The 266916-nt window shown below is 45.6% G+C and overlaps 2 long non-coding RNA genes across 2 annotated transcripts; one reads left to right on the top strand and one right to left on the bottom strand.

The window, feature by feature from the left end:
- The first annotated feature begins 30394 nt into the window (after window positions 1-30394).
- Window positions 30395-35485, top strand: LOC128930056 (uncharacterized). Its single transcript, XR_013528774.1, has 3 exons — window positions 30395-30472; window positions 31302-31431; window positions 32176-35485. It is a non-coding gene; the product is annotated as an uncharacterized LOC128930056 (long non-coding RNA).
- Window positions 35486-39867: 4382 nt separating this feature from the next.
- Window positions 39868-149551, bottom strand: LOC118148882 (uncharacterized). The gene is made up of 3 exons (XR_004735929.3): window positions 149452-149551; window positions 61437-61524; window positions 39868-40055 (listed from the first exon to the last, which is right to left on the bottom strand). It is a non-coding gene; the product is annotated as an uncharacterized LOC118148882 (long non-coding RNA).
- Window positions 149552-266916: the final 117365 nt, after the last annotated feature.

The following is a 266916-nucleotide window of genomic DNA, read 5'->3' as shown; positions in this document are numbered from 1 at the left end:
AGGGGAGGAAGGTGCTTATGGCATAGTTTCTCATCTACTTACACTCCTTCCTGGGGGGGCTTTCCCAGCGTTCCACTAATCTAACCGGTTACACTTAATGCTCACCAGGCCGTGCTTACTTGAGGACAGGTTACAGCCATTCCCTTCTTTGGGGCAGATTTGTATGTTGACTACTTTTCTATTCTTGATTTTGAGGGGCCAAAAGGAACAGTGGGGCAACTTGGCTGCATCAGCAGGCTGTTACAATCACTTCCCTCCCAAAGCAACTGGCAGCAGAGGTAAGGCAGCTAGCCACACAGTCCTGCAGGCTCTGAGCCAGCGTTCACAGAGATCCTGTTGGCCAGTTGAGGGCAAAGCAATGTGAATCAGTGGACACAGATTTCCTTGCTCCCTCTTCTGGCTCTGTCAAATGTCGTCTTTGAGGCCATCTGGGCCACCCTTGGATGGTCCCACTTCCGTCTTCCAATACGACCTGTGCATTCCATTCTGGGAATTATCGTGTCATTATAATACAGGGAGGAATTTGACTTCCCAGGTCCCCTGGTTTGGTGTGTGTGAAGTCTTTGCTGGGTGACAGCATGATGATTGCTGTTATTTTTTCAAGGTGTGTACAAACACCACCAAAATTCTGTGATCAGAGATGGATGGACTAGACTTCGACCTTTCATCTTTTTCTTATAGATACCGTGAATATTGAAGCGCCTTACTTAATTTTTCACTATCCTTGTTTTTTTTTTTTTTTTTTTTTTGGTGCCAAAGTATTTTGCCTGACTGTTGTCTACCTGCTTTACAAGTACCTTTGTAAGCTGAGCAGACAGATGCATTTTAGGGTAAGTTTCCTCCTCATCATACTCTTCAACCCCTGTTTAGGAGGAGACACTCTTGCTTTTTCTCCCCCAAGGCTCCTCTTCCTTCTTCCTCTTGTTTGCAGGCAGCTGGCGGAGTGAGTGCACGCCTTCTTCCATTCTTCAGCCATGTGCACTTAGTGATCCAGCCTCTAGTCCAGGGGGCTGGGCCATGGAGAGTTTTCTCTTGAGCTCAGAGGGAAAGAGACATCTTCCTCATTTTTGGCCCTCAGCCATACTCCCCAGCCCCTTTGGCAGAAGTTCTGCAAATAGCAAAGCAGTACTTTGCTTCCCACTCGCTCCTTGTGTACAGTGGCAAATGCATCTCAGCAAACTGGTCGGCAGAAAGGAAGAAATGCATTTTAAGGTGCCCTATCCAGATGTCATTCGAATCCCACCAGTGCCTTCTGCAGAAGATACTCCTGGTACCTCGCTGGGGGCAGGTTGTGGCAGCAAGAACCAGGAGACTGAGCAATCACTGAGGCATGTGTTGCTAAGGGTCTGAGCTGAGAACATGGCACTTGAGGGGAAAGAGAGGTATGGATGTGAGAGACAGTGGCGGGTGAGAACTGGCAGGACGTTGGACTGGCACTAACAAGTCATTCTCAGAGTGTGAGCAAGTAAAAAACTCAGAAATGGGGCAAAGGGATAACTGTACAAATGAATGATAATGATGACAAAGGAAACGAAGATGTAATAACGGAATACAGTTAGAAAAACAGAGGAATTTCAGGAAATGTAAGAACAAATCAAAAACGCTTTTGTAGATCACAGTTGCAAAGGCCGCTGGCTGGGCTTCCTTTCCCTCGGGCTTGGTGCATGGCTCCCTGGAGGTGACTGACACAAGTGTAGGGAAATCAATACTAGTTAATGCAAATGGGGGCAGCCTTGGAGAGGAGCAGGGCCAATTACACTGAGATTCTTCTGGGTTCCCGGTGGTACCTTCATTGATTCCTCTTGTCTTGATCTGGGTTCCTTTAAGACCCAAGCTTTAGATAAAGAATCAGGAAATGATTTCTGGGAAGAGGATTGAGAAGCAGAGAGAGCAGGGTAGAGAAGAGGAAAAGCTGGTGCGTGCTGCTTTGTGGGGACTGTGGCTGCGGTGACAGGAACCTGGCTTTCCTGGGACTGTGGAGAAGGCCAGAGGCCTCCCTGGACTGACCGCTAGGAGAGGAGGCCGGGCGTCTCTCCAGCTTGTATCCTCCTTGCCCCTGCCTTTGCCCCCACGGGCAGAGGGTTGCCCCAGGAGTACGAGCACCCTCACTTTTGGACCGGGTTGAAATGGGTTGGCTGCTCTATGGCAGAAAGTAGAGATCATAGAGCTTGAAGAAGAACACTGTGGGCTGGAGCCTGTTCAAGCTTACGGAAATGTCCACCCTGGCTGCTTCTGCACAGTTAATAACCCCTTCCATTAGGCCAACCTCTGCCACATTCTTTCCACCCCACCTATAGTAGGGCTGGTGCTCAGCTGATGTGCCCCAGTTGTTCAAACGCAGAACTAAGAATCCTACACTCCCTCGTCAGCCCTCAGCCTCTCCTGGGAACCTCTGGATGGTCCCATAATTTTGCAACTAAAGGTTTAATTTCTGGCCAAGCAGGTCTTTAGCTCCGAGTCTGTCTGACTGGCTGGCCAGCTGGGCCTGTGCTGTAGGTGGTAAAATACTTTGTATATCACCCCAATTGTAATCATCTGCCCATATCTATGCCTCTTTCACTAGATCAGTGTGCCTGCAGGCAAGGACTGTTTTTTGAGACCAAATTTTGCTCTTGTTGCCCAGGCTGGAGTGCAATGGCGTGATCTTAGCTCACTGCAACCTCTGCCTACCTGATTCAAGCGATTCTCCTCCCTCAGCTTCCCAAGTAGCTGGGATTACAGGCACGCACCACCACTCCAGGCTAATTTTTTGTATTTTTAGTAGAGATGGGGTTTCACCACGTTGCCCAAGCTGATCTCAAACTCCTCACCTCAGGCGATCTGCCTGCCTCGACCTCCCAAAGTGCTGGGATTACAGGCGTGAGCCACTGCACCTGGCCTATTTATTTATTTTTATATCTCCATTACCAGTGCAGGTCGTGCCACACTTAACAACCCAATACCAGACACAGAAGTGATATCAAAATGACAATATCCACGTAATACAAGGTGAACTGAAGCATGGCTAACGTCAGATACTGACTCCCGTGAACACAGCCTAAGATGAAATTGAACACTGAATATTTCAAGCCTTACTTTACCCTTGGCCATAACTTATTCTAAACTGGAACCTAAATCCATTAGAAAGCTGGGTTCTGAAGATAAGCATCTGTAAACTCTGGTTCTTTGAGAGTGTATTTGATGTCTAGAAATGACCCAGATTTGTTCAGAGATAAGTCTGGCAAATTCGAGTCATTTTTCAAAGTGAGAAATACTGTTTTGGATGGTAAATAAGTATATGATGCTGAGGCTTGTTTTCTTTTGTTGTTCTAAGCCGAACTGGAAGGCAGTTCCACAGGATGAAGCATGAATACATTTTGAGCCATGGAAGATGTGTTACAAATAAGTGTGCAGCCTCCCAAGGTGACTACTTTGAAAGGACACCCTTGTTTGGATATTTAAGTTGGTTTAATATGATCAGTCATGTGCAATTACGGCCATAATTCACCCACAGGTGAATGTACCCATTTCCAAGAGCTGAGACACATTACTGTCATCCACCTGAGTTAAACAGCTTAGATGTTTGGGGAGTCACAGATTAGAACGTGGAGAACACAGAGCATTATGGGAGCACAGCCTGCTACCCATGTCCTCATTTTAAAGCTGCTAAGTGTCACCTATTATTGTCGTACTTTCTCCCTTGAGAAGGTGGCTAGATATCCTCTTTGGCATATGAATGTCCTAACCCAGTGGGCTGCAGGAGTTCCAGAATGTACGACTCAGCTACTCCAACCAAGACATGCTACAAAAATAGAAAGAAAAGGCTAGTTGTTCTTCCTGGGGATAAAAACCAATCTTCCAAAATTCAACTTTCAATATTAAGTGGATTTTGGGTCACATAACAGTAGGTAGAGCTGCTGCTCCTCTCCCCTCCACTCTTTTGGATGTGTAGCTTGGCCAGAGACTCATTTCTTTAAGTGTAGGTTTCTCAGGCTCGGCCCTACTACCACTTTGGGTGGTAGAATCCTCTGCTGTGGGAGCTGTCCTGTGTCTCACAGAATGCTTAGCAGCAGGCCTGGGCCTCATTTGTTTGATGCCAGTAGCAACACTCCCCTGCCCCTTGTGACAACCAAAAATGTCTCCATACCTTTCTAAATATCCCCTGGGAAAGCAACCTCACCCACCACCCACATTAAGAACCACTACTTTAAATGGAGGACAAAGCTCTCAGCTTCTCTCCTGAGACTAACATGACTTAAATGGTAGGGAACTTTGCACGTCTTCCACAGCAGTGAAGAGCCTTCTGTAAATGGTGTGGTTTTGTGAGGTATTAGAGGAGAACCCAGCTGTGTGTGCCCAAAGGCCCTCCCAAGCAGGGTTTGTGGCGGGAGGCAGTATTTAGCTGGAGCTTCCTAGTCTTCTGTGACTGTTCTGTAGTTTAAGAAAGGAGCATGGACTTCAGAGCCATAAGATTCTGAGCCCAGATCCTGCTCTGTGGGTAAGCTACTGTGGGTTTTCTCTATGCAAAATGGGGATTCCAGGACCCACCTTGTGGAGGTGGGGGGGAAGTGAAATAATGCATGAGAATGTGCAATTGACAAACCCTCACTTCCCTGTCTGTTCCCAAATCACCCAGGCGAGCTGCAGCAGACAGTCAGTCTTCCATGCAGACCCCTTTGGGTCCCTTCTACATTTCCATGCACTCCTTTTCCAGCTGTGTGCCCTTTATTTTCCAGAGCAGCACAGGTGACTCATTTCAGAGGACTGCCCTTGGCTACTGGACCCACTCTGCCCACATGTGGAGATTGGAAGTGCGTGGGTGTTTACACATTCCAAGTCTCTCCTCATGGCTACATGTCAGTCACTGACAGGTGCTGGAATGAAGCCTCAGCTCCTGCTCTCAAGTGGGGCCAGACACGAAGCACAGTTTTCATGCCAGAGCTCATCTCTGCATTCAGGCCGAGGCTGGAACTTCGCCTGGACTTGCTCCCTCGCTTGGCTTCTTCCTGTTTCTTGACCTGCTTCCCCTATTTTCCAGCCAGTTTCTCCTGGACGTGCTTTCTGCATAAATCACCTGCATGTGAATCATCGTCTCCAGGCCTGATTCTGGGGAAGCCTGAGGTCTCCCAAAGTGGCCTCCATTGATTCCTTCCTTCCCAGTACAAGCATGTTGTTCCTCACATTAAGAGGAAGACTTGAATTTCCCTCCCTTGAACCCGGGCTGGGCTTTGTGACCTGCTTACGTAGAATACAATGCAGTGATGCTCTGAGATGTTTTAAGGCCCGGGAAGCCCAGGAGCTTCTACCTGGGGTTCGAGGGACGCTCGTGTTTGGAACTCAGCCTCCAGGTGGTGAAAATCCCAAGGTATATGGAGAGGATACTTGTGGCTCCCCCATCAAAATCCCAAGGCACATGGAGAGGATACTTGTGGCTCCCCCATCAAGAGCCCCAGCTGAGCTCAAAGGCTGCAGCCACCATTTACTGCCAGCCACGTGAGTGAGACATCTCAGATGTCATTAGGAACTGAATATATGTGTCCTTCCAATATCAATATTTTGAAATCCTAATCCTCAATATGGAAGTATTTAGAAATGAGACCTTTTGGAGGGATTTAGGTCTTGAGAGTGGAGCCCTTATGATGAGATTGGTGCCCTCAGGAGAGGCAGGAGAAGGCTGGTTTCCTCTCTCTCCCCACCATGTGAGGAGACAATGAGAAGACAGCCATCTGCCAACCTCGTCATGAACTACATCAGTTGGCACCTTGACCTTGGACTCTCCAGCCTCCAGAACTGTGAGAAATAAGTTTCTATCATTTAAGCACCCAGTATTCATCCAACAGCCTGAACTGAGAGGGGCGTCCAGCCCAGTGGAGCCTTCAAATGACTTCAGCCCCAGCTTCCATCTGACTATAACCTCATGATAGATGCCACTGACATCTATCCAGCAGAGCCCGGTAGAGACCAGAATAAATGGCTTTGAGCCACTAAGTGTTGGGTTTGTGTCTTAGTTTGTTTGGAGTGCTATTAAAAAGAAACAAACAATAGGCTTCTGACGATGGAAACTGATCTCTCACAGCTCTGGAGCCTGAGAAGTTCAAGATCAAGATGCCAGATTTGATTCTGGTAAGGGTTGTCTTCTGTTCATAGAAAGTGTCTTCTCACTGTTCTCACACGGTGGAAGGACGAACAGAATGAGCTCCCCTGGGCCTTTTTTGTAAGGGCACTAATCTCATTCATGAGGGCTCCATCCTTGTGACCTAATCACCCCCCTAAAGGCCCCACCTCCTGACACCATCACCTTAAGGCTTAGGATTTCAACCTATGAATTTTGAGGCAATGCAAACATTCGGACCACACCAGTTTGTTTCATAGTAATTGTAAGGCTGGTTTCCTCGCCAGGAGCTCAGACACGCCCATCCCTCTCCTCGCCTGAAAATTATGTCACCGGAATATGCCCATCATCTAGCTCTGTCTTGGAAATCCCCTCTGCACTCAGCACTAAGCTCTGCACCTGGCACCTAGCCCGCCTTGGAACTCCCCTCTGCACTCAGGAATAAGCTCTGCACCCGGCACCTAGCCTGCCTTGGAAATCCCCTCTGCACTCAGCACTAAGCTCTGCACCCGGCACCTAGCCCGCCTTGGAAATCCCCTCTGCACTCAGGACTAAGCTCTGCACCCGGCACCTAGCCCGCCTTGGAAATCCCCTCTGCACTCAGCACTAAGCTCTGCACCCGGCACCTAGCCCACCTTGGAAATCCCCTCTGCACTCAGCGCTAAGCTCTGCACCCCGCACCTAGCCCGCCTTGGAAATCCCCTCTGCACTCAGCACTAAGCTCTGCACCGGGCACCTAGCCCGTCTTGGAAATCCCCTCTGCACTCAGCACTAAGCTCTGCACCGGGCACCTAGCCCGCCTTGGAAATCCCCTCTGCACTCAGCACTAAGCTCTGCACCGGGCACCTAGCCCGCCTTGGAAATCCCCTCTGCACTCAGCGCTAAGCTCTTCACCGGGCACCTAGCCCGCCTTGGAAATCCCCTCTGCACTCAGCGCTAAGCTCTGCACCCGGCACCTAGCCCGCCTTGGAAATCCCCTCTGCACTCAGGACTAAGCTCTGCACCGGGCACCTAGCCCGCCTTGGAAATCCCCTCTGCACTCAGGACTAAGCTCTGCACCGGGCACCTAGCCCGCCTGGGAAATCCCCTCTGCACTCAGGACTAAGCTCTGCACCCGCCACCTAGCCCGCCTGGGAAATCCCCTCTGCACTCAGGACTAAGCTTTGCACCCGGCACCTAGCCCGCCTTGGAAATCCCCTCTGCACTCAGCGCTAAGCTCTGCACCCGGCACCTAGCCCGCCTTGGAAATCCCCTCTGCACTCAGCGCTAAGCTCTGCACCCGGCACCTAGCCCGCCTGGGAAATCCCCTCTGCACTCAGGACTAAGCTCTGCACGGGGCACCTAGCCCGCCTGGGAAATCCCCTCTGCACTCAGGAATAAGCTCTGCACCAGGCACCTAGCCCGCCTGGGAAATCCCCTCTGCACTCAGGACTAAGCTCTGCACCCGGCACCTAGCCCGCCTTGGAAATCCCCTCCAGACTCAGCACTAAGCTCTGCACCAGGCACTGGAAATCCCGCCTACCTACCAATAGCCCGCTCACCGGAAATCCCACCTACCTACCAATAGCAGCTTGCCATGTCCACATCCTGTTTCTCCACAGCCAGTCAGAATGCCTTCCCTCCCTATAAAACCCCATGCCTGAGAGGAGTCAGGGGTGACTTCTCTGGCCTCTTTCCCCAGGACCACAGAACCTCACCCGGGAGTTAAATAAATTGGGGTCTAATTGTTCTCATGCAGGCCTCAGTTTCCTCATTTTAAACTCAGCAATAAACCTCACAAGACAATAACCCTTACAGTAATAAATACCTAAAACAGGATTTGGACTGAAGACTTCTCTTCCAGAAGGCAGAAGATTGAGCCAAGATGTGTACACCAGGCCAGCTATACTAAGAATATTCTGAGAATAATCCTGCCTAAGAAAGGGTTGTAGAAAAGTTGCCAGCTATGGTGACTTGCAGATAGGATGGCTCTGGGTCTACTGCGTTCCCCCTGCAGAAAGAACTGGGGAGTGAGGGTTGTTCTCCTTGCATGATTTTTCTCTGCTCGCTCTCTCAGCAAGATGTTTATATGTTGCTCCTTCCACAGCTCAGCTAATTAGCTAGTATGTCTGATTGGCTGCTTGCCTTCTAAAAATGGGTTTGTGAAAATGACACTTCCTCATTCAAGAGCTTCATTAGTTTCTGTGTGAGATGCTAGCTGCTTTATAACAGTTTCAGACCCAAATCCCAGTGATGTGGAGACAAATATTCCCCCCACAAAAAACCAGGTGTTGCCTGCTGTGCCAGGCAGTCAATCCAGACACGCACCTGCTCAAGCTACCTCTCTATGTCCTAGGGTCATGCAAAAGGCGCTACATTTTGAGCTGCTGTTTGAAAGATGAATACCGTTCAGGTGAAGCCTATACTCAAAGCCCAGACTTCACCACTACACAATATATCCATGTAACAAACTGCACTTGTACTCCCTAAATCTATATAAAAGAGATGTGATGAGAAAAGGCAGGCACCTGGGATGGAAGAAGCGGGTGTGAGAGGGTCCACCATGAGGTTTTTGAGACACAGGGAAGATGAATGTAATCCTGGGCTGAGATGTGCCTCAGTTGACCCCGACTAATCCCCAGTTTGTGTGTGTGCACACGTGTGTAACCAAGACAGTATCACGCAGGGAAAGGAAATGGTTTGGACCCCAAGGAGTCCCTCTTGACTCTTCCCTACCTGTGTGATAAGACACATACAGGAGGCCTGGATATGGCGGGAGGAGGGATGGGGTCTCATTGCTACTCTGCCTGGTCCACAGTCGCTGCCAAACCTGTCATAGGTTTGTCATTGGTAGGGGTGGCACTGGCTCATGTACTTCCCCTCTGGCTTCTGAGATCCAGGTCTTTGGAAGCATATGCTGGATAAGTATTTGTAGATCAGAACGAGCCTCTCTACCACCTCAGCTTCTCCATCAAAGTGCAGCTCAATCCCCGGATTGACCGTGTCACCCACCTGGTGATGTGTATGAGGCTAAGTCCTCAAGGGGACTTGAATCAGAAGTCCTTGGTGTTCTTCACACGCACTATGATGAGCTTAGGGCCTAACTGAACCTCCAGGGATGAGATGTGATGGAACCACCACATTTCACCACTTGAGGGGCACCATTCAAGCCACAATCTTCATGAGCTGGTGTTGAGCAGTGTACAACATGAGCTGCTGTTCTCAGTGGCCATGGGGAAAAAGGAGTCAGGAGGGACTTCTAGAAATAGCGCTGAGCAGGGGCACAGAAAATGGCTTCTGATTTTCCTCGAAGCCCTAATCATGGCACTCTGCTGCTCAGCAGCTCCTCACGGCCTGTGATCTGGCTGTTATGATCTCACTCCTTACACCTCCCACCTTCATCTCCAAAGCTTCTTCCTTCACTCATTCTGCTCCAGCCACACCAGCCTTCTTGCTGCTTTCCAAATACAGCAAGTGTCCTCCTTCCTTGGAGTTCTTTACCTTCTACATGGAATATTCTTTCCAGTAGATATCTGCACGGCACACTATTCCAGTCTGTGCTCAGATATTATCTCCTCAGAGAGGCCTTTCCCACCACCCTGTCCAAAAGACTGCCCCTGGAAGCCTCCGTCTCCAGCCTGCTTGGTGTTATATCATAGCACTTCTCACTGCCAGACAATATCTCAATTCTTTTTTCTGTTTATGGAGGACAAGATGTTTTCACTGCTCTATCTCCAATCTTGAGGCTATAATTGAGGTACTCCATATCTATCAAGTGACTGAATGAATGAGTTCACGCACATGGGCTCTGCCGATCGTGTGCTGTGTGACCACAGTCCCCTGAGCAGCACATCTGTTCCACAAGGAGATGATGACACCCTGGGCTCTGCAGTCCCATCTGGGAATGTTGCTTCTCTCCTATCTCCTGTCAGGCCAAGGATGGTGGGAAGACACCGAACCCCATGTGGGATGCGTGAAGGATTCAGAGGGAAGGAAGAAAAGGAAGCAAAACCAAGGACGTGGAGAGTGAGGGACGACGCAGAACAGCGGGCTCAGGGTGGTTTTCCGGGCCGGAGGGCACAAAAAGGTCCTCTGGGCTGGCTGTGCGAGAAGCAGGCAGAGAAATGTCACCAGTGAGTGGGAAATCCAGCTTGGGCATGAAGGGAGGTTTAAAGGTCCTGAGTGCCCAGGGCGGTGGGCAGTCGCACACAAGGTCCGCAGATGTAGCACTGAGTAACACAGAATCATGTCACGATAAAGTTAATTCTTTTCCAACGCTCTCCCTGCTTGTAACAAAGAGTCTTGGTCTGACGATGACATGCTTTACTCCCTCCTCCTAATCTCTTCTTGAAGTAAAGAGGTGGCAGCCCTCGGGCTCAAGGTCTGAGACAGGCAACATTTCCAGATGGAATTTAATAACCCTATTTTGTTTTACTTGTCATTAGGTTTTTTTTTTTGTGATCACCTAGTTTATGGCAAATTGAACTGGATTCTGACTTCTCTTGAAAAGCTGGAAGGGCTGGCAAGTTCAGGCTTTCTTTTCCTCATGGCCACGACTTACTGGGATGAAGAGCAGTTTCTCCCTTTAAGTGGGGAGTTCTCTAAAATTACCCCCGCTTTCTTTTTGTCTCATTGAGAAAAATGAGAAACCATCTTCTGCCACCACGATCACTCCGTGTGTATGCCACATGGCACGTCCAGGGTTACAGCTCGGGTTTGTTAGCGTCTCCTCCACTGGAGGAAGGGTTCTTAATCACGGTCAGGCATTGCTGTCGCCAGGGCAGCTTTTGCTAAATGATTATAGGAATTGTTCAGAAACTCTCCCAGTGCTTCTGATAAGCACCTGTGGGTTGGTTACACCACCCTGGCCCATAAGAGATGTCAAGAAAGGTTTGCCTCCTTATCTACCCCCATTCTGTGGGTTTCTGTTAGCATTCTTTGACAGTAAGCAACGGAAACTGACATTTGTTAATTAAAAAAGGAATGTATTGGAAAGATGTTGAATAATTGATAATATTATTAAAACGACCTTGACCAAGCAGGCTTTGGGAAGCAGGGAAGCCATGAGAATCGCAGTCAGAACCTCATGAGCTATCTTGTTTGGGGTACGGTCGGCAGATGTCTCAGCTCTGTGTCTCTGCATTCAAAATTCTAATTCTGCCGCACCTGGCCCTTGTTTCCTTTTTTGCTTAGGCCGCCAGGATGCCTTGAATTGTAGCAACTGTGCAGGACTTTCTTGGGAATTTCTTCCTCCAGCCCGTATATACTATTGTAATTTCTGCTTTTCCCTATTTTTGTTGTGTATCACACTATTTTGTTACATATATTTACTACTCTCAACTTCACTCCCTTTGTGGGGAAAGGCTGGACGGAAACAACATGCCTCTCTTTTCATAGCTCTTGGCTGTGTGTTCTCAGGAGAGGCATTCATTTTTCTGCACCTCATTTTTCTATAAAATGCCCTGCCGGCTTCCCTCGGTAGTTTTAAGGGTCAAGTGAATTCCTGTGCATGAGAGGGACTTGTAGGGCAATATAATCTCACCAGGTATTATTACACGTTGTAGCAGCAGCATGATTGAGAGTCATAACTGGATGAGGCACAAGCAGATTTTACTTTACTTCTGAAATTCAGCCAAGCAAAAGGAAAGGAAAACCAGGTGGTAGAGGTAATATTTCCAAACCGGGGAGAGGAAGGGAATCTCATTTTGGCTTTGGGCCTTTCTGAATGCACATTGCCCTTTCTTTGTTGGCTCAGGCTGCTGCAAAGCTCCTTTTGATGAGACTTTCCCACTGTGAGTGCCCGCCCTGGGGTATTACTTGCCCAGCCCTCAGCCTGAGCAATGACACGTTGCATAGCAAAACACATATTCTTACCTCTGCCCAGGAAGTTGTAGAAACCTGTGGAATGGACCCCAGGGCTTGTGTGCTCTTCAGGTCAGAGCTGGAGGAGGCAGAATCATGCCCCTGGGGTTGGCCTGACTCAGCATTCCTTTGTTACCCTGGAATCCTGTTGGAAACCTGAATTCCGGGGGTGGGGAGAAGAAAGAAGCAATTTTAAGGGCCTCTTTGCTTACACAGAGTTTGTCCCATTTCATTCAAGAAAGCCTCCTGATAATAAAATCTCAGACAGAGACTGTTGCCTGCCTATAAAAATTATTTATATTTCTCAGAATATCATGTTTGTCTTTTAAATAACTTTAAGGGAGATTTTTTTTTTAAGTCAGTTTTGACAAAAACGTCAGCGTCTCTCTGGTTTGGGAGATATGCTCCCAATGGTGGGGATGGTCCTCAAGACCCCTCTGGGTCCAGGGCTGCCAGGGCAGTCCAACGAGCACCAGGGATGAGATGGTTAGGGACAGCAACTCGGGGGGACGGAGCCCAGTTTCCCCACAGTAATAGACCACAATTCTTTATGATCATTATTTACAATCCAGCCGTCTCTTTTTAGCAGAACTAGCCTTTGTTGGCCAGTGCAGAACACAGTAACGGGTGTCTGTCTTATCAGCCCTTTAGACGAGTAGTCTTAAGGGTCACTGTTTACCTAAGTGTGGGGGAGGAGGGTGGAAACAGACTGATTTCCTAATAACAAGTTTTACATAAAGAAAGATGTACTTGTTCGTTTCAACTGGATAAACATTTTGAAGAGATTCAGCAAAAATATCATCTGCTTTTCTGTGGCTCTTTTTCTCATGCATATTTATTGTTAATATGTCAATGTGTATGCAGTTTATTAACCTCTTTCAAATTAGCGTCCTCACACCACTTATGCTGTGCGTCCTCATCAGTCTCAATACAGTTACATCCCAACTTTTGGTTAATGAAATCTGTGTTTATACTTCTAAGACTGTGAACATACCGCTTATTGTTGAATCAAGTAGTGAAGTATACTTCAAGTGTCCTATTCTTGAAGAAGTGTTTCATTTTTTCCTTGGCTAAGTTTTCTATGTTTGCAAGGCATTTTCTGCATCCCCAACCCATGCACAGCACTTCTACAGCTCTGTCCATTTTAAATTAATATTTCTCTCAACTATGTCAAACCGCCAGTCGGCTCCCTGCCCAGAGACCTTCAGATTGATGTTCACTTCCTGCTGTCCTCATCTGCCCCGGTTTCTTTCTAGGACTGGGACAGATGTATTTTCCTGGCATTTTCTGTCACTGGATCCTCTAAGTTTATGTTTTCATTTTGCTGAAACATTTCCACCAGTAGCTTCCTAAAAAATGGGGCATACATTTTTTGAGTCCATTGTATGCAAACTCTCTTTAGTCTGTTCTCATACTCAGTTGAGGCTTCATGTAGATACGGAATGTCAGTTTGAAATGAATTTCACCCCAGAACTGAAGCATAACTCCATTGCTTTCTAGCATTCATAATTGCTATTGAGATGTCTGATGTGATTCTTTGTATCTTTGTATTCTTTGTATGTGACTTTTTTGTGGTTGTTCTCTCTGGAATTTCTTAAGGCTCCCTTTATCGCTGATATGTGATGTCCTCATATGTGATGATAATGTGCCTTAATGCGAATCTCTTCCTCATTCTCTGAGGCCCACAGTGGAATCTTTCAGCAGGAGACATGAGGCCTCGAATTTTTAGAAATTCTGTTGTGTTGTTTTTTTGCTAACTTCTTTTCCCTCTCTTTCTTTTTCTCCTGAAGCTCCAAATGGTTAGATGATGCATCTTTTAGACCACAGGTTTTCACATGTCAAGTTGTGCCTCATTTGAAATCAAACCATCAGTTTAGTGGGTTGTAATGAGCACTTAAAAAAATAAAATAGAATAAAATAGAAAATTGTATTTTCTTCATATGTGATGGTTAACTTTGTGGGTCACCTTGAGTGAGCTAACAGATGTCGAGCAAGTTGGGAAAACGTTATTTCTGGGGATGTTTGTGAGGGTGTTTCTGGAAGAGATAAACTTTTGAATCCGTCTGTCCTCACCAATGTGGGCAAGCGTCATCCAATCTATTCAGGGCCCCAATAGAAAAAAAAAGGTGAATGAAGAAAAAAGTGTCATTCGTCTTAAGCTGGCACATACACCCTTTCCTTCCCTCGGAAATCACAGCTCCCGGTTCTTAGGTTTTGGTCTCCAGGACACACAGCAGTGTTCCTCCCCCGGCCCCCACTACCCTCTAGCTCTCAGGTCTTTGGCCTCGGGCTGGAAGTGACACCGCTGGCTCTCTCTGTTCTCAGATCTTTGCATTACACCACCAGCTTTCCAGCTTCTCCAACCTGTACAGGGGATATAACGGAACTTCTCAGTCTCCATGGTTGGGCGAGCCATTTCTGACAATAAATCCCCTCATATCCACATAGATCCTATTGATTCTGCTTTTCTAGTGAAAACTGACTAATGCAGCAGATCATACACCAAGCAGCAGAATTGTGTGTATTTATGTGCTGTGGGCTGCAATGCAATAGGAGACGCATTGATTGCTATGAGTCACGGTAAAACAAAGTTTACATAACACCAGATTGCTTAATTTTTAAAAAAAATTTCTTGTTCTTTTATTGTCCAGTCTTGGCCTTTTTAATTTTACTCAATTTAAAATTTTGGCTATCAGGTTTTTAATTTCTAGGAGGTCTATTTTCTATCTATTATTTTTCCATGGCACCCCTGGCCCTCACCACTCCAGTGCATGCTAGCCTGATTTCCAGCTGCCACAGGCTGCATTTCTTTTCCCAAAGGATCCTCTCGCCACTCGACCCATCCAAGTGAGAGGCTGGATATGCTAGGGAATTGACACTTCTCCTCTCTTCCTCCATCCCCCTGCTCACCTCAACTGAAAGACTGTGGGAGTTGGTATAAAAATACCTTAGCTAATTTAGAATAATATGAAGCCTATGTTTTACATGGTTACTCATTTTCTCAAGGGGTTAAACTCCAGTGACCATAGCAGTAAATAGTCAGCAATGTGCCCTTTATGGACTGTTCCCCCTTTCTTGTCTAACTTCTTCACTCTTCTTTATTCCAATATAAATGACTTGCATTTGAATCCTTGTCTCAAGGTCTGCTTTCTGGGGACTCTTTTCTGACCAAATTACTTGGTGATGCTTCTCAGCTTCTCTGGGGGATTTGCATTATAAACAGTGGCTTTGAAGAAGGAGTATTTCCCTGGAAAAAGCCTGCTTCATCCCTGTAGAAGCAAACAAGCAAGCTTCAGATTTGGGCGTACTGCATGGGTATTTCTGATCAAAGCCAGGACATGACCTCATGTGGGGAGGTGCAGCCGACAGCTTGTTCCAGGGACACATGAAGCCTGGACCATATGAAGAAGGGCATTATTCCAAGTGATGATGATGCTTGGCACAAATTTGATTCACCCTAGAATATCCTCACCTTCTGTCAGGTATCAGCCTTGGCACCCCTATGCCCACCTGTCCATTGGCAAGTCCCTGAAGGCAGATGGATCTCCCAGGGACTGTGGCCCTTGACTTTCTAGTTCACATTAAATCCTTCACAGGGGCCTTAAGAGCAGAACAGCTCAGGCTTGGGAGGGAACACCGTCACTAAATAATTAAGTATGAGGTTATTCTTTATTGACCCATTGAGGGTTAATCATAAGAATTAACAAACAGCATGTATGGCCGAGAGCCCTGCTGTTATTTTAATAGCCATCTTACATCTTGAGGGGGAAAACAGAGAAAGAGCTGAGCAGAGCTGGAATAAACCCCAGTTTAGCTTCTGGCCCAGTGTAGCATGTGTCATTCTGGGGAGTTTGGCTGGTGGCACTAAGGAGGACTGAGGAAGGAGTCCCAGGTGAGGGATGTGGGTGTGTGATTCCTGTCTCCTGAGATGACCTGTGTCAATGAACGCCTCTCCCTATGTGGTCTGTTGACTGCCCACCTAATAGGAAACTTTGACTACCATATTTCTGTTGACTACTTTCTTCCTGCCTTATTCCCTTTATTTTTGCTTCTTCCTCCCGGTATATAACACATCATAAGTGATTCCTTAGTTCAGATATTGGAACAGTATGATATTCGATGAGTACTGTTTTCTTGCAAACTGTGTGGCTGTGTTGTGTGTTTCTCAGCTTAGTGGCCAGATGATAGCCAGATCCTGGAAAAAGTGGGGTCCTCATGCTGGGGGTGGGGAGGTCAGAGCTGGGGAAGGAGTACAAGGGTCATTTCCTTTGTGACCAGGGGAAGAAGTTACTTTATGGGAATACGATAAGCTGTCACCGTAGGGAGTGTACCTACGTGCCTAGGCAAGTAAAGACAGGATATTTCAGTCAGTGACCAGTGCTGAGTCCTGACCTAGGAGACACAACAGAATGAATATTGAGCTTGTCTCTCATGGCATCCAAGCGGGTGTTGGGGGTGCACCTTGAAGCGACTGAGCCTATCTTTTGTGGAAACAGATAGAGCATGTAATAGCCACCAATTCTATGTAGACACCCCAACACCATTCAGAGATCTAAGTCTCTCTCGGTACTGTACTCACCTAGTTCCTTCAACCTTGTCCTTGAGCTCTGCCATGAGGCCCCTCAGCACATGGGAATGGACTGTGAAGCCCTCAAGAATCAAATAAGGCAACTCTTGCTGGGAGCTTACCTGGACTTTTAGCTAGTAATCCCGTCTCCTGGGAGTTTTGCCCATCTTGTTCCCAGCTGTGGGGAGGCCTCCAGCTCAGGCTCAAGGGATCCACCCTTCTAGTCCTCTAGTCACCCATGTCCTCCTCCTGCCTTTCTCTCTCTGGCAGTCCTTTGGGATGCACTTCTGTATGCTGACCTCAAGCCAGCCTGCTTGACTCCGCTGGGCATCGTGCAGCCTAGGGTGGCTTCTGGCCTGCATCTTAAGCCTGAGGAGACTGCTGGCCGTCCCTCAGGGACAAAAGGTGTGGACAAGATTTGCGCAGGGAGATTATTCAGTCACTTCCTCCCACCACCTTTCCATGCTGCCTCCATGACCTGCAGCAACTCATGATATTAAGTATCTTTTACTGAAGAGTTGCCCAGCTGGCCTTGCTTGTGTTTTGCTTCCTTATCAAGTGTGACTCCTTTGCACGGGTTTTCTTTCTTTTGGGGAGGAGTGGTCCAAATTCTCTTTTGGGAGGAGAGACTGTTCTGGGATTATTTTGGTTGTAGCTTTCCTTTTGTAAAAACAGGGATGTATATCTTTGCATTTGTCTATTTGAGGCAAAAAGAGGGTAATTGGCATTAGTTTCTGAGTGTAAAATTACAGGAGACATAGGATATAGAACTATTGGAGTCTTGCTACCTGTGTCAGTCATCCATTGCTGTGTAATAGACAATGCCGAGACTTTGTGGTTTAAAACAACAACCAATTATTTAGCATGTGACGTTGTGAGTCAGCAATTTGGGCTGGGCTAAGCTGGATGGTTCTGGTCTTGTTTGGACTCACTCATGAGCCTGTGGTCAGTTAGCAAGCTCATTCATCAAATATTGTTTCCTTCACATGGTTGGCTGGCTGTTGGCTTGTCTTTGCATCATGTGACCTCTTATCTTCTAGCAGCTAGCCTGGGTTTTTGCAGTAGGTGGGTGGATAGGGTTCAAAGAGAATGAGCAGGCTCAAAACTGGTTCAATGTCATCTCTTCCACCTGTTGGTCAAAGCATGTACAAGTCCAACACAGATCCCAGGGGAAGGAATAGAGGGGTCTGGAAAGGTACATTGCAAAGGGCCATGGATAAGGAGAGGGTAGGGGAATTGTGACCAGTTTTGCAAATACTCTACCTATCATGCTATCTCTGCACTGCCCTTGCTTTTTATAAAAGCTATGGTAATATTCAAGAAAGTCCAGAATTTTCTCCACAGGCTCCCTTTCCACTTCCAATCAATGGTCCTCCAATCATAGTGCAAAGGGAGGGTGTTGGGGGAGCGAATCATATAAAAACTCCTCTACATCAGCACCACAGGGATCCCAAAGTGAACTAGGCTGTCCCTGGAGAGGATTACAGCCTGGAAGGGATAGAAAGAAATGAAACAAATATTCCAAAACAGTCAGTCCCCCAGGTGCTTTGATAATTAAGGTGAGGAAACAGTGCATTTTCCTCTTATACTTTTGACTTACTATTTTGAAATAATTTCAGATTTCCAAAAACATTGCTGAAGCCATACACAGAGTTCTTGTGTGCTGCTCACTCCACTTCATGTCCACATCTTGCATAACCATAGTACAATGATAAAAACCCAAAAATTAACATTGATATCACCCTAATAGCCAATCTGCAGACTTTATTCATATTTTGCCAATTGTCCCACTAATGCTCCTTTTTCTGGTCCAGGATTCAATCCAGGATCCTGCATCACACTTAGTTGTGTCTCCCGAGCCTCCTTTAATCTGGGAAAGTCCCTCAGTCTTTCTTTGCCTTTTGTCACTATGGCACTTTTGAAAAATGTTAGCCAGGCTGGGCGCAGTGGCTCAGGCCTGTAACGCTGGCATTTCAGGAGGCCGGAGTTCAAGACCAGCCTGGCCAACATGGTGAAACGCCATCACTACTAAAAATTCAAAAATTAGCCAGATGTGGTGATGCGTGCCTGTAGTCCCAGCTACTCACAAGGCTGAGACACAGAAATCACTTGAAACTGGGAGGCAGAGGCAGCAGTGAGCTGAGATTGTGCCACTATACTCCAGCCTGGGCAACAGAGTGAGACCCAATCTCAAAAAAATTAAAGTAAAAAATAAAAAATGCTAGCTAGTCATTTTGTAGAATGTCTCTTAATGTGGGTTTGAAAGTTGTAACATCTGCATGTTTTGCCATCAGTCATCTTTGATGGCTTGGTGGTCTGTCAGGTGTCCCCAATATAAAGTAACTATTAATCCCTTTGTAATTAATAGGTATCTTCTGGGAAGATGGTTTAAGATTATGTAAGTATCCTGTTCTCAGCACGCATTTGTCCACCAGTTTTAGCATTAGCGTCAAATTATTGCCTACAATTCTTATTAGTGCGGTGACTGCCAAAAGGTGACTGACCTTCCTTTCCTCCCTTTCCCTTTCCCTTTCCCTTTCCCTTTCCCTTTTCCTTTCCCTTCCTCCCTCCCTCCCTCCCTTCCTTCCTTCCTTCCTCCCCTCCCTCCCTCCCTCCCTCTTTCCCTCCTTCCTTCCTTTTTTCTTTTCTTTTCTTTCTTTCTTTTTTAGAGACAGGGTTTTGTTCTGTTGCCCAGGCTGGAGTGCTGTGGTACAATCATAGCTAATTGCAGCCTTGACTTGGGGGCTCAGGCAATCCTCCCACCTCAGCCTCCTCAGTAGCTGGGACCAGAGGTGTGTGCTTCTCTGTCATTTATTGTTCCTTCTCTGTCATTTATTGATTTTTTTTTATCAGTGTGGATACTCGGTGATAATCCATGACTACCATTGTTTATTTTGCTATAGCAGGCCTCTCAAATCATCAGAAACCACACATGCTTGGCTAATTGAAAAATTTCTTTTTATAGAGATGAGGGTCTCACTATGTTGCCTGGCTGGTCTCAAACTCCTGGGCTCAAGTGATCCTCCTGCTTTAGCCTCCCAAAGTGCTGGGCTTAAGGGAGTGAGCCACTGTGTCTAGCTCCAATGGTGATTTTCTATCTCCATTATTCCTCATACATCTATTAATTAGAATTCCGTAAGGAAGAGCTGTTCCTTCTCTGTCATTTATTGATCTTTTTTTTAATATCAGTGTGGATACTTGGTGATAATCCATGACTACCATTGTTTATTTTGCTATAGCAGGCCTCTCAAATGATCAGAAACCACACAGTATCTTAATGATCTGTAATGTGCTAGTCACTTCCTCCAGAATGTGTGGCCTCAAGGGCAGGGCCTGGGCCATAAGCATGGCCCTGGGCCTTGTGTGATGCCTGGCACAGTGTGCTGAATGAGTGAATGAATGAATGATTCTAGTGCCTGGAAGTAGAGCAATAATAAAATCGAGAGGCCCTGAGCTCCAAAAGGTTTATGATGCCTTTTTCTCTAAGCGCGATAAAACAAAACAAAATACTCTAAACTGTAACACGTAAAAGGAAGGCTAAACCTGTTCTCAGTATTCTCCATATTGGCTGCTTAGTTGCCTTAAGATCAAACTTGTTGAAGAAGTGTTGCTGGTTGTCTGTGTTTGCTGGTGCCCAAAACACACACTAGGTCAGCCCTGGATCATCTTAAGCCTCTTGGAGGAGTTGGTGTGGGGGTGGCGGGGGGGCTTCACAGAGGCGGTGACAATTGAGGTGGGTCTTCAGGAGCACATAGCCACTTCAGACAAAAGAGAAGGGGGAGAGTATTCCGGGCAAAGAAATACTAGGTCGGTGTGAAAGTAATCGCCACCTTTAATATTTGAAAGTAATGCCAAAAACCGCAATTCCTTTGCACCAACCTAACAGCACGTGCAAAGCTTAAAAAGGTGACATGTTGGAAAAATGGTCACTAGCCCCATGTCAAGGAATGGCAGGGCCTGAGACTTGGGTGCGAAATAGTGAGTAGAAATTGGAAAAAGTCTTGAATGCCATATCAAGGGATTTGGACTTGATCCTATAGTTGATGGGGAGCCAAAGAAGGTTCTAAGTCGGGCAGTGACGACACCCATTCATTTAAGAAGAGCTTACTGAACATCTAGCACCTGGTGGTCCAATTCTGGAAAAGACTCAGTCCTGGTTCTCATGGAATCAGGAGGGAGAGAGTGTCAGTAGACATTCTACATAACAATCAGAGTTTCTACAAAAGATCCCTGTTTGGGGAAGAGACTCATGGCAGAGGTGAACAGGCAGAGAGGGAGGAACTCATCTTCTTCCTCTTTCCTGCCTTGCTTGGCTTGGGCACATTCTAAGCCCACAGCTGCAGGAAGAAAGGAGAAAGGAACGCTCAGCCTCAGGAAGCCCCGCAATTTGTGGTGAGGACAGGACCTTTGATGCAAGCACCTCTTTCTCCAAACAGGAGAAACCCTTCCTCTACAAAGTCCCTGACCACTACAGTGTTGGGGCAAAGACTTCTAGACTTTCTGTGCTTGGTGCCTGGAAACTCGGGAGATACACAGGGATAAGAGGTTTGGTGCAGTGAGGGCAGTGTTTATATGCTGAATGTAGATTCCTCTCTTTATTTTGAAGCTCTAACCCCAAACACAGATGACACAGGCCCTTGATGTTTACTGAGTGTGCCACATTCATATCCCCTCTAGCCTACCATGGCAAGGCACTTTCAGAGGCCAGGGTTTGCATCCCTTTGCTGGAAGCATTCTCTGCAGACAGTGTGCAGAAACCTAAGCAGCCAGAGAGCTCGTGCCCTCCTCCCAGTGGTCCTCCACCAAGGGCTGGCAGGAGCTGCTGGACAAATTCCTCCAGCTCCTTCGCCCTTCCTGTGTCGTAACTCTGAGCTGTTCTGCACTGACTCCCACAGTTGCCCACAGCATTCCTGACAACACAGCGTGCTTGGCTCCTTCACCCCGTCTCGCTTCTGACTCTTCTACAGGTGTCCTAGGAGCTCCTCAGATTACACCCCCACTGAAATTCTGGCTTCAGGAGCTGCCTCTGGGGGACCCACATTAAGAGGACATATGCATGGTGTGCATCTTGTCATTTGCATGACAACGGAAGCCACCTGGCTTACCTCATCTAGGGTGGGAACGGGCTGTCAGTGAGGGACCAGTCAGCATTGGTGGCTGCCACCCAGCCCTGCTCCATTTCCACTTTCTCAGGCTGCCTTCTTCCCTTGGTATTTGCCAAATGCCACCCTTGACTCTGGAGCCTGAGGAAGGGAAAGATCACATCAGAAGCTGAGCTCAGGCAGGGGCCGCTTCACTTGGGCAAGGCTGATGGAGAAGGAACCCACCGCTCACCCCTTTGCAGTCATTTCCTTGCCAGTAGCAAGGAGCAGCTTCAGTTTTTTTTTTTTTTTTGGCAGTCTAATCACTAGGAACTCCCCTCTGATGGGTACTTTCTTAAGAGCATAATAGAAGGTGTGATATCTTGTGAGAGGCGCCAGAATCACCTGGAGGACGGCAGCTCTGGGATTGAAGGAGGTGACAAGTTCCTGGGCGTACGGAAGATTAACACCAGGCACTTGGTTGCTGTTTAACTCTGACAATTCATGTTGCTGAAGCGGAAGCAGAACATTTCTTTCCCTCCCTTCTGTTTATTCCTTCTCGTCTCTGTTCTGGGGATTCAGAAGCTGTGGATGTCAGATGCCAACTCCTTAAGGGCTGAAATGGTTTTATATAATAACAGAGAGGGGGAGCCTATAAAATGAAGAAAGAATCTAATTCAGTGCTCGGGCTGAAATGGGAACTGGAAGTGAGGGGGGAGCAATCCTAAAAATAGCTCACTCAGAGCAGAACAAGGCCTGTCTTGCAGCGCAGGCTTGACCCTTGGGTGAATTATAGGAACCTACTGTAGGCCTTGTGCACTCCCTTTTGAAATGTCGATTGTGGCTAAAAGCAGGCTGTTGAATGGAAGGCTGCCTGCAGTGCCTGACGCTCAGAGAAGTTCTTGGCACCGGATGAGGCTGCCAGGCCTCCATGTGCGGCCTCACAGGCAACATGCCACGGGACACACATGCTCGTTCCCTCCCGCTAATGATTTACGCAGCTCCTATTGCTGGAGCTCCAAACTCTTCACAGAGGCACACACAAGTCTCTAAAGAAGGATGGGGAAGGAGCCTTTGGGAGCCCAGGGACAGGCGGGGGAGAGGCGGAGAGAGAATGAAGAGAGAGCAGTGAGAGCAGATAATGATGCGGCACCTGCGGGATGCAGCGGTCCCGAGAGACACAAGAAGGGGAGGCTGGGGACTGCGGAGGAGGAGGAGAGAGGGACCAGGTGGGGATAAGAGGCCCGCAGGGACAAGCAGAGGTAGTCCAGACAAGCAGAAACAGGGAGGAGGAGGGTCGGCAGTGGGAGGAAAAGGAGACAGCAGTTTCCCTGCTGGATAATAAAGGAATGGGGCACAGCACCTTCGCCCCTCCCAGGCTGCCTCCTTCCTGTGCCCAACCCCACGCTGTGTTTCTAAGAGGAGCCATGCCTGTGTTTTGCGGTCATCCCTGCTTCTAGCGGACAACTCCCAGGAAAAGTCTGCAAATCTCGAAGATCGTCTCGGGCTTTCACTGCAGTCTTTCAGCTTGACGCGTGGTCTCTGATGCCTCAGCGGACGTGCCAGGTGCACCCAGGGATCTCTGGGTCAGTCCTTTGCTCCTCTCTGGAAGGTGCCCCATCTGTCTCTCCTCAGACTCCCCCAATCTGGACAGGGCACCCTAACGGCTTCTTCCCTGGTCTGAGATGCCTGAGAAAGTGTGTGTGCAGGCACACAGGGCGGCCTAGAGCCTTGCTGTAGCATCTCCCAAATTTAAACCAACAAGAAGGACGGGAAGAAGCACAAGCTTTTCCTGCACTCCTGGTAGCCTGTGTCGCAGCACCATGAGGCTCATCCTTGCCCCGGGCAGCTGCCGTCTCCCATGGCACCCTTCACTTCCACATACCTGCTGACTTCAAGCATGCATTTTCTCTTTTTTAAGAGACAGGGTCTCACACAGGCTGGTGAGCAGTGGTGTGATCACAACTCAGTGAACCCTTGTACCCCTGGGCTCAAGCCTTCCGAGTCGCTAGGACTACAGGAGCAGGCCACCATGAAAAATTTTTTCATTTTTAATTTTTTTGTAGTGATGGGGTCTCATGATGTTGCCCAGGCTGGTCTCGAATTCTTGGCCTCAAGTGATCCTCCTGCTTTGGCCTCCCAAATTGTTGGGATTATAGGCATGAGACCCTGTAAGCGTGCAGCCACATGCCTCTCTCTGCCTGGGAACTTTGACCTGGGGGCAGCCCTAAACCAATAATTGGTATACAAATGCTCCAGCTTCCTTGTCCCTTGGATGGCACAACTCTGAGGCATGCCCTACTCAGTTTCCCAGAGAGCTGCCGTGGGACTGAGGCCAGTCATGCACACAGGCAGCCCCGTCATGAGCACTCCCGTACTGCTGTGCTGTCCTCTCCTTCCCTGTCTCATATCCTACTGAAGTTTCTGGGGATCACTTCTTGAGTAAACAAAGTGCCCTCAAACTCTAATCTCCTGAGGGCACTAGCCCAAGACGGGGGCTGTGTGGCTGGAGGGGCTCCCCGCCAGATCACGTGAGTGGAAGGGCTGTGAAGGGCTGTGTCGCCACAGGGTTAGCACTTCACAAATGAGGGGCTGCTTATCATCCATTGGTTGGGGTCTGGGTTTCCTGGAGACCACTCAACTTGCTGGTATTTCCACTGTAATGTGGTTTGGATATTCGTCCCCATCCAAATCTCACGTTGAATTGTCATCCCCAGTGGGAAGGGCTAGTGGGAGCTGTTTGGGTCACGGGGCGGATCTCTCATGGCTTGGTGAGGTCTTTAGGATAAGGGTGAGCTCTAGTTGTTTAAAAGCACCTGGCCCCTCTCTCCCAGCACCTCTTTCTCACTCTTGCTCTCACCATGTGACATGTCTGCTCCTGCTCTGCTTCTGCCATGAGTAAAAGCCTCCTGAGGCCTCCCCAGAGGCAGATGCTGTGTGCTTCCCGGAGAGCATGCAGAATCGGGAGTCGATTAAACCTCTTTTCTTTGTAAATGATCTGGTCTTAGGTATTTCTTTTTTTTTTTGCCAATCAGTTTGAGCTTATGAAGTTGCTCAGGTTAGCCTTGAACTGATGACCTCGCCTTCGCAAGCACCATGACCTCCGGCGGGAGCCACTTTGGACCCCCAGGTATTTCTTTATAGCAATGCAGGAACTGCCTAATACACACAGAGACTGGCGGGAGCTGCCTTAGGTAACAAATGATGGAGAAACGAGGAAAGAGTGGGGAAAAGAGTAAGCACACGGCCTTCTGCGCTTCGACAGGCATACTGTGAGAATTCACAACCCAAATCAAGTGGAGAGGCTTTAAAGCAGAGTGTAGGCAAGGAGAGCGCTGGCCCGGCCGATTCTGGCTCTTCTCAAACTCTGAACTGTGACATGGATGCAGGTAGTAGAAACATGAGTGTGGCTGCCTCTGTCCCCAAGGAGACTGGCCCTGGGGTCTTTGGAGAGAGGCTGGGGGTCTGGAAAGGGTCTAATCCTTGGAGGAAAGGGGCTAAGGGGGCATCCCTGCTCCTCATTCTCTGGTTCTGCTTACCCTGAGCAAAAGATTTAGCTTCTCTGAACCTCCATTTCCCCACCTGTAACAGGAGGCCAAACACCCCACAGAATTGTCACAAAGATGAAAAACAACATGATGCCTGTGTGGCCGCGACTACCAATTCGGCTTTTCTCTTCTCCTTGTCCTCTCAGGGAGCCGTGCCTTGGCCCGACAGAGGCCAGGTTTAGGGGAAAAGGAAGCATGTCCTGAGTGCCCGGCCACAGGGTCAGGCCTTGGGCTGGCCGGCCACCACCACTCCCCACATGCAGCCAGCCCGCATCAGTGGGCGTGGGAAAGAGATGTAAATGCGGACGGGCATTAAACACGAGTTAGACATGCCATTCCGCACCACCAACACATTTCAAAAGTGCGCATCACAAGGCTCTTGTTGAGGCCGTGGCGGCCGGCCAGGGCCAGGCCACAGAAGGAAGCTGCTTCCTGGCTGGAGCTGCTGGGCGGCCGGGCGTGGTCTGAGGCCACGTCACTGCAAATGCAGGCCTCTTTGGTGACTTCCTGTCCTCCCATCCATTTGCTCTCCTGTGAGCCCTGCTGCAATGCCCTGGCAATGCCCCAGCCAGCCAGAAAAGTCAGCTTTCACCTGCCCTGTGCCCATGTCACAGAAATGGAAGGTGTGTGATGTTCATGTAGGCCCTGCTGCAGCGGCCCCCAGCCCTCCGGGACCCTGTCTTGGCTTTTTCTACCCCTGGAGTATAAGGAAACAGTTCTCTTATCCACAGTTGGTAGAAACCCTATTTCGTCGGTATCACTGAGGTCTGAAAGGCAGCCATGGGCCCGGGAGGTGGCAGAAGGTCCGTGATGCAGCTGGAGGAAGTCAGGCCTCCTTCCCGGCAGACAGTCTGCAAATATTTATTGAGGGTCTGCTCTGTACCCAGGGCTGCGGGGCACACAGAGACGCCCTGTGTGAGACAAGGAGCTTATGTTCTGACTGGGAAGGCCAGACGGACACACAGGAAACCAGGGGGTCCTGTAGACCCTGAGCTCTGCTTCTGATGCACGATTGTGTGGCAGGGTATAGACCAAATGCCAAGATGCTGGTCTTAGGTCCGTGATCTGGTGCGGTCTCGGGATCTGCAGAAGATTGCACAAGTCACTCTTGTTTTGCCCAAGGACTTTGCTCCAGGCAGCACCCGAGTCCACACATGGTCTCTACCCCTTCTTTCCTCTCTCTGGTCTTTTTGTCTTGTATCTCTAGCTCCACTTAAGTTTAATCCTTCAGACTAAGACCATTAACATTCAGAAATTGTTCGCACTTATCAATCAGTCCTCAAAAATACCTTGCTAGGGAGGTCCTGCTGTTTTCCTTTTGCAGAGGGGAAAGCGGGCTGAATGTGATGAGTGGCACGCCCAGGACCACACAGAGGGTTCATCTGTCCTGTGTGGCCCCAAACTCTCAGGGTTCCCATAGGACGGGGTAGAACTGGCTTAGTGTGGAAAGATGCTGGCAGAGTCAGCTCTGTGCTCAGGTCCGCAAGAATGTCAGTCCATGGAAGCAGGGTCCTCTCAATATCACATAAACAGACTGACTCCTAAGAAGTGAAAAGAAATGGAACGAAATTCACAATTCCTATATGCCTACACCCCTGACATGGGCACCTATTTGGATACTTATATATGCTTTTGCATGCATAGAAATATTGTGCCTCGAGTAGTGGGACAGTAGAACGTGCTTTTTAATTTATTTTTATTTTTTATTTGGAGACAGGGTCTCACCCTGTCCCCAGGCTGGAGTGCAGTGGTGTGATCACAGCTCACTATAGCCTTGATCTTCTGGGCTCATGCTAGCCTCCTGTCTCAGGCTTCTGAATAGCTAGGACTGCAGGTGTGTGCCACCATATCTGGCTAATTTTGTTGTTGTTGTAGAGATGATTCTTGCTACATTGTTCAGGGTGGTCTCTAACTCCTGGGCTCAAGCAATCCCCCTACCTTGGCCTCCCAACACTGGGATTACAGGTGCAAGCCACTGCCTGGCCTGGTTTTTGAAAAATCTTGAGCCATCGAACTCTCATTGGCTGGACTATGTGACTGACATTTGCACCCGGGACTAGTCTAACTCCTTCAGGGCTCTTTTAGTTCTACTCAGCCCATTCACATTCTTGCTCTGTACGAAACAACGTCTGTGGTTGGAATCTGAGAAAGTCCAGTGTACAGCATGTCTCTTCCTCACCTGGATTCTGAACCACTGAGGCAGGTCGAGAAAGCCTCTGGATTGACAATGGAAAGTGAGCATCCTCACCAGCAAAGCTGTTGGTGGAGAATGCAGCTTAGCTAGGGGGCAACTGTGGAAATCAAAATACCGAACTTCTGATCAGACAGATTTACCTCCCAACCAGGCTTTGCGGAACCATGGCAGTCTTCCCCAGGTGGGGGCCGACCCTGCGTTTGGGGAGCAGGGAAGAATGCAGGTATCCCGCAGGCTGCCGGAGCCCAGACACAAGAACTTCTCAGTGGCTTCTTCTGATCTCATCCAATCCGGGAAGAGTGCAGGGTGGGTAGAGGTCAGGGCTGTTTAGCCGGTAAAGCCCCTTGCCCAGCAGTGCAAACCATGCCACAGCCACACAAACGGCGGAGCCACGTCCGTCAGCACACACCCCTCACGCCCATGGAACCCAACTCAGCTGTCTCCAAGACCTACCATGAGCTCAGGGGTTGAAGGTCAATTTGTTGGAAGCTGCCTGGGGTTGTTCACTGCACAGGTGTGAAAGGGTGGAGAGAGGACCTTGAGAATCTATTGCAACATTTTCCTGCACGAAGAGGCCGAGTAACGTGGTCAGTAACGGCATGGTGATTAAAACCTGGGTTCAAGTCCTGACTTTTTTTCTAATTTCCTTATGTATAAAATGAAGATAATAATTATACTTATTTTTTTTTAACATGAACTTAATGAAATAATTTCCAACAAAGGCCCCAGCACAGTCCCTGGCACATAGTAACCGCTTAATGAGTCTTTGCTTATCATGCCCAGTGGAATGCCTTGTGCTGACACATCACACTTCAAGCACCTGCCTCTCCATCTTCTTATGTGTACCATGGCAACGTGGTCAGCTCATGTCTAACCCTGAGCACGGTGCTGGACACGCAGTAGCTGTGTGAATTCATTCCACCAGCAAGTGCCCTCCTGACTCAAAGCGGAGCTCTTTGTATTATACTAAGGGACTGAGTGTTAGGACTAGGGATGAGAGCAGGGGAGAATGTGAAGTCGCTGCTCAGTCATGGTGGGAGCCTTGGAGGAAGAGAAACTTAGTTCTAGCTGGTCAGTGACAGGCATGAGAGGGAGATGGAGGCAGCCGAAGAAACACTTCTCTGCTTTTCTACTTTTTTCCACGCAGAGGGAACTTCCAGGACCCAGGACCAGCCCCTGAGCTGGTCCTTCCACTGAGTGGCTTGCAAGATAATCTGTCTGTTTCTCTCGCTCATTCTCCCTCCCTTATGCCTGCAAACTCTTCCTCCCTCTCTGCCTCCCGAACTCCAGAGCCTCCTGCCCTCTGTCATCATGAGGCTTCAGCCTTGGATCTGGCCCCTGCATTCTTCAGGCAACGAGAGCCAGCCCGACGACGTCGTGACGTTCTTTTCGACAAAACTGTCTTTTAGGTAAATACTTTCTGGGCCAACCTCACTGAATTAACGATCTGGGTCATTTGAATTTCTTCTCCGGAAATAATTATGGCCTTTGGGAAATGCGAAGTGTACAGCAGTCCTCTGAGGAGAGAGAAAATACCAGCCTCCCTCTCCCTAGGCTACCTCCTTCCATTTCTGTGTGACCCAGGGAACCAAATTAGCAGTGACTTCCATCTCAGGGACCCAGTGTTGCTTTGGCTCTCTCTGGAGAAGACCCTCAGGCACTCAAGGCAGCTCTGCACGTGAGGAGATAAGATTCCTGTGACTTTCCTATGTGTGAGAGGAGTGACTTCCTTCCATGCAGCTACAATTTTTTTGGAAAATAACATTCTGTACATTCCCTCACCAATTCTAGGAGGTGAAATAGAGAATTAAGTGGTGTCATTATCATTTAATTCATAATTTTATTGCCATAGCATTAGGAAGACCAGCGTTTGCTCTACAGTGCAAGGCAAGAGCAAAGCTCACAGACCTGGGTTTGGGAGTCAGTGGGTTGCAGTGCGGGTGGCTGGGTGGCTTTCGTCACGGTAATGAAGCGTGGTAGTAGAAGAAGCTGACGGTGTCTTCTCTGGCCGGAGGATGCAGGAAGGTACCTTGGAAATGAGAATGGCTCCTTTTTGTCATAAAAATGTAGGATGAGGAGGCTACCACTGCCCGAGGGGATGCCCGTTGTGCCGGAACAAAGCTGGCTCTTCCTAGTATCTCTCAGGAGGCAGAGCTGGCAGGAGGGATGGTGGGGAAGTCTGCAAGGGGCTTTGTGCTGGTTTGCCAGGATGCCACAACAAAGCACCCCCAACTGTGAGGCTTAAACCACAGAAATTAATTTTTTCACAGTTATGAGGCTACGAGGCTACGAGGCCAACGTCAGGGTGCTGGCAGGTGGTTTCCTCTGCGGCCCTTCTGCTGGGCTTGCACAGTCCATCCTCGTCTCCCTGCACCTTCACATGGGCTTCCCTCTGTGCGTGTCTGTGTCCTAGTCTCTTCTTCTTATAAGGGCAACCTGTCCTGTTGGATTAGGGCTCACCCATAGGACCTAATTTCACCTTAATTACCTCCTTAAAGGCCATATCTCCAAGTATGGCCACATCCTGATGTCCTGGGGTCAGGACTTCAGCATGTGAATTTCACAGGGACACTATTCAACCTAGAATATTAGGGTTCCTGGGAGGGGAGGGAGGAAGATGGAAGCTGAGGGAAGAAGAGATGAGAATGGAGGGGATGTGACTGGTGGGGCACCCCAAGCTGTTGATGTTCTGAGGCAGTGGGACCTCTCGGGTGCACTGGGCTGTCCTGACGGAGCCTCCCTGGCCGGCTGAGTCATGAAGCCCAAAGGTGAACGCACCGGGCGGAAGTTGGCCTGGCTGCTGGCTGACTCAGGCTCAGCAGCTGGGACCAGAGGCTGGTGTGTGGGGGTGCAGGGAGTGGGGCGAGGGTTGGGGCCAGCGGGGGAGGAGAGCTGCAGCTGGACGGTTCTCCAGCTGTGCATATGGAACTGGCTGAGCATGAGTGTTAACCAAAAGAATGTGAACCTTGGAGCCTGGACTGGGGCAACACAGACTGCGCAGAGGCCGGTAGGTGAGGCCTCTGTGCACAGTTGGGCTGGCTGCATGACGTGGGTGATATCCTGCAGTCATGTGACTGTGTATGAGAACAGTGCTCCTGGAGCTGGCGACGCTGGGCACCGTGGCTCTGACCCCAGAGGAGGAGCATCTCTGTAAGTCTGAAGGACCTGTTCTCTTTCTCTCTCCCTCTCTCCCTCTCTCCCTCTCTCCCTCCCTCCCTTCCTCCCTCCCTCCCTCCCCTCTCTCCCTCCCTCCCTTCTTTCCCTCCTTCTCTCCTTCCCTTTCTTTCTTTCTTCTTCCTTCCTTCTTTTCTTTTCTTTTTTATTAGAGACAGGGTCTTAGTCATCCAGCTGGAGTACAATGGTGTGATTATAGCTCACTGCAGCCTCACACTCCTGGGCTCAAGGGATCCTCCTGCCTCAGCTTCCTGAGTAGCTAGGAACAGGTGTGCTACCCTGTCTGACTATTTTTTTTTCCCCTTTTTTGTAGAGACAGGGTCTCACTCTGTTGCCCAGGCAGGTTTTGAACTCTTGGCTTCAAGCAGATCTCCTGTCTCGGCTTACTTATGTGCTGGGATTATAGGACTGAGCCACCACACCCGGCCGCTGGACCCATTTTTAATGGTGACACGATGTGGCAGCCACAGAGGCCATAATAGGAGTGGGAGCTCAGCGGATCCGTGTTTTCGCTCTACCAGGCATGTGGAGGCAGGATGGACCTCCTAAGTCTGAGTAAGGCCCAGGAACACTGGGAGATGGGGCTAGACAAGGCCACAGGGAGAATTTTATTTCCAGATAAGGTGGGGATTGAGTGATTGAAAAATAGAAGTGATGGGAATGGTTTGCACCCTAAGTTGACTAAATGGGTCACGCCAGTCACACTGAGATCTCTTTGTCGAGAGGTTTTAAATACATACTTTCGGAATTTTGGTTCAAAATTTGACCCATTATACCTCCAAAACTATCCCCGTTTTATCAGCAGGTTAGAGTCACTTGCTGGCACTTTGGTGGACATGGGAGAGACGTATTGGACTCAAGAAACGTATGAATGAAGCAGCAGCAGCCTGGGTTATTAAGTCGCCCCTGTCCCAAGTACGACTTGGCTGCCTTTGGTAAGGAATCCTCTGTCTTAGGGTAGGTTTATCAGAAGCAGACGCTGAGACGGTCATCCACGGGAAACTGATTAAGGAGGTGCATCCAGAAGCAACCGAAGGGAGGGAAAAGCAGGGCAGGGTGGAAAACCTCACAAGGGTGTGTTCGTAGGCAGAGTCCCAGTGCTCTGGGGAGTGTCACACCTCAGAGTATGTCCTGACTTGAGGCAATGGAGCTGTTCGTTCACGGTCCCCAAACGGTCATTCTTTGCCCAAGGGCCTCCAGGCACATCCAGGTTTTTGGTCATGTGGGCAGAGTGCTGCGATAGCCCTTAGAGACTCAGTCCTCTAAAGGGAGAGGCACATGTGGCTGTTAGGGGCAGCGGGTGACAGGCGCACAGAAAGGGTCAGAGGAAGATCCCTGGGGTCTGGGCAGACCTCGGTCTACTGTTCCACTTCACTGCTGAGCCGCTGGCACGCGGCACATGGACTCCCGTCTCCTGGAACTGTTTGAAGACCTGATTCAGAAGTGTAGCCTGAATCCTGGGTCATAAGCATTGAGGCTGAGGGTGGCTTTGTGACCTTGGCCAGATGACTCTGACCTTCACTCTTCTCATCGGTAGGATGAGAATGATAATTCCTCCCTCACAGGGGGCTGTCAAGATAAAAGAGGCAGTGCGTGCCAAGCGCCCGCTCCCTACCTGGCACCCCAGGAATGTATGACGTGCCGACTCCCTTTCCCTACTTCTCCCCCTCTCTTCTTAGGGAAGAACAAGTTTCACCACGTCTGCTGGAAAGTTCCTGCAACCTGCTGACTTTGTTTATGTACCGTTCTGGTGAAGGTAACAATTTAGATGGCAAATTGCACTGCCAGAGCTGAGGAGTTGCTGTATTAATTTCTGACTATTTACTGTGACAGGTTTAAAGCTCCATATCTCAGGGAGTGCTGGAGCTCCCACTCCCCCGCATGCACAGCTGCAAAGAGGCTACTGCTGCTTCCTGGCAGCTTCGAGCAGGTCATGGCGCTGCGGGTTCCCATCATCTCCTCCGCTCTGAGGGTCTGGCAGCAACATCCTGGGAAGACCCAAAGTGCCATCTGACTTCCACCTGCCTCCTCTCCCAGGAGCCCAGGGTGGCCACCAGTCCTAGGCTAGGGGAGCCCACGCTTTCCCTCTCAGGGAGCACAGACAAGCCTCTCCCGAGTGCTGTGTGGCTCTGTATCGGTTGGCCGTGGAGTGAAAGTGCCACCTGTCTCAGTCTGGTCACAGGAGCATGCAGCCCAGAGGTGACCTGGGAGGCGGCGCCGACAAAGCCCCTTCTCTCTCCTTTAATTCGGGCCTCGGGCAAACGTCCATGTTACCTGGTGCTCTCCACATTCTGCAGGTTGGGATACCGGGCTTGAATAAGGTCTCACAGTCAGTGAGAGACAGAATGCAATACTGAACCGAACTGATGTTTTCCTGAGCCTCAGTGGGAGATGTCAGTCCACACCCCCATGCTTTACCCTTGCACCGCTGCCTGCCAGTCCGTGTGAAGAGAAGCAGTCAAGGCTCCTTCCTACAGCACACGAGGCTTTTCAGAGACTGAGGCGCTCCACGTGTGCTTCCTGCTTCCATTTCCCTGAGGGGCACCTTCCTCTATCCTCTGCCCCCACCTCAGAAACCACATCATTATAGAGCAATCTGATGAGAGCGTTTTATTCCTTGGGCACTGTCTCAGAGGCCCACCCCTCTCCTCAGCAGCATGTTCAAGCACTCCTTCCCACGAAATCACTTAGACTGAACAGAAGAATTTTCTTCCCAGAACTTCTCATGATGTGTGAACAGCCCCCGTGCCTGGGGGCTGTTGGGAGGTAGACGTGTTTGCGGGGTGCCTGGGGCCCAGTGAGTCCGCAGTGACTGTAGGTGATTCTAGTCACTGTCAGCGTCCTCAGGTGGGGTGCTCCTTTGCGTCTTCGATAGGCAGGAGGATGTACTTCACTTCAAATCCGAACTGGGTTGTGGAAAGGTAATTAGGAAACGCAGGTTTTCTGTGACAGCCGAGGCCACAGGAATTGTTTCAGCAGCAGAACGGCACACTGTCCGACACCGGGCACATGCGACCATGGCGCACTTGAAGCCTGGGGAGTGCCAGTGAGAACTCAACGTTTCCATTCTAATTCACTTAAATGTAGCCACATGGGGCTAGTGGCTACTGATGTGAACAGCACAGATGTAGCCTTCATTCTCCCATGACTGACGGAAGCTAAAGAACTTGAACCACAGCACACAGAAACACTGGGAATGGTTTACTGCTAGAACATACACCCCAGAGAAGGTACGAAACATGGAGGTGGGGTAACAAGACATTCGCTCGTCATTCCTTGGAGGTGACATGCTAAAATAAACACTAACAAATTCCTGACGTGTGGCTCGGTGAAGGAGCCCTGCAGAAGGACCGTGACAGGCACATCTGTTTACGTCAGGCTCAAAGTGAAATGAGAGCGAGAGAGTCAGGGGCTCTTTGAATCCAAATACTATAGGCGAGTTTCCATTCATGTTTCTCTTAGACACATTCCAACCATCCTTTAAAAAATACACAATGTAAAATGAATGCCCTCACCTTTTAACTTAGCAACTCAATTTATAGGAATTTATACTGAAAAAAATAACTCCCAAATAAGGAAATAAAACTTTGTGCACAAAGATGTGAATGATAGTGATACCTACATTGGTACATCCTTGGAAACAAGCCACATGATCATTAGGAGAAAGGCTTAAGAATGACACAGTTAAATATTGGAAACAAATCCATTATTAAGAAGAAAATGTAATTACTAGACACTAAGCACAGTAAAAACTCTGGACAGTATATACGAAACAAACATGAGAATACTCTGGAAGATGGAGAAAAGAAGACAGATTAGCTAGAGACCTCTGGACCCAAGGAATGATACGTTTTCTCCAGTGTTTTAAAATGCATAATAAAAAAGACAAAATGAATGAAAAGCAGAAGTCTAGTGGAACGCTAGCTCTGGATTTTCTTTTCATCTCATTTATACCAAACTTTGAGCTGAAGAATCTGGCAACTCAGAACCACCAATGGGTACAAAATTTTAAAAGCCCAACAAAAGCCCAGTCTCTTCTGCTAAAAGACCAGGAAGGAGGCAGTCTAACAAGACGACAAAGGTTTAGACAGTTATTCATTTCCTCCAGCCACTGCAGAAAATGTGTCTCCCCATCCCAACTCGTGCAGGCAAAAGCTGAATGGGGAGCATAGATTTCTACCTTCTTGAGCCTGTAATGAGGCATTTCGATACCCTATCGGGGGTGTCAGAGAAGGTTAAATAGCGACCTGGGGCTTTCACTCCCACCAGACAGTGATGAGACCTTCTTCACCAGCGAAAACAGAAGATGTAGATAAGAAAGGGAGACTTACAGTATGAAAGTGTCCAGGTTTCAAGAGAAAATCACCTGTAATACCAAGAACCAGGAAAATATCAACTGAATGAAAAAGGCAATCAATAGATACCAACATAATCAACCAGTAGGATCTAACGGACATTTATAGGACACTTCACCTGAACCGCAAAATACACATTCTTTTCAAGTGCACTTGGACCGCAGACCAAAAGGAGTCCATCTTGGGCCATTGGAGCAAACCTCAGCACATGTAAAGGAATCAAAATCATAAAGTGTGTATTCACTGACCACACTGAAATCAAACTGGCAATCAACACAGAAAGATGACTGACAAACTTCCCAATACTAGGACACTAAACAACGCACTTCCAAATAACCCACGGGTTAGAGAGGAAGTCTCGGGGGAATGAAAGAATGCATCGAACTGAATGGAAATGAAAATGCAACATACCAACATGGTGGGACATAGCTGCAACGCCACTGAAAGGACATTTATAGCACTAATGAATGTACTCGGAAAGAGGAAAAGTCTCAAGTCAGTAATCTAGCTCCCATCTCAAGAACCTAGAAAAGGAAGAGCAAAATAAACCCGAAGAAGCTGTGGCAAGGAAATGATAAAGATAGAGCAGACATCAATACAATTTAAACAACAACAGAAAAAAATCAACAAAACAGATGGTCCTTTGAAAAAAATCAATACAATTGATCAACCTCTAGCAAAATTAACAAAAAAATCAACAAGAAAGAGAGGAGACACAAATACCCAATATCAGGAAGGAGGCAGGGAATACCACCACAGACCCTGAAGGTATAAAATATAATGAGGCAACACTACAAGTAACTTTGGACTTGTATGTTTGGCAACGTATAGGAAATGAACCTTCTCTACACAAATACAAACTATCACAACGCACTGAATGTTAGGAGAAAAGGCCAATTTGAACAGCCTTTTAAGTATTAAGAAAATTGGATTCATAATTCTAAAACTCTTGAACAAGAAATCTCTAGGTCCAGAAGTTTTCTCTGGAGAAAGCAACCAACTATTTAAAGCGATTCTACACAAATTTCTTCCAAAAAATAGGAGAGGAGGGAAAACTTCCTGATTCATTTTATGAGGTTAGTGTTATCCTAATACCAAAATCAAAGACTTTACTAAAAAAAGAAAACTACTGATCGGTATAGCTCATGAGTATCAATGCTAAATCCTTAGCAAGTTATTAGCAAACAGAATTTAGTGATGTATAAGAAAAATTTTATATCAGAATAAAATAAAGTCCATCCCAAGGATGATTTAATATTCAAGGATCAATCATATAATCTATCTCATTAGTAAGCTAAAGGAGAAAATTACACAATCATATTAATTTAGGCAGAAAAAAATCATTTGACAAAATTTAATATCCATTTATGATTAAAAACAACGCAGAAAACTACCAATAGAGGAAAGTCCCTCAACTCAGGAAAGAGCACCTACAGCAACCCCACAAGTAACCAACACTTGCTACTGAGACTGAATATTTCAGCCCTGAATTTAGGAAGAAGGCAGAAATGTCTACACTCTAATTCAACATGTGTTGGACTTTCTAGCCAGTGAAACAAAACAAGAAGAGGGAATAGAAGGCACTCAGACAGAAGAGTAAGAAATTAAATGGTCCCTGTTTGCAAATGACATGACTACGCACATAGAGAATTCCAAAGAATATACCAAAAAAAAAAAAAAAGAGAGAGAGAGAGAGAGAAAGAAAACCTCCTACAACTAAAAAGTAAGTTTAGTGGGGCCACAGGAGAGGGCATAAATAATATACAAAAATTAAGTGTGTTTTTATACACTAGCAATGAACATGTGGCCATTGAAATTAAAAATACAATACCATTTACAATTGCTCAGGAAAAACTAAAACACTTAAACATAAATTTAACAAAAATATACAAGACTAGGTAAAGCTAATGAAATGTGGAACACTTACACGCTGAAGACCACAAAACACTAATGAAATAAATATAATCTAACTAAATAGAGAGACATCCATGGTCAGGGATTGGAAGACTCAATACAATAAAAAATGTCGGTTCTCCTTAAACTGATACATGGGTTTAATACATTTCCTATTGAAATCCCAGGATTATCCTTTTTTTTTAGATATAGAAGATTATTCTAAAATGTGCATGAAACGGGAAAGGCACCGAGGCAGGTGGATCATGAGGTCAAGAGATCGAGACCATCCTGGTCAACATGGTGAAACCCCGTCTCTACTAAAGATACAAAAAATTAGCTGGGCATGGTGGCGCGTGCCTGTAATCCCAGCTACTCAGGAGGCTGAGGCAGGAGAATTGCCTGAACCCAGGAGGTGGAGGTTGCGGTGAGCTGAGATCGCGCCATTGCACTCCAGCCTGGGTAACAAGAGCGAAACTCCGTCTCAAAAAAAAAAAAAAAAAGAAAGAAAACGGAAAGGCACTAAAATAGTAAACAATTTTGAAAAAGAAGAATAAAGTGGGAGGAATCCAATTGAAGACTTCTATTTCCTGAAATAAATTTTGTGTAGAATCCGATTACAAGACTTACTATAAGAGCTACACGGATCAAGACACATAGCAATGGTGGAGGTAACACAAACCCTATCAATGGAACAGAACACAGGACCCAGAAATGGACCTACACAAATAAGCCGCACCGATTTCCGACAAGGCGTAAAGATGGTTTAATGGAGTGTAGATAGATATTATTTTCAAAAAATAATACTGGAGCAACTGGACATTCGTAGGCAAAATAATCATCCAATTAATCACAACTTTAAGTCTTATGCCTTTTATAACAATTAACTCAAAATGGATCACAAACTCAAATGTAAACTGTAGAGCTATAAAACCTTTAAAAATGGGGTGAAAAAGACATAGGAAGGCTGGTTTGATTTGGTTTTCTCATCCTGGTCCTGACTAATATGGTGATAATAACACCATTCTCGGCCAAAAGCAAGGTGTGGTTTTATGAGGCTGCCGTGCTGCTGCTTCTCTGGCGCCTGTAAATGGTCTCTGAAGGCCTCCATGGGACGCGTCTCAAAACATCCCCAGCGATGGCATCACCAGCGTGTGAGGTGTGTGGTTTTCCAGAGTAATGCTTTGGCCCAAAAGCGTTACTGATGTTTGCTCAACACAATAAAAATCAATACTCCTTCAACTGGTATACGACATTAATATATTACCTATTAAAATACTAGGATGCCCAAAAATGCTTTTGCCCAAAAGCACTACTCTGGAAAGCCATACGCATCTTACAGCCTGGTGATAAGGTTTTGGGGGACAGAGTTAACTTGGGTGTAGAAGTTCTGTGATCTTAAAAACGAGGGAGCCTTTTTCCTTAATCATACCAGTTCATATGATTTCACATTTGAGGTGCTATTTGCCCCGCAATTCTGAGGGTCTCCTGTACTTTTACCCCATAAAAGACCAGGTGGCAAGACGGGTTTCTGAGGTGCTGTCCTTTCTGAGGATGAAAAGATCGCTCTCTCTCCAGGCTTCCTGGAGAACTCAAGCCCTTCATGGCTAGTTCAGGTCAAGGGCATTAGATGGGCAGAAGAAAGAGGGCCATTCTCTCCCTTCAGGAGCTGATTCTCCCCTATGTCAGCTGGAGTCCCATGAAGCCCTTTTCTCTTCATGGACGGGGGTTCTTTGTCACATTCTTGTAGACCCAGGAGGTTTCCAGGACAATTCTGTTTTCAGCCTTAAGGGAATTAAGACTCTTCTGCTGAGCCCCAGGCTCCACTCTGACTACTCTTTCATTCCTGCTGCTGAGGGACCCCTGCCTGTGCCCTTGGGCTTCCAGGGTAGCTCTGCCTTGCCCTTGATCTTGCCTGCCCTTTCTGTGTCCCCAGATACTGCTGTCTGGCCGCCAGAGCTGATTCAGAGTTGGGGCTCAGCTCCTGACGTCAGGCTTGCTGGTCTGCTGCTAGGCTGCCTTGCTTCTGAAACGTCCTGGCTGTCTGTGACTGCCTTACCCTGTGACTTCTTAGTCCACCCGACTGACACATACTACCAGTCACCCCATTTTCCTCAGCCACAACTCTGTCAGTCAGATGGCTCTGGGATCCTCCCGGGAAAGCTGGGTTTGGCACATTATCTGTGCCTTGCTGGGTCCTGGGGTGCGGCAGAGAGCTAACTTGCTTCCCACACCAAAGCACTAGGCTGCAACCAGGTTTTATCCTAGGGCCATTCCAAGGAGGAACAATTGGCTTCCCAGAAATCAGAACAGATCCAGGTGTACGACTGGACAGTGCTAGAGAACTGGACACGGGGGAACTGATAAGGAAAACTTCCTAGGCTCTGTCTCTCACTCCAAGGACCGGATCAGACCTTGGGGGGTCTACTCGAACTGCAGAGGCCTGCAGGAAGCCCACTTGATTCCAAGGACTCTAGGAGGCAGTATAGTTCTGGGGTCAGTAATAGTGGCTCTGGGGGGCTGTAGGCAGAGTGGTCTGAGGCCCTGGGCTAGGCTGCTGGGATGCTGCTGTCTCTCTAGAGGATTGACGTCCTGCAGCCAGACCAGGTAAGGATGAAAGCCGTGCTTCTGCCGCAACCTTGCTCCGCCACGCGTGGGACTTGTGCCAGGAAGGAGGCTGAGCCCGTGGAGTTGCACCTGAGTCTGAGCTGTACTAGAGGGCTTCCAGGCTCTGACAGGGCAGACCCAAGCTCAGTTTTCCTACAGGAGGAAGTCCAGTCCTGGGCCCCCAGCCCTGGTTCTCTAGCAATCCTACTGCATTCCCTAGAAGCCAACGGAAAAGGCTTTCTGAAGAATGCTGGCCTAGGAGTTCCTGGCTGATTTCTAGGGATAAATTAAGACAAAAAAAAATCTTCTGGGGTGGACTGAAAAGGCAAATTCCTATCTCTTTTCTTGAGGCTTCTGAGTCAAATCCTGTTAAAATATGGAGGGGATTCTTAAACCTGAAGGCCAGAAAGTCCTGTATTTACCCCACAATAAATCTACAAGAGGAGCCTTGTAGAAATCAGAACAGCCACACTTTTGGAAGCGAGCGCTCAGAATTTGGTGGGCTTGATGACTTACTGACAGGTGACGCAGTAATGTGACCTGCATCGTGGAAACTGCTGGTGCTGTGGACACTGTCCACAGGAAGTCAAACCAAACAGTCCAGTAAACAACTGTGACAGAGGAGAGTGAGGAGGAGCAGGTCTGAGGCTGGCCTTTCTCAACACAGAAGCTGGTGGAATTGGAGAGAGGTCCAGACAGGGAACCTGGGAACGAGAAAATGCAGCTGTGAGTCAGGATCCCAGGCCAGGAGGGGCGCATTGCGATGGGGGACATACTGGCCAGGTAGTATTTTTCAATTCTCCTAGTTTCTTGGATAAAAAACTAGTTTTTAATGGTAAAATGGCCTTTCCTTGGAATGATTCAGGGAATTCTTACAGGCATAGTCTTTCCGGGAAGAGGTGCCAAGCGCAGACCCAGCCTTCTCTACAGCACATGAGAAGTCAGGGCCAGTGGAAAACCTGGTTTCCACCGACATTCATTCAATGCCCACTTCACTCCAGGCACGTCATGCAGGTTAACTGCTCGAATCAGCTGCACCTGTGTCATCTAGCACACCACATTCCTGGCCTTCCCTTCCAAAAGTATCTACCACCATGTGGATTTCTAAAAGATCTCACTTGTTGACTTAGACACACTATTGCGTAGCCTACCGGCCTAAACTTCTCCCTATGTTAATAGGATGTGACTCAAGGGAAAGCTGATAGAATGGGTGTGAGAGAGAAAGATGAGCAAGGTGCAGCTGTCTGCTGGCTGCTCACAGCAGAGTAAGGGAGACAGACATGGTAAGCATCCATGACGACACCATGCAGTGGGCGTTTAAACAAGGCTGAACACTGCAGTTTGGAGCCCAGAGGAAAGCATGAGGAATGTATTCTTCCCCAAAGGAAAGGATAAGTAAAGAAAGGTAGAAGGTAAGAGAAGTAGAGCAAGCCTTGCAAAAGAAGAATTAGGGGGAGGGAAAGGGTAGGCTCACACCTTCCCTGTGCAGTGTGGGCACTGGTGTGGAGGTCAGCAATGGCACGGCGTATTGGTGTTTCTTCCTCACATGTAGGAAAGAACAGGGAGGACTGGACTCCCGAAAGTTGCAATCTTGAAAGCTGAGGCTGGAGAGGGAGGCAGCCTTGTGTGCCAGGTGGAGGGGTCAGGGCTTCATCCTGTCGTAAGCTACAGGAGTGTTGGGGTACCGTGGACGTTTTAAACAGGAAGTTTTGTGATTAGCTTTGTTTTTTAGGACTAGGATGGGGTCTTCGTCCTTCCTTATCAGGCTGTGGATATAAATGAAGTTATGTTGACAGTGAAGGTGTTTTGCTCTTGTCATTTTATATGTCCCTTCCATCTGCTGAACTGCAGGACACCAGCCTCCATTGAGGACCCCAATTCAACTGTGGTATCTTAGGGAGGCCCTAAAGTGGGGGTGGTTCCTGCCGGTCATTCTGGGCCTCTTACTGCCTGGTCACTCAGCTCTCCAGACCTCGGAAGTTTGCTTCCCTTCCCCACGTGGGCTCTCTGTCCTCATTCAGCCCACCTGCGCTTGTCTCGCTTTTGCAGGTAGGGGAGGTGCTCATTTGTGTTCTGCCTTCTTCTCTCATCTTTATTTCTCGCACCCATTTCTATCTGGCTTCCTTTCAGCTTTTGAGTCAAATCCTACTAACATATGGAAAGGATTCCTAAGTCAGTAGGTTAGACAATGCCGCCTCTAAATCAGCAAGGAGAGTCTGAAAAGTCTGCAAGCCCATGCAGAGTCACTCAGAGTATCAGAAGATTCCATCAAACTTCTTTTTCGCGTGAGAACCATGCCTTTCTTCCCAGTGCAGGGATCTCAATTTGAGGCTCACTTTTAAGGAAACGTTTGTTGGTTTGGGCCATTGTTGAAAAAGCTTTTGCCTCCCCCACGTTAGGTCATCCGTGTGAATTGATGGTGATACTGAAGTCGATTCCCAGCAGGTCAGAGATATCTCAGAAAGCGAATTGAATTCTGGGAACATTTCTGTCGTGAATGCCGTGCCTCTCTTCCTCAGTGTCAGGGCTTCTGTGGAGGAAAGCGGCGGGCAGAGTGGACAGAGACGGGTTCTGGAGTAGTTCAAATCCGGGCTCTGCTACTTCTCGGGCGGCCTCAGGCAGTTTCCTCATCTATGAAACGGGGATAACAACAGTATCTACGGCATAGAATTGTAAAAAGGAGTGGATGAAAACAGTTTACCAGCTGTGGGTATAAATGAAGGCTCAGTGGGTGTGATGGTGATGATGGTGATAGTTCCGCGGCTGCTTTCTGTGCAGCTGACAGGAAGGAGAGGAGGAGGCCGATACGACTGCAGCCATGTAGAAAGGGACTGAGTTAGCGGAACTTTCAGATGGGCTGAGCTGTGGGACACAGCTTTGCCTCCCAGATGGGCAGAGCCGCAAAAGGTCGGAGAGTAGTTGTCTGTGGATACGATTCAGGCTAGGGCTGACCACTGTTTTGATGGGGACTGTAAATGCAGTTTTGCCTAGAGTCAGATCGGACCTGGACCAGTCCCGTCTCTCTGAGGCGACACGGCTCTCAGCATGGGGTGTGGAGGAGTTTGGAAAAGTGCTGTTAAACACGACACGCCGTGGGAGGAAGCAAGCGTGCACTTTGCTCTTGCTCTTGCACCCTGAGAGCAAAGTGCTGGCAGGCTCAGAAATTAATTGAATAGTTGCTAAAAGCCCCCGACTTCTGCAGCAGAAGCTCCCCGGGCAGAAGTTTCCTTAGCTGCTACCCAAGAGAGGCTGGGTCTTTCCCGTACTGGCCTTGGAGCCGGTGCTCAGCATTTAGCCTGGAAGGCAGGAAGTGTCCACAGGAATTTCATTGTCTGAAATTGTTCACGTGGTGTGACCACGGGAACCCTAAGAGCACCCAAGACCAATGTTCCTGTGATTTTCTGTCCCAGTCCGGGTAGGTAGGGTGGATCAAGTGTTCACCGTGGCCACGCTGCCTCGCTCTGTGAGTAGAAGGCCTGTGTCTCCATGTTCTTCAGCAACCCCAGCAACAGCGGACTTCCTGGGACGTCAGTAGTTGACCAGCCACCAGGAGAAGGATGTCTTCCTTTCATTCCTCAGTCTTCCCCCCCATTTTTGTGTAAAAATAATTTTCTGCCATGAAACACTTACCGTGAAGACTTTAGTAATTAAGTAAAGCCAATTTTAGGAAGAAATACCCTCTCACCAACACCATTCTTTTTGTACATTGTCCTTTAGCTTGGCCATTTGTGGGTACAGTTCTAAGGATCTGTAGTCTGCGCTTTGCAGTCTGGCGTTTCACTCCGCAGCGTCACTGGCATTGCTGTGCTTTTATAATGATTTTTTAGGGTTTCATGACGTATATTCCATTGAGTTACCGCCATCATTTATTTAATCATTCCTTACTGATGCACATTTGCAGGATTTTCTGTTTTTGGCTGTGATGGTGACTGCTGTATGAATGTTTGTGTTTACAGTCAATTTCTTCGATTAAATTCTTCCTTTGGCTTACTGGTTGGAAGGACGAACATTTTCATTCTAACACACTACCTTCCAAAGGGATCCAACCAGACGTACAATGCTGCCGACTATGTATGGTGGGACCGTTTCCTTCTCAACTTTTCTCACACTGGCCATTGTCGTCAAAACAAATGCACATTACTAACTTTTCAGCGGAAACGTAGCTGAATTATTAGTACCTCCCCTCTGTGTGAGCCTTCAGGCCAGAAAGACCTCCCAATACCTGCTGTTTGCTGGTCTTCACTAGGACATCCTCACAAACCCCAACTTCATCCGGAATCAGAATGTATTTTCATTTTATTTTTTTTTGAGACAGGGTCTTGCTGTGTCACCCAGGCTGGAGTGCAGTGGCACCATCACAGCTCACTGCAGCCTTGACCTCCTGGGCTCAAGCAATTTTCTTGCCTTGGCTCTGCCCACCACCCCCAACCCCCCCCGCCCCCCACCCAGCCCCACTCCAGTAGTGGGACTACAGGCAGTTGCCGCCACGTGCAGCTAATTTTTTTTTTTTAGAGACCAGGTTTCACCATGTTGCCCACACTGGTCTCAAACTCCTAGCCACAAGCAATCTGCCTGCCTTGGCCTCCAGAAGTGTTGAGATCAGAGGCATGAGCCACTTCGTCCAGCCTATTTTCTTTTTTTTTTTTTTGAGACGGAGTTTCTCTCTTGTTACCCAGGCTGGAGTGCAATGGCACGATCTCGGCTCACCGCAACCTCCGCCTCCTGGGTTCAGGCAATTCTCCTGCCTCAGCCTCCTGAGTAGCTGGGACTATAGGCATGCGCTACCATGCCCAGCTAATTTTTTGTATCTTTAGTAGAGCTGGGGTTTCACCATGTTGACCAGGATGGTCTCGATCTCTTGACCTCGTGATCCACCCACCTTGGCCTCCCAAAGTGCTGGGATTACAGGCTTGAGCCACTGCGCCCGGCCCAGCCTATTTTCATTGATTCTTAAACCCAACAAGAATCTCCCTTCCTTCCCCTGGACCCTGCCAGATTTGATCTTCCTCCAGCTTCCTTTAATGTTCCACGTTTTAAATCTAGTCAACTTGTCCAGTTGTTTCAATTAAGGAATTATTGTTGCAGCTCTCCAGACAGCACTGCTTTCTCTTCCGATGGTAGGTACTGATTTAGACAATTACTGCCAGTGGAGCAGAAACTTTCCCAGTACATTTGATTACAATGTGTTTTCTCTTCTGGGAGTTGTCTATGTTCTTCACCATTTCATTCACTCATTTCAACAGATGGGACTGAATGACTAAGATATTCTGAATGGCAGCAATATGACAGTGAAGATACAGCCCTGCCTTGTCATGTCACCTTCATGGCTTACATGTCCAGCTCTTTGTACAGGAAAACACGTGCGATTAACAAGCAAGTAAGGGAAGGTACAAGCCGGGCCGTGATAGGTGCCAAGGAGACAGACACTAACGCGGGTGAAGGGACAGAGAACGCTGGGGAAGTGTGGGAAACGATGGGCTGCAGGCGGCTGGCGTCAGCTCTTGAACACGCTATGCCTCTCTCCCCAGCTTCATGTTCAATGACTTTGGTAGCTTGAAAGTGGCCACAGTGGGAGTATTTAGATCACACACAAAAATGCTACAATTCAGGGACAGCTGGTTTTTAAACATTTGCCAGCATACAGCTGGATATGGGATTGCTATTTCATGTGCGTCGGTCAGGGAAAATCTGAGCGAGAAGGTGACACTGTGGAGAGACCTGGAGGAAGTGAGGGAGGGAAGCAACTGGGAGTCTGGGCGAGGGAAACGCCGGTGCGGGGTCCTGAGGAAGAATGCGGTTAACATGTTTTAGAACCAGCATGGAGGCCACTGAAACAGATTTGGAGAGAGTAGAATGCAGGAAAAAATGGGTACGAGGTGAGATGGGGGCAAGGAGGCAGGGGACTGGCAGGTGATACAATCGGATTAGACTTGTAGGTCACTGTAAGTATTCTGGCTTTTCCTCCTGGTTTGAGAGGGAAGCCATTGAAGAATTCTGAGTTGAGAAGTGAAAGGCTCTAATTTATGTTTTAAAGCCTGCTGCGTTGAGAACAGAACTATAGGAAGGCAGAATTCCAGTCACTAGAAAGCTATTAAAACAATCCAGAAAAGAGTCAACGGTGGCTTGGATTGGTGGTGGGTGTGGTGAGAAAGTCATTCTGAATAGACAGTCAAGGAAGAACCCACAGTATTTGCCGATGTATCAGACAGGCTGTGTCAGAAAGAAGCAGGCTGATGCGTTTTTGGGAAGGCCTCTTCACATGTACACATATATCCACATTTAGAGATGGGCTCTTGCTCTGTCACCCAGGCTGGAGTGCAGTGGCACAATCAGAGCTCACTGCAGTGTCAGCCTTACAGGCATGAGCCACCATGGCCAGCCCTCATATGAACTTTGAAGAAAGTGTTTTTAGTTGAGGAAGATTTGTGGTAGAGTGGCAGTGTACCACCCAGCTGTTTCTTTGGCATATATTTCATTCTTCTATACAAATCTTATTGTGGGCAAAGACTCTCATTTAACTGTTTGACTGAGCGGTTTGGTTTGAAGACGCTGACCAGTGCAGCTATGGGAAAAGAGTGAGCTGTCTGTGAAACCCCACTCGCTCCCTTTCCCATGCGTAGTAGAGAGTGCAGTGGGCCTGAGGCAAGTACATGCATCTCTGGGACCAAGCGTGGGCCAAGGGGAGGTGAGTGAACTGTCCTTTCCAGGTGATTGTCACGTGAAAGGCAAGCCATTTTTTCTGGTATTCCTCTTTCCTTACCCCATAAGCTCAAACACAGGTGCTAGATGGGCCTGTACTTGGATTTGACCATCTAGCCGAGGTTCGGGGATAATGACACAGCAAATCTGCTCACCCACTCAGGACTGTTCCATCAGAGAGAAAAGACGAGCATCTTAAAGCTGAAGCTTCTTGGGAGTCTTTTTATTACAGAAGCTTAAGCTTTCCCCTAACTAATACAAAAGCCAATTCTGAAACCAACCAACCAACCAGCAGAAAATCAGAAAGTTGAAAGTGACATATTCCAACTGGTGACAAAAGCCTGCAGGATCGGAACCTTTTGGTGGGTACGAAATGGCAGGAAAGCAAGGGAGACGAGGCATCCAGTAGTGGAAACACCACAGAAGGCCACGACCTTAGGTGGGAAGTGAGTAGAAAGACACTGGGTGAAGGAGAGGAAGAATGCTGGAGTTTTAAGGCAGGAAGATTTGCCCAGCATGAGGTCAGTAAGTACGGGGATCCAGGGGCTGAGGACGAAGTGTGGGCCTACAGGCAAAGTTGATCTACTACAGAGAAGGCAAAACTTAAGAAGGGAAGACGCTCTCGCAGTCGCTCAGGAGGTGGGCGGGAATGACCAAGGAGATCTTTTGAAAAATGTGTCTTTTATTGGCCATGCACTAACTTTGATCTATGCCAAGGGAGGGGGAAGAAGACTCCTAACAACCTTCCCCATTAAAGTTAATGGGGAATCCCCTATAAAGTCTATGGGAGGAATATGGCATGATGAATCTGTATGATTATTTCATGAAGCTTCCATAAGATAAATAAGGCTCGTAAGAGATGTGTTTATTGGTGAACAATTTATATCGGTGTATATACCATCGGCTGGAATGCAATTGCTGAGGATAAGGTGGGAAACAATTACCAAGTTTGACTCCAGCTGGCGCTACACCCGTGGGAATGCAGTAAATAAGTGCTTAATCACAATGAATATAAAGTGGCTCACTGGGTGAACAGTTCCGGAGAGCCAGCGCACACTCCTTATTCTCGTTAAGAAGCTGGTATTGCCTGGCACTTGGGGGAAGCGGCAAGCTTTCCCTGGAAGACCACTTTGAAGGCTAGGAGAATGACTTTGGCAGGAGGAAGGGAGCCATGCTCAATTCTTAGGGCCCTGCTGAGGCCCCTGTGTGAGCCCAAGTTTTAGCTGGAGGGAGCGGGCTTCCACCTCTCCATAGCCCTCTGACAAGCTGCAGGGGGAAGAACGCTGCCTGCTTCCCTTCTCTCTGCATCTCCCACACTTTGTCACTCTGCAGGGACATTCCTATAGTCCTGCTCCTTATCTCCCAAATTTATTCTTTGTCTCTCATGGTTTGGCCTTTACCCAACTATACCACAAAGGCTGGCCCTGCTCTTGCTGTGTGGGGCGGTGGTGAACAGGCACGTGGGCTATGAAGTAGACCCGCTTGAGTTCAAATCCTGGTCATGTCCCATATCATCTTTGTGATGGTGGGCCTTGTTTCACTTGTGAAATGAAGATAATATTTGTTTATCTCTATTCTCCCTAGAGAAATAGTCTGTGACCTCCATGAGGGCAGAAACAGGTCTAGTTTGTTCCTTATATTCTTAAATGCTAGAATAATGACAGGCATATTCTATATGAGATAGGTGAAAGGTACTCATCAATGTTTTTTAAAAAATAATGATTGTGTGGAGAGACAGATTGGGATCCAGCTGAGATTAGGTCCCCCAAACGTGAGGCAACAGGCTCGCTCCCCCTAATTATGTGTATGGTTGGGGGGGCTATCTTTTTGGGCTACAGTTTCTGGAAGAATTGAAGAAGACTATTAGGTACAATGTGCAGGAAATGGGCGGAGATGGGGTGGGCCTGGGTGGCAGCATCCACCTGGTTACGGTTCTCTACGACAATCTGACTTGAATAGGAAGGGGCAGCAGTGAGGACCATCTCGGGTAAGCATGAAATGGTCACCATTTACACTTTAAAAGTGAAGCCAATTAATAACAGCTATTTGTAAAAGGACCACCATTGTTCTCCTCTGTAACTATGCCTCTTTGGAATATGACTTTGCAGTTGCTCCGGCAGGAGGTGAAGTCTGTTTCCCTACTCCTTGAATCCAAGTTGGCCTTATGACTCGCTTCAGCCAATAGGAAGTGGCAGATGTGTCATGTTAATTCTGAGTCTAAGTCTCAAGGAGCCTTTGTGAACTTCGTTTTCCTTCTAAACCTGTCCAGTCCTGTGAACAAACCCAGGCTGGCCTGCTGGATGACAGGAGACCAAGTGAACCAGAGGCAAGTCAGCCCCACTATCCAGGGCAGGCCTCAGAAATGTGAAGAGCGCAGTGAGATTTGGCAAAGTCAACCGACAGCTGACCTGCAGACACACGAGGGACCACCCAGCTGAGCCCTGCCCGGATTGCCAACACACAGAATCATGAGCTAAGTAAGTGTGGTGGGTTTTGAACGCTTTGTTTTGGGGTTGTTTGTTACACTGCAATAGAAAAGTCATACAGGATTCCACAAGTCGGGTGGGATCCAAGACTCGGAGAAGGGGATGACTTCTGGCTGGGCGTGGTGGCTCACACCGGAAATCCCAGCACTTTGGGAGGCCGAGGTGGGTGAGGCTCACCTGAGGTCAGGAGTTTGAGACTGGTCTGGCCAACATGGTGAAACCCCATCTATACTAAAAATACAAAATTAACCCTGTGTGGTGGTGCATTCCTGTAATCCCAGCTACGCGGGAGGCTGAGGTAGGAGGATCCCTTGCACCCACGAGGCAGAGGTTGCAGTGAGACAAGATCACGCCACTGCACTCCAGCCTGGCAACAAGAGTGAAACCCCGGTTAAAAAAATAATAATAATCAAGTGATCACTTTCTCCGCATGCAATTCTCACTGCCGTTCCTCTTTAGACTTAATTTTATCAGGTGTTATTGAGGCAATTTCTGGCTGATTTCTGGGTCAGTCCACATCCTTTCTCCAAAGTCCGAGTTCCAAAGCCCCTCGTGTCTTTGGACATTATCCTCAAGTGGCACCAGCTGCAATGGTTAGATGTTTGTTAATAGCGCCAGCAATGCCCACGAAGGAACTACCTCAGCTGTCTGCTGCTGCTTGAATGTGTGCAATGGTGGGGTAAGCACAGGAAGGTAAAGACTGTGGCACTGACAAGTCCAGACTTGAAACCTGACACTGAGTAGCTGTGAGACTTAACTTCCCTGAGTCTCAGTTTCCTCATCAGTAAAATGGGGACAGCAATGCTCATCTCATGGGGTTACACGGAAGGGACCTAGCCCATTATAGGATTATTATGAGAGTGGTGGAAATCACGGAGGTTTGGGGCCCGGCATAACTGAGGCTTAGAAAAGGCATCTCCTCCCACATACAAGAGAAAACAGTCCCAGTGAACCCTTGTCAGTTACAGGCCCAAGTCAAGATTATCTGAGCGCCGTCTGCGGAGCACTAGGGCAGCTGGCTGCGCCTCTGCTTCAGAGATCACGAGCTTGGCAGCGGGCCCTGCCTTTAGTGCTGATGTCCCAGTCAAGACGGGCTGCACTCTTGGCAAACGTCTCTGCTGTCTGTGTCAGCGACGTAGTGTTTAGCGAATTTCTTCCTGTTCTGGAGCCCAGCAGTGATTGCCTTGGTGGCCTGGGCACGTGTTTTCTTCACAGAAGAGCATGCGAGTGGGGAATGGTTTGCTCCTTTGCAACCAGTTCCCTCCCCTTCCCCACCAGTGCGCACCCCACCCTCCAACATTGCTCCAATTCCTGTGGGTCAACAGGCTGAGCCCAGGGATGTGGATTTATGTCCTTCAGAAGTCTGATTGAGGGTTAGGAAAAATCATCTGGGATGTGATGACAATCACAGGCACAGACCCTGAGTTGTGGCTGCTGTTTCTTTTCATAGACTATTCCCAGGGGGCCTTCATGCTAAGTACTTGCCAATATCTGCTAAAAGGTTCCTATTTCTCCACGGCTGTAGAAAGCTTTAAGGGGAAAACACCTAAGCTTTGGGTCATCTACTCTTTTTGTCACTGTAAATTTCATTCCATGTTCTTCCGGAATGTTTGTGCACATACACATATGTACATACATATATAGATTGACATACACACATACATGAATTTTCTCCCTCCATATATATATATATATATGTGTGTGTATATATACTAGAAGGCCACAATCTGGAGGCCAAAAGCCAAATTCAGTGCATATGAAAATTGTTTGGCATTTTAAAGACTTAAATTTAAACTCCTTAAGAAGGGGCATAGAGTTTTCCGTTCCTGACTGGGCCTGAAAGCACTGAAAGTTGTCATTCTGAGTTTCACATCACTGTTTACGACTATTCTTATCCCACCATATTCATATTTTTCAGCAGAGAAATTTTGGCCATTTTGAGCCAGGTAACTCTCTGCAGTTTGGGATTGTTTTGTGCACTGCTGGACATGTAGCTTCCCTGACGCCTGCCAAGTCAGCACCAGCAGCGTCCTCAGGTCTACGTGATAACCAAACTGACCCCATGCGTGTTCTTCTCTCCGGCTCACGATTGAATTATCATAGACTCTCCTCCACAGATATCTTTGAGTATAATGTAAACCTTATGTCCTAGGTTATCTGCGATAGCCCTGTGGTTCAGGTGTATTTTTTAATAGCAGCTCCTGTCCCTCTCAAAAGTATCCCTATTTGTATGATAAACCAGTGGGTCGCCCTGACTGTAAGGCCCTGCTTCAGATGGTTAGATTTGTCATGTTCTGCCAAAAATGGACGAACCGTGCCATTGGTGCTAAGCATGGCTTCCCAGAGTTAATCTACATGTCATGCGGTGAACGCCGTCCACTGAGGATGCTCTGGGCAGCTCTCACTTCCAACTCCAGCTGAACATCAGGGTAGTCACTGACACAGGCGCATTTTTTAAAAGGTGGGCAAGAATTGACTCAAGGCCAGAGCGAGGCTGAAGAAAGAGGATGTCTGGTGAACCCGTGGATTCAAGAAGACCTGCAGCAATATCGTGTATGGTCCAGAGAGGCCTGCGTAGGCTCCATGCTTTACAGATTAGGAAACTGAGGCCCGGAGAAAGGAAGGGAAGTAGAACCTCAGGGTATGAAAGGCTTAAGAGTCTCCTTGCCCTTCCCAACTCAGAAGCTTGCATTTCCACTGAGCATATTCACAAGTGGAGGGTCAGCCTCTGTCAAAACCCCGAGCCATGGGTCACAGATACCACACAAGCCAGAGGCGGAGGCAGAACCCAGCGATCCCCAGTTTTGGACCACAACTCTTCACTTTGTTCTATTCTGTGTCTCCTTAGATTTCCCCCTGAGATACTTAAACCTCCACTCTTCCATGTACATCTAAAAGATGCAACCGATTTGGAAGTACCAGATGTCTCTAAGAGAGGGTTCCTAGAGAACACAAGGGCTGCACACTCAGCAGTCATGGGCTGGTTTGAGAAGTGGATTCCACTGTATTGGACCCTGGGTGCTTTCCAGTTACCTCCCCAGTACTTCATGCAATCTAAGCTTGGGAGAGCTTTGATCAGGAATCCCTGGGTGGCAGCTGGTTATCTGGGATGTGGAAGAGGATTCACCTTGAACTTTGTAACTTCAGAAGAGTCAGGCTCTCAGCATGAAAGGAGGCTTGGCTTGACCTGGCTGCAGACCCCTCTTCTGCCTGATGCTGTTTCCAGATGGACCTTTAAGTGTTCTGAGCAGGCCCCACGCAGGAAGTATGTCCTGCATTGAATGCCAAGTTTTGCTATTATTCATTCTTTCTTCTGGCTTTTTACGGGATTGGTGCTCCTTTAAAGAGACCTGTTAGCCATTCCTTGTGAGCAGCTCTGTTGATTGACACGATTTGCTCTGCTTTGGCAGGGCGATCTGAAAGACCCCGGAGTTCCGCAAGGGGCGCCTTTTCCATCAAGTTTCTCAAACATCCTTTCTGACCCGGCTCATCTAATCTCGCCTTGGATTCAAGTTCTCCACTAGGGGTAGTGTATTGGTCCTCGGTTTTAAAAATTAACACTATTCTGAACAGACATGGCGGAAACACTCTGCAAGTTAATATGCAATACTAGTCTAAATACTACTCCTCCTGTTGGGCACTGTGTGCTAGACCCGTGTTAAGCCCTTCCCTGAACTACCTCATCAAACCCTCCTGACTCCATTGTGACATCTGGATTATTAACTCTCTCATTTTACAGAGTGCTAACTCGAGGCTCAGAGAAGTGGACTAGCTTGCTCAGGGGTACACAGCTACTAAATGGCAGAGCTAAGATTCAAATTTAGGTCAGTCCGAGCAGGGCCTGATCTTAACGATAGCATTAGACCAGCTCAGAGGCCTCAGAGGGGAGAGTACTCCACTTCCCAATGCTCTCCGAGGCGTATAAGCACCCCTTGCCTCTGCTTACCAGGGATACAGCGTAGGGTCACGGAGAGAGCCCTGGCCCTAAAGTCAGAAGGTCTGCATTTGAGTGGCAACACCTGCCCTGCCTTTATTAAGTTTATTGTGAAGACTGAATGCTACAGTGTACATGACTAAGGTCTTATATATAATTGTCATCTGCGATGGCTTGTATAAAAGATGACTCTTATGTGTATATTTCTACCTGTTTCTACGTGTGTGTGTGTGTGTGTGTATCCCAATTATATCCAATGATGATAGGCTTATATCAGGTTGCTCACAGTTGGATAAGCCATTCTTGGGACTAGGATTTCATACTAGAAGGGAACTAAGAAATCATCTGTACATTCCAAGTGAGGAAAATGAGGCTTGGTCCCAGGACTAGCAGAATGACGTTGATTTGGAGACTGATGACTCAGGAATAGGCAGGGACCAGAAGAGCCATAACATTCACATGTACTATTGAAACGCCGGGGTCATTTAGTGGGATGAACGCAGTCCAGACTGGGGGAAGAGCAGACTGAAGCCAGAGAGACGATGAAGACTGCTGTGGGGCGCAGGAAGAGAAGGTTCCAGGTGGAAGGACAGGCTGTCTGTAAGGGAGGGTGTTCTGGAAACTTCACCATGAGACAACCTGATGCTGTTTCTTCCTCCCATGTCTTTAGGTCCCCTGTGCCATGTGCAGTGCTCATGGCTCCCTGCCTGGGGGAAATTCAGGTTTACAGTATTCAACGAGGATGAGAGTATGTATTTGATGACCCAAGACTAGGAAGTGGTCCAGCAGGAAGGCTGCATTGAGTTACCAACTTGGGTGAAAAAGATCAAGGTAGAGATTTGATTTTAGGGCCAGTAGGTCTCACAGAAGTGGCTTGAGCAAAATTCCGAACAAATTCCACCCACGCCGCCTTCCGACTCCATATCCACCAGTTCTTTCCTCAAAGGTCCCCCTGACCCCACACTCATCTTTCCTAGTCTTCCTGCAAATGCCTGGTTCTGATCCAAACTAGATGACAGGGTCCAGACACATAATCCAAGTCCCCAGCTGACAAAACCCACAACACACGTCCTGTGTCCAGATGGGGACTGGAGGTCAACTGTGTCATCTGTCTTTATGAAAGGGAGTATGCTATTATACTGATTACAGTGTGTTGGGCTTTACTAGGACTAAAGATAGATATACGTGGCTTCTGAGACAGGCACTAACATTCCTTTGGCTTCCTTTACTATCTGCTTTTTAGAGAAATCTTTGCCTTGATTAGAAAAAAAAAAAAAAAAAATCAGTCTGCCAAAAGCTGTGCTGCCTCAGGCATTTTCTGAAGGGCAATTTGCAACTGACCAGTGCTGCTGTGGTCTTTGACATGCCCCTGGTGCTGTTCCCCAGCATCATGTTTGTGTGTGATTGCAAAAGGAACACAGCAGGCAGCCCCACTCTGCGTTCCTTTATTCCAGCTTTTCCATTTCTAGGCTCTTCGTATCTCCTAATGAAGAACTGCACAGCACAGCCCTGCCTGGGTGAGCCCAAGAGACCTCTTCCCTGGAGAAGATATTGGAGAGAGGTTGGGGCTGACTCTGCAACAGGATGAGAGAAGGAATTAGCATTTATTGAGTTCCCGCTGTGTGCTCCCCTGTGCCAGACGGTTTTGCTGATCACTGCAGAAACTCTGGAAGGCAAATGAATTGGAGCCTCTGGATAAAGAAGCAAACGATGAAGCTGGAGTCTGGGCCCAAGTCTGCTCATTTCAAGCCCATGTTCTTCCTGTGTTATATTGGGATGCAGTCAATCTAGAGCAGGAAGTATAAACTCTGTGCCCTCCTTGCCTACGTAATATCTCTTGGGAGCTATAGTGGAGGTAAAATGAAAAGGTAGAAAACACTCTTTATTATTTCTGTTCTCAGGCAGGCATAATAAATTTATGTTCACAAAATCAAATGCCTTGAGTGGTCTGGTGGGATATGTAAACGTGAGTGCCATGATGAGCAGGAACTTGGGGAGAGGGTGTCAGAATGGAACCAGGCCCCACAGACATGCTCCATTGGGAGGCATCAACATTCATGCTTTAAAAATCATTGTTGGCCAAACCAAAGGTGCCTGTGGGCCAAACAGAAGCAAGGGCTGTCATATGCGGACTCCTAACTCATGTGTCCTTCCAGGTGTTGGTCACAGCATATCTTGCCAGGTGCTAGTGTATCCTGCCAAGAGTTTCCTAGGTGTTGATGTTTGGTTTGATTTCTGCATTTCCTAAAAAGGAGAATAAATATACTACCTATACAAATTGCAAGAATACACATATACTGACATATGCATTCATCCTAAACAGGAGGGATGTAAGTGGTGCTACATTGAGAATACACATATACACACACGTACATTTATCCTGAACAGCAGGGGCGTAAGTGGTGCTACATTGAGAATACACATATACACACATACATTCATCCTGAACAGCAGGGGTGTAAGTGGTGCTACATTGAGAATACACATATACACACTTACATTTATCCTGAACAGCAGGGGCGTAAGTGGTGCTACATTGAGAATACACATATACACACATACATTTATCCTGAACAGCAGGGGCGTAAGTGGTGCTACATTGAGAATACACATATACACACACGTACATTCATCCTGAACAGCAGGGGTGTAAGTGGTGCTACATTGAGAATACACATGTACACACATACATTCATCCTGAACAGCAGGGGTGTAAGTGGTGCTACATTGAGAATACACATATACACACATATATTTATCCTGAACAGCAGGGGTGTAAGTGGTGCTACATTGAGAATACACATGTACACACATGTACATTTATCCTGAACAGCAGGGGTGTAAGTGGTGCTACATTGAGAATACACATATACACACACGTACATTCATCCTGAACAGCAGGGGTGTAAGTGGTGCTACATTGAGAATACACATATACACACTTACATTCATCCTGAACAGCAGGGGTGTAAGTGGTGCTACATTGAGAATACACATATACACACACGTACATTCATCCTGAACAGCAGGGGTGTAAGTGGTGCTACATTGAGAATACACATATACACACACGTACATTCATCCTGAACAGCAGGGGTGTAAGTGGTGCTACATTGAGAATACACATATACACACATACATTCATCCTGAACAGCAGGGGTGTAAGTGGTGCTACATTGAGAATACACATATACACACATATATTTATCCTGAACAGCAGGGGTGTAAGTGGTGCTACATTGAGAATACACATGTACACACATGTACATTTATCCTGAACAGCAGGGGTGTAAGTGGTGCTACATTGAGAATACACATATACACACACTTACATTCATCCTGAACAGCAGGGGTGTAAGTGGTGCTACATTGAGAATACACATATACACACTTACATTCATCCTGAACAGCAGGGGTGTAAGTGGTGCTACATTGAGAATACACATATACACACACGTACATTCATCCTGAACAGCAGGGGTGTAAGTGGTGCTACATTGAGAATACACATATACACACTTACATTCATCCTGAACAGCAGGGGTGTAAGTGGTGCTACATTGAGAATACACATATACACACTTACATTCATCCTGAACAGCAGGGGTGTAAGTGGTGCTACATTGAGAATACACATATACACACATATATTTATCCTGAACAGCAGGGGTGTAAGTGGTGCTACATTGAGAATACACATATACACACACGTACATTCATCCTGAACAGCAGGGGTGTAAGTGGTGCTACATTGAGAATACACATATACACACTTACATTCATCCTGAACAGCAGGGGTGTAAGTGGTGCTACATTGAGAATACACATATACACACTTACATTCATCCTGAACAGCAGGGGTGTAAGTGGTGCTACATTGAGAATACACATATACACACATATATTTATCCTGAACAGCAGGGGCGTAAGTGGTGCTACATTGAGAATACACATATACACACATATATTTATCCTGAACAGCAGGGGTGTAAGTGGTGCTACATTGAGAATACACATATACACACGTACATTCATCCTGAACAGCAGGGGTGTAAGTGGTGCTACATTGAGAATACACATATACACACATGTACATTCATCCTGAACAGCAGGGGTGTAAGTGGTGCTACATTGAGAATACACATGTACACACATACATTCATCCTGAACAGCAGGGGTGTAAGTGGTGCTACATTGAGAATACACATATACACACATACATTCATCCTGAACAGCAGGGGTGTAAGTGGTGCTACATTGAGAATACACATAGACACACATATATTTATCCTGAACAGCAGGGGTGTAAGTGGTGCTACATTGAGAATACACATGTACACACATATATTTATCCTGAACAGCAGGGGTGTAAGTGGTGCTACATTGAGAATACACATATACACACATACATTCATCCTGAACAGCAGGGGTGTAAGTGGTGCTACATTGAGAATACACATGTACACACACGTACATTCATCCTGAACAGCAGGGGCGTAAGTGGTGCTACATTGAGAATACACATGTACACACATACATTCATCCTGAACAGCAGGGGTGTAAGCGGTGCTACATTATTCTTTGCACTTTCCTTACTTTCCTCTCAAATTACTTTTCTGTATTAAAAGAAAATGCAGCACGTGACGAGGGCTGAAAGCAACTTGAGTGTCTCAGTCCACCTCACCCACATTACAGATGAAGAAACTGAGTCCGGAAAGAACAGGAGCTTTCCTAGTTTCACAGAGCTAATCAGGAGCAGAGCTGGTCTCGGAGGCCCCAACCCCCAGGCCAGCAATCCTGTCACTGCATATCCATCCATGCACAAGTGTGTGGGCCACAGAGGGGTCTAAGTACTACGTATAGAAATACTTGTAGCAGCCATTACACTGCCTTAGGGTCAGGTTCAGGCAATGTGACAGTGTTCTGCCATCAGGAGAGGACCTGTCAGAATTTACCTGCAAGACCTCCTGGCTGAGTGTGTGTATGAAGACATGAAGATGTGAGCCCGGGATTCTAACCCCACCAACAGTCAACCTGGGCTATATACCTGTCGTGAGAGGCTAGGTGGGAGATGTCCCAAGAAGGATGCCCTTGGCCTGAGCATGGAGCAGTGACGTCCTCTCTGAATGGAGCAAGAGGCTCCGAGCCATTGAGTGAAGAGAGAATTTACTTTAAAACAAATTAAAGGGCCGGGTGCGATGGCTCACGCCTGTAACCCCAGCACTTTGGGAGGCTGAGGCGGGTGGATCACAACGTCAAGAGATCGAGACCATCCTGGTCAACATGGTGAAGCCCCGTCTCTACTAAAAATACAAAAAATTAGCTGGGCATGGTGGCGCATGCCTGTAATCCCAGCTACTCAGGAGGCTGAGGCAGGAGAATTGCCTGAACCCAGGAGGCAGAGGTTGCGGTGAGCCGAGATCGCACCATTGCACTCCAGCCTGGGTGACAAGAGCGAAACTCTGTCTCAAAAAAAATAAAAATAAAAATAAAGAAAAGACGCGGAATGTTAGAGGTGGAAGGAACTCTGAAGAAGAATCAAATTCATTACCAGTGGGTCTTCAGAATCTCTTTGTACTGAAACAAAATAGATTTTCTTGCCTCTGTGCTTCCCTAATGCCACGTATTTAATGCTGGCTTTATCATTTCTCATGACACTGCATCATGTACCATGCCGCCTGCGAATAATGGTTTCCAGTGACTCTCTCAAAGATTGCTACCGTGTGTCCCCGATGATGGCTGCTCAGTCAGTCAGGGCCAACCAGAGACACGGAACCAGTAGGATATGTATGCATACTACAAGATTTGTTGCAAAGAACTGGCTTACATCATTATAGAGCCTGGCTATGGCTAGGCAAGTGTGAAATCCACAGAGGAGGCTGCCAGGAAGGGCAGGCTGGAACCTCCGGACACGAGCTAAGGCTGCTGTCCACACACAGAATTTCCTCTTCTTCAGTAAAGCCTCAGCTCTGCTCTTCGGCCTTTTAAGTGATTGGATGAGGCCCATCAGACTATCAAGGCTAAACTCCTTCACACAAAGTCAACTGCCTGTAGATGCGAAGTCCCTCTGCGATGCCTAGATTCGTGTTTGATTGAATAACTCAGGTCTAGAGTCTAGTTGAGTCGGCACGTAAAACTAACCATCACAACTACCAATGCAGGTCTTATCCAGAGTACGCCGGAAACCATGAACGAGCCTGCATGTTCTGGTCATGTCAAATTTACCGTTTAGAATTTTGTAGCACAGCATGCAACATGTCTTCCAACCCCGTCTTCCCCCGAACTCCCTAGGCTGTAGCCACCGCATTCCTGAACGTTGTGACTGCTTTGAGTGTTAACCACACCCTTTCCTTTCACACCGGTAGTCCGGCTAAGGTCCAAGAATGGTGGCTTAAGACTGACCTAAGAAAACATGGTTTCAGCACATCAATTGACGGGAAGGGAGGACCTTGGCTTTGTGGAACAGGAGTCTTGAAAGCCCTTGGAGAAGACAGGTGCAGCCAGTTCTGGAGGACTGCCTGAAAGGGAGCAGAGCCTGAAGGGGAGGTATGGCGGACGCTCCGGTGTCCAAACTAGGGGGTACACAGAGTGAAATATTCCTGCTGCCTTCAGGTGCTGCAGATGGGCAGCAACATAGTGAGAACCCGACTGGGTAAGAACCAACCCAGGGGCATGGGCACGTGGGTGAGGATGAGGCACGCACAGGTCCAAGTCAGGAGGGCTGCTGAACTGTCTGCAGCCCAGAGGACCGACACTGTCCTGCATCTGATGTGAGTGAGCATCATGTCAGGTCAGCAGCATCAGCACCATCTGGCAGCCCAATGCTGTGAGATAATATTTTCCAAAAAATTATTGTTTTATTTATCATTTTAATTTTTTAGAGACAAGGTCTGGCCGGAGTTTGGTGGCACAAATCACAGCTCAATGAAACCTTGAAATCCTGGGTTCTAGTGATCCTCCCACCTCAGCTTCCCGAGTAGCTGGAACTGCAGGCGCACACCATCACGGCCAGCTAAGTTTTGTATTTATTTTGTAGAGATGGTGTCCCTCTATGTTGCCCAGGCTGGTCTTGAACTCTTGTCCTCAAGCAATCCTCCCATCTTGGGCTCCCAAAATTCTGGGATTATGGGCAGGAGCCACCACGCCTGGCCAAGATTTCTTGACAGAAATACCATAGCTGCCAGTGGAACAGTGTGTGCATCAGGTGGACCTATGACCACTCCATAAACACAAGTCCTGGAGCTCCTCAGCACAGCAGGGCAACCTGTCCACGGAATAGAGGGCGAGAGAGCAGTCCAGAAAGGAGAAATGGGGACTGGGGCTCACATGGTCCTGGTCCATGTGATATCCCACTCAAATAGTCATGCTGGCCGGGCTTTTGGAATGCCTTGAGGAAGGCATTCCAAAACACACTCTGAGTGGGAACATCTTGGGGGGGCTGGGAGTGGAGGGGTGGCAGGGTGGTGCTAAGGCACAGGGATTGGAGCAAGGACCCCACTTACTTGTCAAGATCTGCATGTAATGCTGGGGGAATGAAATTATTGAGGATCACATGGCTGGCTGTTGGCGAACCTGTGCTGTCAGTGAGGTATGACCAAGAAGTTTATGACTAGTAATTGTTGAGGGGCTGAAGCTTGCAAATGCTTTACTAAAAAAGAAAATAGGACAGATTTATGGTAATTCCCATGATAACCCTACTCCTACTCACTTACACTAACGTGCTTTTCTGAGAGGCAGAGGAAAGGAGGGAACTGAAACTAGCCCACCAGGAACATAATATGGCTCCATCTGAGTCTGTTTTCTAGAGCTGGGGAAGGCAAGGATGGCCCATGAGGACCACTGGCCCAGAATGCCAGCATGCAGAGGGCACTAAGTACCGAAGCATCACTGAAACGTAACAAAGTGAAGAAGACAGCAGTTCCCAGAATTCCGAGAAGGCAAACCGTACGTAAGTGGTTCAGGGATGGAGGGGGAGGAGTGGTGACCCTGCTAAAAGACAAATGAAAAACCTAGAAGACAGCAGTCGTTGGTGAGGACAGAGAGCAACTCATGCTCTTCGACGTGCGGCTGGAGCGTAACTGAGTGCAGTCACTCTGGGCAGTTGTCTGGCAGCATCTGCTAATGATAAACATGTGCCTTCCCTATGATCAAACAATTTGTCGCTCCCTATTTCCATCCATGTCTAGTCTATATCCATCTCTCTGATAGAAATGTCTACATATGTTCACCAAAAGCTATTTCTAGATTGCTCACAGCGGCTCTATTCATAGTAGCAGGAACTGGAAACTCTCCAAATGCCCAGCACCAGTAGGATGAATAGATTGTGGGATATTTACACCCTGGAATACAATCAGCAAAGAGGATGAACACTCTTGAGCGACACAGAACAATGTGCATGAATCTCACTTGATGACAAGCAAAAGAAGTCAGACACAAAAGAGAACAACCTATATCATCTCATCCATAAAAAGAACACAAACTGGCAAAGCTAATCTCCGCCATTTGATGTCAAGATAGTGGTTATCCCTGGGAGGAGGCAGGGAGGGAACACGAGGGAGGATTCTGGAATGCTGGTAATGTTATCATTATTTTTAAAAATCTGAGTGCTGGTGACAAGGTGTGTTCAGTCTGTGGAAACACACTGAGTATTCATGATATGTGTAATTTTCCATGTGTAAGTTACATTTCAGCAACAAGTTAAAAGAAAAGAGGGAAGCTCCGTTCTTCCTCCTCTTAGTATTCACCTCCTCTAGGTAAAAATTGAACTAATATTTAAAGAATATTCGTTTGAAGGTGTGACAAATTATTAGCCTGTCCCGGACCCCTGCATGTTTCCCTCTGGCTGCTGTCTCACCCACTGGCCATCCTGCGTGTTGTGGGGGAAAGGTACCGGCTGGGGAACTGCTGTCTGAGATACGATTCCATCCCCGTTACAGCACGAAGAGCTGAATGCAGCGGGGGCTTACCCTTGACGTTTTTCTTTCCATGAACATTCCGCTCTTTCACAGGAAAGGAGTTTGATTCTTCCTTAGCAGCTAGCTGATACTCCAGAAACTGCAAAGGAAATGCCTGTGATTATCATTTTGGTCATGGTTCGACACCATAGCATGAGGTCCTGTTTCCTCCCCTCTTTTCCCTTACCTCTTCTTTGCCTCTTTCCTCCTTCTACCACTTTTCCTTCCTGTCTGCCTATGCCTTCAGTCCCAGGGATGTCCTGGAGAATTGTGGGAACACTGAGATGCTTAGTAGATCCAATGGCTCATCAAACAATCAGGCAAATCTGACTTTAAAATGTGACAATCTTGGCTGGGCACAGTGGCTCATGCCTGTAATCTCAGCACTTTGGGAGGCCAGGGTGGGCAGATCACTAGAGGTCAGGAGTTCAAGACCAGTCTGGCCAACATCCCTAAAAATACAAAAATTAGCCAGGCGTGGTGGCCTGTGCCTGTAGTCTCAGGTACTCGGGAGGCTGAGGCAGGAGAACTGCCTGAACCCAGGAGGCGGAGGTTGCGGTGAGCTGAGATCGCGCCATTGCACTCCAGCCTGGGTAACAAGCACAAAACTCCATCTCAAAAAAAAAAAAAAAAAAAAAAAGAAAACACCTAAAATGTGACCATCTCTTACCAAAGAATCTGCACAAACCATTTAGCTTTCCTTGACTTCAGTTTTCTCATGTGAGCAAAGGGAAAATAATTACATCTGTCTCACCCATTACCGGAGGACTAACTAAAATAAAGTAGCTGATGCCTGGCATGCAATACGTGCTTCGTACATATCTGCCTCCCTGCATTCTACCAAGTTTTGTGGAGAAGTTTCTAACTGGTTGGGGCACAGATGCGTAACAGATGGTTGTTTTTCAATCTAGATTATCTGAAACTGTGCAGTGATGTTTTTGGTTTTCCATGATAGATTACCAACACCTAAAGCCATTTATGTAGCATCGGGAAAAGTGACTCAGCAAGCCAGAGGTAATCGATTACTACTGGAGATAGAGTTTATGACGAGGCCAAATGGATTCCCCACACGACCACCTGTGGGTAAGCCCGTCAGTGTGGCCGGAGGGTGGAAACTAGAAAAGAGGACTCAACGGAGTCGTTGGTTGTCCAAACAGCTTGGGAGATGAGGAGGGGTATTTCTCACAGGCCATGTCCACTGACAGCATTTACCCTCTCCTTATGCTATTTAAATGCTATTTCATTAATTCTGGATTTAATGAAAGTCCAGGCATTAGCAGAGAGAGCAAAAGCCCCAAGTTCTGAGATTTTATTCTCTCTTTGATCCCACTATAGTTCACTCCGTTGTTTCTAGATGATAAGGAAAGATGAGCTTTTTATAAACAGAAGGATGCAGAGGCTGTATCCATTCTTTTCAATCCTCAGACTTTTCTGTTTAAATTTTGAGAGGCCCCTAGTATCAATGGTGACTATTGTCCTGACTCAGATGCTCCAGATAGTTCCTGAAGGGCTCCATGTTGAAGCAGACCAAGAGGTTGACGGAGGAACAGCAGAGAGGCCGTGACAGAAGTATCACCAACTCCCAGCAAAAATCCAGCTCCCACCTGAGAGAAAAAGGACTGAGGGGACATGCATTACCTGAATGTTTGTCTTCTGTCTGACTTCTAGAGATACTTCGCTTAAGCCTCAGTTTCATTTCTTTTTCTGTGCTCAACAATCTCTGCTTTAACCTCTGCTGGTCCCTTTTGGCCACTGGGCTTCTAGAAGGCTTAGAGCTTTGACCTTCCTTGATTCCACCAAAAGCTTTACCTCTAGACCCCATGTCCCAGTCCGTGTCCTCACACCTGGCCCAACCTCGTCATAGCCCCTTAGGGAGTGAAGGAAGTGCTAGGAAGAGACCTAGAACTTACCCCAGATACTAACACTGAATAGGAGTTTCCCAAGAAGATGAGAACGGAAGGCACTGCAGGCAGAGAAATTAGCACTGGCAACAGTGTGGAGCCTGGAATTCGGATTACCTTTTCAGGAATTGTAACTTGGAATGACTGGGATGCATAACAAGGAGGAGAGTAAGCAAAGCTGGAGGGGATGCGGGGGGTGACCATTTATGGATGGTCTTGAATTCTAGGTTAAGGAGTTCTGGATCTAACCTCCCCCCCTCAGAGTTCTCCTGCAATAATATAATTTCCTCAGCAAAATCGCTCATGTTCGAGATGTGATATTTTGACACAGTAGCAGGAACTGCCCTTCTGCCGTCTTCCCTACAGACCCACGCAGATACTGTAATGCAAGCAGGATTATGCCACAGCCCTGCCCACCATAGCGCATCTCCAGTCTACAGGATTGTTGTTCCCTTTGCCTGGAGCTCAGGGCCGTGCAGGCTCTGTCTTTCTCGTTCTCCAGCTGCATACACCATTGTTTCCAGGTGGTGAAACACACTGGGAAAGTGGGGTTACACCACACACCGAAGCTGTGAAGACGAGCAAGATCAAACGTCAGTCTAGGTGGCGGGACTGATAAGCAAATGCGCTGCAAGCTTTGATGATTCCACGTGCACGGCGTCAGAAAAACGGGAGTACTTAACCGTTCCTTTAGCGGAAATTTTAAATATTGACTATTTGCAAAATAAATGGAGACACCCGGTCCTGGAGTCCTGACTGAGACTGAGGCTGGAGGCCCAGCCCGGACGGTACCAGCTGGGTGCCACTCACTCTCCCTGGGTCTCGTTTTCCACTTTTCCAAACGAGGAAAAGCACCCTTGCTCTACCCAACTCACAGAATGATTTTGCAAGATTTAGATGAGATAGTGCGCCCAAACCTCCACAAACTATGATGCCCTTTAGAAATATAAAAGCTTATTGAGGGTATTAATGGGCAGGCTCTGCCTCCAAGGAATCTGACCTAAGAAATGTGGAAACCCAGTTCCACTTTTGCCTGGGGTCATAGGGCTCTGGCTGGGCTCTGTTCAGATTTTTTTGTGCAAAATCACCATGGAAATGGAGATGTCACTAATGGGTGCATAATTTTGGCGCCACATCCAGAATGCCCCTGGACTCTTTTAGGAGTGGGCCAGCAGGGGGGTTGGCTCGTAACCCGTTTTGTTTGTGTTCCCCCAGGAGCCTCTGGATGAAGGTGGAACATGCAGAGTTCAGTATTGATCGTGTTTATGATTTAAACACTCAGAGAATAAGGAATTGACCACTTGGATGTGGTTTCCTGATGCTTTATGACAGATGTGGCCCAGGGACCTCTCCGCCAAGCCTGGGAAAATCATCCTCAGCTGTTAAACAGCTTAATCATTTCTCATCCTGGCATCCTCACTGGTCCACTGGCTCCTCCCTTCCTCCTCTCTTACCTACAAATGCTGACCCTTCCTGGGCTGCTGCCAAACGTAACCTGGATGCTGTGAGCCTCGGGCTGCTGGGCTACCGGGATCGGTGTCAAGAAGGGTAAAGGATCAATGTTTATGGCATGTCTCTTGAAGTACTAGCATGGTCATTTCATTACCAACTTGCAAAATAGGTACCACTGGTCCCATTTTATAGATGAGTAAGTTGAGGCTGATGGATAACTTGCTATGTGAGGGACCCAAGCCAGCCTAATGCTATACTTTTACACACTCTCACTTCATTGCCTCCAGAAGAGCTCAGAGGGGGACAGGAAGTATAACTGACCCTGGGTTGGGAATAAATTGGAGCACTGGACGTGTGCACGGGGAGCCCACCAGGCTGTACTGCAGACGACTCAGTATGCAGTGGGCAGGAAGGAGGGCTGAACAGAGGAGCAGGCAGTTTTCTCCAAAGCTGCTTTACCACAAAAGCCATGAGCCTGAACATAAGTGAGTCTCCACGTCTATATCTGCCTCATCGACACACATCTTTGCAGGCTGCTGTGTGGAGTCTGTCGGTGCTTTCTTTTCTAGTTTAACCTGATTTTCTTGAAGATGGCAGAGCTGGATTTGTCCCTGGAGAGAGCCCGGACATGTTCAGGAGACCGCAAAAGAAGAGCTCGGCAGCCTGGTTCTCACTAAGTCAGGAAGAGGTCCCAGAGCTCTGGGTTCTCACTGGGCCACGTGCACCTGCCTCCTTCTAGGTGTCAGACACTTGCCGCTCGTGGGTATTCTGGCAGAGTTTGGCACCATTCTCTCACACCGAAGAGAGATCCTCATAGGTAGAGCATTGCAAGCTGCAGGCTGTGGCTCAGTTACGTTGCCATAGGACTGTACCAGTCACGATTTTTAGTTGCAGGCAGCAGCCAGCCCTGGCTGACTGAAGCAGAAGAGACTTTGATGGAAAGAGCACTGCGTGGCTGGGGAATCAGCAGGAATGCCGACAGAGGGGTTGGAGAATGAGCAGCCTGGAGCAGCACCGAGAATGCCACGGTGGAAGGGGTCGGGAGAAACTACTGCGCCAGCCATTGAATGTTGGGCACTACCACTGGCATCACTGTCACTCCTGTGCACAGACTTGAAGCTGCAGTAGCGAGAGAGAACTCCACCCTCCCTGCGTCTAGCCCAGGATGGCATGTGGTGGACAGGTCCCGTGTACAGCCTGCGCCTGGCCACAGAGGCTGCTGGGACACCAGTTTCTGCATTTTTGATACCTATGGTGGGAAGCAGCCACTGAAGACAATGAAGACTCATGAAGTGGGAGCTTCTCAAATGAAAAAGGAGTTCAAATACTGGGTGGCCCAATAGAACCATAAATATTCACTATTGTTGCCTTAGTTGAGATTGAGAAGCTGGGGGCAGTGTCAGGGAACTGATGCTATGTCTCTAACAGGTACTGAGTGATTACTCTCTGTGCTAACTACTCTAAATGCAGTATCTCATTTAGTCCTCCTCGCAAGCCTCTCAGGAAATTACTAATATTATACCCATTTTCCAAAGGAGACAGCTGGACTGGACAGGACTCTGGCGCATACCTAGCAGGCAGCTGAGCTGAGGTTCTGGCGTAGGCCGTCTGTCTTCTCAGACCGTGGTCACATTTCATGATTGAGGGCCGGTGAGGAACTTGAGGTAGACTTCTTGAGGTTAAAGCACTGTAATCAGCTGTCCCTAGGGCTTACCATTCCAATTATGCCACACGAACTTCAGTCTTTTTAAAATCCCATCTCAAGGTATTTCTAGGAGTCCCCAGGATGGCTTGTGTGTTATGTGTCAGACCAGGTGGTTGGAGGCCACTGTGCTGCACCTTCCTCTGCTAAGCCCAGGCCCACTGTGGGGACTGCTGTCCAGGCTGAGAAACGCCAGTGTGAACACGGGTGGGCGGGCACTCTCCCGTAGCTGCCATTGGCCACGGTGGAGCTCTCCCCTGGCCCCCTCCCAGACTGCGTCCCCTCTGCTACACTTTACGCCGTTTGACACAACTGTCAGCCAAGCCTGAGCTCCTCCAGGGTCACTGGCCCAGCCCAGGAGAGGCCTCCAGGAGCTGATCTCTGCTGCCCAGCCACAAATGCTCTTGGCCCTCGAGGAGCCTTGCTGAGCCGTGCCAGGGATAGGAGGATCCGCTTCCTTCAGCTCCCCAATACGGATTTCAATGGGACATCAAATTTGGTTTTGCCACTAGCTAAACCCTTTTTTGCCCCCAGACCCACGGAGATCAGCAGCACCCTTCAGGCCCAGGGCAGAAAACTGCTGATTGTGACCTCTTTCCTCCTCTCCTCCCTTTAAGGACCCTGCCTTCCTTTTTCATAATTGGCTGATATCATTCTCCTCCCACTCCAATCTCACATCCGTTAATTTATTTGGTCAACATCAAATATTCATTATGTACCAATTACCTATAAAACCGGGATAGGAATATTGATATTTCATTGTCTCGGCTTGGGTCTTCCTGCGAGCAGACTTGAGACAAGGCTGGGTTGCAGGCTTCTCGTTTGGGAGGTGATGCCAGGAAGCAGGAGTGAGCACAGGAAGAATGAGCAGCGAGGCTAGCGGGGACCTGAGGGTGTGCTGTTGGTTACTGTGTGGCAGTGGGAGCCCGACTGCACTGGCACATCTGAGAAGCACATGTGAGTCTCCCCGCATTGTCCTCCTGAGGGAAGCGAGGCAGCTTATCCTCAGCTCCTTGCCTCCCCAGTGGAGAGGTGCCCAGGGAAGGGAATGGGAAGTTGGTGGTCACCTGCCCCGACCTTTAGAGGGCTGAGCTGATTTCTGCAGCTTCAGCATGTCTTTAAGGCAGACAGGAGCAAGTCATGGGCACATGCCTGAGTGACACTTTCCAAGAAAGAAGCTCCTCCTTGCAGCTGGACTGAAGTCAAGAGCGGGACGAGGGGCCATGCTACAGCATTGCGAACATACGCTACGCTTCCTCATGAAGTAGTTGCCGTTAACCCAGTTAATTAAAACACCTAGAACAACACCTGCCCCCAGCAAGGCTGTATGTGTGTTCACTGCTATTAACTGTGTTACTATTGCACACGCCTGGTGCTTCTCCAGGCTCTCTCGGTAACTCATGAGATATAGCTTCAGGTCACAAAAGACGCCTTATTTGTGTGTCGAAGCTCTGATTCTCGATACTGCCCAAGTTCTTTTGCCAGGAGATTCTCAGCCCCCGGGTTTGGGGCCGGCCAGAGGGCATGGCCCCACTGACTGCCAGCCTTACCAGGATCCCCGCTTCACCTCGGATCCGTTTCGGGGGCCTGCCCTGCCACGTTCGGCTTCCCAGAATTCCGAACGAGGATTGGAGAACTAGGGTTTGAATCCTGCATGTGAAAGAGTCTAACTCAAATTGTCTATCTTCTGAACTATGCCCTGCTGGGAAAAGAAAACGGCTACAGAGCAAAGCCACTTGCCTTTTAATAATTGATGGATAAAAGATTGTAGCATGTGCAAAAACACGCTTTCCGGATCTGCCACTCAGAAGGGTTCAGGCAGAAGAAACTGCTCTCTCCGATCCCCTGAGGCCAGGCCTGCCCTCAGCTAATCTGCCCACCGAACCCTTTCACATGGGGGAGGGCAGAGCATCTGCAGCCAGGTAGTGAATGCACCTTTCCACCAGAGGCTTCTGGAGGCAAGTCCAGCCTAGTCAGTGCTTATCCATCCAAGCCGGATGGACTGACCTGCTCCCAGGGCACAGGCCAGTCCCAAGTCCTCTCACCCCTGCCTCGTTCCCAGAACGAGGGAATGTTCTGGCCTCACACCCGGCCCCGAGGTGCAACGCTGGACACGGCTGCTTGAGGCCTGCCTTGGCCAGCTCCTTGCTGCTGCTCCATGGACTCCCTGGGTTCCAGCAGTGCACGGCTTCACAAGGCAACCCCTTCCTCCTGGTTCTGTGATCACATAACTGGTCACAGGCCTTTTGCCCAGCCCAGGCACCGAGGGAGTGGGACCTGCCCTGGCCCTTTCTTGGCTCTCACAAATGGGAACTGGTGAGATCTCACCCAGGTGAAACCCAGAATTCACTTTCCTTTCAAACATTAATGTATTGCTGTGAAAATACACCTTTATCAGTCCATAGTCCTGTGTCTGTAATCTCAATGCCTAAAGGCTCTGAAAGCCGAAAGTTGGTTGTGATCTGCTTGGTGGCAAAATCTAACCGGGTTAATTTCATTTTCCAGAAGTATCTGATCGCACTAAGGCGAGGCTATCGATGACCTTTATTGATCGCATTTGGTGTGAATATGCATACATGCTGCTGGAGTATTAATGTCATTGATGACGAGGCTTTCCAGATGCCACTGCGATGTTTATGTACGAGGCAGTGTGTGCACTAAACTGCCTTTCTAAAATACATTCTGAATTCTGAAACATCCCTGGCCACAAGATTTTGGACAAGGAATAGAGAGGCCTGTATTAGAATTATCCCTGGGAGGGTTAGGGCCTGGGAGAAGTGAACATGAGTGGCCATTACTGTCTAAAGCTTGAGGATGCAGGGAGCCAGGGGCAGCAGCAGCCAGAGCAAAGGCTATCGCTGGATCCTTTAGTATAATTACAGAGTCAGGACTTCAGGAGAGTCGCACTGACATCCCTTTCATTAAAAAAAAAAAAAAATTTGCTTCCTGCAATCCATACCCACTAATTCAGCATCTCCCGTAGATAGCAGAAACCCCTTCGGAGAGACTGGAGCAATTTCTCAATAATATTTCTGGGCCTTTGTTTTTCCCTTTTCTTCTTTCCCCTCTTCCCTTTGCCCTATCCCTGAACTTCCCCCACCTCTTGTGTTTTTGGCCATAAAAGAGCAGCTTCTGTCATTCACGTGACAAGGAGGATCCTTAGCTAATGAAAGGGAAGTCTGCCGCCTGAACTGCAAATGGAAGGTCATCTTGTTCTGCCTTTAGTCACACCTCTGCTGGGAGTGTGGTTCTGAGGACAAGAAGAAAGGGCACCAAAGGGCATAGGCGGCCAAGGTACACCTGGCTCTACCACGCGGAGAAGGCAGTGGGAATGCCTGGAACACACTCAGTGTTTGCCCTCCAGATTTTTCCAGTCTCCTCATAGATGACACAGGCCTGATCCAGAATAGGAGGACAGGGTTTTAGATTTAACTTGAAGTCTTCATTAGTATTCTTCCCAGAAGCAGACCCTGAGATGAGGGTTCCAGGACATGAGAAGTGTAGTTGGAAGTGGAGCAGAGCCAGGGGGTGACTGGAATGTAACCCTTTGGGGAAACGATGGGAAACAGCACAGAACACTCCTCAGAGTGCTCTTCCTGAGGTGCCATGTGAGGGAGCTGAGGTATTTATACACCCTCTCCTGAAACTCATGGCTTGAGGGCTGCTGGGGGCTGCAATGACAATGCCCTGGCACTTGGGCCTGCTTCCTGGGGGCAAAGGCCCCAGGAACAGAGATATAGACACTGGAGTTTGAAGCTGATTGTTACATCCTATAAGAGTAACACTTAAGCAATACTAGTAGGGCACTGAGAGCATCTACTACAGTTCTTTTCACTAAAATGCAAAGGGAATTTTGTATTTCTTATCAGAGAAAGGAAAAGAATGCTAGTCTTCCCATTTTGAGGGTTGTGCCCACGAGAGCCAGTGGAGCCTGGTGGGACAATATGCTTCGTAGTGGGATCATTTGGGCCTAGTGAGGGGGCAGGTTCTGGGGAAAAAGGGCAAAATATCTGGAGGAGGGAGTCATTCCAGGGTACTGTGGTGATGATGCCAGCTGTGCCCCTGGCCATGGGAGTGGGGGTCTGTGGCTGCAGTGCACCCTGAAAGCAGTAGTGAGGTGCTTCTTTATAGCCCTTAGAGACTTCAGCAAAAAATATCCTTGAATAAGGCTAGAGCAAGCAAGGTAAAAACGGCAGGCACAGCAGTGGACTCAGCTCGATTGTGAAGCCCTGTGACCTTTCTGGGGCTCCCAGTAAGGCTGGAAATACCATGTGTGTCCTGTTGTGGGGGGTTCTGCTGGGAGGATCAGTGGTGCTCAGAGCCTTTTTAGGGCAGGAGTTGTCTAACTGTTTGCTGCTAAGTGTTATAGGCTTCATGGGTACTAGTGTCTCTGTTGTAACTCCTCAGCTTCCCTGTTATATAGCAAGAAATGGTCACAGACAATATGTGAAGAATGTGTGTGGCTGTGTTCCACCACAGCTTTTTTTTTGGATGCTGAAACCAGAATTTTATATAATTTTCATGTGTTACAAAAAATGCTTTTTCTGATTTTGTGCATTCATGAAAAAATGTAAAACCTATTTTTATCTTGTGAGCCACACTAAAACAGGCTCTAGGCTGAATCTGGCCCACGGGCTGTATTTGCAGACCCTTGTTCTAAAGCTTCTCTCTGACTTGGGATCCAGGGTTAAGGGCAGATCTCCAACCCATTCTTGACAACTTAGGAGAGGCACACCTCCTCCTCACTCCAGTGGGACGCATGACTCATCCAGTAATGGGAAGGGCTAGCAAGCAGGGAGACAGAACTTCAAGTACATGTGGACACTTAACTGGCTCCAGAGAAGGCTTGAAGCCCAATTTGCTAAGCTTCTGCTCATTTGCTGCTCCAAAAAGTGCCAGCCTACAGGACCAGTCCACAGCCTGTTACTTTGGGGATTTTACAGGGTTCAGAGAGTCAAGAGGAGACTTTGGATAAATAAAGATCAAATATTTGGGTGACACTGGTAGAGGGAAAAGGTAGATTTCTGAGCCATATCGCCTTGCATTCAGGTTCCAGCTCTGCCATTTACAGCCTGGTGATCTGGATCAAGATGCTTAATTACTCTGGGTCTCAGTTTCCTCGTCTGTAAAATGAGGAGCTATAATAACCCACCTCTTAGGTTTACTATGAGGATAAATTGAGACAACATGGGAAGCGACCTTGGATCAAGCTCAGCTTGGCATCTCATCTTTACTTAATGGATGGTTTTTAAATTATTTTAAATTCCAACTTCACAAAGTTGTGATAGAAATTAAATGAGGTAAATGTGTAAAGGGCCCAGGGACACAGTCAGTATGTGTTAAGAAAATGGTGGCTACTAGAAATACAAATCAAAACCACAGTGAGATACCGTCTCACGCCAGTTAGAATGACGATCAGTAAAAAATCTGGAGACAACAGATGCTGGAGAGGATGTGGAGAAATAGGAACACTTTTACACTGTTGGCGGGAGTGCAAATTAATTCAACCATTGTGGAAGACAGTGTGGCAATTCCTCAAGGACCTAGAAATAGAAATTCCATTTGACCTAGCAATCCCATTATTGGGTATATATCCAAAGGGCTATAAATTGTTCTATTATAAAGACACATGCACACGAATGTTCATTGCAGCACTGTTTACAATAGCAAAGACCTGGAATCAACCCAAATGCTCATCGATGACAGACTGGACAGGGAAAATGTGGCACATATACACCATGGAATACTATGCAGCCATAAAAAATGAGAGTTCATGTCCTTTGTAGGGACATGGATGAATCTGGAAACCATAATTCTCAGCAAACTGACACAAGAACAGAAAATCAAACACTGCATGTTCTCACTCATAGGCAGGTGATGAACAATGAGAACACATGGACACAGGGAGGGGAGCATCACACACTGTGTGGGTCTGTCGGGGGGGAAGGGAGGGACAGCGGGGTGAGGGGGAGGTCAGGGAGGGATAACGTGAAGAGAAATGCCAGATGTAGGTGATGGGGGCATGGAGGCAGCAAACCACATTGCCATGTATGTACCTACGCAACAATCCTGCATGAGCTACACATGTACCACAGAAACTAAAGTACAATAAAAGAAAAAGAAAGAAAATGGCAGGTACTATTAAAAATATGATGGAGGAAAAAGTTAGGTATTTCTCCATCTTCTCTTTGGGATGGCGGCTCTCAAGAGGTGGGAAGAGGAGGAAAATGGCGCCTGCACACTGTTGACTGCAGGAGATTTGTATTTGTTCCCTTTCTGAAGTTCCCAAATAGCAAATGTTTTTGACAGCAATTGGGTCTGAATGCCACGTTTTGAAGCCCAACTGACAAACAAGAGATGATGAGACTGTGGTTATCTTTTACCAGCTGTGTGGGAAAACCCTGTCATTCGGCATCACACAACTATGAATTCTTTTATCTCCTTCTCCCTTCTTATGTGCTCCCAGAGCATATGTAAGCAAGCTCTGACATTGATAGCACATTCTCATTAACTATTATCTGAAAGATGGGGGCGTCAACATAGGAGTTCAGCATTGCATCTCAGACGGAAATTTCCACTAGGGATGCTGAAGTGGTGACATCGCATGGCTGAAGTTCCCGTCTGCATACACCATAGTCTCAGGTTATGGAGTGCCTGGATTTCTGCCCAAATCGCTGCCTGCTCCTTCAGAAGGAAATGGAATATGAGGCAACTATGGGCCCTGAGAGGGAACAGAAAGCTAATTATCCATCATATAAACAATAGTCTCTCAGGCAGTGTAGATGGAGCAGGTGACTGGAGCCAGAGGGACGGGGTTGTGCTCGTAAAGGGCCAAATAGACTGAGCAGGGACTGTGGGGGCCCTTGAGATGCACCCTTTATATTCATCCCACCTCATGTGGTCAGTCTAAGCAGGTCATGGTAATTCCTATTTTCCTTCACAGGGATTAGTTAAGTGAAGGGCATGCTATCCACTCCTGACCAATGAGATGTGGAAAAGTCTGCACTATGTGTGTGTATGTGTTGGTTGGGGGCAGTCTGGGGAAAGTTTACGTTCTGCAAAGAAGGAATTCAGAGAGAGAGTGCCTTTTCTCCCCGAGTGCCTGGTGTTGAGGTGTCATCCTGCTATCATCCCTAGGAGAGCCAACATCAAATATGCTTGAATGGCAAGAGGGATGGTTCCCGGATCCCTAAGGACAGCACTGCCTGGCAACTGATCTCTACCTGCCTTCAAATCATAATATCTTTGCTTGCTCATTGTTGAAGTCAGTTTGAGTTGGAACTCTCTGTCCCTTGTAGCCAGAAACACCCTATCTGGGGCCACATTTTTGACCCAGAACATCCACTAAGGTGAGAAATAAGGGAAGGGTGTGCACTAGGCATTTGCAATGGGGGCAGCTGGGCAATTTTAATGGGTTAATGTGAAACATACCTTGTACTCTACCTGGAGCGTCCTCAAGAATCTATATTAATTAATTACCTTATTCATGAGCCTGTGTAAGGCACCTACCACATGGTTAGCACAGGGACAGGTCTTTCTGAGAATAAAAGAGTCATATAAAACATCATTCTAGTTGTTAAGCATCATAAAATTTATGATGGAGACAAGTTGGTGGAGACAAGACTAGAAATAAAACAGTAAGTGGTTTAGAGAAGGGCATGATGGGTAAGTGGTGTAGAGAAGGGCATGATGGGTAAGGGGTTTAGAGAAGGGCATGATGGGTAAGTGGTTTAGAGAAGGGCATGATGGGTAAGTGGTGTAGAGAAGGGCATGATGGGTAAGTGGTGTAGAGAAGGGCATGATGGGTAAGTGGTTTAGAGAAGGGCATGATGGGTAAGTGGTGTAGAGAAGGGCATGATGGGTAAGTGGTTTAGAGAAGGGCATGATGGGTAAGTGGTTTAGAGAAGGGCATGATGGGTAAGTGGTGTAGAGAAGGGCATGATGGGTAAGTGGTTTAGAGAAGTGCACGATGAGTGTGTGCTAGAATAGGCAACAGCTTCGTGAGAGATGGAGAAAGCTAAGCTGGGCCTGAATCAGCAGAAAGAATGAAGGTGACAACACAGAGACATTAAACCACATGCTCCAACACAGCCAGAAAGTGGCAGAGCTGGGGTGCAAAGCCAGGATGTCCGACTCCTTCCAACCTTGGGCACGTAGCTGCAACACTGGGGCACACTGATGCTCCCAATGTACATTTGTAAGCCTGGAATGACGCTCTATTAATTTATAATGAGAAATAGAACTGGAAAACATCATAAATTCAAAATCCATGAATCCAAATCATATTCAGAAGGTCCCCAAGGAAGCCTGAAGCTGATTGACACACAGGATACCCTTGACACCAGGATGGGGGTATGTGTCTTGAAAGGCTAGTCCTTCTCTTCCTGGCTAGGTACTGGTAAGAGCACAGCCAGTTTTGGAGTCTTAGGGCTCCCATTTCAATGCTGCTTCCCTAAAGTCCTTCTTCAGTCATGGTGTAAGTCAACTGATCAGGTCTCCAGGCGTTAATTATATTCACATTTAATTCCATGGTATACTAGCAAATGTTTAACAGCTGGCTCTCTGGGGGGCTGAGGGAAGCCCTAATTTGTAACATTAGCCAAGTCAAGTTCCAAATACTCCCTCCAAGACCATTTCAAGCTACCAGCAGGAAGAGAGGCACACAGTCAATGGCTCTGGAGAGTTGGTCCTGGCAGGCCCCAGCACACCACCGTGGGCACGCTGCGTGCTGCCTCTCGGAGCCTTCTTAGATGCCCTGATGGGAATTATGGGATGCTCCCAGACTTCCGTAGAACACTGAGCAAAGTAGTCACAGCCATGTGTGTGAACTTCTCCAGCTTAACCACTGGAAAATGGCTGCACTTCCAAACCCTTAGAGAACACGTTGCTTTTACATGCATTCACCATCAACTAACAGGTTTGTAAGGTGGCTAAAGAAACCAAAGATGGATTTCCTTTCTGTATTACCTAAAGTCCAGAGTTCTGTTAAAATTACTGCCAAGAGTGAGGCTTGGGGTCTGGGCTGCACCGAGTAATGCCAGGGGTAGCCACAGATAAATGGGCACAGAAGTCTTCTAGAGCACCCTCACCATTCACACCTGCCTCACTTTGCTGTCTTTCCCAACATAAAATGACAGGAAAAAGAATTGTGTTGCCTAGTAACAGCTCTGAGCAAGGGGAGACCAGTCAATACAATTCTGAATTAAGGCAATATCCACACACAAAAAAAATCCATCTTGAGGATTTACATGAAAACCAAAGTGTAGTTCTAGTCTTAGAAGCTGGTAGAGAAGTCCCATTAACTTTGGGTATTGGATTATTTAGAATAATATATCCGGGATATAGATTTCTTTTTCTGGGAAGAATAATCTACTCTGAGGTCAGGAAAATCAATAGGCCACTTTGAAGACGGACTTGAGCCATTATTGGTAATGTTTTGGTCGTGTTTGTGAATCAACAATCAAGCAAAAATAGGGCCTTTTAGTAGCTCCCACTTATCAAGTTTGCAACGAAGCCTCTCCATCCATCCACCAAATGCATCCGCAACTCCCAGGGCCTGCTGTGAGCCTTCGGAGACCCTGAAAGCTGACAGCAGCACGAAAGATTGAGGATGGACCTTCCAGCCCAGTATGCCTGAGACTGAGGAGTTTCCCAGGATGCTAGACTTTTCACGCTAAAACCAGGAAAGTCCTTGACAAACTGGGACAGTTGGTCACCCTGGGTCAGTGGTTCTCAGCTGCAGGTGACTCTGAACCTCAGTTAGGGTTGTCAGATAAAATAGAAGACACTCCATTAAGTCTGATTTTCAGAGAGACAATGAGTGATATTTTAGTATAGGTGTGTCCCAAATACTACAATGGGACACACTTAGAGTTTAAAAGAATTATGATTGGCTTGTCTCAAATTCAAATTTAACTCGGATCTATCTGTCTATCTATATATAGTAAATCTGACAATCTCACCCCCAGCAGACAGTTGGTAATGATCGAAGTCTCTTTGGCTGTCACAACTACAGCTTTGTCAGGGACGCTACCAGCATCCAAGGGTAGAGGCCATGCTGCTAAACGTCCTATATGGCACCAATGCACACAACAGCCGCCTACAACAGAGAATTATGTGGCCCGAAATGTCAGTGGTACAGAGGCTGAGAAAGCCTGCCCTAGAACTTAAATAAGCTGTGCCACAGAGCTCTGTCTTCCTTGAGAAAACACTAAAGGCTCAACGCTGGCTTCCCGGCTTTACACACACACACACACACGGAAGAATGTCTCATACTCTCCTGACCTTTAACACTTTCAGACACAGGGTGTCAAACAGCCATTGGGAGCTTAAGAAATGTCTAGCAAAATGGGACACTTCCCCTTGCCGGCTACCCCTTCCACACTGGGAAGGGTGAGGCAGTGTGTGCCATTCAACAACAGAGCAGATAAAAGCTGGATCAGGGTGGTCCCCAGGACGCCCCATCTCCCCAGACTTCCGTGGTGACATTTCCTTGCACTCCTGAAGTTTGCTCATGGCTTTGAAAACACAGTTTCAAAATATCTTCATTGTTTTATATACACAGTACTGGTCACGCCTGGAGTTTTCCTGAAGGAAACTGTAGCAGCAGGAATTCTGTGCAATACTATAATAAGGCAGCTTCATCCTTTCAAAACGACATCCTTTCTCCTGGTTGCAGCTCTCCCACAGCCCCGTGAAAAATGTAGCTCAGAAGTTACTGTGGCATTTTTCTGTTTCTCCTGTCTCACTTTAGTTCATATGAAGCAACAGAAGGCAATTCTGTTGTTCACGCTTAGGGATGCTAGCTTGAATGAATGAATGAATGAATGAATGAATGAATGAATGAATGAATCAAATGTCAATCCTGTGCTCATTTCCCTAGTGTGTAAGAACTGAAATGTAAAAAGTGGCACCTGCTTAAAAGGACTTGGCGAATTTGACTTCTCTGGGTAACTTGCACAAGTGGAATGCATGCTTAATGGGCAGAGTTTCGGCTGGGAGGATCCAAACATTGGTGGGGTGGATGTTGGTGACTTGCACAACTGTGATTAAACAATGTCACAGAACTGTGCACTTAAAAACGGCGAAAATGTAGATTTTATGTTATGTTAATTTAACCATAATTTAAAGAAAGGAATTGGTTGGATGACATAGGCCTAGGCATAGAAGTTTTGATATATGCTTGCTGATTGATTGTTTATGGTCTATTCACAAATTTTCCCCAGTAAACTTGGTAGTTGCCTCATCACCTGTACCTTATCCTTAAATTAAATGGACAATGCCTCTTTCTTCTTCTCCCTGTTCTTAATTCCAGCAGTCACATGAAGATAGGAACATATTTTCTCTTTGGAAGTTACTTTAATTTTTGTGGGTATATGGTAGGTATATATATTTATGTAGGCTCCGGCAGAGGGGCTGAGCAGAAGGGTGCACAGGCACATGGCATGCCTGGCTCAGCGACTTCTCAGCTGTGAGTACTCAGCCAGAGACGTCTCCTCCTTAAGCCTCAGTTTGTTCGCCTGGGAAACTGAGATACCAGCACCACCTCAAGCTGCCTTTGTGAGGGCTCAAAGGGCACCTGGTGCACAGCAGCATCCACTTGTGTGAAAGTCTCTCTTAGGTGAGGTTACCTAGAGGCGGAGCCTGAGACAGGGATTCCGGTGCCTGCAGTTTATTGAGGGTGTGCTCTCAGGAGAAAGAGGAGGAGGAAAACAGGAAGGGGCAGGGGAATACAGTGAGCAAGGAAGCGGTGCTGCTGAGTCCGCTTGAGCTTATCCCGTGGGGAGCCCTGTAGCATGAACTGCACTCCTCTAGACGGGCCCCTTCTAGAGGCCTCAGTCATTGTCTACAGGCTGTCTCTAAGCGGGGAGGGTGGGTAGCGAGGAGCCTCTGCCTCTGCTTTGAGAGGCAGAGATAGCTCTCTGAAAGGGGCAGCTCTCATTTAGCTGAGGGCAACACTTGGAACTGCCTCATTCAGCACAGGGCAGCTGTGAGCACTCTGTAGTCAACATTTATAGCAGCTGGGGATGGGCACCCCCTTGGTGCAGGACATCTGAGTAGGGCACCATCAGCATCCACCACACCTCCTTGGCTCTTTAGAACTTCCAGCAGTAAACTCCCTTGTTCAGCTGGCACAGAGGCAGACCTGCCTTGTCTTGAATCTGGTCACATCCAGATCGCATCAAAGCAAGATGCCCCATATCTGCAGCATCACAGCAGCACCATGTGTGTGTGGGCACCACTCTTCTGAGCTCACAGCAAGTGGCCAGGCAGGTGAGTCGATTTGGCAAGAGCAGTGATGAATTCACACTGACCAGCCACATCCTCGTCATGCCACCATTTTGATCGAGAGTCTCTTCTTAAAAGGCTAAGAGGGCCCTGTCTGAGATGAATAACTAGAGCCTTGCTTTTCCAACTGCAGCAGACAGACCAGGAGCATGGGCATCACCTAGGCACTTCTTAGGAAGGCAGAGTCTAGAGGCTCAGAACCACAGTCTAACCAGACCCCCAGGTAATTCACGTGTATGATAAAGCACAGGAATTTCTGGAAAAGACACTTCCCCTTTCTTTCCTCCACAGCACCATTGCAATACTTATCAAATTTGCTGAAATTTTTACACTTACCTTGTTTGTGTCCAAGGAAACAGTGGTAGCAGGAAGCCAACAGGACGCCACAGGACTTGGGTTTGAAAGCCAGCTTTGTCACCAACAAAGCTCATTCCACAGGATAAGCTCAAGCGGACTCAGCAGGACCGCTTCCTTGCTCACTGTATTCCCCTGCCCCTTCCTGTTTTTCTCCTTCTCTTTCTCCTGAGAGCACACCCTCAATAAACTGCAGGCACCCGAATCCCTGTCTCAGGCTCTGCCTCTAGGTAACCTCACCTAAGAGAGACTTTCACACAAGTGGATGCTGCTGTGCACCAGGTGCCCTTTGAGCCCTCACAAAGGCAGCTTGAGATGGTGCTGGTATCTCAGTTTCCCAGGCGAACAAACTGAGGCTTAAGGAGGAGACGTCTCTGGCTGAGTACTCACAGCTGAGAAGTCGCTGAGCCAGGCATGCCATGTGCCCCTGCACCCTTCTGCTCAGCCCCTCTGCCAGAGCCTCGTCGCACTCACCGTCACCCTCACATGATGCTGAGGGCCATGCCTGAGATCCGCCTTGTGGTGAGACTTGGGTATGAGTGAGAGGTGGACGTGGGCTTCTCGGTGAACCTGCTCTTGGGCAACCCACACAGGGAAAGTTCTGTGGGCTCCAAGAAGGCCCCAGGCAGAGGACCACGACTACACCCAAACTGATTGCTGCACTCAGAGCTGATTCCTTTGAGAGTGTGTGTTTTTAACTCTCACCCAGGTTCCCGCACCCACATTAAATGTTCTCCCCTCCAGTTTTTCCCTGGGTATATCCTTGCCAGAGGGCATCATGTCAGGGCTTTTGGTCCATGCTCCAAAGGAAAGTAGAGCACTTGGGTGGAACGAGAGACAGGGTCCACAGACACACGTTCCCATGTGTGGCTGCTCGCAGTGGCCAAGAGCTTTGAGGCCGCTGTCCAGTGTGTCCCCTGAAACCACTGTTCACATTGTCCAGAGGCTGCTCAGGTCCTTGTGGGTCTCACAAGGCCAAGATTCCTGGATTTCAGACGGGGGGGGGGGCGGGTGGGCTTAGGCTGTGGCGGGAGTGATTCAGCGTAGTCAACATGGCAGGAACACAGGCCCAAGATCCCACGTGGAGGGGAACAGAGAGCATCCCAAGTCTGAGCTGTGGGGGTTTAAGGAGAGGGTGGAGAGGCGAGAGGTGAGTGATCTGGGAGGCCTAGTGCCCAGGATCAAGATTCCAAACACAGGACCTCGGCAGGGCTGGTGCCCGTTTCCCAGCCTGGGTCTTCCCATTAGGAAACCTCGGGCCACTTGCCCACTACACCACTCTTGAGCCCTTTTTTTCTCTGCAGGTAAAGAGGATAATTTCTAAATCGTAAGGCTGTCATGGGGCAATGTATTTAAAACAACAAACTGTGCAAAGCTCACAGTAGGCATGCAAAAAAAAAAAAAATCCTGAAGAACTAGCTTAGTGCCTTACATGAACTCGCATTTGGAAAATTTAATTGAAATGAACTGCATTTAGGCAGACTGACTTTCAGCCTCCAAAGCAGCAGAATGTGTACAGGTGGAGGAGGGAGCTTCACAAACTTTGATTTCACTGCCTGTTCTCACTTCTCTTGCCCTCGATGGTTTTCTGTCATCAGCTGTTGACACATGGATGGATATGTCCCTGCCTATGCCATGTCTTTGCCTTGCGATGTCTGAACGGATGGATGGAGGCTAAAGGGACAGAGCAGGGACCGAGGCCATGTGGCCGTGGCAGTTGGGGAGCACTTGAGGCCACCCTCCAGACTTCACAGCAAATGCAGCAGTCCAGTGGAACATGCCAAACTGAGCCTGGCTCCCATTCTGTTTGCCCTTTGCAGCTCAATCATTTTTAAAATCACTCCAAGATCCCAGAATAAGCATTTTATGCTCCTCACTATTTGAGTTCTTGGGGTATGCCGAGATTTCTGCATTATTTCTGTTTTATCTTTACGGTGGCTCTGAGAGGTGGATGTGATTCTTATAACCACACAGGAGGCCAGGGCAGAGCCGGGACTCAAGCCTGGATCTGGCAGATTCCAGAGTTCCTAAGCCCTCGGCTGTAGACTTAGCAACTTAGAGGTATACCTACGAGCTGGAAGCTGGTCAGCCCCCACAAAATAAAAAGGAACCAATTAATTCCACTATCGGTTATTTATAAATTCAGAAACTAGTTGAAAAGAAAGGGAAAAAATCAACGACAAATGTTTTCAGGATGCCTACTCATTCATATGCCTTGAAGATGTCACCAAACTCCGTAGGGCAAACTCCCCTCTTCACACAAGTGCCAGGGTAAGAACGGGGCTCCTCAAATGCTACTGCACAGCCCCACCAGCAAGCCAAGGGTTGACTGGGTCCTGGAGCTACAGCCAGACCTTCAAATGAGGCTTGTCCCTGGGGACTAGCAGCTCTGCAGAGTCCTGCTCATCTGTAGGAACTCTGGGGCCCTGTTGTCACCCACCTCTGAGGCTACCACCATTCCCTCAGCTCATCCTCAGAATTCTCCACCCTCCCATCTTCTGCCAGGAATATGCCAAGAATGTAGAGTAATGGGAGACAGCTAGGCACCAAATCACTTCCAGTCAAATTTTACATTAGCACCCTCAAACTTGGTTCTTCCTGAAGGTATCCTTTGTGGCTTTCTGGCTTCTGAAGAGCCTTGCTAGATTTCTACGCTGACAGAATGTTAAAAGTGGGAAAAGTTCTGTTTCCTCATTCATAGAGATCCGTCTCCCACCCACAGGGTTCCGTCTTCAGCACCCCTGACAGGGTGGTGATGTAGCCCATGCTTCTTCCTTTGGAAAGATAAAATGGATTACCTCAGAGGGCATTCTGTTCGATACTTCAGAGCTCTGAGTTTTAACAAACCCTCCTTTACACCTACCTGAAATCTGCTCCATTTTTATACCATGTATCCACCAGCAAACCTGTGTTGAGCAGGTTGACATAATATTGCAGTATGACATAATATTAAAAGTGACAGAAAATTGACTTACCCTATAAAAGGTATTACTGGAAAAACGTGGCTTCAAGTGAGGCTTGTCCCAGAGTTCAAAGAAGACAGGTGGTGCTCTCCTTTCACTCTGCCTTCCATGTTGCTTTTAATTATTATTTATTAATTTTAATTTTTTTTTTGAGATAGACTCTCGCTCTGTCACCCAGGCTGGAAGGCAGTGGCTCTCTCTCGGCTCACTGAAACCTCCACCTCCCGGGTTCAAGCAAGTCTCCTGCCTCAGTTCCCTGAGTAGCTGAGACTACAGCTGCCTGCCACCCGCCCAGCTAATTTTTGTGTTTTTAGCAGAGATGGTCTCACCACGTTGGCCATGCTCCTCTGGAACTCCTGAACTCAGGTGTCCACCCTCCTCGGCCTCCCAAAGTGCTGGGATTACCGGTGTGAGCCACCGCGCCCGGCCTCCATGTTTTTTCCCTCACCCTTAAGCTTTCCTGGCCCTCCTGGATCAATGTGCATGTGAGCAAAATGGCTGCTGCAGAGCAGGCCTCTTACCTCATCCTCCAGGAGAACTAAGAGCACCTGTTTTGTTAGCACCTGGCACAACTCCTAAGACTCTCTCTTACCGGCTCACACTGGGTCATGTGCCCATCTCTGAAGCAATCACTGCAACCACAGATAGAGCTATGGAGCTGGGGTAAGAATGTCCATCCCACCTACACCGAAAGACTTGAAAGAGGGGTAGATTCTCTAAAGGAAAATGATATCACCGTTGGCAAGAGAAGGTGGGAATAAATGCTTGTCAGGAACCCACAGATGTCTCCTACCTTTCTTTGCTTTTTGACAGCCACTGTGCTGGTTCCTGAAGGTAGCGAGCTGAGTGAAACTCAACCCCTACCTAAAGAAGCCAACAGCTACACATGGACAGAAAACCAAATACTGCATGTTCTCACTTGTAAGTGGGAGCCAAACGTCGAGTATACATGGACACAGAGAAGGGAACAACAGACAACGGGGCCAACTTGAGCATAGTGGGTGGGAGGAGGGAGAGGGCGGGAAAGCACAGACCTGTCAGGTTCTGTGCTTATTACCCGGGTGGTAAAATCAAACCTCCGTGACACACAATTTATATATATAACAAACCTGCACATGTACCCTTGAACCTAATAATAACAATAGAAAGAAGCCAATAGCTTGGTGGCAACACTCATTGCTACTGTATAAGGTTCATATCAGTGCTGCTGTCACATTCTGGAGTAAAGACGTCCTTTTTTTATTGAGGGATGTTCCAAGCCTTTGAAGACATCTTGCCCACCTCTTTGAAATCTCCCCTAAGTTAAGCATCCCTGGCATATCCAGTTTGAAGCCCTCCGACTTGGTTGCAAGACTCAGACTATGACCGTCGGCTCCTGGGAATAATAAGGAACACAATGCACAGAATTGAACCTGATTTCCAGAGACAGTGGGACTGCCTTAGGCTGGGATCACCAATAGAATCTGTGATGAGGATTGATACTGAAAGGTCAAAAACTAAAAGCATTCCCCTCAAAAACTAGAATAAGACAAGGAAGGCCACTCTCACTACTCCTATTCAATGTAATACTGGAAGTCCGTCAGAGCAATCAGGAAAGAGAAAAGAAAAAAAGGCTTCGAGATAGGAAAAGAATAAGCCAAACTGTCTCTCTTCACTGGTGATATGATTCTTTACCTAGAAAACCCTAAAGACTCTGCCAAAAGGGTCCTGGAACTAATAATTGAATTTGGTAAAGTTTCAGGATACAAAATCAATGTACAAAAACTAGTAGCATTTCTGAATACCGATGACATCCGAGTGGAGAGCCAAAGCAGGAGCACAGTCCCATTTTCAATAGCCAAAAAGAAAGTTACCTAGGAATACACCTAATCAAGAAAGTGAAAGATCTCTACAAAGAGAACTACGAAGCACTGCTGAAAGAAATCATAGATGACACAAACAAATGGAGAAACCTTCCATGCTCCTATTAGAAGAATTAACATTGCTAGCATGGCCATACTGCCCAAAGCAATCTCCAGGTTCAGTGCTATTCCTATCAAGATATCAACATCATTCTTCACAGAACTAGAAAAAAAAATCCCCAAATTCATATGGAATGAAAAAAAAAAAAACAAAAAAAGAGCTTGAAGAGCCAAAGTAAACCTAAGTAAAAAGAACAAAGCCAGAGGCATCACATTACCAAATTATACTGTAAGGCCACAGTAACCAAAACAGCATGGTACTTGTACAAAAACAGACACATGGACCAATGGAACAGAATAGATAACTCAAAAAGAAAGCCACACACCCACAGCCAACTGGTCTTCAACAAACCCAACAAAAACAAGCAATGGGTAAAGAACTCCCTATTCAATAAATAGTGCTGTGATAGCTATCTAGCCACATGCAAAAGAATAAAACTGGACCCCTACCTTTTACCACATACCAAAATTAACTCAAGATGAACCAAATATTTAAATGTAAGACCTCAAACTATAAGAATCCTAGAGGAAAACCTAGGAAACACCATTTTTGATACCAGCCTTGGGAAAGAATTTATGACTAAGTCCTGAAAACAACTGCAACAAAAACAAAATTGACAAGTGGGACATAAATAAACTAAAGAGCTTCTGCAATAGCAGAAGAAACCATCAACAGAGGAAACAGAAACCTACAAAATGGGAGAAAATATTCCCAGACTATGAATCCAACCAAGGGCTAATATCCAGAATCTATAAGGAGCTTAAACAATTGAACCAGCAAAAACAAATAACTCCATTTAAAAAATGGGCAAAAGACATAGACACTTCTCAGAAGACATACAGATGGCTAACAGACATTTAAAAATGCTCAAGATCACTAATCGTCAGAAAGACGCAAATCACAACCACAATGAAATATCATCTCACACCAGCCAGAGTCGCATGATTAAAAAGCCAAAAACGACGGATACTGCTGAGGGTGCAGAGAAGGTAGGCTTAAACACTGTTGTGTAGAATATTAATCGGTCCAGCAGCTGTGGAAAGCAGTTTGAAGATTTCTCGAAGAACATAAAGCAGAGCTACCATTCCCTTCCGCAATCCCACTGGTGGGTATTCATCCAAAAGAAGATAATATTTTCTGTTAAAAAGGCACATGCGTTTGCACGTTCATCGCAGCGCTGTTCACAATAGCAAAGACATGGAATCAGCCTGGGTGCCCATCAGTGGTGGATTAGGTAAGGACAACGTGGTGCGTACATACCACGGTATACTATGCAGCCATATGAAGGAACAAAACCATGTCCTTTGCAGCAGCGTGGATGCAGCTGGAGGCCATTGTCCTAAGTGAATTAATGCAGGAACAGAAAACGAAATACCACCTGTTCTTTCTTTAAAGAGGGAGCTGAACAGTGGGTACTCATGGACATACAGATAGATAGGAGAAATAAATGCGGGACTACCAGAGTGGGGAGGGAAGGAGAAATGGCTGAAAAACTACTGGCTACTATACTTAATATCTGGGTGATGATATCAGCTGTACCCCAAACTTCAGCATCATGCAATATACCCAGGTAACAAACCCACATGCACATATAGGCCCTGAATCTAATACAAAAGTTAAAATTATAAAAATAAATAAATATTGTAAAAAAACAAACGAAAACCAGAATGATATATTTAGGTATATTTATTTTGTGTGCCAAATTAATTCTTGTTTTACTAAAAAAAAAAAAAAAAAAAGAATTTATCTGGGAGGTGATTTCAGGAAATACCAGAGAGGCAGATAGGGGAGAAAAACGTTCGCAGAGCAGTTAGTGAGCAGATTATCACCGTGGGCAAAGCGGGTTCCCCCTCCCAGGGAATTCTGGGAGACCACGAAGAGCATGGCATAGAGCAGCCCCAATCCAGGAGAACGAGGCTGGGGAGTTAGTTCTCAACTGCCGTCTGTCTGTTGGTTGAAGCTGCTTCAGGGGTGTTGCTATTATTTGAATATGGTTTGTCTGGCTCTGCCAAGTCTCATGTTAAAATTCCAGCCCCAGCGTAGGAGGTGGGGCCTGGTGGGAAGTGTTTGGGTCCTGGAGTTCAGTTTCTCATGAATGGGCTGGGGCGGTTCTCTCAGGAATGAGAGCTGGTTGTTAAAGAGTGCATCCTCCTCCCTTTTCCCACCTCCCTCCTCCTCCTCCTCCCTCCCCTTCCTTCCTTCTCCTCCTCCTCCTCCTCCTCCTCCTCCTCCCTCCCCTTCCTTCCTTCTCTTCCTCCTCCTCCTTCTCCTCCTCCTCCTCCTCCTCCTCCTCCTTCTCCTCCTCCTCCTCCTTCTCCTCCTTCTCCTCCTCTTCCTCCTTCTCCTCCTCTTCCTCCTCCTCCTCCCTTCCCCTTCCTTCCTTCTCCTCCTCCTCCTCCTCCTCCTCCTTCTCCTCCTCCTCCTCCTTCTCCTCCTCCTCCTCCTTCTCCTCCTCCTCCTCCTCCTCTTCCTCATTCTCCTCCTCCTCCTTCTCCTCCTCCTCCTACTCCTCCTCCTCCTTCTCCTCCTCCTTCTCCTCCTCTTCCTTCTCCTCCTCCTCCTCATTCTCTTCCTTCTCCTCCTCCTTCTCCTCCTCCTCCTCCTTCTCCTCCTCATTCTCCTCTTCTTCCTTCTCCTCCTCCTCCTCTTCCTCCTCTTTTTCTTCCTCTCTCTCCCTCTCTTCCTCTCTCACCATGTGATCTCTGCATATGATGGCTCCCCTTCCCCTTCCACCATGAGTGGAAACAGCCTGAAGCCCTCACCAGTAGATGCTGGCACCATGCTTGTTGTACAGCCTGCAGAACTGTGAGCTGAATGAACTTTTTTTCTTCATCAATGACACAGCCTCAGGTATTCCTTTATAGCAACACAAATGAACTGAGTGGGTGTTAACTCCCTGGCACCCTGGCCCTCCCCAAGCACAGGCCAAACACAGCCCTGAGGCCAGAGCAGCCACAGGTAGACAGGTGGGGAAGCTGTGCGCTGAAGGACAAAGACCCTGGGCAATCAGTCGATAGTTTGTGCCAGGCACAGAGGCTCACACCTATAATCCCAGCACGTTGAGAGGCTGAGGCAAGAGGATCACCTGAGTCCTTCTTTCAGTAGAAGTTATTGGCCTTAAGGGGAGCATGAGGGGAGAGGGAACCTGAAAGTCACCAACAGCACTCGTGACAGGGACTACAACTCCCTCCACTTCTACATAAACAATGTGAGCACCCAGACATCTTATAAGCTGCAACTGCGGTTTCAGAAGACAAACAGCCCATGGCTTGATCCGACAGAGCATTTAATGCCCCACAGCTCCGCATCACTCCACCCTGTACCTGTGCCGTCGGGTTTGAATTAAGTGTTACGTCATGCATTCCTCCCTGGAAATTTTCACTATTGCTGCTTCAGCCCCAGACTGCAGCCATTCTCCTGACTGCATCACGCACTGCAGTAACTCTGCCTCATGCTTCCGTCATGACCAAGCCTTAAGCGCTGCCTCTTGTCTTGTTTTCTGCAACTTTTTATGACACAGGTTACACCTATTCATAGTGAAAATTCATTAGAAAAATTAAATCCGTGAGATGAAGGAGAAAGAATCACCTACTATCCCATCACCCAGAGGCAGCTGCTGTTAATGTTGTCGTTCATTTTCTTATAACATTTTATGAAGGCATAAAAATATTGTTTTCTACAAAAATGGGATCGTATGACATATTGCTGTATTGTAACTTGCTTTTTAGCTCTTAAGAATATACAGTGTATGTTCACAAATTATTTTATATTCCTCCCTCCAGAAGGTGACATTTAATTCTCTTTCCCTCAAATATGGACTGGGCTTAGTGCCTCACTTCTCACATATAGAAAAGAAAAACATAATAGCTTTATAGTGGAAAAATGTGGCGAACACCACCTTAACCAGTGCTCAGGCTAAAATCCCCACTGATAAGTCACGTTGATATCGCCTGCTCCCTGCTGGGATGCAGTGAGAAGGGCACTTCACCTCGGTGGTCATATTCTTCCCCAGTGCCCAGAACCCTGTCCAATCTTGAAAAAACTTGACAAACCCCAATTGAGAGACAGCTTCCAAATCATCCAACCAAACTTCTTCACAAGTGTCAAGATCACTAAAAAAAAAAAGAGAGAAGACAGAAACAGCCACAGATTGGGGAATACTAGGAGACGTGACAGCTAAGTGTGACATGGTATCCCAGACTGGACCCTGCAATGGAAACAGAGCCCTGGTGGAAGACTGGCAAAATCTGAATGAAGCTGATCGTTTAGTAAATAAAATTACATGGTTACTAGTATCTTTGCTTTGATGAATCATGGATATGCAGGATGTTCATATTCAGAGAAGCTGGCGTGAAACCTGTACTAGAGCTCTGTGCAATCTTCGCAATTGTACTATAAATCCGAATGGATTTCAAAATAAACATATTTTATTAACAAATATATATGTACTCAACATCTTTCCAGCTCAGTAGAGATCCACAATAACATTTCCGATGGCTGCCTAGCTTTACTGTAGAGAAAACATTTTACTTAATCAATGTCTAATCCCCCACCCCGATGCTTCTATTTGAACAACTCTGGAATGAGAATTCTCTTAAATTTCCTTTGTGCACTTGCCTTTAATACATTTCAAAAGGTAGAGTTTCTGGGTGCAATCTCTTTTCCAGTGCCTGGGAACACCTGCACCATCACTACCTAAAAAGCTTGTCTAAGGTGCAATTGCTAGACCACACCCTAGAGGTGCTGAGCTCAAATATCTGGGCATATAGGCCTAGGAATCTGCATTGCCATAAGCAGGGACAAAGACTGTCACAGGCACTGTTGTCTGGGTATTTGATAAAAATGCTTAAAGGGGGTTGCAGATGCCATGGTTGGCCCATGCCCTCCACAAGGCCTGCATTGATACCCCATGTGCCAACCGGACTTTTGTAGGTGGGGAAGCTGTGGTCTGAAGGACGAAGAACCCCGTTAATCAGTCAATAATTTGGGCCAGGCACACGGACTCACACCTGTAATCCCAGCACTTTGAGAGGCTGAGGCAAGAGGATTGCTTGAGCCCAGGAATTCGAGACCAGCCTGGGCAACAAAGTGAGACCCTCATCTCCTCGTCTCTACAAAACAAAACAAAACAAAACAAAACAAAACAAAACAAAACATCCAGGCGTGGTGGTCACACCTGTAGTCCCAGCTACTTGGGTGCCAAGGTGGGAGGATCACTTGGGCCTGGGAGGTTGAGGCTGCAGTGAGCCATGTTCAGGTCACAGCACTCCGGCCTGAGTGACACAGCAAGACCCTGTCTCAGAAAAAAAAAAAGAAAACAAAAGAACAGAAAACAAAATTAGTCTGGGGCCATAGACTCTGCAGAGTGTGCTGAGGTAAACAGTGGCTGTGGCCACAGCAGTGAGCTTTGCTCTTTTAAAATCCAGGAGCAGAGCTAAGTGGGAGAAGTGGGCGCTGCTAACGGCCCATCACCTCAGATTTCCTCCTCCTCAATAAACCCAGGAGCTGCTGGTGGACATCACCTCCCTTTCCTGGGCTTGAGAAAAGAGGAGGGTGATGCTTCCGTTTGTCAGAAAAGTGGTCCTTCCAGCCTGCTGGGTGGTCAACTCGTGCTGACTTGCCTGGGACTTCTTCCGTTTTCACTGAGAGTCCCGTGTCCTGGGAAACCCTTTAGTCTCAGACAGACCTGGGCATGTAGTCACCCGAAGTGACCCAAAGAGAATGCTGGGCCCTAAATCAGACATGACGAGGATAAAACAAATCCCACAGCTCTGAGGCTGGAGGGTTAGCCAAGGGGAGAAATCCAAGATGCTCCCGAGCCCTCAGTCTGCCTGTTTCCACAGCACATCACTATCTGCTTCCAACACCCACTACGTGCTATGTCGTCTGTGTGGACAGCTGTCTCACCCCTCTAGTCTCCTTCTAGGCATCAAATATCAAAATTCAGTCCCACGGTCACCTCCTCCAGGTAGCCTTCCTTTCTCTCCATAGGCTGGGTTAGATGACAATGCCCCTGTGCTCCCCTTTTCAGGGAGCACTCAATCTCTTTCCAGGAGAGAATCCAAACACCAAATTCCTATTCTCCCACTTAACAGCCATATGACAACGGGCAAGTGACTTAACCTCTCTGAGCCTTAATGATAACACCTACCTCCTAAAGGAAATGTGGGATTAGATTCACTGAGATCATGGATGTGTATACGTGACTCCAGTCAGAGGAGATCCAGGTGTTGTGAGGCCTGAGGCTTACATGGCTCAGGACCTCTCTTTAACTAAAAAAGCCCATAAAATTACCAATACAAAATTAGGCAAGAAAACAAAAACCTAGGATAAGAAATGGCAACAAATTATAAATTTTGAAAAGCTGACTGATATGGTTTGGCTGTCCCCACCCAAATCTCATCTTGAATTGTAGTTCCCATAGTCCCCACCTGTAGTGGGAGGCACCCGGCGGGAGGTAACTGAATCACGGGGGCAGTTACCCCCCTGCTGCTGTTCTCATGATAGTGAGTGCCTTCTCACGAGATCTGATGGTTTTGTAAGGGGCTTTTCCCCCTTTTTCTTGACATTTCTCTGTCCTGCTGTCCCATGAAGAAGGAGATGTTTATTTCCCCTTCTGCCATGATGGTAATTTTCCTGAGGCTTCCCCAGCCATGATGAACTGTGAGTCAGTTAACCCTTTTTCCTTTATAAACTACACAGTCTCTGGTGTGTCCTTATTAGCAGCGTAAGAATGGACTCATACACACCCAAGAAATTACAAAATCAAAACAACAGCGTGTCATTTGTATTAAATAACTGTCTCCTCTAAAATACTTTTCCCCCTGAATTTCTTGGCTGCATTCTCTTTGATTACTTCATGACATGGCAAGTTTATAATGTTATTTTTCTCTGAAGCCAACAGATGGATAATTCAGACTTTCACCTACTATGGTTCATCAACTATTTTTATTATGAATAGTTTTTTTTTTTTTTTGAGATGGAGTTTCGCTCTTGTTACCCAGGCTGGAGTGCAATGGCACAATCTCGGCTCACTGCAACCTCCGCTTCCTGAGTCCTGGCAATTCTCCTGCCTCAGCCTCCTGAGTAGCTGGGATTACAGGCACGCACCACCGTGCCCAGCTAATTTTTTGTATTTTTAGTAGAGACGGGGTTTCACCATGTTGACCAGGATAGTCTCGATCTCTTGAACTCATGATCCACCCGCCTCGGCCTCCCAATATGAATAGTTTTTTTTAAGTTTCTTGTAGCTTTAAAACTCATCATTGGTGAGGTCACGGACATTTTTGGGACTATTGTCAAATTTGGGAGTCTTCTCTGAAGCCAAGAGGTTTCAGGTTTTGTGTTTTCTTTTTCTTTTTTTTATTTTGAGACGGAGTTTCGCTCTTATTACCCAGGCTGGAGTGCAATGACACAATCTTGGCTCACTGCAACCTCCGCCTCCTGGGTTCAGGCAATTCTCCTGCCTCAGCCTCCCGAGTAGCTGAGACTACAGGTGCGTGCCACCATGCCCAGCTAATTTTTGTATTTGTAGTAGAGACAGGCTTTCATCATGTTGACCAGGATGCTCTTGATCTCTTGACCTCGTGATCCACCCGCCTCGGCCTCCCAAAGTGCTGGGATTACAGGTGTAAGCCACCGCGCCCGGCTGGTTTTGCATTTTCTTTTGCAGTGACCCATCTTTAACTACGCTTTGGGTTGAAGATGCTCATTAACCAGTTTGTCATTCATATCGTCATCACAGTGGCACAGTAGAAGACCAACACCATCACATCTGACAAGAGATAACATCCATCGTGATGAGGCATCGAGTTAAACAGAATCCTTCACTTACAACTTCGTGTGTCCAGTAACGGGAGGAAATGTCCTCAGAACATATTTCAGACCTTGTTTGTCCTTCCACTATGCAGTTCTATTGTGAGTGCTGTGGCTCGTGCCTCAGATCGTGGGACAACTTGTGACCCACACCTCCCAGACACAGTGCCAGGTGAGTCAGCTACAGTGTGGGTGGCAATCCAATTCTTGGAAGTCATTCTTACACTGGGACATCCAGCATCACTTAGCTAAGCCCCAAAGGGACCGTGCACCACACCCCTCCACACCCAACGGCCTGAGTGTCCAGTTCCTCTCCCCCTTGGCCAGATCCCTGAGCTGCCTGTGACAACTGCAGCTGCACCTCACCCTAAGGGCAGCATGACAGAGCAGGCATCAGAGAGGAGGCACATGGTGCTTTTCATGAGTTGTGGTTAAAATTCCTTTTGCTTTTGCAAACTTACAAACACATGGCACCCTGGGAACACTTCCCAGGGCCTTGGAAGAAGCCGGTATAAGGGAAAGGACCTCAAACTTATATTTAGTTAGCTTCACAAAGGTCAGTCCTGCTTGCAGTTACAGGAGAAAATCCAGTTCAAAGTGTCTCCCAAAAGAAGAAATCTTACCGGCACATGTAGCTGAAATCAGACATGAGCAGTCTGAGGAATCCATCCCGTAGCTCCTCATGTTCACCAGGGACCCAGGCTCTGTCTGCAATTCCTCTCTGCCTTCTGCAGAGCTAGCTTCCTCCTACACCTGGATCTCCTCCTGCACTTGAGGTGGCTATCAGGAGCCATCTGTCTTTCTGCCCCCTTCAAGAACTACCACAGACCCTTCAGCCAGCCTCTACCCGAGTCTCATTGGCCCAAAATGGGTCACTTACTAGTACTAAACCGATAATAGACCAGGCTATAGGGATTACTTCCAGGCCATCAAGTCCATGGCTGGTGTTGAGATCAAGGCTCTAATCCTCACTGCTACCCTCCATGGAGATGGAGAAGCCAAACTGTTATAATCTCATAGAGGTCAGAGGTCATCCACCGTTAGTAGCCTACAGGGAACACAAAGTCCCTTTCAATACTGTTTCTGTGGAAAGATGGCTTTGGAGCTCCAAACCATCCATTTACACTTCTGTTTATTCAACAAGCTTGCACAGATGCCTACTGGGCCAGGCCCTGTGCTATAAACCGGGAAATCAAGATAGGACTCAGATACAGTCCTCATCCTCCAGTAAATGGTCTAGTTCAGGAGAAATGAGAGCGGACCACCGAAACAGAGAAGGAGAAGGTTAGCCTAAGTACAAAAGAAGGTCCAGGAAAAACCCCGTCCTCGAGGGCAGAGGCTGAGGGAGAGGCTGGGGCAGACAGGATGATCCACCTATGCAAAGGCCTAGGGCATAGCAAGGGAGCACGTGGCTCCGCATGGCTGGAGGATGGGAGAGCTGGGTCCTGCAGGGCAGGAACTGCCTCCCACCTTCTGGCTAAAAGTGGGCACATCATGCAGGTGTTTGTGTGGGGTTTGGGCGTGGGCTTCATCCTAAAGGTGATGAGTGGCCAATGAAGATTATTCAGTCAGAGAGCAAGACAGTTAAATTCAGTTTGAAAGCCTGCTTTTTAAAGTAGGTGTGGAGGAGGGATGGGAGGAACATCAGTTAGAAGTTGAGCAGAAATTATTTCAAAGTCTTGTTTAGTTGGCTGAAGTGTTATTTTCTATGAAACAGACACTCCCCAACACCCACATACACACACACATGCACCTGTACACACACGCACTTGCGCACACGCACACACACACACGTACATGGAGCTTCTACCAACCACTCCTAAGAGAACTCTAAAGATCACCAAAAATAGCTTCTCTCCCAGTGTGGGGCCATTTGTCAGCCAGCTCACAGCTACTAGTGTGTAAGTGTATTCGTGTGCATGTGTTTGCACACACATGTGTGTGTATTGGGGGTTGGTAAGGGCTGATCAGCAACCAGCTTTTCCCTCTCACTACTTGATGCTCAAACTGTCTGCACAGAAACCTGGAATCATGTATGAAATAGACACTGTGCCCATGGTGTCCCTTCGAAACCCCTCTGTCCCTTGAAAACCCCGAAAAGGGGAAAGATAAGGACTGCAGAGAGAGAGCACTAGCTTTGCACTCAGTCACTGTGTGATCTTGAGACAAATATTTCTGATTCCTTATGTGTCAAATGGGAAAGAGCATTCTCAGTTCTGCCTACTTCCTGGGAGACTAAGATGAAACTGAGAGAATAAATTGCTGAAATGGAAGAGTGAAACGTTTCCTTTTAGGAATATCTGTATGGCACAGACATACAACAATATGAATGACATTTAGTTTTTGTTATGTGTGTGAATAACATTTATTGAGTACTGTCTTGAGCCAGGCAATTTCATCAACTCTTTTAATTCTCAAATGACAGCTAAGGAAGGGGGTGACCTGAGGGGCTAAGCAATGTCCTCAGAGTCACAGAGCTGGTTAGGGGCAAACCTGGGATTCTAACTCAGTGCCATTTGGCTCCAGTGGTGCCCTATTGTTACCACCCCAGACTGTCAGCTGAGAACAACTTAGAAGTTTTATGATTTGCACTCCAAACAAAATTTAAACCAGAATGGCATATACCATTTCCACACTCTTGGAAAAAACAAGAGGTCCCCATATATCAGGTACATATTTGGTGCAAGAGTTAATTGGACCTGACTTTGGAAGAGTAAGCATAACTTCCAGGGGGTAGAGCAAGATGGCAGAATAGAAGGCTCTACCCATCATCACCCCAAGCAAGAATACAAATTTAAAAACTATCTATACACACACACAAAAAAATCTTAATAAGAGCCAAAAGTCAGGTGAGCACTAAAAACAGTTTTTTTCCTACCTCTGAAGGGTAAGTCCCAGGCCAGACAGCATTTAGGACTAACTGAGTGAAGAGCCCCTGGACCTGGAGGGAGCACTGGTGGTAGCTTGGCAATATTCTCTATGTGCCTGTGGTAGTGATGGCTGCAGGGTGAGGCTCCTTTGACTGTGGAAAGAGGAGGGTGAGTGGGAAGAACTGTGTCTTGCAGTTTGAGTGACAGGTCAGCCACAGTACAATAGAACACCAGGTAGTCTCCTATGGTTTTTGACTCTGGTCTCCGGCTCCTGCACGGTACCTCCAGACCTGCCCAGGGCCTGGAAGAACTCACCACCCTAAAGGAAAAGATGCAGGCTTGACTGGCCTTGCCACCTGCTGACTGCAGAGCCCTAGGCTCTACCCAAGGAGTGAACATAGGCAGTACCCAAGGAGTAGTTACAGCAAGCCCTGGGTGAGATCCAGCACTGTGCTGGCTTCAGGGCTGTCTAAACACAGTACTAGTGGTGGTGGCCACAGGGATCCTTGAGTCACTCTACCCCTAGCTTCAGGTGGGTCAGAACAGAGAAAGACACTCATTTGTTCAGGAAAAAGTAAGGGAAGAGAAAAAGAGTCTCTGCCTGGTAATTCAGAGAATTCTGGGTCTTCTCTAAGACTACCAAGGCAGTAAATCTATGGTTTATAAGGACCACAGCATTAGGGGCTTTGGATACAACCATCGCAACACCAAAGTACTTCTGAATATATGGAAAGCCTTCCTTCCCAAAAGGATGAGTACAAACAAGCTCAGACTGTGAAGACCACAAGAAATAGCTAATTCCTCAGGGCCCAGCAGAGAGAAACATCTACGAGTATCAGGACAATCCAGGGAAACAAGAACTCACCAAATGAATGAAACAAGGCACCAGGGACCCATCCTGGAGAAACAGATACGTGGCCTCTCAGAGAATTCAAAATAGCTCTTTTGAGGAAGCTCAAAGAAATTCAGGATAACACAGAAAAGGAAGTCAGAATTCTGTCAGACAAATTTAACAGAGATTGAAATAACTACAAAGAATGAAGCAGAAATTCTGGAGTTAAAAAATGCAATTGTCATATTGAAGAATGCATCAGAGTTTTTTAATAGCAGAATTGATCAAGCAGAATAAAGAATTAGCAAGCTTGAAGAGAGGCTATTTGAAAATACAGTCAGAGGAGAAAAAAGAAAAAAAGAATAAAAGGCCGGGCACAGTGGCTCACGCCTGTAATCTCGCATTTTGGGAGGCTGAAGTGAGCAGATCACAAGGTCAGGAGATCGAGAGCATCCTGGCCAACATGGTGAAACCCTGTCTCTACTAAAAAATACAAAAATGAGCTGGATGTGGTGGTGCCGACCTGTAGTCCGAGCTACTCAGGAGACTGAGGCAGGAGAACTGCTTGAACCCGGGAGGCGGGACTTGCAGTGAGCCGAGATTGCGCCACTGTACTCCAGCCTGGTGCCTGGTGACAGAGCGAGACTCTGTCACAAAAAAAAAAAAAAAAGAAAAGAAAAAAAGAATAAAAAACATGCAGACAGGATCTAGAAAACATCCTCCAAAGAGCAAATCTAGAAGTTTTGGGCCTTAAAAAGGAGTTAAGAGATTGGAGTAGAAGGTTTATTCAAAGAGATAATAATAAAGAACTTTCCAAACCTGGAGAAAGACATCAACACCCAAGTACAAGAGGGTGACAGAAAAAGCAGATATAATGCAAAGAAGATGCATTTAATAATAAAACTCTCAAAGGTCAAGGATAAAGAAGGAATCCTAAGAGCAGCAGGAGAAAAGAACCAAATCACGTCCAGCAGAGATCCAATACGTCTGGCAGCAGACTTTTCAGGGGAGTCCTTATAAGTCGGGAGAGTTGCATGACATATTTAAAGTGCTGAAGAAAAAACCCTTTTACCCTCAAATAATATATTCTGTGAAAACATCTTTCAAAGATGAAGGAGAAATAAAGCCTTTCCAGAAAAACAAAAGCTGAGGAATTTCATGAACATCAGACCTACCCGACAAGAAGTGCTAAAGGTAGCACTTCAATCAGAAAGAATCTGAGCAGTAAGAAATCATCTGAAGGTATAAAACTCATTGGTAATAGTAAGTACACAAAAAACAGACTAATACAGCAGTGTTACTGTGGCCTGTAAACTACTCTTAAATAGAAAGACTGAATGATGAACTAATGAAAAAAACTACAACAACTTTTCAAGACACGGACAGTACAAGATATAAATAGAAACCACAAAGTTAAAAAGTGGTGGGACAAAGTTGAAGTGTAGGGTTTTCATTAGTTTTATTTTTCCTTTGCACTTCTTTGTTTATGCACAGTGTTGAGTTGTTATCAATTTAAAATAATGGATTATAAGATAGCATTTGCTACTGGCATTGCAACCTCAAATCAAAATATATGCAACAGACGCACAAAAAGTAAAAAGCAAGAAACCAAACCATATCACCCGAGAAAATCACCTTCACTAAGAGAAAGACAGGAAGGAAGGAAAGAAGGCAGAGAAGATTACAAAACAACCAGAAACAAGTAACAGAATGGCAAGAGTAAGTCCTCACTTATCAATAATAACATGTTGATATTGTCGAATGTAAATGGACTAAACTCTCCAATCAAAAGATACAGAGTGGCTGAATGGATTAAAAAATAAAATCAATGATTTGTTGCTTACAAGAATGTTGCTTGCAATGATTTGTTGACGACACATATGCACTGGAAATGAGGAACTGGAAAAAGATATTCCATGCCAATAGAAACCAAGCAAGAGCAGGAGTAGCTACACCTATATCAGACAAATTATATTTCAAGACAAAAACTATAAGGAGACAAAAAAGGGTCACTATATAATGATAAAGAGGTCATTTAAGAATGAGGATATAGCAGTTGTAAATATATATGCACCCAGCACTGGAGTACACAGATATATAATTCAAATATTATCAGAGCTAGAGAGATATGCAACCATTAGCTGGAATCTTCAACATCCCACGTTCAGCATTCGACAGATCTTCCAGAAAGAAATTCAATAGAGAAACATCAGACTTAATCTGCACTATAGATCAAATGGACTTAATAGATACTTACAGAACATTTCATCCAACAGCTGCAGAATAAGCTTTGTTTTCCTCAGTACATTGATCATTCTCAAGTATAGATCACAGATTAGGTTACAAAAGAAGTCTTAAAACATTCAAAATGTGGTGGCTTATGCCTGTAATCCCAGCACTTTGGGAAGCCAAGGCAAGCAGATCACCTGAGGTCAGGAGTTTGAGACCAGCCTGGACAACATGACAAAACCCCATCTCTACTAAAAAAGTAGCTGGACATGTTGGCACAGGCCTGTAATCCCAGCTGCTTGGGAGGTTGAGGCAGGAGAATCACTTGAACCCAGGAGGTGGAGGTTGAAGTGAGCTGAGATTGCACCATTGCACTCCAGCCTGGGTTACAGAGTGAGACTCCATTACAAAAAAAAAAAAAAAAAAGGAAATAATATTAAGCATCTTCTCTGAACATAATGGAATAAAACTAGAACTCAACAATGAGAAATTCTGGAAACTATACAAACAGATGAAAATTAAACAATAGCTCCTGAATGACCAGTGGGTCAGTGAAGAAATTCAGAAAAAAGTTAAAAAATTTCTTGAAGCAAATGACAACAGAAACACAACACCTCAAAACCTATGGGATACAGAAAAAGCAGTACTAAAAGGCAAGTTTACAGCTACCAGTTTCTATACCAAAAGAAAAAAAAGGGTAAATGTCAAATAAACAACCTAACAGTGCATGTTAAATAACTAGAACAGCAAGAGCAGACACAAAAATAGAAGAAAAAAATAATAAAGATCAGAACAAAAATAAATGAAACCGAAATAAAGAAAATAATACAGAAGACCGATGAAACAAAAAGCTGTTTTTAAAAAGTTAAACAAAATTGACAAACCTTTAGCCAGACTAAGAGAAAAGAGAGAAGACCCAAATAAGCAAAATCAGAGATGAGAAAGAAGACGTTACAACTGACAATGCAGAAAGTCAAAGGACTGTTCATGGCTACCATGAGCAACTACATGACAATAAACTGGAAAATCTAGAAGACATGGACAAATTACTAGACACCTATAATCATGGAGAAATCCAAAAGCTAAACAGATCAGTAACAAGTAATAAGATTAATCCATAATAAAAAGTCTCCAAGCAAAGGAAAGCCCTGAGCCAATGGCTTCACGGCTGAATTCTACCACACATTTGAAGAATTAATATCAATCCTACTCAAACTATTCTGAAAAATATAAGAGAATGAAATGCTTCCAGACTCATTCCATGAGGCCAGTATTACCTTGATTCTAAAACCAGAGAAAGATACATAAAACAAACAAACAAAAAACAACCACAAGCCAATATCTCTGATGAATATTGTTGCAAAAATACCAGCAAACCAAATTCAACAATACATTAGAAACATTATTCACCATGATCCAATGAGATTTGTCCCTGGGATGCAAGGATAGTTCAGCATATGTAAATCAATCAATGTGACACATCGTATCAACAGAATGAAGGACAAAATCCATATGATCATTTCAACGGATGCTGTAAAAGTATTTGATAAAGTTCCACATCCCTTCATGATAAAAAACCCTCATGAAACTGGGTGTAGAAGGCGCATACCTCAACATATAAAAGCCATATATGAAAGACCTACAGCTAATATCATAATGAATGGGGAAAAACTGAAAGCCTTTCTCTCATATCTGGAACACGACAAAGATACACACTTTCACCACTGTTATTCAACATAGTACTAAAAGTTGTAGCTAGAGCAATCAAACAAGAGAAAGAATGAATGGGAAAGGACGAAGTCAAATTATCCTTGTTTGCAGATGATGTAATTTTATATTTGGAAAAACCTAAAGACTCCAACAAAAACTATTAGAACAGATAAACAAATAAAGTTGTACAATACAAAATCAAAATACAAAAGTCAGTAGGATTTCTACATGCCAACAGTGAACAACATGAAAAAAACTCAAAAAAGTAATTCCATATACAATAGGTACAAATAAAATTAAATACCTAGGAATGAACCAAAGAAGTAAAAAATTTCCATAACAAAAACTATAAAACGATGAAAGAAATTGAAGGGGATACACACACATACAAAAAAGATTAGTCCATGTTCATAGATTGGAAGAATCAATATTGTTAAAATGTCCCTGCTATCCAAAACAATCTACAGATTCAGTGCAATCCCTATAAAAAACAACAACAACAACAACAACAAAAACCAATGACATTCTTCACAGAAATATAAAAAACAACCGAAACATTTCTATGGAATTACAAATGACCCAAAATAGTCAAAGCTGTCCTAAGCAGAAAGAACAAAACTGGAGGAATCACATAACCTGACTTCAAAGTATACTACAGAGCGATAGTAACCAAAACAGCATGGTACAGATACATAGACCAATGGAATAGGATAGAGGACCCAGAAACAAATTCATACACCTATGGTGAACTCATTTTCAACAGAGATGCCAAGAACTTACAGTGGGGCAAAGACAGTCTCTTTAACAAATTGTGCTGGGAAAACTCGATATCCCTATGCAGAAGAATGAATCTAGACCCCTGTCTCTTGCCATATACAAATATCAAATCAAACTGGAGTAAAGACTTAAATCTAAGACCTCAAACTTTGAAATTTCTACAAGAAAACACTGGGGAGACTCTCTAAGACATTGATCTGGGCAAAAATTTCTTGTGTGATACTCCACAAGCACAGGCAACTGAAGCAGAAATGGACAAATGGAATCACATGAAGTTAGAAACCTTTTGCTGAGTAAAAGGAACAACCAAGAAAGTGAAGAGACAACTCACAGAATGGGAGAAAATATCCGCAACTTATCCACCTGACAAGGGGCTAATAACCAGAATATATAAGGAGCTTAAACAACTCTGTAGTAAAAAATCTAACTGTTTAGATTTAATTGGATTTATAATCCAACTATTAAAATGGGCAAAAGATCTGAATAGACATTTCTTAAAGGAAGACATACAAATGGTAAACAGGCATATGAAAATGTGCTTAACATCATTGATCATCAGAGAAGTGAAAATCCGAACTACAATGAGATATCAGTAAGAGTGTGTCAGAACTTTTGGGATTCAGTTCTTAGCTCCATCATCATGAAAGCTGTCATTCTGGGGCCCTGGGAGCAGGTCTTCTAGGAGAGCCGGGTTCCTATATCTCTAGCTTTCTGGACCAGCCAATAAACTTGGTCATCAGCAATCTCTGCATCACTCTCTGCAGAAATTGGAGGGAGGGGGCTCACTGCTTTCTAGTCAGGGCCTGTGTTAAAAAGAAAAAATTGAGTCAGCTCTGTAACTCCGAGTTTGAAAAGACACAAATCACAGTGGAAATTCTGGCTAAGCATAGTCCTGTTGGAGCAGTAAGTATGTGTTACTTCTTCCAGCGCTCCTCCTTAGTTACCAGAAATGTGCTCTTACGCCCTAAATAGAACCCCAAGGGTTTATAAATTTCCCCTGGCCTAGCTGGAACTGCCTCTCTGAAGACAGAGGAAGTTAAAATGTGGCTTCAGCTTCAAGCGATGACAGCAACCTTGCAGAACCCCTGACACCAAGAGGATTTATATTGGATTTTCTCCAACATTTACATGATGGAGTACAGTTGGGCATCACAGGTCTAAGGGTGCCTGATTCTCCAGGAAAGCATCTTCAGTTCGGGACTTAAAGAAGACAGTGTGATGCTTGAGGTCCAGGTCTCACCAGAAGAATATAATCAGGAAATGAAAGAGCCCAAGAATGAGAGCCTTACGCTCCTGTTTTTAACACCTCTGCTCATGGCAGGCTTTGGAGAGACAGAGGTTACACACAGAACTTCATTCACAGAATGCCCTGAAGGAGAGAGCAGACCTTCACCACTCAAGCCAGCCTTCACCTTCACCACCCAGTACATCATGGGGGCAGGAAGAAAGGGTGGAGACTCTCTGGGTGTCTCCAACAGCAGTGGATCTCAAGGCGCGGCCCCAGCATCAGCTGCATTGGCATTTCCTGGATGTTGTTAGAAATGCAAATTCCTGGCCCCCACCCCAGAGCTGCTGAATGGGAGACTCTGGGGGTGGGGCCCAGCAATCCTGCTATTACTAAGTTTTGAAGGAGACTGATACCTACTTATGTTTGAGAACCGCTGTTCTACAGCAAACAAGGGAGGCTGGGTCCCGCCTTCAGATGCACTTTTACTGACCAATGTAGTGCTTTGAAGCTTTTAAAATTAGTTTCCAATGTTCCAAAATGGGTGTTTTCTTTTCATGAAAATCCACATTTCTGGCTCTTCTTGGGGGGAAAAAGATAGGAAGATGTAGACACAGGGGGCTCACACACCTGCTTGGAAATAATTATCTGGAGCCTGAGAAGAGGCTGCCACTCTTGAAAGGTCACAAGCCCTCCTGGGAGCAGTGGCCTCTCATTACCCATCTCACTGGCCAGCTTCGCTTCTTTCCACCTGGAGGCATTTGAGCCATTGGCCTGTGACCTATATAATGTCTGGTGTCATCTCAAGCTGAAGTTCATTCAACACACATTAGCTGAACGGTGAGACTCTGTTGCCCTCACAACTTGCTTCTCTCCCTGACTCTTGTGATTCTCTCCCCACCCCGTCCTTAACTCCTTCCACGTTTTGCTAAGCTGGAGAAAAAGGAACAGACTTGGTGTTCCCAGACTCAGCACAATACCCAGAGCACAACCAGGCGAGTCAGTTAACATCAGCGAGAAAGAGGTTTATTTGTTTGGCCTTCACTGCCCTGATCCTCCTCCTGAGAAAGTGATCTCCTTATTGCATTCAGAAAGGAAGGGACGGTGCCCTTCTGTTAGGCTCAGAAGGTGTGTTTGTTTATCTATGGTTTGGGGCTCACGGAGGTGAACAAGCTCATCTTTCAGCAGCGGGCGGCCCCTCAACCTGGGATTGCCCCTCAGCCTGGGATTGCCCAGGAAATTTGATGCTCATCGACTATCTTCTCTGTGCCAGGCCCTGGGCTGGGCTCTGAGGAAATAAACAGCAGGTGGGATCCTTTGTGTTTTTCTTTGGGAGAGGGTTGGCAGGTCAGCAGGCGAAGGCCAGTCTTGCATTGTCAATCCCGAACATGCAGTCCTAAACACTTCCTTGCTGGTGGCAGACACTCTACCCTTTATAAACTAACTCCTTTGGCTCCTTACTGTGTCTGTTTTTACAAAGGAAAACATTTCTACATGGGGTCCGTTAGGTCAGCTGGTGATCCAGCAAGGTACGGGTTCTGGAGAAAGAATGAAAGTTGGAGAGTGAGGGGCGTGGGCAGGACACGTGTGTGGCAGGGAGGGGATGTCAGCAAAGGTGCGCTTGACTGTTCTGTGTTGGCCCTGACCTGAGTGCCCAACGTACGCGCAACTGGAGACAAACTTCCTCATTTGTGAATGACATGTCTAGAGCAGCTCGTGAGCATGTTCTCACTGGGCCTGAGCCTCCGTGGGGAACCCAGTGGTGACTGAGTAGGCATTGGGCGGAGCAGAAACCGCAGAATTTTTCTGATGGGCACCTGTGGGCTCTGACTGCTAACTGGGGTCTGCTCACTCACAAAAGCAGAGGTGCAAGAAGTGAGGTAGGGCCTGGGGCCAGATGGAACTACAGGGATGGGGACTGTGGCAGGAGGCTGACCCGAGAGTCAGGTCAAGAGGGGAAAGATGGAAAAGGGGTCTGGACAGGAGGGGCGAGGGTCCAGGACAAGGCAGAGCCACTGAATGGTGATCTCCACTGTGGGGCTCCCTCCAGCTTGACTGGCCTCTCGTGGCTATGGGCAGCCCTTGAATGGCACCTGCCATCAGCAGCCACATTCCTCAAAAAGGATGGGAGGTGGAGAGCAGGGAGGAGGCACAGGAGTCAGGAAATAGAATCATTAAACGTCAGCTTCACCTCAACCCTGCAAAGCTGGAGACCATATTCCCCTGTGGTCCAGGTATCTGTTGAGGTCAGTTTATCCCCTGTAACCCAGCAGAGATGGCTCTGCCCCATTCCCGGCCTACTCCTCACCACACCGTGTGTGATGGGCCCCAGCGCTGGGGCGCCTGTGGTCACCCCTCAACTCCCGTTTTCACCTCCATCTGCCTCCTAGGTCCGCTTCCTCCCTCGGCTCTGTACTGACTCTGCTCCTTGTCCCACGCCCAACCTCCCTCCCATTTTGCCCTAAACCTCTTTTTCGTGTGAGTGATGGACTTTTCTACATGTTCGGGAGCCGCAGATAGTGTTTTAGCCCAGCCATTCCTGATGTTCATCGTCTTCTCTTCACCAGACCAGCGCTCACACCTCCTTTTCCCACCTGGGTTTCTCGTCTCTGCCCACCCGATTCTCTCCCAGTCCCAACACTGCTGATACTTTTTTTGTGCAGTGCGTGTTAGCGGCCCCCTTGTCTCAGGATCTTCTTACAGACCATTCTCTGGGAGTCCCACCCCCTGACCCGATGGGGCCCATCACTTTGTGATTTCCTGAGCACATAGGAGGGATATTTTTTGCCAGCCAAAATCACACCTTTTTTACCCTGCTGCAACCATTTTACAGGTAAGGGCCCGGAGGCTCTAACTAAGCAACCTACCCGGCTGGACGCGGTTTCTGGGCTACCTGGGGAGAATTCTGAAGGGGGTTCCTGCCCACCAGGAGGCTGGAGCTGGGAGGGCCTGGCCCAGCTGTGGGGGGTCTTGCCCAGCTGCTCTCCCTCAGGGGATGAGGCTCACCTCCTCCCACTGCTTGCTCTTTCCAAGCAAGTTCTGGGGGGGGGAGGTTCTGATGCACTCGGCTTCCTGTTAATTTGCTCTTTGGGGAGAATAGCCATGGGTGTTGGGCAGGGCCAAAGTGCTGCGCTGGCAGCAAGGTCCATCTCTGCAGCGATAGCCAGCCGGTACACTCTTCTCGGTGTAACACGCCGGCGGGTACATGGTACCTCACAGCTCAGAATCAATAAAGTCAAGGCAATTTCCTTAACATGCCATCAATAAGAGATTACGGAAGAGGGAGGGTTTTCTTTAGAAGCTAATGCCTTACTAAAGTTCAAATGAGGCAATATATGGTAAAATAAATTCCATCTCTATTTTCACTCCTTGCAATTTTAGTGGAGACTAAATGAAATGGAACTCTGTTGATCCTAACCCGTTCAATATATCTTCACTTCCTAAGAACCAAGGTCATTTTTACCTTCATTGGAAGGGAGGCAAAATATAAAATACTCACCCATACTGAACAGAAATGCATTTGCAGGTTTTTGAAAGCCAGGTAGATGACTGATATATTATGTAATTCATTTCATGGCACAGCTGAATGTGTTTTATAGATAGTGTTTAACCTTGCCAATTCGGCTCTGAGATAATCCCCCTTCTGAGGATAAAAATCATATATTTAACATAAAAGGAAAGGTTGGGAGGGGAAACGCAGCCTCATGTGTCCTCCACAGCAGATAGCCAGAAGTTGCTTACGCAGAAAGAGGATCAGAGCAGGTTCATTGCTGCTTCGCCTTATTAGCTAATCATCCTGTCATGCTAATCAGGAGTGAGGTGATAACCACTTGACTGGCACTGTAGCAGTGTGCTACTGAATGATAAAATGCACCCGCTGCTGCATGGCGGGCTGGCACGCGGGCAATGACACACCCTGGATTGAATTCCTGCTCTAGGCCATGTGCCCTCTGTGGCCTGGGGCAGTTTACTTAACCTCCCTTAGCCTCAGTTTTCTTGTTTGTGAAATGAGAGTTACAACACTCACACCAGTACATAATGTTGGTTATTTACCTATCATCCATTTCCCTTATTCTTCCTTCCCAATAAAATCATCATTTCATTCAGCTTTTCCCAACTCCTACTTCCAAAGAGAAATCTTGATTCATCTCAAGCAATATATGAAAGTCCTTGGCATTGTGGTTCAGAGAAGGGCATGTGCTCCCAGTTGGTCCAATTAGACTGGAAGAGAGGTATTTTTACTTTCTCCTAGGGGATATGCACAAGGAAGCACGTTGTCCCAATGGCCACTGGTCACTGTCTCGCAGCCACGTGGGAAACTAGATGACATGAAGGCAGACACGTCTGGTGAGGGCAGAAAACATGGAGATGGAACATCCCTGGTCCTTAATAACCTCATTGACTGTGCTGGTCCCGGAAATATCTCTTTTCTGGACTCTCAGGTATAGATAAATATTATTTATTTTAAAGTCAATTATATATTTATTATTTTATTTTTCTTCATCTTCTCAGAGCCAGAAAGGAATTAAAACCATTTCCAACTGGGGTTTTTTTGCTACCAGAAGTCCAATACATTCTAACTGATAAACTACCTCAAAGGACTGTTGCAAAGACCAAGAGGGAAAGGTCTGTATATAGGGCTGTCCAACGGGCACCTCTGCAATAATAAAAATGTTCTATGTCTACACGGTACAATTCAGCAGCCAGTAGCCACACGTGACTGTTGAGCACTCAAAATGTGGCTAGACCAACTGAAGAAGTGAATTTTAGATTTTATTTAATTTTCATTAATTGAAATTAGGAATTTAAATAGCTCCATGTGGCTACTGGCTGCTGTGCTGTCCAGCACAGATCTAGGAATCATCTGGGGTCCAGCACAGATCTAGAAATCATCTGGGGTCCAGCACAGATCTAGGAATCATCTGGGATCCAGCACAGATCTAGGAATCATCTGGGATCCAGCACAGATCTAGGGATCTGGGATCCAGCACAGATCTAGGAATCATCTGGGGTCCAGCAAAGATCTAGGAATCATCTGGGGTCCAGCAAAGATCTAGGAATCATCTGGGATCCAGCACAGATCTAGGGATCATCTGGGATCCAGCACAGATCTAGGAATCATCTGGGATCCAGCAGAGATCTAGGAATCATCTGGGACAATATCTGAAACCCGGTAGGGTCAGTGAAGGTTGGCTTCTCTTCCTGTGTCCCCTGAACCCCCTCCACACCTCTCTGAAAACTTACTTGGTCACAGATGTCTCAACAGGTAGCACCAAGACAGGAGGCATTAATCTTGGAGGCGAGGGAGCCAAATGTTTGAAAAAGACACAGACCTGAGGCCTCGCCTGTTAGACGTTTCCAGTAACAGCATATGAACTTTGTTCCTGGTCTAGTTATCCAGTGAAACCAGGACTCTGTGTGGTTGGAGGCCCAAGAAAAAGCCACTTCTTGCCAGTGTATCCCTTCGGGCTAGATAAGAAGCTGGCGTGCAGGTAAGTGCTGCCTTAGGACCCACCAGGACACGTCTAGACAATGTAACAACCCAGCCAGTGTGGTAAAGGTCTCGTAAGAGCCCCAGCCTCTGAGGGCCACACCTATGAAGCAGCGGAGCCTTAGGTGCCACGCTCTGTGCTGTGACCATCTTAGCTACCATCGTGGCAGATAATGTCACCTCACAGAACGGACTTCAGAGGGAATCCTGGGATGCAGGAGTTGGGATCCTTCACTGGGGGACCGGGACCAAAGTCGGTTTCCAGCAAGTCATGTGTTCGTTGTCATTTGCTAAAATTCACTCCCTACCTCCTCTTTATTCCTCTACCAACCACAACTTCCCCTACCCCCAACTTGGTACAACTCAGCAGCTGTTTCATTGTCAGAGGGAAATATCAGAGTCCTCATAACCCAGCCCGTGGAATATCAACGTCCAGCATGGTTGGGGAAAAGAAAAATCTTACTACACCTCCCAATCCTCTCAGGACTGGAAGTGTGGTGTGCCCAGAGGTGGACTCAGTGCCACAGGTCTGCAGGGAAGGTGTGCTGTGGCCGGCTCCCCAGTACACAGGTGTGTTGGATTCAGAATTATCCGCGTTTTGGGGGTATTTATTCTTGTAAGAAACATTTTCACTGAGATGTAACAAAATAAAGTGCACGAATCTTAAGTGTACATCTTGATGAGTCTTTTGAGTGAGGATGTCCGCACCTTGTAACCCCCTCCCAGAATAAGAAATCCCAGCCGGTGTCTTCCCTCAAAAGCAATCACTTTTCTTATTTCTATCACTATTGGTTGGTTTTGCCTGTTTAAGAACTTTGCATTATTGAATCAAACAGCTTCTCCGTTAAAAATTTTGTCTCATGGCCGGGCGCGGTGGCCCACGCCTGTAAACCCAGCACTTTGGGAGGCCGAGGAGGGTGGATCACGAGGTCAAGAGATCGAGACCATCCTGGTCAACATGGTGAAACTTCGTCTCTACTAAAAGTACAAAAATTAGCTGGGCATGGTGGCGCGTGCCTGTAATCCCAGCTACTCGGGAGGTTGAGGCAGGAGAATTGCCTGAACCCAGGAGGCGGAGGTTGCGGTGAGCCGAGATCGCGCCATTGCACTCCAGCCTGGGTAACAAGAGTGAAACTCCATCTCAAAAAAAAAAAAAAAAAAAAAAAATTTGTCCGTGTGGGAAATCCAGATTGTTGCACGTAGCAGTGTGTTCTTTTCCATTCCCACATAGTACTCCACTGTATTGAATACACCAAACTTTATTTATCCATTCCACTGCTCCTGGACATTGGGCTGTTTCTAGTTTTTTGATCATTATAGCCACTACGGCCATGTTCGTACATATGCATGTACTTTAATTGGGTTTATAGCCATTGGTGGAATTGCTGGGTTATAGGGCTGTGTATGTTCAGCATTAGTAGATAGTGTCCATGTTTCCCAAAGTGATCGCACTGATTTACATCCCCATAAACAAAGTATGTACGTTCCAGTTTCTCCACATCCTCACCCAAACTTCGTAATGTCAGTCCTTTTAATTTTAGTTATTCTTGTGGGTTTGGCAATTCTGGTGGAAGTGTATTACCAGATTTTGAAGCTCAAAGACAGAGGTTGGCAAAATATGGCCTGTAGGACAAATCCAGCTCACTGTCTGTTTTTGTACACACAGTTTCATTGGAACACACCATGTTCATTCATTAATGAATTGTCTATGACTGCTTTTGCACTTAAACAGCCAAGATGAATACTTGCAACAGAGACCATGTGGCCCACAGTCCTTAAAATAGCTGGCCACGTATAAAGTTTGCTGATCCCTGCTTAAAGTAGGTAGTTCATGAAACAGACTGTTTCCGTAATCGCTGTAGACATCTTGTGGCTGTTTTCTTGGCTGTATGGGGCAGGCAATAAAGCTGGTATGCTTTGGTACTATGGTGCTAGAATATTTTACAGAATGCTGGGACATGTATCCCCTCAGCCCTCAAGCCAGCAGAACGGGGCCTGGGGCAGTCGGAGTTCCTGGGATGATCTCTGATTTTGAGCAGCCTCAGTAGTCTGTCCCAGTGTGTTGTATAAACACAATTTTCTGTGCAAACTGGACTTTTAGAAGTTTGGGAGGCCCTAGGACCGTCCACATCAGCTGTCTTCATTTTCAGAAGCCTGCCAGCTGGCTGCTACCTGTCTCTGCTCACTGAAATCACAAAACCAGGTTTTTAAAACCTTTCTCTCAAGTCCTCATTTTTCTGCGTCTCTTTGTGGCATTGGATACGGTTTGCTATCCCTTCTGCAAACTACTTGTCGGTCTTGCTTATATGTTAATTATGGTACTTGTTAACATTGCGTCCCTCCTGCGGGACATAAGACTGACATACAGCGTCTTAGCTGTTTATCACAACAACCAGACGTAGTAGGTATTGTCACCCATACAGAGTTGAGGATACGGTTCCAACAAGTCTCAGTTCCCAGCTAGTAAGTGGAAAGGCAGGGATTCAAACCTGGGTCCACGGGATGAGACTGTCAATACTCCCTAGGAGATCAGCAGTTACCTCCCACTGCACAATCCTGCTGCCATTCTTCTAAGCTTCAAGAGCTTTTGTTTTTGGCTTTTGTTCCTTCTGTGTCCCCTAACTCTTGTTTCCTCCGAGGCTCAGACCTTAATTTTCTCTTCTTACTGCACACTCTTTCCTTCAAGGTCTGACTCACGGTTTTGACTTTAACTTTGATCCAAATGTGAATTAACACAGATTTTTCTGAGGGTGCTATGAAGACTTTACGTATGTTTTCTCTTTAAGTCCTCAACATAACCCTGACGGTCAATCCTGCACCCACTTCATAGAGGAAGGACTTGAAACTGAGAGGGGATTATTGACCTGGCTGAGGGCTACTCAGTTGGTGGGTGATGAGAGACAGGGCACCTCAAACCCAGCTCTGTGAGGACCCCAAAGCCCAGGAATATGTAGGACACCCCCACCCCACCTGAATTTCAGAGATATCATTGAATTTGAGATTTAGGACAAAGGCCTTCAGATTCATTCATTCATACTGCAGATAAGCACCGAGCCCTTGATATGTACAAAGAAAGCATCAGAAGAGGCACAAAAAATAGTGCAAGAGAAGCAGGAGAGGAAGGATGAATGCCAGGCAGGTCACCTCCCTGCCTGCTCCCTCTCAGTCCAGTTTTCTCATCTGTGAGCCAAGGGCTGCACCTGTGAACAAGGGGTCACACCAGATGGGTGTTTCTAGGGTAGGGTTTTAACAGAGGCCACTCGCTTGCATTAAAATCCCAGAGGTCCTTGCTACAAATGCAGATCCTCAACCTTACTTCTGACAACTTCCCTACTTCCTGCAGGACATGTCTGTTTATATATTTCATCAAGACCTTGAGCACAACATGGCTAAAAGCAAACTCATCTCTCTACTTTCCCGACCATGCAAGGTCTGCCTTACAGATTGTTTCTCACTGTTCTCCTGGCACCTACGTTGACGGCTACAAGTCACCCTGGCTTTTAGATTCCGCAATCTGTACCTACGAGCTGCCACCCAACCCCACCAGTCTTTGATACGTCCTGTTTATGTATTCTTGCCTCAGGTCCGGGTTGTGCCTTTCCTGTTTCCTAACACGGTACAAAACCATCTGATCACAGCCTCTTCCTCTGAGTCTCCAGCAATCGTGCCTGTCTTCTGGAATCTAGTGCAGAGCCTCCCGATTTCACCTGTTTTTGTATCCGCCTGGGCTTGTACATGTCCCTTCAGGTCATGGGGGGGCCATCCACCGCCATCTCTTACGGTGGTCCTCAAACTTGCCTGAGCCTTGGAATCAGCTGCCATTTTCCCCCAAGCAGGTCCTGACCAACGTCTGCTTCAGGGACTCTGAAGTAAGCGCAAGCATTTGCATGTTAGTTTATTTTTTTTTTATAAACCCAAGATAATCTCTGCAAGGAATCAGCATTTTAACAAGCACCTTTGGGATTCTAACGCAGGTGTCCCTCTGCCTTACTTTGAGAAGCACTGATCTGTCTGTCTGGGCTCGGGCGCAACCCCCTTCACAAAGGGGGGCACCGAGACCCAAAGGAGGTGGGGAAGAGCCCGACCGGCACTCAGCACTCAGCTCCTGCTTCTCCTGCCTCTTTTTTGTGCCTCCTCTGATATTTTCTTTGTATGTACCAAGGGCTCAATGCTTCTTGGTAAAATAAATGAATCAGAAGGCCTTTTTCCTAATATCTCAAAGTTATTCTCTGGTTGTGAAGTTGAGAGATGCCTCTGAAAACTGCAGGAAGTCTGTCCTCTGGTAGGATATCTTGGGTAAAAAGTGGTGGGACTGAGGGACATTCTACAAAACACCTGACCAGGACCCCTCAAAATTCTCAAGGTCATCACAGACAAGCAAGCTCTGAGAAACTGTCACAGGCAAGAGGTAGGTAAGGAGACACAACTAAATGTAATGTGGTATGCTGGGTGGCACCTCGGGACAGAAAAAGGACATTAGGTAAAAACTTTTTTTAAAAAGGTCCTTTAATTTTTTTTTAAGAAGTGGTAGAGCAGGAATCTAAACCATGCAGGCTGTCATCCCTTCAGCACGTGGGGAGGCGCGTTCAGTAACGACCTCAGTCACGACCTGTCAACACCTAAGCCCATTCATGAAGTCGGTACTAGATGTGTTTGCAAAGACTGACACTGGCTCCGCTAATAATTTGTCCCCTTCCCTTGTTTATGTTCTGAAGGCTTAGATGGCGCAGGTGGGTCACTGAGGGGAAAACCTTGGCTTTGAGAGCTGGTGGAAAGACAGTGCTGTAATTTCAACAGAACTGGGCGCCAAACTTGGCGCTGACATCCATCCTCTGTGTGGCTGTGGGTGTGTTACTTCACCTTCTCCTAAGTTGACTGGCGGTGACAGTACCACCCTTGCAAAGCTATGGCATTTGGCGAATGTAGACCGAAGGGGCGCAGTAGACACTGGCTGGAAGATGGTACGTTACTTAAGGTATATTTTTGGCCAGGCATTGGGAGTTTCAGATTGGCTAAAGAAAACAATTCTGGGACCTCTCAGAACTTCTGCCTCCACCTTGTTTTTCCAAGCTGGACTCTGTTCCATCCCTGCAGTGTTGGGGGTGAACTTCCTCTTCAAAACCCCCTAGTTCCCTTGTCATGCTTGGCTGGGCAACCTCAGCCATCACTCAGACTTCTGGTTTCTTACAAATGGAACATTTATCTGCGCTGGCCCCAGATGTCATTTTTATTGGTGTCTAAAAATAAAAATAATAGTAATTTCCTAAACGTCAGTAGCCTCAACTGAGCCAGCTGGAGTTCTTCCTCTGGGGCATGCTGCGAGAAGCCATTCACACCACGGCCAGATTGCAGACTTCTGACCCAGCCTGGTGGAGTGACCATGACGCAGGCCGGCAGTGCAAGGAGGAGGCTTCCAGCCTGTGCCCAGCCTCTGGGGCTCCTCCCCACCTAGCCTGCTCTCTCTTTAAGGACATGGAGGGGAAGGGGGAAGGAGGAGGGAAGGAGGCAAAGGGTAAGAGGTGAGGGAGTCAGGGAGGGAGACAGAGACAGAATGAGAAAGAAGGCCCTGACAGCTTGAAGGTGAAAGAGGTCATGTGGCAGGTAAGTAACAAACATGGCTTCCTCCTGCATGAGATGCCCATGCAGCTGATTAGATGTGGAATCGTTCTCTGAAGCACTCCATGCCACGCGAGGGGAAGATTTACAAGAGCAATTCTCAGAGATGCTGTACTGGGGAGTTATGGCATCTCTGCACAGTGCAGCCAGGGAGGCCAGGAAAGTCTCATGCAATTTAAAACACACCATAGATCTTTCTGGACAGAAAGATCTTTCTCCTTCTGGATGCATCTCTGTGGCTGTTGGCTATCCAGCAGAGGCAGGGAGTGGGTTGAGGGCTGGCTGACCCCTGTGGGGTGCCACACTTCTGAAGGGCCTCAGGCTCCACTCTGGGGGACCCCTGAGTTAAGCAGAGATGCTGGGATCCTCCTTGAGTAAACTCAGTCTTGGTCCAGGGGACCTGGATTCCCAAAGGCTGGTGTACATTTTAAAAGTTTTTAGTTACTTAAGTATAATGCTTAAAAGCATTCTCCTTGTAAAAAGAACATTAAAGCAATAGGGAGAATCTTAATGCATCATTCCCAAACTTTTCCCCACCTCAGGAAATAACCACGGTTATTGTTTACTTGGGCTGTTCTCAGAACTTTTCAGTGTATACCTACCCATTTGTATGAATGCAGGGGGCAGAGCTCAGGGGCAGGGCATTTGACCACATCTATGTGAATGCATAGAAAAATATATGTTTGTGTGTGAGGCCTCTGAGTCTCACCTGCCCAATGGGAGCTCAGAGTTGACCTTGCCCTCGGGCCACTGGGCAGAATGGCCAAGCTGCAGCTCCGCAGCCACGCTCAGTCACCTGCTGGGAGACTTCCAGGAAAGTGTGGCCTCGGAGCAAATGCGGCAGTGAATCCCCAAAGCTCTGCAGCTGGAGACTTAGCTCACTGCACGCCTTGCAGCTGAGGGGCAGCTCCTCTCTTGAGGGAAGTCTGAGTGGCACAGGTCGGTGGCTGCCTCTGGGGCCCCGGATGCTGTTCATGTGAGGTGTGTGCGTTTTTTGTTGGAGCATGTTCCCCTGAGTGGGTTTATTACGATTGACCTGGACATTCCCCTCCCGAGGGACACTTCCTTCTTTGCTATTATGAACCATTTAGTGATCATCAGCCGTGAAGAGGACTCTGTGCCTTCCTTCCACAGCAGGAGCTGACAAGGGCTCCTTCAGGGTAAATACTGGGAGTAGTGATTTCTGGCTCCAAGGATGCCCATTATGAATCAGACTCCAGGTAAATTGCCCTCTCAAGTGGCTGAAACAATAACCTTTCCCCTACAGCAGGAGTCCCCAACCCCTGGGCCACCGACCACTACCAGTCTGCGGCCTGTTAGGAACTGGGCTGCACAATGGGAGGTGAGCATCGCTGCCCAAGCCCCACCTTCTGTCACATCAGTGGCGCATCAGACTCTCATGGCAGCAGGAACCCGACTGTGAACTGTGTAGGCGAGGGCTCTACCTTGCACACTCTTGATGAGAATCTAAAGCCTGATGATCTGAAGCGGAACAGTTTCATCCTAAAAACACCCCCCTCCCCCATTGTGGAAAAATTGTCTTCCAGGAAACCAGTCCCTGGGGCCAAAAAGGTCGGGGCCGTTGCTCTACGGGATGGGAAGCCTGCATTTCTCACACCCCCAAGAGGTCTGGGCTTCATGAGGGATTTCTGCCTTTGAGATTGGCCTCCCAGCACGGGGCCCCTGACCCTGTTTGTCCAGGCTTTGGCTCCTGACACCTACTGCTGCCTCCTTAAGAGATTCCTTCACCTAAACCTTTGTCTTGTGTTTGCCTGACTGTCCCTTGGCCAACGGAGGTAGTAAATGTAGGGTTTATAGTTATGAACTCTAGAAACAACTGGTGACGTTGAATTTCAGCTCCTGCGTGCTGAGATTACTATGATGCTGGATAAGTTACTTAACCTCTCTTTGCACCTCAGTTTCCCCATCTACACAACAAGGATAATAATAATAGTACTTCATAGGATAGACTTAGTACTTGTGGCATGTTCAGCACTCTGCCTGGGACACAGGAAAGTCAATGGAATAAATATTAGCTATTGCTCTTATCTGAGCATCAGGCTTGGACCTTGGCACCCTGCCCATCATAAAGTCAGTTTTTACCAGTGCTGATTCTTATTTCCCAATGTACTGCCCTTATAAATATGCTCCCCAACGGGCTGGGTGCAGTGGCTCACACCAGGAATCCCAGCACTTTGGGAGGCCAAAGCGGATGGATCATTGAGGTCAGAAGTTCAAGACCAGCCTGGCCAACATGGTGAAACCCCATCTCTACTAAAAATAAAAAAATAAGCTGGGCATGGTGGTGTATGTCTGTAATCCCAGCTACCTGGGAGGCTGAGGCAGGAGAATCACTTGAGCCTGGGTGGCAGAGGTGTGCTGAGCTGAGATGGCGCCGCTGAACTCCAGCCTGAGCAACAGAGTGAGACCTTGTCTCAAAACAAAAAAGACAGGCTCCCAAGTTCTCAACTGCCTTCAGTTCTGGTCTAGGAAACATGGTCACCCCACTCTCTCCCTGGGTTGGGATGTGCTACTCTGTCTGGATCAGCTTCCCTGCTCAGACCTCACGTACCTTTCCGGCCTCCTAGATGCAGCCGCCACTCCATCCTGCAGTGAGACACACTGATAAACACGATTCTCAGCCCTTTTTCAAATCTTAGTTTGACTATTTTGATCCCAAAATACAGCAAAACTCGTTTTTCAGATCCTGACTAAAACATGTGAAACAGTTCCCTCACCTGTAAAACGGGGCTGGTAACGTGACCCGCCTTATAAGGCTATTGTGTGGATTAAGGAAAATAACACACGCTTTCTATTGTGCTCATCCAATGGCAGTAACACTATTTTCTCCCCAGAAACGGACTATCCTTCAAGGCTGTTCACTTGTCCCTCCGGGTTCACTGAGGGTGTAGCGTTTGCATTCTTACTACAATCAGACGTGACTTGTATTTAGTCGGGTTAAGTGCATAATTACAGGGCCTGATATGAAGAGACGGGTATATTCTGAATGGGACGAAGATAGTGAAAGCAAAGAAATCCCAGTGTCAACAGCAGAGTTAGTTTTCCTCTCTGCTCAAGCAAGACGACTTCATTGTGAGTTCTGTGTAAGTACATGCTGCAAGGTCAGTGCGGGGCAGACATTGTGAAAGTGTCCCCATCTGGAGAGGACAAGGGACTGCCCAGCTACCCCTCACCATCACCTTCAGGATCCTGGGCCCAGCATCGTCAAGGTCAATTTTCAGAAAAAGAAATAAATCAAAAGGTAGGATTCTTATGAGAAACTTCTCAAATTTATGACGTTGACAGCTAACACCAGTGAGCCCAGCCAGCCAGTCTGTGCTTCTGCTGTAGGGCATTTCTTCACAGCGTGTCCATAACTTCCCATGCCACCTGAGCGTGGACAGAGTTTTTCTCTCTAACGCACATGGTAGCTTCGCAGGCAATCATGGGGCGCTGTGGAGTTTCAGTGGCCAGCATTAAACACTTCCTTCTTTGGGTTCCCTGGTTTTATTTCCCGGGGTCGTCTTCCACTTCCGTTAATTATGTCTTTCCTTCCCCACTTTCCACAAGGACCAGTGATCAAGAGGGCTGCCTGGCTCACAGTATTCGAGTAATTGCAGTTAGGAATCCAGGGTCTTCTTTCCTTCAGTAACTCTTTCAGTTTGTACCTTTTCTCCTGGAGTGAACTTAACGCAATTTTTCAGCAACCTGTTTAACCGGATGGAGAGCAAGGCTTCCCCGGGACCACAGACCTCCCTGTGGTCCTCCTCTTTGTACCTAGGAGGCTGCATTTTTCATTTCCAAGGGCTTTATTTACAAGCTGCCAAAGCGCCCTCCTTTCTGGCTCTGTCCCTTATCTATGTCTGGGCACCAGCTCATTGTGGCGCACTGAAAAGTGAAATATCTTCCCTGCATATTTATTTTTAGGGCCTCCCACAGAATTCTGTGAGTGTAGGCAGAGCTGTTGAGGGCTCAGAGTCTCCGGCTTGGTGCAGGACCTGGGGGTAGCAGGGGTGGTCCCCAAGGGCTGGGATTGGTGCTATCCCAGGTAGGGTAGATGACTCCTCCCAAGGACCACCACACTGATTTACCATCTTTATTTGCTCTGCCCACCCTACCTGTGAGGGGATACAGAGCTATTGCAGGATGTTTTTGCAAACTTCTTTTCAGCAGGGGAAGCCTTCCTTTAAAGAAGGCAATAAGACAAAGAACGGAAAGAGAGGCCGCTCTCCTTGGTGATGCTGCATGCTCAGCCCCTCCTCCGCCCTCCTCCGCCCTCCTCCCCGTTGGAGCAGCTCCTTAGGTGCTCCTCGGCAGACTGAGGTTCCACAGAGGAAACTGGTGTTCAAGTCCAAGTGTTTCTGCGGATCATTCCTTCCCCTTTACAGGCAGGGATTTGTAACTGAAGTGAGTGTTGTGTCTGCCCAGATTCATTCAAGTCCCTTTATCTGATCTGTGTCTCTCTCTCCCTGGCTTTGGTGAATTGTTGCTTCCAATAGTGGAGCACTGCCCTCCAAGTCCTGGAGCCTGTCTGCTTGTGAGGCGCTGGCAGTGCCAGGGAGTGTACGTCCCCAAGGGTAACTACTGACCGATGCCCAACTGGAGTGCCAGCACCCTTCCCTGAGGCTGGGCACGGAGGAGCAAGGTGGGAGGGAGCTTACATGCCAGGGCGTCCCTAGGGGAGCAGGCTGAAGCTACCCTCTGAAGGATTTTCCCCAAAACCACCACGTGTCCTGCTTCCTTCTTTCCGGTACTAACCTTGCCTGTGAGCACACCCTTAATACATTACCTGTGTCTAAACCCTCATCCCAGTCCCAACTATCTCCCCCAGGGCCGTTCTTCCTGTCAGTGGCTAGTCTTCAGCCAACGAAAAGTACGACGGGGCCTCTGCAGGTACAGAGGGGCCACTCCGCCCGTGGCCTTTCAGGGTCCAAGCAGCCGTTCAGTTGGGCCTGTAGCCATTTCTCTCTGCTGTGTGTTCATTTATTCCAGGGAAGCACAACTCCCCGGCCAGTGCTCAACTTAACAGGGACTTTGTTACCTTGGAAACAAACGGGGCTAGGAGACCGAGGAGCCAAGCCTGCCTAAGTCAGAGAGCTGGTGCCTGGGGCATCTTTTGAGGTGGGGGGAGCTTCTTTGGGGCATCTGCCAGGACAGAACCTGCTTCACAGCCCGCTTCTCCTTTTGCATACTCATTCACCCTCACTCACAATCTGATGCTCATGAGAAGTCTGAAGATGTGCCTTCCAAGCTTTTGAGTCATAGTTTCCCTTATGAATCCAATTTAAGGCCCGTGCATTTTTCCCATCTCTACGATGCCAAAGAGCACAGCAAAACATGGCCTTTCCTTCAGGCTCCACATCTGCCTGGCTTTTATGTGGTTAATGTCTCATGTGCCCTTGCGCCTGGGCCGGGCAGTGAGGGAAATGAGGGAGGCCGACAGGACCTTAGGGCACCAAAAGCCTTTCATGATCCCTGCAAGGCCGCATCAGGACCCTCACCAAGCATCCCCGCAGACCCTTCCGCATCAGCTCATGGACCATTCTCTACGTGCTGATTCGCTTGGCTAGTTGATGAGGTGGGAGGAAAACCTCTAGGTCTGAAGGATTGAAAGTCAACGAACAACAGTGTTAGAAACAAAGCATGATGCCCTAATCAGGTGGTCAATTGTACTCGCCAGCCTTGCCCACTTGGCAACAAAGGAACAGCCCCGAGGTGAACATGTGAATGTAATTTGGACATGGAAGAAAATAGGTCACTCTGCAGATTCACAGACTGTATTTTTTAAATGGAAAAAGTCGGGGCACAAGATCTCATATGTGCTTATGGGAACTACGGGAGAAAACAGCTGTAAATGCAGAATGGGTTGCCCTTGTCCTTCAGCCAGCTGAGCCTCAGTTCCCAGCCCCATACTGTCCAACCGCAAGCCTGGTCCCGCCTTCATATTCATCAGAGGTGATGGAGACTGGACCACTCCCTTCTGCTCCATCCCATTGCTGCCTGCATCCCAGGCACTCCTGGGCGGACCTGCTAACACCCCACAGCTCCTCCATCTGCTCAGTTCTCACGGCCTTCCCCCTCCACTCTTCCATGCCTGTGGCACCTGCTGGACTCTGACATCCCCAGGGCTGCTGTTGACTCCACCTGCCTCTCTGGGCTCAGCCTCTTCACCATCCTCGGCTTCTCAGTCTCTGATTTCTCCCACACTTACTCTGTGACTCCACTGTGCTTCCATCTGCATGTGTCCTCTCTATTCGGGACTCATCAGCCGGCCCCTCCTGCCTTCACTGTCCTCCTCATCATCCTCGGTTTTCCAGCACCCTCCTCTCCCCGCCCCGCAGCTGCAGCAGCACCCTGCGACCTCATCGCCCTCCACTCTTCTCCAGCCTTTCAGTGCTTCCCGGGGCAGTCACAACAGTCCCACCCATACCTTCAGTACTGCTCGGCATATATATCACGAGCCCTGTTTCTTCTGCCCTTCCGTTGCAGCTGTTCCAAGCCCATTCGCAGGTCTCAGAGAACAGCTTGTTACATTAGAGAAGAAAAGGAGCTTCTAGCATGAATTTCTTCACTTCCATCCCGATTTATGGAGATCCTATTGCATGTCGTCTCCTCCTCTTCCCTCCTGTACTTCCCTCCTCCTCTTTCCCTTCCCTGCTGCCTGTCTGCTGTCTAGGGAAGTCAGGTCTAAGGCTAGACACCACTTCTTCCAGAATCTTTCCCGGCGCCCTCGCCTCTGCTGGCCAAGGTGGGTTAGGGTCTCCTCCCGGGTTTCTACTGAACCCCGAGTTCAGCTGCATTCCACCACACTGGAATGACTGATTTACTGTGCGTCTCTTTTGCTGGGCTGTGTGAGCCCTTGGAGGGCAGAAGCAGTGTTTCTCTTGTTCTCTTGTATTTCCCCAGCACCTGGTAAAGTAAATGCTTGACACACGTTGTTGAATAGATGAATCTCATTTTCTTTATGCACAGTTTATTCACCTGCCTTCAGGTCCCCTTCCTTTCCCGCCTCTTTATGCTGTCATTGTTCCTTTTGTGAGTTCTGTCCTAAACCTGCCTTCTGCTGGGTTTACATACAACTGTTATTATTAATGACATTATAGCCACTATTTATCGGACACTAAATATGTTCAGGCACCTTGCTGAACACCTCACTTGCATGTGCAGTTTGATCCTTACAAGAGGGCAGTGTCACTATTCCCACTTTCCCAATGACATTTAAGCAGAATTAAATCTCCTTTAAAGCAAAGCCCTTCCTAGACTCTGTATGCTCCTCCACCTAATGTCACATATCTTCATTACATTGACACCGTATTCCTGAAGTGTCATCTCTCCCAGCTCTCTTCCCCTCTGACCCTCTCCTGCTCCTGGCTCCCTGGAACAGAGCCCTGTCTGACTATGAAAGCTCCCGCTGACGTCACCAGTGACCTCCATGTGGCTAACACAGCGAGTGCTTTCAGGCGCATCTTCCAGATGACACTGCCCGGCCACTCCCCGCGCGGCTCTGTTTCCATCCCAGCTCCCATTTCCTCTGGCCCCGTTAAGTGTTTTGTTCCCGGGGGCTTGGTTCTTGGCAGTTTTCTTTCTTGCTCCATAGCCTGCCTCTGCTTCAGCTTAACTAAAACCCTGCTGGGATCCCAGGCTGCTTCCCCTATGCCCCAGAACCAGGGGACAAAGGCCTCTGCTTTCAGCTTGATGACCCTTCCACAGAGGCCAAACTCGGTTTGCCAGTCAGATCTTATCCTTCGCTGTCTCCATCCCAACCTGCCCCAACACCTCCTCCTCCTCCGGTACTCCTTAACCTAGCCAAGGACACTATCACCTGCACAGTGCCCCAAGTAAAAATGTCATTAAAAGTTTTGGTGACATTCTTTTTTCCGCGTTTCTCTTCTACTTTATATCTAACCGGCCACGAAAGCCCATGTATTATTGCTGGGCTTCTCTCGCATCTGTTCTTTCCCTCTCTCTCCTCCTCTCACGTCTGTTCTTTCCCTCTCTCTCCTCCTCTCACGTCTGTTCTTTCCCTCTCTCTCCCCCTCTCACGTCTGTTCTTTCCCTCTCTCTCCTCCTCTCGCGTCTGTTCTTTCCCTGTCTCTCCCCCTCTCACGTCTGTTCTTTCCCTCTCTCTCCCCCTCTCACGTCTGTTCTTTCCCTCTCTCTCCTCCTCTCGCGTCTGTTCTTTCCCTGTCTCTCCCCCTCTCACGTCTGTTCTTTCCCTCTCTCTCCCCCTCTCGCGTCTGTTTTTTCCCTCTCTCTCCCCCTCTCGCGTCTGTTCTTTCCCTCTCTCTCCCCCTCTCGCGTCTGTTCTTTCCCTCTCTCTCCTCCTCTCGCGTCTGTTCTTTCCCTCTCTCTCCCCCTCTCAGGTCTGTTCTTTCCCTCTCTCTCTTCGTTGGAATTGAACCTTGTTTTGACTGGCTAGTTACAATGATGTTTTGAGTGCCTTTCTTTCACCCAGTGAGTAGTACTTTTTAAATGAAAAGATAATGACATCTACTCTGCTTTAATTGCTTAATGGCTCCCTATTTCCTTTGGAAAAACTCTTAACTGCTTAGCATGACTGTGAAGACCCCCCCCTTTTTTTTTTTGAGACAGGGTCTTGCTCTGTTGCCCAGGCTGGAGTACAGTGGTGTGATCTCAGCTCACTGCAGCCTCCATCTCCTGGGTTCAAGCAATTCTCCCTCATAAGCCTCCCAAGTAGCTGGGATTACAGGTGTCTGCTACCATGCTTGGCTAATTTTTGCATTTTTAGTAGATATGAGGTTTCCAGGCTGGTCTCAAACTCCTGACCTCAGGTAATCCACCCGCATCAGCCTCCCAGAGTACTGGGATGACAGGCGTGAGCCACTGCGTCTGGCCAAAGACCCTTCTTGATCTGAGCAGTGCTGATTTTTCTAGCCGCATTTCTGCCGCCACCCCCAGTCCATGTCCACTTCCCCACCTGACATGATGCACGCGTAATGCTGACGTGCATGCCCCCCTGAGAATCAGTCCAGCTCTTCCTCCTCTGAATCTTTATTCTCTCTTCTACTTGATGACTGGCCCAGCTCCTCCTTGTTCCTATTCTGTTCATACTTCATTATAGAAATTACCTTTTTGCATTACAAATACTGGAATATCTCTTTGTAGCTCCTAATTAGACCATGAGCATCCAGAGCACATGAATTCTTAGGGTTGGAGGCAGATCATGTAGGTGACACTCTGGGTTTAAAACCAGAGATGCCAGCCAGCAAAGGCCATCCTCGGCATCATCTTTCCCTCCCTACTTTCTGAGGGACATCGGGCAGATGGTGTTTGGGGAGAGAAAAGAGCTGCCATGATATATCCCGTGGGCAGATCTGTATTTTGCTTCATCGGGTATCTTAGAACCTGCGGGTTTTTGGATTTAGTCACAAAGTTAAGGCCACCAACCCGGAAGGTGCCCTGAATGTTAATATCCAGCCTTTGTGGGCAGTTCCTATTTGCAGGTCTCAGGTTTTTAACTCTATTTCTTCCATCTCCTTCAAGGAACTCCTGATCCTGAACTCTCCCAAGAAATAAAATCCCCATCATAGTGCACGTGGATAACTAGAGTGGCTGCTATTACCTGAGTCTGAATAAAGGTTAGTTTTGATTCCTCTAAGCCGTTCCTAGCCTCCCAGAGGTACGTAATCCCTACCGGAGTCTGGGCACAGAGAGGCTGAAGTAGATGATCTCTGGTGAGGTAAAGCAATGGAATTCATGGAACTTGGAACAATCTCTGACAACTGCAAACTTGTCTTGAGACATTTAGCAGGAAGGTAAATGACAGGGTGGGGTTGCATCTTTGTCTTGAGTATTTGATGCCTGGAAATGGCCTGTTGACCCCCTCGCACAGGTGCCACCATCATGCGAACACGACTGGGCTAGCCTGCTGGAGAATGAGAGACATGTGTCCCCGCCACCCTGTCACCTAGTGATAGCAAAGCTGATAGAATAGCCACCCGAATGACCTGCATTGTCTGCAGGCTCATGAGGGAGCCCAGCGGACACCAGAATGATCACCTAACTGAGTTCTGCCTCACAGATGACCCTCAGAAGAGTGAGCTAAATAAATGGTGGCTTTAAGCTACTAAGCTATGGGATAGCCTGCGTTGAAGCAAGAATGAGCTATCGGTACCTGTGTGGCTGATGTTCACGCCATAGCTCCACTGAGTGACGAGGAGTGGCGCTCCTTGGAAATGGTCAATAGAAGCACAAAGCCTTAGGGAGTGGAGCCAAGGCTCAGGCTCATAGGTCACTCAACTAGAGAGAATCAGGGACGGCCTGGAGGAGAGGCTGATACTGCCAGTGAATCCAGAGCTGAGTCCAGCAGGCAGGTTTGTAGCTCCAGCCCCTTCTTTCCCCTAGGGGCAGGTCGGTGGCTCCTTCAGCCCCTTCTTTCCCCTAGGGGCAGGTCGGTGGCTCCTTCAGCCCCTTCTTTCCCCTAGGGGCAGGTCGGTGGCTCCTTCAGCCCCTCCTTTCCCCTAGGGGCAGGTCGGTGGCTCCTTCAGCCCTAGTCTGTGCAAAACAGCAAACAGGGTTTTGAGTTTCAGGCAGAAGGGAACTTAACATTTTACATGACGGCCACTGAGTCTTACCACGAGAGTGCTTAACTTTTGGAGTTTAAGGGGCCAAGTGGGAGCAGTGGCAGAAAGAGGAAAAGAGTCTTTGGAGTGAATCTGCTCCGAGATGCCAATGCCTTCTCGCTTGCAGGGCAGAACATGAAAAGTAGTAATTTGCTCTGGCCCAGCCAGGGGACAGAATGCTAAATGTAAACAGCTGTTGGCTTTGTAATGTCTGGTCTGGAAGGCTCCATGACAGGGCTGAGTCATAGAATTTCAGATCTGGAACGAGTATTAAAAGTTGTCTTGTGGGAAGTCTCTGTCCTCCACTTGAACGCTTCATTTCATTTTTATAGTTACTTACACAAGCAATACCTGGTATACAGTCAGCCCGCCCTCCAACTCTGTGGGATATGCATCCTGTATTCAACCAACTGCAGATCAAAAATTTTGAAAAAAAGAAACTAATAAAAAATATATAAAAAATAGGACAAATAGGAAATACACTACAACAACTATTTAGATAGCACTTACCTTGTATCACGTATTGTAAGTAGAGAAAATTTTAAGTACACAGGAGGATGTACATAGGTCATATGCAAATAATTCCCCATTTTATAGCAGGGACCTGAGCATCCTGGCAATACTGAGGAATGACTGGATTCTCCACATGCCGCCTCCCACTCGGGCCGTGGCACCCAAGCCCACCTTCGAAGAAGCAGCTAGTGAGCATCCTCGCAGCCCCCCTCTACAAAAATGGATATATATTTACAGATCTACTTTTTAAATAAAACATTATAGGATTGTTTTTAAATTTGATTTATTTTTTACCAACTGATATGTTTTTAAGATCTTTCTGTGTTTATACATAGAGGTTGAATACAAAGGCTGCATAGTATTCTTTCATATAATTATCCACACTCTATTAAATACTCCATTTTTGATAGGAATGCAGATTGCTTCCACTTCTTTGCTATTGCAAATCTCAAAGCAAGAGGCCAGGAGTAATGGCTCATGCCTCTAATCCCAGCAATCTGGGACACCGAGGCAGGAGGATCACTTGAGGCCAAGAGTTCAAGACCACCCTGGGCAACTTAGCAAGACCCCATCTCTACAAAACAATAAAAATAAAATAATAAAAATTAGCCAGTCATGATGGTGCTCATGCGTAGTTCCAGCTACTCAGGGCCAGGAGGATTGTTTGAGCCCAGGAGTCTGAGGCTGCTGTGGGCTGTAAACATGCCTGCACTCCAGTCTGGATGATAGAACAAGACCCTGTCTCTGAAAAATCCAAAAAACTAAAATAAAGCAGGAACATTTTTGTGCATAACTCTTAGAGCATTTCTTTAGGATTCCTAGAAACAGCATTGCCAGAACAGACGGTGGATGTATTTCTAAGGTTTGGCATAATTTGTTTTTAAATCATCCCAACTTGGTGCCTGCTCTAGGGAAGTTATTTAGCTACCTTTTCTTTTTCTTCAGTCAATATCTATCTGTTCAGGTTTTGCCTCTCATTGAATTAATTTTTAACATTTATTTTTCCCCAGGAAATCATCCATTACATACAGATTTTCAAATATGCTGTAATTCTGTTTTATACATGTGGTGTCTTAATTTCTAAAAATCTCCTCTTTACTTGACTTATCCTCCATTTTTGTCATTAATATTGTTCCTGTCTTCTAATTTTGTTTCCTTGACCAGATTTACCAGAGGTTTATTTGTTTGTTGGTCTGTTAAAAGAACAAGTTTATTGATTATTCTCTTTTGTTTTCTAGCCTGTTAATTTCTTCTTTTATCATTATTAAATTTCCCTACTTCTTTGGAACTATTCTGTAGATCTTTTATATAATTTTCTGGGTATTAGGCCCAGTTCATTTATTTTTAAGAGTTTCCGTTTTCTAAAATATGCATTTAAAGCTGTACATTTTCCTTTGAGAGCTGCTTTTGATGTGTGGTATTCTCATGTTTGTTCACTTTTAAATAGTAATAATTCCTATGTTAATTCTTCCTCTCATCCAAAAATTGTATTTAAGACTGTTTAAATATTCCTAAGCAAATAGATTTTTTGACCATCCTTTAAATGTTGATTTCTAATTTGATAGCGCTGTGGTCAGAGAATACGGCCTCTGTAATTTCTGCTTTGGGATTTTTTTTGTTGTTGTTATTGAGATCTTTAGTGTGTGTATAAGGGGCTTAATGCATGGTCGACTTTTGTAGAAATTTTATGTGGGTTTGATAAAACTTCCTTGTTCTCTTTCTTTTCTCATAAAGTTTATTACTAGGGCATTCAAATTCCCCATGTTCGCCAGGTGCCGTACCTTACACCCATAATCCCAGCACTTTGGGAAGCCAAGTTGGGCAGATCACTTGAGGTCAATTTTGAGACCAGCCTAGCCAACATGGAAAAACCCTGTCTCTACTGAAAATACAAAAATTAGCCGGGCATGGTGGCGCACACCTGTAGTCCCATCTACTCAGGAGGCTGAGGCAAAAGAATTGCTTGAACCTGGGAGGCAAGGTTGCAGTGAGCCGAGATTGTGCCACTGTACTCCAGCCTGGGCAACAGAACGAGACTCCATCTCAAAAGAAGACCAAACAAACTAAAAACCCCAAATTCTCCATGTCTTTAAGGTTTTGCTTAATTTATCAGAGAGATAAACAAATATTTTTCTCTGATGGTAAACTTGTAGATTTCCCCCCTAGAATTTCTATCATTTTTGCTTTGTATATTGTAAGTGTAAAGGTTTATGTCTGATGTATATTTGGTAGTTGGGCTTTTTATCCATATGAAATAATTCTCTTTTAATGTCTTTTGCCTTGACTTTAGTTTTGTGATATTAACACGTTTTATTTTTGTTTATAATTCTCTTGAATTATCTTTTCTATTTTTTTATTTGAAACACTCCCACTTAAGAGAAGCCATATAAACCTGTGAGTAGGATTCAAAGCTCATCTTTGTCATTACCTAGCTCAGAAGACTTGTGCAAGTTAGCTGAACTCTTTGTGCCTTAGTTCTTCCTCTATAAAATGAGAATAATAATAGTTCTAGTTCATAAACTTGTGGGGATTGAATATAGAGAACAATGTAAATGATTAGTAAATATTAGAGATCATTATTTTATGTGTGCCATCTTCAACAACATATAGTTGGATGTTTAAATCCCAATCTGAGAATTTCCTTTAAGTGGTGAATTTAACATATATATATGTGTGTGTGTGTTAAAATATAGATATATTTAGAGAATTATTAACATATACATTAATTAACATTATAGAATTATGTTAACATATAACATTACATATATGTTAATTATTAATATATATGTTCATAATTAACATATATATATTTAGAGAATTCCTAAGTCTCACATATTTATATTTTTAAAATATTTTGAACAGTTTTAAAATACACCTGCTTTATGTGCAAAATTAAGTGATTTTTAGTAAATGCATAGAGTTGTGCAATTGTTTCTTCCTTCAAATTTTAGAACAATTTTTATCACTACAAAAATACATCTTGTACCCACTTGAAGTTACTTTCCATTCCCACTCTCGGGCCTAGGCAACTGCTAACCTCCCTTCTGTCTCTATAAATTTGCCTTTTTTGGATATTTTACAAAAAGGAATCATATAACATGTGGTGTTTTGCATTGACTTCTTTTACTTAGCATAATGTTTTTGAGGTTTACTCATGCTGTAGCATGTATAAGCAGTTTGTTCCTTTTTCATTCCTGAATAGTATTCCTGTGAATGTGTATACCACATCTTGTTTATTTACTTAACGCTTGATGAACATTAGCATTGTTTCTCCCTTGTTATTATGAAAATTTACATATAAATATTTGTGTGGACATGAGTTTACATTATTCTTACATAGATACCCTGGAGAATAATTGCTGGATGTATAGCGCAGTTATGTTTAACTTTTTAAGAAGTGGCCAGAATTTTTCCCAAAGTGGCTACCCCATTTTAGATCTAGTTTCCCTCTGTCCCTGTTAACACTTGGCATGTTAATCTTCTAAATAACGCATTAAAATAGGCACAATAGTTGAATTTGTATTTTACCAAAGAAGACGTATGAATGGCCCATAAGCGTACAAAAAGCTGTTAAACATCTTTTACTAAAGTCTGTTATTAGGGAAATAGAAATTAAAATCACCATGAAATACCATTTTATACCCACAAAATGTCAATAATAAAGTATTTTGCCCATTTTACATTGTGTTGAACACTTTGCAACTTCTTCCATGAGGCCAATGTTACCCTGGCACTAAAACTACACAAAGACATCACAGGAAAGCTACATATCGGTATCTCTTATGAATATAGACACAAATCCTCAGGAAAACACTAGCAAACTGGATCCGGCAACAAGGATTATATGCCGTGACCAAGTGGGACTGATCCTGGGAATGCAAAATTGGTTTAATGTCTGAAAATCTGAACGTAAGATACCATATCAACAGAATATGGGACAAAAACCACATGATCATCTTAGTAGATGCAGAAAAGGCATTTGACAAAATCCAGCACCCTTTCATGATAAAACAACAACAACAACAACACACACACGCACATGCACACACACACACGCGCACGTGCGCACACACACACACACACACACAGTAGGAATAGAAGGGAACTCCCTTAACCTGATAAAAGGCAGCTGTGAAAACCCACAGCTAAGAATACGTAATAATGAAAGACTGAAACTTTTTCTCCAAGATCAGTATCAAGACAAGAGTATCTGCTCTGACCACTTTTAGACAACATTGTACTGGAGCATCTCACCGGGACAATTAGGGAAGATCGTGGAAACAAACAAACAAAACAGCATACAGACTGGAAGAAAAAAAGAAACAAAACTATTTCTATTTGCAGATGACATGATCTTGTATATAAAATTTTAAGAAATCCACTAAAAGACTATTAGAACTAATAGTCCTTTTTTAAAAAAACATTTCATGGTGCTTTTAAAAAACTTAGATTGTAGGTTTGGGGGCACATGTGCAGGTTCATTATACAGGGAAACTTGTTTCACAGGGGTTGGTTGTACAGATTATTTCATTGCACAGATATTAAGCCTGATACCCAATAGTTATTTTTTCTGCTCCTCTCCCTCCACCCTCAAGTAGGCCACAGTGTCTGTTGTTCTGTTCTTTGTAAAACTAATAGTTCCAATAGTTTTTTTAGAGCAAGGTTGCAGGATACAAGATCAATATACAAAAGTCAGTTGTATTTTTAAATACTTGCAGTTAATCTAAAAATAAGCATTTAAAAAATTCATTTACAAAAAGAATACAAAACGATAAATTAAACAAAATAAGTACAAACTCATACTCTGAAAACTATAAAACACTGTTAAAAAAATTACAATGACCTGCCTTTTATTATCAAATTGTAAGTGTTCTTTAGATATTCTTGATCAAAGTATCTTATCAGATATATGATTTAAAAATATTTTCTTGTGATTTGCTGCCTGTCTTTTCATTTTCTTAATGATGTCTTTGAAGTAAAGCATTTTTCATTGTGAAGAAGTCAAATTGATACATTTTTATGGATAGTTCTTTTGATATTATATTTAAGAAATATCTGTCTAATGCCAAATTAAAAAGATGTTTCTCATGATTTAAAAGTGCTATGACTTTAGTCCTTATATACAGATCTACAATCCATTGTGTTCGCTTTTGTTTTACAGTGTAAGGTAACAGTCTAAAATCATCTTTCTGCATGTGGATAGCGAATGGTCTGAGTGCCATATGCTAAAAGTCTATTCATTACCTACTGACTTGCCTTGACACATTTCTCGACCATAAATATAAAGGTTTATTTTTGTCTGCTCAACTCTCTATGTCCATCCTTTGGCTTGTACCACACTGTCTTGGTTACTGTAGCTTTATAGTCAGTTTTGAAATTGGAGCTTGTAAGCCCTCTAATTATGTTCTTTTTTTTTTTGAGACGGAGTTTCGCTCTTGTTACCCAGGCTGGAGTGCAATGGCGCGATCTCGGCTCACCGCAACCTCCGCCTCCTGGGTTCAGGCAATTCTCCTGCCTCAGCCTCCTGAGTAGCTGGGATTACAGGCACGCGCCACCATGCCCAGCTAATTTTTTGTATCTTTAGTAGAGATGGGGTTTCACCTTGTTGACCAGGATGGTCTCGATCTCTTGACCTCATGATCCACCCGCCTTGGTCTCCCAAAGTGCTGGGATTACAGGCTTGAGCTACCGTGCCCGGCCTAATTATGTTCTTTTTAAAGATCCTTTTGGTTATGCTGAGTCATTTGTATTTCCGTAAAAATTTTAGGATCAGCTTGAAAATTTCTGCAAAAAAAAAGCATAATCCAGCTGAAATTTTGATAGAAACTGTATTAAATCTATAGATTCAATGACAGACTGATGTTAACTTTTTAAATGTTTTTGGTAGAATTAATCAGTGAATTGGCCAGGCACAGTGGCTCACACCTGTAATCCCAACACTTTGGGAGGCAGAGATGGGAGAAACATTGGAGCCTAGGAGTTCGAGACCAACCAAGGCAACATAACAAACCTCATCTCCACTAAAAAAATTTTTAAAAATTAGCCAAGCATGGTGGCACAAGCCTGTAGTCCCAGCTATTTGGGAGGCTGAGGCAGGAGAATTGCTTGAACCCGGGAGGTGGAGGTTGCAGTGAGCCGAGATTGCGCCACTGCACTCCAGCCTGGTGACAGACATAGACTCCATCTCAAAGATAAAACCAAAAATAAAATGAAAAAATTAACCAGCCATGATGGCACACTCCTGTAGTCCCAGCTGCTGGGAAGGCTGAGGTGGGAGGATCGATGGAGCTCAGGAGTTCGAGTTTGCAGTGAGCAATGATCATGCCCCTGCCCGCCAGTCTAGACAACAGAGAGAAACCCAGTCTCAAAGAAAAAACAAAATCAGTGAAGCATCTAGTTTTGTACTTTTATTTATGGGAAAAATTTTGTTACAAATTTTATCCATTTACTTCTTAAAATCCATTTAAACTTTCTATTTCTTCTTGAGTCATGTTAATATGAGGTGGCACCTCCCCATTTGTTATATGATTTAGTCAATCATCTCCAGAATCTTTAAATGATTATTTATTACAACTTTTTTTCCCGTTTTGTGGTTTCTTTTTAAGGAAAGGATTTTCCAACTTCTCTCTCAGCCCTTTCAGAAGCCCTCTCCTCCTGTCCCCACCATTTACATTTATTGCAACTGCTTATATAAACACAAACGTATTTCTGCCATCTAACTGTAGTTTCCTATGTACCATGTTTTCTTCCCCCACTCTGCCTCTTAGTGAATTAATTGCATTTTCTTTTATTCTTTTCCTCCTTAATGACTTGAGCATTTATATACTGCTTCTCATCTTCTACTGGTTACCCTTAATTTTTGAACAAATACATTTAAATGTTTTTCTGTCAGTGTCTGAAGTCAATCAGGGTTTATGTCCTCTCTCCACATAAAAATGAAACGTTAGCATATTTCTATTCCCCTGGCCTCTCTACCATCTTCCTCTTCACTCCTCTGAAATCATCTCTCATGTTGAGACTATTTGGCATTTTATCTTTAATTTTAATTCTTTTTATGAGTATGCCCCTGTAGGTCGCTGTGGATTTGTTTATTTCTTCATCACCAATCTTTCCTCACTGCACTGCAGACACTCACTCATTTCTAGACTTTATCCTTCATAAGAAGCAAAATATAACCTAATTCTTTAAACATTCCACTATCTGATCACCATTGCCTTTACCTCTATCTCGCTACTCTGGTTCTCTCATGGCAGAAAATACCTAAATTTACTCAAACTTCTAAATCTTTGATTTTACCTTTATCGTCATCCTTCACTCTTTCCCTCTCTCTCCTCGTTAGGTCACATGGACAGCAAGTATAGTCATCCCCTTGGAGACACGCTTTGCTCCTCCGTCCTTCCACTATTAGCCATGGAAAGACGACCTGGTCAAACCCAGTTTTCTTCTTACTCCGTTAGTACTCAAGAAGCTAAGTATTACTGGATAAAATTAGGTCAACTTCAAATTTATGACGTTAGATTTCAAATGGGCACTCAATACCTTCAGATACTCCTGCTACTCTTCCCCAATAAACTTACTTTTCTATTCTCCCAAAGAGCTCTGTTACTTCTTTTCTTTCCTTAGCCTCCAATAGCCTCTCACCTCTCAATCTCAACTATGACCTCACTTTCGACTTCACAGAGAAAAATGATTTTATTAGGTGAGAATGATCTTATCTTTCTACCTCTGGTCTGTGTCTTGGTTGACCTGATGCTTCTATAATAGAATACTTGAGCCTGGGGAATATTTTTAAAGAACAGAAATTTATTTCCTCTAGTTCTGAAGCCTGGGAAGTCCAAGATCAAGATGCCAGCAGGTTTGGTGTCTGGTGAGGGTCCAGTCTCTGCTTTCAATATAGCACTTGAATGCTGATTCATTAGAGGGAAGGAACCCTGGACCCTCACATAGAAGATGTCAGAGGACAAAAACGGGTGAGACTCCCTCCATCAGGTCCGTTTAGAAGGGCAACCAATCCCTTTCGGGAGGGAGGAGACCTCAGGACCCAATCACCTCCTAGAGGCCACACCTCCCAATGCTGTTGCTTTGGGGATTAAGTTTCTACATGAATGTCTGGGGACATTTTCAGACCATGGCAGTCTGCTATGCTTGCATTTGAACCTCATTGTTACAATGGAAGATTGTGTTATCTCCTTTCTAAGCCCTGCATTCTATCCTGGATCCTATCTGTCATTTTCCCAAGGATTTTCCTGCTGCAAGTGTCCTCTTTCTCTCCTACATGAAAACTTTTCCTTTCAACTAGGTTATTCTCATACATACATACCTTAATCTTCTACCTTAAATAAAACCCTCTTCACCTGGTATTGCCGTCCAGCTATCTACCTCCTCCCCTCATTTCTCTGTTCCCAGTCACAACAAGCCTCTGGAAATACTTGAATACAAACAAACCTTTCAAATTCCTTGCCTCCCCTTTTCACCTGTCATGCCATTCACACTTTCATTCTCATCAATCCACACCAAGGAGGCTTTTACCAAGAGCTACATCTTCCCAAAACTGACAATCTTTTGTCCTCCTTTGAGGTCTTAGTGGCATTTGGTCCAACTGACTGCTCCCTTCTTCTTTGACACTCTGCTTCATCTGATTCTGAGATAACACCATCTTGTTTTTCGTTTTCGTTTTTCTACCTCATTGCCCCATTTCTTAGTCTACTTTGCTGGCTGCTGCTTCTGTTCCAGGTTTCTAAATGGTAGAATTCCCAAAGCTCTTTCTTTGCCCCTCTTCTCTCTCCAGATTCTGCTGTTGATCTCCTGTAATCTCATGTATAATGGAATGTATGTGTTGATGCCTCTTAGGTTTTAATCAGCCAATAGGTTCATTACTCTAGGTTGTAGACTCGTATATTCAACCATCAATCCAACATGTTCACTTGCTTGTCTATTAGACACACCAAACTTTCTATATCCAAAGAGAGCTAGTGTTGATTACACCCTCCCATCCTAGCCCCAGCTGTCCCCTCTAAGCCATCCCTATCGTACCACATGTCAGCGCCATTGGCGTAGTTTATGGTGCCAGAAACTTGGTTCCAACTCTTCTATTTTTCTCACGCTTCAGTCCATTGGCAGGTCTCGTCGGCTTTACCTCAGATCCGCTCTTAAGTCTGCCTACTTTATAACTTTATTACTGCACCCCTTTTACTTTAGTCCAGTTTACCTTCATTTCTGCCCAGCACAACATTAATAGACTCCTTGGTGGTCTCACTACCTCCATTTTTGCCTCTCTAGCAGTCAGGATAAAATTCACACTGTGCAATATTTCCGACTCACAGAAAAGTACAAAGAATTGCATAGCAAACTTCTATGTAGCCATCATTCAACATAAGAAATAAAATATTATTGACACAGTTGAAGGCTCCATGAGAACCTGATTCTCTCTTTCTTGCTCTCTTTTAGAAGTCACTACCACCTTTAATTTGGTGGACACATATCTTTATACTTTAAGTGTGTGTGTGTGTGTGTGTGTGTGTGTAACCATTCCCTGTCATCCAGCAGACTTACCTTCTCACACAACAACCTACCATGCTACCCGCCTGTCCTTGAAAATCAACACTGGGACCATTTTTTAAGAAACAGCAGGTTTGAGAGAGATGATTTTAAATACATTTCATCATAAGTAAAATTCCTGAGAGCAACTTCCGGTATCCTTATTCTACCTTTCTACAAATGCAAATGGAGACTTACTTGGGATATGTATGTAGGGGTGTGTGCGTGTGTGTGTGTGTGTGTGTGTGTGTATTTAGATACACATGCCTAATCAATATGTAGTTTCGTTTCCCATGTTTTAAAACTCTATATAGACACCATGTGTCCAGGAAATATTTACAATAAATAGTTTTTTAAAAAACAGTGCCCTGACTTGAAAGATCTTCAAATTGCCAAGCTTGAGCTCCTGTATTTTTCTTTTCCTCGCCCCTTGCCTTGACTTTTTTTTCTTAGAGATGTCTGTGCCTTGCTGGATGGCTGCACCTCCCCTTTCCTCCTACCTCAAGATGTGTGGATCCAAATCTGTGCTCCTCATGAATTTGCAGACGGCCTCTGGACTCTCACTGTGTGCATGGACCCACTCTCTGGCTACTTCTGACTTTCCCCTTTGTTTCCGCTTCTCACATTATTTGAATTTATGTATTCCTGTACATTGCTGTGAACTTTTTTTATTATTGGACAAAGTCGAGGTAAATAAGTGAGTAAACCTGACACCTCCCAGAGGAAAGAGAAGGGTTTGAGACAGACCCCTGGCGTAGTTGCAGCAGGAAGCCCTCTTTTTTGCCCTTAGGCTTCTGTGCTACAGCTGACCAGGTCACCTTGTACTGTCACAGAGGCTAATCTGATGTTTTAATAACACTTCAGGATTAACTGCATTATTCAAAACTATGCTGTAAAGGAACATGAACCATAAACCAGCTGCTCAAACACCTTATCACACAATGTCACTGGAGACAGCCCAAGTCTCCATTTGCATTAGTGTAGAGAGGTAGAATGAGGATGTAGGAAGCTGCTTTCAGGATTCCTATTTATGATGCGATATATTTAAAATCAGCTCTCTCAAACCTTCTGTTTCTTCAGAAATGGTCCCAGTGTTGATTTTCAAGGACAGGCACATAGCATGGTAGGTTTTGGCATCAGAAGGTAAGTCTGGGATGACAGGGAATAAAACAATTGTCTTTGGAAATAACAAGAGTCATCATGGGAGAGGAGAAGCATCTGCATTCTATTTATCAAAGCAGTCACCAAGTCCTGCTCAGGTTCAAGGAGAAGGGAGATATGCTCTACCACTCGATAAGGAGTGGCAAGGTTCTAAAAGAGCATTTGAGACTGAAAATATTGCTGTGGCCCTTTTTGGGAAACACAGTTTGTTAAAAGAGTAAAATGAGACATAACTATAGTTAAAATAGAGATGTAGAAAACCTAAGAAAATACCAAAATACAATGTCATTAAACTTGAAAACTTAGATGAGGTAAGTAAATAATTTTCTCAGTAAATTATTTTACTGAGATTGAAATGGAAAACATGGAGTAAACCGGTAACCATCACAGAAATTGAATCTGAAATCAAATCTAGATTTTTTTCCTGTGTGGCCCCAAGGGGCAAATCCAGACCAGAGGGTCTGGTTCAGTATCAGAAAGGAACTTCCCACGGCCAAAGCTGGCCGAAGCTGGAATGGTCGTGCTGGATTGGATGCCTTGCTGATTCTATTCAGCACTTGCTCTTCAGTATGCACTGCCCACCCTATGCCCCTGCAACTCTCTGCCCGAGGGTTTTCTCTGGCTTCAGAGGTATGCACTGCCTATGCACAGCAGTGGTCAGAACTTCTGGGGGTCAGTGCTTTAGCAGTTCTGGCCACTTCTGTGCATAGGCAGCACATACCTATGCTGAGGAGTTGGTAGATAATTGCTCTGTGTCCTTGTGCAGCAGGTGGGGTATGATCTGAGGCATGGTCTTTGCACTCTTCCAGAGTGTCTTATTCAGCCCTGGAGATCACAGTAGGAACTTACTCATCAACCACCCTGTGGTGGCTGCCTTCCCTTCCCCATCTCCCTTCCCCACTCTATCACACTGAATCTTGAGTCTCCTTCCAATATAAACTAGTGGAACTAGAACTCTTGTCTCAAAGTCGGTTTCTGGTGGAAACTCTTTGAACATGTTATTAGTTACAACTTGCCTTTACCTCTTAGGGGAGATTGGTACCTGGTTATAGGAAGGCTGTCAACAGTTCATCTTTAGAGAGAGGAAGTTTGGTAAAATTAATTAAACAAACATTTATAGCATGCTTACATCAAGAATCTGAGATGGCTACTAGCAGACTCTCCTCTCCAGAAGTGAATGGTTCACCAAGCATCACACTCAAGAAAATGCAATGAAATGTCATCAGTGCTATAACTGAAGAAGGATCATAGGGTGATGATATCACTGAGAAGGGAGGGAATAATACTGAATAGCAGAATAAGGAAGGGTCCAAGGAGAAGTGGTATTTGAGTTAGGTCTAGGAGACATCAAATTTAAATAGGCAAAGAGGAAAAAAAGAAGAAAGAAAGAAAAAAAAACCTTCACCAGGAGGGAAAGATTATTAAATTCATCTTCTGTCAGACTGACCATACAACAAGGGGATATAAACCATTAAAAAGAACCAAACAGAATTTCTGGAGGCAAAGATCACAATGACTAATTGAAAAATTCCATAGAGAGCTTCACCAGCAGATGAAATCAAGCAGAAGGAAGAATCAGTGAGTTTGAAAACATGTCATTTGAAATTACCCATCAGAGGAACAAAAGAACAAAGAATAAAAAAGAGTGAAGAAGGCCTATGAGACTTAAGAAACATCATCAAGTGAACCAATATACTCATTGATTATGGGAATTTCAGAAGGAGCAGAGAAAGAGAGAGAGGACAAAAGCTTATTTAAAAAAATAATGACAGAAAATCCCCCAAATCTGGAGAGGGAAATAAATACTTAGATGCATGAATATCAAAGAATCCCAAATATATTAAGTGTAAAGAGATAGTAACTGAGATACCTTATAATCAAATTCTTAAAGACAAAGCGAAAAATTTGAAAGCAGCAAGGGAAAAGCAATTCATCACATACAAGGGAACTCCCATAATACTTGAGCATATTCCTTAGCAGAAATCTTGCAGGTCAAGAGAAAGTGGGATGATATATTCAAAGTGCTGAAAGAATAAAACTGCTAATCAAGAACACTATACCCCACAAGTCTGTCCCCCAGAAAGGAAGGAGAGATAAGAACTTTCCCAAAGAAAAGTTGTAGGATTTCGTCACCACTAGACCTATATTACAAGAAATGCTAGGAATTCTTCAAGTTCGAAATGAAAGGACACTAATTAAAAACAAGGAGTTGGCCAGGTGCGGTGGCTCACGCCTGTAATCCCAGCACTTTAGGAGGCTGAGGCGGGTGGATCACGAGGTCAAGAGATCGAGACCATCCTGGTCAACATGGTGAAACCCCGTCTCTACTAAAAATACAAAAAATTAGCTGGGCACGGTGGCACGTGCCTGTAATCCTGGCTACTCGGGAGGCTGAGGCAGGAGAATTGCCTGAACCCAGGAGGCGGAGGTTGCAGTGAGCCAAGATCGCGCCATTACACTCCAGCCTGGGTAACAAGAGCAAAACTCCGTCTCAAAAAAAAACAAGGAGACATATGAAAATATAAAACTCACCATGAAAGAAAGAAGATAGTCAAACTCACAATACTGTAGTAATGTAATGGTGGTACATAAATCACTTTTAACTCTAGTATAAAAGTTGAAAGACAAAGGTATTAAAAATAGCTATAGCTATGACAATTTGTTAATGGATACATATTACATTAAATATGTAAATTGTGACATCAATAACATAGAATGTGGTATAAGATAAATTGAAGTGTAGAGTTTTTGTATATGGTGAAAGTGAAGTCATTTATCAGCTTAAGTTAGACTGTTATGTTTTATGTAAACCCCATGGTAGCTAAAAAGAAAAAAAAATATATACAAGATGCAAAGAAAAGAACGAAAACATACCACTATAGAAACAAAACAAACGAACAAACAAAAACCAAGATATGAACCCACACTAAATCACAAAAAAAGACAGTGAAGAGGAAGAATGGAACAACAACAAAACCCTACAAAATTACCATTTACAGAATGGCAGCAGTAAATCCTTACCTATCAACAATTACATTAAATGTAAATGGATCAAATTCTCTAATTAAAAGACAGAGTGGCTAAATGAATTTTAAAAACAAGATTCAACTGTATGCTGCCAACAAGAGACTCATTTTAGTTTTAGTAACACACATAGGCTGAAAGTGAAGGGATGGGAAAAGATGTTCCATGCAAATGGTAACCAAAAGAGAGAGGGACTGAGTATACTTACATCAGAAAAAATGGACTTTAAGTCAAAGATTATCACAGGAGACAAGGTCATTATATAATGGTAAAGAAGTCAATTCATCAAGAGACATAACAATTGTAAATATATATGCACCCTAAATCAAAACACCTAGATAGATAAAGCAAATATTAACAGAAATGAAGCAATAGAATAATAGTATGAAATCACAATACCCAATTTTCAATAATGGATACAGCTCACCAGGACAGAAAATAAATAAGGAAACAGAGGATTTGAACAGTATTACAGAACAAATGGGTGTAACAGACATATATAGAACATTTCATCCCATAGCAGTAGAATATACATGCTCTGCAAGCACACATGGAATGCTATTCAGGACAGAGCATATGTTAGGCTATGAAGCAAGTGTTTATAAATTCAAAAGATTGAAATCACATCAAGCATCTTTTCTGACCACAACAGTATAAAACTAGATACAAATAACAGAAGTAAATTGGAAAATTCACAAATACGTGACTTTTTTTTTTTTGGAGACAGAGTCTCGCTCTGTCACCAGTTGCCAGCCTGGAGTGCAATGGTGTGATCTTGGCTCACTGCAACCTCCACCTCCTGAGTTCAAGCAATTCTTCTGTTTCAGCCTCCCGAGTAGGTGGGACTACAGGTGCATGCCACCATGTCCAGCTAATTTTTGTATTTTTTTAGTAGAGACGGGGTTTCACCATGTTGGCCAGAATGGTCTCGATCTCTTGACCTCATGATCCGCCTCCTCGGCCTCCCAAAGTGCTGGGATTACAGGCATGAGCCACCGTGCCTGGCCTCAAATATGTGAAATGTAAACAACACACTTTTGAACAACCAATGCATCAAAGAAAAAATCAAAGGGAATTAAAAGTCTCAGGACAAATGGAAGTAAAAGCACATCATATCAAACTTAGAAAATACAGGAAAAGCAGTTCTAAGAGGGACACTTATAGTTATAAATGCCTATATTAAGAAAGAAGAAAGGTCTCAAACAACCTAACCCTACACCTTAAGGAACTAGAAAAAGAAGAAGAAACTAAGCTCAAAGTCAGCAGAAGGAAAGAAATATAAAGATCAGAGCAGAAATAAATGAAATAGAAATTATAAAAACAAATTTAAGAAATCAATAAAACTAAGAGTTAGTTTTTGAAAAAGATAAACAAAATTGATACACCTGTAGCTAGACTAAGGAAAAAGCAGAAGACATCAGCAAGCAAAATGTCTTGAGCATTAGAAAGAAACTATTGCTATGACCTTTGCTCTTGACTGGTCCTTTGCTTTTGACTAGATCACTTCCGCCTCTTGGTAGCCATTGCTTTGGTTGCTGTCTGTCTTCAGGAGCATACTGGTAAAGCTACATTTCATCTCCTGCTACAATTCTTTCAGAAATGCTTTAGGATCTTGATCCCGCTTAAAGTCTCTGTTGATTTTGGGATCCATGAGTGGAAAGTTTGCTCAACTTTAATTTTTTAGACAGAATTGAATGAGCTGAACCAGTTGAGATGTCTATGGTGTTGACTATTGTTTGTACTGTTAATTGTTGGTCCTCTTCAATTAGGGCACAAATAAACTAACTTTTCCCTCGCAATTAATGTGAATGATCTCCCGTCGTGGGCTTCATCTTCAACATTGCCTTGTCCCTTTATAAAATAAACTCTCCATTTGTAAACTGCTGGTTTCTTTGGTAGGGGCTGTACCCATGTAATTTTCATAAAGCATCAGCGATTTCACCATTTCCGCCCAAGCTTCATCATAAGTTTGATGTTTGTTCTTGCTACAATTTTAGCAGAATTCATGTTCCTTTAATAGAGGCTTTTTTTTTTTTCAAAGTAATGTCTTATCATTCTTATTCCCTCAAACTAGATCCTGTTCAGACATGTTATAACAAGTGAGTATAAGTTTACTTTGGTACAAAAAATGATTTTAAACCCATGCAGAGTTTTTTCATAATATGCATTTTCCATGAACTTTTTGAAAATCCCACAGTTAACATCATACTCAATGATGAAAAGTTGAAAGCTTTTTCTTTACAATCAGCAACACAAGGGTGCCCATTCCCATTCCTTCTAATCAATATAGAATTGGAATTTCAAGCCAAAGCACTTGGCAAGAAAAGAAATAAAACTGGAAAGGAAGAAATAAAATAGTCTCTGTTTGTGGATGGCACAATCATATTTAGAAAACCCTAAAACTCCACCAAAAAACTGTCAGAACTAATAAACAAACTGAGTAAAGTTATAGGATATAAAAGTGACTTACAAAAATTAATAGTGTTTCTGTACATTAACAATAAACTATTTTTTAAAAATCAAGAAAAGTCTCATCTACAATAGCATAAAAACACTTAAGAATAAATTTAACCAAGGAGATAAAAGATATGGACACTGAAAACTATAAAACATTGACAAAAAAACCTGAAGAAGACACAAATAAATGAAAAACTATCTCATGTTCATGTACTGGAAGTGTTAATGTTGCTAAAATGTTCATATTACCAAAAGTGACCTACAAATTCCATGCAAATCTTACCAAAGTTCCAGTGACACTTTGCACAGAAATAGAAAAATCAATCCCAAAATTCAGATGGAACCAAAATAGCCAGAAGAATCTTGAGTGAAAAGAACAAAACTGGAGACCTCACACTGCCTGATTTCAAAATTACTGCAAAGATATATGAGTTAAAGCAGAATGGTACTGTCATAGAAACAGATATACAGAACAATGGAACGCAGGAGAGAGCCCAGAAATAAATCTACACATTAATCAGACATTAACTGATCTTTGGTATCTATGCCAAGAACTCAATAGAGAAAGAATAGTCTCTTCCATGAATGATGTTGGGAAAACTGGACATCCACATAATTGGACCCTTTGTACACCATGTACAAAAATCCACTCAAAAGCAAATAGAGATTTAAATGTAACATCTGAAACAACGAAACTACTAGAAGAAACACAGCAGAAAAGCTTCCTGAAATTGGTCCAGGCAATGAGCTTTTTAATATGACCCCAGAAGCACAGGCAACAAAAGCAAGTCACACAAACGGGATTGTACCGAACTACAAAGCTGTGCACAGGGAAGCCATCAGCAGAACGAAAATACAACTCACAGAACGAGAACAAATATTTGCAAAACATATATCCAATAAGGGATGAGCTAATATCTCAAACGTGAGAAATTCAGAACTCAATAGCAAGAAAATAAATAACCCAACTGAAGTGTGGGCAGAGCACCTGAATACACACTTCTCATCAGAAGACACAGAAACTGCCCACAGGTAACTGTCTTTACAGCCTTGTGGTGACCCGAAAATATCTTAGTCATGTATCGACTTGTTTTCTCTCCCTTCCTGGTAGAATGTGGGCTCTGGGAGAGAAAGGACTTGTGTATTTTGTTGACCACTGCATCCTTAGGAGTATACACAGTGCTTAAGATTTAGTGCTCAACAATTATGGATTGCATTTGCTCACCAGGTCCTCTAAAAAGGGGGTATTATCCATATCCATAAGGGGTATATGTCAAAAGGAACCCAAAAGTTACAAATCTGGCTGATGTTGGCGATGAAGAGGTGTTCTTGTCCTCAGTAACTCATTTTGACCCAGGCTCTTGGGCAGCAAGAAGCCATTCGAAACAAGATGCCAAGCTCTTAGCTCATTTCTCGTAGCTCATACTATTCAAAACAGAGCATACCCTAATACTAGGGATTTGGAAGAAAACTTGTGCCCATGGATTGCTCTGAGGTGGACCAGCTGGCAGGCTGTGTGCTGTTACGCCTGCCCTGAAGATGTTCAGGGTCCTCCCCACCCCATTCCCAGAGGCTGTCCAACACAGCACCGGGGATGTCAGTCAGCTGACAGTCAGAGAACCACAGTCAGCTGACCATGCAACTGGACTCCAAGGGCTGAGCAAGGAAGAGACCAGAGGCTGGTCCCACCGCCTACAAGGAAGAGACCAGAGGCTGGTCCCACCGCCTACAAGGAAGAGACCAGAGGCTGGTCCCACCGCCTACAAGGAAGAGACGAGAGGCTGGTCCCACCGCCTACAAGGAAGAGACCAGAGGCTGGTCCCACCGCCTACAAGGAAGAGACCAGAGGCTGGTCCCACCGCCTACAAGGAAGTGACCAGAGGCTGGTCCCACCGCCTACAAGGAAGTGTCCAGTAGCTGGTCCCACCGCCTACAAGGAAGTGTCCAGTAGCTGGTCCCACCACCTACAAGGAAGAGACCAGAGGCTGGTCCCACCGCCTACAAGGAAGTGACCAGTAGCTGGTCCCACCGCCTATTCTTGGGGCTGGGCTGGGCTGGGCTGGGCAGCCCTTGGGGTCGGGTGTGAACCAGAATTTGCTGCAGCGGGAGGTGGGGGGCTCAGCTTTTAATTTGAATCAGTGAGAGGGTAGGAGTGATTGATGTTGAGGAAGTGGAGCTTGAAGAGTGGGGCAGAAGCCCAGGTGTGCTGGTCCTTTCATCTCCACATCAAATGCTACCTGGTGAGTTACAGGGCACAGGCTGGGGGTGGTGTCGGAGCCGAGGGGTAGGCAGCTGTTGCTCAAAGGCAGAGACAGGCCACGTGGCTGAAGGCAGATCCTGGCTTCTTGTCAGACAGCTGCCTGCAAATAATAACCTGCCATTTCCTGGGAGGGGTAGACAAGAGTTTCTTAGTAGATGAAAGAGCCATGGCTGATAATATACATAATGGAAATTTAACAAATTAATTCATTTATTACTTATTGATTCCATTGTTAATTTCACAAGCATCTATGGCCTTGCTCCTGAAAGCACAGTCTGTGCACCAGCAGCATGAGCACCCCCTGGGAGAGCCTGTCAGAAATGCAGAACCTCAGGCCCTACCCAGTCCTGATGAACTACAGTCTGCATTTAAGCAGAAGTCCCAGGGAGTTCTTAGCCACCCAAAAGTCAGAAGGCCTGATCCACAGGATACCTGTTGCACCCACTACTGGGTGGGACCTAGAGGGATGCTGGAAAGTTGCATCTGGTGGGAATCACACCCCACTGGGAGGCACTTTGAGAAGAGGGCCCAGGTGCAACCCCCTGCAGGCGTTACTTTGAGAAGACACATTTCATACCTGGTTTCTTTCTTTCCAAAGTTCATGTAACGTCGGCCTCCTTCAAGGAGATAGGAACACAAATGACAATAGCACACAGCAGTGACGATATAGCAGGGAAGATACAGCAGGGGAAGTACAAGGGCCTTTTCTTGATGGCATTTGAAATCAAACTGCCCCAGTCCCTTCTCTGGTGGCCCCTCCCCATGCTACTAAAATTCCCAGTGTCCTTTTATCAAAGAAAATCTGTTTTTTCTGGAATTAATCTACCAAGAACCACTTACACCTCTGTGTGAATTCAATCAAGAAGTATTTGCATTTCTATACTCCTGACACCTGTCCCAGCTCTGCCAGAGTCCAGACTCACGGGGGAGAAATCCGGGGGGGCAGAAGAGTTACACTGTTCAGGCAAGCCTTGCCAGCTTAGAATGCAGGTCCTGAAAACAACCCTCTTGACGCAGAAATCCAAAAAGCACTTCACCATTTATTTCCTTAGGCACCAAAGTTATAGATGAAAAGACTGAAGTTCCGAGAGGCTGCGACTTGCCCAAAGTCACACCTCGTACCCGGTTAAACTGAGACTTCAGCCTCATCTTCAACTAGATTTTTTTGTTGTTCTTTATACTGTTTAGGCTGCTTCTGTATCAGGAGAGTTCTTATCTACCCAAGAAGCCCAAGTCCCTCTTCTCTTTCTATTTTTCATTAATTCATGCAAAACATAGTTTTATCCAGCACTTTTTTTATGTTTAGAGTTGAGGAAAGAGAAAAAGTAAAGGGAAATATTTCTCTTTTCCTCCATCCAATTGCTATTCTCGACCTCAAGAACCTCACAGACCAATAAAGGAGAAAAGACGTCCTGAGAAAACCGTCAGATTCCTGTTGTTCTGGCACGGACTAAAGTTGGCTTCAACACCCAATCTTTTGGCCCCATAAAGTCTGACGCCCTCCCAGTGACAAACGCTAATTTTCAGAGTCACCCTCTCTTGGGTTCTTTACTGCCAGCTCGTGAATCGAGTATGCCAACGACACCTCATTCTGCGTCTGCGGACACACGGAACTAAGTTACGTCACCACAGTCCAGAAAGAGTCTGCTTGTGCCAAGCATTTTGTGAATTTAGAGAATGTGTTGAAAGTTGGGGGCCGCGAGGTAGCGACCACATTGTGGATGTGAGGTCATTCTTCCCTCCCTGCATCCATCCCGCTCACCTGCTCTTCGTGACTCTGGGAAGCCACAGTTCCTCCCCCTGGGGCAGGTCATTCAGCCGTCTCTTAATCCTCAAGTTTTATAATCCAAATGTATCACAGCGCTCAGCAGGAGAAAAGGACTCTCCCTGTGCCATGAGAACTTTAGACTGCAGCTGATATTTTATTTTATTATTATTATTTTTTGAGACGGAGTTTCGCTCTTGTTACCCAGGCTGGAGTGCAATGGCGCGATCTCGGCTCACCGCAACCTCCGCCTCCTGGGTTCAGGCAATTCTCCTGCCTCAGCCTCCTGAGCAGCTGGGATTACAGGCACGCGCCACCATGCCCAGCTAATTTTTTGTATTTTTAGTAGAGACAGGGGTTTCACCATGTTGGCCAGGTTGGTCTCGATCTCTTGACCTTGTGATCCACTTGCCTGGGCCTCCCAAAATGCTGGGATGACAGGCTTGAGCCACCGCGCCCGGCATTTTATTTTTAAATAAATGATTTTATTGCCAGGTAACATGCACACCTTAGAAGCACATCATTTGATAAATTTCCGCAAAGCAAACACACCTGTGTAGCCATTAGCAGCCCCAGAAACCAAACAAGAGCAGGACCCAGAGCCTCCTGTCTGAGGCAGGTGGTGATTTTAATAGAAAACTCTTGCTACTATGCACATGGAGGAACTTGGAAAGTGCCACGAGAGGTGAACAATATCTTGCCAGAAAATGGAGGCGACATTGATCTGGGTGGAGGGAGCAAAGCGCTCTGGATGGGAGCCTGCAAGAGGGATGACATTTGGTCCTACAGAGGAGGGGTGGGCGCCTGAGTGGGACGTGCCTTTGGCGTACGAAAGGGCATGGAGGGTTTCCCCCACCAGTGAGGAGCCCAGTCTGGTCTGTATTGAAGATGGGGAAACGTGGGGTACAGCGCTGGAGAAGCTGAGGCTGGCAGCGTCCGTGCTGTCCAGGGCGTTTTGCACAATTTTAGATGTATCTACTGGGACTCAGTGTTGCAACTGACATACACACACACATATCAGGTTTAAGGAAAAAGAAATACTGCATTACCTCAGCCATTACTCCATCCAGGATTCAGCCGATGACCAGACTACTGTTTCCCGCCTCCTTGTGTTATTTTATCTGTGTTGCCACCTTTTAATTTGGGTTTCCCCAACGCAGACCCTGAGGCAAGAATTTGACTGTGATTTGGGAGATGCAAAAGGCACCAGGGAGAGTGTGGGAAGGGAAGACAGCCAAAGAGCGGCGCAGGGTCCAGCCAGCTCTCCCACTTGCAGCTCTGGGAAACCTGGTGGATTGCATGGCTCAGTGTTACCCACCCGAGGGGCAAGGAAGTTGGGGCCACAATACCCATCAGCCGTTGACTGACGGCCTCCCTAAGGGAGTATCAGTTCCCGGCAACTCCAGCTGCTGGGCACTCAGGCAGTGCAGCCTTTGGAGAGCCCTGAGAAAGCCCATGGGCCAAGAGATGCAGCAGGAGCGCTGGCACCCTGAAGGGGAGGGAACCCATGAGTAAGCCGCCCACAGCTTCAGCCCCTTCTTCACTCTTAGTAGGCTCTGCCTTTACACACACACACACACACATTCATACACACACACACCCCGACCCAACCACACATACACACCCAACCACACACACATACACACGCCCCGACCCAACCACACACACACACACACCCAATCACACCCCCACCCCACCCAACCACACAAACACACACCCCAACCCAACCACACACACCCCCACCCAACCACACACACCACACCCCCACCCCCACCCAACCACACACACACACACACCCATCTCTTGGGGATGGAAATAAGAGATTTTCTTTCCCAATAACTGAGCAAAAAATGGATCCCGGCTTTCACTGTAACCCATTCAAGTCACTTAAATGAATCTCTGATCTGGGAGAGTGACACTTCTATAAAACCATCCTCACGCCATTGGTCGACTCGGGGAAGAAGGAGGAGAACGTCCACAGGGCAAAATGTGGAGCCCTTCTGGGGTGTCAGGGAGCTGTCCCGTGGACAACGGGTGCATGGCCAGAGGCCTGAGAAAGAGCTTGGACGGAAAACACTGATGTATGAGTGTTTATGTCTTCATTTGGGTTTCTGCCAGGCAGCCCCTGAGACGAGGACTTGGGTGCGGGCTGTTTATTTGGGAGGTGATCCCACAAAGCAGCCCTGAGCAGGTGGGAGAGTGAGTCGGGGCAGGAGGAGAAGCCCGTCCTAGGGGTGGCAACAAGCATGGCCTCTGCTGGCAGGTGCGCTCCTTCCTGCTGGGGCCCTCTGGGAACCAGGGAGAAGATACCTCAGAATTCTCACCAAGGGGGAGCAAGCTGGAGTTTCCTTCACTTTCTCCCATCCCTCATTGGCTAAGAAACTTTCTGAGGCGTCTTACGCTCCCATCTTTCAGACCTGACCTGCGTGTGGACCCAGTGTGTGCCTGCGGCCTGAGAACACCCTCAGGTGGAGACACCCTCAGCAGGTGGGGACCCACCCAGCAGGAACCTCCAGCGTGCAAGGCAATGCAGCTGGGGAGTTGGCCCCATCTGCTGCTGTGTCCTTCTGTCCTTGTAGCGGGACCCCATGGGGAGTGGGGAGGGCAGAATCCCCCCACCCCTCAATCCTGGTGCCCACCCCTTTTCATCTTTGAGTTCTCCCTTCTCTGCACCCAGGTCACCCAGAGCCCCCATCTTCTCTAACGTGACTGTCTGTACCTGCACCTGGGCCCTGGCTGTGCGTGTTCTAGGTAGTAAATGCAGCCCTTTGATAAACGGCCACATTACAAAGAACCCAGGAATAAAGGCTTGGGGTTGGGGTGTGTGTCAAATGTTACTCCAACAATGTCCCTGGGAATGGAAATAGCACTTATGTGGGCAGGAAAATAATTATGTGATCTGGTCTGTGTCTTTTGGTTTAACTAAATCAGTGATACCCAAGTGGCCTAGAGAGTGTTTTAGAAGTTCTGGGGAGCCTTCTTCAAACCAGACACACTCCCTTCCCTCTAATGGGTCCCACTGCAGAGGGTGGGGGTGGGGACATGGCCTCCTCTCTGCCTCCCTGGTGGAGAATCCCTGGTGTCATTTGGGAAGTAAAGTCTGGAATGTAGACCATGTGAGGACAGAGGGAAGGCTGAGAATCACTGGCTTGAAATAGGACCGTGGACCCACCAGTGAGGTACAGTAGGAGAAACTTGTGGAGAGAAGGCCTGTGTTTGAATTCGGAGCTGGCTGGCCGCTGAGTGTCTCTGTGCCTCGGGTCATTACCTGTAAAATGGGAATGTTACTGCGAATGGCATGCGGTTGTTGTAGGAATTCAGTCGCTGGCATGTTGTTTTGATGGCACATTTTTTTTTCTGTTGCAGTTAACTCTGAGTGGTCTTTAACGCAGAGCCCCTCATCCAGTGTGACTCCGGGATAGCAGTCTCCTGGCCTCTCCCTTCCGGCCACATTGCTGACCGCCCTCCAGGCTGGCCAGTGTCTGCCTCACAGCACAGCTGGAGCCCCCTCTGTTGTTACCAAAAGGGGCCCTGATGCTGGGGGAGTGGTTAGAGGTGTTCCTTGTCACCTTGGGGTCACACGTCTTGCAGAGCCACCTCACTCTTTTTTGGGGGAAACCTTAGGAGAGGAGGAGGTGCCCCAGAGGCTGTTTCAGATGACCTGAAGGCGAGAACGTGGATAAGGTCTGCCTGTGGGTGTTTGTGAGAAAAGGTGTAGCTGAGGCTGGACACAGAGAATGAGTCTTCCTTACAGAGAATGGGGGAGAGACAGCCATGAGCAGATTTCCTCACCCTGAGACGGACGCCTTCCTGACTCTCCCACCACTCACCTGGAGACAACACCCCCCTCACTTTGAGCTACAGAGCGAGCACACTCAGCAAAGGACTGCCAGTGTCCACCTCTGTATGCTTTCTCCCTTTCTTATATGCCTTCAATTAATACTGAAATCATCGCCCTCAAACATTCAATACAATCTATATTTTAAAAAATACAATAAACAAAGAAAATGGTACACACACAAAGTAGCACACATGAGAAAATGCCATTTACGTTCCAAAAAAGACACTGATTACTGTGGATTCTCCGAGAAGCCTGTGTAACCCAACAATAACTCCTAGATCCAAACGCAAACACAAATGCCATCAGAGTGAAAAGCCACTTGCTATCGTTTGGCGGAGAGGAAGCGGGTGGAAATTCCCAGGAATTCCCTCGGTGAATCCTGCAGAGACATGCCTCAGGGAGACTGACCCCAAATACAGCAGGTGCAGCTGGCCCCAGGCTGGAGCGCACCCGAGGCTGTTCTTCACCCTGAGCCAGCAGAGACTCTGCCTGATACTGAACTCTCTTTTCTGCCTCCTGGATCAGGGTGATACACTCTGAGGCTTTTTTTTTTCCCTTAAAGCTCTATGTGACAAAAAGGAAATTGCTGAGCCCTCTTTCCTCCCCTATTTGCTTTACCCAGTGAGAGCTAAGGACACATTTTTGGCTCTTTTTTGGTGATTGCTCTATGCACATGTGAATACACTAAGAATCGAAGCAGAAAGCTCCTGTGAGGAGAACCTGCTCCATTAGCTGCCCTAGTGCGGGGACTTTAACAATACCTGTAACAGGAGAACTCTGCTGAGATGAAGATGCAAAGTAACCATCTAGTATATTCCACTGCTGAAACAATGGCCCAACCCTGGGCATAATCCACTCTGAAATAAGGTGCAACATAAATGAAGAAAAAGCACATAATGTTAGCTACATATCAGTACATATTGCCCTCTGTATTTGCTGGTTCCACATCCACAGATCAAAATCTGTAGCTGCTGAGGACCAACTGCATGTACTTTCCATCCGTGGTTGGGGGGACCCACAGATCGGGTTGCAGAGGTCTAACTGCACTGTGCCATTTTATGTAAAGAACTTGAGCATCAGAGAATCCTCTGGTGTCTGCAGGGGTCTTAGAACCGATCTTCCACGGTTGGGGAAGGCCGAAGGAATGTTTAGCATTTATATGTACAGTGTATTTTCAGAACGGTTTGCAAGTACTCTGAATTCAGGAACTCGCTATGTGTGATGCACACTCATATTCAAATTTTTCTGTAATTGGATTTGCTGAGAGGGGGAGAAAAGATTGGATTATTCACGAAAAGCTGTTAGAAAGAAAGAAAGAAATGAAATGATATTGTACTCCAGCACCACACCATACGCAGAAATACAGTCTAAGAGGATTAAGAAGTTAGATCTAAAAACAAAAGCACAGTCATGCACTGAAAATGACGTTGCAGACAGCAATGCTAACCCCAGATTATAGCGGAGGTGAAAGAGTCCCTCACTGAGTGACGTGGGTTGCCATTGAGTCGTCGCACATCATGCACATGTTTGCGGTGACACCGGTATACACGATCCTGTGTTGTCACTTGTATAAAAGTACAGCCCATGCAATAATGTACACTATGTAACACTTGATAACAAACAACTATGTATTTACTATACTATACTTTCATTATTAGTTTAGAGTGTACTCCTTCTCCTTATAAAAAAAACAACTGACCTATGAAGCAGCCTCAGGCAGGTCCTCCAGGAGGTGTTCCAGAAGAAGACCTTCTTATCCTCAGAGATGACATCTCCACGCGTGTCACCGCCCCGAAGACCTACCAGCGGAACAGTAAGTGGAGGTGAAGATACTGACCACCCTGACCTGTGTAAGCTGTGGGCTAATGTGTGCGCTTGTGCCTTAGTGTTTAACAAAAAAAGCTTAAAAAGAAAAAAATTAAAAACAAAAATAAAGAATAAGGATATAAAGAAAGAAAATAGTTCTGTATATCTGTACCATGTGTTTGTTTTCAGCTAAATATTGCTGCAAAAGGGTCAAGCGTTAAAAGAATTCCAGTTTATAAAGTGAAAAGGTTATAGTAAGCTAAGATTGATTTGTTATGGAAGACTCTGCAGCCATGTCGAGTCTTCGGTCTTCCCATTCACTCACTCACGGACTCACCCAGAGCAACTTCCAATTCTATAAGCTCCATTCCTGGTAAATGCCCTATACAGGTGTACTGTTTTTAAATCTTTTGCATCATATTTTGACTGTACTTTTTCTATGGTTAGATGTGTTTCGATACACAAATACTTACCATTGTGTTACAATTGCCCGGCATCAGTACAATAACATGCTGTACAGGTTTGTAGCCTAGGAGCAATAGACCACACCATACGGCCTGCGTATGTAGTGGGCAACAGCATCTAGCTCAGTGTAAATACATTCTGTGATGTTCGCACAAGAACAAAACTGCCTAATGATGCATTCTTAGAAGGTATCCCCGCTGTTAAGGGACTCATGACTGTACAAAGGTATTAGAATAAAACATGGGATAGTTTCTTTAAAAAAATTTTGGATAAAGGAGCTTGGCAACATCAAGATACAAGGTCAATATGCAAACAGTAATCGTATTTTTACATACTAGCAATGAAAAACTGAAAATTGAAATTCTAAAAAGTACCATTTTCAGTAGCACTGAAACATGGATACTTAGGTACAAAATACATTTAGGTATGCCGAAAAGTACAGAAAATTGATAACAGAAATAAAAGAAGGCCCCTAAATAGAAATATCCTGTGTTCATGAATTAGCAGACTCAGTGTAATTTAGGTGTCTGTTATCTTCAAGTGGATCTGTATATTCAGTGCAATTCAAGTCAAAACCCCAGCGGGCCTTTTGTAGACATTGACAAACTGACTCTAAAATGTATATAGAAATGCAGAGGAACTAGAAGAGCCAAAACAATTTTGAAAAAGAACAGGGTTAGAGGACCCACACTATCGGATTTCAAGACGTATTATAAAGCTACAGTGATAAACAGAGTGTTGTATTCCTCAAAGAGTAAACATGAAGACCAATAAAACAGAATCTAAAGTCCAAAGCGGACCCGCGGATGTGTGCCTGAGGTTCAACAGAATTGCAAAGGCAATTTAATGGAACAGGGATTGCCTTTCCAGCAAACGACGTGGGAGCAACTGGACATCCACTGCAAACAAACAAAAATCCTTGATCCGTATCTCACACCACAGACAAAAACCAAGTCAAAATTAATCGCAGATCTAAATGTAAAATCCAAAACTATAAAGCTCTAGGGGAAAAAAGAGGATGACATCTTTATGAATGTGGGTTAAGCAAAGATTTCTGAACTACACCACCAAAAGCCGGATTTATAAAAGAAAAAGAATAAGTTAGACTTTATCAAAATTAAGCACTTCTCCTCCTTGGAACATTGTTTAAGATAATTGGAAGACAAGCTATAGACTGGTAAAGAGTATTTACAAATCACAAAGCTGATAGAGTTACTGTACATATTCAGAACTCTTAAAATTCAAGAACAAGATAATAAACCCAATTAAAAATGAGCAAAGAAGTAAACACTTTACCAAAAAGATATATAGATAGCAAGTAAGCATGTATCATTAGGAAAATGGAAACTGAAATCTTTAGATACCCCTACTAACAATTAGAATAGCAAAAGAAAAAGAGGAGAGAAAGAATAAAAGAAAGGAAGGCAGGGGAGAAGGAAAGAAGGAAGAAAGGAAAGAAGGAAGGAAGGGACAGAGGAAGGAATGAAGGAAGGAAAAAGAAGCACCATTAATGACAAGTGCTTGCAAAAATGTGGAGAAACTGAAACTCCTATTTTGCTTGTGCAAATGCAAAATGATATAGCCACTTTGGAAAGTATTAATACACTTTTCATATGACCCAGCAATGTCACTCATAGGTATTTACCCAAATGAAACGGAAACTATGTTGACACAAAAGCCTCTATGTGGATACGTATTCATAATCATCAAAAACTGGAAAGAACACACATATTCTTCAATGGGTAAGCGAAGAAACACACCATAATACTTCCAACTCAGTAAATAAAAAAGAATTAAGTCTTGATCACACAACATGAATGTATCTCAAATGCTTCACACTGCATGACAGAAGACGTGTGAACGTCATGTATTCTATAGTTCAGTGTATATGACCGTTTGGAAAAGGCAAAACTGAATAAATAGAAAACATATCGATGGTTGCCAGGAGCCATGTATCCGGGAAAGGCTGACATACGTGTACTTTTATTTTTGGGAAACTGTTTTAATCTTAATTGTGGTGGTGGTTACATAATTCCCTGTATCTGTTAAATCTCCCAGAACAGTACAATACAATATCTAAATTTTGCTACATGTAAATTTAACCTAAAAGTGAAACAACAAGAACAAAAAAATGAGACCAGCCGCAGCCTAACACATTTTACAGCAATAGGAAATATCAATATCCCACAAAGCAGGGTAAGGAGATTCAGATACACTGTAGGCCAGAGTATCAGTTAGTGAATATTTCTTGGAAGGCAATTTGGCAGTACTTCTTAAAATTAAAAAAACAAAAACAGCAGTATGCACTTTTTACAATAGATGCTTCCACTTATAGGAATGTATCCTACAGACATGCTTGCACATGTGCACAGTGGTGCAGTCAGGCCTTCAGGGAATGTGGTCCGCCTGGTCTCAGCTTGGGAACAGCCAGGAAACATCATCTTGACTGTGGGTATTGGTGAGACAGATGCTCTGGGGTCCCCACTCATATCCTCTTGGGCCTTACTGCTGTGGTGTATGCTAGCCACTCTTCCAGCTGCTCTGGGGTTTTCTCTGGCATGACCTAGTACCCTGACCCAAGTGGCCCTTGAATAATTAATGACTGATGGGAGCTGGTGTGTAAATACTCCTGAGGGCAGAGGGCCAACTCTGAGTTGTGCTTTCTCTATTGCTTCCAAGAGTCTCTCATGGAGATTAAACTTCAGGGGCCAAAGATGGTGATTGGCTTGATAGTGAACCTGCTGCTTCCCTCCCAGCCCTGCTTGACTCTCTACTCCTGGGAGTACGTCTCACATAAGGTAACTGTGGTTGAATCCTTGTCTTAGATTCTGCTTCTGTGGAAACCCAGCTAAGAAAATTGGGTTCCCTGGAAGAAACACAGTAGTAGACACTACCCTTAAGTGGCTTCCTCATTGGTGAGTATCAGTGATGGGCCGGAGAAAAGGAAAAGACAGATACTTATGAGCACATGAGGGACCCTCGCAGTTTGGAGAGACGGGATGATTTTGCATGAGGTACGGGCTTGTGCTGCTGAAATGGAAATGACTGCTGACATTAGGACCCCTCTCGCCCCCACTTGGCTTACACTCTGGTCAGGACATAAACACATGCTATATTAGAGTTTCTCATAGTCCCTGCTCTACATAAGACCAAGGCAGCTGAACGTGTGGTATTACTGAAGGCGCGCTTTCCCCAAGCACCATCAGTCACTGCTCAGAGATTGAAATTTCACAAATGGAATCTGCAGCTTGTGAACTACTGCTATTTAAGTTGGATATTAATAATTTGTGCTCCTTCTACTACCAAAAAAGTGTTTTGAGAAATTGCTGCTTAGGTTGTGAATTTTATAGCATCCTGGGCCATTCATCTTCTAAAGTTACCTGGTCAAAGCATGTGCTATTTGCAGCACCAAAGATTAGATTTTCATAAACCACAGTGGGCTGACTCAAAAGAGAAGTTAGGAATTTCTAGCCTATCCAAGGCGCCTCGATTTAGGTCTTGTTCTTTCACAAACAACAACCATTGCTGGATCACTTGAATGACAACTGGACTCCTTGTGAAGACCATTCTGTCTGGAAGGTGATACAAGGTCAACACAGTCATTGAAGACACTTCTCAGTCTCTGCAAATGCACTGTGTTGTTACCACTGGCGATATCAGAGTGGAAGGCCTATTCGAGGTCAGCTAGTTGATGCTGGATCAGAACTAAGCCACCTGGCCTACTGGTCCTGCGTCTCACTGGGCTAGCTTCTCTAAGACAGCCCACAGGATGATCAATTCATGCCATCAACTGTGTGGCTTGATGCTGTAGTTGGTCTTATTGACAGGTGTCTTAATAGGTGTGGGTGGGTGGCTCATCAAGTTGGTTTATTTATAAACTGTAGAAACGACAACCTCTCTAATGAAGAACGACTGTTACAGAAGAACTCCCTATGGTTATAGAAGACAGTTTTTGTGATATAACTCATTCAGGTGTTGCTCAGCTGATACCATGATGGGTGGTTTGGAACAAATTCTCACAGTTAGCGTGACTAGTCAAGAGATTTTGATGAGAAATCCACGTAGCTTTCTGCAAAACAAGTGCAAGGAAAGAATTTCTCGATATAAATCTATCTTGGTATAAATTAATATATATTGATTGATCTATATAGTTTGGAAAAGGCTGTAACTCCTTGTTAACAGTAGTGTCAGGGCGATATTAGACTTATAAAACTTAAAGGTATGTGTGACCTCTGCATTGCATAAACTAAAACTTTCAGAAAGACTTAGACCTTGAAGAAAGGTCACTCGGTGTCTGGGTCTGTTGGGACAGAGTGAAGCAGATGGTTGCTCAATCCTAGTAACTCTCCTTTGAAAGATAACCTTTTGTTTTCCATTAATTACAAATGTCTTTGCTTATTAAACATTTAGATATGATTTCATCCCTTTACATAACCCACCCTGAATGCCGCATAGGGTAAGAACGGCAGGTGCCCAGCTGCAAAGATTCAGATGGGCTTGGAGTGAAACATACAGAAACCTCAAAAACAAGCTAGGAGGAGATAGAGAGAGCTAGGGGAGAATACAAAGAATGAGGACAGGGGTCAGGACGTGACTCTGGGGTGGGGACTTGCCAGGACAACACAGACTCTGGACAAACAGTAGGAGTGTCCAAAACAGCAGAGGCAGGAGGTGGAGCTGAAAGCACGAGTATGACTGATTAACACACCTGGACATGGGCCCCCAACTGATTAACACACCTGGACATGGGTCCCCAACTGATTAACACACCTGGACATGGGTCCCCAACTGATTAACACACCTGGACATGGGTCCCCAACTGATTAACACACCTGGACATGGGTCCCCAACTGATTAACACACCTGGACATGGGTCCCCAACTGATTAACACACCTGGACATGGGTCCCCAACTGATTAACACACCTGGACATGGGTCCCCACCTGATTAACACACCCGGACATGGGTCCCCAAATGACTGACACACCTGGACATGGGTCCCCAACTGATTAACACACCTGGACATGGGTCCCCAACTGACTGACACACCTGGACATGGGTCCCCAACTGATTAACACACCTGGACATGGGTCCCCAACTGATTAACACACCTTGACATGGGTCCCCAACTGATTAACACACCTGGACATGGGTCCCCAACTGATTAACACACCCGGACATGGGTCCCCAAATGACTTACACACCCGGACATGGGTCCCCAACTGATTAACACATCTGGACATGGGTCCCCAACTGACTGACACACCTGGACATGGGTCCCCAACTGATTAACACACCTGGACATGGGTCCCCAACTGATTAACACACCTGGACATGGGTCCCCAGCTGATTAACACACCTGGACATGGGTCCCCAACTGATTAACACACCTGGACATGGGTCCCCAACTGATTAACACACCTGGACATGGGTCCCCAGCTGATTAACACACCTGGACATGGGTCCTCTAACTGATTAACACACCTGGATATGGGTCCCCAACTGATTAACACACCTGGACATGGGTCCCCAACTGATTAACACACCTGGACATGGGTCCCCAAATGACTGACACACCCGGACATGGGTCCCCAACTGATTAACACACCTGGACATGGGTCCCCAACTGATTAACACACCTGGACATGGGTCCCCAACTGATTAACACACCTGGACATGGGTCCCCAACTGATTAACACACCTGGACATGGGTCCCCAACTGATTAACACACCCGGACATGGGTCCCCAAATGACTGACACACCCGGACATGGGTCCCCAACTGACTGACACACCTGGACATGGGTCCCCAACTGATTAACACACCTGGACATGGGTCCCCAACTGATTAACACACCTGGACATGGGTCCCCAGCTGATTAACACACCCGGACATGGGTCCCCAACTGATTAACACACCCGGACATGGGTCCCCAACTGATTAACACACCTGGACATGGGTCCCCAACTGATTAACACACCTGGACATGGGTCCCCAACTGATTAACACACCCGGACATGGGTCCCCAAATGACTGACACACCCGGACATGGGTCCCCAACTGATTAACACATCTGGACATGGGTCCCCAACTGACTGACACACCTGGACATGGGTCCCCAACTGATTAACACACCTGGACATGGGTCCCCAACTGATTAACACACCTGGACATGGGTCCCCAGCTGATTAACACACCTGGACATGGGTCCCCAACTGATTAACACACCTGGACATGGGTCCCCAACTGATTAACACACCTGGACATGGGTCCCCAGCTGATTAACACACCTGGACATGGGTCCTCTAACTGATTAACACACCTGGACATGGGTCCCCAACTGATTAACACACCTGGACATGGGTCCCCAACTGATTAACACACCTGGACATGGGTCCCCAAATGACTGACACACCTGGACATGGGTCCCCAACTGATTAACACACCTGGACATGGATCCCCAACTGACTGACACACCTGGACATGGGTCCCCAACTGATTAACACACCTGGACATGGGTCCCCAACTGATTAACACACCTGGACATGGGTCCCCAACTGATTAACACACCTGGACATGGGTCCCCAACTGATTAACACACCTGGACATGGGTCCCCAACTGATTAACACACCTGGACATGGGTCCCCAACTGATTAACACACCTGGACATGGGTCCCCAACTGATTAACACACCTGGACATGGGTCCCCAAATGACTGACACACCTGGACATGGGTCCCCAACTGATTAACACACCTGGACATGGGTCCCCAACTGACTGACACACCTGGACATGGGTCCCCAACTGATTAACACACCTGGACATGGGTCACCAACTGATTGACACAGCTGGACATGGGTTCCCAACTGATTAACACACCTGGACATGGGTCCCCAACTGATTAACACACCTGGACATGGGTCCCCAACTGATTAACACACCTGGACATGGGTCCCCAACTGATTAACACACCTGGACATGGGTCTCCAGCTGATTAACACACCTGGACATGGGTCCCCAACTGATTAACACACCTGGACATGGGTCCCCAACTGATTGACACACCTGGACATGGGTCCCCAACTGACTGACACACCTGGACATGGGTCCCCAACTGATTAACACACCTGGACATGGGTCCCCAACTGATTAACACACCTGGACATGGGTCCCCAGCTGATTAACACACCTGGACATGGGCCCCCAACTCATTAACACACCTGGACATGGGTCCCCAGCTGATTAACACACCTGGATATAGGTCCCCAACTGATTAACACACCTGGACATGGGCCCCCAGCTGATTAACACACCTGGACATGGGCCCCCAACTGATTAACACACCTGGATATGGGTCCCCAACTGATTAACACACCTGGATATGGGTCCCCAACTGATTAACACACCTGGATATGGGTCCCCAACTGATTAACACACCTGGACATGGGTCCCCAACTGATTAACACACCTGGACATGGGTCCCCTAACTAATTAACACACTTTGATGTGAGTCCCCTAACTGATTAACACACCTGGATATGGGTCCCCAACTGATTAACACAGCTGGATATGGGTCCCCAACTGATTAACACACCTGGAAATGGGTCCTCAACTGATTAAGACACCTGACCATGAGTCCCCTAACTAATTAACACACTTAGACATGAGTCCCCTAACTGATTAACACACCTGGATATGGGTCCCCAACTGACTAACACACCTGGATATGGGTCCCCAACTGATTAACACACCTGAACATGGGTCCCCTAACTAACACACTTAGACATGAGTCCCCTAACTGATTAACACACCTGGATATGGGTCCCCAACTGATTAACACACCTGAACATGAGTCCCCTAACTGATTAACACACTTAGACATGAGTCCCCTAACTGATTAACACACCTGGATATGGGTCCCCAACTGATTAAGACACCTGAACACGAGTCCCCTAACTAACACACTTTGACGTGAGTCCCCTAACTGATTAACACACCTGGATATGGGTCCCCAACTGATTAACACACCTGAACATGAGTCCCCTAATTAACACACCTGGATATGGGTCCCCAACTGATTAACACACCTGGATATGGGTCCTCAACTGATTAAGACACCTGAACATGAGTCCCCTAACTAATTAACACACTTAGATGTGAGTCCCCTAACTGATTAACACACCTGGACATGGGTCCCCAACTGATTAAGACACCTGAACATGAGTCCCCTAACTAATTAACACACTTTGACGTGAGTCCCCTAACTGATTAACACACCTGGATATGGGTCCCCAACTGATTAACACACCTGAACATGAGTCCCCTAACTAATTAACACACCTGGATATGGGTCCCCAACTGATTAACACACCTGGATATGGGTCCTCAACTGATTAAGACACCTGAACATGAGTCCCCTAACTAATTAACACACTTAGATGTGAGTCCCCTAACTGATTAACACACCTGGACATGGGTCCCCAACTGATTAAGACACCTGAACATGAGTCCCCTAACTAATTAACACACTTTGACATGAGTCCCCTAACTGATTAACACATCTGGATATGGGTCCCCAACTGATTAAGACACCTGAACATGAGTCCCCTAACTAATTAACACACCTGGATATGGGTCCCCAACTGATTAACTAACACACCTGAACATGAGTCCCCTAACTAACACACCTGGATATGGGTCCCCAACTGATTAACACACCTGAACATGAGTCCCCTAACTAATTAACACACCTGGATATGGGTCCCCAACTGATTAACTAACACACCTGAACATGAGTCCCCTAACTAATTAACACACCTGGATATGGGTCCCTAACTGATTAAGACACCTGAACATGAGTCCCCTAACTAACACACCTGGATATGGGTCCCCAACTGATTAACACACTTAGACATGAGTCCCCTAACTAATTAACACACCTGGATATGGGTCCCCAACTGATTAACACACCTGAACATGAGTCCCCTAACTAATTAACACACTTAGACGTGAGTCCCCTGATTAACACACCTGAACATGAGTCCCCTAACTAATTAACACACTTAGACATGAGTCCCCTAACTGATTAACACACCTGGACATGGGTCCCCAACTGATTAACACACCTGAACATGAGTCCCCTAACTGATTAACACACTTAGACATCAGTCCCCTAACTGATTAACACACCTGGATATGGGTCCCCAACTGATTAAGACACCTGAACATGAGTCCCCTAACTAATTAACACACTTAGACATGAGTCCCCTAACTGATTAACACACCTGGACATGGGTCCCTAACTGATTAACGCACGTGGACAAGAGTCCCCTGATTGACGCAGCTGGACACAAGTCCCCTAACTGATTAACACACCTGGACACAAGTCCCCTGATTGACACACCTGGACACAAGTCCCCTAACTGATTGGCACACCTGGATACAAGTCCCGATTGACACACTTGGACACAAGTCCCCTAACTGATTAACACACCTGGACATGAGTCCCCTAACTGATTAACACACCTGGACACGGGTCCCCTAACACACTTAGACATGAGTCCCCTAACTGATTAACACACCTGGACACGGGTCCCTAACTGATTAACACACCTGGACACAGGTCCCTAACTGATTGACACACCTGGACATGAGTCCCCTAACTGATTGACACACCTGGATACAAGTCCCCTAGCTGATTAACACACCTGGACAAGAGTCCCCTAACTGATTTACACACCTGGACAAGACTCTCCTAACTAACACACCTGGACACAGGTCCCTAACTGATTAACACACCTGGACATGGGTCCCTAACTGATTAACGCACCTGGACAAGAGTCCCCTAACTGATTAACATACCTGGACATGAGTCCCCTTACTGATTAACACACCTGGACAAGAGTCCCCTAACTGATTAACATACCTGGACATGAGTCCCCTTACTGATTAACACATCTGAACACGAGTCCTCTAACTGATTAACACACTTAGACTGAGTCCCCTAACTGATTGACACACCTGGACACGGGTCCCTAACTGATTAACACACGAGGACAAGAGTCCCCTAACTGATTAACACACTTAGACATGAGTCCCCTGATTAACACACCTGAACACGAGTCCTCTAACTGATTAACACACTTAGACATGAGTCCCCTAACTGATTAACACACCTGGACACAAGTCTCCTTACTGATTAACACACCTGGACAAGGGTTCCCTAACTGATTAACACATCTGGACACGGGTCCTCTAACCAGGCTGACGAAGCATTGCTGAGGCCCCAGTGGACAGGGCCATCTGGTCACCTGCCAGAGCAAGTCTTCGGTGGCCCCTCAGCAGGTTCAGTGCTCAGACCAACAAGGGAATGCTTAGGAACAGACTTACGGGTAAGTGAGTGCTGGCCCAACACAAAGGATGGTAGCAAAAGGCTGCAGCAGGGGGCCTTATGGTGGCCAGAGGACACAGTGCAGGCCTAAGGCCTGTGCTCAGCAGGAATGATGCCAGTCCACGTGCCGGGGCTGGGGTGCTGAAATGCTTTTTTTGATAAAGCACATCCCTGATTGGCAAAGGATGTGCCCTGCATCTTGAATGGTGGGGCTTTTTCACAAGAAGTCCAAGTATGGCCCAGGTGCCCTTAAGGCTTCCTCATAAAGCAAGCACAATGTAGCACACTGCCCCGCAGAACGTCCTCTGGCCCTTCTCTGCCTCACCCTTGCAGCTTCAGCCACACTGGCCTCTTTGTTTTTCCTTATAAAGTCTAATTGCTGTCCTACCTCAGGGCCTTTGCACTGGCTGTGGCCTCTGCCTCTACTCCTCTTCCCACAGATCCCTGCTTAGCTGACTCCCTCACTTTCTCCCAGTTTCTTCTCTAATAAACCTCTGAAGAAATGTCTTCCCAGACCATGCTTACTAAAAATAACAACTGTTCTTTCTCCTAACATCTTCCTTGGATTTGTTTCCTGTAGCACTTACAATTCCTTGATAGTATATCATCTATTCATTGTACGCCACCTGTCTCCTGACGCTAATAAAAACACTATAGAGTAGAATGTTATATAACCTCATACCTTCAGGTGGGCTTGGTACAAAGAGGTGCTCAAGAAATATTTGTTGAATGAATGCATAAATGAATGAATGAAGTGTATTCGTGCGCACCACATGCAGAGAGTGGCCACGGTGGTCATCAGCAGCACTTGCGTGGCTTGATCAACAGTTAATGAAATGTCTGAAGTTGCCAGTGGTTCTAAGAAGCCTTAAAAGACTCCATAAAACGGGGGGTTGCTGAGTGTTGTGAGGAGAAGCTTTCAGCTCGCAGTGAATTCTCCCACTGTGTGGTTCTCTCCCGGCTAGTTTTCCCATCTGCTGTGGACAATGGCCGCCGTGATTGACACAAGCACCCCCAGACCTCTAGCAGGGGCTGGAGACGCGCAGGCTCTCGAGCAAGTTGCCACCTTGGGAACAACCAGGGAACTGCCTCCCCAGAGAACAAAACCCTCTCATTCATATTCTCAGCAAGACTCAAGGGGACAATGCACTTATGAAAAGGGAGAAATCAGATCAGGACAGATTGGTTTCTGAGGAAAAACATGAATTCCTTAATTTAGAAAACCATCCTGGACAGCATGAATAGTGTGGTGAATAAGGCAGATCAGAGACTCGATTTTGAAGGATGGTTTGATAAATTATCTGATTATTCTGAAATGTAAAAAAGATTTCTTGTAAGTGTAAAAAGATGGAGATCACGAGCAAAAAGATAAAAGTCATGACAAACAGGTTCAGGAGGGTTAGTAAGAACCATTTCCTGAGCTAACAGACTAGAATCTTCGGATTAAAAGGGTTTAGCAATTATCCGAGACATTAGTGTAAAAAAAGGCACATTTAGAAATACTCTAGAAAGTTTATAAAATTTTAAGAATAAGAGAAACAAATCTTACAGGTAATCAGGCAGATAAAACAAACAAAAAGATCAAACTGACAACTCCCTTTTTTCTGCAACTGTGAAGCTCAGGGGGAAATGGAAGAATTTCACTGATGGCAACTGAACAGTTCTAGACTGAGGCAAATGGAGAACACTTCCCAGCCAGACAGGGCCCTTGAAAGGATGCACTCACCTTCCTTTCTTAATTCTGTTTTCTCAAAAAGCAGTTTAGTGATTTTCATGACAAAGAACTCTAATAGGAGGAAAAAAAGGATGTAAAAGAAATCTGTACTTTGGGAGGCTGAGGCAGGTGATCACCTGAGGTCAGGAGATCAAGACCAGCCTGGTCAACATGGTGAAACCCTGTCTCTGCTAAAAATACAGGAATTAGCTGGGCGTGGTGACACATCCCTGTAATCCCAGCTACCTGGGAGGCTGAGGCAGGAGAATCCCTGGAACCCAGGAGGTGGAGGCTGCAGTGAGCTGAGATCGTACCATTGTACTCCAGCCTGGGCAACAGAGTGAGACTCTGTCTCAAAAAAATAAAAAAAGAAAAAGAAATGTGGTGAGCAATGATATAGCTTAAACTTAGAATTATTGTAAATAAGGATATTTAATTATGTAAGGAAACAATACAAATTTCAAAATAATTTTTAAGAGATTTATAATGTAATAGCATTAACAACTTGGATTTAAAAGCCAAGTTTATACTAAAATGTCTTGGGAAGGTGGAGGTGTACATGGGTGGGAAAGAAATGGAACTGTATGGAGATCTCCTTTTTCACGAAGAGTGTCAAAAGATCCTGCATAAAAGAATATAAGACCAAATATCTTTGAACTGTAAGGATAGCCATGAAGCCAGCAAAATAGAATTCGCAACTTTGAAATCACTAGGGTAAGGAGAGCAAATAAACAAAAGACATTTGGCAAAAGATAGAAGAAAAGAAGCGCAGAGGCATAAAAAGCAAGGCCTAAAGGAAGAAGAAAGGAACGACAGCAGACCTGTCCATCTTCACAATCAATCTAGTAATGAATACAAGAAAAGCAAAGGCTCCGGATTAGCTCCAAATGCAGGTTGTTTATTAGAAACATGTCTCAAACAATAACTGAGACATGAAAATAAGCAAGTTAGCAAGGAAATAAATGAATGAATAAAGGCGTGGAAATATACCAGAATAAGGTACCCAAAGTAAAAAGTAACTGTTTAACATGAAGGCCGTGGAAGGAAGCTTGTTATTCCACACAATTCCTCTTGGCGAGAGCACCGTATTGATGTGGAAGAAATACAACCATGAACCGCTGAGGTGGTGCTGGGAGCCCAAGGGCGAGCTTCAGCCTCAGAAGATGCTTACTCCCCTGTGTGCGAACCCAGAAGAGGACTTTATCTGGATCTTAAGAGACAACTGGAGTGAGAAGAGGAGCCAGCAAGATCCGGTAGGCTGCGAACCCAGAAGAGGACTTTATCTGGATCTTAAGAGACAACTGGAGTGAGAAGAGGAGCCAGCAAGATCCGGTAGGCTGTGCTCTATGTGATGCTAACTTCTTTCTGCACTCCTGGAAATTTTGGTTAGTTTAGCCAAAACCCCACTCAGCCCTGGGTGTCGCTGGGCTCTTTGTGGAAGTGAATACAGCAGCTCGATTTGACGTTGAGTTGATTCAAGTTGGAATATTTGAAGCAAATTCTGGATGCAGAAGGGATCCTCAGGAAGCCCCCGCAGTTGTGGCAATATTGGTGGAGCTGGGGGGAGTTCCATGTCGTTTTCCACAGGGCACGGAGTTGGGAGTTTGGTGCTGATTTACTGACATCTGGATTACACCAGCAAATGCACTGTAACGAAGATGTGAGAAACACACAAACCAGAGGCAAGCATAAACTGGGGACTGGAAAGGAACAAACGCAGGCTCCGAGCTGGCGATTACAGCATCCATACCCAGAGACGGCGGAGTGCAGGGCCACGGCGGACGAGCGTGTGTCCCCAGCAGCTGTGCCTGGGACCTATGAGCTGCTCCGTAAGCGACTGCTGTTGAGGTTGGCCTGCAGCCACAACTGAAATAAGTGTGCAGCAGACAACAGCGATGATCCACGCAGATCCCCTCAGGGTCCCTTTACACCACTGCTACGTGCTCCCTGTCTGTGGCACAGCTTCACTTCCAACAGCCAGCACCTGCAGCTGCAGTGCTTTTATGGAGGGCTCCCCCAGGCTCCTGGCGCCCGCTTGGTCCACCTGCAAGAAAGGCTGGAAGTTCGTAGGAGTTCACTTCTCCATCATGGCCCTTAACCAATGGCCAATGAGTGTGGGAGAATTCGAGCCCATTCCCTTTTCTGAGGTGTAACTCGTGCTCCAGCGCTCCCACGTGGGGGTCAGGCTGAAACTACCTTCTGAGGGGTCCTGCCTGAGACAGCCCCCTTGTTTGGCTTCCTCCCTGCTCTCCCTTATCAGGTTCTTATCTCAGGATCTGCTTCTGGAGAATCCAACCCAAACCTGATGTGTCTGGCCTCTTGCCGCTCTGGCTCCGACTCTAATGAAATTGTGTCCCTTTGCTCGGGCTTCTTGCCAGAAAGCACGCTTATGATCTGTTTCTCAGGGAGACTCTCTCACTCATAGGCAACGAGTGACTCGTCCTACGAACACTAGCATGAGGGTGTACGCTCATGTTAGCACCTTGCTCCTGGAGGGCCAAGAATATGCCCGTCCAGCATTCTGAAAGTGTAAAACCACCACCGAGGCTTCAGCACTAGAGTCCCTCCTCAGCTACACCAGGCTTCCCCCCATTAGGAAGCATTCTTCTTTGTTGTGGGGGACCGTCCCATGCCTTTCATAATGTTTAGTAGCATCGTGCTAGATGCTAACAGGTTCCACCTCTCCCTTCAAGTTGTGGTAAACAAGCACGTCTCTAGGCATTGCCAAACGTCCCGTGGGGGAAACGTCACCCCTGGTTGAGAACCAATCATCTGTACTGGTCCCCAGGGCTATGGCTGGTGCTACCACCACACCTTCTGCCCGGAGTGAAAACCCACTTCTTCCTCCTCTTTAAGACACGATTTATTAAAGGTAAGAGGTAGGGTTGTTTTGCTTTGAAAACACAAGAGACCTTAAAAGCTGCCCTCGTAAGTCAGCCCCTTCTCTGACTTCGGTAGCTCTCTCATATATCCTCGCCAGCGTCCACAAGCTTTCGCACTACTGCTGGCAGAGCACATTCTATATAGTTTCAGCTGTGGATTTTCCTTTTCTTTGGTAATGGAAGTGACTTTCCCCAGGCGTTCCATGATGCTGAGGACCTCTCGATAAGCTACTCGGAAGAGGCTTTGGTTCTGCAGTCGGCTGGCTTCCAGCTATACTCAGAGTTCGGTCCTCTTGTTCCAGGAGGATCAGTCTCCACGCTGAGGAGCCCAGAAGGAAGCGCAGAAGGAGCAGGAGAGAAGCTCCTCCAGGAACAAGATTCATCATAAGCCTGGTAGAAAAAGCGATCCAAGCCAATACAGCTATTTGCCATTCCCATTCCATCTGAAACTGTTTAGAATGTTCTGTGTAATTCTCCCTGGCCACGTGGGGGGCTGTGGAAAGCACATGAGTTTGCTGTCAGGAAACTTACAATTGCTGTGTGGCTTTGGAGAAGTCTTTTAACCTTAACTGAGCCTCTGTTTCTTCAACTAAAAATGGATACCTACCCATAAGTATGGTGCTTTGTTTTAAATAAAATAAGGGAATATATGCAAAGTCACCTGGCCAGATATGTAGCACAGAGTTGACTCTCAATAAAAGAAAATTATTTCTCTTCTTTATGACCTTGGTCGAGTTCCTTCATTCAGCTGAACCTTGATTTTCTCATTTGTAAGTTGGAAAGGATAATACCAGTCTTGCTGAATTGCTATGGAGATGAAGTAGTGATTTTGGGAAAGGCTTTTCAGAACCATAAAGTGCTATGCACCTGTGATCAGAGTCCCAGCGTCACCACTGTGGGGAACTCTGGTGCCTGGGACATGGCGGGCACTGACAGGTTGGAGTCAGCGTTGGCATCAGGGTTAGGTGGTTGTGCTCCTTGGACACCCCCGGGCTCCTGCTCTCCTCATCTTAATTTTAATGCAGTTTTTGTTGTTTTGCTTTGTTTTTGAGATGGAGTTTGCTCTGTTGCTCAAGCTGGAGTGTAGGGGCTTGATCTCGGCTCACTGCAACCTCCGCCTCCCAGGTTCAAGGGATCCTCCTGCTTCAACCTCGTGAGTAGCTGGGATTATGAGCGCATGCCATCAGGCCTGGCTAATTTCTTGTGTTTTTAGTAGAGATGGGGTTTCAGTGTGTTAGCCAGGATGGTCTCCATCTCCTGACCTTGCGATCCACCTACCTCGGCCTCCCAAAGTGCTGGGATTACAGGTGTGAGCCACCACTCCCATCCTTAATGCAGTCTTAAACACTTCCTGATAAGCACTGGGCCTTCGTGAAGCTGTCAGAGTGACCCACCCCAAATTCAGGGAGCATTCCCTCAGTTCAGAATTTAGAAGGGATTGACTCTTCTGAAGGACAGAAGGATCTCACAGGAAAAAACTATCTTCTCTGATGCTTAGTAAGAGCTAACATTTATACACTTCCATGCTGTGTCAGGCACTGTGCTGCCAGACATCTTACATAAATCATTTTATGTGCTCTTCACATAATCTTATAAAGTAGATGCTATTACTATTCTCAATTTATAGAAGAGTTAATTGAGGCTCAGAGGAGTAGCTCACATGTTGGAGCTGGGATCTGAACCTAACAGCCTAATTCCATACAACTGGGCTTATAGTTCAAACATTGGGATTGCTGCAGTTCTGGAGCTTAGAATAGCACCAGTGCATGGGAGAGGGGGGTTGCTACAGGGAGGAAGCCTTTTTTTTCTCAAAATAATAATATCTTATCAATCAGCTCTGTCCTGAGTGAAGCCTGGGACCTTGAAATTATGGAGCTCCCTGTTATTGCAGATTTTAAGAACAGGCTGAACAAACAGCCGGGAGAGATACTGAAGGGAGAATCCTGGTTTCTGTCGCGGTTTTAGTTGCACCAGAATGTAAATGTGCCAAGAACATCAGGTTTGGGACTCTGGAAAACAAAATACATGTGGAATCCAGTCTGTGTGGGAAAGGTATCAAAAGCAGGAAGGCAGGTTCTATCTAGAAAAGAAAACAGGATTGAATAAAATGGATCCTAGGCTGAGTCAGATCTAATACCAGGAGACCCAGGACAGCTGAGGAGATGGAAGAGCTAAGGACAGACAAGACGGGAGCTAAAGGGAGCGTCCAGAAATTCAAAAGAGCCAGAAAGTTTGAGCAGGCAATTGCATTTCTAACCCAGGAGACCACGTTAGACATCTGGGTCTCCTTTAACTCTCAGATATCTGGGTCTCCATTAACTCTTTCTTAGACATGTAGGTCTACATTAATTCTCCCGGGGTGGGCAGGAGCTAACACACTTCATGTCTTAGACTGTGAAGTTCAAGCTTTGTCTTTCAGACAAAGAGGAGCCACAGACTGGATGTAGGTAAGTCGCTAAATTGGGGAGGTGATGAGTGGTGGGTCAACTTACATTTATACCACACAGAGAAGCTCTGGTAATTCTGGTCAGGCAGAAATGCGTGGAAGATCAGTCACAGGACTTGTACCTGACTTCTCATTGACTTCGTCACAGACCAAAGTCATAGGCCTCTTCTTGTCAAGCTTACCAGTGGGTTTCATCTTGGAAAACTATGGCTAAGTTTCTGTCCTCATCTGACTTGACTGTAAACAGTTTACACAGTAACTCTGTCCAGCTTGGTTTTCATTATATCATGTTCTCCAGGGTTCTTTTTTTTTAACATTAGAATATTTTAAACCTACTTAAAGCATAGAAAGTATTTTAGACACCCTTACAACCACTACCAAGATCAAACAGAAGTCCATATTTGGTCGTATTATTCCAATGCTGTTGTATCTTACGTGTTCCCTCCGGATTTCATTTTCTTCATCCTAAAGTGTCTCTGGTTCATTCAGGAGAAAATTCCTGAGTGATGAATTCTCCTATCTTTAGTTTGAAAATGTCATTATTTTGCTCTTACTCTTGACTGGTATTTAGCTGATATAGATTACTTTTATAGCTGACTTTTAGATGAAGAATGGATTTTCCCTGGTTATTCAATCATATTACACCCATCTACGGTTATGGAAAAGGCTCTCATCAGAATAAACGTTTCTGTGGACACGCCATCCTCCTCCTCTGGCTTCTAGTGTGGATTTCTTTGCTTTTGGTAGTCTGTGGTTCTACAACGTGTTAGGTGCAGATTTATTTATCCTGCTTATTAACTTTCTCAGTCTGAGAATTCATGTTCTTTGTCAATCTCAATTTTTTCTCTTTTGCTAATATTTCATTTCCTCTTGATTTTTTCTCTGGAACTGACAAATGTTGCACTTTATTGTTTTGTCCTCAACACCCTTTACCTCTCCTGCACATCGTCAGCATTTTTATGTTTCTGTGCTGCATGTGAGTATTTTCTTTAGATCTGTCTTCCAGAAAACAAATTCTCTATTCAGCCACAAATAACCTGATCTCTCACATATCCTTCAGGTTTTAATTTCAATAATGGTATATTTTACTTCAAAAATTTTCCATTCGGATACTAGACTTCTGCTTCCAGTCAAAAACAGAGATGAGATTTACCCTCCTGACAAAATAAACCAAACAAACAAGCAAACAGACAGACGGAGTCTAATAAGTAACAGTCTCCAAGTACTGGACCTTAGGCAGTGAAAAGCAGTGGTCCCTGAGAGACATGGGGGAGCCCCAGCTTACATCTTGAGTGGGTTTCCTGTCACAGAGCAGGAAGAAGAACAAAGATGGAAACTGAAAGTCTCCTTGAGTTGAAGAGATAAAGCTAAGGGTTTAGGGAGACCAAGACAGCTAGAGTTTACAAGATAGGAGACTCAAAAACCGGGAGATCTCACAGAAGGAGAGCCCCAGAGATCTGTAGAGCAGCCCTCCTGACTATTCATCAAACTACGGATCAACGCAAAAGTGTAAGAAAACTACACAAGACCGAGGAAAGCATTACCTGAACAGATTAGAGGTAAAAGTGCCCTGTGCCGTGCAGGCCAGGAATAGTGCCCATTCCCACCAGCTACCTGGAAAACGTATGAGAACATTAGCATAAAGCCCAGCAATGAATAAACTGAAGTGGATGATTGCACAGTTCTCACACTATACTTGGGAAAAAAAAAGTGAGTATCATATTACTTGAAGGAAGACTATAACAGTTTAAAGATGGAAAGTATATACTCTAAAATAATTGAACAAAGTTACACCTAACAAATAAAAAAGGAGATAAAGTGAAACCATAAAACAAGAATCCTGGCCGGGCGTGGTGGCTCACGCCTGTAATCCCAGCACTTTGGGAGGCCGAGGCAGGTGGATCACGAGGTCGAGAGACCGAGACCATCCTGGTCAACATGGTGAAACCCCGTCTCTACTAAAAATACAAAAAATTAGCTGGGCACGGTGGCGCATGCCTGTAATCCCAGCTACTCGGGAGGCTGAGGCAGGAGAATTGCCTGAACCCAGGGGGCGGAGGTTGTGGTGAGCCGAGATTGCGCCATTGCACTCCAGCCTGGGTAACAAGAGCGAAACTCCATCTCAAAAAAAAAAAAAAAAAAAAAAGAATCCTTCCCGTGATATACGGCAGAATAGGAAGGAAAGGAAACGAAAAACAGATGGAGAAATAAATACAAACACCAACAGTAGGATGACGGACTACTGTCAATAACAATGATCAATTAAATGTGAACGATCTAAATACTCCCATTAACGTAGAAACTGTTAGGCCGGGCGCGGTGGCTCAGGTTGGTAATCCCAGCACTTTGGGAGGCCGAGGTGGGTGAATCACCTGAGGTCAGGAGTTCAAGATCAGCTTGCCCAACATGATGACACCCAGTGTCTACTAAAAATACAAAAATTAGCCAGGCATGGTGGCAGGCGCCTATAATCCCAGCTACTTGGAAGGCTGAGGCACGAGAATTGCTTTGAATTTGGGAGGTGGAGGTAGCAGTGAGGCAAGATCCTGCCACCGCACCTCAGCTGGGGAGCAGAGTGAGACTCTATCTCAAATAAATAAATAAGAGATTGTCAGATTGGATAAAAAGAGCAAGCCACATATGAATGCTATTTAAAATAAATTCATTTTAAAGATATGAATAGGTTAAAAATAAAAGGATGGAAAAAGTTGTGCTAACATTAGCCAAACAATGCTAGTTAATACTGTGCTGACACTCAGCACAGGCAAAAGAACGGAAATCAAAACAGTCTCTCAGACCACAGGGCAATCAAATTAGAACTCAGAATTAAGAAACTAACTCAGAACCACACAGCTTGGTGGAAACTGAACAACTGGCTCCTGAATGTCTACTGGATAAACAATGAAATGAAGGCAGAAACAAAGATGTTCTTTGAAACCAACGAGAACAAAGACACAACATACTGGGACACATTTAAAGCAGTGTCTACAGGGAAATTTATAGCAATAAGTGCCCACATGAGAAGCGAGGAAAGATCTAAAATCGACACCCTATCATCAAAATTGAAAGAGCTAGAGGAGCAAGATCAAAAAAACTCAAAAACTAGCAGAAGACAAGCAATAACTAAGGTCACAGCAGAACTGAAGGAGATAGAGACACAAAAAACCCTTCAAAAAAATCAATAATCCAGGAGCTGGTTTTTTGAAAAGATTAATAAAATAGACCACTAGCCAGATTAATACAAAAAAAGGGAGAAGAATCAAATAGACGTAATAAAAAAAATAAAAGGAATCTCACCACTGATTCCACAGAAATACAAACTACAATCTGAGATTACTGCAAACAACTCTATGCACATAAATCAGTAAACCTGGAAGAAATGGATAAATTCCTAGACACTTGAGCTCTCCCAAGCCTAAACCAGGAAGAAGTTGAAACCTTGAATAGACCAATAACAAGGTCTGAAATTCAGGCAGCAATTAATAGCCTACCAACCAAAAAAAAAGTCCAGGTCCAGACGGGTTCACTACTGAACTCTATGAGATGTACTAAGAGGAACTGGTACCATTCCTTTTGAAACTATTCCAAACAATACAATAAGATGGAATCTTTCCCAAATCATTTTATGAGACCAACATCATCCTGATACCAAAACCCAGCAGAGACTCAACAAAAAAAGAAAACTTCAGGGAAATATCCATGATGAACATAGATGCCAGTATTCAATAAAATACTGGCAAATCGATTGCAACAGCACATCAAAAAGCTTATCCACCATGATCAAGTGTGATTCATCCCGGGGATGCAAGGCTGGTTCAACATACGCAAGTCTATAAACATAATTCACAACATAAACAGAACCAAAGACAAAAACCACATAATTATCTCAATAGATGCAGAGAAGGCCTTTGACAAAATTCAATAGCACTTTATGCTAAAAACTCTCAATAAGCAAGGTATTGAAGGAACACATCTCAAAACAATAAAAGCTATTTATGATGAACCTACAGCCAATATGCTGAATGGGCAAAAACTGGAAGCATTCCCTTTGAAATCTGGCACTAGACAAGGATGCCCTCTCTCACCACTCCTATTCAATATAGTATGGGAAGTTCTAGCCAGAGCAATTAGGGAAGAAAATAAATAAATAAATAAAGGGTATTCAATTAGGAAAAGAGGAAGTCAGATTGTCTCTATTTGCAGCTGACATGATTGTATATTTAGAAGACCCCATTTGTCTCAGCCTGAAATCTCCTGAAACTGGTAACAACTTCAGCAAAGTCTCAGGATACAAAATCAATGTGCAGAAATCATGAGCATTCCTATACACCAATAACAGACTAACAGAGAGCCAAATCAAGAACGAACTGCCGGGAGGGCCAGTGGGAGGGGGAGATGGGGAGGGATAGCCTGGGGAGAAATGCCAAATGTGCGTGAAGGGGAGAAAGGAAGCAAAACACACTGCCATGTGTGTACCTACGCAACTGTCTTGCATGTTCTGCTCATGTACCCCAAAACCTAAAATGCAATAAAAATATTAAAAAAAAAAAAAAGAACGAACTGCCATTCACAATTTGCTACACAATTTGCTACAAAGAGAATAAAATACCTAGGAATACAGCTAAGGAAGGATGTAAAGAACCTTTTCAAGGAGAACTACAAACCACTGCTCAAGGAAATAAGAGAGTACATAAACAGATGGAGAAACATTCCATGCTCATGGTTAGGAAGAATCAATATTGTGAAAATGGTCATACTGCCCAAAGTAATTTATAGATTCAACACTATCCCCATCAAGTTACCAATGACCTTCTTCACAGAACTGGAAAAAACCGCTTCAAACTTCATGTGTTACCAAAAGAGAGCCCACATAGCCAAGACAATCCTAAGCAAAAACAACAAAGCCAGAGGCATCATGCTACCCGATTTCAAACTATACTACAAGGCTACAGTAATCAAAACAGCCTGGTACTGGTACCAAAACAGAGATATAGAACAATGGAACAGAACAGAGGCCCTGGAGGCAATGCCACACATCTACAACCATCTGATCTTTGACAAACCTCACAAAAACAAGCAACGGGGAAAGGATTCCTTGTTTAATAAATGGTGTTGGGAAAACTGGCTAGCCATGTGCAGAAAGCAAAAACTGGATCCCTTTCTGACAGCTTACACTAAAATTAACTCCAGATGGATTAAAGGCTTAAACATAAGACCTAACACCATAAAAACCCTAGAAGAAAACCTAGGCAAAACCATTCAGGTCATAGGCATAGGCAAGGACTTCATAACTAAAACACCAAATACACTGGCAACAAAAGCCAAAATAGACAGGGGATCTAATTAAACTCCAGAGCTTATGTACAGCAAAAGAAACCATCATTAGAGTGAACCAGCAACCAACAGAATGGGAAAAATTTTTGCAATCTACCCATCTGACAAAGGGCTAATATCCAGAATCTACAAAAAACTAAAACAGATTTACAAGAAAAAAACAAACCCATTCAAAAGTGGGTGAAGGATATGAACAGTTACTTTTCAAAAGAAGACATATATGAGGCTAAAAAACATATGAAAAAATGCTCATCATTGGTCATTAGAGAAATGCAAATCAAAACCACAGTGAGATACCATCTCATGCCAGTTAGAATGGCGATCATTAAAAAATCTGGAGACAACAGATGCTAGAGAGGATATGGTGAAATAGGAACACTTTTACACTGCTGGTGGGAGTGTAAATTAGTTCAACCATTGTGGAAGACAGTGTGGCAATTCCTCAAGGACCTAGAAATAGAAATTCCATTTGACCCAGCAATTCCATTACTGGGTATATATCCAAAGGATTATAATTCATTTTATTATAAAGACCCATGCACATGTATGTTCATTACAGCACTGTTTACAATAGCAAAGACCTGGAACCAACCCAAATGCCCATCGATGATAGATTGGACAAGGAAAATGTGGCACATATACATGATGGAATACTATGCAGCCATAAAAAATGGTGAGTTTGTGTCCTTTGTAGGGACATGGATGAATCGGAAACCATCATTCTCAGTGAACTGACACAAGAACAGAAAATCAAACACTGCATGTTCTTACTCACAGGCAGGTGATGAACAATGAGAACACACGGACACAGGGAGGGGAGCATCACATACTGGGGTCTGTTGTGGGGAGCAAGGGAGGGACAGCAGAGTGGTGGGGAGGTTGGGGAGGGATAAAATGGGGAGAAATGCCAGATGTAGGTGATGGGGGGATGGAGGCAGCAAACCACATTGCCATGTATGTACCTATGCAACAATCCTGAGTGATCTGCAAAGGTACCCCAGAATCTAAATTGCAATAAAAAAAAAAAGAAAAGGCTGGAGTGAGTGGTTATATTAAATGTTAGATAAAGTAGATTTCAGAGCAAAGAATATTTCATAATGATAAAGAAGTCATGAAAGCCATTCACAAACCTAAATGTTTATATACCTTATAACAGAGTTTCAAACACGAGAAGCAGAAACAGAATTTCAGGGATATAGAAGACACAATTTACAATAATAGAAATCTCAGTAACATTTTCTCTCAGTAATTGAAAAAACAAACAAAACATTAGTAAGAATACAGGAGAGTTGAACAACATAACCAACCAACTTGACCTAACATTTATAGAATATTCCACTCAACAACCAGAGCACACACATTTTTTATGAGTGCCTGTAGAGACTACCAAGATGGACAATATTATTCTGGGCCATAAGACAAATTTTGTTAAATTTACAAAGTTTCAAAGCACCAAGTGTTTTCTGACTACAAAATATTAAATTAGAAATCAATAACAGACAGACATCTGGAAAATTCACAAATATTTGGAAACTAAGTAACACACTCTTAACTAACTTGTAGGTCAAAGAAGAGCTCAAAAGAGAAATTAGAAAGTATTTTGAGTTGAGTGAAAATTAAAAAACTAACATACCAAAATTTGTGGGAGGGCACTAAAGCAGTGCTTGGAGAAAAATTCACAGCACTAAATGCCTATACTTGAAAAGGTGAGCTTAGCTTCTGCCATAAGAAACTAGAAAAAATAAGAGCAAAGTAAATCCAAAGTAAGCAGAACAAAGAGTATGATAAATATCAGAATGAAAAGCTGTGAAATAGAAGAGAGAAAAATAATAGAAGAAAACAAACCAAATGATATTTGTCAAAATTACCAATACTTAGAATCAAGGAGGTGACATCATTTCAGAGTCAACAGTTATTCAGGACCCTCAAACCACAATTTCCTCTGCTCTTACACCACTCCAACAATCATCAAAACAGAAGACTTCGTGACCAAATGTATGGAGGTCTATCCCCACATACCAAGAAGCGGATATCAGCTGCGTGTCCAATTCCATTCTGACACTATCCACCTGGAGTGTCAGATGTACCCACTCCCTTCCTCAGACACTAGTCACAAGTCTGGGCCTCTGGAACTTCTGAACAACCAACTTCAAATTGAGGTTCCCATGACCCACTCTTTGGGTTTGATTAATTCGTTGGAGCAAGTCACAAAACACAGGAAAATACTTACTTAGTTTACTGGTTTATTATAAAAGACATTAAAAAGGATAAGATGAAGAGATGCCGAGGGCAAGGTATGCGGGGAGGGCCATGGAGCTTCCACACCCTCCCTGGACATGCACCCTTCAGGAACCCACAGGTGTTCACCTATCCCCTATCCAGAAGCCCTCTGAACCCTGTCCTCTGGGGGTTTCATGGAGGCTTCATTATGCAGGCATGATTGATTAAACCATTGGCCATTGGTGATTGACTTAACCTTCAGCCTCTCCCCTCTCCCAGGAGGTTGGAGGTGGGGCTCAAAGTCCCAATCCTCTAAGCCTATCTCTGTCTTGGATGACCTGCCCCTCCCTGAAGCTGTTACTTAACCTTAGCATACAAAAACACAGCACTTCAGAGATTCCAAAGATTTTAGAAGTTGTATGACAGGAGAGGGAAGGAGAATGCCATGGTGACTGTGCCCCTGAGCCCCGGTCTCCCTGAGGCCCAGCTGTCCCATTGCCCTTCTCTTGCTTTCACTACCCCAGTGTGTTTCCAACGAATCACTGTTTTTTGTTTTTGTTTTTCGAGACGGAGTTTCGCTCTTGTTACCCAGGCTGGAGTGCAATGGCGCGATCTCGGCTCACCGCAACCTCTGCCTCCTGGGTTCAGGCAGTTCTCCTGCCTCAGCCTCCTGAGTAGCTGTGATTACAGGCACGCGCCACCATGCCCAGCTAATTTTTTGTATTTTTAGTAGAGACGGGGTTTCACCATGTTGACCAGGATGGTCTCGATCTTTTGACCTCGTGATCCACCCGCCTCAGCCTCCCAGAGTGCTGGGATTACAGGCATGAGCCACCGTGCCCGGCCCGAATCACTGTTTTAATCCACGTTGGATCAGGTTTGATTTTGGATCAAAATTCAGGTTTGATTTTAATCCACATTGGATCAGGTTTAACTTGCCGCTAAAAGAATCCTCAGAATACGGCTTTAAGTACAATTCTAGAGAGTTGCTGTCTTACAGTTATGCTTCCTGTCTCTGTTGAGATTAATCTTGACCTTGTAGGTAGAAGAATCAGAGGACTCAGTTACAGGACGTCAGGGACAGTGAAGGCAAGGAAATGAGCCAGAACCAAGAGGGACAAGAAGCTCTATTTCCACTGCCCAGGTAGTGGTACACTTGCAGCCGCAAGGGTCCAGCATCAGGAGCAAGGTTTTCCAGTTCCCCATCTAGGTGGCTCCTCTCATCGTTAGAGAAGCCGTGTGGTACAATTGAAAGAGCAGTAATTTGGGACAATTTCTAAGCCAGAGTTCAGATGCCCACTCTGCCACCTGCTAATGATGTTACCTGGGGTAATGTACTTGGCCTCCAGGAACCTCAGGTGTCCCCTGTGAAATGGTAGTAATTGTTTCCCCAACTAAATCTTCAAGGTTACTCTGACACCATATATGCTCTTGAGCTTTGTTTAAGCAAACTCATCTACTGTGTTTTTCTATGATTTGTTATAACGCTTTCTTCCGTCTCTCTGCAGTACCGCTGGGTTCTTAGGCCAGGACTCTCTGTGTTTGTCGAGGAATTTGTCTTGTGTGCACGCTTTGTCTCTTTCCAATTCTGGAGTTCAGAGTCCCAGACCTAAGCCACCCAGCCCCTTCCTTGTCCAGCCTATGAGGGGAGTTGCAGGCAGAAACAAGACCAACTTTATTTATGACTGTGGGGCTTTAACAAACAATACCTATAAAATACCTACCACATGGTAGAGACCCAAAATGCATCATTTTCCCTCTTCTTCCGGCTAAGGGAAGAATCTGGATGAAATCTGAGGGAACCGAGCTACCTTCGTGCTAAGTCTGTAGCTCTGCATTGCAAATCCAGATGTGGTTTGCCCATCGCTGCTTCTCAAATGTCATACTCAGATGGGTAATGTCGCAAAGTGCTGTTTGGGCGCTGCTGTAATGGTGAGGACTATTTTCCATGGAGAGGAATTTAATCTCATTATCACCAACAGTCTGGTTAGGGCTGATGGCCCTGCCATAGGATTGCAGACCCTATCAACAAGATAAGGTGCATCATTTCTAGGAAATACATGATTGCCACTGCAAAATTATTTTTAGGAAGTTGCTTTTTCTGTCCAGAACATTCACCTGAAAATAGCTCTGAGCACTGTGGAGGCAGCACACTGCAGAGTACTGAACTAAAGGCTCAAGTCTGAAGATTTATGGTGCAGATTTTACTCTTCCTGGATTTTGCAATGATACAAAACATGTTGATAACAAATAGCAGCTATAAGAAGCTTGAGAATGTGATCCAAATTCAATTCATGCCTTGCCTTATATCCGGGAAGAATCTAATTATCATGCGCCCAGAGGCAGGAGGGAAACAATTACAGTTTGTACCCCCTCTCAGATAATAGTGGATCGTTCTATGAATTTTCTACTCACAAGCGGTTTCCTTTTTTCTTTCTTGCTAAAGGGGTCCTATTTTGTTAGGGCAGCAGGTCATGCGAGCAAGTCTTGGCAATCTCCTTCCCTTTTTGCTAGTGATTGGTCCGGGGTGGGCTTGAGAGAGAGGCTGTCAAATGAGATGAAGGGGAAACTTCCAGGGATTTCCCAGGTTGGGGGCAAGGGATGGGGAAAAAAAAAGAGCCTCAGAAGCAGAAACCCTTTCCCACTGCCCCTTCCCGCCTACCTTTGGAGCAGAGCATGAGGATATAATTCCTGAAGTTGCATCGTGCCCTGTAAGACCACCGCCCATGGAAATAAAGCCAGCATACGGAAGAGGGGAAGGTGGAAGCCTGGGTCCTGCATGACACAGTGAACTGCCAAGTCAAACCTTAGACTACCTTTCGCTGGATGTCTTTACAATTAAAGAACAAAAATCCTAATGGCCTAACCCACTGAAGACTGGGCTTTGGTTATTTGTAGCTAAAAACAGTCCTAAGAGATGCACACGCACTGTTTTTACTGCACTATCTTATCTGTTCTCCTCGTCTTTCTTGGTAAATAACACCCCTCCTTGCTGCCATTTTCCTCTGGGCATATGACCACTTGAATAAATGCTCTATTTCCCCGATTTCCTTACAACTGAGTGTGCCCACGTGACTTAGCAGATAATTAGCAGATGTGTCAGGTGCCGGGAAGCATCCTTAAGAAAACTGATGCATGCACTTTGCACCTTGTCTCCATTCCTTTCTTTATTCTGCTATCTAGAATGAGACTGTGGTGGCTGAAACTTCAACCAACATCTTTTACTGTGAAGACAAAGGTCTCCATTTTAGGGAGGAAACATGGCAAGGCGAGAAAACTCGGATTTCTGAGGTCTCTGAAGGGCAGAGCAGCCCCAGATTGCCCACCTCCAGACTTTCTCCGTGACAAGCAAATAGGCTTCTGCCGTGGGTAAACCATGATTATTCTGGTGCTCTGTTAATGTAGACGAACTTTAATCCCACTGCTACACTAACTGGGCAGCTGCTGGGAGGACTGTGCCTGTCGTGGCCTTTGTACCCTGGGGTCTTTGTCAGCCTTCTTGCTTCAGGAAGAATAGGGAGCGGTTGATGTCAGGAAAGGAGTGAATTTTTAAAGTTTTCCCCCAATTACCAAAAGTGACTTTTGTAAACCAAACCAACAGCTTGTCACCAGCAGGAATCAATGCTGTAGGAAGGGTGGTCAGGATGCATGTTGAACAGAAACTCAAAGAGAATTTTTGGCTGATGAGAGAAGGGGCTAGAGAGGAGGGGCCAGAGAGAAAAGAAAGACACGAAGCAGAAGCAAAGGTAGCATGGTAAAAAACAGAAAGCCCAGTGTTTTCTCTCTCCTGTCCTTTTTTTAAGGCTCTGAGATTTGAGTTGTGGGCATGAGCCAAGGAGGCTCAGGCACCCGGAGATCCAGGAGATAATCAAGGTAACCCTATTCAGGGTGTCCAGGAAACGTGGAAGCAACTGAGTGTGAGCTCAGTGGGCATCTGCCCAAAAATGATGATTGTAAGAACAACCCACATTTTCAACCAAGCACGTGAGTGAGGGCGTTTGTGATTTGCAGTGAGTCTGTTGAAGGGAATTTCCACATGCAGCTGACTTCCTGTCTGGTGTAAGGAGGTAGGAGCGTATTCCATTCAACCAGTATTTATTGAGCATCCGCTGTGTGCCAGGCATTCATAGAGCATGTTTAAGATCAGGGAGCAGTTAACCTTTTCTGCAAAGGGCTCGGTAGTAAGTACTTTAGGCTTTGTGGGCCACGTGGTCTCTGTGGCAGCTACTTCCCTCTTCTGCTGTAGTAAGAAAGCAACCCCAGCCGTAACACGTAACCAAGTGGGTGTGGCTGTGTCTCAATAAAACTTTATGAAAACAGGTGGTAGGCTGGATTTGGCCTGAGGGCCAGCTGTAATTCGTCAATCCCTGTTTTAGATACCAACCGCTGTTAGATACTCTAAAAATAATTCATGTCCGATGTTAAACACCTACAAGCAGTCTAACACTGTCCTAGATGTTTCAAAACATCGTCTCTCATTATTCTAATGAGAATAAGAATCCTAGAAGTTTTGTGGTCGGGGAGACTGACATTTGGAGGTAGCACACAACACAGCCTCAGGCTCACGGCCAGTAGCAACGCTGGGATGTGGACCCAAACCTGTGTCTCTGAAACCTGTGCCCATATAAATACATCCCTCTCATATCATTTTCTGCTAAGGAAATTCTCTTCTTAGGAGAATTTGTGTGCGTCGTGCCTGTGAGGCTGTCAGCAGGGGCACCTGACCACATTTCAGACATTCCCCAAGGACCAGAAGAGGGGAACACGCCAGCAAAGCTCATGAAACAAGGCGCTAACACAAACATTGTCTCATTTAACACATTTCCTGCAGACAGAAAAGTCGGTTTCAAATTGTGGGTGGGAAAGGAAGGGAGAGACAATTGGAGGAAAAACGAGAGGCATGAGGCTCTGAGGAATTCCGCAGCAGAACTGTCTAATTATAGCGTCTCCTCTCCTGGCCTGAGAACCCACTGGGCAGGAAGTTAAAAATACCAAGCCAGCCAACCGAGAATCTACCATGTGCTGATCTCTGTATTGAGGGCTTGCTTTCTGTGATTTTAGTTAAGTCCTACAAAATTTCCATGATGTTGGTACCAGGACCCGTTTTCTTAGTGGCACCAGAGGCTCAGAGAGTTAGGTAGATGACACAAGGCCACCCAGTTAGTGAGGGATAAAGAATCAAATGGACATTTGTCTCACTCCAAAACTCAAGCCCTCTCCCCTGTGCCACGGCTTTCCAGAGCCACTCTGGAGGTGTAAGATCAACAGGGCTCCTCTGGGAGTGCTTTGATCCAATAGGTCACACTCTGCTGATCACAGCGTGTGCTGGTTCTGCCTGCCTCTTTCTCCGAGCAGAGAAGCAGAATATGCAGGAAAGGAGAGAGCACGGCTTCCGAGGGAGGGAGCTGCATCCAACCCTGATATTTTATAACGAAGTACATGAAGGTGCTTCAACAACTGGATCTTAGTTCCACTCTGCAACCTGAGAATCAGAGACCCACCTCACAAGGCTGCCGCGGCAGTTCGCAGGAAGATGCACACGTACTTTGCACAGAGCTTCGTTTATCTGTGGGGCTCAGTAGTCGTGGGTTGAATCTTAAAGTCCGTTAACCAGCAGTGAACATTTGGAAGGTGGTGTGGTTTACGGGGTGAAGCATTAGACTTACGGCACCAAAAGACATCCTGGCTCTGCCGGTTCCTAATACCTGACCTAGAGAAGGTTACCTAATTCACCAAGCCTTGATTTTCTTCTCTGTAAAGTAGAACAGATATAAGTAATTGCATTGTGGGGTTCCACAGACTATTGAGAAAATCCAGACCCAGGACTATGCCCAACACATTGCAGAAGCTCCATAAATGTAGGAATTATTATTTATGATTATGTTTGTTATATATGGGCTCGTCAATTCAGTTAATACAGGAGGAGTGGGAAGGGAGGACTGATGGGAGGGCTGTGGCTCACGGGTCAACGGACGGATCTTTTTGCTTCTCTTGGCGTACTCATGCTGATGCAGCAGCGGGCTGCGTGGACTGCTCAGAGCTAACGGTGGACTGAGAAAAATCAAGGATTGCAGGGGTGGGGTGCAGTCTGGGCAGAAGCTCTCTTAAGAGAACAAGTAACACATTAGTTTGCTTTCTTTTTAATTTATGTATTTATCTTAAATGTATATATTTATTAATTCAATAACTATTTATTGACCCCTTATTATACACCAGGCACTGTGCTGTGCTCTCAGGACACAGGGATAAACAGAACAGACACGGTCTCGCCCCTCATGAAGCTCACAGTCTAGAGGGAGAAAACCAAATCAGCGTCCAACAACCAGTGATGGTGTTTGCTGAGAACGGACGCGGCTGGGTTCCATGAGGGAGGATAACAGGGGTCACGGAAGGTCTGAGGAGATGGCACTTGTGCTGAGACGATGGAGAAGAAGGAAATAGCCCCACGGAGCCAGGGGAGAAGGAGGAATTCCAGGGAGGGGACGACGGTGTAGAGATCCTGAAGTCGGAAAGGGTTTGGTATCACAGGGCAATGCTGGAGTTTGCAGTGAGGCTGGTGACAGCTGGAGCTGGAGCCTGCAGGGATTTGCTGGGCCCATGAGAGTTTAGATTCAGTACTGAAGGCATCGGAGGGGTCAGAGCCAAGGAAGGACAGTCTGCTTCGTGCTTTGGCGAGGACATTCTGGCTTTCTTGTGAGAGCCCAGTAGAAGTGGGAAGGCCGGTAAGGACGGGATTTCACTGACTCAGGTGGGAGGAGGTGGGGCTCAGGCCTAGGGAGATGGCCTCGGTGGTGGAAAGAAGTACATGGGTTTGGGAGCATAGCCAGACGTGGCGATGGACTAACTGTGGGGATGAGGAGGAGAGAGAAACTCAGGGACAAATCCAGGAGTCCGGCCTGAGCAATGGGGGGTGCTTGGTGACGGGAATGGGTTATGGGTTTCATTTTAAACAAGTTAAGTTTGAGATAATATGATCTACCCAAATGTGTGATATCATCTAGAATGTCTAGAGCTGGGAAGTGAGGTCTGGGCTGAAAATATACCTTTGAGAGTTGTCAGCATTTGCATGGTATTTAAAACCACGGGCCAGCTCGGTGTGCAGGGCTCCAACTGACACCCTATTCTTGTTCCCTCTCTTTTGTGCCAAGTAGCCTAGAATTGTAATAGAGCCTGGCTGCCCTGCTGACCCCAGCATGTTCACGCTGCATCTGCAGTGGCCTGTGCCAGGGGGTGGTCCCTGGGGCAACCTGACCTCCTCTTTTCCTCCACAAGAGTTCTTGTGTTAGCAGGGGCAGTCCAACGTGACTGGCACCAGAGCCTCACACTGTAACACCTTTCTTCTTGGAAAGGCCCCAGGCACCAAGCACTGTCTGTGAAGAACGGAGAGCCAAGAGGTAGAATTAGGCATGCGTGTGGGTGGAGGACCCAGGGCAGCACGTGGGATTTTGTAGGTGAACTTTTCTGGCTTCCCTGGTTCTAGATCTCTGTATCTCGGGTCCTAGGCTCTTCCCAGTTCTGGAAGAGCCCGGCGTCTTTCGCTGAACTTTTTTTTTAGCATTGCATGTTCAAGGACCTTTCACAAACACTCAACTCCCTTAACATTTTTTTCTAATTTCATCTAAATGTTCACCTAAGCTGTTCGTTCTCTTCTAGAAATGAGTGAAGCAGGGTTGTCAGAAGCAGTCTCGTTTCTGGATGCAGCTGGTGTTTCTCCAGGGTGCTTACTGCCTGTCCGGGTGTTGCAGGCTGGGCTGAGGTACAAACACTTCTGCTCAGGGGAGAGAAGGCAGGGCAGGAGAGGCTGTAAGTGCCTAGCTGGGAGAGCCTGCTGCGGAGTCCCGGAAACGACATTTGGCCTAGGCCCAGACATCCCTAGTTCAATGCCAAGATCTGCCTGGTATGAGCTCTATGACATAGCACATGCCGTTCACTGCTCCTTCAGTTTCCGCATCTGTAAATAGTGATGATTTCAGGATTGTTGTCAGATTGTGCCGAATATGGGGAAGTGCTTTGTACCCTGTAAATACCATTACAAATGTAATATGTTATTTCCTGTGGACTCGGCAATTTGTATAACTCGCTCTTTTGCATTTCTGCTTCTCCCCGTTGTTCTAGTGTGTTCAAGTCCAGAGGGCGGGATCACACGAGCCTGCACAGCCGGCAGGGGCATGAGGAGGCACAGGACTGCGGTAGCTTCTCTCCAAAGACGCCGTACGTCATTGTGCTTTCAAGGAAACGCAGTAGAGTTTTTTTCTGATTATTTTTAATTTATATGTTGCTATCTACTGGTATACAGTTTGTGTAACAACAGGCAAATATTAGGATAGTTAAGATGTCAGAGTGGGGAGGACCAAGGAACAACAAACGGCGTCGGAGAGGGGAGGACCAAGGAACAACAGACGGCGTCAGAGCGGGGAGGACCGGGGAACTGGGGATGGCGTCTGAGCTGGGAGGACCAAGTAACAACGGACGGCGTCAGAGCAGGGAGGACCGGGGAACCGGGGATGGCGTCAAAGCGGGGAGGACCGGGGAACCACCGATGGCGTCAGAGCTGGGAGGACCGGGGAACCGGGACAGTGTCAGAGCGGGGAGGACCGGGGAACCGGGACAGTGTCGGAGCGGGGAGGACCGGGGAACCGGGACAGTGTCGGAGCGGGGAGGACCGGGGAACCGGGACAGTGTAGGAGCGGGGAGGACCGGGGAACCGGGACAGTGTAGGAGCGGGGAGGACCAGGGAACCAGGACAGTGTCGGAGCGGGGAGGACCGGGTAACCGGGACAGTGTCGGAGCGGGGAGGACCGGGGAACCGGGACAGTGTCGGAGCGGGGAGGACCGGGGAACCGGGACAGTGTCGGAGCGGGGAGGACCGGGGAACCGGGACAGTGTCGGAGCGGGGAGGACCGGGGAACCGGGACAGTGTCGGAGCGGGGAGGACCGGGGAACCGGGACAGTGTAGGAGCGGGGAGGACCGGGGAACCGGGACAGTGTCGGAGCGGGGAGGACCGGGGAACCGGGACAGTGTCGGAGCGGGGAGGACCAGGGAACCGGGGATGGCGTCTGAGCGGGGAGGACCGGGGAACCGGGACAGTGTCGGAGCGGGGAGGACCGGGGAACCGGGACAGTGTAGGAGCGGGGAGGACCGGGGAACCGGGACAGTGTAGGAGCGGGGAGGACCGGGGAACCGGGACAGTGTCGGAGCGGGGAGGACCAGGGAACCAGGACAGTGTCGGAGCGGGGAGGACCGGGGAACCGGGACAGTGTCGGAGCGGGGAGGACCAGGGAACCGGGGATGGCGTCTGAGCGGGGAGGACCAGAGAACAGCGGAGGCGTGGGAGCCGGGAGGACCGGGGAACCACCGATGGCGTCGGAGCGGGGAGGACCGGGGAACCGGGGACGGCGTCTGAGCAGGGAGGACCGGAGAACAGCGGAGGCGTGGGAGAGGGGAGGACCAGCGAAGCACGGAAGGCATGGGTGCGGGGAGGACCAGGGAACCGGGGACGGACTAAGTTCTGCCGCTTGTGAAGAGTGCACACGCCTTGTTTTGTTTTGTTTTTTTTTACCCAAACAAATAAGTGAGAAAACTGCCCTCCTTGCTCTTTTATCAACCTTCCTGCGTTCTCACTGGGTAGAGCTCTGCTGGGGAAGGAAGTGGCCATGATCCCAGGCATTTACTGCCTGTTCCCCGCACCTGCTATTTGAGAGGAGCTTTCAATCTGAAGTGCCTGTAGCTGCAGTCGCTTGGACGCCAGTGTCCGAGTTCTCCAGCTTGCCTGGCCCTCTGGCCTGAGAGCTGGGCGGAAGCCTCCCGACGTCTGTGTGGACTCTGTTTCTCTGGTTTCTCTCTGGCCCAGTTTCCTGTTCACCTCTGTCCTCTGCTGTCTGGTAGGCTTGACTCATAGGAAACCACAGCCAAGTCACCTAGTGGTCTGACTCACTGACCTTTGGAGCATCTCTTTCTTAAAAAACAATAAAGACAAAAGTAAGCGCCTAAGTAAGTACTGTATTTTGTAATAGATTTCAGCTAAGTATTGCACTACATGGTTACTTCTGGGAAGTCCCCACTTGTGACTTATCTTTGGCAACTGTGCTATAAGCAAATCATTTTATCTCCTAGCAACCGACTCCCCTCCCCCCTCCCTCCTGTGTATCCACAAGTGTTTGCTGAGAACCCTCTCTGTCCAGGGACTACATTAGGTTCCAAGCACAAAAATGAAGGCATACAATAGTCCTCAACAAGCTGCTGATGCCCATGAGAAAGAGGCCAGCGAAGATGTGTAAACAAGTATGAGGAGTCCACCAGCAAGGGGCAGCACAGGGGGCCCTGAACTCAGCCTCGGAATTGCCCTGACCACATGGCCGCATGTGGGCACAGCAGGTGAGGGGAGCGGGAGAGACAGTCTAGGCGGCATCAGATGAGTCTCTGCCACATTCCTTTGTGGTCAGCTGACATGCTGTCTTCAATGGCAGCTTTTACTGGGGCCACCTGAGGTTGCACTCCTTCCAGACACGGGTGAGCTCCGAGGGGGAGGATGTGGACGAGGGGTTAGACTGGAAGGGAAATGGAGGAGAGTGAGCTCTACAGCACTGACACTAGTCAGGGGAGGCTCACAGCAGGGACTGTCCCCATCAGTGCTGTGAGGACGGCACTGCAATGCCCAGGTGATCTGTTGCTGGGGAAGTGCCCCCATAACCCTAATGGGGAAGAGTCAGTTCAGAAGGGACAATATGCTAGTAGCTGACGCTTCTGGCACCCTGTGACAAATGCCCTCAACACACCTATGATTTTTGTCACAGATCTGGTAGAAAGTGCAGCGTGGGCTCCCATGACAATGCCCTCTTTATGTTTTCTGCCTCAAAGCCACATCTGAAGCTGGGAGCCCACTCAGCCCCCAAGCAAGCACAACCTGCGAGTGTGGAGAGGTGACACTCTAGGAGCCATCTCCAACCAGTGAAGAGTGAGAGCCAGCAGACACGTCTAGCCACTCATCCTTTGGAGGGAACATTCTAGGAGGCATTCTGCACACTTGCCAACGGTCACAGAAGAATCGAGCTGCTGCTGCCCATAGCAGCAACCTTAATGATGACACTCAGTGGCTTTTCATTCTTCCCTGCCTCACTCTCTCCCTTTCCTTTCACCTCTGCTTTTTGAGATCTCCCAAATAAACCACCTGCACCAAGTCCTTGTCTCTAGTCTCAGGCTGTAATTTAAGGGAGCCTAAACTAAGAGAGCAATATTATTAACGTTGAAGTTTCGAAGTAAGAAGCATTTGAAGGTCCACGCTCAGTCTCGTTAGAATACCATCTGCTGCCTGTGCTATCACCATTTATTTCTGAGCCAGAGGAAAGCAGAGTTCCAAAATAGGCTTTGAAAACCCTCTGACCCTCAGGAAATGGCTGCCATTCAGTCAGGCTGTGCGAAGGGCTCAGTAATACAGAAAGCGAACACAGCCTCATGGGGGCCTTAGTACAGAGACTCAATTTAGCAGGTGAGAAGGAATTCCAGTTTAACTCAGGGGAAAGCTATTAGATAATATTCTTTTCCCTAGTCAGAATGGTTACGTTGAAAAAAACACACACACATTGCTTAGGAGGGTTAATGGATAAGAAAAGATTGGGACAATGAGATTCTATATGAACTAAAATGCTTACAAATACTGTTACAATCATAAAAGCATGCTGAATTATGAAAATAACAAAGGAGTCCAGGCGCGCTGGCTCACGCCTGTAATCCCGGCACTGTGGGAGGCCGAGGCAGGTGGATCATGAGGTCGAGACCATCCTGGTCAACATGGTGAAACCCCTCTCTACTAAAAATACAAAAAATTAGCTGGGCATGGTGGCGCGTGCCTGTAATCCCAGCTACTCAGGAGGCTGAGGCAGGAGAATTGCCTGAACCCAGGAGGCAGAGCTTGTGGTGAGCCGAGATCACGCCATTGCACTCCAGCCTGGGTAACAAGAGCGAAACTCTGTCTCAAAAAATAAATAAAAAATAACAAAGGAATTTTATACTTCAAAAATGAAAATACAAGTTAATAGACACAAGATGGTTGACAAAGCATCTGGTACATGCTTTCTCTGCAAAGAACTGAATGGTGAGTGGATAATCACACTTAGAATAGATCATCTGAGAGAGAACTCTGGAATGCAACAGGAGAGTGACAGGAAACACCCAAAGCAAGGAAGGAGAGGAAAGCAAGGCGGCCTGCTTGGCTGAGACTGGCTGGCAGTGTGGAGAGGCTCCCCAGTGCAGGAAGAGGGTGAGACCCCCAGTGGTCTACATTCTCCACATAGACTCCTGCAAGCCACGCAAGAACCACTTCACCACTAAGGCTGAAGTGCAAGCTGCTGCCGCATTCACGGGCCCTGAGGACAGACACTCCCACCTGCCACTGCCACTGGGGCTGAAACGCATGCTCCCCGGCCACCTGCCTACTGCTGCTGCCACTCAAAGCAACCCTCCCTCCCCAGTAGCAGGGCTGCAGTGCAGCTGCCGCCACCTGCACTCACCTAAGCATTCCTCCAGGGCCTGAGGATCACCCAACCCCTGCCTATCATCGCCAGTACCTGCATGCACCACCAGGGACCTGAGGACAGGTCCTCTTGTCCCGCTTCACTGTCTCCGACGCCCAAGCATGCTTTCTGGGGGCCTGGGGATTACTCAGCCCCATCCACCATCATTGATACCTAAGCACTCCACCAGAGGGCTTGAGCTTGAGCCCATCCAATGTGTCAGTACCACCACAGCTGGCACCTACCCACACATGCCACATGTGGGCCTGAGGACTGGCCCACCCATCCTGTTGCAGCCACCTGCAACACCAGCGCAGCCTGCTTGGGAGCCAGATGGTTGTTCCGCCACTGATACTGCCAGTGCCCATGCCGTGCTTGCTGCTCAGGGTCTGAAGCCTACTCACACATCCACCAAGCCCACCACAGCAACTAAGCAGCACGTGAGCAAGTCCCCAAGGGGCCCAAGAATTGAGCCACCTGAACCTGTGAACACTGATGCCAGTATATGCTGTCCTGGGGCCTGAGGACAGGAATGCTTGGCTTGCCACTGCCATCATTGAAGACCAAGGACTGAGTGACCTGGTGTTTCCATCCTCAGCAACACCTCACGGCCTCCATTAACAAGTGCACCCTAAGCCACAAATACTACTGGATGCTGTTTACAGCCAAAGAAATCCTAGGAAGACCACACTATTGCGTGCACTCAGAATCAAAGCCAAAATGCCCTACCCAGCTAGTACCACAGACACATCTTGAGAAAAAAAGTCCTTCCTACAAAATGAAATACAAAAAGCTGGTAGAAGTAACTGTTGCACCAGATGCGTAGATCATGCGAGAACACAAGAAACAGAAAAAAGCAAGGAAATATGACACCCCCAAAGGAAGGCAAAAATTCTCCAGCAATAGATTTCAATAAAAAACATTATGAAATTCTGGAAAAGGAATTCAAAATAATACTATTTAAAAAAACATAGTGAGGTATAAGAAAACACAGATAAACAGTATGAAAAATCAGGAAAATGATTCAGAATATGAATGAGAAATTTACCAAAAGAGGTAGCTGTCATAAAAAAGAACGACATTTTAGAACTGGAAAATTCATTAAACGAAATGCTAAATAAATACGTTTGAAAGTTTCAGGAATAGACCACATCAAACAGGAAAAGTCAGAACTTAAGAGACAGGACTTTTGAAATAACCAGTCAAACAATAAGGAAAGAAGAATGAACAAAGCCCATGTGACATCCGGAACACCACGAAGCAACCGAAAAAGTTTCTGGTTTAGAATTTCTTAGAATGTCATAGTGCCTTGCTTTTCATGTTTCTTGTGTTCCCACATTGTTATCTGTGTATCTGGTGTAATAGATGCTTCTTCCAAATTACGAATTTGCTTTTGTAGGAGAAAACTTTTTTCTGAAGCTGCATCTATGATGTTGATTGGGTTGGGCTCTCTGGCTTTGATTCTGGGTTCATGCAGTAGTGTAATCTTCATATGATTTCTTTGGCCGTAAACAGAAGACAAAAAGGAAATGAAAGGGATGGAAGACCTATTTGACAAAATAATAACTGAAACCTTCCCAAGTCTAGCAAGAGATTTAGATACTGAGATACAGGAAACTCAGAGATCCTCAAATACACACAATTCAAAAAAACCTTCCTCATGGCACATTATAGTGAAACTGTCAAAAGTCAAAGACAAAGAGAGTATTCTTAAAACAGCAAGAGGAAAGCATCTAGTTGCTTATAAGGGAACTTGTATCAGACTAACAGCAGATTCTCAGCAGAAACCTTATAGGACAGGAGGTAATGGAATTATATATTCCAAGTGCTAAATGAAAAAAAACTGCCAGCCAAAGATAAGGAAATGTATTCTTCAGAAATGAGGGAGAAATAAAGTCGTCCCTGAAAAGCAAAACCTAAGGGAACTTATCACCACTAGACAAGCCCTGAAAGAAATGCTTAAGGGAGTCCTACACCTGGCAATGAAAGGATAATATCTACCATCAGGAAAACAGTAAAAGTATGAAACCCACTAGTAGAAGCACATTCACAAATAAAGAAGAGAAAGAATTCAGTTGCTACCACTACAGAACACCACAAAACCACAAGGATAAACAAGTAAAAAGAAAAGAATAAAATATACACAAGACAACCAGAAATCAATTAATAAAATGATAGGAATAAGCCATCACAGATCAGAAATAGACAAACATAAATAGATGATACACTTAAAAGATATACACTGACTGAATGGATTAAAAAATGACCCAACTACGTGCTACCTATAAGAAACTCACCTCACCTGTAAAGACACATAAAGTCTGAGAGTAGAGGAATGGAAAAAAGATATTCCATGCAAATGGAAACCAAAAGTAAGCAGGAATAGCTATTCTTACATCAGATAACAGGCTTCAACTCACAAACAGTGAAAAGGAACAAATTCGTCTATTATATAATAATAAAGGGATCAATTTAGCAAAAGAATGTAACAATTCAAAACATAGGCATACCCAACAATGGATCACTCAGATATCTAAAGCAAATGTCGTTAGATCTAAAGGGACAGACAGACTCCAATACAACAATAATGGGGACTTCAACACTCTACTCTCAGCGTGAGATGGATCATCTAGACAGAAAATTAACAAACACACGGAATTGAAACTGCACACCAGACTAAATGGACCTAACGGACATTTATAGAACATTTCGTTTAACAAAACACACATTCTTCTCGTGAGCACGTGGAACACTCTTTACGATAGACCATGTGTTAGTCCACAAAACAAGTCTTCACAAATGAAAAAAAAGATCAAATGAGTATTTTTTCAGACCACAGGGGAATGCAACTAGAAATCAATAGCAAGAGGAACTCTGAAAACTGTACAAATACATACAAATTAAACAATATGCTTCTAAATCATCATTTGATCAGGGAAGAAATTAGGGAGAAAAATTCTTTAAATTCTGGAAATAAGTGAAAATTGAAACATAGTATACCAAAACCTATGGGATACAGAAAAAACAGTGCTAAGAGGGAAGTTTATAGCAATAAACACCTACATCAAAAACTTAAAAAGATTTTGAATAATCTAATTATGGATCTCAGGGAACTAAAAGGCAAGAACAAACCAAGCCCCAAATTAGAAGAAGTGAAGAAATAATAAAGATCACAGATGAATTAAATGAAATAGAGACTAAAAAATAATGCAAAGAATCAATGAAATGAAAAGTTGGTTTTGGCTGGGTGCAGTGGCTCACACCTGTAATCCCAGCACTGCGAGAAGCCAAGGTGGGAAGACTGCTTAAGCTCAGGAATTCAAGAACAGCCTGGGTAATGTGACAAAACCCCACCTCTACCAAAAATACAAAAAATTAGTGCATGTCTGTGGTCCCAGCTACTTGAGAAACTGAGGTGAGAGAATCTCTTGAGCCCAGGAGGCAGGGGTTACAGTGAACTGACACTGTGCCACTGTACTCCAACCAGGGTGGCAGAGTGAGACTCTGTCTCAAATAAATAAATAATAATAAATAAAAGTTGTTTTTTTAAAAGATAAATGTAATAAACCACTAGCTAGACTAACCAAGAAAAAAAGGGAGAAGACCCAAATAAACAAAATCAGAAATGAAAAAGAAGACATCAGAAGGGATACCACAGAAATACAAAAGATCAAAAGACACTCTTAGGAACAACTGTACACTGGCAAACTGGAAAATCTAGAGGAAACGAATAACAACCTACCAATATCAAACCAGGAAAAACAGAAAAACTGAACAAACCAATCGTGACTAATAAGATTGAAGCAGTAAAAAAAGTCTCCCAACAAAGAAAAGTCCAGGACAGGCTGGCTTCACTGCTGAATTCTATCAGCCTTACAAAGAAGAAGAAACGGCAATCCTCCTCAAACTATTCCAAAAAATGGTAGAGAAAGAAATTCTTCCTAACTCATTCTATAAGACCAGCATCACACTGGTACCAAAACTGGACAAAGACTCAACAAAAAGAAAACTATAGGTCAATATCCGTGATGAACATATATGCAAGAATTCTCAACAAAATATTACCAAAAAAATGTAATAGCACATTAAAAAGATTATTTGGCCGGGCATGGTAGTTCATGCCTGTAATCCCAGCGGGAGGCCGAGGCAGGCAGATCACCTGAGGTCAGGTGTTGAAGACCAGCTTGGCCAACATGGTGAAACCCTATCTCTACTAAAAATACCAAAATCTTAGTTGGGTGTAGTGGCAGGTGTCTATAATCCCAGCTACTCAGGAGGCTGAGACAGCAGAATCACTTGAACCGGGAGGTGGAGGTTGCAGTGAGCCAATATCTCACGCCATTGCACTCCAGCCTGGGCAAAAGAGCAAAACTCCGTCTAAAAAAAAAGATAAAAAGAGCATTCACCATGATCAAATGGGATTCATTCCAGGGATGCAAATCTTCAACATATATAAATCAATAAACATGATACACATCACATCAACAGAATCAAGGACAAAACCCACGTAGTCATCTCAATAGATGCAGAAAAAGCATTTAATAAAAGTCAGCGTCACTTTATGATTAAAAAAAACCTCTCAACAAACAAGACATAGAAGGAACATACCTTAACATAATTAGGACCACATATGACAAACCCATAACTAACATCATACTGGATGGGTAAAAGCTGAAAGTCTTTCCTCTAAGTACTAGAAAAGGACAAGATGCTCATTTTCACCACTACTACTCAACACAGTACTGGAAGTCCTAGCCAGAGCGATCGGGCAAGAGAAAGAAGTACCAGGCATCCAAGTTGGAAGAGAGGGAGTCAAAGTGTTCCTCTTTGCAGATGACATAATCTCATTTCTAGAAAATCCTGATGATTACATAAAAAAACTCTTAGAGCTGATCAATAAATTCAATAAAGCTACAGAATACAAAAGCAACATAGTTTAAGCTAGCTGAGAAAGAAGTCAAGAAGGCAATCCCACTTACAATAGCTACAAAAAAAAAAAAAATACCTGGGAATAAATGTAACCAAGGGGGTAAAATAACTCCACAAGGAAAGCCACACAACACTGAGGAAATAAAGAGGACACAAACAAATGGCCAAATGGCAAGATAATCATGCTCATAGATTGGAAGAATCAATATTATTAAAATAACCATACTTCCAAAACCAATCTACTGATTTAATGCAATCCCTAGGAAAATACCAATGGCATTCTTCACAGAAAGAGAAAAAACAATCTGAATATTCATATGGAACCAATAAAGGTTCCAAATAGCCAGAGCAATTCTGATTAAAAAGAAAAAGCTGGAGGCACCACACTACCTGACTTCAAAATATAGTTGTCAAAATGGCATGGCATTGGTAATAAATGCAGATATATAGACCAAGGGAATATAATAGAGAACCTAGAAATAATCCACATATTTACAGCCAACAAAGATGCCAAGAACATATATGGGGGAAAGGACAACCTTTTTAATACAGGGTGCTGGGAAAATTGGATAGTCATATGTGGAAGAATGAAACTGGGCCCTCATCTCTCACCGTACACAGAAGTCAACTCAAGATAATTAAAAACATAAATGTAAGACTCAAAAGTATAAAACTACTAGAAGAAAACAAAGAAACACTTCAGGATGTTGATTTAGGCAAAGATTTTATGGCTAAGACCTCAAAAGCACAGACAACAAAAACAAAAATAGACAAATGGGACTTAATATTAAAAACTTCTGCATGGCAAAAGAGACAATCAACAGAGCGAAGAGAAAACTTATTGAGTGGGATAACATATTTGCAAACTATCCATCTGACAAGGAACTAATATCCATAATATACAAAGAATGCAAACAACTCCGCAACAGACAAAACAAATAATCCCATTAAGAAGCAGGTAAAATACATGAATAGACATTTCTCAAAAATAGCACATACAAATGGTCAACAGGTCTGTGAAAAAGCGCTTAATGTTACTATCACCAGTGAAATGCAAATCCAAACCTCAAAGAGATATCATTTTGCCTCAGTCAGAACGGCTATTATCCCAAGACAAAAAATAACATGCTGGTGTAGACTGGTGGTAATGTAAATTTCTACAGACACCATGGAGAACAGTATGGAGACATCTCAAAACACTAAAAATAGAACTACCACATGATTCAGTAATCCCTACTACAAGAAACTTCTTCAAAGGAAAAAAATCAGTATATCGAAACGGTATCTACAAGCCCACGTGACAAGCAGTGCTATTGACAATGGCAAAGATGTTAAATCAGTATAAGTTTCTGTCAGTGAATGAATGAATGAAGAAAATGTGGTATATATACACAATGAAATACTAGCTGGCCATGAAAAAGAATGATCTTATGTCATTTGCAACAGCATGGATGGAACTGGTGGTCATTATGTTAAGTGAAATAAGCCATGCACAGAAAGATAAATACTGCATGTTCTCACTAATATGTGAGAGCTAAAAAAGGTTGATCTCATGGAGGCAGAGTAGAATGATAGACATCAGAGGCTGGGAAGGATGTGTGGGTGGGTCTGGGAGGTGAGTTTGATTAGTGGGTAGAAACGTATGGTAAAATTGAAGAAATAAGTCTTAATAAGTCAATAGCAGAGTAAGATGAGGGTAGTTAACGACAATGTACTAAGTGTTTCAAAATAGCTAGAAGAGAGGACCTGAAATGTTTTCAACACATAGAAATGATAAATACCCCAAATATTCTAACTTGAGGTGGCAGATATCCCACATATTTTAACTCAATCATCACATGTTCTATGCATATAACAAAGTATAACATGTACCCCCAAAATATGTATCAATTAAAAAGTTAATAGACTTTATGTCTTTGATCGCAAGATAATGTGCTAAAGTAATGTTAAGGGGTGATATAGGAAGAAGAAAGATTGTTTTAGAAAGAAGCATCTCAAGATACCTTTTTTCCTCTAAGGAACTTTGGAAACGCCACATACGGAGAGAGACTTGTGCATTTATAAGGCACGGAAATTCCCAGCCAAGTATTACAGGACACTCTTAATTTCTTTTAATTTTACTTTTATCATTACAGGGCCAGCTAACACAGTGAGTATGTTCTGTGTGCCAGAAACCGAGCTGGGTGCCTGGAGTATTTGCATATTTTGTAACTCATTTAAAGCACAATAGTTTTGTAAGGTAGGTCACAGCATCCACAGTTTTATGAGAAAACTGGGCCTCCATTAAGCATGAACTGTGATCTGATTTAATTTTAAAACCTTGAAAGCTCATATAGATATATCTACACATTGAAAAAAAACTTGTCAGACCACATTGATTTATTTTTAGTTAAAAAAAACATGATAATTTAAAAATTATTGGGAGTAAATGCTGTTTAAAAAGAATATTTTTGTAATTTTGCCTTTGGGAAAGAGAATTTATTTTCAGAAAGAAAACAATTCTTTTCTTTAGGAAAATGCTTGAATAGCCCTTTTGGTTATAAATGAGTTCCCCGGCCCTTGTCAAGCCAAAAAGAGAGAAATTACTCTGCTTTGACAATTTAATATTGTAATTTTGGGATTTTCCCCAGTGATCTCAGTAGTTAGGAACTGGGGTGCCTGTCAGTACGATGTACCCAAGGCAGTGACGGTCAGGTTTGTTACTCTTCGGTCTCCTTCATTATCTGCAAACATTTGAGCAATCTCACTATCTATTAAGCCCTGTATTACTGGCATATGCGGGGGAGGAAAGGGGCAGCAGCCACACTGGTGTCTGGGGCAAAAACCGGCAGGAACAGCAATAACATAGAAGTCACTAAGCAAAAGCTAGAAGCAGCTTAGCGAGGAGGCATCTCTCATTCTTCACCTTTAGAAATATTTAGAAAGGGGCTTAGTTTCTTGCAGAATGAGTCTGAATGAGATTTCAGTTTCGCTTGCTTACCACCCGCCTTTCCAGATACTCTAAGAAATGGAAACGTTGAGTTCAGAAAGGTTACAAAGGGAGCATGAGGCAGTAACATAACGATATTGGACTCAACCAATGTCCTAAAAAAGGAAAATAAATGATGATTTTTCTAGGAACTTCTCAAACTCGCTGTTCTTTTACATCAATGGAAAGCCCACTAATTAGATAAGTGACAGCTGAAATTTGATTTTGTGTCTTTTCTTATCACCCTTGTTCAGTAAACGTGAAACATGATGACTCAATAAATTATACCAAGAATGATATCAGCAAAGTAGTGAAATAAGAGGTCTCCAGGTCTCATCCCCCTACATGACCATCCATGGACAAAAGTACCTTTGTAGGAGCCTTAGGATCCAGGTAGAAGGTTGCAAACCACTGATGGATGTCGCAACTCGGGAGGGCCACTTTGAGAAGGCAGGCCTGTGGCCCAGTGCTGTGGTATAGTCCCGGCTGGGGACCCGGGATCTTTCGTGCCCTCTTGTGGACTTGGCTCCAGCCCCAAGTAGCTGCAGTTTTGCCACCATCCTCCAAGGGACCTGACAGGAGCCATACCCAACAGCAACTCTGGCAACAACCATAATAAATAGAAAAATTCACAAATACATGAAAAATAAACACTGCACTCTTGAATGCCAATGGGTTGAAGAAGAAATCAAAAGGGAATTTAAAAAACACCTTGAGACACACAAAATTGGAAACACAACATACCAAAATATATGAGATACAGACTAAGAAGGAGGTTTACAAAAATAAACGCCCATATTAAAAAGAGGTAGATGCAAGGCTCACCACTCTAATTTCAGCATTTTGGGAGGCCAAAGTGGGAGGATCACTTGGGCTCAGGAGTTTGAAACCAGCCTGAGCAACATAGTGAGACCTTATCTCTGTTTAAAAAAAAAAAAATCAGCCAGGTATAGTGGCATGTGCACATAATCCCAGTCACTAGGGGGACTGAGGCAGGAGGATTACTTGGACTCAGGAGGTCGAGGCTGCTGTGAGCCATGACTGCATCTGCACTCCAGCCTGGGCAACAGAGTGAGACCCTGTCAAAAAAAAAAAAAAGAAATATCTCAAATAAACAGCATACCTTTATATCTTAAGAAACCAGGACTAGGGCAAGCACAGTGGCTTAAGCCTATAATCTTAGCACTTTGGTGGGCTGAGGCAGGTGGACTGCTTGAACCCAGGCATTCGAGACCAGCCTGAGTAACATGGTAAAACACCATCGCCGCAAAAAATACAAAAATTAGGCAGGCATGGTGACATGCACCCATAGTCGTAGCTACTTGGGAGGCTGAGATGGGAGAATCACCTAAGCCCAGCAAGGACAAGGCTGCAGTGAGCCAACATCATGCTACTGAACTCCAGCCTGGGAACCTGCCAAAAAAAAAAAAAAAAGAAAAAGAAAAGAAAGAAAGAAACAGAAACTGGAAAAAAGCGAACAAACTAAATCCAAAGTTAGGAGAAGGAAGAGAATAATAAAGATTAGAGCAGACACAAATCAAATAGAGAACAGGAAAATTTTAAAAATCAACAAAACTAAGAGTTGGGTTTTTTGTTAAACATAAAATTAACAAGCCCTTAACTAGATAACTTAAAAAAAAAAGAAGAAAAGACTCAAATAAACAAAATGATGAAAGAGGTGACATTACAATGAATGTCTCAGAAATAAAAAGGATCATAAAGATTATTTTGAATAATTATAACTCAACAAATTGGATAACCTAGGAGAAATGAATACATTTCTAGAAATCTACAAAATGAGATTCTTCTAGAAATCTAGAAAACAAAAATACTGTTAGAACTAATAAATGAATTCAAAGTTACCGAAACAAAATCAACATGCAAAAATCAGTGAGTTATCTACATATAAACAATGAATTATCTGAAAGGAAATTAAGAAAACAATCCCACTGACAATAGCAAAAACAAGAATAAAGTAGTTAGGAATAAAATTAACAAAAGAGGTGAAAGACAGGCTGGGAATAATGGCTCATGCCTGTAATTCCAGCACTTTGGGAGGCTGAGGCAAGTGGATCAGGAGGTCAGGAGACCATCCTGGCCAACGTGGTGAAACACTGTCTCTACTAAAATACAAAAAACTAGGCAGCCATGGTGGTGCCTGTCTGTAGTCCCACCTATTCTGAACCCAGGAGGTAGAGATTGTGGTGAGCCAAGATTGCACCACTGCACCCCAGCCTGGCAACAGAGCAAGACTCCATCTTTAAAAAAAAAAAAAAAAAAGAGGTGAAAGACATACAGTGAATTTTTAAATCAAGTTGAGAAAAATCCACACTGAGACAATGGATCACTCAGCAAGGCTAGTTTGCTTCCTGCAGGGAGGGTGCAACTCGCCAGCAGTCTTGCCATGAGAGCACACCTGAACAAAGGAGACAGGGACATTTGTAACTTTCATAACCTGATGCAATCGCCCTCCTGCTGTGTTCAGTTTCCATTGGCCAGAATGGGACCTCACATTCTGTGCTTGATCTGATTGGCTAAAAACCATGGTAATTTCCTGAATAGACAACAGGAAAGAAGATGAGGAAGAAGACAAGGAAGAAGAAGCAGCTAGTCAGGAGAAGGTCAGGAGGGTTTCCAAATAAGGAATGGCAGGCACCAGAGTTTGGAGCTTGCCCAGTCCCGTTCAGACATGCCAGAGCGAGTCAAGGTAGCTGATTTAAGATGTAGCTGGTTTAAAGAATATATATGCATGAGTATATGTGATGCTAATATTGAATAATGGCCATAGAGCAAGAGATTGTAACTCCTTGTAATGTAGTCTAAGATATAAACTTTGAAGAAGAACTTTCCCGTCTCTCACAACATGCAATTTATGGCTGGAAGAATTAATATTGCTCAAATGTCCATGCTACCTAAAGTGATCTAAAGATTCAATGCAATCATTATCAAAATTCCAGTGGTGTTCTTTACAGAAGTAGAAAGAACTCATTCTAAAATTCCTATGAAACTACAGAAGAGCTTGAATAGCCAAAGCAATCTTGAGCAATGAGAACAAAGTTGGAGACACCATGCTTCCTGTTTTCAAAATGTAGTACAAAGTTATATTAATCAAAACAATATGGCACTGGCATAAAAACAGACCAATGGACCAATTAGAAAGCCCATACATAAAACTACACATATATGGTCAACTGGTCTTCAACAAAGGTGCCAAGAATACACAAATGTGGGGATAGTCTCCTCAATAAATGGTGCTGTGAAAACTGGGCAACCACAAGCAAAAAAATAAAATTAGAACTTTTTCTTACACCATATATAAAAATCAACTCAAAATGGATTAAAAACTTAAACATAAGATCTGAAACCATAGAACAACTAGAAGAAAACAGGGAAAATCTTTATAGCATTGGTCTGAGCAATGATTTTTTGGATATGACACTGAAAGCCAAGACAACAAAAGCAAAAGTAGGCAAATGGGATTACATCAAACTGAAAAGCTTCCTCCCAGAAAAAGTAACAGTTGACAGAGTGAAAAGGTAACCTACAGAATGGGAGAAAAATTTGCAAAGCATATTAATATATAAAATACACTAAAACAACTCAATAGCAAAAGCCAAATAACCTAATCAAAACATGGGTAAAAAAACCTGAATAGACATTTCTTACAAGAAGACATCACTAATCATCAGAGAAATGCACATCAAAACCACGATGAGATATTACTTCACACTTGTTAGAATGGCTATTATCAAAAAGACAAGAGTTAAGTGTCAGTGAAGATGTGGAGATAAAGAAACATCTGGACGTTATTCTGGGAGTGTAAATTGGTATGGCCATTGTGGAAAAGAGTATGGAGGTTCCTCAAAAAATTAAAAATTGAACTCTCACAGGATCCAGCAATCCTACTTCTGGATATATATATCAAGAGGAAATAAAAACATTATGTCAAAGGAGTTACCTGTACTCCTGTGTTCACTGTAGCATTATTCACAGTAGTGTAGATATTGAAACAACCTAAATGTCTGTTAAGGGGTGAATGAATAAAGAAAAAATATATATACTTTTATATAGACATATATAATTCTATTATAAATATAAACATTCCATTATATATAATATGTATTCTATTATAGAAGCATTTCTAATATTACATGTAATTTTCTATTATATATAAGTACATATAATACTCTATTATATATAAATACATAATGAAATATTATTCAGCCTTAAAAAAGGAAGAAGATTCTACCATTTGTGACAACATGGATGAACCTGGAGGACCTTCAGCTAATGAAATAAGCTAAACACAGAAAGAAAAATACCGCGTGATCTCATTTATACATGGAATGAAAAACAGTCAAACCACAGAAGCACAGAGAATGGTGGTTTTTAGGGGTTGAGGGGTGGGAGAAATGGGACGTTGGTTAGAGTACAGAGTCTTAATTACGCAAGATAAATATGCTCCGAATAACTAATGTATAGCATAGTGACTGTGGTTAGCAACACTGTATTGTGTGCTTCAAATTTGTTGAGGTGGATCTTAAGTGTTCTTGCCAGACACATAAATGGCACAAATGGCAACTGCGTGAGGTGCTAGATCTGTTAATTAGCTGAATTGCGGTGATTATTTCACATTGCATATATATCTATAAAAACATCAAGTTGTACATCATGAATATGTGCAATTTTTATTTGTTAATTAAACCTCAGTAAAGCTATACATAAATAAATACATAATAAATTAAGCCTAAATTATTAGTAAATTGTAATCTAGATTTTTCAGGTCTGTTTAGCCAATTTATTGAAATTACTTGCAAGTGTGCAATGTGAAGTGAACAGTTTCTGCAGCTGCTTTTTCAGTGTTACTTTAAATCCCTCTTTGGAAGTTGCATTCCAAGGCAGAGTTCTCCATGCATGCAACAGTGCTTTATAAATGAACTTACGTGGGGGTTCGAGGAGAAGCCAGTCTTTAAAATCCAAGGGTTGGGAAGAGCGTTTCCACTTCTGGGAAGATGGATCAGACATATTTTTTGTTGTTCCTCCAGCTAAGTACAGCTGAGAACCCTTGATATTATATAAAATACAAACATAAGAAGACTCTGAAAAATGGAGAAAAGAAAGCGGACCAACTAGGGACTTTGCAACCCTACGAATAACAAGGTGATGAGTTCCCTGGGGCTTCTTTTACCTCATAGATCTCACACTGAGTGCAAAGGAAGCCAATGGTTTCAGACAAAAAGAAGCTCCCCCTAGATTCTGCACTTTTTGCCAAAGGACCAGGAAAGGCTCAATCTAGCAAGACAGGAAGCTTTTAGGTAGCAATTGCTCGCCTCCAGTTAAACGTCCTGGACCCCACCCCGACCCATCTAGCAAAGACCAGTTAGAGACTAGATCACTCCCTTGTCAGCCTGGGACAAAGCACTTCAACGCTCGGTGGGGTGCTGTCCCAGAAGGCCAGTAGTAGAGAATTTCATTTCTGAGTAAAGAACCCTCTCCCCGCCCTGGACACACGTACATCCTTTGTCATTGGAGACCGTGGGGTGATCCTGGAATTCTACCTGCACCCTTTGAGGAGGATAATGAGCCCCCCTCCCTCCTCACTGAGGTGGTGATGGGAAAGCCCACTAGAAAGTGAAGATTGTTGTCACTGCTCAACAGCAATGAGTTCACCCTTCTCAGTGGGAAATGGTAGGGAAGAGCAGGAAAGTAACAAACTAGGTCCATTCAGCCAGGACCTAGTGGGGAGACTGAACTTCTAACCCTACCCAAGGGTAAAAAGAGCTTCCTGTCTACCCTTGGCTTGACTTCCACGTCCACTGGCAGTAATGAGACTGTGCCTGTCTTCTCCCATGAGAGCAGTGTGAGAAGAGGCCTTTTAAAATACAAGATTTAAATAAGATCCAGTGTCTCATGATACCCCAAATATCTAGATTTCAGTGGAACACCAACTGTCACACCAAGAACAGGAAAATCTTAACTTGAATGACAAAGAAAATCAACAGACCCCAAATCCAAGGTGACACAGATGTTAGAATTGTCTGACAAGAATTTTAAAACAGCCATCATAATAATGCTTAAATGAGAAATTATGGACATACTCGAACCAATGAAGGAATAGAAAGTCTCTGAAAAGAAATAGAAGATACTATTTAAAATGAAAATTTTAGAGCTGAAATATACAATAACAAGAAGAAAAACTCAGTGAATTTGTTCAACAGCAGAATGAATAAGACAGAGAAAAGTATTAATGAACTTAAAGATAAAACAATATAGAAAGTGGCCAATTTGAAAAACAGAGAGAAAATAGGCTGAGAAGATAAAGGACAAAAATCAAAGGACCATCTCAGTAGATGCAGGAAAATCACTAGACAAAATGTAACACCCTTCATGATAAAAATGCTTGACAAACTAGAAATAAAAACTTCTTCAACCTGAAAAAGGATAACCATAAAAAACCCACAACTAACATTATTCTTAATGGTGAAAGGTGGAGTGCTTTCCTCTTAAGATCAGAAACAAAACATGTTTGTTCTTACCACCTCTATTCAACACTGTACTGGAAGTTCTAGATAGGGCAATGAGGCAAGAAAATGAAATCAAAGGCATTCACATTGAAAGGAAAGAGTGAAACTATTTTATTTGAAGATGACATGGTCTTGTATACAGATAACCCCATGGAATCCGATTTAAAAAAAAGAAACAAAAAAAAGAAAAAGAAAGAGTTCAGCCAGGTTGTAGGATACAAGATAAATCTCCACAAATCACAGTGTTTTCACACAGTAGCAGTGAACAAACTGGAAATAAACAATTCCATTTATGGTAGCATAGAAAACAAATTACATAGAAATAAATTTGACCAAAAATTACGAAACTTATATATTCTAAAAATAACAAAGCATTGTTGAAAGAAATGAAAGACCTAAATCAATTTTTTTAAATTTCATAAAGTAAAAGACTTCAAATTTTAAGATGGCAATATCCTCCAAATTGATCTATAGATTTAACACAATCCCTATCAAAATCCCATCTAACCTCTTTGCAGAAATTGACAAACTAATTCTAATGATTTCTTGGCTATGACAACAAAAGCACAAGCAAAAAAAAAAAACAACAACAAAAAACCAGATAAACTTGTTATCACCAAAATTACACATATATAAAATGACAGATTTATCCTTTGAAGGATACCATTAAGAAAATAAAATGAAATCCCAAACATTGGGAGAAAATTTTTATTTTTTAAATTTATTTTTACGCTCACTTTTTGAGACAGAGTCTCTCTGTGTTGTGTTGTCAGGCTGGAGTGCACTGTGAGATCTCAGCTCTCAGCAAGCCCCACCTCCAAGGCTCAAGCAATTCTTGTGCCTCAGCCTTCCGATAGCTGGGACTACAGGCATGCACTACCATGCCCAGATAATTTTTTGTGTTTTTAGTGGAGACAGGGTTTTGCCATGTAGACCAGACTGGTCTCAAATTCCTAACCTCAAGCAATCTGCCTGCCTTGGCCTCCCAAAGTATTGTGATTACAGGCATGAACCACCACGCCTGGTCTAGAGAACATTTTTATAAATCATATGTCTCATAATGGATTTGTATGTAGAACATACAGAGAATGATTGCAAGTCGGTAAAAAGATAAATGACCCAATTAAAATGAGTAACAGTTCTGAATAGACATTTCTCAAAAGAAAATATATAAATAGGCAGTAAGCACATGAAAAGATTTTTGCCATCATTAGTCACCAAGGAAATGCAAATCAACACTAAAATTAGATACTATTTCACTCCCAGTAAAATGTCTACAATAAAAAAGTGGGATATCTAGAATACAGAAGATAATAATAAAAGCTGGCAGAGATGTCGAGAAAATTATACACTACTGATGGGAATGTAAAATGGTGCAATCATTTTAGAAAACAGTCGGTAATTCCCAAAATAGTTAAACACAGAATCACCATCGGATCCCGTAATTCTACTCTTAGATATATACTCAAGAATAATGAAAACATATGTCCACATAAAACGTGTACATTGATGCCCACAGTAGCGTTGTTCATAATAGTCAAAAGGCATAAAAAACCAAGTGTTCATCAACTGATTAATAAATACGGAAAATGTGGTATAGTCATATGATAGGGTATTATTTGATAATAAAAAAGAATGACATATGGATATATACTACAACACAGATTAACCTTGAGGACATTATGTGAAGTGAAAAAAGCCAGTCAGAGGACAATATACTGTATAATCTTATTTGTATGAAAAGTCCAGAATAGGCATAAAGATGTCATATGTCTTCGAATTGACAGACAGGCTCAACTATCAAAACTACCAAGTAACTAGACACAATTTTTTCTGGGTATGGACAAGATTATTCTAAAGTTTATATGGAACGGCAAGCTAACTAGAATTTTAAAAAAAGAGTTTGGTGAGAGGAGTCATTCTACCCAATTTGAAGACGTGCTATACAGGCACTGCACTCAAGAGTGTGCGGCACTGGTGAAGGGACAGACACATCGATCAATGGAGCAAACTGAAACCCAGAGGTAACCCTGCACAAGTATGGGCAACTATTTTGGAAGGGCAAAACAAATTCAATGGAGGAAAGATAGTTTTCTCAGCAAACAGCACTGCGGCAGCTGGGTATCCATAGACATAAATGAACTCCGACTTATACCTCACACCTTATGAGAAAATGAACTCAAACTCAATCATATATTTAAACGTAAAATGCAAAACTATAAAACTTTTAGATGATAATATAGGAAAAATAGATTTAGGACCGATGTCTTGGTAAAGAGTTCTTAGATATGACAAAAACGTGATCTGTAAAAGAGAAAGATGATAAATTGGACTATCTCAAAATTTTAAATCTTTCTCTTTTAAATATCTGTTAAGATGATAAAAAGACTAGCTACAGACTGTGAGAATGTATTTGCAAACCACATATCTGACAAAGGACTCCTATCTGGAATACATGACAAACTTTTACATATCAATAGCAAATAACAATAAAATTAGAAAATAGGCACAAGACATGAGATATTTTGCCAAAGAGAATATATGGTGACAATAAGCACATGGAAAGGTGTTTATATCACTAATCTTTAGAAAAATGCATATCAAGAACATGATGAATTATCACTACCACTACACAGATAAAACAGCCATTATAAAATGCTAATATCAAATGCTGTCACAGATGTGGACAACCTGGACTTCATACATTGCTCATGGGAATGTGAAATGCTGCTGTCATTCTGAAAAACAGTTTGGCGGTATCTTAAAAACTAAACCAACACTTACCATATGACCCAGAAACTGCACTCCCAGAGAAATGAAAGCTTATGCTCAGGCAAAACCGCTCTATGATTGTTCATACAACTTTATTCTTAACAGCCAAGAACAGGAAACAATCAAAATGCTCCTCAAACAAGTGAAGAGTTGAACAAACTGTGGTAATCCATCACAATAAATCCACCCTCAGTAAAAAAGGAATAAAACATTAATTCATAGAACCATCTACAGAAATCCCAAGGGCATTATGCCGAATGAAGAAAGCCAATCCCAAGACATCACATAGTATATAATTTCATTTTTATAATATTCTTTGAATGACAAATTCTAAGGATGGAAAACAGAATAATGGTTTCCAGGGGTTACAGGTGAGAGAGAGAGGCAGTGACTGTGACCGTATCGGGGTAGCATGTGGGAGATCTTTGCGTGATGGAATAGTTCTGCATTTTGATTGCGATGATAGTTACACAGGAATCTACACCTGTGAGAAAACACACCATAAAAATATACGCACACATTGTACCAACGTCACTTTCCTCGTTTTGGTATTTTACTATAATTATGTGAGATGTAACCCTTGGGGAAAATGGGTGAAGCGTACACAATGCCTCTTTGTTCTATCTTTGCAACTTCCTGTGTAATTATTTCAAAATAAAAAGTTTAAACAAAGACTATCCTAACTGAATAGATCAAAACAAGACAAAATCCAAAGGGGCTGTATTACGAGCCTCAGAGCTGTGTGTCTGCAGTGTCTTTTCTCCTGAGTTGAGGAATGGAGTGTGGTCCCTTGGTGACATTTTTCTACCTTGCAAAAGGGTCAGGGCCTCAAGATGAAATGCTTTGTTGTTTGTGTTGCTAGGTCTCCAAGCGGCTTTGAAGCATTTGGTCTCTGGGGAGGGTCCAAAGTTCAGCATATTGCGGCCTAACAGTGCCACACCTGTCAGCACACACACAGGGGCAAGCGGCTGGCCTCCAGAACCCTCCTACTTAGGGAATGTGACCAGGACGTCAGGAAATCCTCCATGTAGGAGAACAATTTCCAGTTGAAAAAGAACTCAAAAAAGTGGAGATGTGCTGTATCTCCGTTGAAAAATTTTCCCAAGTAGAAATAAACACTGCTGTCCCTGTCTGCTCACATTCCACCTCCTATTCCTGGAAATTCTCTTGTAGGTACACATTGTTCAGACAAGAACCCCACGATGTTTCTCCTCTGGCTCCTGAAATCCATACTTTAGAGTGTCACACCCAGTACACTTGGAGTTTTGTGGCCTTCGATGACTAATCAGTTGTCTGAGCCATGCCGGTTAAAGGACACATTACCCTTTAAGACTTGAACTAGAAGGGAGAATAAATTGAGATTTGTTTAGCCTGGTTCTCTTGATGCCTAAGTTATTCATCTCGACTCAGCACACACGCTGGCAGGCCTTGTGCTGGGCATTGGGGATACTGAGGTGAATGAGGCACTTGTCCCTGCCTTCATAAAGTTTGGTGGGAAAACAGACATTAAACAAATAAACCCAGAGTAACATGTAGTAGTCCGTGCCTTCCAGAACTCACTGCCAAGAGACTGGTAGCAGAAAAATAAACGAGAAAAGTGCCAAACAGGTCAGGGAAAGCTCCTCTGAGGTGTCCCTTCAGCTGAGGGAGATGGAGTGAGGAAAGAAAGATAGAGCTGTGCTTCGGGTGTGGAACCAGGACGTGCAAAACAGGGAGGCAGGGATTCAGAATGGAAAGGGGGCTGGTTTGGCTGCAGAGTGCGGTGCCTGGGGGCTGGGGTGAAGTTTGTCCATTGCTGAGGAGGGCAAAGCCTGCTGCTTCCAACCAGCCGTCTGTTAACAAGCATTTGCTGAGACCCTATAGGCTGAGCTACACTTTGTGGGGTACAGAATCATGTCTGGGCCCTGCCCTTAGGAAATTTTCAAGGAGCAATTGAAAAGGGTGCTTGAAGGAGATGTGTTGTTTTCAATCTGTGAAGGGTGAGCTGGCATTAGCAGACGAAAATATCACCAAAAGGTCTGCCCAGCATCTGCAGCTGTTACACACTACAGGGGTCCAAAGGTCTGGCCTTGAGTGTCTTATTTTTTTCTCTTCCAATATTCTTACTTTAAAATAGAAAGAAAAAAACAAAACCTTAAAAACAATCTTGTTTACTTTATCCAAGATTAAAGAGCTTGAACCGACTCGGATGGTCTAAATGGATTTTTAAGTGCTTTATAGACAAGTACCCCTAATTGCTAAAATGCTAGGCTAGGCTTCTGTGACTCTTGCTCAGGGTTTGTATTGTCTGGGTTTGCTTATTTACTCTCTTTGTTAGAGGTCAGAACTAAGACTCAGATTAGAATATTTAATTTCTGAAGCTATGGACTGAAACAAGTTGTCTAGAGCCATGTCACACTATGAGCGGTCAGGTTACAACTTGGCATTTTTTCCTTGAGTAGGCTACTCCAAGTTCTGACGCCTCTCGTTCAACATTCTGTGCATGAGAACGCCGTAGGCTACTCCAAGGTCTAACGCCTCTCATTCAACATTCTGTGCATGAGAACGTACTGAACAGCAAAGCATCCGAGAGGTACAGATCACAATCCACATGTCCCAGGAATCCAGAACAGCCACAGAGAAGTCCTGGAAAGGGCCAAACTAGAGTCTCTGGTTTCTCCTTTCACATGGAAGCAGCTTTGGGTGATAAAGCCCAGAATGTGGAAACCCGGTTTCTGAGAGCCGACACCGTCACTGCAGGATGGTGTGACTTCCCTCTTCGAATCTCAGTTTTCCTGTTTGTAAACTGGTGACAGTAACCTGCCTCCATGGTTACTTACGGCATCTGAATCTTGAGGGCGAGAGCTCCGCCAGTCCCAGTCATCAGACCCAACAGACTTCCAGGGAAAGAGTCCCTCCCCAAGAGAACAAGTCATGAAAATTTTGCAGAAACCATCCTCACAGCGTCAAAATGAATTATACGAAGACATTTTCCCAGAAACTGAGAAGCACTTTTTAAGCACTTTGTAAAGATTTGTAGCAATATTCCTGAAAGATGCCCAGGGGGACAGGACCATTTATATCATTGTTTTGGAGTTGACCGTCTGCTTAGCGGCTTCTTCATTAAAGTGTGCATGTGGCCTTTCTTCTGCTGTGGATTTGCAGAGTGTTCCTCGTGACTTCTGCAATGTTAGAAGGTATTATTTGACCCGTGGTCAAGTGGGGAAGAAGGCAAAAGAGCTCCTGAAAACGATTTTCATGAAGATAGATCAAGTTCACTCAAGTGTCATTTAGATATGTGTAAGAACCACGTGGCCTAGAGAATTAGGTAATGAGAGATAGGAGAATACTGCCTCTTTGTGCTTTGAAGCCCATGATAGAAATGTCTTCATTAACACTATAAAAGTGCTGATTTCATAGTTTTCGACCTACTTAAGAGGGGCTCAGTACAACAGTAAGGGTGGAGAGAAGGGTCGTTCTAAGTTTCTGCAGCTCCAGGTCTCATGTCCTGACAAAATCTCTCATAGGAAGTAACCCTGGCTGCCTGAGAAGAATTTTACTTCTTTAGTGGGTAGGTATCTTTAAACTCCAGCAAGATTTAGAATTAAGAATACAAAGGCTTAAGAGACCAGAAATCATTGCGTTGATATTTTCGTTAAAAGGGAATATTTTCATATTTGGTATTTTAGGTACTTACAATGCTAGAATTTGGCTAAATATAAATGTAAACCTTGAACTCAAATTTTAAAAGTATACTCAATATTTCTTTTAGATTTGTAATTCTAGGTTGAATGAGAACATTTAAGTTAACATATACATGAAATTTTATGGTTTTTTTTTTTTTTTTTTGAGACAGAGTTTCGCTCTTGTTACCCAGGCTGGAGTGCAATGGCGTGATCTTGGCTCACTGCAACCTCCGCCTCCTGGGTTCAGGCAATTCTCCTGCCTCAGCCTCCTGAGCAGCTGGGATTACAGGCACGCGCCACCATGCCCAGCTAATTTTTTGTATTTTTAGTAGAGACGGGGTTTCACCATGTTGACCAGGATGGTCTCGATTTCTTAACCTCATGATCCACCTGCCTTGGCCTCCCAAAGTGCTGGGATTACAGGCTTGAGCCACCGTGCCCGGCTGAAATTTTATATTTTAAATGCCAAAATTGTTTATGTGCTCAGGAAAGTTTGTTAATTCAGAAAAAAATACTTGAAAATTGAATATTTTCAGTTTACATATGTATTTTTAAATATTTAACTGTATCTAATAAATTATGTTTATAAATAGGACCAAATATTTAAAGACCTCTCTGGAATGATTTCTAAGATCTGTGCGACTCATAAATTTAATCATAACATTTAGAAGTACAAGTCAAAAGTTTACGAAAGAAAGAGGACTTAAAAATTATAACTTTAAGAAATTGAACATTAAATCTTAAACAAAAGAAAACAAACCCTTAAATGATATTTTCTGTGAATAAAAGCCATCTTTGAGGACACTACAAAACTGACAGCAATTTGCTGACATTTTGCAGTCTTTTTTAGAACTGTCAGTCCTCCAGTTGATCATCTTGTAGAGAAATCCTCCAGTTGACAATCCTACCCATGAAGAATCACACTTTCAGTGTCTCTTTTATTTACTGAAAATTTGCATTTATTTTTTGTTGACAAATAAAAAATGAACACATGGTGTACAACATGATGTTTTGATTTGTGTATACATTGTGGGATGGCAAAATCAAACTAATGAACAGATGCATGACTTCATATGTGTATCACATTTTTGTGGTTATCACACAAAACCTACTCTCAGTAATTTTCAAGTGTATAATGTATTGGCATTAACTATGGTCAGTACGTTGTGCAAGAGATCTCTTGAGCTTATTCCGCTGTCTAATGGAAATTTTGTATCCTTTGACCAACAGACACAGAAAGAACAGATGTCACATGATCCCACTTACATGTGGAATCTAAAAAAGTCAGTCACAGAAGCAGAGAGTAGACTCGTGGTTGGTTACCAGAGGCTAGATATTGGCCTGCAGTTTTCTTTTTTTTTGATGTGTCTGTCTGGTTTTGATATCAGGGTAATATCAGACTCATGGAATGAGTTTGGAAGTATTCCCCACTCCTTTACTTTTTGGAATAGGGAATTGCTATTAGTTCTTTTTTAAAAGTTCGGAAAGAATTTAGCAGTGAAGCCGCCAGATTCTGGGATTTTCTTTATTGGGACATTTTTTACAGTTTTGATATTTTTACTTGCTATTGGTTTGTTCGGGGTTTAGATTTCTTCATGGTTCAATCTTGGTAGGCTGTATGCGTCTAGGAATCTATCCACTTCATCTCGATTTACCAATTTGTTGGCACACGGTGGCTCACAGCAGCCACTAGTGATCCTTAAATTTCTGCAGTGTCAGTTGTAATGTCTCTTTTTTTCATCTCTGATTTTATTTATTTGGGTCTTCTCTTTCTTTTTCTTAGTCTGGCTCAAGATTTGTCAATTTTACTTTTCTTTTCAAAAAAACAGTTTTTCATTTCATTCATTTTTTGCATTTCTTTTCTTCTACTGCTTTTGGGATTGGTTTGCTCTTGCTTTTCTAGTTAATATGCATTCTTAGGTTACTTATTTGAAGTTTTTCTTCTTTTTTGATGTAAGCACTGATAGCTATAAATTTCCTTCCTACTACTATTTTCACTGTATTCCATAGGTTTTGCTATGTTGTGTTTCAATTATCTTTTGTTTTGAGAAACTTTTCCATTTCCTTCTTAATTTCTTCACTGATCTGCTGGTCGTTCAGGAGCATATTGTTTAATTTCCACATGTTTGCATACTTTCCAAAATTCCTCTTGTTGTTGATTTCTAGTTTTATTCCATTGTGGTTAGATAAGATGCTTGATATTACTTTTATTTTTTGACCCTTTCAACACTTGTCATGTGACCTAACATATGTTCTATCTTTGAGAATTATCCATGTGCTGAGAAAAATGTGTATTCTGTAGCACATTGGATGAAATGTTCTGTAAATATCTATTAGATCTATTTGTTCTGTAGTGGAGATTAAGTCTGATGTTTCTTTGTTGATTTTCTGTCTGGAAGATCTGTCCAGTGCTGACAGTGGGGTGTTGAAGCCTCCATCTATTATTGTATTGAGGCTTATCTCTCTGTTTGGTGCTAATAATATTTGCTTTGCATATCTGGGTGCTCCAGTTCTGAGTGCATGTATATTTACAGCTATTATACCCACACTCTGAAGTGACTGTTTTATCACTATAGAATGAGCTTTGTGTCTTCTTACAGTATTGGTCTTGAAATCTACTCTATTTTGTCTAAGTTTAGCTAGTCCTGCTATTTTTTGGTTTCCATTGGCATGGAAAATCTTTTTCCATCCCTTATTTTTCAGTCTATGTGTATATTTATAGATGAAGTATGTTTCTTGTAGGCAACAGATCATTGGGTCTTGTGTGTGTGTGTGTGTGTGTGTGTGTGTGTGTGTGTGTGTGTTTTGATTATAGATTTTAGTCCATTTACATTCAATGCTATTATTGATAAGTAAGGACTTACTTTTTCCGGTTTGTTATTTGTTTTCTGGTTGCTTTGTCATCTTCTCGTCCTTCTTCCTTCCTTTCTCGATTCCTTTTTGTGAAGGTAATTTTTCTCTGGTAGTATGATTTAATTTACTGCTTTTTGTATTTTGTATGATTTTTTTCACTTGAGGTTGTGATGAGGCTTCCAAATACTATCTTATAAACCATTATTTTAAACTGATGACAACTTAACATTGTTTGCATAAACAAATAAACAAGCACCAGGAAAACTATTAAAAACTCTACACTTTAACTTTGTTCCCCTTCTTTTTAATGTCTTGTTTCTCTTTATGTCTTATTATACGATGTATTGAAAATTTGTTATAGCTATTATTTTTGTCTGGTTCATCATTTAGTCTTTCTACTTCAGAGTATTTTATACACTACAATTACAGTGTTATAATATTCTGTGTTTTTCTGTGTGTTATAATATTCTGTACCTTCAGATGAATTCTATTGCTCATTAACATCCTTTTTATTCAGATTGAAGAAATCCTTTTAGCATTTTTTTGTGGGACAGGTCTGATGTTAATAAAATTCCTCCGCTTTGGTTTGTCTGGGAAAGTCTGTATTATTCCTTTATGTTTAAAGGATATTTTCACTGGATATACTATTATAGGGTAAAAGATTGTTTTTCCTTCAGCACTTTATATATGTCATGTCACTCTTCTGGCTTGTAAGGTTTCCACTGAAAAGTCTGCTTGCAGACATATTGGAACTCCATTGTATGTTATTTGTTTCTTTTCTCTTGCTGCTTTTAGGGTCCTTTATCCTTGACCTCTGGGAGCCTGATTGTTAAGTGCACTGAGGTAGTCTTCTTTGGGTTAAATCTGCTTGATGTTCTACAACCTTCTTGTACTTGAATACTGATACCTTTCTCTAGCTTTGGAAAGTTATCTCATATCCTTTGAATAAACTTTATACCCCTATCGTTCTCTACCTCCTCTTTAAGGCCAATACTCTTAGATTTGCCCTGTTGAGCCTATTTGCTCATTCTTGCAGGCATGCTTTATTCTTTTTTTTTTCTGTCACCTCTGACTATGTATTTTCAAATAGCCTGTTTTCGAACTCACTAATTTCTTTTTCTTTCTTTCCTTTCTCTCTCCTTTCTTCCTTCTCTTTTTTCTTTCTTTCTTTTTTTCTTTTTTTTTTTTTTTGATGGAGTCTTGCTCTGTCACCAGGCTGGAATGCAGTGGTGCAATCTTGGCCCACTGCCATCTTCACCTCCCAGGTTCAAGCAATTCCCCTGCCTCAGCCTCCCAAGTAGCTGGGACTACAGGCATGCACCACCATGCCTGGCTATGTTTTCTGTATTTTGGTAGAGACGGGTTTCACCATGTTGACCAGGATGGTCTTGATATCCTCACCTTGTGACCCTCCCACCTTGACCTCCCAGATTACAAGCATGAGCCACCACACCCTGCCCAAGCTCACTAATTTTTTCTTCTGCTTGATCAATTCTGCTATTAAAAGACTCTAATGCATTCTTTGGTGTGTCAATTGCATTTTCAACTCTGGAATTTCTGCTTGATTCTTCGTATTTCAATCTCTTTGTTAAATTTATCTGATAGAATTCTGAATTCTTTCTCTGTGCTATCTTGAATTTCTCTGAGTTTGCTTAAAATACTACATTTAAATTCTGTGTCTGAAAGGCCACATAGCACTGTTCTTTCAGGATTGGTCCCTGGTGCCTTACTTAGTTCATTCGGTGAGATCATGTTTTCCTCAATGGCCCTGATGTTTGTACTTGTTCATCAGTATATGGGCCTCGTAATCTTCAGTCTGGAATTATTTGTACCTGTCCTTCCAGGCTTTCCAAGTATCTGAAGGAACTTGGGCCCCAAACTCAGTAACGCTGTGGTTCTTGGAGACTTTTACAGGTATCACCTTGGTGGTGGTGGATAACATCCAGAAGAATTCTCTGGATTATCAGGCAAAGACTCTTGTTCTTTTTCCTTACTCTCTCCCAAACAAACAGAGTCTCTGTCTTTGTGCTGAACCTCCTGAAACTGAGGCTGGGGGAAATACAAACATCTGTGGTTACCATGACTGGGATAGTGCTGGTTCAGACCTGAAGCCAGCATGGTACTGGGTGTTGCCCAAAGCTCACTGTAACCACCTGGTTCACTCAGGGCCCTAGAGCTCTACAATGAGTAGGTGGCAAAGCCAGCCAGGTTTATGTCCCTCCCTTCAGGATGGCGAGTTCCCCTGGCCTCAGAATTCCAGAAACGCTGTCTAGGAACCTTAGACATTTACCTGTTATTCTACTTCACTGCAGCTAAACTGGAATCAAGCCACAAAACAAAGTTCTTTCCACTCTTCATTCCCTTTCCAAAGGCAGAGGAGCTTCTCCATGTGGCCGTCAGGAGCACTGACCTACAGAGCATTCTGCTAGGCCACTGCCAATGTTTACTTAAAGCACGAGGGCTCTTCAAACAGCTTATGATGAACGCTGCCTGGGACTCAGCCTTGAGGGCAGTCAGCTGCCCTCCCGCCCAGGGCAGGTCCAGAAATGCTGATCAAGAGCCTAGGCCTGGACTTGGGGATCCTAAGAACCTACTTGGTTCTCTACCCACCTGTGGCCAAGCTGGTGCCTAAGGTGCATGACAGAGTCCCTGTTACTTTTCCTATCTGCTTTTCTCCAACAAAAGGACTCTTTCCCCAGAGCCACCACAGTTGTGAATGTGCTGGGTCACACCTGAAGCTGGCAAGTCTCAGAGCCCAAGGCCCACGGCATATTACCAGTGTATTGCTGTTGGTTCCTCAGTCATCAGTTGGTGAATCCTGCCAGGTCTCTGCTGTGACAGGGCAGCACTGAGTTCAATGTAAAGCCCTCTAGTCACTGTGCTCTCCTTCTCCCAGTGCATAGATTTCTTTGCATCGCATGGCTGCTACCAGAGGGTGGGGGAGGGGTGGAACAAGCCCTCTCTCAGCCACACACTGGTTGGTGTCTCAGTAGTTTGTGTGCCCTGCCCACCAAGTCCACTGGCTCTGAGCCCAGCTCAGCACTAGGACTTGCAATATCCGTGGCCTAGACTGCCCCCAAGTTCACTTAGGGCCCCAGAGCACTCCAGCACACAGGGGCAGGGCTCTCAGGAACTCAAGGTCTGATGCTGGGATAGGTAATTCCCCTCTGGTTAGGGCAAGTCCAAATGCTCCCTCTGTGGGCAGATGTCAACTGAGTACAGCCCAGTTCTGCTTTCCACTGTGATGGGACAGCACTGAGTTCAATGCAGAGCCTCGTAATCACCACGCTCTCCCTCTTCAAAGCACACAGATTCTCCACGCCATCTGGCCGCTTCTGAAGAAGGGGAAAAAGGGGGCATCAGCATTTCAAGACTGTCTTTCCTGCCCTCTTCATTAATTTTTTCAGTGATATGAAGTTAAAACCAGATACGGTGATTGTTTACCTAATTTTTAATTATGGTGATGATACTTTTTGTGTGTTGCTAGTTGTTAAAATTTGGTGCTCCTGCAGGGGTGACAAATGGTCTAGGCTTCTGTTCAGCCATCTTCCTCTGCCTCCTCCTTTTGTCCATTTTTAAATTGGATTATTTGTGAAGTTTCATTTTGTTTTTTGCTGTTGAGTTGTTTGAGCTCCTTATGAATTCTAGGTATTAATCCCTTGTCAGATGGATAGTTTGCAAACATTTTCTGCCATCCTGTAGGTTATCTCTTCATTTTGTGGATTGTTTCCTCTGCTGTGCAGAAGCTTTTTAACTTCATGTAATCTCAATTGGCTATTTTTGCTTTGGTTGCCTGTGGTTTTGAGGTCTTACACAAAAAACTTTTGCCTACACCAATGTCCTGGAGCAGTTCCCCAGGTGTCCTTCTAGCGGTTTCATACTTTGAGGTCTTAGATTCAAGATTTTAATCCATTTTGGTGCCATTTTGATTTTGTGTGTGTGTGTTTGGTGAGAGCTAGGAATCCAGTTTCATTCTTCAGCATAGAATTGTCCAGTGTTCTCAGCACATTGGATTGAAAGACTGTCCTTTCCCACTGTCTGCTTTTGGCACCTTTGTCAAAGATGAGCAGGTTATAAATGGCTGGACTTACGTCAGGCTTCTTTATTCTGTTCCATTGCTCTGTTTGTCTGTTTTCATGCCAATACCAGGCTGTTTGGTCGCTTTAACATTGTGGTAAGATTTAAAGTTGGGTAGTGTGAGCCTTTAGCTCTGTTCTTTTTGCTCAGGATTGCTTTGGCTCTTTGGGGTCTTTTGGTTCCATACAAATTTTAGAAATTTTGTTTTCTATTTTTGTGAAGAATGTCATTGATATTTTGATAGGGATTGCATTGAATCTGTAGATTACTTTAAGTAGTATTGTCATTTTAACAATATGAATTTTTTCAACCCATGAGCATGGAATATCTTTCCATTCTTTTGTACCCTCTTCTATCTCTTTCAGGAGAGTTCTGTAGTTTTTCTTGCAGAGATCTTTCACTTCTTTGGTTAAATTGATTCCTAGGTATTTTGTACCTTTGTAGCTATTGTAAATGGGATTGTGATCTTGATTTCTTTTTCAGATTGTTTGCTGTCGGTATATGTAAGTGCTATGAGATAGCAACTTCTCTGCATTAGCCACTTTTCCTATTTTTTAAATCCAGTTCTCAACACTGTCCTGTGTAGGGGAACTTCATCCATCTGCAGGGGATGGATATTTGTTCTTCTTATTCAGTATCTGGACTATCAGATCCCTATAAATTCCAGCAAAGTCCCCGCCTTCCCTTGGAAGAAAGAACTGTACCTTCTGCCCTCAAATCCAAGGCCTCTTTCCCACCTCTGGGTGGCTGGCTTCCACATCAGTGATAAAATGGGGAGTGTCACACTGACCCACCTCTCAGCAGGGCCATGAGATGCAGCAACTAATTACAAAGGCTAATAAAATATTTACAGAGCTCACAGCACACTTTGGAAGTGCAAGGGATTAGTTAATAAAAATGACGACGGTGCTAGACAAACGCTGCTCAGAGCCTAGTGCCACTCTCAAGAAGAGTAAACAACTCGCCAGGGTAATTTCAAGCTCTGTTAGATGCTTGCAGCAAGTATCACTGTTACCCAAGAAGAGAGAGAATCTGCCGTGCAGGAAATCTTGACTGAAGGCCACAGCCCAGCTGTGCAGAACAACGTGGTTTGATTAAAATGAGCAGTGACCTCTTGTGCAAGCGCCAGGATCTCTGGGCTTTCTCAGAATTCAGGGAGGTAGAAGTGAGTTGGCGTCTTACCACCTTGGGCTCAAGCTCCAGGGCCTTGCTTGTTTTGCAAAAAGACCCCTCTCCCGGAATCTGAAGTCCAGACTGCTCTGGGCTGGCCAGGACCAAGGAAGGGAGGGATCTCTGAGTGGAAAGTATGGAGGCATTTTGGATCGTTGCAGAGGACACTAGAAATAGCAAGCAGCACAGCTTATGTAAGTAATAAAAAGAGGGGCAGAGGGTCAGATGGACCCAGACAGGAAGACAGAGCCCACACTAGGGATTTGGTGCAAGGACCAGAGTTAGCAGAAAGGGCACGTAGCAGACGGTGAGGTAACCTAGAGATCAGCAACAGTTAAGGCAGGAGGAACAAAGGTGGAGGGGCTGTCACCAGAGCCACGGAAATGTGGCTGCATCCATGAAGAAGATGTTGCCACTGTTCGAGACTTGAGATCCTAAGCAGAGAGACGAGATCAGGGGAGAAACCCTGGCTTCTCCCCTCCTCCCTCCCGCCCTCCAGCATCCTGCCTGTCTTCCTTGATCAGCCAAACCTGACTAAGCAGAAGGAAGCCCAGAAGTGTGGTTTGCAAGGCTGGCATCTGCAGCATAGGGCAGGGCTTCAGGGCCAATAGCCAGGTGCTCAGCACGTGAGGGGCCAGTGAGGGCTGGGGCTGAACATGGCTGGCTCAGTTATATGGGGTGTGAGACTCTCACCAAGAACCATGGGAAGCACAGACGGGTGTCTAACCCAGGAGTTGCTTTCCCCATCTCACACGCTGACAAAGAGCAGGTTGGGAGCTCTGGCCTCCCAACTCCCAGCTACCTAATGATCCATCACCTGGTGAGCCAGGCTGGCCTCATCCACTACCCATGAGAACAAGCCTACTCATCAAGGAATATGCTTCTGATCATTAACGCCGGTGGAGAAAGTCCCTTAAGGAGCCTGTGAACACTTCCTCTCCGATGTTGAGTTCCAGCCTGCATCAAAGGCTTGCTGTGAGGGTCAACCCAATCCTAACTGGTAAACCAGATTCTAATACTATGAGGGTGTGGAATTCTAGTTACAAAAAGTTGCCTGCACTCCATCACAAATGACCAAACCCGACAACAGGGCCAGCAACAGGGCAATGTATTAAAAACAGAGAAGTATGCCAGTCACTTGGGTGACCCCGGAAGGCAATCTAGAATGTTGCGGACAAGCCCTTGTTTAATTTTCCTTCCCAAGAATGGTGTTTAAAATGGCAAACTGTCTTATGAATCAAGTAAGGTGAGTCAAGTTCCTGGGGTGTTAATTTAATGGCTCACTCGGGGCTTTGACTAATTTTTGTTTCTGTGACTGTGTGATAATTTTACAGATTCCAAACCAGGAAGTGAAAATTAATTCATTTCCATTCACTCCGTGTCAACAGAACTGAATTGCTAGGAGCCAAGCGTTCCTTTAGGTGGGCAGGCAGATGAGGTTTCATAAACTGTCAGAGTCAGGGAAATCACTTAGCTAAGACTGCATAATTTGCTGGTGGCCAAACTGGAGACCAGAACCCAGGAGTGTGGTGAGGTGGGGAGAGCTGCTGTGTCATCAGCGACACCCCTCACCCCCGTATTCTGTTCCGAGTCTTCTTTTTCTTTGCAAATGGCTTACGGGAACTGCTCCTTCCTGCCACCCATGGATGTGATACTGATTCTGTTTCTGGGGCTCTAAGAGTTTTCAGATTGGATCCTTAACCAGGAGCTCACATAACTCAATTCTTCAGAGAATCAGATGAGAGAATGCAGTTGCCGGTCCTCTCACCTTACCTGGAGGCAGGAGTTCAAGCAACGCAAACTGCTTTAGCGCTCTTGCTGTGCTGTCTGACTGGCGGCTGTGCTGGTGAGTTTCCGCATGCCCTTCCCAGCCTGCTCACCTTTATGGACTGTAGCAAGCATCTCCTTCATGTTTTTTCTGTTTTGTATTGTTTGGGGACAAGGTCTCCCTCTGTAGCCTACACTAGAGTGCAGTGGTGCGATCTCAGCTCACTGCAGCCTCCGCTTCCCGGGTTTGAGTGATTGTCCTGCCTCAGCCTCCTGAGCAGCTGAAATTATAGGCTCGTGCCAATGCACTTGGCTAATTTTTTTTTTTTTTTTTTTTTTTTGGTAAAGACAGGGTTTCACTATGTTGGCCAGGCTGGTCTTGAATTCCCGACCTCAGGTAATCCACCGCCTTGGCCTCCCAAAGTGCTAGGATTACAGGCGTGAGCCACCGCACCCGGCCCATCCCTATTTTTGGTGTGGCTATGGGAGGCGCTGGCAGGAAACTGGAAGATGAGGGGAGCAGTGAGGTTCGTGAGCTTGGGAGGTTACCCCACTGCTCCCTCTCGGCCAAACCATATCTGAATGCTGTGGTTCTTCCCCAAAGGCCACAGCTCTTATGCAAGGGCTCCCTTTGCCATCGCAGGACTGGGGAAGCTGAGTGCTGCCCACAGCCACTGGATCCAGGTACTTCCCTGCTCCCTGTTGTCTTCCTGACCCTGTCCTTATTCTCAAAATTATTCTTTTGTCAGCAAAAATAATCAAACTCTGTAATGTATTTTAAAGAGGTTTATTCTGAGTCAAACGTGAGTGACCAAGGCCTGGGGCACAGACAGTCCCAAGGGGTCCTGAGAATGTGCCCAAGCTGCTGGGTCACAGCTTGGTTTTATGCATTTTAGGGAGACATGATCAATACATATGGGGTAGGTATTGATTTGGTCCCAAAGGTGGGACAGCTCAAAATTGGGAGGGGTGAGCCTACAGAGCAAAGGTGGATTCAAAGAGATTCTGGCTGGCCATTGGTTGAAAGAGTTGTTCTTATGATCTAAAGGCCTGGAATCAACAGAAAGGAGTGTCAGGTTCAAGATAAGGAATTGTGGAGACTGTGGTTCTTGTTTTGTACATGAAGTCTCATGCGTGGCTGCCCTTAGAGACTATACTTGACAAATGTTTGCTATTCAGATCTCTAAAAGATGTCAGACTCTCAGTTAATCTCTTCAGGATTGAGAGAGATGGGAAGGGGAAAGGATCTAGTTATAATAATGGATATCCTTTATAGATGCAAGCCCCCTGCCCCGCCCCCCACCCTAATGCCACTGAACAGCTTTGTAGGCCATTTAAAAATATAACAGAGAAACATATTTGGGGGTAAAATATTTTGATTTCCTTCTTTTATCTGTCTGGCATGTGGGATTGTGCCAGAGTCAACATTAGAAGGCAGGCCACATTATATAGGGTTAAATAAAACTCCTCTGATGAGATTTTTATGGTTTGTAGGGTGTGACTCTCTAGTCCCCTTAGATAGGAATTTGGGCAAGAGAAGAAAAATATCAGAGTTTCGTCCTCACTTTATTACGTTTTACATTTGAGGATGCTCTCCATCTCCTTTCTGTCTGGTAATTGAATAAGCTGTATTTCACAGCAAACAAAAAAACAAGAGCAACAAAACCCAAAATAGCAACCACAAAAAACCGCAAATCAAAAAACTGTCTGCAAACCCTCAGGACCTCTGGTCGGCTGTAGCCTGAGCATCACGGCACCTCATCTTTTAAAATTTCCATCAATAGGGTGGTGGGAGAGGACAGTGGAGGGATCTGCACCAAGTAAGGTGATCAGGCAATTGATTTACGGCCTATTCATACAGATTTCTGGAACATGGCACATTCCCATCAATAATACTCTGCCTCACTGTAGCCACAGGTATTCCCACATACCAGTGCCAAGCTCACAAGTTCCATACACCTCTCCCTGGAATGAAAGATTCTTAAGAGAGGTGCCATACCCAGACCATTTGCTATGATTTCTGGGAAACTGAGCACACAGATCTCAGCACCTAGAAGAGTACTGGCCATGTCACGGGCACTGAATAGTTATCTGTAAATTAATGAATACATTCTGGGATATACCTGCAACGTACTATGGTTGGCATGTGGGGCACAGTCAGAGACCTCGAGCTTCCTCAGTGCCAACTGTGCCCAGTGGTCTCCATGTCTGTGTACAGGAATCTTCTAGAATCAAAGTCTCAATCTTTGGTAGGCACTGGCAGAGCATCCAACTGGGTTTCTGATCTTAAATTGTCTTTTATGCATTCTTGAGGCTGGCATTTCATTGCAAACCCCCAATTCTAGCTTCCGAACTGACACAAAAAAAAAAAAAAAAGGAGGAGGCTTTAAATCTCTGCACCTAACTCTAACAGCTCAGAGCTAAAAAACCTTGATCAGAAGCTGCCCACAGGATGACTCATGCCGAAATAAGAGCCTTTTCCCTGAATCACATGTGTTTGTAATGCTGATTGAATACGAGCGGACTACCTAAGGACAAAGTTAGCTTTTCCAGTGAAGTCTTTGAGTGGTGAACCAGCAGTTCTCAGGACCAACCCTCTCTGTAGGAGGCTGCTTTGTTCACGTGGTTTGGCTCGGTAAACCAATGAAATTGCTGGCAGACAAAAGGGAAGAAAGGCTTGAACCTGTGAGCACCCAAGAGATGTGGCCCAACCCTGCTCAGTGATGTTTGGGTTTTACAGATCAATACTGCAGCTATTAAAAATTATCTGATCGAATTCCCACAGGAGAAACAGGACATTACTCTCGAGCATTTGAAAATCTCTAGGCCTGACTCCCCTTCCTTCTCCAACCGAAGCTCGTTTTTATGGGTACTTTTGTAACAAGACTTCTTAGGAACATATCTACTATATTTTAAGCAGAATAAACTGGTCAGGTGTGTCAGCCTTCATTCTAGCAAGCTGGACTGGTACTTTTGTGACAGTGGCTGGTTGTCATGTCCTAGATCTTCTTTTCAGAAGGATGTTGTATTACTTAGGGCTCTCCAGAGAAATCAGAAAAATAGAAATAATAGAATATGTACATATATATATATGAGAATACATACACTATTATATGTGTATATGTATACATATGCATATTCTATATGTGTTTATATATACACATATAAAGAGAGCACTTCTGAAAGCTCTCTCTCTACAGTTTTATGAACTTTATATTACATATAACAGAGAGAGACCTTAAGGAATTGTCTCACATGATCATGTGGGTTAGCAAATCTGAAATTCATGAAAATTCAGGCAAGAGTTGATGCTGCAGTCTTAAGGAGAATCTCTTCTTCTTCAGAAAATCTCCTTCTTGCTCTTAAGGCTTGCAGTGGATCAGATGAGGCCCACTGGCATTTGGAGAGCACTCTGCTTACTTAAAGTCTACTGATTTTATGTCAATCTTTACTCAGTCAACCCACTGTTAACGTTAATCCCAGCTAAAAAGTCCCTTCACAGCCACATCTGGGCTGGTGTTTGACCAAACAACTGGGAGCCACAGCCTCGTGAAGCAGACACAGAACATGAACCATCACAGATGCTGACAGAGGTCGTCTCAAATACATAGGCATTCCCACAGATGCTGCCTCCTTCGGAGAAAACAGTCATCCCAGAGAGAGATGTGCGAAGAGTAAGAAAGGGAAACCGCGTACATTTTTGCAAGATCTGGGTGTCACCGGCTCACTTTACTTTCTTTCAGTCGGAAAAAGTTCTGACTGGCACTATGAATTGCACGTCTCTCCCTGTGCACCCTGGTTGATGGCCCCCCTTGAAGCACCGGGGTCCCCTCCTTCAGTGTGTTCTTCTCTTCTCCTCGCTGTCGCTCAGGAACAAACTGGACAGCAGCTGGGCCACGTTCTCTAAGAGGTGTGGTCACTGTGTGTTACAGGCATCCTCTCTTCTCTCCTATCCATGAGAAATAGGGTAGGAGAGAAGAGAGGATGCTTATCCATTCTCTCTGTATGTAGAGGTCATGATGGTAAATAAATGGCAAGTTTTCTTTCCCAGGTTATCCTTTGCTTTTCTACTTAAAAGCAACCTATGCAAAGTCATTTAGGAAGGCCTGCTGGATTTGCCTAGGATCTGAACAAGTGAACACTACCATTTCTGACATTTTAAATAAAGCAGAGGCTTTAAATAAAGTCCTGTCCAACGGGCCCACTCCTAATGTCCACATGTGTTAAGTCTGAGGTTCACATTCATTATTTTCTTTTCCTATTTTTGGATGCTTCAATCAAGACTGTTTTCTAAAAGGTAATTCACATTAATATTTTACAGATTTGTATTCATTTTTCAATAGATTAAGGACTTGATTCAACAGTGTTAAGAAAAGCAAGTAATAGGTATTTGTATGATAACTCTAATTTGAATATTATAGTTTTTATTTTATTTAACGTTGTAACATATCACATTAAAATTTAAGGCGTTTGATTGTTATTCTCAAATGCCATCATCTTTTAATGGCAAATTTCCCCCCATCTTTTTACAGTGTATCATTATCTGTAAACAGATCACCTGAGTTCAAATTGAATATTTAAACTGTTTGCCGATCAGTAACCTATGAAGTCATAGCAGTTATTATTTGTGACACAGTAATAACAACCTTCTAAAACTAGAGATCTTTTTAAAAGTAAAATTTATATTAAAATGGAAAAATACAGAGAAATGTACAAATCCTAACTCTTTAACTCAATGAATCTTGGTATTTATTTTAATGACCTCTGGGTTATAAATTATTCTTGTACGTTTTTCTAGGTCAGCAGAGGCTAGGGTGAGCGAGTCACGAGTCCCCCAGCACTTTGCAGATTTCAGCACTGCAAGTCCCTCAGCCAGGGTAGCTCTTCAGTCTCAAGGACACGGGAACCCTTGGCCACTCTAGCAGTGACAGGGCTGGGGCCTGGTCTCACCACTGATTGCACTTACTTGTTGAATCGCCTCCACATCCCCTCCCCACCTTCCCTTCACTTGTAGCCTCAAAATGAATTCTGTAATTGACACCCAAGTGTTGCTGTTGGAGCTAAAAAGAGACACGACGAAGCTGGGGGCAGGACGGGGAAGGGCTTACAGAGGATTCTCAAGTGGAGAACTTCTTTTACATTGCTTTTATGGGGCACGTCCTTCTTTCTCCCTTTTTGGGTTCAGTACTATTTTCTCGCCCCTCAGCTGGAGCCTCTTTGCGCTCTGACCTGTGAGCCCCAGGAGATCATGATGGAGAGTGGATTTGCTCGGCCTTGCAGCCCTCAGGTACCGATGGCTAAGTCTGTGCTTGTTTTTCACCTGCTCTTCTGAATAGACTCACTTCATAGGAAAAGGCACGATTAGAATTTAAAGTTCCAGAAACACGCAAGGTATGGATGGGAGAATTTCTGAGGGTATAGTGGGTGGGATTATAGAAGCACTTAGCTGTTACCAAGACATGTTTAAATAGAGAGAAGGAAACAGAAAAAAACCTCATTCCACAGCATCTGCCTGCACAGAAAAAAAGAAAATGTAAATGAGAGGGCAAGAGTAGGTGAAGAACTCTTGCCCTAACGCAGTTTGCTCGATCTGTCCTTCCTATGAGTGGAATTCTCTCTGAAGATGCTGGAAAATCCCGGTGAGCCTTGACCTCTGGAGGCAGGTACTGCGAGGATGAATTCCACCTTCACCAAGTTATGGCTATTTGATTTGTGGCAAAATGTTTGGGAATCAGGAGCTTCAGATTTCTCACGGAGAACAGTGGAAGTAAAGAGCCTTATCTTGAAAAGTTAGTCTGATGTGTGTGAAGATTTTAGCCAAGTGATGGCACATAATAAATGCTCAGTAAATACAAGATTACTCTGTCTCCTTATTAATTTAATTTCATAAATGTCAAAAATAAGATATTCATTCATTCATAGATCCATTCATTCGACAAATATTTATGGCAGCGAAAGGAAGCTGGAGAGTGGGATGAAGTGAGAAAGAAAGACAGTGGCCCACTGAGAGTGAACAGTCTGCTGGCGGACTCAAATGAAGTAGAAAACATAGGGCACGTCACATACGGCCTTGCATGCCACGCGTTATAGAGACGACCCTTCCCACTGAAAATCATGCTATCCCGTTCAGAACACACAGTTGCTCCTGGCAAGTGGCTGGCCAATCAGGACCTACATTCCCACCCTCCTCACATTTAGATGTGGCCACTTCTTGCCAACAAATCAAAATGATACATGTCATTTTTAGGCTGGGACCTTTAAGAGATAGGTTAACCTCCCCAGAGCTCTCTTTTCCATTCTCCCAGCTAGAAGCTGGTGTCTTTGAGGCCCTCAAAGACACAGTAAAGTTGCTAGACAGAAGAAACTCTGGTTCCTAAACCACAGTTTAAAACCACTGCCAACTAGGACCGTTCACCTTGGACTGTTCTGTCCTGAGAAATAGCCTTCTATTGGGTTCCATTTGTTCCAGAGCTGGCATTACTCCTACTTATACATTGCGCTAAGTTATTCTGCACAATGTATAAGTTAGAGGTACACACTGTATAACTATTACACAAAATTTCATTTTGAGCCCTTATTCTAAATGTAGAGGGAGGCCATGGAAGGGTTTTAAGCAGGGAAATGACCTGATTTTTGCTAGGAAACCATTACTCTAGTTAAACAAACTAGGGGAGGAGTTAGGGATATCGAATTGTACAGTAAAAAAAGGAAGAGGTAATAATGGCTAATAATATGGTGGTATCAGGAGTGGGGGGGAGAGAGAGAGAGAGAGAGAGAGAGAGAGACAGAAGTTTTGGTATGTGGGATCCCAAGGGTTCTACTATGGTGAGTCGGGGGAAAGGTGCTGTAGATAACTCCCATGTTCTGACTGGAGCGCCAGGTGCCCAGACGGAGGACTCTGAGCAGAGTCCCAGGTAAGAGTAGGGCCGTGCAGAAGTGGGGACAGTCCTGGGGACACCGTCTCTTCTCTCTGTCAGTCTTTGCTGTGGAGCTGATCTTCATGGGATGCACTGGGTAGCAGGGAGCAGGCTTTCACGCTAAGCAGCAGTCGTCAGGCCACGCATTCCTTTGTTCATGCACTCACTTAACCAGGCACCGGGCTAGGTGCTGGGGAGTTAGCACACAGGCCTGCTCTTGAGAACTCAGTCCTTGCACTCCCAGCCTCTAACTGCTTACATCAATCTACCACAAAAGAATCACTATCCAGAAATAGGTGTTTGGAGGAATGGACGCTACTAAGGATATTGCTCCTGATATGAGATACGAGGGCGAATGGTGTGAGGGGCAAGTGCAGAAAGGGGCAGGCAGGAGCAGAAAGGCAAGAAAGAACGGTTTCCCTCAAAATTTACAAAGTGTTTCCATCTAGAAAACTTTACGGGATACTCAAAATGGTGGAGGGAGACATCAAGGCCCAGAATCTTTACTGCGTCTGCCCAGGGTGTCACAACCACAACAGTCTTCCGAGGCAAGGTCCGCTCTTTGCCATTGTATGCTGCCGTGAGGCTTCCCTGGAGAGGAAAGTGCTGTTGATAAGTGAGTTGAGGAAAAATGGTGCGCAGTGGGGGTCACGGAGAGGAGCAGGGGGCCGAGCGATGCTCCTCACCTGCACAGGTGCTCAGGCCTGCCTGGCCATCTACACTGGGTGGGTCCCAGTGGCTGGAACTAATTTGCTTGGGTTTCAGTGTGTAGCCATAGGGCGATTGCAGGTTGTGTCCCATGGAGCCCTGAGGGCCAAATTCTGTCTCCAAGTCAGAGAGGAGGGTGTTGGGCTGGAAATGAGGACATGCTGAGAAGGTCAGAATGAGGGAAGGCAATAGACCCTGGTGTGTAGGAGAAACAGCCTGGCTCAGAGCCTTTAGGGCCTGAGTGGTTGTACTATTAGGGGCCTGCCTAGATCCAGTTAGAAACCAGGCCACGTCCACAGAGCCAGGAGAGTTTAGAGAGATAGCCCTAACATATGTGTGTCCGTGCACCCCATGAGAACATGTGCATGCTTATAATCATAGGCACACATATATGCTTAAAAACATAGGCACACATGTGTGCTTATAAACATGGGTATACATATATGCTTATAAACACAGGCACACATACACACTTATAAACATAGACACACATACATGCTTGTATGCAGTGGTATACATATATGCTTATAAACACAGGCACACATACACACATAAACATAGACACACATACATGCTTGTATGCAGTGGTATACATATATGCTTATAAACACAGGTACACATCTATGCTTATAAACATAGGTGTATATATATGTTTATATGCATAGGCACACATACATGCTTGTAAGCATAGGCACAAATGTATGCTTATAAACATAGGCACACATACATGTGCTCAGGATGTGTTCCATGGCAGCGTGGGGTCGGGATGGATGGAATGGAACAGGACGATTAGAAACAGAAAGCAGACCCACAGGGAAGACAGGAGAGCTACCCTGGAGGGCAGCCATTCCTACCCACACTGGCTCTCTGCATCACTGGCTCTTTCAGTTCTGTCCCTAGGATTTATCACACAGCCACTCTTTCCTGCATTAGTCTGATTTTCCTAAGGAAGTTTGCTGAAGACCTGGGGATGCTTCCAGCCTCCCAGTGTTGAGAGAGTCCCATAAGCCTCTTCTGGAAGGGACCAGTGGCAAAAGGCAGACGAGGTGCCGATATCAAACACTTGGATTCTCCTGTTAAACCAAACGTGCTTTCCTGTTTCCACCCTCTGCAAGACTTTGCACAGATACATGTGTATAAGTCAGGAAAGCTCTGCTGGCATATCCAAGTGCCTTGATTTTCAGGCTGGAAAACGTGGTCTCTGCTCGGCTCATACTGAAAACAGATTTCCTGAGGGTTGCATTTTAACAGCAAAGTGCCTCCAATGTGCCAGGCACTCTGCAAACACTCTTTCCATCCTCTGACGACCGCAGGAGTTTGGTATCATCGTAGTCCCCATTTCACAGGTGAGGCCTCGGAGGTTCAGAGAGGTCAGGCACCTTGCCCAGTGTCATGGCGCCAGGCAGCCGCTCAGGCAGGGCTTGAGTCCAGGCTGTGGGGCTGCAGAGGTCCTGTCCTTAATGGCGCTCTGCTCTGTCTATGGGGGCAGAGGCCTCTGCTCTGCCTCGCTCCACTGGTTGGCTAATAGGTTGTCTTCTGCACTAAATGCTGACCTCGGAGGCAGAAGCTGTTTCTCATTTACCCTCATTCCTCCAGCTGGGAGCACAGGGTCTAGCACACAAAGGCTCATCACCTGTTTGCTGCTGGGACTGGGAAGTCCTGCCAAGGTGACCTGGCCCATCCTCCGGCCGCTGCCTTCACGGTCTGGAGCTCTGCACATGGCAACCTCACCCAGCCCATTTCGCCCTCATCATGCTGTTCCTCCATTATTTAAATCTCTTCTAAACAAGCTTCGCTGACAGGCCAAGTCCTGGTGCATGACCGTGGGCATCTGTCACTCCTGTGTGGGGCCAGCAGGAAATGTGCCCAAGCGCCAAACAGTAAACAATTTGCAATCAGAAGCAGGTCCAAGTCTCAGCTCTACTTCTCTGGGCTGGGCACCAAAGCAGGCCATGGTCACCTGTTACCTCCACAGCCAAAATCCCACCAGTTCCAGCCCTGACTTATCAAGTGAGCCCGCTGACAGTTTCATGGCGCTCCTTCAAGCCTTCCTTTCATTTCAGGACACAAGAGATCAAATCCAGCAGTAAGACAGAATGGCAGGCTCAGTGTACACGTACAAACGGAGGCTCTGTTTCTGAGTGGGGAAAAGATACTCCGCAGCGCTCGAGTTTCTTCCAGAATATTACCCTGAGGCCTAATCAAAATGAGATGAAGAGATTTCACCTTTTCCACTTCACCAGTAGGCTTGGAAGAGAAGGGAACTGAATGGTACAGTCCTAACCACATCTCCAAAATGGTGGATTTTTACTAAATAAAACAACGGACTGAAGGAGGGAGGGAGGAGTGGATTAGCTGAGCTACTCTGTGCCAAATGTTTATACGTCCCTCTAGTAGCCACAGGAATTCATGAAGTGACTTTTGAGGTGCATTCACGGATGAGCTTGAGACTCAGAGATTGTGACTTGCCCAAGGTCACATGGCTAACGGGCTACAGAACTCAAACTGATCAAAGGTTGGTGCAACCCCAAAGTTCACGCTGTTGGCTGGGTGCAGTGGCTCACGCTTGCAATCCCAGCACTTTGAGAGTCTGAGGCAGGAGAATCACTTGAACCTGGGAGGCAGAGGTTGCAGTGAGCTGAGATATGGCCTTTGCATTCCAGCCTGGGTGACAAGAGTAAGACCCTGTCCCCACCGCCCCACTAAGAAAAAGCTCACGCTGTTCCCACCTCACAGTGCTGCCACGGACCTTTCCTTTCCTGAGGAGCCTGCAAAGAATGATTTTCCAAATTGCTGCAATAGGTGACTAACCTTTAAAAACACCATGAACAAATAAAGAAAATACTTCTATTTTGAACACTTATCTATTCAGAGATTTATGGTAAATTGTGTCATGCTAAACTGTATTTTTGAAATAGCATGTTTTTGTAAAGCTATCCTGACCCAACTTAATAGAAATAAACCACATCGAGCAAAGGCAAAGAAAGACAGATGTTACCATCGCTCCACTCGGTGTTTCAGGATTTTTCTTTCTGACTGAAAGCAACAGGCAGCCTAGTGAAACAAGGAGGCAAAGTCAGCTATTAACCCGGGGGTGAAAAGTCGCAGTGAGCAGGCTCTTTTTAACAGCCTGCCCGCTCCCCAGCACATGTTAACATATGCGGGCGAGGGCACTTCCCCGTGACTGGACATGCGCGTTGCATATGCGGGCGAGGGCACTTCCCCGTGACTGGACATGCGCGTTGCATATGCGGGCGAGGGCACTTCCCCGTGACTGGACATGCGCGTTGCATATGCGGGCGAGGGCACTTCCCCGTGACTGGACATGCGCGTTGCATATGCGGGCGAGGGCACTTCCGCGTGACTGGACATGCGCGTTGCATATGCGGGCGAGGGCACTTCCCCGTGACTGGACATGCGCGTTGCATATGCGGGCGAGGGCAATTCCCCGTGACTGGACATGCGCGTTGCATATGCGGGCGAGGGCACTTCCCCGTGACTGGACATGCGCGTTGCATATGCGGGCGAGGGCACTTCCCCGTGACTGGACATGCGCGTTGCATATGCGGGCGAGGGCACTTCCCCGTGACTGGACATGCGCGTTGCATATGCGGGCGAGGGCACTTCCCCGTGACTGGACATGCGCGTTGCATATGCGGGCGAGGGCACTTCCGCGTGACTGGACATGCGCGTTGCATATGCGGGCGAGGGCACTTCCCCGTGACTGGACATGCGCGTTGCATATGCGGGCGAGGGCACTTCCCCGTGACTGGACATGCGCGTTGCATACGCTTGCCAAACATCGGCAGTGAAGGCATTGCCCAGTGCCAGCTCCTCCTGTTACGAAGGCCCAGAAAATAGACTTGTCTAAGGTCACCTCGCTCGTTGGAACTACGACCCCAGAGGAGAATGATCCTGGCCCTCCCGGCGTTGTGTGATGTTGGATACTTAGGTCCTGGTGGAATGCATAAACTCACAACACATGGGATGATCGTGTCCACTTGAGCTCATCATGAACTTCAGTGCAACACAGTATCTAAAGCAAAATTCGAGCTCTGTAACTCACTAGCTACGTGACATTGGGCACGTCACGATCTTTGAGTCTCGATCCCATCCCTGAATGTACCTCAGGTAGTCACTTCGTAAGGTATGGCTATTAAAGGGACACATAAACATGTGGCCTCCAGTGGGAGATCAAAATTGTCATATTCTACGAGAACTCGTCTACTTACGTCTGATCTTTTGCCTCCAAGTGGTATGGTCTGGAAGGCAATGGATGGACAAATGTTGATGCCATTACTTTCTAGACTTGAGTTTTCTAGAAGCAGCATGGCATAGCAGAAAGAGAACCAAGCTGGCAGCAGACTGAGCTAAGTCCTCAACCAAGTTCTTACAGTGGCTGGTTGAGTGGCAGGGCAGTTCATCCCCTCCTGGGCCTTGACTTTCCCATTGATGAAATGGAAGTAATTGTATCCACTAATCCCTATGTGGGAGTGGATTGAATACCCCCCCTCAACAAGATTCATGGTCACCCAGAACCTCAGAATGTGATCTTATTTGGAAAGAAGGTCTTTGCAGATGTAGTTAGTTAACTATAAAGAAGAGCTCTCGCTGGATTAAAGAGGACCCTAAATCCAATGGCTGATGTCCTTGGAGGAAAAGGAGAGGACACAGAGAGACACAGAGAAGCTCAGATACAGAGGGAGACAGAGATGGGACCTACCTGCCACGAGCCACAGAATGGCGAGAACCAGCAGAAGAGGAAGAGGCAAGGAAGGGCTCCTCCCCAGAGCCCACAGAGAGGGGCCATCTTGAGAACCAGCAGAAGAGGAAGAGGCAAGGAAGGGCTCTTCCCTAGAGCCACAGAGAGGGGCAGTCTTGCCAACCCCTTTATTTTAGGCTTCTTGCCTCCATAACTATGAGAAAAAAAATCCGTTGTTTCAAATTACCAAATCTATGGCAACTTGTTAGGACAGCCCATGGAAATCAATGCAGTCTGCAAAGAGCTCAACAGGGTGCTTATCACATAGCAAGTAATTGATAAATGCCTCCAATAATTATTATTTACACCTCATAATGTTCAGGCATCCATCAGGGTAGTCTGTAATAGGTGGCAGAAGTCTCCCAATCCTGAAGTCCGAAAGACTCATGTTAGAATAACAGGCTTTATTAATTGAGGATCTGCATCTTTTTCTATTTCTTTTTCCCCCAGATCCCAAACCCGACTACTAAAAACAAAACAAACTTTATTTAAACAACTAACTTTAACTATACAACCTGGCAGCAAATTTTAAAAGAATCCACAGCAATAACAAATTTGTAAGAAATAGGTATCTAGGTTCAGTTAGAACAATTTTTCACAGTATAAACTCTAATTTTCTATATAGCTTAAACCAATTGTGGCATTAATTCCCAGATTTCCTTATAAAATATTGTGCTAGCCAAGACTTGGAACCAACCCAAACACCCATCAGTGATAGACTGGATAGAGAAAACATGGCACATATACACCATGGAATATTATGCCGCCATAAAAAAGGATGAGTTCATGTCCTTTGCAGGGACATGGATAAAGCTGGAAACCATAATTCTCAGCAAACTAACACAGGAACAGAAAACCAAACACTGCATGTTCTCACTCATAAGTGGGTGTTGAACAGTGAGAACACATGGACACAGGGAGGGAAACATCACACACTGGGGCCTGTCGGGCAGTGCGGGGGTGGGTAGGGGAGGGAGAACATTAGGAGAAATACCTAATGTAGATGACAGGGTGATGGATGCAGCCAATCCCTGTGGTGCCTGTAGAACTATGTAACAAACCTGCATGTTTTTCACATGTACCCAGAACTTAAAGTATCATTTTTTAAAGAAAGAGTTAAAAACAACAAAAAAATATTGTGCTAGCCCTGAGGGGGAAAAAGACAGTGGAGACTAGAAGTGGGGTGACTGCCTACCTCAGACAGTTACAGAAGAAAGAGGACTCCCGAAAAATTAAAACCGGACAAGTGGAAAGCTTCTGTTTGACAACCAGGAGGGAGCGTTTCCAGAGGGCGGCCAGCAAACAGGCCGCACACTACAGGGAGGACACAGGACAACTGCCAAGAAATACAACCCGAAACTCTGTGCCCGCCCACCAGGGCAGTGGCAGAAAGGTTGAAATGTTTCTCAGGCCCTCAAACCTCAAAACAAGGCTTAGAATTGCACTAGAACCTACAGCGTATACTGTTTAAAAGCCAACACAACCAATGTCACATAGGGTTAAGGGTTGGGCCGCTCAGAATGGTGACCTAGAATGGAGGGTCCACCTCCTGTGAGTGTAACACCGACCACGGCTGAAGGGCGGAAGCAGACCTTCCCAGGCTGGCTTCCCAGTCCAGTACACCTGCCCAGTCCCCGGTCACCTCCCACAGCCCCACTGTTAGAAATGGCCATGTCTCTACCACTTTCCTCTGCCCTCAAATACCACTCATATGTTCACAGGCAGATGCCTTATCCAAGCTGAGCCAACCAGACTCTTTGTCTTGGGAATCTGAAGTTTGGAATATATACAAATATGAACTGGCAGTCTTTCCAGCAGAGTCACATTAATGGTAGACAAAGAGACAGTGAAACTGCAGACTTGGCCGGGCGTGGTGGCTCATGCCTATAATCCCAGCAACTTTGAGAGGCAGAGGCAGACGAATGAGCTAAGGTCAGGAGTTTGAAACCAGCCTTGCTCACATGGTGAAACCCTGTTTCTAGTTAGAATACAAAAATTAGCCAGGTGTGGTGGCAAGCGCCTATAATCCCAGCCACCTGGAAGGCTGAGGCATGAGAATCGCTTGAGCCTGGGAGGCGGAGGTTGCAGTGAGCCACAATTGCAGTGAGCCACAATTGCAGTGAGCCACGATTGCACCGCTGCACTCCAGCCTGGGTGACAGAGAGAGACACTGTCTCAGAACAATACCAACAACAAAAACAAACAAATAAAACAACAAGGAAGAAACGGCAGAGCTGCAGGCTGCAGACTCCATGCAGCCCTGATCCCAGCCTTCCTGGGGTTGGGGTTTCTATTTCTTGGATTCCATGAGCTACCTTGGCATTTTTTGGTAAATTCTCACAAAGTATTAATTAATGGTTTCCATTGCTTGTACTAGCACCACAGCTCTGTCCTCTGGCTCATACCCAGGGTGTAAGTTGTACGGGTGTGGCCTCCCTGGCCAGACCAAGGGTGTGCCACAAGGAGCACCGGTGACTAAGTCGAGCAACCCCATGGCTAGGCATCAGTGATGCAGTGGGTAGCTGGGATTATCTCGGTAGCTGGCACAGAATCTCAGGTAACACACTGGCTGAACATCAATAATGAAAGGGGTCAGGCAGAATTACTTCGTAGCTGGCAGCAAACTCCTCCTTAGTGGTGTGAACTGTCTTTGTCTAAAAAAAAAAAGAATTTAAATGAAAAGGTTATTCAATAAAACTTTCTAAAGGTGTCCAGTAGGCAGATTCTTCCGAGAGGGAGAGCTACGGTAACAGAAGGTGTTTTTGGAATTCTCGGGGCATTCAAGAAAGAGAGCTGTGGAGGTGTTTTAACTGGGGTAAGAGCTGCTTCTTGCTATCCGCCCTCTCTCAACCTTGAGCAAAATTCACCAAACTCACGTATGCTGCAGGCGAACAATTGTTTGTTGTTGGAACAAAACTTGTGCTTAAGTTTCTCATTGGGATTGATGTGTTGTAAAACATGCAAGGAAGCTGGAGCCTATGAGGCAGTGGACCCGGGAGAAGAGAACTCCCAAGACCTGGCAGGAGCCTGAAAGGGGGTTTTAGATTTGCTCTGGCCATGGAATCAGACTGGGGAGGTGGGAAGGCAGTTCCTAAACAATTTCCCCTAAGCATGAAGGAGTAAGGGAGACCCCAGGTGCCAGAGGGGACTTGTGTGAAAATGACATCCCTGAGCAAACAAATTTCAGTTTCACTCCCTGTAATACGTGGAAAAGTTCCCTTGGATTCTTTGCTTGTAGTGGACTCTTTTTCTGAGAAGAACGTCATTGAGAAATAAAAACCTGTCTGAGATAGGGCCTCCAGGGAAAGGAAAGGTAAACCTTGACTCTTGTTCCTCTCAGAAGTGAAAGGAGTGTGAATCAGGGGACTCTGGAAGACAGATCCTGGCTGTCTGTCATTTAGCAGTGAGCTGGCTAAATGGCCTCATGTAAGCTATAAGAACAAGGATTGACATGAAAGCTTTGCCTCTGGATAGAAAGAAGTAGTTACGAGAACTGTACCAGATGGCTCCAGTGGCCCACATCACGTGGCCAGGCCACCTCTTCAGCAACACCTGCAGAGAACGTTCCGGGCAAACACAGATTCACTGACCTGACACCATCGTGTCACGGCTAAGTTCTTCAGCTTTCTGCCCCAATCCTCTCCTGGGCCAGACTCCCTCTCCCTGAGCTTGAACACATGGATAAACTCTTAGGGGCAACCCCCAAGAGTGGCAAGCTGGTGGATAAATGCCTGACTCCCAACCTTTGGATGGACAGTTGTAGGAGATATTTATTTTTTATTTAAAATTTTTTTATTTTTAATTTTTGTGGGTACACAGTAGGTGTATATATGCATGTGGGTACATGAGATATTTTGATATGGGCATGCAATATGTAATGATCCCGTCAGGACACATGGGGTATCTATCACCTGAAGCATTTATCCCCTGTGTAACAAACATTCCAATTATACTTTCAGTTAATTTAAATATACAATTAAATTATTGTTGATTATTATAAAATTACGATAGTCACCCTCTTGTGCTATCAAGTACTAGCTCTCATTCATCCTTTCTTTTTTCTGTACCCATTAATAGTCCCACCTGCCCCCCACCCCACCTACCACCTTCCTAGCCTCTGGTAAGCATCCTTCTGCTCTCTATCTTGTAGAAGTTATCCTGATGACAGTTAGGATGAGGAACTGAGCCCCACTTGCACACAGGGGCACCCACATCAGGGCACCTCACATCAGGGGCACCCACGTCAGGGGCACCTCACATCAGGGGCACCTCACGTCAGGGGCATCTCACGTCAGGGGCACCTCACGTCTTAACACCTCCCTTACTGGAAGTCCTCCTCCCCACCTCACTCTCCTCATGCTATCACTTCTGCTTCCTGGGGTCACCTCCCAAATAAACTAGATGCTCCCTAGTCCTTGGCTCTGTCTTAGCTGGAGTTTCAATGTTATGCCATTTTGAGTGAGATGGAAATCAAGTGGGTTTGGCTCTGATAACAGAGGAAGAAGCAAGCCTTCAAATGTTCTGATGTCAGATGAGAACGTCAGGTCAAATATGTTCCAGAAATCCTGAAAATAGGAGGCCCTGACTTCAGAACTCCATATTCATCAAGCAGTGAAGACACTCCACTCTCAGATGACCCCAGATCTCTCCAGCATCTCCATGTTTACCTTGTACCTGCTGCTTAGCAGTGGATGAACTGGCTCCTCCGTGTTAGGTGAGCGCACCTCCCTCACTTTACTCATAGTCAATGCCTTGTGGACAAGTAACGGTCTTAGAAATCCAGTGAAGACGCAATGGTTCAAGGAACACCCTTTAAAAAGTAATATATAGCTCTTGAAATGCACAGACTGGGGGAAGCCAGCTACTGTGTAAGAACTCCAACTATCCTAAGACTCTATGCTGGTGAGATGATTAGCTGTGTCCTGGTTATCTTAGCTGGTCAGCCTATCTGGTTATCTGTTCTGGCTGTCTGAGCTGAGTCTCTGAACATGTGAGTGAATAAGTCATCCTGGACACATGGTCCAGTTGAGCCTTCAGATGACTTCAGCTCCATCTACCGTCTGATGGCAACTGCACGAGAAAGCCCAAGTGAGAACTTCCCAGCTGACCCCAGTCACTATAGACAGTTGTGAAAGAGAACAATAACTTCTTGTTGTGAGCAATTTAAAAAGGGGTTTAAATTCTTACTTTTTGTGGCTTATTTCCCTTCTGGTCTCTGATTGCCCGGAGAACATGCCTTGGCTAGTTTGCTGGAAGATGACAGACACGTGGTGCAGAAGCAAGTCGTCCCCACGAAGATTATACTAGACCAGCCAATGACCAGTTGCCTATGGTAACCTGAAAGCTGAAAATGTACCAAGTAAAGTTTTGGACATGTCCGAAAAACTCTGCAGGCAGTTATGTTGCTGCTGGCTGCAAATGACAAGGTACCACAAGAGAGTTCATCTCTTGATAGACTCAGAGAGAACTGTTCGGTGTGTCAGCCAGATTTAGAGAGAATAGAGAAAGGCCTGAGTTGGGAAACAGAACTTTCCCGTCTGCAGCCTCTTCTGTGAGAAAAAGATAATCAGATTAAGGGATGACTTCGGCCAGACATGGTGGCTCACACCTGTAATCCCAGCACTTTGGGGGGCTGAGACGGGTGGATCCCCTGAAGTCAGGAGTTTGAGACCAGCTTGGCCAACACGGTGAAACCCTGTGTCTACTAAAAATACAAAAATTAGCTGGGCGTGGTGGTGGGTGCCTGTAATCCTAGCTACAGGTAGACTGTAGCTACTGGTAGGGTGAGGCATGAGAATCGCTTGAACTTGGGAGGCCGAGGTTGCAGTGAGGCGAGACCACACCACTGCACTTCAGCCTGGATGACAGAGTGAGACTTTGTCTCAAAAAATTAAAAAAAATAAAATAAGGTGACTTCAAGGTAAGATCAAATGAAAGATGTGGTTGTGAGATACTTTGTGCAGACAGCTAAAAGAATTGAGCTAGTTCCTGGTAGGTCCACTCACTAGATGAGGGCTTCCAAGAATTTTAAGGGTGATGTCCCACAGCAGGTCACATACCCTAAATATCAGTGATTATGTCTGCAGAAAGAGAGAGCTATATCTTGAAGAGGATTATGACTTTTGAGGGAATAGAGTCTACTCAAATAAGATAAATAGAAAGCCCAAAAAGCTTTTGAGGAAACTGTATTGACAAAAGTGCCATCAGCCTGGACTGAGTTATTCAAAGTATAGAAAAGTCTCTGAATCCCCAGCTTTCCATGTACAAGAAGCAAGCTCATAGCTGATGCTACTCTTGAAGCCAATGTTCTAAGTGGAGGAAACAGACATACACAAATAAACAGATTAAAAAATGAAAAGCTGCTACATCGACTTTCATCTCTCCCAGAGTGCTCAAGGCTGGTGTGATCAGTGGATCAGGAATGCAATTGTGAATTCCTGCCCATTGCCTCTCTTGATGAATGTGGAAATGGCCACCTGGGTTTTCCCATATCAGGAAGGGCTTTGGGATGGCACCTATATTGGCTAATAATTGAGGATGTGAACATTCCATTCATTAATCTGATCGAGCTGTTAATTTTTAGACTATAGATCAAAATGTGAAACATTTTATGTTCAATCCGTATTTGTCTTGCACATTATAAATATATTTTTATTTTTTAGTAATTTAGGGGAGGGAGGAGGGAGAAAGGGATAAGGATGCCCTTGGCATAATTCACAAAAGCAGCTGTGACAACCTCCAATCAGTTTACTTCATTTCAAAACTATTTCCAATCACAAGGAAAGATTTCTTTAAAATACACTTGTACATTTCACCTGTGGATGTCTATAACTTCATCCCCAGTATGTTCCCAAATGTGTGCTGGCATCGAAAGGACAAAACATTATACTGGTGGATTTTTCTACTAATTATTTTTTGAAGCATTATTTTCCCAACACAAAAGAGCTTTTTTTCTCAGTATAATGAAAATTGAAATCCTATGTGTATTCAATAGTAAATAGACAAATTTTATTTTTTATTTCCACTTGAAGAGTTACATTTCGTATAAAAGTTTACAAATAACGGGTTTTATTTTGATTTTTTCAGTATAAAAAAAGTTGCCTTGATGGCATATTATGATGTAAATGCTAATTGCTTGTAGAATAGTAAATGTCAGTATTGAAACTTAATCTCTAGCTGCCATCTTGTAGATATGAACGAATGTTCACCAAGCATGTATTTTGTATTTTGTTGCATTGTATACTGCAACTAATAAGCCAAGGAATCGACATATATTAGGTGCGTGTACTGATTCTAAAAACCACAAACTAAGAATGATAAATATCAATATAGTTTAGTAGCTGCTAATTGTACTACACTCTTTTGTTATGTATATGTAGGGAAGTCATAGGGATTATAAATTCAATTTGAGTACAATTTAAAACCATGTATTTTATGATAAAGGGCCTTTAACTTCAGATGGCCAGAGCACTGATATTATATATTTGCTGTAAAGAGAATTATAAGAGTTTTATTTTTCTGATATTAAAAGTTACTTAATAAAGACTTGTTTCCATTAACTTGAAAAAAAAAAAGAAAATATTTTATATAGTTATAGGTGCTATGAAGAAAACATGGAAAGGTAAAGAGATAGACATTGGCCAGGTTTGCAGGGATGGTGGGGATTATATCAGATAGGCTGGCCAGGAAGGGCCTCTGAGGAGGTGACACATGCACAGAGACCTGAGTGATAAGAGGGAGCTAGGCTCTCCTGGGGGAGAATTTTCCAGGTAGAGGAAATGGCAGGCATAAATGCCCTGAGGTGGGGCCAAGGATGAGTTTTGCAGTTTAAGTCTGTAGCAGAGGTAAATTCATTTCTACATTATCAGATTTTCTAGAATTTGACAAGAGCTATCTGGTTACCTGAATACTTTGCCATGCATTTCAGTACAGTTAGCCCTCATTAGGTGAGTGATGGTGGCTTCTGGTAGTAGAGGGGGGAGGAGGCTGGGAAGATCAAGGAATCTATGGAATAGAGGAACAGAGAAGGGTACTGTGTACATTTGGATTTACAAGTCCAGTGTAAGTAGCTGGTTATTTTCAGATTATCCACCTGGTTTTCAGATTGCGCAAGCTCCAGTTCCCTTCCACTAAAGCAGGCATTTGAGAATGGCTGGCTTACATCTTCAAGGATCCAGTGTAAGAGGCGGACCCAGCAGGGGTGGCTATGCTTCCCATTTCAAACATGGGAAACCGGATGTCTCGACTGGCATCCTGAGACTAGCCAGAGACGCTAGGGATGAAATTCAGCTATTAGGGACTGTATTCCATATGAAAGCCAATCTCCTAGGTGGCCTCCACTGAGTCACCTGCTGGTATTCACGACACTGTGTACTTCTTTCCACACTGAATCAAGGCTGGCCTGTGTGACCAATAGGTTATGGGAAAAGTGACGGCATGTGGCTCCCGAAGCTACGTCACAAAAGCTATTACAGCTTCTGTTGGGAGCACTTTCATAGGTGAAGCCAGCTGCCGTGTGTAAGGGTTCTCAAGCAGTCCTGTAGAGAGGCCTTCTTGTGGGGATTTCCAGATTTAGCAAATAAAAACAGAATTGGGATGCTGTAGTAGTTATACTAAATGTTTTTTCTTTATCTGAAATTCAGATTTAACTGGTATTTATCTGGCAACCCGACCTCACAGAATAAACTGACGCCTCCCACCAATAGCCGGCCCCAACTTGCCAGGCATCTGAGTGAGTCACGTCGCACAGGGACCCTTCGGCCTCAGCCGAGCCTTCAGATGACTGCAGTCATGGCTGACACCTTCACTTCCACCTCTCAAAAGACCCCAAGTCAGAACCTCTCAGCTAGGCCACCCCCAAATTCCTGGTCCATGGAAACAGTGAGGGATTGTAAATTGCTGTTGTTAGGTCCACAAGTTTTGGAGTGATTTGTTATGTCACATTTGATAACTAATACGTCCCACAAAAATTTATTTTATGGCCCTTCCTCAGTGCTAGCTGCAGTGTCCACAAATGACTAAGGCAGAGTTTCTGGCCTCCAGATACTCAGAGTCAGGTGGGGAATATGCATGAGGCAAAGGAGAAGACAAATGATAAAGAGGTAAGAACGGCCTGCGGGAAAGTGGGACTCATCCTGTCAGCGTTCTCAGGCAGGTTCCCAAAAGGGTGGGGGTGAATGTTTTGAGGTAATCATAAAGAAATCAAGTTCTTCAGGCAGGTGGCCGGAAGGCCAGAAGGATATTCTAGAAGAGAAATCAGGGAACTGTGAGAAGTTTGGCTTCACTGGAATGCGGCGTACAGGAACAGAGGCTCTGGAGGTGAGGCTTCAACAGGAGGAGCCATGAGATTGTCCGGGCCTAACAGGCTGTTCGAGTGGTCATCTATCCGGAGGCTGTTGTCCCGGACCAACAAGCCATGATGACGCTCTGGGCTTGGGCACGGCCACAGGGATGGAAAGGAGACAGGATGCAGCTGGCACAGCTCCTGTGCCTGGTGTCTGGCAATTGCCACGGCTCCTCTGTGCGTTTGTCAAGTGAGTGATGGATGCGTGTGTGTGGACTGAGTCAGGCAGGGCTGTGTGTGTGTTGGGGGGAGCGTTGAACGACTGTAGCTGACTACTCCCTGACATAGGATTTAGGGAAGAGTCCACCGACTCTTGCATTATGCACACGGACTGCAATCTAAGAGGTCCAAGTAACCGAATGCATCTTCCGGCTGGAAAGTGTTACCTGTGACTCTGGCCGTCTTCTACAGGGACATGTCCAGCACAGCACATGGGAAATCTGCAGAGAAGTGGCCTCCAGAGCCTGACTTCTTCTTTACAATCCAAATGTTGGGCAGGTAGCCTCTGATTCAATCAGACAGCGAGGTACTAGGTGGGAGGAAGGGACGAGGAAGGGAACACTGGGTTTGGTTTGCAATTTTCGTCAGTTGCCGGAACCTTCATTCCTGCTGGAGTGCGTTTGGCTAGGAGCAAGAAGTATGAATACATTTTCCTTGAAAAGGGTGTGTGAGAAAGAGAGACAGAGAGAGATTTGGGTAGAACAGGGCTTGGCACAGAGGATAACAGGATCTTTGCTTTGGAAGCTGGGTAGTGGATTCTGTACACAGGTAAAACCAAACATGATCAAAAACATGACAGAGAAAGCGACGGAGATTTCATGGAGCTATCCTTGAAATGAAAGGAAGCTGAAGCTTATGGAACATCTCCCAGGAACTATCCATCTGTGATCTCAGATAATCCTCACGGTAATTCCAAAGTTAGGAGTAATTGTCTCGATTTCACAGATACTAAGTCTCAAGGGCACATGAGGTAGAAATGGAGAGCGCTGAGGGTCAGAGGCAAGCTTCTAACTCTGGAGCCCGGTGTTGTGACAGCTTCACGCTTTCTCAGAATGGAATCCCCTTCCTTCCTCTTCCACCTTCAGCCTGAGACCCTGAGTCCAGGAGAACCACCTTGCCATCCTCTTGATTCCATTCATTTGGTTGGGTGGGGACACAGTGAGGGCCAGACGGACAGAAGGCAGAGCTGGAACATTGTCACGAACAGGCCCCTCCCTTCCCAAGACCACATGGAACCAGCCTCCTGGGGGCTGACGCTTTCACCCCCTTGGAGAGGTACGCTGGATTTAGTGAGGGAGTCTCTTCTACGTACAGGGCACCATGGATGCCTCGGAGCTCAATTACAGTAGTGACCAGCATTTGCTGAGCAGTTATATTTGTCAGACTGGAACACCCTAGATACCTGCATAATCCCATTTAACCCTCTGCAGGTGCTGCCTGTAATCTCCCTGTGTCACAAACCAGGTCTGGAGCTCATCTTGTCCCTAAAATGCCCGAGATTACTCACAGTGTCCCAGAGCCTGAATTCAAACCGGCTTCTGCCTGTCCTCAGCACCCAGGCTCTTAAGCACTGAGGTCTGCTGTCCCCAGGGGAAAAGAGAATTGTGCCGTTGGTCCTCAGGCAGGGGAGACCCTCCTCTGACTCCCTTCTTGGCTCTTCCAGGAGACAGCAGACCCAGTGCTCCAGATCAGTGTGCTGGCTGTTTGGAGGGAAATGAAAGGGAGCTGGCTCCCTGAACTACATTTTGATGGCAGCCACGGGGCCTCCCCAAAACCAGCCCCGCCACCTCAGCCCCACTCTCCCTTTTCTGAGCTCTGAGGTCAGAGTACATCTCTACTGGTCAGGGAGCTTCTGCAAAGTGAAGGCGTATGTGTGTGTGCCTGTGTGTATATGTGCACGTGTGCATGTGTGTGTGTGCATGTATGTGTGTGTGTGGTCCCCATACAACCCTGTCACCTGCCTGTCATACCAGCTGCCCCTTCTGTCTTGAGTACCAGCGCGGCCCTGGAGCCTTTCTACACTGGCAGCAGCGCGGCCCTGGAGCCTTTCTACACTGGCAGCAGCGCGGCCCTGGAGCCTTTCTACACTGGCAGCAGCGCGGCCCTGGAGCCTTTCTACACTGGCAGCAGCGTGGCCCTGGAGCCTTTCTACACTGGCAGCAGCGTGGCCCTGGAGCCTGCCTACGCTGGCAGCAGCGTGGCCCGTGGCCTTTCTACACTGGCAGCAGCGTGGCCTGAGGCCTTTAACACTGGCAGCAGCGTGGCCCGGAGCCTTTCTACACTGGCAGCAGCGTGGCCCGGAGCCTTTCTACACTGGCAGCAGCGTGGCCCGGAGCCTTTCTACACTGGCAGCAGCGTGGCCTGAGGCCTTTCTACACTGGCAGCAGCGTGGCCCGAGGCCTTTCTACACTGGCAGCAGCGCGGCCCTGGAGCCTTTCTACACTGGCAGCAGCGCGGCCCTGGAGCCTTTCTACACTGGCAGCAGCGCGGCCCTGGAGCCTTTCTACACTGGCAGCAGCGCGGCCCTGGAGCCTTTCTACACTGGCAGCAGCGCGGCCCTGGAGCCTTTCTACACTGGCAGCAGCGCGGCCCTGGAGCCTTTCTACACTGGCAGCAGCGCGGCCCTGGAGCCTTTCTACACTGGCAGCAGCGCGGCCCTGGAGCCTTTCTACACTGGCAGCAGCGCGGCCCGGAGCCTTTCTACACTGGCAGCAGCGCGGCCCGGAGCCTTTCTACACTGGCAGCAGCGCGGCCCGGAGCCTTTCTACACTGGCAGCAGCGCGGCCCGGAGCCTTTCTACACTGGCAGCAGCGCGGCCCGGAGCCTTTCTACACTGGCAGCAGCGCGGCCCTGGAGCCTTTCTACACTGGCAGCAGCGCGGCCCTGGAGCCTTTCTACACTGGCAGCAGCGCGGCCCTGGAGCCTTTCTACACTGGCAGCAGCGCGGCCCTGGAGCCTTTCTACACTGGCAGCAGCGCGGCCCTGGAGCCTTTCTACACTGGCAGCAGCGCGGCCCTGGAGCCTGCCTACGCTGGCAGCAGCGTGGCCCGTGGCCTTTCTACACTGGCAGCAGCATGGCCCTGGAGCCTTTCTACACTGGCAGCAGCGTGGCCCGAGGCCTTTCCCTTTTCTTCTGGAGCATTCACTGAGCTCTGCCAAAGGAGAGAATCTCAGGGTCACACAGCAGGTTGTAGCAGCCTGGGATTTTGACATCTCCCTCTCTTGTGTCTCTTCCTTCCATGGCACACCACTGGCCCCAAACTTGATGATGCCTTGTTACCCAGAACCAGAGCTTCCCTCCCCACACACAGACAGCTTCCCTGGCACCTGCCTGGCTTCAAGCCACTCTCAGGTTAGGAAGGCCTAGGGAATCTTCTATTGGAAGCAAATGGGCTGCCCCTCGAACCCCTGCAGCTGAGCCCCTACCCCTGCTTTCACACCCCAGCCAGGGAAATGGCTGTGGCAAAGGTGTTTCAGGGAGCCATGCGGGACCCGCCTGGCTTCAACCACAGGTGGAAACAAAGGCCCAAGGGCCACTCCCATTTGATACAAGCTCTGCTCAGTGTGAGGCAGGCACTCAAAGCAGGGTCTATGGTGGGTTCAAACAGTCCCTCCGTCATCACTGCAGCGAGCAGCTTCTTGGCTCTATTTTTACAATTCTTGTGTCATGTTTTTTCAGGCAAGGCTTTCCCAGGAGCTCACTGAGTCAGACAGTCCTCAAGGGAGCCCAGGGGAAAGTCAGCCTGGGACTGCCCCACGCCCACCAGTGGGGGCCCTTCCTGTGGTGACCTGCTCCTCCCCCATGTTTTGGGAAGACAGAGAGAGGACAGCTCTGGGACCCGCCAAGGCCAGTCTCAGAGCCCTGACCCTTCAGTGACCATGGATTTGGCTAAATCCATCTGTCAGACCCTGCGGAGCCTCATTCACTCACCAGCACGCAAGCCCCTTGTTCTGGATGGCCTTCTGTAGGCCAGGACCTGTTCTGTGGCCCAGGACTGCAGTGAGCTGGGGCAAACTCTGGCAATGACAAGTGAAGACACGGAGGCCAAGATAGAGGCCAGCTCTCTCATGGCCGGAGCATCCCTCCCTACCTCCCCGTTCCCCTTGGAGGCCTGCACCGGGAGAACCATCTCCTCCATTCTCTTTCAATGCTGTTTTCTCATTTATATCTCCCACCACCCTCCGCTGACTCTTTTTGGACTCAGCCCGCCCACACCCAGTGAATGAACAGCCATGTTGCTCACACAAAGCCTGTTTAGGGGGTCTCTTCACTCAGAGCAAACATGGAACACCCCCCACTATAACTTTTCAGGGCCCAGGTTGACTTCAATACTCTAGGGGAAGGAATGACAAAATGTGGTTCTCACCGTGCGCAGTAATTTAAGATGATTTTTGAAATCATCCAAGTGATATGAAACAAACATGTTTGCTTAAGGAACCAGATGAAATGCCACTGCAGTAAGGGAAGGGGTGTGGCAGGGCCATTGGTGCCCCACCTGCAGCACCCGTGTCAACACCCACATGTGCTGACAGCTCTTGAAACGAACCTGAGGGCTTTCTCTTTCCACAGGATTGCATTTGACTTACTCATGGGATAGGGCAGAAGTATGGGTAGCTAATGTCCCCAGCGAATGACAGCTGGGAATTGGAGGATGCATTCCCCAGCTTCCTCATCCCAACAACACTGAAGCATGGTCTGCTTATATATACACGTATACACACACACAAATATACACACACACAGAAATATACACTATATATATGTATAATCACACACACAGAAATATACACATTATATATATATACACACACACATATATATACACAAATATATATACACACACACACACACACACACACACACATTCACACAAAATATATATTAATAAGCCGGGCATGGTGGCTCATGCCTGTAATCCCAGCACTTTGGGAGGCCAAGGCAGGCAGATTTCTTATTTCTTGAGTCCATGAGTTCAAGACTAGCAAAGGCAACACGGTGAAACCCCGTACCTATAAAACTACAAAAAAATTAGCCAGGTGTGGTGGCGTGCACCTGTAGTCCCAGCTACTTGGGGCCCTGAGGTGGGAGGATCGCTTTGGCCCGGAAGGTTGAGGTTTCAGTGAGCTGTGTTTATGCCACTGCACTCCAGCCTGGGTGACAGAGACCCTGTCTCAAAAAAATAAAAACAAAACAAAAAAAAAGAAAAAGTTTTTTTTTAAAATAAAGAGATTGAAGTGAAGCCAAACTCCATGGGCTACCTTTAACTTGTGTTCTCTTCCTGTGGAAATAGAGAATTCTGGGCTTGGCCCTGCTCAGGACTGGCTCCTGTTAGCAGACACTTGTGTGCTTCTGCCCCAGGTCCCTGGTGATTAGGCCTCCCAGTGTTTACTGACTTCCAAGGGGCTCAGAGTGATCATTTGCCTGATCCAGGGAGGGGATGTATAATAGTCTCAAGAGCAGGGAGGCACTGCTCCCAGTCTGGGGTTGGAGGGGGCCTATCCCATCCCAGAGGGGGTGGTTGTTTGGGTGGGTCTAAGAAGCTTTAATTGAAGCAAACCAACAGGTTGGTGTGAACAGCTCACAAATCACAACAGGAAATATGTGACACGGCTGAGAACAAATGCTATGGAAATTCTCTTCACAATATAGGGAACAAGAATGGCACTTCCTGCCAGACACGTGTGCCAAATGGTTAGATGTGGAAATAATTAGCTAATTTCATTTCAGTTTTGAGTCTCATGTTGGTTTTTCATTTATTCTAATGTAACTCTCCTCAGTATAACGGCACGGTATGTACATACAAATGTGTCTGAAAGCCTGCAGTTTAGAAGGAGCTCCTCCCCTTAGCAGTTTTTCTTTTATTCTGCAATCAGGAGGCAAATGTCCAACTGTCCCTTGTAATTGTTTGGCCTCACTCTGGAATTTCATCACATCCCTCACTGCCTCACTGTAAGGGGTATGATTCTTGCACCTTACACGGGGCCTTCTTGGACTCTCTCTGTGCCATTTTCACAGCCAAATACATGAAATTTGCACTATTTTTAACATAATGCTGTTTCACATTTTCTAGGATGGGTTCATAAAAAAAAGGATCGTTGCTCTTATTTATTCATTCATTTATCTATCTATCTATTTATTTATTACTTGGTTTAGGTCCTCTCCAACACAGCCCGAAACACCGGCTTAGGTGCAGGCAAATTGATGAAAGGTGAGTAGAAGTGAGCAAGTGCGGGACGGGGACGAGAGAGGGGAGACAAGCCAATAAAGGGTGAGTTATTGAAGCAAATCAAAGCTGGTGACTGTCACAGTCCCCTGAAGCGCCATCTCTCTGGGACTTTCTAAAGAACTGTGTAGAACGCTCTCAGAATTGTCCCCTGGATGGGAGGCTAGGCACTCACATCCCAATTCCCATCCCCCCTTTGACTGAGGGTTTCTCTGGGGGATGTCAAGTCCCCCACTCTTCTGGACTATACTTGGGTAGATTGAGCAAGTCCTGGTCGCTATGGAGAAAACCCTGAGGCAGAAAAATGGAGAAAAGCTCAGCATTCCTGTGCTTATGTCATTGCAGAATTAGTTCATGGCAGTTACAAGCTGAAGTCAAAGGGTAGAAATGCATCTGCTACAATATTCCTCATTTGAAAGAAAAAGAAAGAAGAAAAAGAAAAACAACACCCAAGTTTGCAGTGGTGTACACAAATGCATACAGCAGAGGAGATAAAATATGTGAAGAAATTGGGCAATGAAGGGAGAAAAGAACAGAACAAAAATTCCCTTGGGGCTTCTTAGCAGCCAATGTGAGGAGGGAAACAGATGAGTTGTACAATTCAGTGTCCACAAAACAAAAGCAAACCGTTGCTGAGGCAAACGTAACCTTCCCACATCCTCAGAGCAGAGGCACCGTGTCACTGTGGTGATGCTGACTTCTGATGGTGAATGCAGTGACTGCTCTTCTCTGTCTGATGTCATGACAGTCTGATGGTGGAAGAATCAGTCCTCAAAACAACAAAGCATAATATTCTGAAACCTTTGTTTGGCCAGGACTCTTTCAAGTAAGTAACGGGAGCCCAGTTCAATTCAGGCTTAGCAGGTAGTGGCATATGCTGGCTCGTGTGCTTTGACTCAGGCAAAGCAGGGGCCAAGGGTTCATGTGTTCTCACCAGGATTCAGTCTCATTAATTAATGGGCAGGTTACATCTCTGCAGCCAGACACAGGCAAGTCTGTGTGATGCACACACTCTTCCTCTTCCACCGGAATGACAGAATGACACAGGATGGAAAGAAGAAAGCTGAGCAAGACAGCACAGCACATGTCCCCCTCAGGTCTTTTGGGCCACATGACTGCGCCACGGATGGCACGGCAAACTCTGTGAGCTGCACAGATGTTCCAGATGAGTTTCTGGAACTAGAAAGTCTGAAGTAACTGGAAGGCCACAAAAAGGTGGAAGAATGACCAACCCCTGTGATGCCCAATTAACTACGAAATATTCTTCTGTTGTTCCTTATTCCTGCCAGGACTCATAAGGCCACTGGACTTTGTGACCGACCCTGGTCAACCTCCTGACTCCAGACCCTACGACCCCCTCCCAGCTTGTAAAAACTGCCTGAACTGTAACTTCTGTAACTTTCCACTGCCTACCCCAAACCTATAAAACCAACTTCTATCCCACCGCTCTCCGCTGACTCTTTTTGGACTCAGCCCGCCCACACCCGGTGAATGAACAGCCATGTTGCTCACACAAAGCCTGTTTAGGGGGTCTCTTCACTCAGAGCAAACATGGAACACCCCCCACTATAACTTTTCAGGGCCCAGGTTGACTTCAATACTCTAGGGGAAGGAATGACAAAATGTGGTTCTCACCGTGCGCAGTAATTTAAGATGATTTTTGAAATCATCCAAGTGATATGAAACAAACATGTTTGCTTAAGGAACCGGATGAAATGCCACTGCAGTAAGGGAAGGGGTGTGGCAGGGCCATTGGTGCCCCACCTGCAGCACCTGTGTCAACACCCACATGTGCTGACAGCTCTTGAAACGATCCTGAGGGCTTTCTCTTTCCACAGGATTGCGTTTGACTTACTCATGGGATAGGGCAGAAGTATGGGTAGCTAATGTCCCCAGCGAATGACAGCTGGGAATTGGAGGATGCATTCCCCAGCTTCCTCATCCCAACAACACTGAAGCATGGTCTGTGCTGTCTTCCACGGGATTCTGGTAGACTGAGCTGCAGGTGACTATAGCTGTTACCTGCCCATTAACACCTTCCGCACTGGCTTCCTTTCCCTCATCCACCTTCTCACCCTGGACTGGGGCTTCCTGGAATCATCTTCCATATAAATTACTTGCACTTAAATTCTTGTTTCGTCAGCTTCCAGAAGAACCCAAGCTATGAATGGTCTTATTTATTCTCTCATTTCCAGAAACGCTAATTATACTCCCCAACCTTCAAGTTTCCGAGATTTTAAAGTCTACTCTCTGCACTGGCAGACTTGTGTTGTTTGCTTGGAGATGAACAAGGTCTCCCAAAGGCGGAAGGAGATCAAAATAACCCGTCTTAGAGTTAGAAAGCTTCAGCGGGCCGGGCGCGGTGGCTCACGCCTGTAATCCCAGCATTTTGGGAGGCCGAGGCGGGTGGATCACGAGGTCAAGAGGTCGAGACCATCCTGGTCAACATGGTGAAACCCCGTCTCTACTAAAAATATAAAAAATTACCTGGGCATGGTGGCGCGTGCCTGTAATCCCAGCTACTCAGGAGGCTGAGGCAGGAGAATTGCCTGAACCCAGGTTGCGGTGAGCCAAGATTGCGCCATTGCACTCCAGCCTGGGTAACAAGAGCGAACTCCGTCTCAAAAAAAAAAAAAAGCTTTGGCAATAGCGGAATCCTAAAAAAGAAAGACGGCTTACCCTTGAGTTAATGGGGCTCACATGCTCCCATTACGAGCCAAGGCCTGGGTTTTCTGCTCAACATCCAGTCATGGTAACGAGACTCACTGCTCAGCTTTAAACTTCCATTGTTTGTTTTAGATACAGCACAGCCCAGGAAAAAACAGAAGCCAAGCCTCAGCAAGGGTTTGCAACCGGGATTCCTCGCTGAGCAACTCCATCAGCACTCCGTTCCTGAAGGCACAGAGAACGGCGGATTTGCAGTCATTTCTAAAGGAGTCCAGACTGGTTATAGCATAAGAATGAAGATCATTCCCCTGCCTGAAACACAGGGATTTATTTCTAGGCATACCTCTGTCTGGCTGAAGTAGGACCTTCATTTAAATGTAAATGTGGGTTTTGAGAGCGCTCTTGCCGACAGCCAGGATCTGGGGGAAGGTGCGCAGGGTGGCTCGACTGAACTAATGCCACAGAGGTGCAGGGGGCAGCCATGAGAAAGATACGCCAAGCGAAAATGAAAAGATACTGAGGATAAGAAAACAAAACGATTCCACGTAGGGTGGGTGGGCTGCAGAGACCCACGGAAAGAAGTTCATGGACTGACTACAAGAGTGTGGTCCAGTTGAACTTCCAAGGATGAAAATGGCCTCTGTGCTGTTCACAAGTGGTTACTGAGTGGTTAAAACGTGCTAGAAGAAACCGAATTTTTAATGTTACTTAATTGTAAGTAATTGAAATGTAAATAGCCATTTGTGGCTAGAGGCCATATTAGACAGCAGAGGTCTAGAAGCTTATTGGTTGGGGAAAGCTTAGAAGCAGTCCATCCGCCCTGGGATATTAGGCCTGGTAACTCTCCATGCAGGTGGAGGGGTTTATCAGAATTACATCATCGGGAGGAGAGGCCTTTCAAGCAACACCCATGTTCTTTTTCTGATAATCAGTTCTTCCTACCATGGGAGGAGAGGTCCTACCCAATTCTGCAGTGAGCCACCATTATCTAAGACAGTCGGGGGCAGCCAAAGAAGCTGAGAACTCCTCAATGAGTGGGCAGAAAAATGGACATTTTCTTTTTTCACATTTATTCTTAGAGACAAGGTCATACTACGTTGCCTAGGCTGGTCTTGAACTCCTAGGCTCAAGTGCTCCTCCAGCCTTGGCTTCCCAAAGTGCTGGGATTATAGAAGTCAGACATTGTGTCCAGGCCACAAAAAAAAGAGAGAGAGAAAGAAAAGGAAAAAAAAAGGATGAGAAGGTATCATCTTTATTTAGCATTGACCTTGTTCTGGTAGATTGTTAAAGACCCACTTCAGTTTCCTGTAAGACTAGTGGGGAAGCCGTATCTATTCACTCTGTCTGTGTGGAAGGCCTGCCGTGTGCACAGGGCCTGTCATGGAAAGGGTGGGGAGGTCAGGAGCTGAGCCATCTGTCCCTGATCACACTTCATGACTGGACTTGCATACATGTATGTGTATTTATCTTATGCTTGTAATGTGGTATAAATTCATCTTATTTATCATTCCAGGAATTCTCTTGGGAATGGCACAGTTTTATTTCACTTTGTTTTTGTGCTTGCATAAATTGGTAAATATAAACACTGACATTCCAACTAAATATTTGTGAACCATGACTGGGCATCTGCTTGATGTTGGCCTCACTCAGTTCACTTTGCTAGGCTCACCATGCACCTGCGGTCAGCCAGTGGGTGGACCAGAGCCGGCTTCCATCAGCTTCATCAGGTCCTCTTACGTATCTGGGACCTATGCTGGGGTAACCGGGCTACTTTGCCCTCTCGTGTTTCTCAGGATCCACCAGGCTATGCTAGGCCCATTCACATGGCAGAGATGCCAGGGGCCTCAGACAGCAAGTGAAGCACACAAGACTTTTGGGGGCCTTGGCTTGAAGCTTTCATGTGTTACTTCTGCCACTTTTCATGAGTCAAAGAAAATCATGTGGCCAGCTCAGATTTTAACTCTTTTTTTCTTTCTTTTTTTTTTTTTTGAGGCAAGGTCTCACTCTGTTGCCCAGACTGGAGTGCAGTGGTGAGATCTCGGCTTATTGCAATCTCCACCTCCCGGGTTCAAGGGACTCTCCTGTGTCAGCCTCCAGAGTAGGTGGGATTACAGATGGGTGTCACTACTGCCCGGCTAATTTTTGTATTTTTAGTAGAGACAGGGTTTCACCATGTTGGCCAGACTGGTCTCAAATTCCTGACCTCAAATGATCCACCCACCTTGGCTTCCCAAAATGCTGGGATTCCAGGCGTGAGCCACTGTGCCTGGCTGAATTCTATCTCGACTGGGCAAACAGCAGGGTCATGTCACAAAGTGGTGTGGATGCAAAGAGATAAAGAGAAATAATGGCGGACACCTTTGGCAATCTGCACACGAAGCTCAGTGGCCATTCTAACGAGGTTACAGGGTGACCTGGAGTAAGAGTTGAGGTTTTAATCAGAAACACACAATCGGAGGAGGAAGAGATACCCTCGTGCAGAAATGTAACGTTGAGGCGGGAAGAAAAGCTAGTATACATGGCAAATAAAGACACTGCCATTGACCCCACCCTCCTCGGGAAGGCATTTGTGGAAGGTTTTCTCGATGGGAGGGAGGCCTAAGTTGATTCAGACTTCCATTACTAGCGTCTCCTTTTCAGCCGTGATCCAGATTTGGACTCTGCATGGCAGCTGGCTACGATGTGGCCTTTTCTAGACAGCTTTGGCACAGGGAGATAGAAATGGCTATATTTAGGGTTAAAGTCTGCTGAGGTCTTAGAGACTTAGCTTTTGTTTGTCTCTTGTTTGAATGACTTTTTGTGCTGTTGTTGCATTATGTCTATGTGGTGTTTCTAATCTGCAGTTCATTGGTGCCCGATTGTACCAATGGACATAAGGTAAATACATTAGAGCAACATTAGTAAAGATGAGTAGTTACGGTAGAGTAAGGTAACAGTGGCTGCATATTGGAAGGAAGGGTGTATATTTTATTCCCTAAGAAACAGTAAGCCACGTATGCTTGGCAGGAAAAACGTTCAACAGTCAGTGTCTGTAACGAGGGGACATTGCAGCATCCTTATAAGGGCACATCAGTGTCCTGATCCAGCCATGGAATGGCAGTCCCTTGCTTGGCTGGCTCATGGACACTGTCTCTTTAATTTCTTACAGAGAAAACATGTCTAAAGTGTAGAGGTCTTTGAGTGAGGAGTCACCTTAAACAGTCAGAAGAGAGTGGCCCGGACTGATCTCTAAGTTTTGAATGACATCAACTCTACCCAGATTACTGGGGAAACAGCAGAACTATTTCCTCAGCAGGCTTCAAGGGAATTTGTTTAGACAGATCCAGGAAATACAATTTGATAACTCAGGGTTTATCTCACCTTCCACTGTCAAACTGGAATCTTTCCTAGAGTGAGAAATGCAGTCACGAACTGCAGTGTGAGTTAAAGTATACAGCTGCGTTGGAAGGAATTTCTCATTTCTCATTGGCTGTTAGGGAGCAGACAGCGCTGAGAAAGAGAATAGAGGCAGAGGAACTCCCTTTCACTGTTTTTGGGATCTGAACAGGGACTAGGCCATCCTCTTTCTCTCATACAGTCTATCAGACTCTTGTTTTTATGTCAGCTCAACCTTTGCTTTTAAGTGTGACCCACAGAACAGCAGCGTCAGCGTCACGTGGAAGCTAGTTAGAAATGCAGATCCTGGACCTCCCCTCACACCTCCTCAATCAGAATCTGCCTTTTAACAAGAGGCTCTAGTGATGAGCTGCACATTCGAGTTTGAGAAACTCTGGCCTTGAGAAATCCGTTTATTGGAGTAGGGACAGAGCTCATTTCAGGTGGGGGCAGACATTTCATGTGCCCATCACTAGCTCCACAGCCTTGAACACCTTCTGTGTCCTGGACATCGTGCCAGGCAGTGGGGTACCTTAGCAAACAAAAATCAGCCCTTCAGGAGGCCCAGGCATGTGGATCATGAGGTCAGGAGTTCCAGACAAGTCTGGCCAATATGGTAAAACCCCGTCTCTACTAAAAATAAAAAAAAAAATTAGCCGGGCATGGTGGCGCCCGCCTGGAGTCCCAGCTACTCAGGAGGCTGAGGCAAAAGAATCGCTTGAACCCAGGAGGCGGAGGTTGCAGTGAGCCAACATCGTGCCACTGTGCTCCAGCCTGGTTGACAGAGCAAGACTCCGTCTCAAAAAAAGAAAAAAGAAAAAAACACAACCAACCCTTCCCTTCAAGAAGGTTATAATCAGAAAAGTGAATGGGTCATTGGAAATCAGTTCAATAAGTTTTCTGATAAGAGCAAAAGTCAAATGCTAAGGAACAAAGGTAAGAGGTAGGCAACCCAGTCTTAAGGGCGGAGACAGCTTCCAAAACTGGTATTTCAGGCCGAAAGCAGTGGCTCATGTCTGTAGTTCCAGCATGGTAGGAGGCAGAGGTGGGCAATCGCTTGAGCCCAGGAGTTTGAGAGAAGTCTGTGCAACATGGTGAGACCTCTTCTCTACAACACTTTTTAAAACTCAGACAGATGTAGTGACGCACGCCTGTAGTCCCAGTGACTCGGGAGGCTGAGGTGGGAGGGTCTCCTGCACCCTGGATGTTGAGGGTGTGGTGAGCGTGATTACACCACTGCACTCCATGCTGAGTGACAGAGTGAGACCCTATCTCAAAACACATACATACATACATACATAAAATTTAAAAAATCATTTTAAAAAAGAAGTGATCTTTGAGCTGGAGCCTGAACAGAGAGCCATGGTTTTTCAATTAGGGAATGTGGTAGGGGCGGCAAGGGAGAGTGGTGCACGTTCAGCAAAGTGACTGGAACAGAAGCCACCTTGACTGAGCTGAGGAAAGATGGGAGGTGAGGATGTGGAAAGCATTTACAGTTCAAGACTTTCTTAATGTCTGGCTCTGAGGAGCAGCTGGAGAGGATTAACATGGGTTGTGGAAGGATTTATTTTTTCAGATGGAAGCGATCTGATTATGTTCTAAATACTGATGGGAAAGAATCAGTGGGGTGGAGCAGGGGATAACAGAGCAGAGGCGATCCCTGGAAGCTGAGAGAGAAGAGATCCAGAGCACAGAGGGGCGGCTGGTCTCAGCCCACTAATCCCTGGGCTCCTGCATTTTACCAAAGTGGAAGGAGAAGAGGATGGAACTGACGCACGCCTGTTTATCACCTCAGTGGCAGGAAGTCAAAGGACCTCTCTGTAAGCGGCAGTAACTTTCCCTAGAGTGAGCATCTGCTGTTCAGTTGGGTAGGGAAGTAGGTGAAGGAAAAGGATAATTTACAGAGAATGGAAAAACCAAGGGCCCGAGATTCCGGCTGAGGCTGAAGAACCAGGAAGAGTAGGAGCCACTGAGTGACACCCTTTCTTTCTTTCTTTAGTGAAATGTGGTCTAAATGAGTGACCACATTTAGCTCTGTGCATCTGTGCATGTCAATGTGCCAGTGACCCATTATCAACCCAATGTGCTAGCCCTTGTCCCTTAAAGACAAATATTTTATTTCAAAAGAGCCAAACCAGATACATATTTTGGAACAAACAATTTATCTGGTCTCAGAATCAAAGCAAGCAGACTGCTGACCGTTATTCCTTTGTACGAGTGCCATTCATCTGGCTGGCACCTCCTGGCACCAGTAAACCAGCATCGAGGGAGTCTCTGTGGGCTCCTCTGTTCTGCATAACACTGTTGACATGGAAAAGTTGCAGTACTGCTGGGAGCACCCCAACAGCGTAGCCCAAGTCAAGTGCAGGGTGGCTCACCCCCGTCCAGGCCTTCGGGGTTGTGTCCCGTTCCCAGCACCTCCTTAGCGTCTGCTCACTTTCTCTCATAGCATTCACACCTTCTGTGTTAAAGGTGACAGCCAGCTGACTACAGCCTTGCTTTCCCACTAGACTGCAAGTTCCTGGGGACAGGAGCACGTCCCTCCCATCATTGTGGCTCCTGCAGTGAGATCACAGGCCTTTGCCTGTGCTCCATAAAGATTTGTGGACATAAATAGAATAGAATGCCCTGTCCCCAGCTGTTGGCCAGGGACTATGCTTGTCTGATTCCTGAATGGAAATATAACCGCCACCTGAATATCACTCTCTGCCCTCTTCTCCATTTAATGTAGTCCCCTCAAGTCTTAGAGAATCCACAGAAAGAGATGGGGGCATCCATACTTGTTTATCGGCTTTGCAAAATGAAGGAGTTCTGTAGTTATAAGATGGTGCTCTGCCATCATTTTTTTTTTATTGCATTTTAGGTTTTGGGGTACATGAGCAGAACATGCAAGACAGTTGCGTAGGTACGCACATGGCAGTGTGTTTTGCTTCCTTTCTCCCCTTCACCCACATTTGGCATTTCTCCCCAGGCTATCCCTCCCCACCTCCCCCTCCCACTGGCCCTCCCCTTTTCCCCCCAATAGACCCCAGTGTTTAGTACTCCCCTCCCTGTGTCCATTTGTTCTCATTTTTCATCACCCGCCTATGAGTGAGAATATGCGGTGTTTCATTTTCTGTTCTTGTGTCAGTTTGCTGAGAATGATGTTCTCCAGACTCATCCATGTCCCTACAAACAACACAAACTCATCATTTCTGATTGCTGCATAATATTCCATGGTGTATATGTGCCACATTTTTCCATCCAGTCTATCATCAATGGCCATCATTTTTATTGGAAATGGTGACAAGAAAGCAGTGATGAACTCTCACTGCTGCTCTGGAGCTGTGGGATTTCCTTTTGATTGATGGTGTGGCCACTCTTCCTGTCACTGTCAAGTGTTGCTTGGCCTTCTGCTGCAGGAATTATTGGAGTAGGAGGGGCCAGGAGGACCACGTCTGAGGTCACTTGATTTATCAACCTGGACTGCCAGCAGGAAACTGGTCAGTGTCATGATGGAGAGAGAGAATTTCCTCCACACAGTGACCACACAGCTCCATCCCCACTACGCCTGTGCACTCGGTGGCTTCCTAAGCACTGATATGGGATCTGGCCAGGCGCACGGAGCCACAGGGGCATGCCGCAATGGAACGTGGGCTTACTGGTGACTGACACCACTTGGGGAAAAGACTAACTATAGAAAATGCCAGTCTTTTGAATCCACCAGTTCTGAAAATTTGTGTAAGATCACATAGGACTGGGTTGATCTGCTTTCATGATAGCTATGAAGGAAAAGTTTGCTAATGAAACAAACAGATTAAACAATGCGAATGGCATATGCAGACATCTTCAGGGGTTATTTCTCAAGCCTTTTAGCAAGGCTAAATCCACAGTGAGGTAGAATAGTTATTAAAGCAAGTGGTGTTTAGCTGGTTTCTGGAGGTGGAATCTTTATTTCTCTCTCTCCCTTTATCATTCTATCTGTCTGTCTTATGCACAACTCTAATAGCTGTAGCCAGAGAAAGACGAATTATGTGAGGTGGTTGGATGGGACCCTGACAGGCTCAGATGTCCCCTAACGATCTCATTCTTCTTCACTACCAGTGTTAGCCACTTAAGCACCTCTGCAGAGACCTGTGATATCAGGGAGGCCAGTTTAAAAGCCACCAATATGACAGGTAAGGGCTTTAGTTGCAGCTGTTTGATAAGCAGTTAGAGGTACTGTGCATGCTTTGTAGAAATCAGATCGCTTCTGAACAAAACATTCTCTAATCATGGCTGTTCATTATGGTTTGATTCTAAAACAAAATTGACAACAGCTCTTTCCCCAAAAGATTCCCTTCTTGCCTGGGGACCAGTCTGCCTTTGTAGGACTAAGAAGTTAGCTGCAAGGTTAGAAGTTGCCATTTAGGGGCCACGCAGCCGCTGGCTGCAAGAGTCTGAACGTCCTCAAATTGCTCCTGGGGATAACATCACTATCATAAAATCTAAAATCAGTGCTTGAGATGTTTTGCAGACCCTGCCCTGGACGGATCAGTGATACCACCCACAGCAGTCATCTGGCTCAGCCAGTTCTGCCATTGCACCCGGGAACAGAGGACAGCAAGAAAACCCCACTGCGACCCCTATAATTCCAACTCCAACCTGACCAATCAGCACTCCCACTTCCCCAACACCCGCCCACCAAATTAGCTTTAAAAACTCTGATGCATGAATGCTTGGGGAGACATTATTATTATTATTATTATTATTATTATTATTTAGATGGAGTCTTGCTCTGTTGCCCAGGCTGGAGTGCAGAGGCATGGTCTCAGCTCGCTGCAACTTCTCCCTCCCAGGTTCAAGCAATTCTGCCTCCGCCTCCCGAGTGGCTGGGATTACAGGCGTATGCAACCAAGCCTGGCTCATTTGTAATTTTAGCAGAGATGGGGTTTCACCATGTTGGCCAGGCTGGTCTCAAACTCCTGACCTCAAGTGATCTGCCTACTTTGGCCTCCCAAAGTGTTGGGATTATAGGCATGAGCCGCTGCACCTGGTGTCAGGGAGAGTGATTTGAGTAATAATGAAACTTCAGTTTCCGGCGGAGCTGGCTCTGTGTGAATTATTTTTCTGCATTGCGATTTCCCTGTCCTGAGAAATAGGCTCTTCCTAGGCAGCAGGCGAGGTGAGCCCACTAGTTGGCTACAGAAGTGCCTTCAGCTAAGGAGCTGTGGCTTATGTACAACCACGCTTGGATGAGCCACCCAAGCTAGAACGCCAGGCAGCAAAGAATGGGGCTGGTTGCTCTGATCCTGGTTTAAGGATCATAAAGGCCACTGTGAGGGGAAGCCTGACCAGCACCCTGAAGTACCTTCCTGTGGCCAAAGTCGCCAGGCCCTCTGAGGGTCGCTGACCCTTCCATCCTCGTGCCTCCCTGTGACCACCATGATTGGCCACTGATCTATTCTGGGACACTGCTGGTCTAAGTGGTCAAAGATGCTTAAGCGTTTGCGCTGTTGAGCTAACTCTCCCAGCCTCTGAGTATTTGTGTGTCCTCCCCTGAAGAGTGGGACACACGGCCTACTCCTTCTCAAGAGTGGGACACACGGCCTACTCCTTCTCAAGAGTGGGACACACGGCCTACTCCTTCTCAAGAGTGGGACACACGGCCTACTCCTTCTCAAGAGTGGGACACATGGCCTATGTTTCCCCAGGAGACACGGTGTTAGGTGTTCCATGTTTGAGGATGGATGGAAGAGCGGGTGGGAAGTAAGCCAAGAGGGCAAGGGGAGGCTCAACCCTGTGAGTCTAGTCCTTAAGCAATGGCCAGCCTTGTGGGCTGCTGTGGGAACCTGCTTCCTCCATGTCACCCATAGGCCAGCAGTCCCCATCAGCCCCAGGCTTTGTGATCACCCTGTTGCCTTGAACAACCCCACCCCCGCCAATGGAAGGCAGCATCAAATGTTCAGGATTCCCTTGCCAGAAAGCTGCAACTCTCACAGAACTTTTTCCATTAATTTGGAACTGCATTCCGGAAATTTTCAGTGTACACAAAAGTAGAGAAAATAGTATAATGAAATCTCACGTCCACGTCGCCCAAACATCATTTTGCTGATTGTCTGATCTGTACCCCACTTTCTGTGCTGAAATATTTCAAAGAAAATCTCAGTTATTTCATTTCTGTCTATTAAATAAACTTTCATTTTTAATGTACCTATATTATCACTAAGATTATCTAACAGACTATCTTTGTTCAAATTTCCTGGATCATTTTAAAAAAAATTTTATAGTTTTATTGAATCATGATCCAAATGAATTTCACACACTGCTTTTAAAAATATATCTCAAATTTCTTTGAACCGCTGTCTTTCCTCACGTTTTCACTGTCCTTTCAGTATAAGTATGCCTCATTTTATTGTTCTTTGCCTTATTGCACTTTGCAATTTATTGCACTTATTACAGACTGAAGGTTTGTGGGAACCCTGAGTCGAACGAGTTTGTTAGTGCCATTTTCAACAGCGCATTTTGTGTCTCTGTGTCGTAGTTTGGTACTTCTTGCAATATTTTAAGCTTTCTCATTATTATACCTGTCATGGCGATCTGCGATCAGTGATCTTTGATGGTACTGTCGACTTGTTTTGGGGTGCCGTGGACCACACCCACAGAATAGGGCAATCTTAATGGATAAACGCTGTGTGTTCTGACAGCCACACTGTGCAGCTGCTCCCCCGTCTCTCTTCCATCTTTGGACGTCTCTACTCCTGGAGACAAAATATTGTAATGAGACCAATTAAGAACCCTATAATGGCCACTAAATGTTCACGTGAAAGGAAGAGTCACATGTATCCCACTTTAAATCAAAACCCAGAAGTGATTAAAGTTAGGGAGGAAGGCACATCAAGACAGACCGAAAGCCAAGATCGGCCGAAAGCTAGGCTTCCTGTGTCCCTGAATACAAAGGAAAAGTTCGTGAAGGAAATTAAGAGTGCTATTCCAGTGAACACGTGAATGATAAGAAAGCGAAGCAGCTTTTTTTGCTGATATGAAGAAAGTTTTATCGGTCTGGAAAAAAGATCAGAACGGCCACAATATCCCCATAAGCCGGAACCTAAGCCAGAGCAAGGCCCTGACTCTCTTCAATTCTGTGAAGGCTCAGAGGGGTGAGGAAGCCGCGGAAGAAAACCTTGACACTAGCACAGTTTGGTTCATGAGGTTTAAGAAAAGCAGTTGTCGGCGCGTGATAAGAGCGTCAAGGGAAACACAAGGGTTGCTGCAGAAGCTGCAGCAGGTTATCCAGAAGATCTAGCTAAGATCACTGATGAAGGTGGCACCACAGAGCAACAGGCTTTCGGTGTAGACAAAACAATGTTCTGTTGGAAGAAGACGTCATCGAGGGCTTTTACAGCTAGAGAGGAGAAGTTAATCCCTAGCTTTAAAGCTTCCAAGGACAGACTGATGCTCTCGTTAAGAGCTAACACAGCTGGTGAAATGAAGTTGAAGCCAGTGTCAGTCACCATTCTGAAAACCCTGGGTCCCTGAAGAATTCTGCTGAATCTGCTCTGCCTGCGCCGTACAAACGCCCAGCAAAACCTGTGTGACAGCACATCTGTTTACAGCAGGCTTCATATCTGAAGCCCCCTGTTGAGACCTACAAATCAGAAGAAAAATTTCTCCCAAAATATTATCACTCATTGTCAATGCATCTAGTCAACAGGAGCTCTGCTGATTGACGAGGACGTGAATGCCGTTTTCGTGCCTGCTAACACAGCATCCATTCTGCAGCCCATGCATCAAGGAGCAATTTTGACTTTCAAGTTTTATTCCTTAAGAAATGTATTTCATAAGGCCATAGCTGCCACAGTGGATCTGATGAATCTGGACAAAGTTAAGTCGAAGTCTCCTGGAAAGCATTTGCCATTCTACACACCATAAAAAGCATTCATAATCATGGGAGGTGGTCAACATTATCAACCATATCAACATTAACAGGAGCTTGGAGGAAGCTGATCCCAACTTTTCTGAATGACTTTGAGGGTTTCAAGCCTTCGGGTGAGGAAGTAACTGCAGATGTGGTCGAAACAGAAAAAGAACTACACTGGGCATGGCGGCTCACAACTGTAATCCCAGCACTGTGGGAGGCTGAGGTGGGACGACTGCTTGAGCCCAGGAGTTCAGCACCAGCCTGGGCAATATGGTAAGACCCTGTCTCTATTTTTTAAAAAAGAAAATAGCAACAGAATTAGAAGTGAAGCCCAAAGATGTGACTGAATTGCTGCAATCTTATGATTAAAGTTGATTGAATGAGGAGCTGCTGCTTATGCATGAGCCAAGAAAGAGGTTTCTTGGAACAGAATCTGCTCATGGTGGCAGGGCACAGTGGCTCTCTCTGGTAATCCCAGAGATCTGGGAGGCCGAGGCGGGTGGGTCACGAGGTCAGGAGTTTAAGAACAGGCTGGCCAACGTGGTGAAACCCCGTCTCTACTAAAAATACAGAAATTAGCTGGGTGTGGTGGCGCGTGCCTGTAATCCCAGCTACTCAGGAGGCTGAGGCAGGAGAACCGCTAGAACCCAGGAGGTGAGGTTGGAGTGAGCTGAGATCACACCACTGCACTCTAGCCTGGGCGACAGAGGGAGACTCTGTCTCCCTCTCCAAAAAAAAAAAAAACAAAAAAACAAAAATCTGCTTCTGGTGAAGTTGCTGCAATGACAGGGAGTGAGAATGTTTAGAACTGAGAATGCTCCATAAACTTAGCTTGTAAGGAAACCAGCAGAGTTTGACGGGATTGACTCCAGTTTTGAAAGAAGTTGTACTGTGGGTGAAACGCTACCAAGCAGCTTCGCGTGCTACAGACAAATCTTTTGTGAGAGGAAGTCAACCGAGGCAGCCAACTCCCTTGCCGTCTGGTTTGAAGAAATGGCCTTGGCTGGGCGTGGTGGCTCACGCCTGTAATCCCAGCACTGTGGAAAGCCAAGGCAGGTGGATCACGAGGTCAAGAGATCGAGACCATCCTGGCCAACATGGTGAAACCCCATCTCTACTGAAAATACAAAAATTAGCCAGGCGTTTGGCACACACCTATAGTCCCAGCTACTCAGGAGGCTGAGGTGGAAGAATCGCTTGAACCCAGGAGATGGAAGTTGCAGTGAGCCGAGATTGTACCACTGCACTCCAACCTGGTGACAGAGCAAGACTCACGTCTCAAAAAAAAAAAAAGAAATGGCCTTAGCTAGCCCAGCTTTCAGCAGCCACCACCCTCCTCAGTCAGTAGCCATCAACACTGAGGGAAGACCCTTGACCAGCAAAAAGATTATGATTCATTGAAGGCCCAGACGATCATGAGCATTTTTAGCAGTAACGCATTTTAAAATTAACACGTGTGCTTTTTAATTTTTATTTATTTATTTATGAGATGGAGTCTTGCTGTGTCACCCAGGCTGGAGTGCAGTGGCATGATCTCAGCTCACGGCAACCTCCACCTCCCAGGTTCAAGCGATTCTCCTGCCTCAGCCTCCCAAGTAGCTGGGACTACAAGCATGCACCACCACGCCTCGCTAATTTTTTATATTTCTCAGTAGAGACCGGGTTTCACCATGTTGGCCAGGCTGATCTCAAACTGCTGACCTCAGGTGATCTGCTTGCCTTGGCCTCCCAAAGTGCTGGAATTACAGGCGTGAGCCACCATACCTGGCCCGTATGTACTTTTTAGACAATGCTTTTGCATATTTAATAGTAATAGAGTGGAAACGTAACTTTTATGTACCCTGGGAAACCAAAGACTGTGTGTGAATTACTGCTTTATTGCACGGTATGTCTGTGTGGAAGGAATCCAGTTCTCTGTCCACAGACTTCCTCGCGTTCTGGCTTGGGCTTCTTTCTTCCTTATAATGTAATTCACATGTTCCTCTATCTCTTGAATTTCCTGTAAGCTGGTAGTGAGATCTAGATGTATGATTAAATTTAGGTTTAATTATTTCTGGAAAGAACAGCGCTCAAGGAATGCTGTGTTCTTGCTATTGCATCATGAGGAGACACCTATACAGCCTCTTCCCGGCTCAAGTTAAATGCACACTTACTAAATGCATGCTGTGGTTTTTCTTATATTTAACATACTTTTCTTGAATTCCAAGCTGGCACCACTGTAGCTTCTTGCCATTGACTTTATGAGTTATCCCAAACTGTCATGAAGCACAGGGCACTACCAGCAGCTGGCCGCTCTTGGAGACCAGCAGGTACAGCACAGGTTATTCGTGAAGTTCCATTTATTGTCCTTAATTATCATTATGCCTAGTTGTTGATTTTTTTTTTTTTTTGAGACAGTCTTGCTTTGTCACCCAGGCTGGAGGGCAGTGGTGCTGTGATCTCAGCTCACTGTAACCTCCACTTCCCAGGTTCAAGCCATTCTCCTGCCTCAGCCTCCCAAGTAGCTGGTACTACAGGCGTGTGCGACACCACATCTGGCTAATTTTTTGTATTTTTAGTAGAGATGGGGTTTCACTGTGTTGACCAGGATGATCTCAATCGCCTGACCTTGTGATCTGCCCGCCTCGGCCTCCCAAAGTGCTGGGATTACAGGTGTGAGCCACCGCCCAGTTGCTGATTTTTAACGTCTCAAGTAGAGGTAAGTTGCACCTGGGATAACACAGTCCATGGCACTGGCCAGGCACTTTACATTCCGTGCCAGTCCTCAGAGCTCCAAGGAGTCAGGCGTGTTCTTACGAAGCGAAGCAATCACTTCACAGGTCAGAGTTATCAATACTGATAAACCATCTGTAAGTTCGCATGTATTCTTCAACAGGAATTCCCAGGTACCTCTAAGAAAGTTTGCATAAATTGATTAAACAATAATTCTCAGCTGCAATAATATTAATTGTTGTTCTGGAGCTCACAATAATAGTTTTAGGAAGTAGATCTGAAATGTCTTCCATGCTACCAGGACTTTCATTGGTGAAATTTAGGCGGTTGCTTGAGGGCTGTGGCATTTGAAAGCAAATACAAAGAACAAGGTGATTGTCTATTCTCACAATTACCCAGGTTCTGCCTGCCCTTTTTCTTCCTTTCTACCCAGGAGCCAGGGGGGTAATTTTCATGGGTTAGGGAAAGTTAACCCAACTTCTCAAATTAAATGGGTGCAATTCTCATAATCGAGGGCTTAAAATAAACGTGTAGTCTCAATTGTTCCGTTGTGGAGTCCTGTTTTGAGAAAACATGATGCATTCACAGAGGAGGATGGGATGGCCTCTTCTAGACACAATTTTGAGTTGCATGAGGAAATTCATCCCGTGGGAATCTGGAGCCTCTAAGGGAATGGAACTATCAGGTTCTGGAAGCGAGTCTGCCAGTCACACTGAGGTTAGAACATCTTTCTGGAAGAAACTGGTGCTATTTTGTACTCACAGAGTCATACTTGATTTGAACCCTGGACTTTGCTCTGGTTGATCGAGCTCTATGGCTGCATGGGCGGGGATGAACCACGAGCAAACTTCTGGAGGAGGCCACACTGCCACCATCAGCTGATTAAAACTCAAGTGGGTTTTCAAAGCCTTGCTCCAGGGCAGGCTACCTTTGCATCTGTTTTCCACTACCATTAGAGGAATAACAGCAGCCAACTTTGAGGGAAAAAAAATGGGAAAAGCACAGTGAGAGCATTTACCAACACATTATTCATATTTCTCTGAGCCCCGGGGCTCTGGGACCACCACAGAGAAAAGTTTTGTTTAACCTTTCCTTGATGGGAAAACACTCATCTCTAATGCCAGCTCTCCACCTTCCAGCCGAGTCGAACTGCAGTGGTGGGAAATTGCTGGGGAAGCCAGCTTTGCAGCAGCGAACAAATGTCTTTGTGAGAGAAGAAGGCTGCTCTGAGCAGTGGCTAATGGGGCTGCTTAGTGGAATTTTTCTTCCCTTTTTAACCAAACTGAGCCTTGCTCCTTTCTGGCAGGCAGACAGGCCCGCTCTTCCAAGCACGCAGGAAAGTTCTGTTTTGACAAGCGCACACATTCTTTTTCAGAAAGCCACAGAGGCAAATGCCTTTGCTGCAGACAGACCAACTCCCTTCCAGCCCAGGAGGTGAAAACCCTTTCATGAGCCACATAATGGGAGCAGCGGCTGTGCTTGCTTACACAGCTCCCGAAAAGCACATAACTTCCATCATGCAGCCTCCACATACGGAATGTACTTCCCCTCGGACCCCAAACGCTGGCGGGCTGTCTGTCCGGCGCTGGGCCTGGCAAGGAGCAGGAGGTTGGCAGGACTCATGAGGCATTTTTCTGTTGGGCTTTGGTTTCCTGGCCAGTTGAACCCAGTCCAATTATTGTCCCAAAGTTCTGCCAGATAAAACAAGGAGAGCGCTTTTCTAGATGCCGGGCCCTGGGACTAGGAGATGGGGGAGGGAAGGTGTATGCTGAATGGGGGTAGGGTGGGGCACACCCAAGGCCAGGGCTCAGGAGCCCCCTTTCCAAGCAAAGGCTCTGACTCCACCCTGTGGAATGTACAGCAGCCTCCAGAGACCTTGCCTTTGGGGTGACTGCCTGGCGCTCAGGCCATTCTCCCTCCGGCATGGGGCCTGATCTTAGCGTCGTTTGTGATGGAAAGCCAGATTTCCTGGAACATGGGGTTAGCATTTTCAGCAGACTAATCCCATTGGCAATATACTGTAGAGTATTCGGAGCAGAACTGGCCCTATCCAGAAGCCGTCCAGAAGGCCACTTCCTTGAAATGGTATCAAGAATAGTGCAAGATACTGTCCACTTCCAAAGTGTCCTTTTTGCTGCCCTTCCACTGCACTTGAACCTCCTACTGTTGGAACCAGTATTTAAGAGCCACTAAAGCACTGTCTTCAGAAAGTTCTATTTAAATGCACATATTAAAGTCATAACTATGCCTACACTAAAATGCATAAACACATGTAAGAAAATTACAAAAGATACGTAGGCTTCATCCTGTGGGTCTAGCGGTTACTCCTGACCCAGCCTTCCTAAGGAACGCTGCCACCACCTCTGACAGGCGAGGCTGAGGATGATAACTGCCTGCTCTGGAATCTCTTCTCACATTGCCCTGGTCCCATCTTTATCTTACTTCCCTCAACAGTTCATGAAGGGCTTTTCCCAAATCAGTATAAACAAACTCACACTGGACTGATCGTTTTCTCATGTCTGAGCCAGGTTGCTAAATACAGAAGTTGTTCAATGTCCAGTATTTAAAGTACAGAGACTTTCTGTCTTGAATACAATTCAGCAACTCTATTTCTGTTGCTCTGTTATTTTGGTACCTAAGTGTGACTGCGTAATCTGTGAAATGCTGGAAATTCAAGAGGAGCTCATTTTCCCTGAAATACAAGTGCACTCCGGTTTTGCCTTTTGAAAAACATCTTTGAAGATCCCCTCTACACAGTGCCTGTGTTCAGCCCTGCAGAGGCGGCGGCAGGGCAGAGGGGCTTGAACCTCCCTGATGATGAGCAGGACAAGGAGTATCATCCAGGCTGCCAGTTGCCAACAGGATTCTGATCACTCCCTTTACCCTTGTGACCACTTTAGGTCTTCCACTATTGAATGTCCCTCTGGTTCTAGCAATCTTTCTCTGACCACAGATTGTGGCTTTTGCTAATGCTCGATGTTTAATTATTTCATTCCCTGAAGTCTAGGTCACACTTATTATCTTGTCTCCCAGTTTTCTCAAACCTAATCTGAGGAGTAATGGAGACCTGGGACATGGGCTCAGTGCAGTGGGGAAGGCCGGAATTCTAAGTCATTTCCATTTCTATATAAATGTGTAGAACAGGAACTTAAAAAGAAAGATAGCTTATTTACTAGGAATATAAAAAGATTCCTATTTACAAGGGAACTTAAGACTCGGCATTGATTTTCACTTTTATTTTTAAAAGAAGTGGGGGTGGGGAAGGGAGAGGTATGAGGTACCCCTTACCGGTGGACAGGGACAAACAGAGATGCCAGTGTAGGCCAGAGCCGTCAGTGCTGACAGCCTTGCAGAAGCAGAGCTGGAGTCGCTGGCCCTGGCCAGAGTCCAGCACAAGCCTTCCAAACCCTGGGGGATTGTGTCAGCACCTCCAGCCAGTTTCACCTCTGAGATCAGGACAAAGATGATCTCAGGGAGTGACCAAGTTCAAAGATGATCTCGGGAGTGACCAAGTGCAAAGATGAGCTCAGGGAGTGACCAAGTTCAAAGACGATCTCAGGATTGACCAAACATGATCTTGGGAGTGACCAAGTTCAAAGATGATCTCAGGAGTGACCAAAGATGATCTTGGGAGTGACCAAATTCAAAGATGATCTCGGGAGTGACCAAGTTCAAAGACGATCTCAGGATTGACCAAGTTCAAAGATGATCTCGGGAGTGACCAAGTTCAAAGATGATCTCAGGAGTGACCAAACATGATCTCACGAGTGACCAAGTTCAAACATGATCTCACGAGTGACCAAGTTCAAAGATGATCTCAGGAGTGACCAAGTTCAAAGACGATCTCAGGATTGACCAAGTTCAAAGATGATCTCAGGAGTGACCAAACATGATCTCACGAGTGACCAAGTTCAAAGATGATCTCAGGATTGACCAAGTTCAAAGATGATCTCAGGAGTGACCAAACATGATCTCACGAGTGACCAAGTTCAAAGATGATCTCAGGAGTGACCAAGTTCAAAGACGATCTCAGGACTGACCAAGTTCAAAGATGATCTCAGGAGTGACCAAACATGATCTCACG

The sequence above is a fragment of the Callithrix jacchus genome, chromosome 17 (genome assembly GCF_049354715.1).
Source record: "Callithrix jacchus isolate 240 chromosome 17, calJac240_pri, whole genome shotgun sequence".
NCBI classification, from domain to species: Eukaryota; Metazoa; Chordata; class Mammalia; order Primates; family Cebidae; genus Callithrix; species Callithrix jacchus.
The sequence above is the reverse complement of the archived record's forward strand: the minus strand, read 5'-3'. Positions and strand labels throughout refer to the sequence as shown.